This window comes from Xenopus laevis, chromosome 3L (genome assembly GCF_017654675.1).
Source record: "Xenopus laevis strain J_2021 chromosome 3L, Xenopus_laevis_v10.1, whole genome shotgun sequence".
Lineage (NCBI taxonomy): Eukaryota > Metazoa > Chordata > Amphibia > Anura > Pipidae > Xenopus > Xenopus laevis.
The window spans coordinates 28,101,995-28,324,693 of NC_054375.1; the positions used below are offsets into that span (position 1 = coordinate 28,101,995).

The 222,699-nt window shown below is 40.2% G+C and overlaps 2 protein-coding genes, 2 long non-coding RNA genes and 1 pseudogene across 8 annotated transcripts; 3 read left to right on the forward strand and 2 right to left on the reverse strand.

Moving 5' to 3' along the window:
* The first annotated feature begins 367 nt into the window (after window positions 1-367).
* Window positions 368-23,331, forward strand: faxdc2.L (fatty acid hydroxylase domain containing 2 L homeolog). Its single transcript, NM_001096355.1, is given in 9 exon segments — window positions 368-444; window positions 11,533-11,577; window positions 11,762-11,853; window positions 13,006-13,109; window positions 15,062-15,183; window positions 17,973-18,178; window positions 18,610-18,715; window positions 19,487-19,653; window positions 22,246-23,331. Coding segments are annotated over 8 exon segments (996 nt in total). The 5' UTR covers window positions 368-444; the 3' UTR covers window positions 22,400-23,331.
* Window positions 23,332-25,596: 2,265 nt separating this feature from the next.
* larp1.L (La ribonucleoprotein domain family member 1 L homeolog) lies at window positions 25,597-72,394 on the reverse strand. 4 transcript variants are annotated; one of them, XM_041585248.1, is made up of 20 exons: window positions 71,900-72,364; window positions 69,058-69,132; window positions 46,917-46,978; window positions 46,480-46,545; window positions 43,247-43,406; window positions 40,673-40,801; window positions 39,880-40,023; window positions 39,536-39,704; window positions 39,105-39,249; window positions 38,733-38,907; window positions 38,302-38,474; window positions 36,786-37,172; window positions 33,406-33,529; window positions 32,822-33,027; window positions 31,746-31,852; window positions 31,267-31,433; window positions 31,029-31,173; window positions 29,837-29,946; window positions 29,590-29,717; window positions 25,597-28,780 (listed from the first exon to the last, which is right to left on the reverse strand). In XM_041585248.1, the coding sequence occupies exons 1-20, from the start codon at window positions 72,144-72,146 to the stop codon at window positions 28,571-28,573; spliced, it is 3,129 nt and encodes a 1,042-aa protein (XP_041441182.1). In that variant the 5' UTR covers window positions 72,147-72,364; the 3' UTR covers window positions 25,597-28,570.
* On the forward strand, window positions 71,088-98,344 carry LOC121401429. 2 transcript variants are annotated; one of them, XR_005966233.1, is made up of 5 exons: window positions 71,088-71,652; window positions 74,437-74,512; window positions 83,861-83,923; window positions 94,846-94,944; window positions 98,084-98,344. It is a non-coding gene; the product is annotated as an uncharacterized LOC121401429 (long non-coding RNA). The 2 variants fall into 2 exon arrangements; XR_005966234.1 differs by lacking the exon at window positions 71,088-71,652 and adding an exon at window positions 72,360-72,490.
* Window positions 74,407-116,167, reverse strand: LOC108710837. Its single transcript, XR_005966232.1, has 5 exons — window positions 115,775-116,167; window positions 99,637-99,945; window positions 83,831-83,901; window positions 77,419-77,485; window positions 74,407-75,167 (listed from the first exon to the last, which is right to left on the reverse strand). It is a non-coding gene; the product is annotated as an uncharacterized LOC108710837 (long non-coding RNA).
* A 219-nt stretch (window positions 116,168-116,386) lies between these two features.
* Window positions 116,387-116,482, forward strand: LOC121401741 (annotated as a pseudogene).
* Window positions 116,483-222,699: the final 106,217 nt, after the last annotated feature.

The following is a 222,699-nucleotide window of genomic DNA, read 5'->3' on the forward strand; positions in this document are numbered from 1 at the left end:
GGTTTCTGGATAACGGATCCCATACCTGTATTGTTAGAAGCTAATAATGGGTTTGTGCTTTTTGAAGGGGAGCAGACAAATACTTATCAAGGGTTTCCTTTCCCTTTTCCTCTAAGCCAACTAACAAAGCAGAAGTGAATATGTTTTACACTGGGTGCAGACAGCAGTAAGTTTGGCTTGTCATGCTTACAGTCATGTGAAGGCAGATTTGATTTCTGACCTCTGTAACTTGCTGTCGGCTCGCTCTTCCTCTGGCTGAGGCTTTCGCTTTAAGAGGTGTTCCAGGATCTGTAACCCTCAGCTCTATGGCTAAGCATCACCAGTAGGAGGAGATTGTGAGAAGCTGTAAATTCCATATAACAATAATGAAAGGACTGACAGGCACAGGGACGGCAGAAGAACCAGGAAAAACAGGCACGGGAAGCCGGAACAAAAATGCCAAAGGTGGGTAACGTAACAAAGCAAAGCAGGGTATAGCACATCAAGCAGATACATGGCATAGCTTTTGGAGAACACTGATATTCTTTGTTTGGCTGCAAATAATATGTAAATAATACTGGACTTTAGCTGCACATTGTATTACATTGTAACTAATTCCAAGTGCTACGTTTTGGGTCAGTAGGGATGTCTTTAATGTATATATTTGCCAGCCTGAGGGCCCAGGTATATGGGAGGCACATACTGAGCACGAGGGTATTTCAATATGTGTTTATAAAAAAATGTTTTTTCAGGGGGTCCTTAAGTGATTTTGCTGTATCTGTAGCATATCCCTAGAATGTGGGCTAGTTAGCCATCTTTCTTGGATTTAATATCTTGGACTCAGTGACTGATAGTAATAGTCAGGGGCTTAACTAAAGAGAAGCAGATACTGCGGGGGGGGGGGGGGGTGCAGAAGTGCAGAGGGTCCAATGAGGCCCTAATTAGTGAGCAATATCAATAAATACTGATAGAATAGGTCAGCTACTAGAATAGGTGTCCCCAATGCTACTATAGGCACCATCTCTTCTTAATATACCTGCTATCCCGCAGCCAAAGTCCCTTCCCAGAGACTATTATCCCACTGTTACTGTAGGCACCATCTCTCCCTACTATACCTGCTATCCCGCAGCCACAGTCCCTTCCCAGAGACTATTATCCCACTGTTACTATAGGCACTATCTCTCCCTACTATACCTGCTATCCCACAGCAACACTCCCTTCCCAGAGACTATTATCCCACTGCTACTATAGGCACCATCTCTCCCTATTATACCTGCTATCCCACATTCCCAGTCCCTTCCCAGAGACTATTATCCCACTGCTACTATAGGCACCATCTTTCCCTACTATACCTGCTATCCCACAGTCCTTTCACAGAGACTATTATCCCACTGTTACTATAGGCACCATCTCTCCCTACTATACCTGCTATCCCACAGTCCCTTCCCAGAGACTATTATCCCACTGCTACTATAGGCACCATCTCTCCCTAGTATATCTGCTATCCCACAGTCACAGTCCCTTCCCAGCGACTATTATCCCACTGCTACTATAGGCACCATCTCTCCCTACTATACCTGCTATCCCATAACCACAATCCCTTCCCAGAGACTATTATCCCACTGCTACTATATGCACCATTTCTCCTTACTATCCCTCTCGGTGAGAGTGTCCTAGTGCTGGCAGGGGGGTATTTTTTTTAACAAAAGCTACTGTTGCCCCCAACTAGAGTGGGGGCTCTATTAGCCCACACCTTTGGTTGGGTATAATATTTTTTGACAACAGGTTCCCTTTAAGTAAATAGATCCCAACAGTTGATATTACTCTATAACTAGTTAAAATAAATAGTTAAAATCATTAATGTTCTAATTAAGTCAGTTGGATTTTTTCTATTCAATGGTGGTCAGTGAAATTTGCCCTAACTTTTCAATCCCTGTCAGAAATTTTGTAAATTGCGTACATTTAACTTTATTTATTTACTTTTTGATATATGCCAGGCCCCTCTTTCCTAATAAAAATTTTTGTGAGGCCAGGGCAACAGTCCCCCCTCTATCCCCACTCAATAGGCTGTCCTATCTAGACACAGAAGAAAGGGTTAAATAGGAATTACCCCAGTGTAGAGATGTGTTTGACTTGCTAGTCTTTGTCTTCCTCTATTCAAATGTAATTTTTTTATTATATTTGTAATGCCAAGAGTCATGTGATGTACATTGTACTTGTTTGTGACTGTCGGCATCAGTTTAGATAAGATAGAATGTTTTCACTACAGAGACTACAGTATTAGCATGACACATTGGGCTTGAATATGGCCGTGCAGCAATTAAAGGACAAGGCAAGTCTATTAGACATGATAACTTATTGGACAGACATACCTCCAGTCTGTTCTGCAAAACTGTAGAACACCTCAACTTGCCAACCTTTAGCTGTACAAACACCACACTGTCGTAGGTTAGCTATGCTTATTTGGAAACCCAGTATCCAAAAATTTTTCAAAACACATCAGTTAATAGTACTGCTCCAGCAGAATTCTGCACTGAAATCCATTTCTCAAAAGACCAAAAATATTTTGTTATGTTTAATTTTGACATGGGGCTAGACATATTGTCAGTTTCCTAGGAGCCCCCAGTGGTGCTCTGATAAACTTCAGTCACTCTTTACTGCTGTACTGCAAGTTGGAGTGATATCCTCCCCCCCCCCATCTGCCCATCAGCAGAACAATGGGTCGATAACCAGATAGCAGCTTCCTAACACAAGATAACAGCTGGTAGATCTGAGAACAGCACTCAATAGTAAAATCCAGGACCCATGGTGTGGCATTGACCAGCTACTGGATAAACCCTTGTCAGACAGGCAGATTTGGGGAGATTAGTCGACAGGCGACAAACCTCCTTTTCTTTGTGGTGACTAATCTCCACGATCAGCCTTCCCCTGCCTTCCGCCGGCTAAAATCTAAATAGCCTGGGGGCAGGCACATGGAGTTTTTCGTTTTCCGGAGTCGCCCGAAGTTTCCTCGTGAAGCAGTTACGGACGAATTCGGAAACCAATGCGCTCCGTGTGCCTGCCTCCAGGCAATTTTCATTTTAGCCGGCAGAAGTCAGGGGAAGGCAGATCGGGGAGATTAGGCGGCTCGAAGAAGAGGAGATTTGTCGCCTGTCGACTAATTTCCCTGAATCTGCCCGTGTGGCCAGACCCTTAACCACACTCTGGAGTTGACCAGCTTCTAGAAATAGTAAATAGCCTTTACCCTTTTTGTTTACAAATAATGGCTTTTTATCATTTCTAGCAGCTGGTCAACTCCAGTGTGTGGGTTAGACCAAGCACTGGCAAGCTTTTTCAGTGTTTTGTGTACAAATTGTAGCCAAATATTGCTTTTAGTTGCCGTTAATTGGCTGTGATTAAAAGCTCCCTGGTTTCTCCATAGAGCTCCTGAGTTAAAGGTAAGTTCAACATGGGTCTTACTACTCAGTCACACTGTTTTGCTAAGGGACTTGATTTTAAATGCACTATAGACTATGTTAATAGGCAGTGAAAGACTCATGTTAAATGAGGGGCCTTGATGTGGCACGTGAGTTTACATATTTTGGCCAAAGTGTGGTACACCTCATTTTCTGTAACAATTGTTTTTTTAAAGGCAAATTGTACACCGGCATTTTATCTCCTTCCCATATAGTCTATTTTAAGCCAACAATCCTAATTCTTTTTAATAATAAAACAGTGCCTTGTACTTGATGGCAACTAAGCTGCACAAATCCATATTGGTGGCAAAACAATCCTATTGGGTTTATTTAAAAGGATAGTTCACCTTTGTTATAGCACACCTTATATATAATGTATCACATACAGAACTTATCGTTACATAGAAGCCCTTTTTAAAAGTTTACTTACCTTGTTAAATAAAATAATATGGTTAAAACTAATGTATGCCATCAGATAATTATCCTTTTTGGTGTCTAAGTAAAAGGAAGTTGTCTTCTATGTAATGATTAGTTCTGTTCAAAAGGAATTTTGGTGTATTACCTATAATTTATGGAAATGAAAAGAAACACATCTATTAAATGTAGCTTTTTTGCAAAGCTGGCACATTTATTAAAAGGAGGTGAATTTTAACAAGGTATATGAGTGTTTTGTGGACAAGGGCTAATCTAATTGATAATCCATAGATTGCCAATCTGGGCCTGGAACTGAACGTCTCAGAGCCCCCCCCCCATCATTGCACCCTAGTCATATGCCTCTTCTGTGTAACCCTGGTTCCGGCCCTGAAATCTGTGTAAAAAACATTCCACGGTCTGTGAAACTTAAACAGAATCTACACAGTTACAGAAACACTGTAACTAATTTGCATCAGGGGGTTCATGCATTATAAGCCACCGTGTTTGTTGCTATACACACTGTACACGTACGCTGGTTTATCTGAATATTATGGTTTTTCCACCGTTGCTTTTGATAAGGAATTTGCATGCTTACAAAACAATCGTGTTTTGTTATGAAAAACAGAAATCCATATTTTCATTCCCTGTGAGAGCTTTTCTCTATCCAATAAACACAAAGAACAACTTTGTAAGGGTTTGCTAGGTCTATAATGTTCCCAAGCAGTCACTTTTTTTTGACAATAAGGGCAGTGGCACACGGGAAGATTTGTCGGCTAAGATTTTTTTACGTGTGGCTGTGGGCGATAAATCTCCCAAAAAGGCCTCTCCATTACCAATAATCGAAATGGCTGGCTTTATGCCCAACCTATTGCTAAATAGCCAGAAGTTGCCTCCGGATGAAACTTTTGGTGATTTAGCGATATGTTGGACATACCGCCAGCGATTTAAATTATTGGCAACGGAGAGGCCTTTTCAGGAGATATGCACAAAATATCACTAAATCTCCCAGAGTTTACCACTGGCAATTTAGCCATAAATTGGGCATACTGCCAGCGATTTCAAGATTTATTAAGATTTGTCGCCTGCGATTTTTTTTAATGTGTGTCTGCGGATGACAAATTTTAATCTTCTTGATTAAGCTTGAAATTGCTGGTGGTATGCCCAACTTATCGCTAAATAACCCGAAGTAAACTCTGCCCGATAAATTGGGCATAACACCAGCGATTTCAATTATTGGCAATAAAGAGGCATTTTCAAGAGATTTGTTGTCCATAGCCACTCATAAAAAATCTCAGTTGACAAATCTTCCCGTTTGCCACTACCCTAACTTAGATTGTTTGCCATGATAACAACTTGGTTTTCAGACCACCCCCCCCCCCCACACACACACTTCCTGTGTGGTTTAATGTGTGGGTCAGGGCTCTCCTCATAAAAACCTTCATCCTCCTATAACTCTAATTACAAATAGGACAGCAAATAAGGATTTACCCCAAAGACTGGCCTCATGGTTGGACCTTCATAAATAAATAGCAGATCAATCTCATCAGCCCCTCTTATGGGTAGAAACCTCTGCTATAGAGAGTTTTATTAACAGAAAATCAGTGAGACATATTTAATGCATTCTAGCTATCTATTTATTCATTGAGCAATAAACGCGTTCCACTGTCCTTTGTATGTAGTGTAGTGCCCTGGAGCTGTACTTGGCCAGAGATCTAGCAGAAGGTCATAGATCACAGTTAGGAGAGTTTTTGTTCAGATTACGTTCAAGGCTGACATTCCTGGGGTAACATGAGGTTATTACACTTGTAAGTTTAGTGTCATTGTGCTGAAAGACATCCCTTTGTATTTAAAGGACAACTAATCCTGCACATTACACTGAAGTGGTATGGGCTAAAATGTTTATAGCTATTTTTTTACCATTGAAGATGAGTCTATAAACTCCCTTGTTGATTATCTTCTATCTGGGAACTGGCCTATGTTACAAAGCACTCATCCTTCCTCTGACACTGGTCAACAGGCTCCCAACCTGAACCTGGGCATGCTCCATAAACAGCATAGGGGAAGAGAAATCATATAATCTTGACAGAATATAAAATATGCTTCCCCCGAGATGGTGATGAGGTCACACCAGACAGGATTGGGGATGGATACAAGTCAGCTATTTAATATTGGTAAGTTCCATTAAAATTGGGCCACAGAGATGGGAGATATTTGTGGAAGTTTTTTAATTAAATTAATAGTGCTGGCAGCATCAACAGAGATGTACTGGGACGTCATTCATTCTTCAAAACTAGTACATGGAAAAGGGAAGTGATTCAAAGCTTAGGGTGTGCTGGCATGAGAATTTAGCAAGATTAGTTATTTTCTAGGTTACATATTCATATCCTCTTCTGCTGATAATCAACCTGGTTAATGGGGTGGTTCACCTTTAAAGTAACATAGTATGTGATAGAATGCCCTATACATAGCACCTTTTTAATTGGTCTTCTTTCTTTTAAAATGATTTACAGTCATATGAAAAAGTTTGGGAACCCCTCTCAGCCTGCATAATAATTTACTCCACTTTCAACAAAAAATATAACAGTGGTATGTCTCTCATTTCCCAGGAACATCTGAGTACTGGAGTGTTTTCTGAACAAAGATTTTTAGTGAAGCAGTATTCAGTTGAAAATGAAATGAAATGTGAAAAACTGGCTTTGCAAAAATTTGGGTACCCTTGTAATTTTGCTAATTTGAATGCATGTAACTGCTCAATACTGATTACTGGCAACACCAAATTTGTTGGATTAGCTCTGTAAGCCTTGAACTTCATAGGCAGGTGTGTCCAAGCAAGTTGTGCTTCTATTTGACTCTCCCCTGAAGAGTGACAGCATGGGATCCTCAAAGCAACTCTCAAAAGATCTGAAAACAAAGATTGTTCAGTATCATGGTTTAGGGGAAGGCTACAAAAAGCTATATCAGAGGTTTAAACTGTCAGTTTCAACTGTAAGGAATGTAATCAGAAAATGGAAGGCCACAGGCACAGTTGCTGTAAAACCCAGGTCTGGCAGGCCAAGAAAAAATACAGGAGCGGCATATGTGGAGGATTGTGAGAATGGTTACAGACAACCCAAAGATCCTTCCAAAGACCTGCAAGAACATCTTGCTGCAGATGGTGTATCTGTACATCGTTCTAAAATTCAGCGCAATTTGCACAAAGAACATCTGTATGGTAGGGTGATGAGAGCTGAACAGTCACTTGTTGTATGCAAAAGCTAATTTAGACAAGACAGTCATTTTTGAACAAAAAGCTTTGACTGATGAGACAAAAATTTAGTTATTTGGTCATAACAAAAATTGATTTGCATGGCAGAAGAACACTGCATTCCAAGAATAACACCTGCTACCTACTGTCAACTCTATGGGATGATCTGAAGCAGGCTGTCCATGCTCGGCTGCCATCAAATTTAACTGAACTGGAGAGATTTTGTATGGACGAATGGTCAAAAATACCACCATCCAGAATCCAGACACTCATCAAAGGCTATAGGAGGTGTCTAGAGGCTGTTACATTTGCAAAAGGAGGCTCAACTAAGTATTGATGTAATATCTTTGTTGGGGTGCCCAAATTTATGCACCTGTTTAATTTTGTTATGATGCATATTGCATATTTTCTGTTAATTCAATAAACGTTATGTCTATGCTGAAATACTACTGTTTCCATAAGGCATGTTATACTGTGTATTAAAAGGAAGTTCCTACTTCGAAAGCTCAGCCAATGAAAAACAAATCTCCAAAGAATTAAGAGAGGTTCCTAAACGTATTCATGTCACTGATTATTGCTACGTGAGGTTAAATTTTTATTGTTCTTGTTACTTATCTTTCTATTCAAGTCTTTCATTCACACCACTGCCTGGCTACTAGAGTTAACTGGACCCCAGCAACCAGATAGCTGCTAAAATCCTAAATGGAGAGCTGCTGAACAAAAAGCTAAATAATGCAAAAATAAAAAAATTAAGACCATTATCAGATTGTCTCAGAATTTTACTCTCTACATCAAAATAAAAGTTAATATAAAGGTAAACTATCCCTTTAAAGACTCACAATGCTCTTCCTGATATTACTGTAGTTTCCTAGTGCAGCACACACAAGTATACGTAATACTCCCACATGTCAGATCATTGTACCTAGCTGGCATGCTTTAAGTTAAATACCTGTGTATAACAAGGGACTGTAAAGACTGGGACTGTAGAGACTGGTAGTGCATAGCTCACAACTGTCCCGTTTTTCGCAGGACAGTCCCGATTTTGACAGCTCAGCTAGCAGTCCTGGGTTTGTTATTGAAATGTTCCTACTTTCTCTTTGATCTCCTGCACTGAACAGCCAGAAAGAGAAACAACAGTTTTTAAAACTTAATTGGCTTTTGGCAGAGAGCCCAGAATACTCGGCAGGTGTACTTAAATATGTTTGTAACAATTTAAGATAAGCAAAGAAGCAATTGTAACAATTTAAGATAAGCAGGTCTCTTAGGGAAACTGTGATTTGCAACTTACAGGGCAATTCACCTTCATTAGCAAAACTGTAGTAACACATAAATACCACAGAAATGTGTTCAAACTTTCATAACCTGCCAAATTTTGTAAAATGAACATGGAAATTAGGGTGTATGGCCACAAAATGGGAATGGTTAAAAATTTGGCAAGTATTTTTGTCCCTCTATTTCTATTTCCAAAATGTTGGGAGGTATAGTAGTGGCAGAGGCAGGCTGCATTGCCTTGGATATCTGCATATACTAACCTGCATTCCTGGTACAGGGTAAACATGCACTTCTATATCACAGGCCTACTGACCTCTTAGCTATGATGATATTGACTGAAACATTTTAATCAGTAACTTAGTCGTTCATTTAAGCTTTTCCATTCCCAATGTTGAATAAAAGTGCAAGACCTTGGGGTGCAAAGAGCAACTTGGGAACTCTTGTGCACCTGAATGCTCAGAATTACTGGATAATGCATAGACTCCATTTTATCCAAATAGTCCGAATTTTTAAAAAGTATTTCCTTTTCCCTATAATAATAATAATAATAAAACAGTAGCTTGTACTTGATTCAAACTACGATATATTTAATCCTTATTGAAAGCAAAACCAGCCAATTGAGTTTATTTAATGTTTACATGATTTTCTAGTAGACTTAAGGTATGAAGATCCAAATTATGGAAAGATCCATTATCTGGAAAGCCCCAGGTCCCGAGCATTCTGGATAACAGGTCCCATACCTATAACTTATTTGTCTATACCGGCCTTCTCCTATTCATATACTAGACTCTCATTCAAACTACTGCCTGCTTGTTAAGGAAATTTGAACCCTAGCAACCAGATAGCTGCTGAAACTCCAAAATGGAGAGCTGCTGAACAAAAAGTGAAATAATTGAAAAACAAATAAAAACTGAAGACCAACATCAAACTGTCTCATAATATCACTCTCTACATCAGGGGTCCCCAACCTTTTTTTACCCATCAGCCACATTCTAATGTAAAAAGAGTTGGGGAGCAACACAAGCATGAAGAAAGTCCCTTGGGGTGCCAAAAAGGGCTGTGATTGGCTATTTGGTAGCCCCTATGGGGAATAGCAGTCTATAGGAGACTCTGCTTGGCACTATACTTAGTTTTTATGCAATTAAACTTGCTTCCAAGCCTGGAATTCAAAAATAAGCACCTGCTTTGAGGACACCAATAGCAACATCCAAGGGGTTGGAGAGCAACATGTTGCTCACAAGCTACTGGTTGGGGATCACTGCTCTACATCATATTAAAAGTTAACCAAAAATACTCTTAATGTATAAAGACACACAAAAGGCACCTCTTACATGACTGCACCTAGTGTGCCATTTACAGTCAGATTAAATTTGTGCTTAGAATCATGAGCAAAGATGCAGGCAAAAAGATTGGGGATCCATACACATTATGTCCAAAAAGCATGTATCTACCATGCCTTTTTAAATGAAGATTAAAGGGGTTGTTCACATTGCAATAACTTTTAGTATGATGTAGAGAGTTATATGCTGAGACAATTTGCAATTGGTTTTAATTTTTTATTATCTGTGGTTTTTGAGTTATTTAACATTTTATTCAGCATTTCTCCAGTTTGGAATTTCAACAATCTGGTTGTCAGGGTCCAAATAAACCTAGCAACCATGCACTGATTTGAATAAGGGGAGGACCCGAATAGAAAGATGAGCAATAAAAAAGTAGCAATAACTATACGTGTAGCCTTACAGAGCATTTGTTTTTTTGTTTTTTTTATATGGGGTCAGTGACGCCCATTCGAAAGCAGGAAAGAGAAGAAAAAGGCACTCACCCCCTCAGGCCCTGACCCCCCCTACACCGCTCGCACATGCCTCCGACCCCCTCACCTGCATGCTTCCCGACCCTCACTCCATAGCCCGCACAGCCCCCAGACTCTCCCTCCACCTGCATGGGCCCCGCCACAAATCCCTGTGCATTCTCTGTCTCTCTGGACATCAGGAATGAGCAGGTTCTGTCAGCAGCAAGCGGGTCCAGGCCGGCGGGGCCCACGAGGGTTCCCCACCCCCCTACTCTGTCGTCGCTTGCAAGTAGGGTTGCCACCTGGCCAGTATTTTACTGGCCTGGCCGGTAAAAATTATGGTCGATCCCAATGTTATTAACAGGGAAAAAAGATAAATATATAGGAAGGCCGGTATTTTTTTCCACAAAAGGTGGCAACCCTACTCACAAGGCCCCTGGACTCCCCCTCTGCCACTCGCATGCCCCCCCGCCACAGAGCCCCAAGCACTCTGTCCCCCTTCCCCCCGCCAGCGCATACCTTCTTCAATTCGTGTTATATCCTCATGCAGCGGTGGGAGGAGGACAGGAAGGAGCCTCACCTGACGAAGGGGGAACGCCCCCGAAACGTTATGACGCAATAAACTTACCAGGGGTTGCACCCCGGTTTGAATCGCTTTGTGTGTCAGCCTGTATTGCTTTTTACAGGAGGACAGGAAGGAGCAAGACAGCAGCAAGCGAGTCTGGGCTGGCGGGGCCCACTGGGTTTTTTTTCCCGGTGTCCCGCCGGCCCAGTCTGACCCTGGATTCGACTTATTCACTCTCCCGTGAAAACTAAGAGGTAGGCAGTGGTACATGCCTGGTGTCCCCCCACCGTTTTACCCTAGGCACATGCCTCTTCTGCCTATCCCTAGTTCCGGTCCTGTTAGGCCCCTAAACTTTGGGAACAGGATATTTTCCATAAACATATATTGCAGCTGCTTATCAGTCCCACTGGCCTCCCCTTTTTTTTTGTCCTGGCTTGACAAAGGCCTGCGTAGCCCGAAAAGTTGCCTATGGCATTTTAGTAAGGTTTTTCACTATTTTCAATAATAACGGAGTGCTGCTGCTTTAATTGAAATATGCACAGTTTGCCCTGGCAGGGGGTACAGCTTGCACCCGGGGCTGTAAGGAGCCTAATCCGCTTTTGAAGCATACTTCAATTACATTCACTGGCTTCCCTAAAGTTTCTGGGCCCCCAGCAGTTGCAGAGTCTGTTTCCTCTATAGTTACTCTACTGATTTTTAGTAAAATGGTTAGTAAGTTTGAATCATAGTAACTGCTGTTGAAAAAATATAAATGAAAATATAAAAAAATAAATGTATAAATATATTAAAAAAATGTCTTTATGTTTGGTTGCAGATGGGAGAAGGTGAGGCCTCCCGTCCTGCAGAACGTCGGCGCCAGGTAACAGAACTTTCACTAATCCTCATGAACTCTGTATTGTGGCGTGCTTTGTGATTGAAATTACCATCCACTGTACAACATTGCTGCTTGTTTGCCATGGATTACTGCTGTGGAGCCCATTTGCACCATGTCAGTAAATGGGCCTTAAAATCTCAACCCTTCATGCTGCATTTTAATTCTACAGGATGGCCAGGTGTGGGACTCTGTAAAGAAGACGGCTTTTGTTCTGGGCACTGGGCTTCTCATCTTTGCTGCCTTCAGGAATTCTGTGACATGGTGAGTGATGCTATTGTGAGAAACTAATGTCTATATAATATCTGAAATCAACATAATCCACTGCATAATGGGCAGCTAATGGGCAGTCTAATTGTCTGCCTCATGTAGACCAAACATGGAGTGGCTTGAAACTTTCTGCTTAGCTCAAGTAGTAATAATAAAAGTAGAAGTTATTGCCCATGTTAATATGTACATGAACCCTAAATACGTAAGCAATGGAAGTTATTGGCCCAGATTATTACTTGTCCCATCTCTGCATCCAAGCCTTGTTGGAACTAGACAGAAAAATAAAATAAAGTATTTTGAAGAGCAGTCTTGCTTAGTTGAAGAGGCTGTGTTTTTTTTCTGGCTTTCAGCACAGCAAATGACAAAGGGGCAAATTTACTAAAGGGTGAATTTTGCCTCAGAAGGCTCCGCCATACCTCGCGCAACTTCATCAGACATTATTTTGCATCGAATACGTGTATTTATCAAAATGTGGAAATGTGAAAATCTCGGCAATTAATGCTGGGTATGAATGTTTCTAAGCAAATTCTCCCTAGTGTTAACTTCGTTAACATACTTATATTTACATCAGTTTAAATATGGCGGGTACAAATATATGTATATATACGTGAGTGTTGGTTACTGGAAGTGGCCACTTATTATTAAAAATGTCCAAGGAAGCAAAATAAAGACCTAAAACAAATGTGGCATGAGCTTCAAATGGTTAAAAAAAAAGTATAAATATATGTAAATATTTAACAGTTATAACTTGTAAACATAATCCCACATATAAATATAAAAAATGCCAGAGTTTTGTATTTTTTATGACTCTTTGCATACACTGACATAATCATTTTGAGGCTGTATCTTCATCTTATCAATTCACCAGGTATAACAGTAACGTATTGGAAAGTTCACACTTTGATAAATTTGCAAAGTAACTATTATTCGCCTGAGCGAAATTTTGTCTGGCGAAACTTCTCTAGCGCTTTGATTTTTTGCTAGTGAATTGTCCTCTTTGCCTTTTAACAAGTTTACGTTGTGCCTGCGAATTGTAATTTTGGTGAATTTTCCCTAGAAAAGCCCACTTCACCCTTTAGTAAATCTGCCCCAATGTGTGCAGTCATCAGTTGATCTTTAAGACTTACCGTGCCTCTTTCTCCGCAGGCACTTGCAGCAGTTTTGGGGAGCCTCTGGAGACTTTTGGCAATCGCAGTGGGGGAAGCTGCACGGTTTCTTTGATGGAAATCAACTGACATTGTTCTGTTTGGGTGAGTAGTTTTCCTATAGTCATTTTATGTAAAATGAGATAATTTCAAACAATGTTGTACATGTTTTCTTGCACGGTAAACAAGTGAATTCACCCAGCTACTGCCTATTGGGGTAACAGAAGAGTAAAGTGACTACCCCTTTCTTATTAGAAAGCTGTATTTTCCTTGCTTGAGTGGGGTGGTCTTTCAGAGTGTAGCTTTCTGTAAGCTCGGCAACTAAATAAGTCTTCCTTATGTTCCTTCTCCTGCACATTCAGATCAGATTCTGACCTAAAATAAAATCTTAAGCCTATAGAGTATCTGCTCCAAGGTAGACTGGTGGATCTATTAAGTTATGGGTCATATTACATTAGGGATGCACCGAATCCACGATTTTGGATTTGGCTGAACCTCCGAATCCTTCACAAAAGATTTGGCCAAATACTGAACCGAATCCTAATTTGCATTTGCAAAGGGGAAGGGGAAAACATTTTTAACTTCCTTGTTTTGTGACAAAAAAAGTCACGCATTTCCCTAGATTCGGTTTGCCCGGGCAAAAAGATTCGGCCGAATTCGAATCCTGCTGAAAAAGGCAGAATCCTGGCTGAATCCCGAACCGAATCCTGGATTCGTTGCATCCCTATATTACATACTTACTTGATAACATGGGGCAATCCAGATTTGCCAACCACCCATGGGATTTGGATTGTGGGCAATTTTTTTGTGTAAAGGGGTGGTTCACGTTTAAATTTTAATGTGTTATAGAAGTGCTAATTCTAAGCAACTTTTCAATTGGTCTTCATTTTTTATAGTTTTTTTTTAAAATTATTTGTCTTTTTCCAGCTTTCAAATGTGGGTCACTGGCCCCATCTAAAGAACAAATGCTCTGTAAGGCTACACATTTATTGTTATTGCTACTTTTTATTATTTATCACTCTCCTATTCATATTCCAGTCTCTTATTCAAATCAGTGCATGGTTGCTAGGGTTAGGTGGAACTAAGCAACCAGATGGCTGAAATTGCAAACTGGAGAGCTGCTAAATAAAAAGTTAAATAACTCAAAAACCACAAGTAATTAAAAATGAAAAACAATTGCAAATTGTCTCAGAATATCACTCTACATCATACTAAAAGTTAATTTAAAGTTGAATAAACAATCCCTTTAAATGTGCATTTTATTAACATTAAAGGTGAAGGAATGTCACACTCACTGGGGGGGGGGGTGTAAAAAGTTAGGCACACTCCAGTGACTGTATTCACTTACCTGATACCCTGGGTCAGTGCTCCTGTTAGCAGAAAACCAGCCCAGGGTTTTACTCAGCGAACAACATGGAGTGATCCTCTTCTTCTGCATCTTCTTGCTTCGCTACCCCAGGGCAGATGCATGTGCAGTAGAATGAAAATGGTGGCCTCTTTGTTGAACTTACACGTTTCACTCTACTTCGCATATGCACCCGCAATATTAAAAAAGAAGCAGGATGATGATTGCCCCATGGTCCTCACTGAGAAGAACCCAAGGCTGGTACATGTAAGTGAATACAATTAATAGGGATAGCTTAACTCTTAGCACCCCCCCCCCCCAAGTGATTGACTTTCCTTCTCCTTTAACCAAGTACAAGTTTGGGACCGGTTATCCAGAATGCTTAGAACCTGGGGTTTTCCTGATAGCGTATCTTTCTTGAGTTTGGATCTAAACCCAATAGGCTGGTTTTGCTTCCAATAAAGATTAATTATATCTTCGTTTGGATCAAGTACAATGTACTGTTTTATTATTACAGAAAAAAAGGAAATCATTTTTAAAAATTTGGATTATATTGGAGACTATGGGAGACGGCCTTTCTGTAATTCAGAGCTTTTTTGGATAACAATTTTCCGGCTAATGGATGCCATACCTGTATATTTAAACATATGTGCACTGTCAATCGGAGTTGTTTGAGGAGCCTCCTGAAAGCTAACTCAGACCTGTCTTGCAGGCACCATGCTGATCCCCACTCTTTCTTTCTGGATCTTCAATGCTATTCTGATGCTTATTGACCTGACTGGAAAGCCATACTTTATCACCAAATACCGGATCCAGCTTGGGAAGAATGAGCCAGTGCGTATGCAGCTCTCATGTTGACTTACTACGCTTGTAACATTGTGTAGCTCTTAAACTGATTAAGGGCCAACACACACGTGGCGGTTTGTCACTGCAACATTTTTAAAGCAGCAACTTAGCGGCCGTAGGCTAGTGTACAAATCGATGTGATGATTAGCGGAATATTTGAGGCATGGCGATCAGTCACTTCGATTTGCTTCAAAAGTCACGATGAAGAAACACCACAGGGCAGATTTTTCAAGGGTCAAATTCGACTAGGCAGTTATTCATATTCGTTTTGAGTTTTAAAAACGTTGAATTCGATTTTTGAGATTTATCATACTCTGGTCCTTTAAGAACTCGAATTCCACTATTTGCCACCTAAAGCCTGCCGAATTGCTTTTTAAGTCAGTGGGAGAGGTTCAGGGATCAGTTTTTCGAAGAAAAAAATCAGAGTTTTTAAAATGCAAATCAAATTTTGCTTAGAGTTTTTAGGTCGATTCAATCGATCCGAGTTTAAAAAATTCTATTTTTTAAATACGTTTTTTTTTAAAATACATTTTAGGGGAGTTTTTAAGAACTCGCATGAATTCAAAATTCGATCTTTGATAAATGTGCCTTACCATTATGTGTCTTCGCCCTAAGGTCAAGTTTAGGGACCACCAGCCCATATATCTGCTTCTTTTGTAGTCAAAATAATATTACACAAAGTGGTGACATTTCGTGGGGTTTTCTGCCTGCCAGTAATATTATCAGGTTTATAATAATAATACTGGGAGGCAGGATGCAACCTGTAACTCTAATGAAGTATTTCTTTGCTTCAGCAACCACCTACCATTCACAATTCCGTATTCAGCCAACACCCATATGGCACACTCCTTATGTAATAACTGCTTAAAGGGGAATTCAAGTCTAAAATAGAATAGGCTAGAAATGCTGTATTTTGTATACTAAACATAAACATGAACTTACTGCACCACAAGCCTAATCAAGCAAATGATTTATGCTTTCAAAGTTGGCCACAGGGGGTCACCATCTTGTAACTTTGTTAAATATCTTTGCAAGACAAAGGCTGTTCAGATGCTCAGTGTGGTCTGGGTTGCTGCTTAGGGATCTTCATAAATTATCAAAACAGCAAATAATATCTGCCAAGACTGATTAATAATCAGAATATGCAGAATGCACTGGGTCCTGTGTTGTCATGTAATCTAATGTGGATTAATAGTTTTTGTATTGTTTAATACAAACTTTCTCCAATTCTGAAGAACCAGTGCAAAATAATCCTCCAAATAGAATCCCAGTTTATCTGTTTAAATCTGTCTCCATGATCTTTGTCCCTGCAGCTGGAGTTGGAAACAGTAAAGGGGATGTAAAGGCAAAAATAGAATCCAATACAAATCTCTACACAGTCGCCAACTGCTCTACAGGGAAACCAGGGTTGTCAGGTCTAATATTTAAAACCAGCCAAAGTCAGCTACAAAACCAGCCCCAAACTAGTCAAGAGGAATTTCAAAAGTAACCCAAAAATAGCACAATATGTGCAGTGAAAAAAAGTCTAAAAAATAAATGAATATATATGAAAATATGCCTTTTTCAAATTTTTGCACAAAGCAAAATGGGACAGATTCGCCCGTCGCCCCGGGGTATAGATGCCCTATAAGGCTCTAATACATATATATAATTTCAATAAATATTGGTAAAACAGGTCAACCTCTATAGACATTTTGGTGACCAGCAGATTTTTGTCCCAAAATTGTCTGAAATTGAGGAAAGTGACCAGAAAATGCGAGAATGCTTAAGGGTGATGGGAGACTGGGGTACAGAGCCCAAAATCTGGTAAATCCCAACTTCTACACAAGTCCTATTGCATGCTGGGCATTGTAGTCTTAAGGTGGCCATAGACACACAGATCCTATCGTACAAATCGAGGATTCGTACGATTTTCGGATTGTGTGTGGCGCGTGCTGACATCTTTCGTCCGGTGGAGATCGGTCGTTTGGTCAGGTTTGATTTTGACCCGACCGATCCCGCTGGAGCCCACGGCACATCGTAATCGGATCATTCGGCCATACGGCTGAACAATCAGATTACCCCCGATATAGCCATGCTCGTTAATGGCATATCGGGGAAAGATCCGCTCATTTGGCGATGTTGCCAAACGAGAGTATCTTTGCGTCTATGGCCACCTTTACATTAAACTTGTCAAAATGTTAAACAAAAACTACATTACCCAGCATGCATTGGGAGATGCAGGCTTGGCACATTAGGGCAAGAAAAAACTTTAGCTGGTTTCCAAAGTACAAACCAGCTAAAGGCCCCAAAAGTAGCTCAAATCCGTACTTGGCTAGTTTGTACTTCACAACCCGCCTGGGCTATAAATTAGTAGCCCAATTTGGCTAGAAAACCGCCAACCTGGCAACCCTGAGGGAAACAATCAAAGCTGCCTGAGTTCTGCATGGCTGGTAAGTAAGGCGGGGGCTCCCCCTGCTGTTCATAAATATGATTGTTTCACTGCCCAGCAGTTAGGGACCGTCTGACAATTCCTATCTGCAGCAGTAAATGAAGGGAGAGTTTCACTGCATACAGTCAGGTTTCTTATAAAAACGGTACACATTTTTTAAATCAAAGTATATTGGAGATAGGTTTCTTTTTCATTAAAGAAAAAAAAATGGGATTTTATTTGTTTGCCTTTACATGCCCTGTAACTCCTTAGCCTCCCTTGTTTTATAGAGTAATGAAATATATGCAAATGTATAAATCAATTCATTGTATTAATCTATTGTGCACCATACCTGTCATCTACCCAGGTGGATCCAGTCAAGCTCCGACAGGCTGTGATCACTGTGCTTGTCAATCAGGTCTTTCTCTCCTTTCCCATGATTGTGCTCATGTATCCCATCATGCTCTGGCGAGGAAACCCCTGTGGCCCTGAGCTACCCACATTCCATTGGGTCCTTCTGGAACTCTCAGTCTTTGCGCTGGTTGAAGAAATTCTCTTTTATTATTCACACCGGTGAGCTATAGCTATTGGAGTTGCTGGGAAGGTTTAATACGACTGAATAGAGTAACGATGTTTTAATTGAGCCGAAAATAAGAGAACTGTGTTACGTAAATAATATAAGCTGGTGCTGCAGTTGTGGCTTTGAGTACTGCACATGCAATTGGTGGGACTATATGAGGATTATAGTTGAGATCTGTGAACTGGAAGTGTGAGTGTGGATTGAGCCATGACTGAACTACAACTCTCATGCGCCAATTTAGATCTAAAAACAACGATATATATATATATATATATATATAGATTTCCCTTTCTCTGCATATGTATTATAATATCACCTTTCTGTGCTCCGCAGTAGACAACACACACCAGAGGGGATTGACTCAGGATCCCCCCCATCCTGTTTTGTACAATAGTAACCTGTAAGCCTGATCTTTATTTCCTAGGCTGGTCCATCACCCTTTGTTATACAAGCGCATCCACAAGAAGCACCATGAATGGACGGCACCTGTAGGAGTGGTGTGTCTGTATGCGCATCCCCTGGAGCATATTGTAAGTTGGGAATTGACCTAACCAAATGCCGTCTCTTCCTTAAAAGGGTGGTTCACCTTTAAATTAACTCTTAGTATGTCATGGAATGCCAAATTCTAAGCAAATTTTCAATTGGTCTTTATTATTTGTTTTATAGGTTTTTTTTTTTTTAAATGATTTGTCTTTTTCTTCTTCTGACTCTTTCCATCTTTCAAATGGGGTTCACTGACCCCATCTAAAAACAAATGCTCTGCAAGTCTACATATGTATTGTTATTGTTACATTTTATTACTCCTTTTTATATTCAGGTCCTCTCCTATTCATATTCCAGTCTCTTATTCAAATCAGTGCATGGTTGCTAGGGTAATTTAGATCCTAGCAACCAGATTGCTAAACATTGCAAATTGGAAAGCCGCTGAATAAAACGCCAAATAACTCAAAATCCACAAGTAATAAAAACCAATTGTAAATTGCCTCAGAATATCACTCTCTACGTCATACTAAAAATTAACTCAAAGGTGGCAAACCACTATGTCATTACAATTAGGTGTCATGTGTTCCAAGTTATCCTGCACTGGATTGTAGCTAGCAGTGGGTAGTGTTGTGCCTTTAAGCAGCAAATGGGAAGTTTGTTAGGGACCACAAACACTGGTGACACTCACTATGGCTGCACCCAGTGGGAATACCGAATAGCCTACAGCCAATAGCTGACATTGTACAGGTGAGCAATGTTTTGAAGTTGTTCTTTGATAGAAATGCAAGAACTGCTTTTATTCTTAATTGTCTTTGCAGTTTTCCAACATGCTGCCCTCCATGGTCGGTCCTATGATAATGGGATCTCACGTTGCCACGACCATGCTGTGGTTTGCCCTGGCTCTGATCACCACTACCATCTCACACTGTGGCTACCACCTGCCTTTTCTTCCGTCTCCAGAATTCCACGATTTTCACCACCTCAAGTAAGTAGTGTTAGGAGGGACCACTCATATGCTGTGGGATCCATGGACCCTCTGTTTTACAGATTACATTTTTTTATTGTTTACACCATTGCAGGAGGGACCTACAGGCTTGTTGCAGGTTTTATCATGAGTTTCCCCAGTTATATAAGCAAATTTACCTTGCAGAATTCAGGCAGTGGTGTTATTTGCTTCCCTGCCTGGCTTTGATGGGGTTAAATGACTACATGCACTACCTAGCACAGTAGCAAGGTGTTTTAACCCTTCTGCCAAGCTGTTGACCTTCACTATGGTTTAATTTAAATTGTGTATCTAAGTATCACACAGGGAGAAAACATCATGACAGATATTGACCTATTGTAACTAAAGGGCAGGTAGTGCTGTTAGCAGATATTATCTAAGTCAGGGCTGTCTTACTCCTGTGGTACCAAGAGCCAGAGTTTTCTTTCCTTTGGGTAGCCATTTCTGACCACACCCCCCCCCTTTTTTTTTTTTTTTTTAAATGATACCCACTTTAAACCACACCCATGTTATCACAAGAGATTTTAATTCCATATCCACATTAATGGTGGCAGCACCAGCGCCGATTCTGGGGCTGCTGCCGCCCCCCTCCTCTCCTGCTCTGCGCTTAAAAATTAGCGTCGGAGCGCTCTTTGCACTAGCGGAGCCGAATTTCCGGGTTAAAACCCGGAAGTTCGGCTCTTAAAGTTACAAGAGGCGGCTTTTTGCCGCCCCTTGTAACTACCCGCTCGCTGCCGCCTGAGGCAAGGGTTTCACCTTGCCTCATGGCAGAAGCGGCCCTGGGCAGCACACAACTGCTCACTGCAGGGATATCACCTAGCCCAAATTTATTAAGACATAGCTTTTTCACCAGAATAAAAATACATTGTCAATACAAATGTTAATGCATAACATACCACATAGCAGTGTCTCCCTTCCTCATGTCAGCCACTCTCTCCTTATGCGTTTTGCACCATTGGGCGCTTCATTAGAGGAGGCACATTGGGCGCTCTTTCAGAGGCACCACAGGGCAGGCAGAGTATGGCATGCACCGGCAGCATAGAGCGGGGCAGAGAAGACAGAGTATAGCACACAGAAAGTGTAGAGTAGGGCAGGCAGAGTATGGCACACACAGATGGTATAGAGCAGAGCATGGCAAACACAGGAAGTTTAGCGCAGGCCAGGTAGAGTATGGCATACACAAACAGCATACAGTATGGCACACACAGACGTTGTAGAGCAGGGCAGACAGAGCATGGGACACAAAGGAAGTGTAGAACAGGGCAGGCATAGTATGGCACATACAAGGAGCATAGGGCATGCAAACTATGTGGTCACAGCCTTATTGCACCCCCGCCTAATGGTTTTAAAAATTAGTGGTGAGCACAACTTTCCCTTGTTTGCTATAGTTATACAGGAGCAGTGACCAGCTCCATGTTGTAGCTCCCACCCTTCCCAGCTATAGTCAGGTGATCCCACTGGTGTCTAATAAAAGGGCAGCCAAGTTTGGGAGTCTTACTTTGAAAGCAGCTAGTAAGTTGCAGGTAAAACTTAGTCCCTTTGTAAAATATTGATAATGGGTTGAGTGCAGAGGACTCTTGTATTTGTCTATATGCAAACTATGGCACACACAGGGAGCATAGGGCAGCCAGAGTATGATACACACAAGGAGCATAGGGCAAGCAGAATATGGCACACACAATGTAGAGCAGTTCATGGCACATGTAGGCAGAGTAGAGTAGGGCACTCACAGGTGTCTTAGGCTAGTGCCATATGTATTTGATCTCGGCTTGCAAAGATACACAGGTCAAGAATTCGTCCCTCCACTGCTCAATGTGCCTGCACCTGGATACATTGCCTCGGGTGCAGGCAGATGCAGCAGAGTTTGGTGCCACAATGCAAACGCTAACATTTCAGCACCAGAATCCACCCTGTGTTTCTGTGCAGCCTGAGATCCGTATATCTGGTAGAAGTAACGAAATGACGTCACGCTGGCAAATTTTCTCTAGCGTTAGCCACTTCGCCCTTTAGTAAATTTGCCCCTAAGCATCAGGGAATTATTGTGCAGGAAAAGTAGGAAATATGGAATTATCCAGAATGTCACTTTAATGATGAGTGTGGCTTTAATGTCCAATTCCAGTCATTTCAAGGGGTGTCTACTTACTTAGGTCTGTGTTGCATATCTCTACCATTGAGAGGCCTTTTTTATCCAAATTCAAACTTGTATAATTTTTGTCAAACTTGTATAGTTTTTTTTTCTAATTCAAATAAACCCACATTTAAAAAAAAATTTGCTTATGAAGAGAGAGTGTGTGTGTTGTGTGTGTGTGTGGTGTGGTTGGTGTGGGTGTGTGTGTGTATAGAGATTGAATACCTTGAATTTATAAGCTCTAACACTAAGATATTTTTATATTGGAGTTTTTACTGGTTATAAATCTCTATAATTAAGTTTTTGGCACTCTGATTCAATGTAAATTTTAGCAAAAAAAAAACTAAACTAATTGCAAAATGTCTTATAACCTCCTGTACAAGAAACATATTCTTCACAAAACACACATTTTTGGTCTTCTAATCGTGTTCTATTTCTGTTTGTAGGTTTAACCAGTGCTATGGAGTACTTGGGGTATTGGATCATCTGCATGGAACAGATCAGATGTTTAAGCAAACCAAGGCTCATGAAAGACACGTTTTATTAATGAGCCTTACGCCACTAAGTCAGAGCATTCCTGACAACCCTAAGAAATGCTAATAGTCCGAGTGGAAAATCATTAGAAGAGAAAGGGCTTGTCCTTCTTGAATGGAGACTTGCAAGGATATGGTTTGCCCTTCCAGTTGTGCTAATGTATTGACAACCTCCAGAGTGTTTGGCTTGGGAGTGGCTTTAAAAACTCAGGCCACCCTCTCCCCATACACCAGTTGTTTGCTGATTTATGGTACTAATTACTTCTGTGATTAAATAATTAGAAGGTTGATCATGGCTGTCGGCACACAATCAATGAAACTCAGTATCAAAGTCAAGGCCTGTGGAGACTTAGCTGTAGATTTGGAATCCATTCTGAACAGTAAACCTTAAAGTCACCCACTAGGTACTTTACCTAGAAAAACATTCAGTAGTTACTAGTGGAATTAAGGAGCAGATTTATCAAGGGTCGAATTTCAAAGTGGAAAATACTTAGAAATTATACCATCAAATAGAATCCTCTGACATTCAAATTAGAAGGATTTTACGATTCAAAGGATTCGAACGTACGATTTTCCTTTGAATATAAAAAACTTGCTCTGGAAGGTCCCCATAGGCTAACGTAGCACTTCGGCAGGTTTAAGTTGGTGAAGTGGTGAAGTATTGAAGTCAAAGTTTTTTTTAAAGAGACAGTACTTCGATTATCGAATGGTCGAATAGTCGAACGATTTATACTTCGACATGAATTCGAAGTAAATTCAAAGTTGTAGTATCCTATTCGATGGTCGAAGTATTCAAAAAATTTGAATTTCTTAACTTCGAAAATACCCTCGAATTCACTTCGACCCTTGATAAATCTGCCCCTAAGTGTGTGCAACTCTAGAATAGACAGTCCTATTCTTACACTAATTACAACTAACTCTAGCGCTACAACAATCATGTTCTTAATTTGCATAAAACATATATATATATGTATTAAAGGAATCTTGGTTGCATCCAAACATATTTTCTGAGCGGTCTTTTTCAGGTTTTGACCATTGTGAGAATTTTATAGGTCCTGCGCAGTGTTTTTCACGAGGGATGCACTAAATCCTTTAAAATAATACCCAACTGATCCCAATCTAATTTGCATATTCAAAATTGCATCGGCGGTGATCGACTTTCAAGTCACAAAACTTCGAAGGCTCATTTTGGCTGAACACCATGACATTTCTGAAAATCGCCTTAAAATATTGCAATTTGCCGTATTTATCTCAAAATTTCTTACAAACAAAGGTAAAACTGTAAATATGGACATCAGGGGTCTACTGGACAGTTGATGACCAATAGGCATAGATTTACCAGTATGTGACATTTAGTGACCCTAAAATGAATAGTGCATAGGATTTTTTTTGGCTGCCAAAAGCCCTCCCCCTAACTGTAGAAAGACCCAATAAAACCATATATTTTTGGTGAGTCCACATTCTGACAATCCAAAATGGGCAAAGACATCTTTATATAGCGAACTGCAAAGCTTTCCAAAAGATAGTAGTTTATCTGAAAATCACCTACAATATTGCAAAAAAACCAAAAAAAAAACCAACCAAACAAAAATAAAAACAACAAACCACTCTCCGCCATTCTTTAGTAAAGTCCTGGCAATAGGAAATCAGCAAGCGGTATTCTCATTGGCTTGTTGTCCAGGGTGGGATCATTGATTCTAAACCGCAGAGCTCTATCTGCAAAGAACATATGGGATATAAAGCTGGCAGTTAGTGGCTTTGTCTGTCAGCATGTATAGGATATGTGCGATTTTTTTTCTGTAGAATTTAGTACAAAGTGCGGGAGCTTTATGGTTTCTACTAGGGCAGATCATGCCAGACAAATGTCATTGGTTTCTATGATATGCTAAATAAGGAGTTAGACAACAGGTGAGCAGCGGATGTGATAGATTTGGAATTTGCCAAAGCATTGGGGTGGCTGTCAGTGAAACAATATTAAAGGAAAACTTTATCCCCAAAATGAATACTTAAGCAACTAATATTTTATATGAGATTAAGTGGCATAATAAATAATCTTACCAAACTGGAATATATATTTAAGTAAATCTTGCCATTTAAGACCTTGAACCCCCATTTTGTGATGGTGTGTGCTGCCTCAGAGATCACCTGGCCAGAAATACTGCAGCTCTAACTGTAACAGGAAGACGTGTGGAAGCAAAAGGCAGAACTCTGTTCATCAATTGGCTCATGTGACCTAATGTGTATGGTTTGTTTGTCTGCACAGTGAATCGTAGGCAGTTCTTAAAATGGCAATTTTCCTTTTAGGATTACCCAATGGCACATACTACTAAAAAATACATTATTATGAAAATGGTTTATTTACATGAAGCAGGGTTTTACATAATGCAATATATTTTTATAGAGCCTACATTGGGGGGGGGGGGGAAGGATATATATTTTCCTTTTATAAGACTAATGACAAGGGAGCATTGGCTCTGCTGCTCTCAGCATGTCCTTTTTATGCAGACAGAGAGAAGCACATCCACACACCATCCAGATATGTGCCCTGAAAAATCCAGCTTCCGCCTGAGTGTAGGTACACGGAGTGGAGATCAGTATGAAAAATGGTAAAACAGGCATTATTTTCAAGCGGAAGCTGGATTTAGATTTCAGCAGCTTCTTGATATCCATGTTCACACTGTAGATGCCGTAGAAAGCCATTTCAAAGCCTCGGGTGCCATGTTGCAGAACAACAATACCCATAATGCCTTGCTACAGACAATGATGCTGGGAGTTGTAGTCCAGCAATATGCGCCACCCAAGCTTAGTGTGTTCTAGGTTTATACACTATATTATAAGAGACACTTACAGAAGTGGGAGCATACATACACACACACTCCAACACACACACACTCTCCCCAACACACACACTCTCCCTAACACACACACTCTCCCTAACACACACTCACTCTAACACACACACACAGACTAACACACACAGATCTCTCTAACACACTCACACACAGACTTTCTCTCTAACACACTCACACACACGCTCTCTCTAACACACACTCTCTCTAACACACACACACTAACAAATACTCTAACAAACACACTCTAACACACACACACAGACTAACACACACAGATCTCTCTAACACACTCACACACAGACTTTCTCTCTAACACACTCACACACACTCTCTCTCTCTCTAACACACAGACTCTCTAACACACACACCGACTCTTAACACACTCATACACACTACCTGACAAAAAGAAGAGTTGTCTTTTGAGGTTTTTATTTTTATACATTTTTTTTGTATTAAAAAGGAAAAAGTATAATTACCACAAATTACCAAGAAATGACTAAAGCACAGCTATAAGCAAAATCATAACTCAATAAGAATGGATACTCTGAATAATATTAATGTTATAGTACAAGCGCTCATTCAAGTATTTTACATTTTTCAATTTTATCCATTTTTGTGTGTTTTTCTGTCCTTTTCTGATCTGAGCATAATGGGGGAGGGGGGGAGGATAATGTATGTGAAGCATTCCAGAGTCGGGAGGAGGGTGCAGCAGCGTTTGCACAAAGTCAAATTTGGTGACTTCGGAAGGTGTAAGGGAAGTGTTGGCAAAGGCTTGTGAAGGGGAAGGTAGAGGAATCCTCAGCAACAGCAAACACTGAGCACCAATCCACTCATCATTCTCACATAAAACTGACAAATCAGCACAGAGCCTGTCAGTCGTTTATGGGTCGCTCACTGAATGTATTTCATGGCATAAGGGGTACAGTTCTAGGAATAAATTGAAAAACAAGTGGTTTGGGGGGAGTCATGTGCAACTATAGGAAGCACGACACCCCCCCACCGCACCCAGAGGTGCCACAGTTGGGGGTCACTGTTTCAGAGCAATAATGTATTTTTTTAATGGACTCGTTAGGTGCAACAGTTCCTTCCATCCTATGTGGGGGGCAAAATAATGATATGGGAGGGAAGGAGCAAAACAAAGGACACACCACCTATTGTCAATATAAAATAGGCCAGTGTAGAAAGAATAAACCAGGGGAGCAGCTAACCATGCCTGATATAAATATATATATATATCTCCGAAGATATATGATCTGTAGAAAGGCAGATATCGGGACTCATTTTGCTGCACAACTGGGGAAGGATGAGCGAAGCACCCTCAATGGATTCTGGGAGTGTTAGGCACTCAGATCTACCCTCTCACCCTCATCACCAAATGGAAAACAAATCCAAAGAAAGGTAAAGCTGGCAAGATGGCGGTCGCCACCCACACATGGTGCGCGGTAACAGTTACGAAGGATAAAGAATGAAGGGATGGGGCCCGTTACAGAAGGATCCAGCCCTAACTAATCATTTGTAGGGTTATTCCATTAGTACTCGGATACCAGGCCTGGTAACTTGACTTTACAGACTAATGGGCTAATGCAATAACAGGCACTAAGTTTGCCCAGTTGCAGTAAGCTATATCAACCAACCAGCAGGTAGTATTTACTGGTCATCTGTTTAAAAATATATATCTTATTGGTTGCCGCCCCAGGGCAAACTTAGTGCTTTATATTACATATGGGGAGAGTGTTGCACAATCCAATGCAATGGAGATGGTTGTATCCTGACATTGCACAATACAACCCCCATCCCTTATCCTGGTTAACTGTACCCAACTACCCTAAATCGCTAAGGTAACCACCCTGACCGTTTAACTAATCGTACAAGCCATGATGCAAAGAGCGATTCACATTATAGTCAATGGTAGTGTCTTTCATTGCAGCTCTACATACATGATGCAGCTTCTGACTTTGCACCAAAGACTGAAAGTAGTTTCAATTTCCATCTGTAAATTTCCTGCATTGAAAATAGCACGGTGGCAGTGATATAATAAAACGGGGGGGTGGGTGTCTAATAATAAGTGAACGGCCAAGGATTTCCATAACTTCTGTAGACTTAAGCCATAAAACTCCCAAAGAAACACAGCAAATGCAACACAACTAACCCTTTTGCAGTACGGAACTTATAATTTTGTTATCAACCCTCCCTACGGCGAAATTAAAAAAAAAAAGTATGATTTAAAAAAAATAAAAAAAATAAACTAATTGCCTCTTCCTGCTTTATATCCTGCGGCATAAAATAAAATTTTTTAATACCAAATTATTATGCCCTGGGGTAGACAACCTTGAAACAGAATGAAGATAAACAGCAGCATGGGATGTGGGGCCAGGTGATTTGTCTTCAGTCAGTGGCTGCTCCAAACTGCTTTATGATTGGCTGCCGCTTTATTCCAAGATGGCAGCTTGTTCGGCAAGCTTCTAGGTTACTATAAGGCAACGTTTCGTCATCTTTGTTCTCACAATGCTGAATAGATTAATATTTTTAAAAGGGAAATAAAAGGCAGTTTTGTTTTCAGTTTTTTTTTTAACTCTTGTCTTTTGCTAGTTTTTTTTTTCTGGGATTCTTATTCACAGTCTGAAATAATAAAACAAAAGAAAAAATAAAAATATATTTATATATATCTCTCTGAAAAGGGGAGGGGGGAATACCACTGCAGGGTTGTCTTGAAGCCATGAGCTGCATGCCGAGGAACCAATAACTGGGGGAAGAAAGTAAGAAGCAAGAAGAAGCAGCTCCATCGTGTGGACAATCCCTGGACCCTCCATCACGAGGAAGAGGCATTGTTTAAAAGACAACGTCCTAGATTTGAGAAGCTGCAGAACCCAATCTTTGCTTCGAAGAAAACTGATTTGTCTCATGCAAGAGACAGAAGCCATAGAAAGGCCCTGTGTATCGCATTGTGAGCCTGTAACAGCAAAGCTCTGCTTGTGGCCATCTCACGGCAGACGCGAGTCTTTCATTCCACACCGGGGAATTGCTGCTCAAAGGGGAGGGCACAAATTCAATAATTTAAAAACAAGGGAAAAAAAAAATAAAAGAAAAGATTTTTCTCACACTGAACATAGCGAGAGCTTTCCTCCAGGTTTCTGCTAAAACAAATGAAACTAAATGTCATACCCCTAACCAAAGATCATCCTCCTCTTTAGCACGAGCAGCTGCCCCTATAGGTGCAAAGGGCATGGGAACAATCAGTCTTTGCCTCCAGCACCTGGAGTCTCTGCTAATTGAAGTTTCCTGCAGGAAGAAGGCGGAATCTATTGTGTGATATATCCACCTTTCATATCCAAGAAACAATGTTCCCTTTGCCAAGTCCTTAGTTCCAACTCCAATTTGTATTCCGTCTACTTCCCTCCTCCAGGGAACTGGGAATCCGGTGCAGCAGTGGAAGGTTGGCTTTGGGCTTTGGCCTCTTCCTTGGCTGAATTTTGAGTTGAATTCTGAGACGGATGACCAGATCCTCTACTGGAAGACTGGGATGGGTACCTTCTCCTGCCCTCCCCCGTTGAGAATGAGTGACGCCTCTTTGATCCTCCATCTTCTCCCATTGGAGGCTGAAATGGGGGGGGGGGTAAAATGCTTTTTTAAAACAATATTTGTACAATTTTGGCAGAATGCAATAAGCCAGATGTTAAAAACCTCTGCTTAAATGCACACACTTATACACACAGCATACTGTATGTCCAGGTGTGGATCTGGTTTACCATTTGAAAGTCTCCTGTATCAAGCTTAGGGATGCACCGAATCCAGGATTTGGCCTTTTTCAGCAGGATTCTGATCGGTCCGAATCCTTCTGCCTAGCTAAACCGAATTTGCATATGCAAAGTAGGGGAAGCGAGGGAAATTGCGTGACTTTTTGTCACAAAACAAGGAAGTAAAAAATGTTTTCCCCTTCCGGTTTGGATTTGGCCGAATCTTTCGCTAAGGATTCAGGGGTTCGGCTTAATCCGAATTAGTGGATTCGGGGCATCCCTAATCAAGCTAATGCACACAGTATTTAAGGGCGACACTGAGGTCCATCATTTGCCCTGCATTCAACTGTCCAGAAATGAAAAATAAAATGAATAGGACTCCCCAATATCAGGTCTAATGCTTGAATTAAATAAGGTTTTAGACAAAAGATCAGGATGAAGTATACATATATCAATGCATAAACCACTTCCCTATAGGTCTATAGCTTTATATTAGGGTTTGCCAAATTACTCAAAAATCAGGGACACTTCTAGAAAATGCAGCTAGAAGGGCTGCGGTGACTGTACTTTAATTGAAAGCAATCAGAGGAGCAGTGCGACACACACTTAACAGATGTGCCCATTCATCCCTAACCCTATCATTACATTAAAATATCAAGCAATATACTTACATCAACCCTGAAATCCTCTAGTCTGCGGAACTTGCTCAGACAGTCCTGCAATGTGGGGTCTATGTCAAGATTTTTGGCTTTGGAATATTTTAAGAAGGCCCAAAACTTCTCCAGCCCGTACAGCTGACCTGCAGTGCAACATAAAAGAATAATTAAAGACAATGCAGTCATATTTCCCAGAATGCATCCATCCCTTGTTTACTTGTCAAGGCTGTCAAATGTGCAGAGTAAAAACTCGAGAGCTCACCTGTTTCGTAGTCCCTTCTAGTTTCTTCCTGGAAATCTCGGAATATATCCACTCGGAACTTCTTTTCCAGCCCGTAGCTGTAGTATCTGAATAGGCACTCCAACCCGTACCTGCAGAAGAGAATGGGAGAGACGTATTAGGCAACAAACCTGTAGCACATTTCTAGCTGGAGGACAGAACACAGAGCCCTTAGATTAGGTGGGAAAACAGCACAGATAAGGGACGCTCCGCGGGAGGCATGCGGGCAACATTTAGCCCTTCAAGGGAACATGTCTCTGTGCTTAAAGTTCCTGTATGTGATGTGATATAAAGGCAAGAACTTATTGAAGCCAACTATACAGAAAAACACTGGCAGGAAGCCATAGCAGTAACAGCAAGAGAACCCAAACATACTAATTGTTTGGAGCCATATACTGTACATGTGTATATTAAAGGAGAACTAAACCTTACTAAAGAAGAAGGCTATAAATGTTGTACATTATGTTTTGGGCTTCTGTACCAGCCCAAGGCAACCACAGCCTTTAACAGTGTCTCCAAAGATGCCCCAGAAGCTCCCCATCTTCTTTTCTGCTGATTCACTGCACATGCTCTGTGCTGCTGTCACTTACTGAGCTTAGGGAGCCACTCACAATATACAGTACACATAGATTAGAAATGTCACAATATAAGGCTTATTAGTAATTAATAATAGAGATAATTACTACATGGCAGCACAGAAACCAGTGCAATTAGCATCAGAATTTAATAATCAGCCCTGTAGCATCACCTTATATTACAGACCAACCTCATTTTCTGCTTGATAATTAATGACGACCCCTAAGCTTAGCTTCTCAACAGCTGCTCAGAGGCCACTGAGCATGTGAGTGTCACAGACACTTTCCAAGATGGTGACCCCCTGTGACAAGTTTGAAGTTCTGGATCATTGCTGCTATTGACAAGCTGAAACTTTAGGCTGATGCAATAAGTTCAGTATATAAAATATGGCATTTTTAGGGTTTAGTTTAAGTTGGTGAGATTTATTTTCACTGGTTTTATTTATCTATATGCTGAAAGAAATGCAGTTCTCAAGGAACAACGATACATGTGCATCGGCAAATGTTCAAACCAGTGATCCATACCTGCACAACACCAAATAATAAATGAAAATGAAGACTTGAATCTATTCAATGCCACTTCAACTGTCATCACTGACCTGTATCCCTCTTTGCTATCCTCCACAGCCAGTTGTCTGAACTCCTCATACATTTTCTTATTGAAATGATCTCGGAGAAAAAAGGACCAGAAACGGAAGAGGGTGTTCATCTCCTGAGACTGGCCAATGCCCAGCCGTTTCCTTTCTGTAGCACAGAGAAGAGCGAGGAAATCAAATCAGAGCAAAGAAGAAAAAATAAAATAAAAGGTAAAGTCGCAGGAGTCCCTGAAACACTCACCATTAAGGCAACGTCGGCGGTACTTGTGGTAAACATGTTGTGTAAATCCATTCTCCTTCAACAGTTCATGGGAAGGATGCTGGAACTTTGGCAGAGATTGTGGGGTACATCCGAAATTGCTCAAGGCTGGGGCACCCTCAGATGGGCTGGCATTGGAGCTGAAAGAACTATATAGTTTGCTATTAAGTTATCTTGCGTCTGTTTCGATTTTTTTCTGTACAGTAGAAAGAAAATTTTTATATTTGGCCCCTACCACCAACTTGTGTCTGTGCAACTGCAGTTTTCAGTACAATCCAGTTCTTTGGACATCGGTTACATTCTAAAGATTTCTCATTTAGCAGATTATACAGAAAAAGAAAATAATACAAACAAGATGCAGGGAACTATACTGTCCCCATGCACCATACTATGGAGATGGAGTCAATTCTGCCTGCATTGTACAAATTCCTTATAAGCTGGGAAGTTTAGTGCAACAATACCTGACAGAGGCAGTACGAGGTCTGTGCTCCCTGGAGTCCATCACCCACCCTACGTGGCATTCCATTGGCGGGTTGGAGCTGTGTCGCGTTTTTCTTTTCCGAGGAGTCTGTAACGAGATATTCCATTGAGCAAATGCAAAAGTTTATTCTATGAACAAAACTCTATATAATAATCGGTCCATAGTTTCCTTGGCCCAAAATTGTCAATGCCATTGGTACACAAAAACTTCCTTAATTACAGGCACAAAACCTGAATATACACTGTATGAGCAAATGCTCTTCTATATACAAGTGCTTGGAATTAACTGGTAAACTACAGGTTTTTTTTCTTCCTCCCTCCCTCACGCACACCTTCCCTCCTTTACGCACTCCCTCCGCAGTCACTCATTCCCTCCTCCCTCTCTCACGCCCTCCTTTACAGACTCCCGCACTCAATCCCTCCCGCATTTCCTCCCTCTCTCATTCCCTCCCAAACTCTCTCATTCCCAACCACCCTCCCTCATTCCCAACCACCCTCCCTCATTCCCAACCTCCCTCCCACATTCCCTCCCACATTCCCTCCCACATTCCCTCCCACATTCCCTCCCACCCTCTCATTCCCTCCCACCCTCTCATTCCCTCCCACCCTCTCATTCCCTCCCACCCTCTCTCACTCCCTCCCACCCTCTCTCACTCCCTCCCACCCTCTCTCACTCCCTCCCACCCTCTCTCACTCCCTCCCACCCTCTCTCACTCCCTCCCACCCTCTCTCACTCCCACCCTCTCTCACTCCCTCCCACCCTCTCTCACTCCCTCCCACCCTCTCTCACTCCCTCCCACCCTCTCTCACTCCCTCCCACCCTCTCTCATTCCCACCCTCTCTCACTCCCTCCAACATCAATTTGAGGGAATAAACAAGGCAGTAACCTCCCACCAGTCAAGTGCCATTTAATGAAATGCCTCATTTAAAAAAAATACTTGATACATGTATTGGATGAATGTTGTTTTAAGACAAAATGTCTAAAGTGAACAGTAAATCCGTGGCTTCCAGCAAAGGAGAAGCTAATGGATTACTTGGATTGCCAAGCTCTTATTACCTTAGCATCTATCGTCCTGCCTTCTTTAACCACTGGGTAAAACCTTGGTGTAAGAGTTGGATCTTTCAACCTGGGTGTGCGTGGGGTACGTGGTGTACGAGCATTGCGGTAATTTGGAGATTCGGGAACGGTGGTCGGCAGAGATCGGGCAATCGTTGAAGGTTCAGGGACACCGAACAGTTTATTAGCCAAATCATCTGTAGGAACTGCAAAGAAGTACAGGTTATAGGTTGACAAGCATTTGCAATTTCACTGTTTACTGTATAATTTCTATTTAAAGGGACATCTTAAGTCTACACCTGGAATGGAATTAAACAGAGGAGCACAGCCCTGGTGTTTAAGCTATGCGGTTCCAATGATTAGCAAAACATATGTACTTCACATATAGGCAGTAACGTATAAAGGCAAGATACAGTGAACCTGATGTTCTATTTATTTAATTGCTGCCACATTTGCAACTTTTAGGAAGCAAAACTTCGTCATATGGTTCCACAGGTCGTAGGCACAGGACTGTAATACTGTATTGCAATAGTGATCCTTTAATTACACAAACTGGCTATAAGAGATTTAAAGACTCCAGTTACCTTGCTGAAACCTCGGGGGTCCTGGTGGAACCTCCTGGTTTGGATCCACCGGCGGCTCAGGGGTTAAGGTGTCAAACTGCTCCCGACTAATCATATTCACTTTTTTAAAGTTCTCCACCTCTTGCTGATAAGAAATAAAAAAAAATGTACCGGTAATTTAATACTAATATTGATATAATGAACTTTATAAAGGGATTTGTATTCCAAATACTTAAGACAGCTCTATTTGTAAAAGCATTGCTTTTAACTTTAGAATGTCATAGAATGGTTAATTCTCAGCAAGTTTTCAATTGGTTTTCATTTTGATGAACCTTCTTCTTCTAGCTTGTTCCAGCTTTCAAATGGGGGTCACTGACCCCATTTAAAAACAGATGCTTTATAAAGCTACTAATGATGTACGGGCTGGCCCAATACCCACTGTTTTCACTGCCAGCTTGCGACTCCCGGTTTTATAGCCGCGCCGGCTCGCCCCACCACTTTTGTGACATCAGCAGGGTGGGTCTATAAAAGGAACCCGGAAGTCGAATGCGGGCAGACGAGGGTAGAGGGAGGGCGGGTCCGGGTTTTACCCGCTCTATTGTTATTGCTACTTTTTATTACTCATCTTTCTAGACTGTTATTCAAATCAGTGCATGGCTGCTAGAGAAATTTGTCCCGAGCAATCAGATTGCTGAAATTGTAAACTGGAGAGCTGCTGAACAAAAATCTAAATCACAAATAATAAAAAATGAAAACCAATTAGTTGCCTGTACCTGTTTTTGGAGACAAAATCATGTTTAACAGCCATTCTACTTTCATTTGTTTTGCAATATCTACTTTATAGCGTTTAGAAGTTCAATATGGCTTACCCACATCCCTTATTTATTATATTTATACATTTTATACTAATGGCGCGGCCTCCTTTTTACGCTTTCTTTCCATATTGTGGATAGTCTGCATCCTGACAGGGACTACCAGTAATTTGTTTTATGACTTGCCATAGCTTTTAGTTAGGGTGTGAATGCCAGCAAGATTAATTCAGTCAAAGAACCAGTAACACCAAAATATGATAGGGCTTTTGTATGTATTTAAGTACAGGCTGTGGGACCTGTTATCCAGAATGCACTGGACATGGGGTTTTCCAGATAAAAAAAAATTCCATAACTGGGATCTCCATACCTTGAAGTCTAACTAAAGAAGTAGGTAGACATGGTGTACATTATGTTTGGGGCTTCTGTACCAGCCCTAGGCAACCACCGCCCTTTAGCAGTAAAGATCTGTGTCTCCAAAGATGCCCCAGTAGCTCCCCATCTTCTTTTCTGCTGATTCACTGCACATGCTCTGTGCTGCTGTCACTTACTGAGCTTAGTAAGTGACAGCATAAGGGATGTGGGTAAGCCATATTGAACTTCTAAACACTATAAAGTAGATATTGCAAAACAAATGAAAGTGGAATGGCTGTTAAACATGATTTTGTCTCCAAAAACAGGTACAGGCATTGGAACCGTTAACCAGAAACCTGTTATCCAGAGAGATCCAAATTACAGAAAGACTGTTTCCCATAAACTCCATTTTATCCAAATAATTACAATTTTTAAAAATGATGTCCCTTTTCTCTGTAATAATAAAACAGTAGCTTGTACTTGATCCCAACTAAGATATAATTAATCCTTATCGGAGGCAAAACCAGCCTATTGGGTTTATTTAATGTTTACAAGATTTTCTAGTAGACTTAAGGTATGAAAATACAAATTATGAAAAGATCCGTTAACCAGAAAACCCCAGGACCCATACCTGTACTTCCCCAGCATACTCTGAATAGCAATTACCACTGTACTTAAAAACATTCGATATGGAATACACTCCACAAATTTTAGCTTGAAGCCAATAAACACCAATCTCAATTTAAGCACACAATTTATCAAGCAGCTTTCATTCAGAGCACATTAAAAAGCAACAGAAGAGAATATCTACAAGTGTTTCAACGCCAGTCCTTTCCAGATGTTGTTGTTAAAGGACGGGGAAAGTGTGTTAAAACACAACTGAAGAATAATAACACAAAAATTCCGAAGTTTTGAGTTTCAGTTTCAACATCTCAGGATATTGTGACAACTATTAAAGGCCACAGTAAAGCTCTCTAAAGACTTACCTGGAAAGAAACTGGCAACGTTAGACCCAAGACAACACCCTCCAGCTGTAGGTTTCAAGTGAATGGTAAGTAGCTCCAGGCCAGCAATGAAATAAAGGTGCAAGCACAGGGTACATCAATGCATTTTCTAGAGAGGGATTTCTCTGGTGACAACAGGTAAGCCATCCGTAGCAACCAGAGAACACACCTCATGCCGAATGCTCCAGAAAACACCATACAGAACACTCCGAGTGCTGGGTGACCAAAATGGGAAGGCAAAACCCAGAAAAAGCTGAGTGACAAAGACTGGAAGGGCTTAGCACATTTGAGAGCAGCTGACTGATTTCATGCTCACGCACTACAATGTTCCGTCGGAAACCAGGCTGCTATGAGCAAAAGGAAACGCACAGAATGAAAAACTGCAATTCACTGCTTTTTTGCTTCCTCTCTGCTGTGGGGACATTTGTCAATGAAGCTTGTTTCTGTACAATCACCTGTTGTCTCCTACAAATCCCTTTACCTGGCATGTGCAACCAACAGTGTTTCACAGAAAAATATCCAGTAGCTCAAAATCCATTTTTGATTCAATTCACATATTTAAAAATTTGTTTACATACCAACCCATTGACCGTCCACGTGGACTGTCATGGAGTCAGTATGTAAACAATTTTTTTAAATATGTGAATTGAATCAAAAATGGATTTTGAGCTACTGGATATTTGGGGTGCTTTGGGGACCGGGGCGATATCCCAGCAGTGCATCGCCCAATACAGAACGGTAAATGTATTTTCCCAAGAATTTCTGGATGTGCAACCAACAGCCCTGAATTGAAATACAACCAAAGCATCACATATGAAATAAAGTTAAGGGCCAATTTAGTGGTTTCACTGGGGTATACATTACCTACTGTCACCCAATGATGTATGATGGACATCACTTACAATGCACTAACAGCAACACAAAAACTTGGATTTTAAAGATTCCAGTACAATGTCCAATATAATTGCTGCCCCGATGATAGGTCACAACTCGAACGTACTTAAACAAAACTTTTGCATATACACATTTAAGAACCATATACTAGCACTTTCAAACAGGCCTCTTCCCCAAGAGAACTAGCACTGGGATATCGGACAGCTTGCTGGGCCAACATACATGTGCCGAAAATCATATCAAAGATTATTGGGGGGTGTATGGCCAACTTAAGACGCCAAAAGGTGGAATGCAGGTTCAATTCGTTTATAAAAACCACTGCTGCCTGTGTTCAACTCACCTTAATCTGAGAGTACTCTGGCTCAAACTGTTCAGTCCACAGGTCCTGCTCATAATAGAACAGACCATCGTTGATAACTTTGACCAACTCTGAGCTCATCTTTGCGCGAGAAGTGTGGTTGCCAGTGCGGTCACCTCCAGGGTGCTTGCGTAGTGAAGGCGGAGTCTGCGTCACAATAAGAATCTTGTTCACGTCTCGATCATCGATCTCATAGTCCGAGTCCTCATCTGACCAGTCAGTGAAAGTATTCTTTCGGCCGTCCATTTGCTCCATTTCCTCGTCAAACATAAAGTCCAACTCCTCTGGTTCATCTTGCTCTTTGGGTGGCTTTTGTGGAGTCACCTGGGAAGGTGTAACCACCTGTGGAGACTTCACTTCATCCGGTTTCTGTTTTAATTAAAAGGAAGCATTTGTTTGTTTAAATATACTTTGGCAATGCCCTCATAGTGGATTTACAACACAAAAAACGCTGCAAATGTTTGGATTTTTCAGTAGCTGCAGTGACCTCCAGGGCAATTTGTATGCGCTACCCTCATTTTGGGGTCTCATTTTTGAGCCAGATACTTTGGTAATCCTATGAACATTGGGCATCAAACTGTTCAGTAGACCCCTGGCATTCGTATTTTGTATGTTTATTCTTGGTACCTGAAGCTATTTTGGAGATACAAACTTGCAAAATGAAAAGTTTTGGGGTAATTTTTTTCGATTTTTCATAGAATGTTTGGTAATTAGAAGTAGAAATACATTGTTACCCATTTTGGGTTGGCAGAATGTGTATTTTTCAAAAATATATGGTTTCCTGGGGTAAACCCTAGGCTTTGGAATCTAAAGTATGCCGTGTTCTGCTGTAGTGCTATGAAAAAAGTTAGAAATCTGCATAAAACTGTCGAGATGACTCTTTTCAAATCAGTTTGATTTTCATGCATAAAGAAATATTGAATCTGGTATAAATCCCTATATCAGTGAGTTTTTTCTTTGCAGACTGATTGAAGCAGATACGCTCCCTTCCCCAGCGCAGTTGATCTGCACAAAAAAGTACAGCTTCAGCTGTGGTGCTGGTAAACATGAATGGAGAGGTGATCAAATCAAAAATGCAAAAGCAGCTCTCCACCCGCACACCTGCATCAAAGAGGAAGCTGTACTTTTCATTGTAGATCAACGGAGCTTGGGAAGGGAACAGATCCACTTCTCTCAGAAATGCAGGCTGAGAGCAGCAAAGCAAATGCTGTGGGTCTTGGCCCTTATATATATTTAGGGCCAGTAAAAACAGAAACCATAGATAGTTCTCAATCAAAATTCTAGCACAAGCCCTATTCACTGAGCTAGGCGTGTATAATATCACTTTAACTCAACCCCTAGTACCTGCGAGTGGAAAGAAAATAAGAAGTACACGGCATATTGATACACCACATAGCGTTCCTTTGAATGGAATGAATCGATTGCATTTGCTTCATACCAGATTCTCAGACTTCAGCAATGTTAGGTTAGAAAGCCATAAATCTTGACCTGGCATTACCTTGGTTCTTGCTGGGGAAGGCCGCGGCCTTTTTTTGACTTCTATCCAAGTATCAGAGTCCAGGTCGGGCAAACTGGCTGATAGCCCCTTTGGCATGGTCTTCAAGTTACTGACCTCTTCCGATTTTGTTGTTCGAGATGGGCTGGATGACCGAGGAGAGCCAGGAGCAGATTCTACATTCAAAAAGGGGAGAAAGGACCACATGAGTGGTTATACATAACATTCAGTTTTGCTATATTTTTACAGCAATCCAACAAGGGCTTTAGATGCTGCTAAACAAACTGCTAATTCTCTCCAGTTCAAGTACAACCCTTCCAAAATGTGCAATTAAATACTGCATTCACTTGCAAGAGCATTTAAAAATAACCTTACGTCATAAGAACCATTTAAATGCATGTCTCTCTTTTTTTGGGTAAGTGAAGGTCACTCACCTGTTTCCTTCTGGAATCCTTGCCTGGGGATAAATTCAGGACAATTTATGAGTTGAGAGAAGTCAGTCTGGGAAGCATCTGAAAGGGAGGGACCTGGAAGCGGCCACATATCTGGCTGCTCTTTCCTGCGAATTTTCCCATCAATAATCTCCACCACTTTGCTGTCCTTTAGTGCCTGAAGAACACAAAAGCATTTTTTACACATGTCTACATATACCTATACATATGCACACAATCACATTCAGACTGGGTACACTTATTTTATGACTAATGTGGTAATATATACAGACACGTAGCCTTATATATAGATACTGACACTACTTATATATACTACTATTTTTTTGTTTTACTTCTTTTAACAGTTCACTCTACCTTGATTATCAGTTCAATGTCAGTGGTGAGAGCCTGTACTCTGTGGAAACCGGCAATCAAAGCAACGGGCAAGAAACCTTCGTTATCCATCTTGCGGCGCAGGAAGAAGTCCCTCTGCAGGTTGTCTACGCTGAAGTAGTATTCTCTGCAGGAAATAAGACACAAAAGTTCCATGTAAAATAATGGTTTCATTTAAAACAAAGGTGTTTAATTGCACCAGTGTATTTGACCCATAGCAACCAATCACAACTTTGTTTTCATTTTCTAACCTGCAGTTGACCAATAGCAGAGTGGTTGCTTTTGTCAACTGCACTTGTGTAATTTCGCACCTATGTTTATGACTAACCCCACTGTAAACACGGGAGGCGAAATCAGCATATCTTGCAGCGATCCACCTTTCCATGCCAGCCTAATAAACTGAGGCAACGTACATCTGCCGTTTGATGTAGTCTTTCAGAAGCTCCTGGTCCACACTGTACAGCTCCGAACTACTCATGTTGTCATAGTAATACGTGATATTACTAGCGATATTTAACTTTGGCCCACGTGTTCCATCGGTTCCATCAAATTTCCTGTACCCGTACTGATAGTCAAATTGAGCTGTAATAGGAGAGGGGAAAAAAAAGTGTATCTATATAAGTATACAAGTCATTATGGTGGTAACTTGTGTTTTTCTTCTATAGAACAATGCCCTCAAAGGGTGATAAATATATATATGAGAACATAAAAGTATTCTTTTTTTGTCAGCTTATCAGTATATTAAGTGTCCACTTACAACGGGTGCCTCCTCGACCACGTCCTCTTCCTCTCCCTCGGCCACGTCCTCTGCCCCTATAGCCACCCCTGACAGCTCCCTCACTTTTCACGCTGGAAGTATCATCAAAGTCCTGCCAATCAGCCTTGTTATCAGGATACATCGCTGTATTAGGGTAGAGATAGAAATACTTTACACACCAACCAAAAGGGTGTTTGAAGGCCATCCATCACTGGGATGAGATGGTAGGAAAAAAAATTAATTGTCAAGCTATTAGGAATGGGGTATAAGAATCAAGGAAAGTTCTATATGCATGTAACTGCCTCCCTAGAGTGTGGCATGGATAGTCATATATAGCCGAAAATGGAATTCTACAGGTGTAGCATTAGCAGGAATCAACAAACCTGCACAAAGCAGCTTCATAAAACCACGCCACTGTAGCGGAGCACTATTAACAGATGACTTTTGTAAAAAATAAAATTATGTTCCCATGACAAAATTCCTTTCATTCCACTTGAATGGCTGCCTTCAGCTGCTTTTTTTTTATATAAAAACTAGTTCAGTCTCCAGTAAATGGTGATCGCACATTTAAATGCACATTTTTTGTCAGTGTTACTGGTCTTTCAATGTCACATGAACAGGTACATAGTTGGCTCCGGTTCGAGTAACCCACAGCAGCCAATCAGTAGTAGGCATTTGCTGGTCATCTGAAAGCAAAGTTAATGGCTATGGGCTATAAACCTGGTGCCAACTTTGCATTTATTTTACTAACTTCAATGTGTTTGAGATAGAAAACTGCACTAGGTGAACATACTTTTGGGGTCACTGCGGTTCAGTGGGTGTCGTTGCTGATCGTTCTGCCGGTTGTTCCTGGAAGCGGTTTTCTCTCTTGGTCCATCAGGCTTCATCTCGATTTGTAGGGGTACCCACTTGTGTTTGTTTCCTGCGGGAAACGCTTCAATGTAAATTAAATCGGATTCATTTCAATCCAGTATCCCAAGAAATATCACAACAATCCCTTAGACTTCCCTCTAACTTTTGATGAAATTTATATTTCTATAATTACAGGTATGGGGATCTGTTATCCAGAATGCTCGGGACCTGGAGTTTTACGGATAACGGAACTTTCCGTAATTTGGGTCTTCATGCCTTAAGTCTACTATAAATTAATTTAAACATTAAATAAACCCAATAGGCTGGTTTTGCTTCCAATAAGGATTAATTGGGATCAAGTACAAGCTACTGTTTTATTATTACAGAGAAAAAGGAAATCATTTTTAAAAATTTGGATTATTTGGATAAAATGGAGTCTATGGGAGACTGCCATTCCGTAATTCGGAGCTCTCTGGATATCGGATTCCGGATAAGGGATCCTATACCTGTACACATATACACAAAAATACACTACATGCACATTTAAAGATTTCTATACAGAACAAAATGTACTATTAAAATGAAAACAAAATTTAGTGAGCATGTAAAATTAGACAGTACTAATACCACCAAAGCATAGTGTATTATACACAATATTCCTTTTATTCATTTTTATATTTAACCTATACATGGAGGTGCTATAACATGTGCCCTTACTTTGCCTTTAGAACACAAGGCACTGTCTGACAGCTATGGGCAGTAGGATGGACTGCTGTTTTGGCTTTGCTGTTGTGTTACATTAAAGGACATCTATCATAGTAAATTTGTGTGTATAAGGTGTATAGAGCCTGCAATTTGGTTGGTGGAAACAATATGCTGCCATATATGCTGACATAATGCGAAGGAGAAGCAAGTCCCTGGGAGGAGTATTATTTGCATATCCGGAAGTAGGAGCAGTAAATGTGCAATCAATTACTTGCTCAATATGCAAATGCATGAGCCCCAACATGGCCATCTGTACTGTGGCCATTTTGTTACCACCTAATGGAGTACGGGTTCAATTGAACACACCTCTGGTACCCTTTAAAATAGTTTAAACATTCTTCCAATACAGTGGTTTTCAATATGTATATGCAATATGTATATGCTCTATGAGCTTTACTACTGCAGTCTATACATTAGAAAAATTAGTCAACTAATGTAGCAACCAACGGATGTCAGCAACCTGGCTTACTGAGCTGCTACCTATTAAAGTATTTAAAAAAAAAAAAAAAAAAAAAAAAAAGATTGAAAGCAAATTAAAACAAAAAAATCTGGTGTACAAAGTTTTTTTTTTTTTTTTTTAATTATAAAGTAGTTGGCTTTATTGCTACATAGAGAAGCTGCCATATGGCTTGGTACTATGTAATGGCCACTGAATGCCACTCTTTATTTACAGATGATAGTCTGAACTATCATCTCATTAACGCCAGTCACTAGAAAATATTCCATTGCTATAAAGCCAAGTAAGCAGATGGCTGGTCCTGGTGGAGATTTACTGGAGGCAGTTTAAAAAAAATTCCCTTCCAATTTTTTGTGTTACTGGTCCTTTATCCGTTTGCCTAAATAAAGGAATTTTATGGCTATTTGAAAAGCACCATCTAGTGTTCAGAAATGGCAGTACTGCCTTACTGAAGTCATAAATAAAAGTCTAAATAAATTAATAAAACAGGCAAGCGGTACCGTATAAATTTAAAATATATGACCTCATGGTACGGTATTATTTTTGAGTAATATGATCTTAGATATAGTAAAGGAAGTGCCTTTTCTTTACCCCTGTACCCTGATCCCTATCCTTACCAACATCCCTTCCTATCCCTTCCCTAACGGTGTACCAAGATATGCTTAAAGAAATGTGTATGATGCATGAAAGTATACTGTATATCCAATTTTACATGAAAATCAATAAAGAATATTTGGAAATAAAATTAAAATATAAAAGGAAAACAAAACTCAGTAAGATGGACACACTGTTTACAAGAGTTTTCCAACCTATAGTCTTTGCCCAGTAACCAAATCTGGCATGATAGCTGCAAACTTAGTGCTGCAGAGAGGGAAGAAGGCATGCCAGAATTCAGCTCAATCAATGGTAATGTTGAAAGGAGACATGGTTTGGGCTAGGCAGAAATCAGTTTGCCAAAATCCGCATGTTGATTTCAGTTCTCGACCGCTATCTGAATCTTCTTGCCAGCTCCGGAGCTAACAGACTTGGCAGATTTCAGCAGAGAAACGAGAGACTTTGCTTTTCGAGCCAAAACCCGCAGTCTGTTTGCACCGGAGCCAACACAAGGCTTATGGACATGATTTCAGTCGGAGGCTGAAATCAGTCTGCGGATTTCGGCAGGCTGATTCCTGCCCTGTCTGGCCCTAGCCTTAGATCTTACCAAGTATAGTAACCCTTGAAATCAGTGTGTATTGTTAAAGGAAACCTAATTTGATCTCCAGTGAAAATAAGAGATTTCATCTCTAACTGTACCTTTCTTTTTGTTTGCTGATCTCTGGCAATCATCATCACCGTTCTTCTCCTCACTGGACTCATCCGATTTCACCCTCTGGTTTTCCTTCCCGTCTGCACTCTCTTCTTTCATTTCCTTCTTGCCCAGGGATTTGCGGCTTGGCTGGAGTTTGCTTGATGGCTAGTAGTAAAAACAAGAGGCACAGACTTCAGTGGGCAGTTTCATATGACCGCAAACACTTGCTGCAGAGTGTATACACCAGCATTTGCTTATTAGCTGCCTAGTCTGGTGGGAGGGCATGTGATTAGAAGTTACCGTTTTAGTGAAGCTTGGTCCCTTGTTCTGTGAAAAATGGCATCCTGATGCCATGTGGCCTATGGCTGGCCATAACCAAAGATCCTCTTGTGTTGCAAAGTCACAAAGATATTTTTAACCCCCTATGTTTTTGCCAACTTTGGATGGTCTGATTTTATACCCTGTCCAGTTAATCATTGAAAGGCCCAGATCTTACAACAATTGGAAGGTAATATTAAAATATATTAAAAAAATATATGTATCCATTTATATTTTATTCAGGGTAAGTCTGTACTGGTCAAGTGTAGTACTTCTCCAGCTTTCTGTAAACTTAACCACATGGCAGGTTCAGTTTGAATGGATATGGGAAAGCTGCTCTATGTACCCAAAACAAAGCTGCTGTCAGAATTAAATGTGCCCCCCTGCTCTTAAATCTACATTTGGCATTGTGTAACAGCAGAATTGCTCGCTTTCTGTCTCTGCCCTACCCTTAAAGTGAAGATGGCCATAGATAAACTTACGCTTTCAAGGCTCATGCAACGGCAGCAGTATTTAAAGCTTTGCCCAATGAAAAGAATGTTCCAGCAGCACTGACAAGGTGAAACAAGTGGTTTATTTGTACACACAAAACAAGCTGTATCGTAGCACTAATAACCCACTTGTTTCACCTTACTAAAGTGCTGCTGGAGCATTCTTTTCAGTGAATATCTGACAGGGCACCAGCTAGCACGGAACGCTGCAAAAAATGGTATGTGTTTCTGTAGTGCTAATTCATATGGTTGTTATTAAAGATTATTTAGATTAAGTTATTAAAAATAATTAAATTACTGTCTATGTCACAATCTAATTCGTGATTCAGCCCTTTAGGATATAAAGTGTGTATCAAATATTCGTCGGTGAAGGAGGGGTTAAGAGATTAAAAACCAAAAATCTAAGACATGTAACAATACGACTTGCCGCAAAGAAATGTTTAAGTACTGGTAAATTAGTTACCTCCTTCGGTATAGTGAACTTATATTGTCTAATTCTATCACGAATAGACTGAATAATTTCCCCTATGTAAGAGAAACCACAAGAAACCACGTAGTTGGATTCCCAAGTGACATGGCCTCCAATTGACAATTTCTTTCCAGAATGTGGGTGGCTACAAGATGTAGTTCTAATAACACCAGAACATTAATAGCACCAATCACATAGTATCTTTTAAGGGCATTAAAACTCTCTTGGACCAAAATCTGCCTTTACCAACCAATCCTGAAAATTTCAAGGACGGAGATAGAATAATAAAGGTGTAATTCTCTATAAATGTTGAGTCTCAGAGCATTCTGGGGGATATGTACCTTCCCTCAGACACAGTGCCACGATATACACACACACACGCATCCAGAGTGAATGCACATATATATGGTGTATATACGCACCTTTACAAATACAATGTCCAGAAGAGTCTGCACTTAAACAGATGTGATGAAGGACCAGCTCTCTGCTTTTTTTCCCCCCACTACAAAAATAAGCCTATTATAAAGCACTGCAGACTATGTTGGTGCTTTATACAATGAAAGCATTAAGAAGTAGGCGTCTCCAGTCTATGGATTAGCATGGCAGAAACAGAGCAGCCTCGAGCTGCAGCAAAGGGGAAGCAAATTAAATGACGTCTCCTAAAGATTATATTCACAAAGTAAATGGCCAAAGGCTTCCCTTACCTGTGTCCTCAAAGAACTAATGAAACCCGAAACTGCCCCATAGAACCAGCCAAATTACAGTGGCCAGCATACTAAAAATAAACCCTGGGGAGGCCTTCGCCCTCAAAGCACCACATGCAGCAAAGGAGGCTTCAGTCCCAGAATAGAGACTGCCAGAGAGAGCGAATGGGAGGAGGCACAAAAAGGGGAGCCCTAAATGGACATTAAGCTCTGGGGGAGCTGCCTGTGCTATTCCTGGTGACACATGGAGCCTCTCACTGGATACCAAAGGAGCCTATATCCTTGAAATATTTTTAAAGAGGATCTGTTGTACCATGGGTGTTCCTAATCGCTGGTCTGATTCTCAAAGCACCCTGGCAAACTAAGTGTACTGGCTAGTTTTTGGCCTGGGCTAGGATTATTTCTGAAATGGTAATCAACATTATAGGACTGGAACGCTGCATTGTGATTGTGGACACAAGAACTTGCCATCTAGCTACAAAAGCTTGGCTGTGACCACACTGGAAATTGCTTAATGAAGAACCACTGCTCTACATCAAATCCCTTTAAAGTCATATATATATATATATATATATATATATATATATATATATATATATATATATATATATATATATATATATATATATATATATATATATATATATATATATATATATATATATATCATGATTTTTATGATATAGTTTTAATCTCTAAATTACACGGTTTACAATGCAAATAATTCACTCTATCATATAAAATGTAATTCCTGAACCAGCAACTTGCAGTACAGCAGTAAAGAGTGACTGAAGTTTATCAGAGCACAAGTCACACAACTGGGGGCAGCTGGGAAACTGAAAATATGTCTAGCCCCATGTCAAATTTCAAAATTAAATATAAAAAAAAAAGTCTGCTAGAGAAACGGATTTCAGTGCAGAGTTCTGCTGAAGCAGCACTATTAACTGATGTGTTTTTGGAAAAAACATGTTTTCCCATGACAGTATCCCTTTAAAGCACCATGTCCTACAGTACTTACAGTAATGCAAAAACAAAAATCCCCTACCAATTATAAATATGTATTTTAAAAAGTGTGCTTAGATCACAAATGATCTGTCCAGGAATGGAAAACGCTGTATTCTGGGAAGTCGCACGTGTCACGTTTTAGTAATTCAAAATATAAAAATGCAACACGAGTCTCTATGTTTTTACTCCTAAGGAAAGACACAGTTTACCCAATAATGGAAGATTAGGCTTGCTAGACCTTTTTGCCTTACCTGCACAGACTTGTGGGCAATTTCCCCTGGGGTAGGCCAGTTTGTGGCGTCACCAAAATCCCCAACCTGTAGAATATCAAGAATTAGCGGTAAATTATGCAGATCGAAAGTACTGTTATCATTTACTAGGCAATGCTCTAGAATAGGTCTGTCCAAATGTGCCCCCCGAAACAGATGTGACTCTCCAAAGGCATATTATGCCTCCCTGACCTGCTTGAAGGCTCTTACTGCTCAACATCATAATTTAATATGTTCTCCAAACATACTATACGAGTAATAATTGGCCGACTACATGTAATAAGTTGGACAGCACTGCTCTAGACCAAAGACAGAGCCAGATAGCTAGTCCCCCCCCCCCCCCCCCGTTATATATACAAACGACACAACGAAACTAAAAGAAAATGAAAATACATTGGATAAGTGAATAGTGTAAATACCTTGCTTCCTCTCCTTGGCCTTGGGTTTCCAGCTTTCACCACCTTGGCAGGAACAGGAGGGTCTGTGAAAAGAAAATAGGATCAATGGATAGAAAATGAAGAAAGATGCATAGATACATAAGATTTTTATGCCGGGCAGAAGGCCTCGAAGGAGATGGAAAGGTGGAAACTAAGTAAGCTTTATCAGAAAGGCCTATACAAATACACCAGTAAATCCTCAAAGCAGTGCTGGCCGAGTCCTCTGTCAAAAGAAACACCACATTTCTTTCTTTCTATTGTGTACACATGGACTTCTATATCAGACAACCTGTTTTCAGTTTAAACCACCAGGTCAGGGCATGAGCTTGCTCAGTTTGCTCCTCTCCTCCTCCCCTCTCTGAGCCCAGAGCTATGAGTGAGCTGGGAGAGACTGAGACAGGAAGTGACGTCACAGCAAGCTAATATGACAGCTGCTATCCTAAACAACCAGATAGAACTTCTAGAGCAGTTTAATCAGGAATGGTAAAGCATTCTACAGAATAAATATTGTGTTAAAGCTTGCACTATTGCGGCTAATCTATTGGCAATAATCTGCCTCAGTAGCTTTTCTTCTTTTTTAACTGTGGGCACAATGAATAGGTAGCGACGGCCACACATGATTCAACTGAAGCCTGGCCTGCATCGGTTACTTTGTATTTTTACAGCCTCAAAACACATTTTACACCTGCCTCAGTGTGAACTTTGCCATTTTGCTGCAGACAATAGGGAGCATCAGCCATTTATTGTTATCAATGTAGCTCTTTGCTAAAATATCCAGGCCTTTAGGCTGTCCTTGAATGTGTTTTCTCCTCCAGCTAAATGCCAGTATTAATGTCAATAATGCTCTGAACAGGCAGCCAATGACCATGTACCATGGACTCCTCCATATCTGTAAATCTGAGACACCAAAGCTTATCTGATTTGAAGAGTAGAATAAATATGGATTTTTCAAGTAAAAGAATATATATGGGGGGGTCATCAATGAAAGCAGTACTTATCTGATTAGTGTCCAGTGCATATGCATTAAGCCTTTTAATCCAAACTTGCTGATAAGCATTACAGCTGTTGAGAGCTATTACACCTTTCAAAAGTCTCAAATTTCCCAACTTCTCACAAGGGTCACGGGATAGAGTCCATGTACACGATAATGAAATACAGTACATGTCATTTTTTGGCACTTAACATGGGTATATACAGTCAAGTATAGAAGCACTTACAATGGCACACGGAAGTCTGCTCATTAAAATCATCAGGTGCAGGCTTACCCAAGGGGATACGATAGGTAAATTCTTAACAGTCCTAATTCTTTAGCAAATATTTCAAGGTCCACGCCAACCAGTTTCTCAAGACTGACAATTTTATAACCTTCAAATCTCAGAAATAATGCTCCTGTATTGCCCTGTGGAAGCCATTTTGTTTGCAAGCATACTACACCCTCTACCAGCTTCAAAACAGGTCTTAAAGATGCTGTTGCAGAAAGACTGTTCTGTTTTAGGAGAGCACCGAGATGGGGCGAGGGTGAAAATGAAATGGAGCAGGAAAGGAAGTGGATATCAAGATAAGGGGCACAAAAAGCATGGGGATGGGCACAAACTATGACAGCACAAGTTACACACTCATGGAACTGGAAACTCACAGCACATTTTAATTCGAGGCATTGCGGATTTATCATAGAAAGCCCAATAGAACTAAATACAAATGGGGGGACACATAAGGTGTAATACAGATACAATTGCATGGTATAGAGGGATAAGAAGCCACTGACCAAGAACAGGTCTGCTGGACAAAACAGAGTCCTTCTGTAGAAGACTATAGCACTCACGCTGTGCCATGTTCCAATACTATAAAATGGCTTGTAACCGCCCCAGTGGGAGAAGAGCAGACAGAATGGATCAGATGGATCTATGGGTAAATCTCTGGATACACTATTGACCTGAAGTCTTTGGCTACAAGAGAATGCACTTAATGACATAAAACAGGTCCCCCAAGCACCGGGCCATGGGCTGTGCCATAATGGGCCACCTCTGGTCGCAGCTTCAAATACAACATCCACAATTAACTGCGAAGGCATCGCCGTCACCATGACAACCCAGTGTGCAAAGCCCAAGAAGCTTTCTACCGATCAAAATACTTTTGCCACTTTTTTTTGTGGAAAGCCCGTGAGCTAAACGAAAATTTTTGTATGTGACTAGTTATTGTTTTATTATGGGACCCTTCCCCTTGGAAAAATTGTCTAGCTTGAAACCAGTCCCAGGGGCAAAAAAAATTGGGGAACCCTGGCATAAAAGCCCAATTTTTGCTGCACAGAAGTACTAAACGCCTTGGTATATAGCAAAGCATGAACAAAACAATGATTTAAAGGAAAATGACTTCATATCTGTTTTATCCATTCTACATGGTTAATTTTGATCCACGACTCATGTTTCATGCCTGTTCTACAGAAGAGAGACTTCATATTTTTTCAGGTTTTTACACTTGACTTGTAGCCCTGGAACAGCCATAGAGTGAAGAACAGAAATTGTGTTCATTTTAACAAGCTGTTGCCATGGCTTGACAATATCATTTGTCGGCAGGTAATTAGTTCTCCAGTGCAGAGACATGTACCCACAGAACATGTCCTGGAGACTGGTCAGCACCTGGAAGTTTTATTCAGCAGCTCCACAGTTTGCAGCCATCTTGTTGCTAGGGTCCAAATGACCTTAGCAACGATGCATTTATATGAATAAGACAAATGTTAATGGGAGAGGACCTGAATAGAAAGATGAGTAATAAAAACAATACCCAACCTATCAGGTGTTTGGACTGCCCTCAAAATGAAGAATTGACTGCTGGAACTGAAATATCTGGAAGAATCGGGCAGGTTGAGAATCCCAAAAAAAAAACAAGGACCGCATTAGCCTTTAGATGATGTTCTCGCAAAACAGATTGGCATAGGCCCCTGTTAAAGTGGTCATACAGATTTAAGCTGCTGATTGGAGCCCTTTAAGATGGCCATAGATGTAAAGACTTTTAAAAGATCTTTTCGTTATCGTGAGACCAAGATTATCTTGAAACGATCGTTTTAAATGTACGATTTGTCCATCAACTATAAAGACCATTTCAAGCGATATTGTCTAGTTGAAGCCAGGAAAACTTAGGGTAGCTGACTGCTTGGCCCTGCAAACATAGATAGATTGCACTGTGACCGATGAAAATTGGGGTCTATGTATGGGGTCCTCTGATGGGCCCATCTGATCAATATCTGGGCATAAAAATTTATGTTGATCAGGCAGGTTTGATGTTGCCATTAGATCTAGGACAGCATTGGATAGTTGATGCGGTTCTCACTTGTATTCCTGTTGTTTTAATTCCTAGAGCCAACAATCGGATTAGCCCGATATCATCCATACAAGGTTACCAAACCGTGCTGGTCCATGTCTAGTCTCTGTCCTGGTGGCTCAGACTGTTGATCCAATGTAAAGGTGGCCATACACGGGCAGATAAAGCTGCCGATCTCTGTCGTTTAGACCAATTTGACAGCTTATCTGCGGGGTCTTACCGATCGGTATCTGGCCACGATATCGATCGGGAAGGTTTGATTTTCAACCGACCGACCTGTCAGAGCCCCAACATTTTGCAACATTGTTTAAACAGTAACAAACAGGAGTTAAGCAAATGCTGCTTTCAATAGCAATTGTTTTTACAAATAACTTTAAAAGCATTGAACAAATGTGTATTGGAAAGTTGATTAGAATTATTTTATTTTTTTTATTCTGCAAATTATTATTTCAGGGCTGATTTGCCCTTTAAATTAAGTTGTGTTTGCTCATTTCCATGCTTTGCAGACATTTATCATTTGCTGCTGTGGGGTGGGGGTGGCTGGGTATTTTCTGCTGTACATGTTCTGCTGTACTTACTGATAAGGTGGTTATAACTTAAAAGGGGTTGTTTGCATTCCAACACTTTATTCAGTTCAGTTGGTTCAGATAGATTGTACAGAAATAAAGACTTTTTCCAATTACTTTCTATTTTCCATGTGTGATCGTTATTCTAATATTGAAGTGTAAAGTGTAATTTTTTCACCTTCTAAAGAAGCTCTGGGGAGAGACTAAACTGTTCTAAATTGATACATTAAAGGTGGTCATACAAGTAGACATATGCTCGTTTGGAGATTTTGCCAAACGAGCGGATCTCTCCCCGATATGGCCATTTGATCATAATGCAGACAATACAGGGGGTCGGATCGTGGGACCGCATCAACAGATATGGTCCATGCAATTGGATTTTTAGCCCTGCACAATCGACATCTGACTGACTTTCAGTCAGATATTGGTCAGGGAAGCCCGTCGGAGGGCCCACACACAGGCCGATAAGCTACCGACTCGTCTGACAGCAGCTTTTATTGGCCCGTGTATGGCCACCTTAAATTGATACATTTTTGATCTTTGTCCCTGCTGAGCAGAATCCGAGTTTCATTAACGACAACTGTTATAATTGATACAATAGATGCCAATATTCCAGATGCTTCAGAGAAATGTATCAACTAAATGTTGCAAAGTTATAACAGTAAGGGCAAGGCCAGACGTGGCGTTTTTACGTTGCGTTTTTAAAAAACAACAGCCAGGCGTAAATACGCATAAACTGCACTACCACTGAAACTAATGGAAAACGCACTATGGCAATTCACACAGGGCGCTTGCAAGCTGAAATCCGCCACAGGACACCAGTATTGGCGTTTTTTTTGCAGAAACGCCAATACTTCAAGAAACTACCAAATCAATAGACTCTATGAGATCTGCACGTTTGAAACCACACTTTGCGTAAATATGCCGCGTATTTTAAATATGCCATCCAAATTCTCAATGAGAAGTGCATGTTGGGAAAAGAATCCTACGTGCTGAAAAATGCATGAAAAACGCATGTTGACAGTCGCATGCGGTTTCAGTGGCGTATATATGCCTGGCTATTCTTTTTTAAAAATGCAACGTAAAAATGCTGCAAAAATGCCATGTCTGGCCTTGCCCTTAAGAGTCTGAGTCTGGCAGCTCAGTAATTCAGGTGCAAACACCAGAGAAAGCGACAGTAAACTTAGATTTTGGAAAAATGTTGAAAAATAAAAAATGGAAAGTAATTGAAAAAGTCTATTTCTGGTGAACAATCTGAAAACTATTGAACTGAAAAAAAGTGTTTTGAAGGTGAAAAACCCCTTTTAAATCCAAAAAATAAATAAATAAATGAACAATGATTAAAATGCATTGATGCCACATGTAGGAAACACTAGGTGAGAAGTTGCTGCAATATTACAGCAACAAGTCAAGAGACACATTTAAACTGGTCACAATCTACTAAAACTGCATGGTCATAAATTGTTCAAGATGGAGGTTTGACCTCTCAGTTCACTATATATGAATTCTAACTCTGAGCTTCATAGGGGCTGCAGGCTGGCTACCCCTCGCAGGCACAGGACAACAGAGAATACCATGAACCTCAGCAGTTTTCAATTCTATGCAACTTTTCAGTTGGTCATCATTATTTATTTATTTATTTTTTATAGTTTTTGTATTATTTGCCTTTTGCTTCTGACTTTTTCAAGCTTTCAAATGGTGGTCACTGACCCCATCTAAAAAATTTAAATGCTCTGTAAGGCTACACATTTGTTATTGCTACTTGTTATCACTCATCTTTTACTCATATTCCTGTCTCTTATTCAAATTAATGCATAGTTGCTAGGGTAATTTGGACCCTGGCAACTGAAATTGCAAAGTGCTGAACAAAAAACTAACTCAAAAACTACAAATAATAAAAAATTAAAACCAATTGGAAATTGTCTCAGAATATTACTCCCTAGATCATACTAGAAGTTAACGCAAAGGTGAACAACCCCTTTAAATCTCTAAGCACCTAACGATGCACCACTGGTTAGAGCTTTGGATCTCTGGTTGGTTGTTCAGCAGTCTCACCCAGGGTTGGACTGGGCTGGTGGGTCCCACAGCTACCTGAGACTGTGCACAAATAGATTGAATAAAGAGATGGAAAGGTTGCGGTGATGAAGGCCCCTGAAGCAGCAGCCCCAACACCGACGCTGGCATCACCCACTTTTTCTTTATTTGGCAAAATAAATGCTGGACCTTCTTGCATTACAACTCATTCCCTTCCTAGCCAATGAAGGTCAATAGAGGGAGTTGTAGTTCTGCAGTAACGGAAAGGTTTAAAGTAGCCTCCCCCCCAATGGACATTGTACTTTTTTATTTACTCCTGTGCACCTGTGAAGAGGAGGCAACGCTGCAAGTCACCGGGCAGCAGTGCGACGTGTCTCAAAGCCATTGGGCAGCACCAAAGCAACCTTCCTAGCGGCTGCAACTGCTCACAATCAGGCACGGCTAGCACAAACAGTGTCCCTGAAAAACCGCACCTGAGTAAATAGGTGCTTCTTTATAAGCTATTTTGGATCCTTTTTTAAGTTGACTGCAGGAGCTGGTGAAATTTGCCAAGGTCTAATCTATATTTAAGAGAAGATAAATGGAATTTTATGCTAGAGAAACTCCCACCACCCTCCCCACCCATAACCTTAACAGTAGCAGCTTCTGCAAAGGCAGGTTACACAAACACAGAGCTCTAGCTGGCATTTACGCTGACAACTGCCACCTGTTAGGTTAAAGGAACAGTAACACCAAAAAATTAAAGTGTTTTAAAGGAATGACAATATAGTGTACTGATGCCCTCCACTGGTACAACTGGTGTGTCTGCTTCAGAAACACTACTATAGTTTATATAAACAAGCTGCTGTGTAGCCATGAGGGCAGTCATTCAAGCACAGGATACACAGTAGATAACAGATAAGTACTACTATAGTTTATATAAACAAGCTGCTGTGTAGTCATGGGAGCAGCCATTCAAGCACAGGGTAGATCGTAGATAATCAAATTGTATAATACAGTTTTTCTGTTACCTGCTGTGTATCCTGTGTCTTTTCTCATTTTTCAGCTTTGAATGGCTGCCCGCATGGCTACATAGCAGCTTGTTTATATAAACTTTAGTAGTGTTTCTGAAGCAAACACACCAGTTGTACAAGTGCAGAGCCACAGCACATTATAGTTTCATAACTTTTAAACACTCATTTTTTGGTGTTACTGTTCCTTTAATAGCACGCGGCAACTGTGTTTTTGCCACATGGGGCTTTTCATTCCTGATATCTGTAAATTAAAAAAAGGCTGTCCTAAGCTCACTGATCAGCAACAGGCAAAGCTTGCATATATAACGTTCTGCCACAATGGTCCACCTATTAGCATTGAAATGCACTTTTTCAAGCAAGTTTTTGTTTGTTTTATTTATTTATTGTTTGAATTATTTCCCTTCTTTTTCGGACTCTTTCCAGCTTTCAAATGGGGTCACGGACAACCTAAAAACAAATGCTCTGTAAGGCTACAACTGTATTGTTATTGCTACTTTTAATTACTCATCTTTCTCCTATTCATATCCCAGTCTCTTATTCAAAGCAATGCATGGTTGCTAGGGTAATTTGGACCCTAGTAACAGTACTGCTGAAATTGCAACACTATCATGAAAAATGTTCTTGGGGTGCCAAATAAGTGCTGTGATTGGCCATTTGGTAGCCCCTATGTGGATTGTCAACCTACATTGTGGCTCTGTTGGGCAGTTCACCTGGTTTTTATACAACCAAAATTTGCCTCCAAAGACTGGAATTCAAAAATAAGCTCCTGCTTTGAGGCCACTGGGACCAACATCCAAAGGGTTGGAGAGCAACATGTTACTCACGAGCTACTGGTTGGGGATCACTGCTCTACATCATACTAAAAGTTCATTTTAAGTTGAACTACCCCTTTAAAAGTCAACTCAAAAAATACGTTTTTGCCTAATAAAAGAAAACACAATTCTAAGGAACTTTGTAATATACATTCACTACAAATTGTCTATGGTTTTTAAGTCAATTTGCATATGCAGTGTTTGTTGGTCTCTTTCTATTCTCTGCCCTGGTGACTCAGACTATTGATAGAATGTAAGTAAGACAAGACAGCTTAACAAACATGTCTTTTAATTTTGGAGTTGACTTGCCCTTTAAGAACCAATGAAAGGCATTAACTAATAAATCTACTTTTCACGGAAATATTTCCCTGTTCACATCAGGGTGCCTACGATGATGTATGAGAATAAAGTCAGACAATGTAAATAACAGATACAGAGTAGAACACACGTGTCAGAAGAGATATGAACTGGCCCTACCCAAAAGCAAGAGCAGAGCCACATTTCATATAATCTGCTACATGCTGAAAGACCCGAGGCTTGACTAAACTACAACTCCCACTGTCCTCAGAACTGTGGCTGCACCAATTCCTAGTGTCTGCTCGAACGGATTAGCTGACTCTGTTGCATATGAAACACATAAATCCATATATTTAGTTAATTATGATTACACTTCCAGAATATACATACATGCTGATATCACGTGCCTGCTTAAAGAGTCCAATATGTCCTTTAATTTAAAAAAAAAAAAGGGCATTTGTGCAAGTGATCAAACACTTAAGGATGCAAGTGTGCGCAAACAGATCTGTAACACAGAATGGATGAAATTACACTGGGCTTCCCTGTTATACAGGGTCACTAAAAAGCTTGAGTTACTTTCTGAACTGTTTATAGTTTTGCATTGGTTTCAAAGTGCAGTCACTAGCAAATCACTAGCAGATCCCTAGGTTTGCAGCCACACAGCATACCCCTAACATTTTTGTGAGTATGACACTAGGCGCTGTTGTACATGAAAAGCCATACTGCAGCTCTATTCATAGAATACACATTTAGGCAGAGTATTCTTAAGATGGCCATAAATGCAAAGATAAGATTCATACAATTTTCGACTGTCTGTGGAGAGTCCCGACATTTTTCGTCCCATGGAGATCAGTCGTTTGGTCGATCGGACAGGTTAAAAGATTTGTCGGCTGCCGATAATATCTCTTCATGTATTGCCGATCTGATGATTTTCAGTGGGAGACTGTCACCAATTTTTGTCGGACATAAACTTTCACACGATTGCTGTCAGAGCAGAACATCGACTGATCTGTTCTTTAACTACTTTATTTGATCTGGAAGGTTAGTGGCAGGTCTGGAGATGGGGGAAGTCCGATCGTTCGAATCTTTGCGTCTATGGCCAGCTTTAGGGAATTCAAGCACAATGCACCTTACAAGGGCCAATGACATTACATTATACCTACATATTGATGGTACAACGTGCAACAGGCAAGGACTGGGCATCACGCAGAAGCTGTTTGCCGTGTCTCCTGGCTTCACATGACAACTTCTGCTTGTTCTAAGAAACTGTAACTCCCCACAGGCAAGAGAGGCAAAACACATACTTGTTTGTGCCAAGCCAATCGCAGGTGGACAGCTCAGAAAACGGCATCTTACCAGTATAAAAACACATGTACTGCAGGTAAAAGAACAATGAATTTAAAGGTATAGGCATAGCATATTTATAAAGAATAAAAAAAAAAGATAGAAGCAGACAATGTGCTTAGGTTGAGGCTGCATCCGTAGGCTTTCAGCGTCAAGAGATTAGGCCCTGATCTGAACTCCATAAATGAAGTGTGATAAAATTCATATCTTCTGGAACGGAGAGGTCAAACCTGCAGCTTGAACTACAACTCCCAGAATCACATCAGCAAAAATTCAAGAACTATGATCCATTAGCTGAAGGGGTGCAGGCTGGTCAACAGTCCCAGGCAACGGGAATTGTAAATTGTGCAAAGGGACTGGTGCAACCTGGCCATCAACAGACAAAAATAAAATTTATAAAAACTCCACAAACTCAAATAGAAGCAAACTTTTGTGCATGTGAAGTCACAGCAATCCTAACCACTGCCTAATACCTGCTGGAGGAGTGATGTCGGGGCTCCTGATGTAATGACTGGCCAGAATCCAAACTGTATTCCCTGGGTGTCATATGTCCCATCTCTTAGCTCAGCACACTCTAGAGTTGACATTTAAAGGCACACCAACATAAAAAAAAAAAAAAAAGCTTCTGAAAACAAAAGCATCTCTGCAAAAAAGCTTGATAAAGAATCCGCACACTGCTAAAATCAGGTTTGTCCTGTTGCCAGGAAGATGTAATCTAGGGATCACAGCAGTAAGGTATGGGGGGTCTGACAACACAACATGAAGCCATATGAACAGGAAGGGACAAGAACAAGGAAAAAAGTCTCCTACCCCCCCCCCAGCCCACATGGTGTCCTGTTGCTTTTATAAAACATGGAAAGCTTTCTGCATATCTAAAGCTGGTGCCATTTGGAGGCTAAGGGTCAGTGGCAGACGCTCAGATTCTGGGAGATTAGTCAGCCGCCTGGGCAACTAATTTTCCCGAACTGCCTCCCACCGGCTAGAATGTAAATCGCCGGCAGGATGCAAGTCTGAGCGATTCCGAAGTCGTCTGAAGTTGCCTCACTAATCTCCCCGAATCTGAGCGTGTGCCCTGACCCTAAAAATGAGGCACTACTTGGGCATTAGAATCTTCTCCTGCCTGCACCCAGAACCATTGTGTCAGCTTGGGTGCAGGCATATGCAGTTGATTTTTGGCACTATTATGCCCGGATAAATGCAGATTTTCAGCCTGCAGATTTCAGCCCCCCCACGTGGCAGTAGTCTAAAGATGCCAAGACACCCATTTTCATATATAAATACAACTTAACATATAAAAACAAAAGAATAGAGACAGCCTAAAGCACTATAGCTTATGTAAACAACCGTGGCACCATTTTCATTCCCCTACGGTGGGTTTACCATATGAATACATTTATCATGAAATTAAATAAAATTAAGATATTTCCTACATGCACAAAAAAATAGGAGTGCACGATCCAGCCGGTTTATAAATAGCAACAGTCTGCTGGGATTTAGTTTGTTTGTACAAAGGGCTGTTAAATGCAAAAAGGGCTGCCTTTAGCCGACCCCAACCTTCCCCCAATCAGTAAAGCCCCTCCTATATATAATCCCCACCCTACCGTGGCACGCTGCATGCAGGCTTCAGGGTGCTGCTGATGGAATCTCCAATAGCTCAGAGCCGTGCAAAGCAGCTTGAAGAATTTCACTCCTCCCAAAAGAACTCCCCTCACCCAATGTTAAAGCTACTGTGTACCCGGGCGCTGAAAAATAAACACTTAATGGCAGTGCATAGGCAGGCTATGGAAAATAAACAGCATAAGGGCACTTGTGAGCTTGTCAAATGTGGTAGTGCCAGCGCTTAAAAGCCATACCCTCTTTCTGTGCTAAGCTCCTGAGCGGCATCTTGCTGTGATTCTGCACTGCCAGCATTCAGCCGCCTTGAGTTCTTACTGTACTGTTCTAAATAACAGCCACATAGGTCGTATTCAGCCTGGTATATGACCTGTTAATCCAGCACTGATAACCCTTGCAGGCTCCTTATCTCGCTCAGAGGCTGTGCTTATTGCAATATGAATTTAAAGGAATACTATACCAGAGAAGAATGTAGGTCTCTATAAAGGATATTACACAAAACAGCTCAGATGCAAAACTCTGCTTCATGTAAATAAACCATTTACATAATATACTTTTTAAGTATTATGTGCCATTGGGTGATTATTAATAGAAAATTTCCATTTTAAAAAATAAGGGCCGCCCCCTGGGCTCCAACGATTCATGGTGCACACAAACAATACATGTTAGGTGACAAGAGCCAATTAACAGTCTTTTGCTTCCACACTTCTTCCTGTTACAGTTAAGCTCCCCATAGACGCGACGATTCTTCTTGCTGAACGACACATTTTAGGGAAGCCCGACCAATCCTTCGAAATTATCGTGCGGTTAGTGAGATTCGAACGATCGTACACCTTACAATTTTTCGGCCGACATCTGTCAGGAAACTGTTCGGCCAGGTCAAAAAATCTTTGTCCGTCCCAGTGCAATCTATCTATGTTTGCAGGGCCAACCAGGCAGCTCCCCTTTGTTTTCCTGGCAAATTGGTCTTTTTAGTTGATGGTAAATTCGTACGATCGTTCTGAGAAGATCGTGGTCTCACGATCAGGATCTGAGACAACATCTATGGCCAGCTTTAGAGTTGTAGTATTTCTGGTCAGGTGATCTCTGAGGCAGTACACAAAATGGAGGTTCAAGGGAAGAGATACAAAAGTGCGATATTTACTTAACTATATACCAGTTTGGTAAGATTGTTTAATATGCAACTTAATTTGATATAAACGACCTGTTGCTTAAGTATTCATTTTGGGGTATAGTTTTCCCTTTAAAGGAACAGTAACACCAAAAAAGTGCTTTAAAGTAATGAGTTCAACGACTGGCACATTTGCTATATGTTCCGGGTCATTAGATCACTAGATCCAGTATAGCATGGTTTGGTTGGCTCCTCAACAACATGTGGCATTAAAATGGCATGCAAGAAGTTTAAAACCTTGTTCAAATTACCAGTACTGTTGCTCCTGTTAATATCTGGGTAATTAAAATCTCAATTATCAGCACGAGTGCCCATACTTTACCAATGCGGGGTCTAGTTTTAGTGATTTTGTCCCATTATGATCTACATCCATAAAAGCATTGTTATCATTTTGTTATATGTTAAGAATTACAGGTATGGGAGCAGTTATCCTGAAACCCCTTATCCAGAAAGCTCTGAATTACGAAAAGCCTGTCTCCCACAGACTCCATTATAATTAAATAAACCAAATTTTTCAAAATAATTTCCATTCTCTGTAATAATAAAACCATACCTAGTACTTGATCCTAACCAAGATACAGTATAATTAATCCTTATTGGAAGCAAATCTAGCCTATTGGGTTTATTTAATGTTTAGAAGATTTTCTATTAAACAAGATCCAAATTATCCAGAAAAGCCCAGGTCCTGAGCATGGATAACAGGTCCCATACCTGTAATTGTATATTGATTTATGGGAAAATGTATACTGTTATAAAACAACTATTCCTTATGTAACATTGACGCAATAAATATCTGAAGCAAAGCATGAAACAGGAGGGTGATTTAGACAAGCTGTTTGATGACAGTATCTTGAGCTCTACTGATCACCAGTTAAATGTGTACTGGTAGATCCAGCTCTACCTTTTGGAGACCCTTGGTCTATAGCATAACCTTAATTCTGTGAAATCTGTGAAAAGCTCCACTCATGAGGCCTCGGGTCCTGCATTTTACACCATCACTTCTTCATTTTTTTTGGATTTTAAATCTTGCTTAATAAAGACATACTCCTCCTTTTCTATTCCTCCCGTCCCTCCAAGACAAAGTATAGCGCCTTATATTTATTAAACAGTTGTGTGACTCATTCAGCCATGTCTCAGCAATGCCAATTACATCATATTTGTCTTCCAGCGCTAGCACAGAGACAGGCTTCTCACGTTTGTAAAAATATATCCAATAGTGGTGCCACCTTGTAAATTTTGTATATGCAACTTGTGGTTGTCTTTATTTTTGTATGTGTGTTTTTTTTTGTTTTTGTTTTTTTAATGATTAAGCTTTTTTTTGTAAGCAGCTCTCTGGTGTGAAATTCCAGCAGCTATGTTGTTGCTAAGGTCAAATGTACCCTAGCAAACAGTTGGAATGAAAAACTGAAAAGAATTTAAGAATAGGCCATTCTGTAACATACTATGTTTAAACTAAAAAGGTGAACTATACCTTTAAGACACTGCAACAATTGGAAACTACAAAACAGTGTGTGTTGGCCAAGGATTTTGGGACAGGTAGTTTACACTTTTTAGAGGGACATGAGAGAATATAGTTTCTAGCATTTAGAATATTGATTTTATCCTCTGAATATTACTGTTAAAGGGGCTATTCACTTCCCAAATTCATTTTCAGTTCAGTTGTTTTCATCAAAAATAAAAGACTTTTTTCAATCGCTTTCCATTTTTTACTGTTTTTTTTTTTTTAAATTGAATAAGTTCAGTTGCTGGTGCTTCAGTCTGGCAGGAGCTGTTAAGAGCAGATTTATCAAAATATGAGTTTAGAGCTCAATAAATAAAAACTGACCCCCGTTCTATTCATTAGTATGGATTTTTTAGAACTGTATTTATCAAATGGTGAGTTCTTACATTCACCCACTGATAAATACAATTCTAAAAAAAAAACCATACGAATGAACAGAATTTAGGTGAGTTTCTTTATTAAGCTCTAAACTAACATTTTGATAAATCTGCCCCTTACACTTTACAACATTTAGTTGATACATGCCTCAGCAGTATCTGTGGGAATATTGGCAACTATTGTAATTCTAACAGCTGTCTTTAAAGGGGTTGCTCACCTTCAAACAACTAGTTGTTTTCTGATAGATCACCAAAAAAACCCGACTTTTTCCAATTACTTTTTTTTTTATGTGTCACCGTTTTTCTAATATTGAAGCTTAAAGTGTCTTTTTTCAGGTTCTAAAGCAGCTCTGGGGGGAGTCGCCGACCCTGTAAACTGTTCTAAATGGATACATTTAGTTGATACATTTCTTATCTTTGTCACTGCTGAGCAGAATCTCTGGGTTTCATTACAGGCAGCTGTTAAAATTGATACAATAGTTGCTAATATTCCAGAGATAATGCTAAGAAATGTATCAACTAAATGTTGCAAAATTGTAACAGTTAAGAGTGCGCCCGAATTACTAAACTGCCAGCCTCAACACCAGAGACAGGGACATTCAACTTTAAACTTAGATTTAAACTGTAAAAAATAAATAATGTTAAGTAATTAAAAATGGTCTTTAATTTCTGGGGAACTATATGAAAACAACTGAAAGTGTTCAGAAGGTGAACACCCCCTTTAAAAGAGAAGGAAAGCTACGGAGGCATTTTATTGCCAATAGATTAGCTGCAATAGTGCAAGCTAGAATGCTATATTTAGTCTGTAGAATGTTTTACCATACCTGAGTAAAAAGCTCTAGAAACTCTTTGTTTGTTTAGGATAGCAGCTGCAGTATTAATGTGGTGTGACATAACTTCCTGCCTGTGTCTCTCCCTGCTCTGGGCTCAGATTACAGCAGAGAAAGGAGGGGGGGGGGGGGAAAGAGGAGCAAATTGAGCATGCTCTTGCCCAGGGCAATGAGGTTTAAGCTGAAGGCAGGAAGTCTGATACAGAAGCCCATGTGTACACAATAGAAGGAAAGAAATTCTGTGTTTCTTTTGACAGGGGACGCAGAGCAGCATTACTTTGGGGGTTTACTGGTATATTTAGATGGACCTTACTGATCAGGCTTACTTAGTTTTAAACTTTCCTTCTCCTTTAAGATGCACAATTGTCTAGCAGTAAGTTGGTTGGCAGGATTCCGTTAAATTAAGCCAGTGACTGATAAAAATGCCTAGTTAATAGGTAAAACCTGTTTATTTAGAACAGTGGTTCCAAAAAGTGTGGGCTGTCCCCACCCTAGGGCGACTTTGCAAACAATGAAAGATGCTTGTAGGAAAACTTGTTTTCACAACATTACATGGATACAACTGCTTGCTTGGCAAACCAGTCAGCCCAGCAGTGGGTCAAAATAGGCTGACCCATTTATTTTGCCCAACCAGTGGACAATGACAGAGGCCTAGAGAAAGCCAAAAGGAGCACACCAACAGCCTGATGAGCTCCCAGACATAGGAATTTTTAAAGTACCAGTTATTGCCAGGAAGGCTGTGGCTTTACTCATATAAACAGGTCAATAAGCAGCCAGCTCACTGTGCAGTGACCAGGTCAGTAGCTAACCCTAGCCCAGGTATGGCCGCCTTATTGATATTTATTTGAAGGAACCTGGTTGAAGGGGTATGGGAAACGCCCCAGAGAGCGATGAAATTAGATCTCATTAACTACTTACTGCAACTGACTGATTAAAGCAAACTGCACATTGTTCCAATGGGTTACATCTCTAGAATATGAAATAACCCAGCTTTGATAATAGTAAAATAAAAATCTGGTTTGATTCAGTGGAAATAGCCCAAGATCACCCAAAGGCAGAAACAAGAATACTCCCATTCCATACTGTAGATATGGAGTCTCCAACCTTTTTTACCCATGAGCCACAGTAAAATGTAAAAAGAGTTGGGGAGCAACACAAGCATGAAAAAGTCCCTTTGGGGTGGCAAGTAAGGGTTGTGATTCGCATTTGGTAGCCCCTATGTGGACTGGCAGCCTAGAAGAGGCTCTACTTGGCACTATACTTAGTTTTTATGCAATTAAAACTTTCTTTCAAGCCTGGAATTCAAAAATAAGCACCTGCTTTTGAGGACCCTGAGAGCCACAATCAATGGGTTGGAGAGCAACATGTTGCTCACGAGCTACTGGTTGGGGATCACGGTTGTAGATTATAAATGTTTTGCTCTAAACTCATACATTAACAGCTGCTTATATGGTGTATGGGGGACTCGTATCAGCCAGTTAGCAGGCGTACATGAGGGAAATGCAGAAGATAAGCACTATCACTACTAAAGTCTTCCTGAACCATGCCACAGCTTCTAATGAGCTTATGGGATCAGCACTATCTCCTTGAGGCCAACCAATCAACTGCATTTGTGGAATGTAAAAACAAGGTACCTGCATTGGGCCACAGCACCAGAGCCATTCTAGGAGTCACGGCTACATGAGTTGCTCTACAGACCAACAGGCCTATTTAAAAGCCTCACGTGACCCTGTTTGAGCTAATCTTCTCCAGAAGGAATCAGGATGTGCTCAGCAGCAGTCGAGGGGGGTGTTTCTCCAGTGACTGGTTAATATGCATAAGGACACACAATCCGACATTAATGTAGGATGTACCCGCAGGGTAACACAGAAGCAACCTGAGCAACTTTTATGCAGGTCATCAGATGACTAAAATACAAGTTAGTCAAAATTTTAAAATTTACTAAAAATTCAAATATATTTTGTGTCCCAAACATTTAAAAAACTCGCATTAAGCAAATTGTAACCCCTTTCCCACCTACAAACTAACCAGAAAAAAAAAGTTTCAGATGAAAATTGTTTATGCTGCCCTTTACAAAGACTTACCATAGGTCTTGATTCTGCATGCTAAAGGTGGCCATAGATGCGCTGATATATGAAATAAATTTTCCTAAGATATTCAGTGTGTGTATGGTGGGAGACAAGTCTTATCGGCTTGGATATCGGTTGGTTTATCGATCAGGCTGGCGTGGAAAGATCGTAATTGTATCATCTATGGCCCCCTTTAGTCCACAATTGTAGCAGAGAAAAAAGCAAAACACAAATAGTCCTTTGACCATGACCCTGCTCTTCCTCTCCTAAAGGGCCCTGCCACCCAGGGTGCCTCATCATCCAGTGGGGAAATCACCTCTCAAGAGATTACCTGTGTTTTACATGCAGTGATTGCAACTAATGGGAAGGTATTGTGGGACACAGGTTTCATCATCTGCAGGAGATATTCCCCACCTGGAGATGAAGTGCCCCGTAAAATATGTATGCGCATTAGCTACACCAACAGCTAAGCCTTCTAAGGGTCATGGCAGAAGTGGTGATAAGTTGTCCATGATAAATTTGCTTTACCACGGGTAACTTAACTCCTGAAAATGCTTTCCCACAGATAATAATGTAAATCACTGCATCTTTCGATTTTTTCAAGTAACCCAAGGTTTCCCCTCGAGACAACTTCGGCCTACTTCAGAAAGCCAAAGAGATCTTATGGATACCCACCAGAGATGTACAATACTACCGAGGAAAAGCATTTTCATGTGATTTGACACCCACAGATTTGCCGCAGGCGAATCTCCACATCTACCATAGCCCTAAATGGTCCAAATCCAACAACAGGAAGAAGATTATGAAAAAAAAAAACCAAAGTGTAAGCAAGCCCCTTCCCTCCCTCCCTCTCCAGTTACACAATTACTGTGCCACCGGGCCACACAAACAAACCCCAAAACACAAGGCCCTGCCAAGGCAACCCCTTTACACAAAGGAAAACTTGCAGGAAACACAGTGCCAAACACTTACAAACAAGTCACCAAAGAACGTCACCTACTAATGAAAGGGTCACCTTAACATAATAACAGAGGACAGTCAACATAATCACTTGAGGGATATTGTGCTAAGAAAGAAGAGCATTGCACGTGTAACGGTTCAAAGCTGTAAGACACAAAAGTTGTTATGACAAGTGACACTGCTTGGTGTGAATTTATGTTTCCATGTCTTTGCAGGACAGGAGACATTTTAAATGCGATGCCTTGGGACAATTCCTGTCCTGCTGAGCAGTAGGTTTCAAAAGGGCAATTTGCTTTCCCCGAGAGTCTGTCTTTCTCCCAATGAGGAGCGGCAAATAAAATTCCAGAAAATATGCAGGAATGCTACAAAGTTAAAGTAGCAGCAGACTGTACGTCATGAAGACATGATAGTATATGTCACCAAGACTAATATGGGAGTTTGTTTTCCCATAATTTTGAGCTTTCTGGATAACAGGGTTCCAACAGCATCCTATGGCAGGCTTATCAGTTGGAAACAAAGTATTAATTTGCCCACACTCCTTTCTTAATTTGCCAGAGTGTAAAGCAAAACGCGTTTGTTTTGGTCAGGACAATACCTACCATACATCTGTCATAATACACACATTAGTAGCATGGCCTATTCTAGGCATTTGGTTGTCACAACAACATTTTAAAGTTATATTTTAAAGAGTGGTTTGCAGGAGTAAGAGAATGTCTCCTCTCAGAGACCAACCAAAAGATGTTTCAGCAAAATGCAACTCTGTGCATCCGATGCCCTATAAAGAATACTGAAACATAATTCTTGAGGCTGTTATCATTGACAAATCCATTAGTCATCAAGGATGAAGGCCAAAGGTCCTGCGAGTTTTGGAGTTCCAACCATTCATTAAGGTCCAACATTTGGCCAGTCGAACAGTTATACATATCCAGATTTTGTCAGGCAATGTTGTCAATTTCAGCCATACTGCCAGACCCTCTGGACATTATGAGAAATTGGGATAGAGTTCAGTTGGCTGAAAGGAAGTGAAGAGGATAGTTCCTGTTATTCGGATACTACGGACATCAGCCCAAATGAAGGAAGCAATACAAAGGTGACGATAAATATGTAAAGCCCCGTGTACGGTATTATTCTGTTTGGGAGGTCAAGCCAATCTGCAGGAGTACTTTACAGCTCAGCCCCTGAATGGCCACTTTGATATTCCTGGTTTAAACATTTATCCAGAAGTGAGGTAACGTGCAACTAAACCCTTGCAAACAACCCCAGAGCAACAAAAAAATCTGATCTGTGTTTCTTGACTAAAGTGTTTGAAAGATAGAATCTATTCTTAAAACTTGTTTTGTTACCTGGGGAAATATCCCTTTGGGTACTATACTAACTGAAGAGAGGGAGAAGGATACATTAACGAATGGGAATTAGCATTTAAATATAGGTTTAACCTTAAACATATCCAATAAACAGGTATGTCAGAGCTCATTGTTCATTTCAGACGAGGAGTTCTTTCTGCAGGCGGAAAAACTAAAATACCAGTCTTATTCTGTGTGCACTAGAAAGAACTGCATGTACTCCGAGTCAAGACTGACAAAATGAAGCCGATCCTGTCAATCCTCATAGAACATCGGCCGCATTCACATGTTTTACACAATTAGCCTAAGACATTATATATAGATGAACGCAATTCTTAAGGCCCCATAACATGGCGGATATAAACTGCTGACAGATTAAGTCGGCAGTTTATAGCCCAATGTATAGGGCCCTCTGTCGGGCTTCCCAGACTTTCGATCCGATGTAGATTGGCCGGACTTAAAAATTCTGTTGGATCAAGGACCTCATCAGTTCGTTGAGGTGGTCTTCAACCTGACCGCCCATTTTCTCCTCATTGCGCCAGATATCGTCCACCTCAAGGTGGATATATTGGGGAGAGATCAGCTCTTTTGGCGACCTTGCCAAACAAGCAGATCTCCATAGGTATGGCCAGTGGCAGTCACTAGACTACTAGTCCTCCAAAACATAAGTGAGATTTACAAAGGCCTTGCTAAACAGGTGGAATTATCTTTGCCTGGTCTGGCCACCCAAGAAATTGCTCACATAGCTTGGTTGGGGTGTCTTGTGCAGATCCATTTATAGAGCACCAAATTTATAGACAGATATAGTCTTGTTTTGGCCCTATACAACAGCCAAAAAGATGCCAACTTGGTTAAAAATGAAGAGAGCGACCAACATAGGAAAGTGGATTGCCAAAAAAAGTAGTACCCAAGGCAATACTCCCTAGCTGAGACATTGCTGGGATCAAGTGTTTATTAAAATATTTTAGAGACAGTTACTATCCCTGCTAGGTATTGTTTAAAATAAAAGTCCCTTTCTCGTTTATGTGTATTATTCATACATCTTTAAAGGAAATGTCAAATCAAAAAATTACTTTTGCCTAATAAAAGAAAACATTATTCTAAGCAATTTTGCAATGTGCATTTATTATAAATTTTAAGTTTTTTTAAGTTACTTAATACACTATCGGCACATTATTCTTTCCACAGGTGCGCACAGAGCACAATAAATCATATACCTACAATATGGAACTCAAGTGAAACCACTTCTCTTCATGCCCCGGCCTACACACCTTCACAAAACTTTTAAAACAGGATACCACAAATGTGGACTTTTTCACTTTCTCCCCATATTTTCATTACCCGTTTCTGGTTTTTAATGTTATTAATGTAACAATTTGATACATGAACTGCTAATTTCTCACTAGCAGCTGTTTGAGTCCCTACAGAGCACCCTGAAGAATAGCCAAGTCTTCTACATAGACACAGTTTTTCCATCGTGTACACCGATATTCACAGAAAATGTGCACCTGGTCTTTACCTTCTATTTTTTGTGTGGTTTTGTAATTATTTGCCTTTCCATTTTGTCTTCCTGCAAATTGAAACTAGAAATGTTCGATTGCTACAATGACCTTGGCCAATAAAGCAGATAAATTGCGAAGCAAGATTATTTTACTTGTACTTTTTACAAAAAAAAACCCAAAAACTCCTATTGTCATACAAACCAACCATGTGTTTACTTGGGCCGTAGAACCATTTAACCATTTATTCCCAGATGGCGATGCATAGAAAAAAGGTTACATGATAAACACAAAACAGTAAAGTTTTCTCTACTGACAAACAACACATGCAGACTCAAATTCTAACTATGACATATTTTGCACAGAGTTGTGAATTCTATTTTACCCCAAAGTTCTTTAACTTATTCTTTAAGTAAGCACACCTAGAAAAAGGATTTCAATTTTAATGCTAATGAGTAAAACAGACTGCTTGCAGTTTCTCAGTATAGAAGCACTGCCTGTATAACAATTAAACAAGTCACTGTTAGCCAGGTGGGGTGGACTTTGCTTCAGAAAACAAAACAAAACCCCACATGGTGGGAGTAAAAGGACAACATACAATCCACTTTACAAAAACAGCTGTTAAAAACTCTTCCTGAGATAAGTGGGACAGGACCACATATTACACCTTGGTGTCACACAGCTCTCGGGGGTAGTTTATCAGGGAAAAAGAAGAGTAAAATGTGAATGAAGGCATTTTCCCGCAATTAAGGCAAACCACTGTAAAGTAAATTACTAGTGGTGATTCAAATATTAGCGAAAGGGATGGCATGTTCACAAAACTTGTTAAGTTTATGAAAACTGCAAAATAAACAGAGCTAAAAAAAAAAAAAAAATTGAAATGGCCTTCATTTAATTAAACGGCAGAGAGCAAAAAAATGGATATTGAATGTCAAAATGTTCCCCAGTATGAAATAACTTGCTGATGAGGGCGACCGTGCAAATTTATCAGACATTTACAGGGGTTACCTTTCTGCAGGATTTGAGAGTCTAATGGGAAATGTGAAAACTATTGGTGATTTGGTTAAGCAGCAACATGGAGCATGGGATGGTAGTACTGATTGAGCAGCACATGTTCACCAAGGGCAAACTGCTCGCACGTCCACTTACTGCTCCATGTAAAACATGCTGAATGGCAATCACAACATTTATATGCACTAATTGATCTCAAGCCTTGTCACACTGCCACTTATAGCCTGGGAAGAGGAGCAGAGCTATTTTTAACAGCAGAAGGGATAGGGAAGCAGAGCAGGCCATCAGCAAAGCATGGGAGACATGCCATGGCCTTATCAAGCCCACAGGACTGCAGGATCCCAGCTTGCAGGGTGTTACATACAAGGTTGTTTCAGGCAGTATCCTGTCACCATTACACGTGTCTCCTGATCTGAGCCCATCTCGTTCCTCACAGACACTGAAAAAGAACACACATAAGGTACAGTTGCCACTGACACGCTGTGCTAGGGGCTCTACACAAATTCCTAATAAAAGTCCAATCCAGCTGCTCTTTAACCACAACCCTGCAAGTGCAGTTCAGCAACATCGGCACGGCGTCATGTCGCACATGGCTGATCTAAGCCGCACACATGGCGAAAAGAAGGCGTGAAGTATAAGCGAAAGCATTTAGAATCATATTAAGTATCATATTTAATAGCGCAGCAGCGCGTCCGGCCAAGACATAATAACGCAATGAGACACTTTCACTACATGTGTACAAAGATACGGCTGAGCGACAGGGTAGCGATGGGAAACATGTGGCGTGTGTGGCTGCGGCCTACAGGACTTAAAACCCACGTTGCCTGTCCACATGGGGAATGCTGGGTAGCCGAATGGGCGGGGCCTGGCAAACGTTGGACCCGGGGACATTCTAAAACTGAGACGGTGTCCTGTAAGGGCCTTAATCGCTAGGAAAGCAGCTCTCACTGCATACCCCCCTCGCAGCACGGAAACCGGCATCGCACAGCCGCCCATACTACTCCATAGCCAGCAGCACCCTCATGTCTCTGCCAGACTGCAGTGTCATCAATGGGTGTTCCACAATCGCACCACCCTCCCCCTGACACCGCCCCCTATCTCAGCCATGTCACAAGACTAGTAGGGAGCATGCAGGTGACCTTACGAGCACCCCAATAACATTAGAACCTTTGTCACCACATACCCCATTCGGTATCCGGCACCCAGACCCTTTCTGGCAGCACCATCGCCCACTGCCCTGCAACAGACACCACTCCCAGACTTTAGCCCTCGTCTCCCAACTGCCTGCACTCATCACCCCATTCTGTGCCAGCTCCATCCATTCACATGCCCTCTCCTTATGCAGTAGCACCATGCTAACAGCTAATGCCCCAAAACTAAATGCCAATGTCACAACCAGGACATGGAAAAGCTTCTCTTCAAAACCTGGCTATGGCAGAATGGGGGGGGGGGTGGATTGAAACAGTGACAGGTGGGCCAGTGAGATTTGGGATTTAGTTCAGGTAAATCTAAAACAACTGGACTTGCTGAGTAATCATTAAAGACGTTTCACTCCTCGTCCGAGCAGCTCCTTCAAGGAGCTGCTCAGATGAGTAGTGAAACATCTTCATTGGTTACTCAACAAGTCCAGTTGTTTTAGATTTACCTATACTAGATATACCATGACCTGGATGAATCAAAATCTTCATAGTCATACTATCTGCTCTATTGATACACCTTAAATCCTGCTTGAAGGTCAATTTGGGGTGTGCACCTATATGCTAGCCTATATATTTGTGGAACTGTGGCTTTATGGCTAACATTTTCCTTTATCTATACCCTGCAATGAGTTATAGAAGGGCCTGAGCAAATGTCATGCAAATGGGTTTTCAACTGGAAACCCAGGGGTGCTCCGCCAATGAGGCGAGTTGAGGCACTCGCCTCAGGCAGCAGTGCCCCCCTGGTTGCCAGGGGCGGCAAATATGCCGCTCCTGGTAACTAAGAGCCGAATTTCTGGTTTTCAACCTGGAAATTCGGCTCTTCTAGTTCAGAGAGCGCAATTGCGCTCTCTGCACTAGCGACGTGGACCCCCCCTGACCCCCGTCCGGCGCTGAAGGTAAGCGCCGTGGGGAGGCAGGGGGCGGCAAAAACTAAGGCCGCCTCGGGCGGCAAATGGGGCAGGATCGCCCCTGTGGAAACCACTAGAACAGCGATCCCCAACCAGTAGTACATGAGCAACATGTTGCTCTCCAACCCCTTGGATGTTGCTCTCAGTGGCCTGAAAGCCGGTGCTTATTTTTGAATTCAAGGCTTGGAAGCAAGTTTTAATTGCATAAAAGCTAAGTATACTGCCAAGTAGAGTCTCTTATAGGCTGCCAGTCCACATAGCGGCTACCAAATAGCCAATCACAGCCCTTATTTGGCACCCCAAGGGATTTTAGTCATGCTTGTGTTGCTCCCCAACTCTTTTTACGCTTGAATGTAACTCATGGGTAAAAAAAAAAAAGGTTGGGGATCTCTGCACTAGAATATGGCAAGCAGCCACCAAATTGCTTTATAATAGACAATTGTATAACGAGTTTACAACCCCCCATGATCACAAGCAGAGCGATCCCCAACCCCATACCAATACTCCCCCTATTAGAAGTCAATGAGAACAGCACATGGGGGGATCATGTACAAGTACACGTCTCCAATGTTTGGGCTAACGAGTAGAATACATTCACAGTAATTGAAAGTATGAGAAAACGCAAGGGATTACCCCATCACCGTGACTCATTAGCTGCCACTGTAGGAATCCGCATGGGGCAAACTCTGAGCAAAAGGATCCGCATGAACAGCCGCCACCATATTAACTCCTAGAATATGTAACTACATGAGTTGACCGACAGCCAACATGCTAAGCGCCCGCCCCAGAGTGGCTGCTCCCAGTAAAATGATATGGGTTAACCAGGAGCCAGCACACGGATCCCTGAAATATGTAAGTGCATGAAGCAGTCACCATACCCCCCCCCCCAAGCAAGTGGTTGCTCCCAATATAGTCCTGCAGCAGGCACAGCACGCAAGTAATCATTGGCAGACACACCCAATAGCAAAGATATGGGGGGATCAGTTTTGTGGGAGACTAGTAGTGAATAAGGGAAGCCCCAGGATTATTCCATTGGGTGACAGGGGAAATACAGCATCGTATACACCCCTGAGCCTGTTAGAGGTTGCCAATGACTCACCTACGGGCAGCTGCCCATTTACGGTACTCCCGCCAGCCTTCATCCAGGGGTTCACCTTGGGTGGGGGAGCCTCTACAAACTCCTTACGAAACGGCGCTTCCTCGCCTCCGCTGCCGTCGTCCTCTTTGGCCGGGCGCTGCTTCCCTCCCTCCAGCCGCCTATCCTCTATCATCTCCCCAAGCGGCTGCTGTAGGGGCGGCGGCAGCGGGGTCGCGGGTAGCAGCGGAGCCTCCACCTGAGCCGCCATGTCCCGTTCCCCAATCAACCTCCCCGTTAGGGGACGGGACTGCAAGGCACCGGGGCGGGGGCTCCCACTGACAACTAGTGTGCAGAGCAAGGGACGAACAATCGGGTAGAGCCAAAGATAGATTGCAACTATGATGATTCGGTCACCGGGCGGCCTCCCAGAGCTACACTGCTGCAATATGGAAGCCAAAGCAGACCACGCGATGGGGCAGTGCGGGGACGCGCTCTAAGGCACGCACAACGTGCTCGTCCCCCTGGTGGTGGGGCGGGTGGACTGGCCGTGCACGCACTGCGGCGTAAGCTCTGTGGGTGTGACAGCGTTGGGCTGGTTGTCACATGCTTCTGGTATGAAACTACAACTTCCAGCAATTACACTTGGATTAGAATTCACTTTGCTGTGGGTTACCTGTTTTATTGGGCTGTTTGTAGGATAGAACACAGAAAGAATATGCCCTGGGCTCTTAGGGGCTTTTAGGCTGTGTCTGTGTCTATAAATATGGTACATTTTTAGTTGTTTTTATGGTCCTCAACCTGCTCCCCTGTGGTGGATGTAAATCTGCAACTCTGTGCAGAGGATGTTGGGAGTTGTAGTTAGTTAAAAGTAAACACTTTTAGGGTTGCAGTTTGGACAGGCTTGAGCTGGACACAGCAAATGCTACTTTCTACGGATGACAGCAGGGGGTCAAATACCATATACACCCAAAAGTGTCACCAGAGACAGCTGCTGGCAAAGGCTGTGGGAAGTGGTCCTGCTAATTATATTCAGGGGTGAAAAATGACATCTCAGCTCCAAATGTGACCACTGCTGTACAGAGAGGAAAGATGAGAAATGGAAGCACAGCGTAATTAATTGGGAAAGTATGTTAAAATGAGTTTCTGATGACATCAGGGATGCTGCAAATGACGTCACTAGGTCTACATGTCCCTCCCAAAAACTACTTAGTAACGATTATGGTTGGGACCCATCAGAGAACACAATTTCCTTTTATTCCAATAATTTATAGATACTGGCATAGGCTTTTATATGGGTCCATGGGGGAAATAATTCTCCTAGGCTGGGGCCCACTAGGCGCTTTGCTCACTGGGCATTCTTCAGGTACTTTGGTAGTCCAATCCTTCTTTCTTTCTGTGTAGCAAGTTCCTTTCAAGATTCATCACTTATGTGGGCTTTTCCTTAAAGGGAATGTTAACCCAAAAATATTTTTTGCCTAATAAAATAAAACATAATTCTAAGCAACTTTGCAATATACATACATCTATGGTTTTTACGTTATTTGTATGTGTATTGCTATTGAAAGCAGTGTTTGTCCCTTTCTGTTCTCTGCTCTGGTGGCTCAGATTGTTGATACAATGTAAGACAAGACAAGCCCATTGACATACTGTTTGCTTGGGAACTATGATTTTTGCAACATTATTTGAAAAGTAGCAACTAGGAGTTAAGGTCCCCATAGACGCAAAGATCTTTCGTTGATGAACGATCGATTTTAGTGCAATCCGACCAATCCGTCAAATTATCGTGAGGTTAGTGGGAATCGAACGATCATGCATTTTAAGATTTTTCATCCGACATCTGTCAGAAAATTTATCGGGCAGGTTAAAAAAATGTTATCGGCCCCAGTGCAATCTATCTATGTTTGCAGGTCCAAGCAGGCAGCTGCCCTCAGTTTTCCTGGCAATATCGCTTGAAATGGTCTTTTTAGTCGATGTCCAAATCGTACATTTAAACGATCGTTTCGAGATAATCGATGTCTCACGATAACGAAACAATATTTTAAAAATCTTTAAATATATGGTCAGTTTTAGGCAAATGCTGCTTTCAATAGCAATTGTTTTTACATTTAAAAAGCACTAAAAATGTATATTGGAGAGTGTTAGGATTAAATTTTATTTTATTAGGCAGATTTGTATTTTTGCTCTTTAACAGTAGAAGAGTTGTAGTTCATCAAAGCCCTTGCTTAAGGCTATTAAGTGAATGGTTTGTGCTTGAGTAACCGTGACTAGGCAGGAGGAGCATGGAATTGTGCATAAAGAAGGCTAGGTTATGGAGCCATTAGTAACCTTCCATTCCCCAGTGTATTCATAAGTACCCGCTCTCCCAAGCCTGGTATTCAAATGTGTAACTTATTGTCTTGAGAAGGAGCAGACAATATCGTCTTGGTTGTGAAAGTTAACAGTGGTGGGATTAATGTTTTTATAGGTGGTCATTCCAGAATAAAGCATCCACACTGACTTGACTAGTCTTGTAATTTATGACCTCAACATCAAGTAACAACTACCCTTTTTGTTTTCAGGAATGCATCCTACATCAAAATTGACCGAGGATGCTTCACACCAAATCTTGTCCAAAGGAGCATAGCATGTTATGAGGTAAATTATGCAGCCCTGGTTCTGAAAACAGTTACAAACATATAAACAGATACATGTTAATGGTATACATTATATACACCCAATACCTGTCAGTCAATCTTTGTATTACACTGCTAAGTAAATTAGTTTAACCATCTGGTCATACAGGATCTTATGTTTAGGTTATTTGAACAGTCAGGGGTGGGACAAACTGAGATTTGAAGAGTCTGCATGGTGTAAAAAAAAGAACTAAATCTTGTGTAAATGTTGCAAAACACACAGCCCCACACATACACACACACACCCACACAAGGGGGGGGGAGAAGGAAATTATTCAGTGTTCAGAAAGGTTGATGAATGGGGCATTGGTGGGGGAAACATAACAAGGTAGTTCAGAGCTTGCACATGGCCCATGGGCCTCCACTGGCAGTAATGGCTGTATAGGTGCATGTAGCACTGTGAGTGCAAAATATAGAACTCACAATCTCATGAGTCTATACAAATCCATGTAAATTAGCTGGCTCAATCAGTTCATTTGTTAGCAGCCAACGATGTGCATATAAGTAGAACTAGAGAACCGGTACAGGGGCTCCTGCTTGTCATAGTGCTTCTCCTTTATTTTCATTCTGGTTTTTTTCCCTGAGCTGTTGAGGCCAGTCCAAGCCCAGCACTGGTTCTGTAAAATAAAATACACACAGCTTCTATTTAAAAAAACGAAAATAACCAAAATAACACTTTGAACCTCAGTACCTTGCAGCACAAAAGACATGTGAACTAAATAAAAATATTTAACTTTTAAAGTTTTATCAATTGGAATGATATGAGAAATAAAAATAGTCAGAAATGGCTGGTTGAGCTTTATATAACGAAAAGTTCTTACTAGAGTTGCATATAAGCAGTAAGAACCATTTAGTGGGAATGTCTAGCAATTTTAATCACATGATGATATGGAAAAAAAACAAAGGAATAAAAAGGCAAAAAAGGGAAAGTAAGAACATGTGCAAGCCTGGGGGTTGCAGGCAGTAGCATGTAAGGTCAACTGTTGTAAGCTATAAATAGGTAGTATATAGTCTCAGCAATAAGTTGTCTTACCAGACAGGATACTGGTCTGGGGAAGAAAAAAACCTTCAAGAGCTGCAGGTTGTTTTCAGCCCCCACCGTGAGCAGTATCCTACTTCTTCATTTGCTTACAGAACTTGTGTGTAGGAGCCGACACATGGGTTCCAGACAAGAATGCCGCTCATGGTAGGGGCTGATTTTGGCCCATCTGGCCCTAGCAGAAGAGTTCTCCATTTGGAAACGAATCATTTGGTTGGAGGATGCAACAGGTCTCATTGTGTCCATACTTTAAGGCTGTGTAAGGCTAGGACCACACAGGACCAAAGTCAACATGCTGAAATACGCAGGCCAATTTCAACACCTATTACGGGGAGTAGCCTCCTTCTTCTGTTTTGCTCCAAAATCCACCAATTGTGTTGTGCCAGAGCCAACACAATGGTTCCAGATGTGAAAGAAGAGGCTATTGCTCACTTTTGGAGCTGAAATCGTCCTGTGTATTTAAGCAGGCTAATTTTGGCCCTAGCCTAAAGTTACTAGGTATTCCATGCGTGAGTTGTCCAGAATTGCAAATTTGAGTTATGTCAAGACTGGGGCTGTAACTTTTACCAGTTGTGTTCTATTGGGCATTTAGTAGCTGTAAGTGTCAGGTTTGCTGTCTTCAACTTGTAGGAGGGGTGGGTGCTAATGGCAGTTGAGAACCTGTTGCTTTCAAATCAAGTGTCTAGTTTAGATATATTGGTAGACCATTATGTTGCTGAGGCCAAACATTTTCTGGAAGAATTAAAATGTATGCATTGGGTTGTAAAAGTCTCTCAGCCTATCCTCTGCCATTGTGCAGCAAATGCTTTGGATACACCTGAGGGAAAATGTGGGTTACCGAAAATTGGGGTCAGTCTGGAACAGGTTGTATTATTTCTTTGCATATTTCCAGATTGAGAGAGTCAACAAAAAATAAATTTCTAACTCCATACTTAAAGGGGTTGTTCACCTTCAAACAACTAGTTGGTTTCAGATAGATCACCAGAAATAACGACTTTTTCCAATGACTTTCTATTTTCTATGTGTGACGGTTTTTCTAATATTGAAGTGTAAAGTGTAATTTCTCTCCTTCTGAAGCAGCTCTGGGAGGGGGGGTCGCCGATCCTGTAAACTGTTCTAAATGGATACATTTAGTTGATACATTTCTTATCTTTGTCCCTGCTGAGCAGAATCTCTGGGTTTCATTACAGGCAGCTGTTAGACTTGATACAATTGTTGCTAATACTCCAGAGATGCTGCTGAGAAATGGATCAACTCAATGTTGCAAAATTGTAACAGTTCAGAGTCTGCACCTGAATTACTGAGCTGCCAGACTCAAACATCACAGACACAAACATTCAACTTTACACTTAGATTTTGGAAAAAACGTAAAAGATAAATAATGGAAAGTATTTGAAAAAAGTCTTTGTTTCTGGGGAACAATCTAAAAACAACTGAATTGAAAAAACTGTTTGGAAGGTGAACAACCCCTTTAAAGCCTCATACTTTAATTAAGCCTTTGAATTGTAAGCCTGCCACCCTGCAAGCAGTCCCCATAGTGTCTCTAAATTTAAAGAATGACTAGATAGGTACGAGGGAGTGACAAATCACTATGGATGCACCAAATCCACTATTTTGGATTTGGCCTAACCCCCGAATCCTTCGCGAAGATTTGTCCGAATACCGAACCAAATCCTAATTTGCATATGCAAATTAGGGGTGGGAAGGGGAAACCATTTTTTACTTCCTTGTTTTGTGACAAAAAGTCACGATATTTGCCTCCTCGCCGAATCCCCAACCGTATCCTGGATTTGGTGCATCCCTACAAATCATGCAGATTTAGTTCATACCTGACATTAATTGAGAAGGCAAGAATGTTCAGTTTGGGGCAGACAGGGTCAGAATAAAATCCAGGAGCTGGAAATTAATGGAAAAATTATGTAGCAGAATTTAAATGGGGCTGCATAGTAAAGCACAGAAGCACAGCACATGAATGGAAACATTACACAGTAAATCTAGCAGAGCAGGATTAAAATGGGTCTACAGAGTGAAGCACAGGAGAGGCACAATACATGAATGGAAAAAAATACCAAGTAAATCTATCAGAACAGGATTAAAATGGGGCTGCAGAGTGAGGCACAGAAGCACAGCACATGATTGGAAAAATTACACAGTAAATCAGAACAGGATCAAAATGGGGCTACAGAGTAAAAGAAAAGGAGAGGCACAGCACATGAATGGAAAAATTACCTTGTAAGTAGGGTTGCCACATGGTAAAAATGATGGTTGAGCCCAATGTTATTAATAGGGGAAAAAGATAAATATATAGGAAGGCCGGTATTTTTTTTTCTAAAAAAGGTGGCAACCCTACCTGTCAGTGAAAGAAGAGCAGTGTTGAGTTTTTAGTTGTCCAAGGTAGCAGAAAGTAAAGCCCAATTTTCAAAGAAAAGTATGAAGGGTGAGGCAACAGTCCAGTAACTAAAGCATTAGTTTGCTGTATAAAGGGCAATATTCACATTTAAAATAGTTGTCCACCTTCCAAACGCTTTTATTTTCAGATTGTTCACCAGAAATAAATACTTTTTTATTTATTTATTTTTTTTTTAAAGCTTTCCATAACATATTTTTTTTTACAGTTTTTCTAAAATTAAAGTTAAGTGTTCCTGTCTCTGGCATTTCATTCTGGCAGTTTAGTAATTCAAGTGCAGATTCTGAACTGTTACAATTTGCTACAGTAGTTGACACATTTTTTCCAGCTGCATCTGGGGGAAGATTAGCAACTATTGTATCAATTGTAACAACTGCCTTACAAAATCGGTGACCACCATCCCAGAGCTGCTTCAGAATAGCTAGTGTATGGAGGTCTTCTTCACAGTGTAACGGTCTATGGAGTCTTTCTGCTGTGGGTAGCTTCGCTTTCCCATGATAAGCAGAGTGCCAGACTCTAGTGGAAGTCCCTGATGTGCTTAAAAAATAGATTGCGGAACCTAATGATGGGGATTTTCTGTAGTCTTAGCTTGGAACTAGCCCATTATGTGGCCATCTTGGATGCATGTGCTCATGTGTACTCCAACATATTTGTTTTCAGCTATTTGGCCTAAAACGTTGGTATTTCTTGGAGTGCCTTCTGATAAAATTGACCTTATTGTGTATTAATGCAATAGGAGCTTTAGATTCTAAGTTTCACTGGGGTAATGACTGATGCATAATCTCTGTAAAGTCCTGCAGAATATGTTGGCACAATATAGATAAATAGTAATTTCATACAGTATATATATATCATATATAAACACACTGAACATGTAGTTCCCCTTTAAGCAAAATATTTCACTTAAATGTATACTCACATATCAAAATATGGTGTTTTTTTCATTACTTTATTTTCATACACATTTAAATGCCAAGGCCAGGCCTATGAAGTTAAGCCCCATTTACATTTTTGTTAGTACTGAAAATTATGAAGCCATAATATACAGATTTGCCCAATTTAGTCAGATTTGACACACTGAAATGGATGCATACATTTTGGGGGTTATTTATCAAAGGTTGAGTTTTAGAGGTTTGTGATTTTTTTTAATACCTCGAATGAACTCACAACTCAACTGTTTTCTGATCTAAGAAAACACTTGAATGGAAAAAACTCGATTGGGGTGAAGAACCCGAAAACTCAAATTAATAGAGTTTTCGGCTATAACTCTGAGCATCATGAAGGCGACAAACCTCTTCAAGCGGTTGAAGGGACCTCAGCCATTGACTTTTACATGACCTCAACAGGTTTTAGCTGGAGTACTTGTGGATTCAAGCTATTTCCAGGTTTATAATAATAATAAATCTCGAAGTTTTTTTTAAAAAAAAAATACCAAAAAAATCAAGTTTTTTTAATAACCAGAAATTTTAAATTTTTCGGGTAAAATCAACTCTTCCTTTGATAAATAACCCTCTTAATATTCATGCAACTCCCTAGATAAACAGTGTGCAAAATAGAGTAGTATCAGTTATTCCAATTTGTCATTTGTATTTAAAATGTTGTACTGAATTTTAATCTGTTACCAGTCAATATTTAAAGGTGCTTATGATTCTATGCAGTGAAGGAATAAGAGGCCAGAGGAACAGTAATCCCGATCAACTGAAGCAATGTAAACTCACGTATTTCCATGTTTTGTATATTTTACAGAGCAATTACAAATTAACCCATTACTATATTCCCGAATATCTTAATTTTATTGTTTAAAAGGGAGTCAATAGGGAAAGAGACATTTTTTATTTCTCACAATCACTTACTGGAAAATTGCACAAATTTGGGGCAAACCCACCCAAAAAAAAAAAACTGTGCTGTCCCCTAATTGTCCAACTCTTCCAGTGAACCTTTTTCAAGTGAAAGTGATTGTCATTCAGTTCAAGCAAGAACACATTCAATAACTTGCAAAAAGTGCTTGAAGCAGAATATTTGCATTTTTAAATAAAGATTACTGGCAGAGATGTTTGCTCTTGTTATGATTGCCAAGGCAGTATATTCAAGCCACCCCACACCTTGGGCAGGTTTTGAAACTGTCGTAAGAAATACAAATCAGGTACTCCATGAATGATATTGCTTCATTGAATAATTGTTTCTTGTTTAATGCATGAGTCATTTCTCCACCAACAGATTTTGCTACCTTAGGGAAGGAAATCATCATAGTTCCTGCAACTTGTCCTTCCTATTTAAGATGGCATTAGAATGCCTGCGGAGAATCCGCTATGTAATACATTGGGGTATATTTATGAAAGAGTGAAGTTAGAGATCGCCGCAGTCCACTAGCGTGAAATACCGTCTCTCTCTATACATTTCTACGGGATTTTTAAAGGCGTATCAAATGGTGAACTTTCTATTTCACCCTTCGATTAAATATGCCTTTAAAAATCCCATAAAAATGGAGATAGGCGGTATTTCACGATCGTCGACTGTGGCGATGTCTAACTTCACTCTTTGATAAATATACCCCGTTGTCTGGCCCTAGCCTTACCACCTTAGTTGCCCTTCTCTGGGCTCTCTCCAATGCAATAATATCCCTTATCCCTAAAACTACACAGTATATTATTAGTGAGGCCTTAACAGAGCTCTGTAAAGTGGAAGAATAATCCCCTCCTCCTGCAAATCTGTACCTCTTTTAATACAGCTCAAACCCTTTTTTGCCCATGCGGCTGCTGACATGCATTGCTTGATACATTTAAGTTTATTATTATTATTATAAGGACTCCAAGAAATACTCCAGCTAAAACCTGTTGAGGTCATGTAAAAGTCAATGGCTGAGGTCCCTTCAACCGCTTGAAGAGGTTTGTCGCCAAGGTCCATCTCCATTATGAATATGCCTAGTGCAGTCCCATCAAGGGTATAAATGGCTTGCATATTTTTATATTCAAGGTGCATGACCTTATATTTATCAACATTGAATCTCATCTGCCACATAGTCGCCCACACTGCCAGTTTGTCAAGATCCTGTTGCAAGGATGCCACATCCTGGATGGAATTTATTTGGCTGCATAATTTTGTATTCATCTTCAAACACTGATACATTACTTTCAACACAATGAACAAGTTAAATGAAAGTGGGCCCAGTAACGAACCTTGGGGACCCCACTAAGAACCTTAGTCCAAGTAGAGAATGTACCATTAACAGCCCCCTTTGTACTTGATCCTGTAGCTAGTTTTCTATTCATGTACAAAACACTTTACTAAGCCCAACAGACATTAGTTTAGAAAGCATAATTTGTGGGGCACTGTATGAAGTGCTTTGGCAAAATCCAAATAGATCAGACTTACTGCACCCCCACTGTCTAGCTTCTTATTAACCTCTATTAACTTTCTTATAACTGAGAACAGTCATGATTTGATTTTTTAAATTACAACCATTTTTGATCAATGTTTTTAGCAGAAAACATAATTCCCCAATCTATGCACTGAAGTACTACGCTTCAGATAGCGGCAGAGATTTGCTGATCTTGGTCTTCACAGAAGATCTGCAAACTCTGGTACTAGCCTGAAGGAGCTAAAACGTACTTTTCTGAAATTCAGAGTTTTTGTTGCCTCAGTTTATATTTGTTTTTGCACCAACCATTAAATTAGATAACATTTTGGTCACTATTGCACATTTGCTATATGTTCTGGGTCGTTAGAGATCACTAGATCCAGATAGCATGATTTCTGTTTGGCTCCTCAATAACCTGTGATATAAAATTGTCATGCAACAAGTTTAGAAACTTGTTCCCATTAATTGTCCTGGCAGTACTGTTGCTCCAGTCAGTCTGGGAAATTAAGTTACCTATTATCATCACTTGCCCCAACCTAGCAGCCTTTTCTATTTGCAACAGGAGCTGAGCCTCCTCCTCTTCACTTACATCAGGGGCTCTGTTGCATAACCCTATAATTAATTTACTGCACTTTGTACAATCTGTGAAAAGCTCCACTCATAAGAGTTCAGCTCCCTTGTTTTTAGGGATGCACCGAATCCACTATTTTGGATTCCGCCGAATTCCCGAATCCAACTTGAAAGATTTGGCTGAATACCGAATCCGGATCCTAATTTGCATACGCAAATTAGGGGCGGGAAAGGAAAAAGTGGGGAAAATTGGTTTACTTCCTTGTTTTGTAACAAAAAGTCACGTGAAATCCCGCCCTCCCCACAATTTGCATATGCAAATTAGGATTTGTATTCGGCCAGGCACAAGGATTCGGCCGAACCCTGCTGAAAAAGGCCGAATCTTGGCCGAATCCCGAACCAAATCCTGGATTCGGTGCATCCCTACTTGTTTTCTATTATCACTTCTTTCTTTATATTGGCTTTTAGATCCTGCTTAAAGGAATAGTAACACCAACAAAAGAAAGTGTTTTAAAGTAATACTGTTGCTCTGCACTGGGACAACTGGTGTGCTTGCTTCAGAACACTACTATAGTTTATGTAAGCAAGCTGCTGTGTAGCCACAGGAGCAGCAATTGAAAAGGGAGAAAAGAAGCAGGTTATACAGCAGATAGAAGATAAGCTCTGTAGCATTTAATAGGATTCTATAAAGCTTATCTGTTATTTACTATGTGTCCTGTCCTTGAATGGCTGCCCCATGGCTACACAGCAGCTTGTTTATATAAACTATAGTAGTGTTTCTGAAGCAGACACACCAGTTTTACAAGTACATTATATTGTCATTCCATTTAAACTAGGGATGCACTGAATCCACTATTTTGAATTCGGCCAAACCCCCGAATCCTTTGCAAAAGATTCGGCCGAATACCGAGCCGAATCCGAATCCTAATTTGCAATTGCAATTGCAAATTCTGATTCGGTTTGGCCGGGCAGAAGGATTTGTCCGAATCCAGCTGAAAAAGGCCATATCCTGGATTCGGTGCATACCTAATTTAAACACTTTTTTGATGTTACTGTTCCTTTAACAAACAGACATACCCCTTCTCCTTTTTCTAAAGCCCCTGTCCCTCCGAAACAAAGTATAGCCTCCAGTCATGTGAATCATTAATCCATGTTTCAGAATTAATAATAATAATAATAATAATAATTACATCATATTTGTGCTCCAGTACCTTCAGCTCTCCCATTTACCAGTCAGACATCTTGCAATTGCAAACATATATTTAATACTGGTACCAGCCTGTCAATTTTGTATATGCCACTTGTGGTCCTCTCTGCCATTATCTATACCCTTAGACAAGTCTCCACCCCATTTTCTGTTACTATGCCCCTTACCTCATCTAACCTATCTTCCATAGAATTGCAACCCCCACTGCCTAGTTTAACATCTCCTTCAACCTTCTAGCCATTCTCTTCCCCAAAGCATCTTCACCATCATCATTGAGATGCAACACATCCCTGGCAAAGAGCCTGCAGTCAACTGAAAAATCAGCCCAGTTTCCCAGAAAACCAAACCTCTCATCACCTACACCAATCTCTCAGCTACACATTAATCTCCCTAAACTCCAGCTGCCTTCCTAATGTTGCTTGTGGCATATGTAATATCTCTGAGATAATAACCTTGGAAGTCCTCATCCTTGCAAATTAAATGAAAATGCCACAGCCACAGAGTTAAAATCAGACAAATATACTCAAGTGTTCATATAACAGTGGTCTAATTGGATAAAATGCATTGAGACAGACTGTTACAAGTACTTATTCCAACAAAATGAGGCCAGAATGCAGATATACATAGTAGAGGTTATAGTAGAGGTTAGTCACAAATCTTTCCTGCACAATAGGAGGTCTGAGTGGCCCTAAAATGTACTTGGAGTCATTCTTTATGTTCCTCTTCTAGCTTGAACAGCTGCAGTTACATGGTCCTCTTTCTGTCCTCTCCTGTAATAGAACAAATCTGAAGGTAAGACCATAAGTACACCCCAGGTGACTTTTGCTTTTTGAGCACATATATGTATGTTTGCATGTGCAGTTTTGGTCAGTTGAGTCAGTTGTACATAACTCCACTCCAGGGCTCCCTCAGTCAGTGCTCTATGTTGTCAATCTCCACAGTTCAGCTGAGCCAAAAGAATAGGGTGCACACGTCACTCTCATGGTGAATACCAGAAATGAAGCCAGACAGACTTCAAATATCCAGCAAAACTGCATAGATTTGCAACAAAGGCACGCACAATCACATTTATTTGGTTAATCAGATGAAGTTGTGGAAGACGCAGCACAATTTCATCAAGATTCTCATATGATGCACAGGCCACAAAATATATGCATCCCTGGAATATAAGATAACTGCAATGTAGTCTTTGATATCAAATACTGTGTTAATCCACTCTTGGAGAAGAGAATAGAACTGAATCCTAAGATTAATCTAAGCCTTAAATTTTCAAAATGTATATTTTATAATGATGGTAAGTATTAAAATTTTAGAACCATAAAAATCTGAAAAATAAGTGTTTCCGTGTAGAATGAGCAGCACTCCATACATGTATGTGGACTGTAAAGCTGGCCATAGACTCAAAGATTCGCTCGTTTGGCGACATCACCAAACGAGCGAATCTTTCCCCTATATGCCACTAAAGGTGGCCTTACACGGGCGACCAATTTGACTGCTTATCTGCCCGTGTATGGGGGCTTCCGACGGGTCTTCCCGATCGATATCTGGCCACGATATCGATCGGGAAGGTTTGATTTTTAACCGACCGACCCGTCGGAGCCCCTTGGCGTATCGTAATTCGATCGTTCGACCATATGGCTGAACGTTCGAATTACCCCCGATATAGCCATGCCATTAAGGGACTTATACACCCTTAAGTTACATGCAGTGCAACTGGCGCAATTAAGTGTGTGCTTAAAAGTAATGTGTATACTGGACATTGCATTTCTGAGACTCAGGGGCCGATTCACTAACTTCGAGTGAAGGATTTGAAGTAAAAAAACTTCGAATTTCAAAGTTTTTTTTGGGCTACTTCGACCATCGAATGGGCTTCGACCTTCGACTACGACTTCGAATCGAAGGATTCAAAGTAAAAATCGTTTGACTATTCGACCATTCGATAGTCGAAGTACTGTCTCTTTAAAAAATACTTCGACCCCCTAGTTCGCCATCTAAAAGCTACCGAAGTCAATGTTAGCCTATGGGGAAGGTCCCCATAGGCTTGCCTAACTTTTTTTTGATCGAAGGATATTCCTTCGATCGTTGGATTTAAATCCTTCGAATCGTTCGATCGAAGGAATAATCCTTCAATTGTTCGATCATACTATCTGCGCTAAATCCTTCGACTTCGATATTGAAGTCGAAGGATTTGAATTCCCAGTCGAATATCGAGGGTTAATTAACCCTCGATATTCGACCCTTAGTGAATCAGCCCCTCAGTGTTCCTTCTCACTGTACAGGGGAAAACTTACTTACCTCCGAAGTTGCGCCAGCGCTGGCTTTGACGCACTTTGCTTGGCGAAGTTTCGCCAGGGCGCCGCTAATCCACTAAAATCCGAAGTTGCGCTCAGGGAAGCGAAAGGTAACAAAGTTGCGCTAGCGTTACTTCATCAAGCAAAGCGAAGTTACTCTAGCGATGCCTAATTTGCATACTGCGCCAAGTTAAAGTACAATGGATGTATATGTAGCGGCAAATACATTACACTACACAAGCCCGGGAAAGCTCCCAAAAATAAAATAGAGATGTTATTTTGCCCTATACATGTGCCCACTGTATAGTTTAGGTGCCATTTGTTAGGAAATGTAAGGGGGAAGGAGGGTACCCCCAAAACAATTTACGATCTTTTTCAGCCTATCACCCATAAAAAAGTAAAAGACTCCAGTGTTTTTTGGGACTTTTTTGAAGCAAGCCCTATCTACTCTATTGCACTTCGCCTGGTCTGAGGTGGCGAAGGCAAGTCTGGCGCAAGAGGTAACGTTCAGTAAAATGCGCAAGTTAGTGAATTAGCGTAGTTACTTCCCTTCGCCATAGCGCAACTTCGCCTGGTGCAAGGGTGCGAAGTAGCACTAGAGTAGATCCACTTCGCTAGCAAATTTACGCCAGCACCCGTTAGTAAATCGGAGAAGTAACAAAATGACGTCACACTGGCGAATTTTCGCTAGCGCTAGCCTCTTCATGCTTTAGTGAATTTGCCCCATATGTGTGCAAAAAAACCCCATCTTTTGTGTGGTTTTTTTAAAATAATAAATGCAACATTTTGAGTTTTCACACAAAATTCTTTGTGTGCTCCACAATTTATTGTGCGCTGACCTCAAAATTTGTGTGCTCTTGCACAAACGCACAATTTAGAGGGAACATTAATGAGACTCCCTTGTATAGTGAAATTCTTGGCCTGTTTTTGTGGTTATCGATGCACCTAGCAATAGTAGATGAGTTCATTTTATGTTTAATACCTACAAAATGCAAACACAAAAGCAAAGCTCTTTCATTAGGGTTGGTTTGTCCCCAATAAGGATTAATTATATTTAAGTTTGGAGTAAGTACAATGTATTGTTTTTTTTTATTACAGAGAAATAGGAAATAATTTTTAAAAATTTGAATTATTTGATTGAAATAGAGTCTATGGGAAATGTCCTTACTGTAATTCGGAGCTTCTTGGATAATGGGTTTCCAGATAATGGATCCCATACCTGTATATTGTTCTTGTACAGGATGTTAGAAGAAAGAGCCTTTGGCAAGAACTAAAATGAAAATTGTGTTATATTATGCAGGGTTTGCTATGACTTAAAGGGATTTTGTCGTGAATTTTATGATTTCTAAATTATACAGTTTACACTGCAAATAATCCACTCTACCATATAAAATTTAATTCCTGAATTCAGAAAGAGACAGTAATTCATGATGGAACTGCTTTCTGACAGGCTACTGTTTCTCCTACTCAATGTAAATGAAGGAGTTCCAGTGGGACTTGGATCTTATACCAGAGAGCTGTTATCTTGTGTCAGGGAGCTGCTGTCTGGTTACCTTTCCATTGTTCTGTTGTTAGGCTACTGGGGGGAAAGGGAGGGGTGTGACATCACTCCAACTTACAGTGCAGCAGTATAGAGTGACTGAAGTTTATCAGAGCACAAGTCACATGACAGGGAGCACCGGGGAAACTGACAACATGTCTAGCCCCATGTCAAATTTCAAAATTAGGTATAAAAAATTTGTTGCTCTTTTGAAAAACAGATTTCACTACAGGATTACTATTAATGTTTAAAAAAAACAAAACAAAACATATTTTACTGTGACAGTATCCCTTTAGGTATTTGCATTCAGTGGGGTTAATTTCCATATCCCCGTCCCATGCCTATAACATCATATGTAACATCATTATGTTCCCACTCATATACCTCTCATATACCTTTCAAACCTAGGCTAATGCTAAACCTGCCAGCTGATTTATTGAACTCCAGAGGCCTGATGTATAATGTCAAACTCCCTGTCACAACTGTCGGCAGAGTGTAGTTACCAAAGATGTGAGCAATTAATCCTTATGATACAAGGCAGGTGTCAGCAGTGGCACTTGTTCATAAATACCACTGGATTAAAGTAATCACATTAAAGGGATACTGTCATGGGAATTTTTTTTTTTTTTTCCAAAATGAATCAGTTAATAGTGCTACTCCAGCAGAATTCTGCACTGAAATCCATTTCTCAAAAGAGCAAACAGATTTTTTATATTCAATTTTGAAATCTGACATGGGGATAGACATTTTGTCAATTTCCCAGCTGCCCTGGTCATGTGACTTGTGCCTGCACTTTAGGAGAGAAATGCTTTCTGGCAGGCTGCTGTTTTTCCTTCTCAATGTAACTGAATGTGTCACAGTGGGACATGGGTTTTTACTATTGAGTGTTGTTCTTAGATCTACCAGGCAGCTGTTATCTTGTGTTAGGGAGCTGTTATCTGGTTACCTTCCCATTGTTCTTTTGTTTGGCTGCTGGGGGGAAAAGGGAGGGGGTGATATCACTCCAATTTGCAATACAGCAGTAAAGAGTGATTGAAGTTTATCAGAGCACAAGTCACATGACTTGGGGCAGCTGGGAAATTGACAATATGTCTAGCCCCCATGTCAGATTTCAAAATTGAATATAAAAAAAATCTGTTTGCTCTTTTAAGAAATGAATTTCAGTACAGAATTCTGCTGGAGCAGCACTATTAACTGATTCATTTTGAAAAAAAATGTTTTTCCCATGACAGTATCCCTTTAAAGATCATCTCAAAGTAGCTAGCAAGACTATAGTCTGTCTGTTACCTGGAGCCACTGGAGTCACTTTTTCGTCAAGAGCCTTCCAGGGTGTTTCTAGACACTTGTCTCACCCACCCCTTTGGAACCTCAAGCAGCTTAAATTGTTGCAGCTCGTACTGGAATGAGCTAGTGCTGATAGTGTAAATATCATTACATTGAGGTGCTGACTCAAAGTCCCATGGTATGACATTGACCTGTTGTTACTGTTCTGAAATCACAATGGACCAGTCTCCTCTGCTGGGTGTCAACAACAGGACGGCCTAACATAGTAACCTATGCAACTTCTGTGCCCTTTTGTAGTTCCCTTGACAGACCAGCTTGTTTCCAAGCAATGCTTTCCCTTGACAAAAGACACCGGAGTAACCGAATTCTTTGGTTCCCAAGAGGTTATTCAGCAGCTGAGGCATCTTTATATTTACTTTAGCTTGGTAACTAGATTTGTGTGTATTCCTGCCCTGCCTTTACAAACAGTGGTGATGTACAAGAGTGAACAGTAAGTTTGTTTATATTTATGGCAACTAATGCTGCCATTTCTGTTGGTCTGGACAGAACTTGGGTAACACACCTTCCCCTCTGTATTTTTGTACATTACTGTGCCCAGGACTGCACCACTCAGCCCCCACCCTCAATATCACCCAGTCAGCAGCTGGTCAGCGAATCAGAGTTAAAAAGATTCAGCTATCAAGGAAAGTGCAGTGCCAGCACCAGGGCCCCAGGCAGGCTATTGAACAAACTGTGTACATAGAACACAGGGAAGGGATTAAAGGATCTATGGGGGTCATAGTTTGCCTGAACAGCAGGAACCCAGCCAGCACACAAGGGTAGCACAGGGAAGGGAAAAGTTATTTCAAATCCCTGCTCTTAACTTGATGATGTGTAACATACTGTCAGGCACTGTATGTTTTTATAATGTACCAGTAGAACCCCCCCCCCCCAGTAGTGATCAAGAAAACAATATATTTAACTCTCTCTTGAGATAAAGGAATAATATATTGATTTGTTTGTGTGGTTTACTGGTGGTTCTTTATTGCAACCAGTTTAAGCATGGATTATTCTGCATCAATACACCTAATTATCTGCTTATGAGTAGTGACTGAATGTTTCCATACTGCTTCCGTCTAAAACACAAGTTTAATGTAATGGCTGTTAAAACTGCTCCAAAGTTTTGGCATAACAATACTTCTAGCCTTAATATTTCCAAAGTTGAACACAAATGTTTTTGCCAACCAAATTGGGAAGGTTTCCTTGTCTCCATTTGGGGTGTACAGAACAAGGTGAAGCACTGGGTGTGAAATGTATGTAAAATTATGTCATAAAAAAGCAATAAAGGTAAGATAAGGTAATTGCGGATAAACATGCTACATTTACTTGTGTGGAGTGCAAATTGCACCTGGTTTGGTGAAAGCAAACCATTCAATAATGCCAAGGGCAGATGGCATAGCATGGTAGTGTTGGCTCTGCTCCTTTCAGCATGTGTGTTTTTTTGAGGCTGAAAAAAGCAGATCCAATCCGTGTCTCATCTCCATTTATTTGAATAAGATCCACGTCCATGCGGGCATATGTAGTGGAGCCGGAGGTGCTGCTACAATGAGGTGAGTCGTGAAACTAGCTTCAGGCGGCAGTGCCTCACAGGTTACCAAGGGTGGCTTAAAACTGTTGTTGGTAACTGTAACAGCTGAATTTCTGATTATCAATCCTTTGCTTTGTTCTGCTGCTTGTGACTGCATGCAAGTGGAAGCGGTTCAAATGAATGGAGATGGAGCGAATCCGCTTCTCTGAATCTAAAAAAAATACGCAGGCTGCCCTCTGCCCTTGGCCTTATGGCTTGCCTTAAGGAAGGCTGTTATTTCACAGGCTGCTATTGCTGTGACAATTACTAACAACTTCTGCTCTGCAATGCCCACACTGACGGTGGCACAGATTGGTAGCATGATTTATCGATTAGGCACAGTTGCATTGTAGGCAATCTATAAATCCACAGTTTGCACACAGTTTGGCAGTTAGTAAAAGAACCTGGCTCAGAGTTAGTTACTGATTTGAAAGTTGTAGCTACATCTTAGAGAAAAGGGCCACACAAGCTACTAATTTCCCACTAAGCAGTTTGAAGTTTTCACAATGTGCATTGCTGGCACAACATTCAATAGCTGTGTTAAAAAAAAAAAAAGCTGGGTAAAAATGTTGCAATGTAGGTTAAAAAAAAAAATCACCTATAATTGCACTAAAACCCACACATTGCACACTGTGGCAGCTTAGTAAGAGAACCTGGCTGGGAGTTGCTGTAGTTTCCTTTTCAGTCATTGGGAAACAATTGATTTCCCCCTTTGTTACGATATAGCTACATCCAGTGGCGTAACTAGATGTTGCTGGGCCCCACAGCAAATTAGTTTTAGGGCCCCCAACATATCCAGTGTTTGTCCTGTTTTACCAATATATGTTCAAATTGCTCATCAATGAGAGCCTCATGGGGCCCCCTGTACCTCCTGGGCCCCCCTGCAGCCGCAGGGTCTGCTTCCTCTGTAGTTACGCCCCTGGCTACACCTTATAGCCTACGGAATAGGGCCACACAAGCTGCTAAGTTTCCACTAAGCAGTTTCACGGTTTCACAATGTGCCATTAACAATGTGCATAGCTGGCCCAGCATTCAGGTGACTGGGGGTTGGTAGGACAATAGGTGAGAAGAATGTTCCAGAATCATTTGCTATAATTTGCTGCATCCTGAAATAACACAGTGCATCCCATCAACTCTGTAGCATGGTCTGAAGGGCTCCCTTAGGCTGACAAAACTCATTGGGAACTAAGCTTTTCCTCAGAGATAAGTATATTTTTTTAGTTGCCAATCTATCCCAGGGTTTCAGGACTAAGGTGGTAATATTATTTGCTTGCAGCTAATGGATCAATTGGTTAGATTAGCAGATGTTATGGTTAAAGAAATCTGTGGCGCCTAACTATTACTGCCAACTTTGGTAAACAATAGTTCACTTTGGTACAGCTTTGTACATTTGTGTCCTTAAATATGTGTTGTAGTGCTAATCATCTCAATATTGCGGCCTTTATTGCCCATGCCCCGCCCATCTCCTGTCCATCCAATACACAACCTTGCAAGGCACCAGGGTTAAACTGGGTGGCCCGAGCCCACCTGGGTTGTTACTTTGTGGCCCACACACACCCCCAGGCCTCTTGCGGTGAATTTACACCCCATCCGCAACCCCCTCCGGCCCCCATGTCTACCTTTTTTCCTACTCGTGACTAAGGTTGCCACCTTTTCTGGAAAAAAATACCGGCCTTCCTATATATTTATCTTTTTTCCCTATTAACAACATTGGGATCAACCATCATTTTTACTGGCCAGGCCGGTAAAATACCAGCCAGGTGGCAACCCTACTCGTGACCAGGGGGCCCACTGGCTTTTTTTCCAGGTGTCCCCAGTCCGACCCTACAAGGCACACACAAACCAAATACAGTGAGAGATGCAACTTTTTTTCACTCCATTCTAGGAGCACAAAGAGATGTGTATATAGGTAAATCCAGGGGCAGTGGAAGATTTACCTTAAGGTGGCCATACACGGATAGATCCGCTCGTTTGGCGATGTCGCCAAACGAGCGGATCTCCCTCCGATATGCCCACCTTGAGGTGAGCAATATCGGGCTGATCCGATCGTGGGCCCTAGGGCCCAACGATCGGATCCTAGCGTTCGCCAAACGGGCGGTCGGATCGCGGGACCGCATCAACGAACAGATGCGGCCGCGATCCGACGGGATTTTTAATCCCATCCGATCGAGATCTGGCCGACTTTCGGCCAGATCTCGATCGGGGAAGCCCGTCGGGGGCCCCCATACACGGGCCAATAAGCTGCCGACTCGGTCTGTCGGCAGCTTTTATCGGCCCGTGTATGGCCACCTTTAGCCTGTGGGCACACTGATTGTTGGCTTCACTGCTCTCAGCCTGAGTTTTGTTGGCTCCACTGGTCTCTGCCTACTTTTTATTTGCAGACTGAGAGAAGCGAATAGGCTCCTTTCCCCAGCCCCATCGATCTGTACTGAAAAAGTACGGCATTTGCTAGGAGGCACACGGAGCAGAATGGAAGTCAGCCTGAGAATGTGAAACCAATAATTTTCAGCCTGACCTCTGCTCCGTGTTCCTGCATTCCTGAAAGCTGTACTTTTCAGTGCAAATCAATGGAGCTGGGGAATGGAGTGGATCTGCTTCTCTCAACCTGCAAAAAAACGCAGGGTGAGAGCAGCAAAGCCAATGCTCTGTGTGCCCTCAGTCTAAAGTCAACACAGCATTTGCCCATGGCCCATAATTCCATTCAATAATGGTTTTGCGCTTTTGAATGTTGAAATATTCATAGAAAAAAAGAAAGAAAGTTTTTAATAGATAGTATGATAAAAGAATAGCTTGGCCGGGATGTTCTAAAACATTGCGGTTATTGCTGTATAAGATTTTTGTAAAAAAATAAATTATATCTTGTCTTCTGTGTACAACAATCAGGTTCTTGTATGACTGGTGTGCAGTTTCAAGATATGTGAAAAACAGGGCTTCTAGCGGTCCTAAATAAAATTTACACTGGGGCCTGCTGAGGTCTAATTATTCCTCTGGCACCTAGCCCTGAATCTATGCACCTTTTATGATGTATAATTTAAGTTAAATGCAAACACAACAATGCCCTTCCTGCTGGCATAGAGATCTGATTCTAGGAAATTTGGTCAACCATAATTTGTAAAATCTGCATTGATCCACTTGGTCAACTTCATTGATTGGATTGCAAAAATAAACTGTGTTATAGCTGCCATTTCCTATTGTATAATTACTTCCCCCTCTCTGCTCATGGTAAGGCATTGGCTTCTATTATTTGCTATCAGAGGTCACAACGCTGATCTCAATGAATCACATAATGATTCCTTGAAATGATCAGCACTTGGAACCATAGGTGTTTAATTTGGCTGGTTCAAGCTGCATGCATGTGGGTAGCTGAAGATGTAAAAGGGCAGCTTGTGGGGATATGCTGTCCATTCTTCATTAAAGGTACAGTAACATAAAAAAAAAATGAAAGTCTTCTAAAGTAATGAAAATGTACTGGTGTATTTGCTTCATAAACTCTAAAATAGTTTATATAAACAAGCTGCTGTGTAGCCATGGGGGCAGCCATTCAAAGCTTAAAAAGGGGAAAAGGCACAGGATAGACAGCAGATAACAGATAAGCTCTGTTGTATACAATAGGATACTTCAGAAAATATCTGCTTTCTACTGTGTGTCCAGTGCTTGAATGGCTGCCCCCATGGCTACACAGCAGCCTGTTTATAAAAACTATAGTAGTCTTTTTGAAGCAAACACACCAGTTTTACCAGTGCAGGGCAACAGTACATTATATTGTCATTCCTTTAAGTATTTTGGTGTACCGAATTATCCCAGTGAGTAGTGTTTTTTCAAAATGTGTTACTTACAGCAAAGTAAACCTTTATAATATAATCTTTAACAAAGATCTGTTGTTCAGGCTAGCAGTTGGTCTCTTTTAAATTAATCCTATAGTCTGTATAATCTTCTTGTGCAACCTCTGGTACTTTGAATGCTGTATATACATATTTATGGTACACAAACCTGACACTGCTTTAATTAAAAAAAACTCCATTCTCCCAGCTGCCAACCCTTTACAAAGTTAAATAAGTGACAGTCACATTCATTATTGTTAAACACTACAGGGTGTTTAAAAAGCAATTTAAATTTTGCTCATTTATTTACCTTAAGCTGTGTGGGGGCAGGTACAGAAATCATTTATACATCCATCCCAAACTAGCCTGATGCAGAGTTGGAAAATCCAGTTTATGTACTGTATTTTAAAACCAATGTAGAATTCCTGCTCTAATTTATTTAATTCTCCAGCAAACTCGCTGGAGGCCTATGGGTCTGATGCACTGCCCTAACGTATTTAATCTCCACCTGCATGCCCATGGATCTGCATATAAGATCTCTGGTCTAATTATCAAACCACTACATGAAGTAGCAGTGGTGTAAACAATATCAGCTCTGTATCTTTTAGAGGACCATTGATGTTGCTTTAAAGGGGACCCGTCACCCAAAAAAATGATTCAATATCTTATTTTATCACATTAGTCAAGCAAAATGAACTTTAATTACATTATATAAATTATCTGAATCTTGTTTCCTTTAGTCTGGGATTTCAAAATTATAACAAGCAGGCAGCAGCCATTTTGTGCACACTGTTATTAAGGCAAGCCTTGCATCATCTCAGAATCTTGTTTGTGCACCAGAATGGGGGACCTGAGGTCCATCCCCATGCCCTGGCTACACATTCAAACGGTAAAGAGAACGGGGGAATGTGGGGAGAGCAGTGACATCTATGAAGTGCTGAATGGAAAGTGAAAGTAATTGTCTGCCCCGCCTCTATGCCCATGGCAAAGAGGAGTGGCAGACAATATTTGATTGACAACTGAGATTTTTAAATGAGCTTACAACAGCTACTAATGCTTTAATAAAAAATTGAAATTGGATTTCATGTTTAATTTGAAAAGGACTTTTATTATACTGTTTTTTGTGTCTGGGTGACAGGTCCACTTTAACACCTGTTCTTCTAAATTCTCAGCTATAAACCACAAGACGACCTACTTGACATGAAGGAACTAGACACAGTCATATCACCAGGAATTACACTTGCCAGCATAGAAAGCTATTTGGAATTCAAGTAAGTTACTGTATGTTCATACAACAGTGTTATGTATTTTAATGATGTCATTTAAGCCTTAGTTGGTCTCAAAACATTTATCAAAGTAAAGATTGATCAAAAAAATTTTTATAAAAAAATCCTCTACTAGCTCAACATTATCATACTGATTAGCAAAATACCCTTTAAAGGTGTTGTTCACATTTAAAATAACTTTTAGTATGATGTAGAGAGTGATATTCTAAGACAATATGCAATTGGTTTACATTTTTTATTATTTGTGTTTTTTAAGTTATTTAGCTTTGTATTCAGCAGCTCTCCAGTTTACAGTTTCAGCAATCTGGTTGCTAGGGTCCAAATGAATCTAGCAACAATGCATTGATTTGAATTTAAGACTTTAAGAATTTAGGAATATGAATAGAGGGGGCCCTCATAGAAACATGAGTAATAAAAAAGAAGCTAATTAAGAAGGTAATTAAGAAGGTAATTAATTTAAAACTATAAAAAGAGAAAAAATGAAAGCCAGTTGAAAAGTTGCTTAGAATAAGCAATTTTATGTATTAAACATACTAAAAGCTAACTTAAAGGGGTTGTTCAACTTTAAACTAACTTTTAGTATGACGTAGAGAGAGAGATATTCTGAGAAAATTTGCAATTGGTTTTAATTTTTTATTGTGGTTCTTAGGGATGCACTGAATCCAGGATTCGGTTCGGGATTCGCCCAGGATTCGGCCTTTTTCAGCAGGATTCGGATTCGACCGAATCCTTCTGCCCGGCCGAACCGAAATGACTTTTTGTCACAAAACAAGGAAGTAAAACATGTTTTCCCCTTCCCACCTCTAAATTTGCATATGCAAATTAGGATTCAGATTCTGTTCAGTATTCGCCCGAATCTCTCGCAAAGGATTCAGGGGTTTGGCCGAATCCAAAATAGTAAATTCGGTGCATCCCTAGTGGTTTTTGAATTACTTAGCTTTTTATTCAGCAGCAGCAGCTCTTCAGTATGCAAGTTCAACAGTCTGGTTGCTAGGGACCAAATCACCCTAGCAACCATGCATTGATTTGAAGAAGAGACTGGGATATGAATAGGAGAGGCACGGAATAGAAAGATGAGTAATACAAGGTAGCAATACCAATACAATTTAAGCCTTACAGAGCATTTGTTTTTAAATGGGATCAGTGACCCCCCCCCATTTGAAAGCTGGAAAGAGTCTGATTAAGGCGACAACTAATTAAAATCTTATACATAATAAATAATGAAGACCAATTGAAAAGTTGTTTAGAATTGGCCATTCTATAATATACTAAAATTTACCTTAAAGGTGAACCACCCCTTTAAAATAAAGGTATTCTGTACTCCCATTTGTATTTAAATATAAAAAGACAATTCAGTAGACAGAGGTAGGGTGAATTATCCCCCAAAGCCTTACCATATGTAAATTCATATGTAAATCGAATGTAGGAACAGATACACCGATGCAGATGCTAAACTGCTACATTGTTTTATTCAAGACAATAAAACAATGTAGCAGCATAGCATCTGCATCGGTGTATCTGTTCCTATATTCGATTTACATAGTAACTAAACTTTATTGACGACATAAAGTCAGGAACAGGATACAAACGTGATTTCAGCACAAACTAGCTCAGCATATCACGCAATTTTGTAGCAATCAAGTTCATGTTGGCAGACTTTATCATTCAAATGCAAGTGGCCCATGCAGACATATCAGTACAGAACCACATTCAAACTTTCTGGGTGATATTTGACCATGAGCTGATCAGATATCAATCATAAAGTCTAACACTTTGGCCCAAGCTGTATAGAGTTATAATCTATTAAAATGAATGCTGCATATCCAGCTGGAGAGAAGATTAGTTTTAGAAGTGTGCAAACAAGGCAGTTCTGTTTAAAGAAATACTGTTGTCCCTGGCCAAAATGGGCAGTCCTGTGCAATGTGGAGAAACGAGTGCCTGATAAAAGACTGAGGGCAGTGCCAAGCAAGCAATAATTAACCACTTGTATGCACAGCCTACGTTTATTTATACTGAATATCATCTCCTTCTGCAAAAGACTGAACTGTTTTAAATAAACTGATAAGATCATGCACTGGCTATAGAAAATAGAGGAGTAGTGAGTGTGTGGGCAGTAGCAGGACCCAGGCTATTGCCCTAACCAAGAGGACAATGTTTAAAACTCGGCCTGTGACCTTTATTTTTGCAACATAATTAGGTGAAGGGTTTCTGGAGGTCTGTAGCATACAGCAGCCTTGTCTCTTTTCTGTACTGAATTTACTAACACAAGCATAAGTGCAAAACGATCCATATCAGTGCATTGTAAGCATGTTGCAGTGGACAGAGGGTGCACCCACAATTGCACTGGAATTCTGGCGATTTGTATCTGAATTTTGCTCTATGCACATTGCCCTATTTTGGAATTACAGTGTATGTGATACTTTTGCCATCAAGGCTGGTATCTAGTATGGGAACGATATTATTCTCCTGCGTTCCCCTAATTCAGGTGAGGGCCTTAAAGGGGTGTTTTACCTTTAAATTAACTTTTAGTATGTTATAGAATAGCTAATTCTAAGAAACTTTTCAATTGTTCTTGATTATTTGTGTTTTATAGTTTATTCATTATGTGAATGTCACTGACCCCATCTAAAGAAACAAATGCTCTGTAAGGCTACACATTTATTGTTATTGCTACTTTTTATTACTCATCTTTCTATTCAGGCCCTCATTCATATTCCTTATTCAAATCATTGCATGGTTGCTAGGGTAATTTGGACCCTACCAACCATATTGCTGAAATTGCATACTGGAGAGCTGCTAAATAAAAAGCTTAATAACTCAAAAAACACAAGTAATAACAAATGAAAACCAATTGTAAATTGTCTCAGAATATCACTCTCTACATCATACTAAAAATTAATGCAACGGTTAACAACCCTTTCAATAGGTGCACTGTGGTATTGTGCTTTACACCAAGACATAACATGGTGTTAGGAGAACCGATGCAGCACTGATATATATGTGTGCTCACCATTGTCTTCTTTTCACTCACTCATACGATGTTACATGTAATATAATGATAGCCGCAAAGCTCAAAGATCCGTTACCCACTGAACCCAGTTAGGTCTTTGCTTTCAACCTACAGTCCATTACATGGAGCCGGCTGATACCTGCTGATAGTGCTAGGGTGATTTCCCTTGAAGTAGCTGAGATGTACCCCAGTATAATGTGTGAGTTCTATTATACTATCAAATTATATTGAACTGTTACTCAATGTTTATAAGAAACACTGGAGCCCTGATTGTTTGAGAAAATTGTTAAACTGTTTTCTATTTGATATTACAATCACTACAATTTTTGCTTTATGGAAACGTATATTATTGTATCATGTGATTTCGTTTTATTCTTGCAATAAAAACAAGTTTAACAAAAAAAAAGAAACACTGGAGCCAAGTAAATGTCTCCTGAAAGTAAAGCATCATAGGCATCATCCTCTGTATTATTGGGAGGCTCAAGATGAATGTAAGTGATCTGTATGAAACTTGTGCTCTGTCTATAGCTAATCCTAGAGGGATACTGGAAGCATTCTGTTACTTGTAGAGGTACAGGAGCTCAGAATATTAGCATAATCTTAATAATTGTGACATAGATTAGCCAGAAGAACACAATACTGTTTCATAGGTAGGTACAGTAAGCACTAATCCTGTTTACATATTATTTAAATGTCATGCAGCAAATAGCAATCCCTGAAACAAATTCTCTGTGATAGTTACAACAGCTTTGTCTATTTCAATGTCAGTGACATTCAGTGTACTATGCAATTATTATTAACTCTTCCCCCTGATTTCTTTCATTGGGTTTGACATTTATGCTCAAGGCCAAGGTTGGCTAAAAGTGGAATAATAAAATCTGTCAATTATTATCATGCGTCAGGGTGCACCAGAGTTGACTTTTCCATACCTGCAGACCCTCAGCTGTTGTTAAAAGACAAATCCCAGCACCCACCAACAGCCAGTAAAGTAGAGAAAACAAAACATTTTGGAGGATGGAAGTTACCTAGGTATGAATATATATAATATCATCATATGGCACTGTCTAAGGCAGTGGTTGATAAAGTTATTCAGTTCAAAGGATACTCAAAATTCCAACTTTAAAGGTTCATCCTTTAGTGAGAGCCCTCCCTTGCACATGAAATGAGTACGGACAGGGCCGCCGTTAGAAATCACGGAGCCCTATACAAGAAAATTTTCAGGGGCCCTCTTGGGCCCGCCCACCGTCCCCCAAGCCCCACCCCAGATCCCACCCACTCCACATCACAGTTAAAAGACCACACAGACATCAGCGCTTAAAAAGGTAACCCCCCCCCACACACAAGTTATAAAAAGCCAGGGCCCCCTATAAGTTAAAAAAAAACATTGCTGCCAGGGCCCCCCTTACAAGGAAAAAAAAAATTGGTGCCCCAAAGAACATTTTTTTAAAAAAATTGGTGCCAGGGCCCCCCTTACAAGTTAAAAAAAATTGGGGCCCCAAAGAATATTTTTTAAAAAAAACATTGGCGCCAGGGCCCCCCTTACAAGTTAAAAAAAAATTGGGGCTCCAAAGAATATTTTTTATAAAAAAAATTGGTGGCAGGGGCCTATAGAGTATTAAAATAATACATTGGGGGCCAGGGGATTAAAAAAAATAAAAAAAACACACATTGGTGTTGAGAGGAATTGAACTCATGGCTTCAGGACTTCAACTTCGCCTCCTTTGGTGAATTCGGGTCTTTTCGCCGTTTCAGGACTTCAATTTCGCCTGTTTTCGTGGCTTTGGGTCTTTTTGCCGCTTCGGGACTTCGCCTGTTTGACTTTTCTGCACTTACGCATTTCGGCTGTTCGGGACTTCGGAAGGAGGCGGCACGGCTTCGGTGCTGTCAAGGGGGGTCCGGCTCTTTCGAAGAGTTCAGCACGTCAGGGCCCCCCTTCAGGCCTGGGCCCGGTACACTTGTACCCCCTGATGGCAGCCCTGCGTACGGATTTAGGAAAACCATCAATCATTCAGTCAAAATTCCAAGAAAATCTAGGCCAATATGTATGTAACCAAGAGAGGTGTATGGAGGAGAGGCACTGTTTATTGAAATAGACTCTGCGGGGAGGGAGCAGAAAAGGGGCTCATTTGATGGCTGTGGATGGGGACTTTTGTTTGGGGGGGTAATTTTCCTTATTTAATGTGTGAAGATCCAAATTATGGAAAGATCCATTATCCAGAAAGCCCCAGGTCCAGGGCATTCTGGATAACAGGTCCCATTCCTGAATGGTACAAGTTGCCTTTTCAACCTGGATCTGTTTTACAAAGATTACAATGTTCCTTACAAAACTTAATGCTATTCAAGCAAAACAAAAATAAAAAATGTTTTTAAATATGTGCATAAGAGGCATTTGTTTTGCTTCCACACAGGCTCTAATGTACATACTATACATTTTACTAGTGCTTGATATTGTAGGTGCCCTTGGAATCGGGAAACAACATGAGCATTAAAAAGTTCCTGGGGAAAACAAATAAGGGCTCTTATTGGCTATTTGGTAGCCCTTATATGGACTGGCAGTCTAAATGAGGACTTATTTTGGCAGTACATCTGGTTTTATGCAACCAAAACTTGCCTCCAAGCCTGTCAGCTTTGAGGCCACTGGGAGCAACATCCAATGGGTTTGTGAGCTACATGTTGCTCGCAAGCCACTGGTTGTTGATGCTTTATAAATATGTGTTAATTAATAATATGTTGTACAGGCATGAAATCTATTGTCTGGAAACCATTAACCAGAAATATGACATTTCTCATAGAGTCATTATGTAAACAAGTAATTCTTAGTTTTATGAATTTGCTTTTCTCTGCAATATTTAGACAATATCATGTACTCATATGGGTCATATGGGTCTGCCAGTATACCAGAGTATTTTTCAGTGGGACCCAGGAAAGGACTTTTCCCATCAGCCCTTTATAATTTCCATCATAGGTCTATATAACACCTATTCCTTTTTAGCACTGTCTGCAATTAATTGGTGGGCCCTTGGCTTCTAGTTCTCAGGTGGGCCCCGTCCCACACTATGGGGGTTATTTAGCAAACTTGATTTTTTTTTGTGGTCAATGTTTTTTGGGCAAAAACTCATATTTTTAGAGGAAGAAAATAGAATATTTCTAGATTTATTATACCCCAAAGCTGAAAAAAGTTTGAATCCAAAAAGTCTATCTCAAAAGCCATCTCAAACCTGTTGAGGTCATGTATAAGTAAATGGGAGATATCCATTTTACAATTTGAAGATATTGTGATCTGTGCTGGGTTTCGTCCACAGATCACGATAACCAAAAAAACTAACGATTCCGTAGTCAAATCCGAAAAATTCCTGAGATTAGGGTTTTTGATTGATTTTATCAAATTTTGACATGACTTTTTCGAGTTATATTATTGATAAATAAGATAAACTCGTGGATGGGAGTTTGGTCGAGCTTGGTTTAATAAAGAAAGGAAATAATTTTGTGTTTAGTAAATAACCCCCTAAGTATACGTGATGACAACTATGTTAGCATCAAACCATATTTACAGAAAGAACATCCTGTTTTTTTTATATATTTAAAAGTGTTAGTAGCTGTAAGGCATAATGCTCCAAATTATGCCCCAGGTTCCAGATAACAGATCCCATACCTGTAATATAAAAATTATAGCCATTTCTAGCTGTTGGCCTGCTCTAGCTGTTACAGTTAGGTCCATAAATATTTGGACAGACAACTTTTTTTTCTTATTTTAGTCCTGTACATTACCACAGTGAATTTTAAATGAAACAACTCAGATGCAGTTGAACTGCAGACTTTCAGCTTTAATTCAGTGGGTTGAACAAAAAGATTGCATAAAAATGTGAGGAACTAAAGCCTTTTTTTAAAACAATCACTTCATTTCAGGGGTTCAAAAGTAATTGGACAATTGACTCAAAGGCCTTTTCATGGGCAGGTGTGGGCAATTCTTTTGTTATTTCTATCAATGAAGCAGATAACAGCCCTGGATTTGATTTGAGGGGGGGGGGGTGCTTGTATGTGGAAGATTTTGCTGTGAACAGACAACATGTGGTCAAAGGAGCTCTCCATGCAGGTGAAACAAGCCATCCTTAAGCTGCAAAAACATTAAAAAACCCATCCGAGAAATTGCTGCAATATTAGGAGTGGCAAAATCTACAGTTTGGTACATCCTGAGAAAGAAAGAAAGAAAGCACTGGTGAAGTCAGCAACGCAAAAAGAACTGTATGTCCACAGAAGACAACAGTGGTGGATGATCGCAGAATCATTTCCATGGTGAAGAGAAACCCCTTCACAACAGCCAACCAAGTGAACAACACTCTCCAGGAGGTAGGTGTATCCATATCCAAGTCTACCATACAGAGAAGACTAAATGAAAGTAAATACAGAGGGTGCACTGCAAGGTGCAAGCCACTCATAAGCTTCAAGAATAGAAAGGCTAGATTGGACTTTGCGAAAAAAAAATCTAAAAAGCTGGCTCAGTTCTGGAAAAAAGGTCTTTGGACAGATGAAACCAAGATCAACCTCTACCAGAATGATGGCAAGAAAAAAGTATGGAGAAGGCGTGGAATAGCTCATGAGCCAAAGCATACCACATCTCTATAAAACATTTGGGACACAGTGTGATGGCTTGGGCGTGCATGGCTGCCAGCGGCACTGGGACACTAGTGTTTATTCATGATGTGACACAGGACGGAAGCAGCTGAATTAATTCTGAGGTGTTCAGAGACACTGTCTGCTCAAATCCAGCTAAATGCAGTCAAATTGATTGGGAGGCGTTTCATAATACAGATGGACAATGACCAGGAGTTTATTAAAGCAAAGAAGTGGAATATTCTTGAATGGCCAAGTTAGTCACCTGATCTGAACCCAATTGAGCTGCATTTCACTTGTTGAAGACTAAACTTCAGACAGAAAGGCCCACAAACAAACTGCAGCTGAAAACATTGCAGTAAAGGCCTGGCAGAGCATTAAAAAGGAGGAAACCCCAAATTTGGTGATGTCCATGAGTTCAAGACTTAAGGCAGTCATTGCCAGCAAAGGATTTTCAACCAAGTATTGAAATGAACATTTTATTTTCAGTTTTTTAATTTGTCCAATTACTTTTGAGCCCCTGAAATGAAGTGATTGTGTTAAAAAAAGGCTTTAGTTCCTCACATTTTCATGCAATTCTTTTGTTCAACCCACTGAATTAAAGCTGGAAGTTTGCAGTTGAACTGCATCTGAATTGTTTTATTGTGGTAATGTACAGAACCAAAATCAGAAAAAAAAGTTATTTGTCCAAATATTTATGGACCTAACTGTATGGCGCAGATATATCAAAGGTCGAGGTGAATTTTTGAATGTAAAAAAACTAGAATTTCGAGCTATTTTTTGTGTACTTCGACTAGGGAATAGTCCAAATTCAATTCGAATTTGCAAAAAATTAGAAAATTTGAATATCGAAATTTATCATTTACTGTCTCGACTTCGACCATTCGCCGTCTAAAACCTGCCGAATTGCCATTTTAGCCTATGGGGGACCTCCTAGAACCTATTTGGAGACAATTGGTGGACTTTAAAAAAATCGAAGTTTTTTTTGGGAAAAACTTCAAATCGAATTTGATCGAATATGCTATTCCTTCAATTCGTACAATTATAATTCAGCCGCATATGGACCTATTCAATGTAAAACTGACCTATTCGACCCAAAAAAAACTTCAACTTAATTTCGGTTGGTCTTTTTGAATTCGAATTTCAAAGTTTTTCCAATTCGAAATTCGACCCTTGATAAATATGCCCCCTATATGTTGCCAGAAATATGAGGACATTACAGTGCATTACAGGATTTGCAGTCTTAAGCAGAAATGACAAAGACATAACCATATATATATATATATATATATATATATATATATATATATATATATATATATATATATATATATAACGGGGGGGAGCTAGGGAAAGATTTGGTCAATGTCTATTTGCACCCGCGTCACTTCGATTTCCGAAGTCGCCCGAAGTCAGACGAAGAAGGCAAATAATTCAAAAACTATAAAAAATAAAGGCCAATTGAAAAGTTGCTTAGAATTAGCCATTCTATAACATACTAAAAGTTAATGCAAACAGGAGCAGCAGTGGCAAACTCCACTGACCACCAGTAAGTTAAAAAACATAAAGTAAATTCCACTGACCCCAATGAACTGACTGCCCTATGTGCACATTCGTTAATTATTTTATTTACTGTTTATATGACCTGCTTATTACGGAGCAACATCAGCTTTTTATATTGGGATCTAGTTACTGAATTATATATAAGGGGCAGATTTATAAAGGTTCGAGTTGTGTTTTCCACGAAAATTTGAGGTTTTTTTTTGCTCAAAAATCAATTTTTTAAATTTAAAAAAACTAAAAATTTTTGAGATTTATTATACCCCGACCCTGGAAATAGCTTGAATCCAAAAATACACAATCTAAAACCTGTGGCGGCCATATAGGAGAGGTAGAGGCAGAGGTCCCTTGAACCAGGCCTGGACTGGCAATCTGTGGGTTCTGGCAAATGCCAAATTAATTTTAGGGTCCCCAGCATATCCAGAGATTGTCCTGTTTTACCAATATATGTTGAAATCGCTCATTATTCGGGCTCATGGGGCCCCCTATAACTTCTGGGCCCCCCTGCAGCTGCTGGGTCTGCTTCCTCTTTAGTTATGCCCCTGAATATCAGTGTTTTAGTCCCTCCTTCCCTGCCATGATTTCAAATGATGCAGAAAGAGTAGAACTGTTAAACAGCTGCATTTCAGCATAGAAAATGGAATTTATTCATACTTTTTGAAGAAACAGCTAACTGTGATGGATATATTAGGGGTTTCTGTGTTATGTGGGCCTCTGTACCAAATTTTGGTTTGGAAGAAGGAGTTCCCCTTTAAATTAGAAACCATTTGAGTTGTGAGTTCATTCAAGTTCATTATAAGTATAAACAAACTCTAAAATTCGACCGTTGATAAAAAAAAAAAAAAAAAACCTTTAACGTCTCCTCCATGAACTTTTCAGCAGTGGAATAACTTATGTAAATTAAAATAACTTATGTAAATATCAAGCAATTAAACACAGAGCAGCGTGACAAGACAGGTGGATAGGTAGGTTTAACTTAGGGCAAATTCTACTGCCCCAATAACTGAGTAACTTAGCACATTATTTAATTGTTTTTACTATTTATATAAACTACTACTGTCTAGATATTGGGCCCCACAGCAAGATCATTAGGCCCCTAAACTTTGGGTACAAGACATTTTTCATGAACAGTGATACAGATATAGTTCCTGGGCTCCCAGCAGTTGCAGTGTCTGTTTCCTCAATAGTTACACCCCTGATTTCCTGTACAATTGGTGGGGTTGTATCATAGTAATTGTAACTAAAAAAATACATCCAACAAGTTCAACTTTTTGTCCTAGCCAAACCTGCCTAAGGGTGGTGGCACATGGGGAGATTAAGTCGTCTGCAATAAATCTTTGCTAGTGTGGGGGGTGGTGGCACATGTGGGGGACTAATCTCACCGAAATGCCTTCCCACCGGCAAGAATGTGAATCACTGGCACAATGGCATAAGTGTCACTTTGGTTTTCCGATGTCGCCCAAAGTTGCCTTTACGTAGTGTGCCACCACCCTAATGTTTGATTGTTTGATTATCCAACACAAGGGTCGTGGGCAATCTTGTTAGTTGGAGTGGGTCAAGGGGGTGCATCGCAAGTGCATTGTGCTCTCTGCACTAGTGGAACAGAGATTCCACTGTAAATAATGGAAATGGAAATAAATTATAGTTACCAGAGGTAATTGGCCACTCACTGCCGCCTGATGCAACAATATTACATTGCCTCATGTCAGGAGTGGCCATGCATGTAGTCAAGGAAAGCAGTGGATGGAAGAGTAAGAGACATAAACTGCTTTTAATAGCAATTACATTGAGAAATAAATTTAAAATCAATGACAGTTTTCAATTAATGTATACTGGAAAGTTGCTTAAAAGGAGAAGGAAAGGCATATTTAATTAGGCACCCCCGTGCGTAGAAGAACAAAAGTTCGGCTTTTCATTCGTGAAGTAAGAAAAAGAAGGAAGCCATTTGCTACGTGGTGCCCACTGGAAGAACCCCAGGCTGGTGCAGTTTTCTGCTGATATGAGCACTGGCCCGGAGTGTCAGTTAAGTAAATAAAATCACTTGGGGGTGCCTAATTTTTGGCACCCCTAAGTAAATAGCGCCTTTTCTTCTGCTTTAAAATTTCATTTTCTTTCATTGTGCAAAAAATGTAATTTGTTGACTACAAAATTGTTAAAACATGTTCAAAGAATAATTTTTTCTATACCTATAGGTAACTTTTAATGTACATTCATATTTTAAAAAGTAGTTTTTTAAGTGTTTACAAACATAGATTTAATATTTTTGCCAAAATCAGTTGGGATGTGTGCTTCATCTTACCAAATGCAGTCTTGTATGTCAAGTTTATGTGACACTATGATGATTTAAAGAGTCTCTTCTGTGCAAGGAACGTCTTTAAATAGCTTTCCCTGACTTGGCAATGGAAATGTGACTTCATGCTTCGTGTGCAAGCCCTTTGCTCCTCGTGTGTTTCCTGTACATTCTCATAATGCAATGTTAGAATTCCAAGTGGCCCAGCTGAGAGGGCCAAGGTCCCAGATTGCATAACATCTGTTGATGTTCCCAGAGCTACAGATAATTAGTATCACATATTTATAAAGAATTGATATATTCTGTAGCATTGTATAATAAATGGGTGAATACATTGAACATATAGAGTACATCAGGTCTAGACTGGGATTTAAAATAGGCCCTGGCATTTGAAGTACATAGGTCCAAACAGCCCCCACCAGCCTAATTAAATAGGGACTGTCTGGGCAACATGCTGCTCCTAAAATTGTGTCACCCAAGGCCCCTCCTAGCAATCCTAGCCTGGTTCTGGTGGGTGCAGGCAGGAGAAGAGGCTAATGCCCATGTAAGGGGCTGATTTAAAGCTTGAGTATTTCAGCAGGCCGGTTTCAGCCCCCGAGTGGCAATAGCCTGTGGGACCAGGCTTATACAAAACAAGTCCAAAAATGCAATGTTGCCAAAGAACGGATCTCTCCCCGATATGCCCACCTTGAGGTGGGCAATATTGAACTGATTCGATTGTGGGCCCTAGGGCCCAATGATCGGATCATAATGCAGGAGTACGGGTGGTCGAATCGTAGGACAGGGTTTTTAACCCTGCCCGATCGACATCTGGGCCACTTTCGGACAGATATTTATCGGGGAAGCCCCTACACACGGGCAAATAAGCTGCCGACTCGCTCTGTTTGCAGCTTTTATTTGCCCGTGTATGGCCAACTTTAGGCTAACTTAAATTTGTGTGTTTAGTCTCAGTGACCTTCCTCAGAAGAGTATGGCAAAAAAAACAAAAAAAAAACACATAACATTGCTATGTATCACTGCCCAGAATAATCAATGCATATTAGCAGTTTGCATGGTGCAACAGCAATCTATCTTGGAAGACCAAACACAGGTTAGAAGCCTCAAATATCCTGTAACAAACTTGAGGGTCCATAGAGAATCTGTACAAGTCTCAAATCACCAACAGTGAAGCACAGGAGTCCTTGTTTCCCACACAATCTCTTCACCAAGTCTCCCTGTTACTGTTTTCATTCCCCAGTTGGCCCCACCTCCCAGCAAGTACCTATTGTTCCCAGGTAGGTATGCTGGAGCCTGTGGGGGTAGATTTTGATTATCTGACCCGTCTTGCTTTCACGGAAGCCTGTGCTGGTCATAAAGAAAATCCGATGAATTTCTTTACAGTTCCCCACAGATCCATTGCAGGTACCCCCAAGCCAGAATTTTTTTTGTTAAAAATACATTAGGATGCATTCTTTTTACATGTGCAAAGTGATAAATATCAGTGTAAATGTACATTTTTTATCAGTGTTTATCCAGAATTCCAGAATAACGTGCATGTGCCAGTCCTAAAGGTGAGGGTGCCCAAGGCAAGCCCACACCTCAATTGCTAACAACCCCCACCCATTGTTATCTGTATCCCCTACAGCCAGAAAGCAGAAAAGATTTGACAACTGGATTTACAAATGGGCCGAAACTAAGGAAAGGCAGAAGAGGTACATTCCCAGCACCCCCCACCATTGCATCCTAGACACATGCCTCTTCTGTCTACCAATAGTTCTGGCTCTAATGTGATAGTTCTTTGGAGCTTATGAATGTTGTTTCATTTTATCTCTGGGAGTAGCATGGCAGCTACTGATAATATTTATAAATAGACATGCATATAAATAAGGCTCGCTACACAGAATAAACTATGCATGTATTAAAATGGCATCAATTAAACAATTAGCACAGTTAAATCAACTTATAATAATAATTAAAATGTTTCACAATACTTATAAATATTCCGTAGTACGTGTTACTACTGTTTTGCCTCCAACTGTCTCTGAAATTCAGTAGTACAGCTGCTGTTACTCTCCACGCTGGCCCATCTTTTGAATAAGCTCACTCAAGGTTCTTTGCAATTTACGGTCATTGAATATTTTTAGTGGTTTCTGAGATATTGGTAATTTTAGACTGCTAATATCTGCTTAACAGCTCTCTTTGAAGGTCAGAGTATGTATGCATGTATACCTTTATTTGTAAAGCATTATTGAGGAGCTGCAATGCTCAAAAAGGTAGATTTTTCATTTTTTCTTGAAGAGATTAAGAGCACTCCTTACAGAGGAATTTAGGGAGGAATTGCAGAGGTCAGGCTAGGGCCACACAAGGGCCTAAATCAGCTAGCTGAAATATGTTGGATAAATTCAGCCCTACTGTGGGCAATAGCTTCTCTCTCTTCCGCATCCCGAAGTGTTAAATCGGAAGCAGCGAGAACAGACTCGGCAGATTTTGCCAAAGAACCGCAAGTCTGCAAAATTCTCCGAAATTCGTCTAAATCTATTTGCGTTGCTTACAATTCAACACTTCTGAATGCAGAAGGGAGAGGAGGCTACTGTCTTGTGGAATAGCTGAAATTAGCCAGTGTATTTCAGTTAGCTGATTTCGGTCCCTGTGTGGCCTTAGCCTTAGGAGCAGCAAGATAGGAAGGTTTATGATGACAGGTGACAGTGGATGTGGATGGTGTAGAGAGAAGGTGGCTCTAAGAGGAGTGGTGAAGAAGGTCATGAACTTACAGCGTGACAAGTGGAGAAATGTAGTGAGGAGCAGAGGAGTAAAGGGTTTTAAATGTTAGCAGAAGGATTTTATATGCTATACTTTGCTTAGCAGGTAGCCATGCAAAGGATCTTAATTGGGGTTAGGTTCCCACTTATGAAAGAGAGCAGAATGATCCTAGTAGCAGAGTTTGCTATAGTCCAAGTGGGATTCTATAAGGGCATGGATAAGTGTTTTAGCTGTTATTTGAGAAAGAAAGTGGATCTTGGATATATTGCAGAGTAAGAAGTGTCAGGTTTTGGCAGTAGTATTAATAAGTTTAGAGAAGGTGAGAGATGGTCAAAATTGAGCCCCAGGCAGCTTGCTGAATTAACAGGTTTAGGTGGAAAGACCATGAGCTCAGTTACAGCCAGGTTGTGTTTGAGGTGGTGTTGGTTCATCCATGAGGAGATAGCTAGTTGGCAGTTGCGATCTGGGTCTGAGCGTCAGTAGTTAGTGAAGGGGTGTCATAATATATCTGGATGTCATCAGCATACAAGTGATACTTAAGGCCGAATGAAGATATAAGGAGAACAGCACAGTGGGCTGAGGCACCTCCACACTTTCTATCAGGGTCGGACTGGGCAGGCGGGGCACCTGGAAAAAACCCGGTGGGCTCCCGGCTGTCGTGGGCCCCGCTGGCCCAGTCCCTGCTTCCTGTATACTTTTCCGGCCGCAGGTAATGGCCAATACACAGTGTGCACATGCGTGCATGTGCGATAGCTCAGTGAGGGACCCGTTGGCAGGGGACCTGGAGAGGAGCCCTGCAACAGCAGCCCTGGTGGGCCCCCAGGCCCCCCAGTCCGACCCTGCTTTCTATGCACTTTTTGTATAGTTAATTAATCTTAGGGTTGGGGTCTCTTGGTGACTTTCAGACAGAGCCAAAAGTCTGGTATTAACAGTGAAAAATAAAAAATATCACAGAAACTGCTTAAAAGAAGAACATTTATTTAAAATGCAAAATTCTAAGAGAAGAACTCTGGACTGGAAAAAAATGGCAATGTTGTACTCAGCAGTACCCTGGGCTGGTGTATACTGAGATAGCAGGTAAGTGACTAGAACCAGTATGGGTTGCTGTTAAAACTGTTTTATATTATTATGGTAGTGTATCTATCAGTACAGATGAATGTGGTGTTTTTACTTTATTTTATATTACGGGGAGCTAAAGGGTTTTCTTAGTAATTATTCACAAACTTATCTTATTTTAAAAAGAGCTTTTCTGAAAAAGCTTTAATAATATTAAAGGCTTTAATACAGGGTTTGTGGCCCAGGGTTTAATAATCTCCTACATAGGTGCTCTGAGTCTTAGTACTGTCAGATCTTGTTGTTAGGCTCTGGAGTGACAGAGCAGTGAGTTCAGACATCCAGCATAGGTAACTAAAAGTTATTCTGAACCCACAAAGAAATATTTTCCATTTCCATATTTTCCCCTGCAACACTTAGGGGAATATAAATAGTTTCTCACTCATAGACATATACTAAAATTGCATATCAGACTGTACTCCCTCTGGGCCCCTCCTAGCAACTGCGGTTACTGTTGTCTCTATAGGATCTACTCCCTGGATACTGGCAGTTGTAGTTCTGCAAAAGCTGGAGTGTTGCAGGTCCAATCTCCATATTAGAACATACTGATGGCGTTCAGGTTAACATTGCAGAGTTTATGACATGCATGAATGAAAGAGAATGAGCTTCATAAATACTTTACATGAATGGGGAATTGCTATGATATGCTGACCCAAGAAGAAAGATTGCAGAGACAGGCAGCACCCACTCTCTCCCTTGTAATCAATGACACCCAGCTACAGCTCACTGCAAAGAATGGGTGTGGGCCAGGGGCAAACTCAGCACTGATAATACAACACAGTCAGGATATCAGGGAAGAGAAAGGAGGAGGCAGAATACTGCTGGCATGATAAAGCCTGCTAATTCAATGTGACTAGTTCCCGGTGAAATAAAAGGGGCCATCGTTACCCTTTCTCTGCAACAGAGGGAGCTGTAGGATGCTCAGCCGTTCTTTGCTCTCGTCTTCCTAATCTGTGTAATAAATAGATAGAAGGCCACAGAGCATGCTGTGGTTTTATGTTTTGATAGAATTGTTGAATGATTACATACATGCAACTGACTACAACTGCTGGCATTAAACATTTCATTAACACACAACAAACATATGTTAATTTCACAGTGATGCAGCTGGCTGGGGTCAGCAGGTGGAACTGCTTGGGCCTTGTATGGGGTGGGCATAATGTCACCCACACGGGAGGAGATTTAGCACAGGCAACAAACATCCCATCTGCCAATCCATCCAAGTATGGACTTTGGCAAGGGAATGTGGCTGTGGGATAGCAGGTATAGTAGGGAGAGATGGTGTCTATAGAAGTAGTGGGATAATAGCCTCTGGGAAGGGACTGTGGCTGTGGGATAGAAGGTATAGTAGGGAGAGATGGTGCCTATAGTAGTAGTGGGATAATCGTTACCCTTTCTCTGCAACAGAGGGAGCTGTAGGATGCTCAGCCGTTCTTTGCTCTCGTCTTCCTAATCTGTGTAATAAATAGATAGAAGGCCACAGAGCATGCTGTGGTTTTATGTTTTGATAGAATTGTTGAATGATTACATACATGCAACTGACTACAACTGCTGGCATTAAACATTTCATTAACACACAACAAACATATGTTAATTTCACAGTGATGCAGCTGGCTGGGGTCAGCAGGTGGAACTGCTTGGGCCTTGTATGGGGTGGGCATAATGTCACCCACACGGGAGGAGATTTAGCACAGGCAACAAACATCCCATCTGCCAATCCATCCAAGTATGGACTTTGGCAAGGGAATGTGGCTGTGGGATAGCAGGTATAGTAGGGAGAGATGGTGTCTATAGAAGTAGTGGGATAATAGCCTCTGGGAAGGGACTGTGGCTGTGGGATAGAAGGTATAGTAGGGAGAGATGGTGCCTATAGTAGTAGTGGGATAATAGCCTCTGTGAAGGGACTGTGGCTGCAGGGCTGGATTTACGTAGCTGGCGCCCCTAGGCCTGCTGTCTTTCGCTGCCCCCTATCCCTCCATTTTAATCGCTCAAATTTTCATTATCAGGAGCAATGGGGATTGGCACATGGGAAATTAAGAAAACTATTGTACCTCCTGTGCATCCCCAGTGTTTTTGAAACAATGTGAGCGTGGTTGGGTAGCATGCTGCCCCCTAAAATCCTGCTGCCCTAGGCCCGGGCCTTGGTGGCCTCTCCACAAATCCAGGCCTGATATCAGGTATAGTAGGGAGAGATGGTGCCTATAGTAGCAGTGGGATAATAGTCTCTGGGAAGGGACTGTGGCTGTGGGATAGCAGGAATAGTAGAGAGAGATGGTGCCTATAGTAGTAAAGAGATAATAGCCTCTTGGAAGGGACTTTGACTGTGGGATAGCAGGTATAGTAGGGGGAGATGGGGAGATAGGGGGATAGCAGGTATAGTAGGGAGAGATGGTGCCTATAGTAGCAGTGGGATAATAGTCTCTGGGAAGGGACTGTGGCTGTGGGATAGCAGGTATAGTAGGGAGAGATGGTGCCTATAGTAGCCTTCTGGGAAGGGACTGTGGCTGTGGGAAGTAGATATTGTAGGTAGAGGAGTAAAGTTAAATTCATTACATTGCAAACAAAGTTCATAACTTTCACTTCAGCCCCTGCTTAGGAGTCACAAGAGCTGGTTATTATGAAGGTTTTGGTCCTCTTTAAATTAGTGCACCGTCTTTCTATAGACCTTTGTGAGTGCTTCATACAGAGCTAGACCCTTGTTCTTTTTCTGAATGTCATGTTTAAGAATGCTGGGAGGTGGATTGTAGCAACAGTTGTTTGAGCCAAGGGTAAGGACTACTCAACCGTGGTGCAGGATAAGACTGCATCCTACCACAATACAGTTGATAATAAAAATGCAATTTAAAGGGGTGGTTCATCTTTAAGGTAACTTTTATTATGTTATAGAACGGCAAATTCTAAGCAACTTTTCAATTGGTCTTCATTATTTTTTTTTTATAGTTTTATAGTTATTTGCCTTTTTCTTCTGACTCTTTGCAGCTTTCAAATGGTTGTCGCTGACTCCCTTCTAAAAAACAAATGCTCTGTAAGGCTTCATGTATTGTTATTGTTACTTTTTGTTACTGATCCTTCTATTCAGGCCTCTCCTATTCATATTCCAGTCTCTTTTTCAAATCAGTGCATGGTTGCTAGGGTAATTTGGACCCTAGCTAACAGATGGCTGGAATTGCGAACTGGAAAGCTGCTGAATAAAAAGCTAAATAACTCAAAAACCACAAAAAACAGAAAATGAAAACCAGTTGCAAACTGTCTCGGAATATCACTCTCTACATCATACTAAAAGTTAATAGAAAGGTGAACAACTCCTTTAAAGTATAAGTTGTATTTCTGCAAAGTACTGCATATACTACAGATAGTTGCAAGAGAAGACACTCTGCTGCCGCCTTTTGGTAAAGTTCTTATGTTCTCATGTTGCAGTTGCAAGACAAGAGTTATTATGTAAATTAAATTGAATTATAATATAAAACTCTACTGACTTTACTGTTGCCTTTTATTTTCTGTTTTTAGACATTTACTTAGCAATAATTGCCCTTTAAACAAAGTATTTTCCAATCATGTAAATGATCTATAGCTGGCATTTATGTGTGCATCTGCATGCTGTCACATTGCCATGACAGTGTAATTTGAGCAGAGCTCTATAGCTACGGAATCTTTTATCATGTTACAGATAATTTGCTGCTCCAATGTAACCCAACCTCCCTCTGCCTGACTTTACCTATTGCAGTGGCTGCCTGAGACTTAACAGCAGAAACAAGTGTCAACTTTCTGCCTCCACCCTTAGCCTTGTGCTGTCAGACAGAGCCCAAATGTAAAGAGGCTTTACTGCTATATATTGCTTGTGGCAACTCCTACGTGCTGGTGCTTACTTACTAACTCACACCCCATTCACTTGTACCTATGAAAACTAGGCTATGCTGCAAAAGAGCAGGAATGATTTTAGTTTATTATATCCTGCTGACGTGTTTCATTATCACTGGTGCTAATTATTCAGAGTAGATGTCAGATTGATGTAACAGACTTGCATTCTTGCATGCTATTAGGATGAGTTACTGAATTTTCTAATGCTTTTTCCTTTATTTCACTATTACTTAAAAGAGAAGGAAACCCCCATCCTGTGTTTTTAACTGACCTTCTCTGTGGAGGACCCTTTGTTCTTAACCACATTGGTGCCTGACCCTTAAAGTCCCTGGTGAACTAAACCTAAAAATGAATATGGCTAGAAATGCCATATTGTATATAATGAACTTATTGCACCAGCCTAAAGTTTCAGCTTGTCAATAGCAGCAATGATCCAGGACTTCAAACTTGTCACAGGGGGTTTCCATCTTGGAAAGTGCATGTGACACTCACATGCTCAGTGGGCTCTGAGCAGCTGTTGAGAAGTTAATCTTAGGGGTCGTTGCAAATTATTAAGCAGAAAGAGGTGGGGGTGTAATATAAGCTGATGCTACAGGGCTGATTATTAAATTCTGATGCTAGTTGCACTGGTTTCTCTGCTACCATGTAGTAATTATCTATATTAATTACTAATCAGCCTTATGGTATATTGTGACATTTATAGTCTGTGTACTGTATAAATTGAGTTGGTCCCTAACAGGGCCGGACTGGGAGTAAAAAGCAGCCCGGGCAAAATAATCAAAGCAGCCCACATGTAAAAACACTATGTTTTGTACTCATCCACACATACAGTATATTGGGGTAAAACTGCAAAAATGGTTATAGGTGATGTGCATAAAGGGCTGCCTTTCTCGCTTAACTGTAATTAATGTCAAATATTACCGTAATTAATTATTATTATTACATTATAGTACAGTAAAACATTATTTAACGGCACCACATAAATCTAGTGTGTCTATATTAACCACTTTGTTGATTTGCCATTTATTATAAGCCTTAAACATTTTATTTAAAAATTACAAGGATTCAATAGTTCACCATTATAGTATGGGGTATATTACTTCTTATAATATGCAAGTGATACGTGATATGCAAGTGATACAATCTGGACTGTTGAGGGGGGGGGTTTGGGGAGTTCTAGTTCAACAAGTGCTTTGTTTTTTCAGTTTAACTGTTTATTGCTAATAATGTTTCGTGCAGCACAGGTACCAGCCACAATCTGGACTGTTGAGGGGGGGGGGGGGTTCGGGAGTTCTAGTTCAACGAGTGCTTTGTTTTTTGGTTTAATGATTATTAAACCAAAAAAGAAAGCACTCGCTGAACTAGAACTCACCAAGTTCCCCCCCCCCAACAGTCCAGATTGTGGCTGGTACCTGCGCTGCACGAAACATTATTAGCAATAAACAGTTAAACTGAAAAACAAAGCACTTGTTGAACTAGAGCTCCTCAAACCCCCCCCCCTCAACAGTCAAGATTGTATCAGATTGTGGCTAGTACCTGCGCAACACAAAATATTTTTAGCAATAAAGTCAGTGATCCCTCTCCCAGGCTCCCTTCCCATGTCTATAGCTTTAACCTCCCCTACTGAACAGTACCTCTTCCCAGGAGCTCACATGCCGACGGATTACAATGCAGAGAGGCGACGAGTCACATGATGAGCTGTGACGCTCCTATTCAAGCACACAGTCCAGCCAAGCACACAGTCCAGGGGGAGGGGGGCGTGCTGTCACAGAGCAGAGCAGCAGAGTCTCTCTCTCTCCTAATTATACAGGCAACCGAGCGGTTCAAGCTGGGCCGCATTTAACTCTGTCCTGCCCTATTGGTCTGCCGTTTTTTTTACTCTTGCCTTCATTCAAGGCAACGGAGGGGGAAAAACACAACTTATCTCTCTGTTCAAGAGCGGCCCACTTGAACAGGAAATAGAGCGGCCCCACGGGCAATTGCCCGAGTTCACAGGTTGCCAGTCCGGGCCTGGTCCCTAAGCTCAGTAAGTGACAGCAGCACAGAGCATGTGCAGTGAATCAGCAGAAAAGAAGATGGGGAGCAACTGGGGCATCTTTGGAGGCACAAATCTTCCCTGCTAAAGGGCTATGGTTGCCTTGTGCTGGTACAGAAGCCCAAAATATTACTTCTTTAGTTAAGCTTTAGTTCTCTTTTAATGATTCTGTGACTGAAGAGTTGCGCTCCAGGATTGGTAACAGTCAGATCCAGTTTCTGGCCTTTTGGCTAAGATCAAGTGTAGTATCTGTTCTTATCAGTGGAGGGGTACATCCTAGCTAAGGGATGTACATCAGGTACTCTTCCCTGGTGAGGCAGAGAAACAGTCCTCTGGCCAAAGGCCTGAATATGATTGAGCCCAAGTTGGGCCCCAGGCATTACAAACCTAGGGTTCAAGAGAATCACTTGGTGAAGCAGGGCACCAAGGCACTGGCACTTTGAGCACTTAGCACTTTTTATATGCAAGTTGCTCTTTACCCCAGCCTTTTGGCCTCAGGTGTATAGAAATGTTTAAAACATATGAGGATGGGGATGCACACAGCCTGTACTCAGGGTTGGACTGGAACACCTGGAAAAACCCAGTGGGCCACAGCTCTCAAGGGCCCGACCTCCCTACCTGACCCCTGTTGCTGCTGTGAGAAGAAAAAGGTACGTGGGAGGTGGGGGGGTGTAGGTGGTGGTAGAAGGAAGAAGAGTCTGAAGATTTTGGTTCTCTTTACATCTTATAGCCAGACGAACCAGACATTTTGGCCTTTTTTAAGGCTAGGTCATGCACCCTTTTGCACTGTGTTAGCCCTTTTGTGTCTTACATTTTGAAGTTAGGTGAAGAAGCACACTCGGTAAAAGTGAAAAAAAAAATGATCACGTTTCTGGCTTCTTGGTTGTCACTGGCAAGTACCTCAGTGGGCCGTGGACACCACAATGGAGCCACGCTGTGTGTGATCTCATCACACCATGGACTGCAGCAAAATACAAGCTGAAAGGAGAATTGGTAGAACTTGTACACATTGGAGTGACCAGATACTGAACCAGAATATCAAACAACCAGATCACTGCAATCTTAACAGGTATGAAACAACTTTACCCAGTCAGAACGTTTGTCCTTCATTGCAAGGGATTGGCCTGTGCCTCCAGGACTTGAGGGCTGGTAAGATAATAATCCATCTCTTCAGCAAAAACAGAATGGTCCTGGAAATAAGTACTGTATCATGACTAGTAGACGGTGAGTGTTCCCTTAGTGTCATGTGTTATTTACACTTTGCAGTTGACTCACTAGTGCATTAATACAGACTTTTATTGTGTAACATACTAATACTTCTTATAGCGTCTGGGCATAGAAGGGCTCTGTTAATCAATAACCACCCATCTCTAACTGGACAATTTCCCTGATGTGGTGTTTATACAAATGGCCTGTGGGTTTCACTGTGCACAGGACTTGTACTGTGCATACACAGGACTTTCTGTACAGCTTGAGAGTGTTGGAGTTTATGCTTACTGTTGTGTAATGCCTGCATGACTCTGCTAATAAATCACTGTTATACTCTACTCATCCTCAGCTACCAAAAGATAACACCTGACAATGTAGGTTTTAGTCTGTAAAACTGCAGAAATTTAAGGCAACACAGAAGTGTGGGGAACCTGAGAGATTTGCCACTCTAATCAGATCCTAGCCCTACCTACCCCCAGTTATCCAAAGTAGACACAAATTTAGTTAAACATGCAAAAAGATCCTTGTGGATCCTAAATACCTGTCCAGGCTATGCTGCACCTAATCCTTGCCACTACTCAGTTGCACTCTTCTACACTAAAATAAGTTAAATTGCTGTGGGTGGCTATTTGCTGCCTCCTGCAGAAGTGCCACCTAATAAAAGAGGTTCACTACTCCTCTTGGCAGAAATACTCCATCTAGGACAGAGGGGCTTAGTATGTCCTTTCCTTTCTGCTCTACCTCCTTTGCTAAGCCATGTTCAGATTGCTAGTAACTCTTATTTGTGAGAAGTCTTTGACTGAGTAGGGTATCCACCCGCTAGTTAACACAGGGAAGTGAACCTTTAAGACAAAATCATATTGGCAGCTTCCAAGACCAAATAAAAAATGAGAAAAAAAATCCAATAATGTAGCACACAAATGCATATTTATTATAATTACCTTTAATTGAATAAATGTAACAATGTAAATGTAACAATTGTAACAGTTGCTTTAATTTTCTATGTGTAAGCTTTCCAGTGAATGTATTATTATTTTTTATTTATATAGCACCAAATTATTCTGCAGTACTCTACAGATATAACATCCACATCTGTCCCAGTGGAACTTTCAATCTAAGGTCCCTGTCACTATAGTCAATTTAATCATTAGCCCATGAACCTGTCCTTATGCTTTTATATAGGGGGGAAACCCACGCAAGTATGGAAAGAATATATAAACGGCTTGCAGCCAGTGCCCTGGCTGCATTCAAACCTAGGACTCTAGTTCTGCAAGGCAGCAGTGCCAATAAACTATTCCTGTGGCAATTTGTTTGGCTAAGTGGCAGATGAGATTCAGTGTAGATAAATGTAAGTTCATGCAACTGGTATGTAAAATATGCATCTATTTACACTCTTAATGGGACTGCACTAGGCAAATCCATAATGGAAAAGAAGTCCTGGTATATAATAAACTTGGCTGTAGGAAGCAATGATAGTCAGCAGTTTCAAGAGCAAACTAGTTCTTGATCTGTATTTAAAGGAAGGAGCATAGATTAACAGGAGGAGGGGGTTAGTCTTCTTGCATTGAACACAAGTACACCACTGCATGCCACTGACCTCAGGTTGGGTTGGGATTCCCTGAATGCTTCACTCATAAATGCATCAATATAAATGCATGTTGGGGACCAGAAAGGTTCATGCGTGAGTAGGTGGTGTTTGGATGACATCTTGTGGTCACATTTTATCAGTGCATAGCTATAGCATATGTAGCAAGAATCAAAAAATTTAGTCTTTTCCATTTAAAGGGACTAACTGGTTCAAATATGAAGTACTATTAACTTAAGATATCTAACATAGTGACATGAGAAATTAAGCCAATGTTTTTGTAGCCTTTAAAGCATGCTGAGGTTTGTAATTATTCAACAACAGGCTTAGGTTCTTAAAGCAACAACACTCTTTAGGATCCTTAATTCAAGGAAAGAATTGGCCTGCTTTGTGTACGCCCAGCTCCTTATTCTTTGTTCAGACCTGAAGACAGGGCTTTACAGAACCTTGTGGCCTCTGCAGCGTCAGACCGTTCCACTAGGACAGTGATCCCCAACCAGTAACTCTTGAGCAACATGTTGCTTTCCAACCCCTTGGATGTTGCTCTCAGGGTCCTCAAAGCCGGTGTTTATTTTCGAATTCCAAGCTTGAAAACAAGTTTTAATTGCATAAAAACTAAGTATAGTGCCAAGTAGAGCCTCTTGTAGGCTGCCAGTCCACATAGGGATACCAATTGGTCAATCACAGCCCTTATTTGGCACCCAAGGGACTTTTTCATGCTTGTGTTGCTCCCCAACTCTTTTTACATTTGAATGTGGCTCATGGGTAAAAAAAGAAATCCAGGAAAATGTAAAATGGTTAGAATATTTTGTTAATCCCTTATTTTAAAAGGCCAGTGAACATGTAATTGTTAATAACTGGCATGTTGTTAAATAATCTAACTTCTCTTAATTTATTTCTATACCTGTGTTAAAATTGCAAAAAAGTTTAAAAAAAAGTTAATTACAAAAAAGTACTTGTATATTGGCCAGCAGAGGGCAACATAAGCCAAGCTACTAAATATCAGACCAGTAAACTATAGACCTGTTATTGTATTAAATTGAATCCTTAGATGGTGATGATTTTATGCAGTGAAATATGTTGAGCCTGTGGAGCCTTTGAGAAGACTGGGGGCCATAAACGTCCTTTCGAGGGCCACATTTGGCTCATGAGCTCAATTATTACTTTGTATGACATCATCAGTTTATTGCAATATATTTAACTGTATACAAAGAAAGGAATCTAGTATCTTTTCATTATTTGGATCATTATATGCTATCTTAAATAACAATATAGGTTTATGCAGCTTAGTCGCTGTTTTGATTTTACAGAGAAACTGGAAATCAGTAAAAAAAAAACAGTTTCCTTAAATAAACTCTATACAAGCCTTATAAAGGATTTCCAGATAATCGACCCCATAGTGGAATTATTAGTCCCCCTCTAACAGTGTTACTCAATCAAAAATCATTGACCTTCTTATAAGACATAGGGGCTGGACCACAAGGTAGAGAGCAGTCAGTTTTAACACAAGGTCTGCAAACCCATGTTCTGGAAATGAAGGAAGCTTCCTAACATCTTTTTTTTTACATTTTGTCTGTATTCCCATTAAAATAGTTGGGGCCGTGTTAAGTTACTGTGCGTGTCAGACGCTGGGCCCCTCTGAAGATTTTTTTTTTGGGGGGGCTGGCACCGTCTTATGTTGCTGACTATAGGGCTGGTGAAAGAGAGGGTTTTATATGTACTATAGAAATCCAAATAGAGAGTGACATTAGATTAAATAGAGAGTGCCATTGGATTAACTAAGATCTGTGCCACCTACTTGTAATAATGTTTTATATAGGGAAACCCAAGGTCACAATTACAGTGGCTAAGGGTTTGTACATAACCTGGAATTCCAGATAAAGCTAAATATGTGGGTGTGTAATACATCTAGATTTATTTAGCCTCCAGTTTGTTCTTGGTAAGTGTAGAAAAAAATAATGGAAAGTGATGGACACCTTACCATGGTTGGACAATTGCTTATACAGCGGCTTGGTTTGCCTTAATATATCAATACGATCTATATGCATGTATACATTGTGTAGTGGTAGTCAACATTTCTTCTCTTGGATCACTTGGGGTGCCAAAAGTTAGGAAGGATAGAGGAGTTAAGGCAAATGAGGTCACCAAGAGACAAGAAGATTCAATTTGCAGGCTGTAAAGGGGGCAGAGACTGTGGGGTGAGAATACAATCAGGGTCACCATCAGAAATCGCAGGGCCCTGTAAAATTTCCTGGCCCCCCTGGGCTGCGCCCACCACAAGCCCCACCTACAAGTCTGCCCTCCCCACCCCACAGGTCCACCCCCACCACAAAGTAAAAAAAAAACATTGGTGGTTAGGGTTCCCACATGTTAATAAAAAATAAAAAAAATATTGGTGGTCAGGGCCCCCATAAAAAAACATTTGTAAGTCAGGGCCCACATAAAAAAACATTTGTGGTCAGGGTCCCCCATAAAAAAAACATTTGTTGTCAGGGCCCCCATAAAAAACACATTTGTGGTCAGGGCCCCCCATTAAAAAACATTTGTTGTCAAGCCCTCCCTACATTATAAGAACATTAAAAAAATATTGGTGGCTAGGAACCCACATGGCAAAAAAAAATTGTGGCCAGGCCCCCCTACATTATAAGAACATTGGTGGCCAGGGCCCCCTTTAAATGAATTATGAAAAAAACTTGCCCCCCAGAACATTATAAGAACATTGGTGGCCAGGGTCCCTCTCAAATGGATTATGAAAAAAACTCGCCCTCCCCCCAGAAGTTTAAAAAAAAAATTGGTGTCCAGGGCACCACCACACAACAGGGACCACAAAGGGTTACCTTTAGGGGGGCCCTACCATGTTGCACTTACTTCATTAGTGTGGCCCACCTGCTATCAGTGAGCTGCCAACTACAGAAGGGAGGAAGGGAGCACAGGTGGCTGCATCTTCTTCCAGTGACAGCATTTTCTTCCCTTATTGGTCAAGATGATTGGTGATTGGATGAGCTGGAGGGGAAGTTCAAACCTCAGCTATACAATCCCTGAGTTTGAGCAGCTCAACCGGGACTTAAACTCTGTGACCAATAAGAGAAAGTAATGGACAGAAGATACCTCCCCCTGTGCTACCGCCCTGCCTTCCCGAAGTTGGCAGCTCTCAGAAAGCTGGGGGGCACGGCTAATCAAGTAAGTGTGGCGTGGCCAGGCCCCCCTTACCCTTGAAGCTCCCTACAACTCTCCCCCCCGTCCCCCCCTGATGGCGGCCCTAAATACAATGCTTGGGTGGATTGCGGGAGTATTAGGCAGAGTGAGGTCATGGTCATGTAGGAAATTTAGATGGGTCTTATGACATTGTTGATGCACGGATGATGTCAGGAATGAGGCAGGAGTTATGACGTTGGGCAATCACTGCACCTTTCAATTCAAAGTCATAGCCACATTTCCTAATTTGGCTGAAAACTGTGCTGTCCGAGTGTAAAACAGACAGGTGGCTTACTAAGTAGCAGGCCTGGATTTGTGGCGAGGCAACAAAGCCTCGAGGCTAGGGCGGCAAGATTTTAGGGGAGGCATATCGCCAGCCTCAATCCAAGGAGCACTGAGGACGTGTACTCCTATACGCATCATCCCCAGTGCTCCAACACATGCGCATGTGTTGGAGCACATGCGCATGTGCTCCAACACATGCGCATGCTTGTGCGCAGGGGTGGGGGGGCCTTGCTCGCGTGGGTGCTGGGTACTAGGACCCTTTGGCCTAGGGGCGCCCAAAGCCCGAAATCCTGCTATGTAGTATGGTGCCCCATGATTTCTGATGGCTGCCCAAAGTCTATGAGCCTTTGAATTTTCTGCATTTCCTACTCTGCAGTTCTGTGCTGAGGAACATGTTGTCTCTTTATGAATATCTGATAAAAGCAATTATTTATCAAGCTGCTGCATTTGTAATTAATTCGTATCATCTGAGAGGGAAGTATAAAACTTTGCTGTCATTAAAACAGCCGTTTATAAAAACATCCAAAAAAGAAATGTGAGGAATAAAAGTGTAAATAATGTTTATATGGCATGTTGAAGTGAGTCTGAAAGGCTTAGCATGTTCTCATAAATTAACTCTCTCCCAGAGAAAGAGAGAGAAATAGGAGAAAAGGGAATTTTTTTTTCTGCCATATGATAAACTAACGTTTTATAGGCAGTGTTCTGGATTTCCTGTAACTTTGAACCTAAATCTGGCAATAACCTATAAAGAGAGTTAAGCCGAGAGGAACCTGCGTTTTAATGTTTCTCCCTGCAGGAGGATCAAGTGACACGCTGAAACCAAATGGGACCTGGTGTGAGTTTAATGATGTGGGCTAATTATTGCAGGTCATCTGTCAATCATCCAAGCCAGTAAACATTAAATGCAGGGCTGCACCAGAACCTCTTGCATTGCAAAGCAGTCAGGTGGTATTCTAAGGCTTTATAATAAGGCACAGCATTGGATAATTGTTCACTGCTTGCTAAGTGGCTCTGCAGATGCAGAACTATGGGAAATAAACTTAGATAAACATAACAGTGGATACTGAGGCAAAATGACCCAACATCTCCTTAGTGAATGAGCCCACTGGAGATCTAGGGCCAAACACTGCAATCAGTCAAATGCTTTAATAATACCATACAGTATAATGCTTATTGGGGTTCAGTAAAAATTCACTGAACAAGAGTCCTGTTCCCACGTGACTGCCCATTTTGTGGAATTAGTTTAAAACTATTTTCAAACCATAGTCAACTGGAAGGATCCCAGATCCCATGTTTATCTGCTTTCACTTAGTGCTTTCTGTGCCCCATTGCAGCTTGGGATGCCACCAGCCTTTCCAACAAAAATTTGGTTTTAAGTTTTTATTTCATTTAGCTGGAACAAATATACCCAGAGCATTAATAAAAAGAGGCAAATATGTATTTAATTAAAGTGAAGGAAATTAAATTGAAATGAAATTAAATTGAAATTCTAAAAACAATTAACTTCCCCTTAGAAACAAAAGGGGGCTGTGTTAGACTGGGCCCTCTGGGGCTACCATATCAGGTCCCCAGCTACAAATCCCCCTCTGTCCCCCTTTCTTCCCCCGCCACCACCTACCTACTTAAAGTGCGTAATTTTTTCATGTGATTGGGCGGGGGGGGGAGTGCTTCAAGTGCACCATTTCTTTGTGTGATTGGGCAGGATGGGGGGAGAGGTCAGGAGCGCAGGAAAGAAGCCGGCTGTGCGGAGTGGGTCTGGAGCCCACCGGGTTTTTTCCCAGTCCAATCCTGAAAGGGGGCATGAACTATTTGTAGAACTGCAGGCCTGGACTGGGATTTAAAATAGGCCCCAGGGTTTCAAGTACACAGAGGCCCAAACAGCCTCCCACCAGCCCAATAAAAAGTGACTGTGCCATCTTACAGCAGCTCCTCTGGCATTTGCCATAATCGACAATTAAAATCGATAATATCTATATCTATCTATATATATATATATATATAATCCTCCTCCAAAGAAGCCGCACGACTCAGGGCTTATAATAAAGTGATGACTTTATTGAGACACACTAACGTTTCGGCTGCCACACCAGCCTTTGTCGAAGGCTGGTGTGGCAGCCGAAACGTTAGTGTGTCTCAATAAATTCATCACTTTATTATAAGTCCTGAGTCGTGCGGCTTCTTTGGAGGAGGATTGTATTTAGTGCTGCGAGGCATGCACCCAGGCCCTGAGTGAACATTTGTCGTGAGTGCTGGGATTTCGGGGGATTATATATATATATATATATATATATATATATATATATATATATATATATATATATATATATATATATATATATATATATATATATATATATATATATATATATATATATATATATATGAACATATGTTTGTTCGAGCTCTGAAAATCTAAGCAGCACTCTATCCACTTTTCTCCATTCTTGCTAACAGTGTAACAATGACCAGCACAATTATGTGGAACACTTGCTATGTTAGATAATCAATAGGTGGTTAACTTAGCTGTGGTAGGTATGATTCCCATTAAGGAACTGTTTTGTGTTGGTAAATTTGGGATACCTGTTTATGAGAGCTAGAGGGCGCAAGTGGGTTTTGGAAATATCTGCAATGAACTACTTCTCACTCCCATTCATCAAAAACCACATTTGAATCTTTGTCCTCCATTACTAATAGGAATTATCCTTCCTCACTAACTGATTAAACATTTTCTTTCAATCATCAGATGCAGATTTCTCCTTCCTTCGTTAATTCTCCTTCCTTCATTAATATCAGAGTGTCCCTTCTTTATTGATTTCATCACAATTCTTCTTCTTTGGTTAAGTTGTTGCTATGGGTGACTTCAATTATCCAGACATTGACTGGGTCAACGGGGTTGCCAAGACAGAAAAAGCTAGTAGGTTTGTAAATATGCTAAATGACAACTTTTTATTGCAGCTCGTTCAAGAACCTACTAGGAATAACTCTCTTTTGGACCTTGTAATAACTAATAATACTGAACTCATCTCTAACATTTGTGTGGGTGAGCATTTAGGGAATAGTGATCATAACATGGTCTCCTTTGAGATTCTGTTGCAGAAGCAATTCTACAAGGGAGTAACTAAAACACTAAATTTCAGACATGCAAACTTTGACAGTATAAGGGCATCTCTGCAACATATTAAGTGGGAAATGCTTTTCACAGGGATAAACACGGAACAAAAATTGGAAGTCTTTAAAATGCTGCTTAATAAATATACATGTCAGTATATTCCCCTTGTAAGCAAGGAACGACGTTGCAAAGCAAAACCTTTTTGGTTTAATAGAAGTGTTGGTGTTGAGGTGGGTAAGAAAAGGCGTGCTTTTAAGGCTTTCAAGTTAGCTGGGACAGCCGAATCATTTACTGTATAAGGTACAAGGAGGCCAATAAATCATGCAAATAAGCTATAAGGCAAGCTAAAATTGATATGGAAAATGATATTGCAGCAAACAGTAAAAAGAATCCAAAATTATTTTTTAAATATGTTAATAGTAAAAAAATTAAGCAGGAAGGGGTGGGACCTTTAGTTTCAGAGGGGGGTCAGCTGGTTGATGAAAACAAAATAAAAGTGCACATTCTGAATTTATATTTTTTGTCTGTCTACACAAATGAGGAACCAGCTATTGAAGGTTTCCTTCTTAATAGTCCCAATTCTAGTAATGCAACTAATGATGCATGGTTCACACATGAGGAAATTCAAAAGAGACTAGAACATGTTAGGATAAACAAAGGTCTGGGCCAGATGGTATTCATCCCAGGGTACTTAGCGAGCTTAGCTCTGTGATTGCCAAACCTCTTTACTTAAGTTTTCAGGATTCATTGAGGTCTGGCATAGTGCCGAGAGACTGGCGTATTGCTAATGTGGTGCCTCTATTCAAAAAAGGATCCCATTCTCAGCCTCAAAATTATAGGCCAGTTAGTCTGACGTCAGTAGAAGGAAAGCTGTTTGAAGGGTTATTAAAGGATAAGATACTGGACTTTATAGCAAATCATAATACCATGAGTGTATGCCAGCATGGTTTTATGCATAATAGACCTTGCCAGACTAACTTAATTTTTTTTTTATTTAAGGTAAGCAGGGACCTCGATTCTGGGATGGCAGTGGATGAAAGCACTGCGTATCTTGACAGCGCTATATAAATAAATGATGATGATGAAATGATGATGATGATGTGATTTACTTAGACTTTGCTAAACCATTTGATACAGTGCCACACACAAGGTTATTGGTTAATTTAAGGAATGTTGGCCTGGAACATAGTATTTGTACCTGGATAGAGAACTGGCTAAAAGATAGACCATAAAGAGTGGTGGTAAATGGAACATTTTCTAATTGGACCAGTGTTGTTAGTGTAGTACCACAGGGCTCTGTACTAGGTCCCTTGCTTTTCAACTTGTTTATTAATGTCCTGGAGGTGGGCATTGAAAGTACTGTTTCTATTTTTGCAGATGATACTAAATTGTGCAGAACTATAGGTTCCATGCAGGATGCTGCCACTTTGCAGAGTGATTTGTCTAAGTTGGGAAACTGGGCAGTAAACTGGAAAATGAGGTTCAATGTTGATAAATGCAAGGTTATGCACTTTGGCAAAAATAATATAAATGCAAGTTATACACTAAATGGCAGTGTGTTGGGAGTTTCCTTAAATGAGAAGGATCTAGGGTTTTTTGTAGATAACAAGTTGTCTAATTCTGGGCAGTGTCATTCTGTGGCTACTAAAGCAAATAAAGTTCTGTCTTGCATAAAAAAGGGCATTAACTCAAGGGATGAAAACATAATTATGCCTCTTTATAGGTCCCTGGTGAGGCCTCATCTGGAGTATGCAGTGCAGTTTTGGACTCCAGTCCTTAAGAGGGATATAAATGAGCTGGAGAGAGTGCAGAGATGTGCAACTAAATTGGTTAGAGGGATGGAAGACTTAAATTATGAGGGTAGACTGTCAAGGTTGGGGTTGTTTTCTCTGGAAAAAAGGCGCTTGCGAGGGGCATGATTACACTTTACAAGTACATTAGAGGACATTATAGACAAATAGCAGGGGATCTTTTTACCCATAAAGTGGATCAACGTACCAGAGGTCACCCCTTCAGACTAGAAGAAAATAACTTTCATTTGAAGCAACGTAGGGGGTTCTTCACAGTCAGGACAGTGAGGTTGTGGAATGCACTGCCGGGTGATGTTGTGATGGCTGATTCAGTTAATGCCTTTAAGAATGGCTTGGGTGATTTCTTGGATAGACATAATATCAAAGACTATTGTGATACTAAACTCTATAGTTAGTATAAGTATGGGTATATATAATGTATGTGAAAGGAGGGAGGGGTGTGTGTATGGATGCTGGGTTTTCATTTGGAGGGGTTGGACTTGATGGACTTTGTCTTTTTTCAACCCGATTTAACTATGTAACTACTATTTCAGAAATATCTCTCCCTCCATAAAGACTCTCCCTTCTTCAAGCACTACTTCGAAATTAATATTCCTCAAGAAGCACTTCAGAGTTCTTTGTCCTCCATTCTCCATCATGACTACAAAACCCTGATATACATTTTTGGGCACGTCCCCTTTGTGGCCATGCCCCAAATACTGTGCCAATTTTACAAAAACAGAAATTTTCCAGACATAGGTAGTCAATTAACCCCAGACTTGCCAGTAAGATCAATGCAGAAATGGCTATGGGAGCTCTATTGACACTAAACATGCAAGTAAGATTACAGCAAAAATGGCCATTGAGCACTTGATTAACCCCGGACTTGCCAGTGTGATCAATACAGAAATGGCCATGAGAACTTCATTAACCCCAGACTTGCCAGCAAGATCACTGCAGAAATGGCCACTGAAAACTCCATTAAAGGAGAAGGAAATATTATATTAACTTACCGTATATACTCGCGTATAAGCCGAGTTTTTCAGCACCCAAAATGTGCTGAAAAACTCAAACTCGGCTTATACGCGGGTCATACCTTTCCGCGGCCCCAGCAGGACTGCCTGTGACTGCCTGTGTCGCCGCCCTGCTCTGGGCGGCGACACAGGCAGTCACAGGCAGTCCTGCTGGGGCCGGGTCACGTTTTACTGTGACAGAGGGAAGGACAGAGGGAAGAGCAGCAGACGTGAGTGCCGGGGTGGGGAGAGCGACGGGGTGGGGAGAGCGACAGATGGGGAGGGCAGGGGGGGGAAGTGGCAGAGGGAAGCAAACATGAAATGGGGGTGGCAGAGGGAAGCAAACATGAAATCCGGGCGGCGACACAGTCAGTCACAGACAGTAACAGGTACCTGCCCAGTGTCCCCCAATTGTTGCGGCCGGGTCACATTCACATTTTGAAATCTGACATGGGGCCCCTAGGCTTATACACGAGTCAATACATTTTTCCAGTTTTCTTAGGTAAATTAGGTACCTCGGCTTATACACGGGTCGGCTTATACACGAGTATATACGGTACTTTACCTGACACCCCGGGCGGTGCTCCTATCAGCAGAAAATTGCACCGACCTGGGGTTCGGCCAGTGAGCACCACGGAGCGATCATCTTATTTGCTTCTTCATTCTTCAAATTTCCTGGGGCAGATGCATGCACTTTTCACTCTACTGTGAATGCGCATTGGCGAGCTGAAAGAAGAATCCAGAAGATGATCGCTCTGTGGTGCTCACTGGAAGAACCCCAGGCCGATGGAGTATTCTGCTGATAGGAGCACCGTCCCAGAGTGTCAGGTAAGTAAATACAATCACTTGGGGGTGCTTAACTTTTGGCACCCCCAAGTGCAAAAAGACTTTCCTTCTCCTTTAACCCCAGATGTGTTACTAAGATCACTGCAGAAATGGACATGAGGGTGTATATTTATCAAAAAGTGAAGTTCTAGAGAGAAGATCTAAAGTGAAATTCCACCCTCTCCATTCATTGCTATGGGATTTTGAAAGGCGTATTTATCAAAGGATGAATTTTCACTTTCACCAATTTCACCCACCATAAATACTCTTTTAAAAATGGAGAGTGGTGGAATTTCACTCTAACTTCACTCTTTGAAAAATATACCACGAGGACATTAACCCCATACTTGCCAGTAAATAGATTGAAAGCATGGTGAAAGGATGGTGAGAGCCCAGACAGTGGAAAAGTCTTGAATAAGGTTTGTTGAAACACTGTTGAACTAGTTTCCTGTGACCTTTATGTTGGGAACAATTTGCTTGAAATAAACCTGTGTTTTTCCCAAAGTCGTTGTCTCCCTGTCTTTGTGCTCCAGATCTTATGCTTACCTAACTACCGTAGTTAAATCCCCTGAAAACTGCGTGTACCGGCAGACATCTTTTCACAATGAATATTTCCCTTTAAAGGTGTATTGGGTTTAAATAGTTTCTATTACTTTGGTTGGCCGGGTAACCACTCACTGGTTCCATTTGAAGTTTTATTGCACTACTTGTTTACTCTACATGTGAGATGGGGAGGGAGGTTTCATGTGAATAATGTAACGTGTTTGGCAGAGACTTCGTATTAGTTTTATAATAGCGAAACATTCACTTGAGTAATGATTTCCTCATAATGCTCGACTTAAATCCGTATTTCTTAAAACAAACACTTTTTACAGCTTTTGGCAAAAGCTGCTTGCCACGGACATTATATTAACTATTTATTTGTACTGTTAACTCCTCTCTTATGCTTGCTAAATATTTAGGCATCTTTCGCTAAACAAATAGACAGAAGTGGCCAGCCGCCTTGAGCACTTGACAAAGAACACATTTGTAATGTATTCAGCGGGCAGAAATGCACAAGGCAGTTTCCAGTACTCCAGAGTGTTGCTGAGCCTTTCCGAGGGAACAAATTGGACTTGTAAGTGGTTTAACCTTTCTAAGAGCTTGTTGATATAGCGATGTGCTAAAAAGGCACTGCAAGAAAATTTAGGTTTAAAATATCCTGGTAGGCTTAAAAATTCTGAACAAATCGTGCTTAATTCAGAATAATTACACTCATACAGGTTCTATAGTAAGGGCCCATAGTAAGCCTAGGGAATTATTCTTAACAATCTTAAATTTGTGCAAATCCATCTTCAACTGTTTTTGAATGCAGATTCCCCCTTATGACATCATGGGATTCCCCTTGGCCATTAGCAAAATCCTCTTGCTGAATTAAGCATGTGAGTTTTTGGTGTATTATAGTAGACTGCACTATTCTTGAGCTTTCAAACCATAAACACAAATGGGAATTATTTTTAACATTTGTATAAAAATATATAAATATAATGGACCTTCTGGGTGATGGTCCCTGTCAAGTAAAAGGGCCCACCTGTAAAATAAAGCCTCATCCATGCACCTGACCACTCCCCAGTTATGGCAAAACTAGCCATGATCCACCCAAACCCCCACCCAGTGCAATAACCACTCTTTTCATGATGAGAAATTTTCTCTCGAAATTTGCTCCCCTTCTGTTATGGGGCCTTTGACTGCAGTACCCCTTATACCCTCCTGATGGCAGCCTCGGGCATACCAGAAAGCTTATATGAGTTCTTCACCTTTTGAGTTAACATTTAGTATATTGTATATTCTGAGACAATTTGCAATTGGTTTCATTTTTAATTATTTGTGGTTTTTGAGTTATTTAGCTTTTTATTCAGCAACTCTCCAGTTTGCATTTTCAGCAATCTGGATCGCAGGGTCCAAATTACCCTTGCAACCATGTATTAATTTGAATGAAAGACTGGAATAAGAATAGGAGAGCCCCCAAATTGAAAGATGATTAACAAAACGTTATTATTATAAATAATGCATTTTTTAGCCTTTCAGAGCATTTGTTTTTTTTAGATGGGGTCAGTGACCCCCATTTGAAAGCTCAGAAGCCAAATAATTCAAAAACTATAAAAAATTGAAAAGACCAGTTAAAAAGTTGCTTAAAATTGGCCATTCTATAACATACTAAAAGTTAACTTGAAGGTGAACCACCCTTTTATGACTCACGAACACGAGTTCCACCAATATTTAGAGAATGTACATGTCCAATCTGTATACAAAATAATTGGTATGCTGGTATTTACAGCTCACATTCCTCCCAGTGCCAGACCTGTGACATCCCCAGATAAGACACATGCTTGGTACTTAGGAATTGTATTCTTAGGGTCATGCAATTAACACTACAGACATGACTTTCTGTTGTACCCAGAACTGGAATTACATTGTGTGAGAGATGGTACAGAAGATTAAGGCACAAAACACAACTATCTTTTATTCCCGGATCTCCTTATCAGCTACTCCTTATAGAGTACTTTTGGGACTTTCTATCCCTTCATAATATATCTAATGACCACTTTCCAATACGCTTACATTACAATATGCCCTTTACTACATTCCCAAACTAAATGAAAAAAATTGGTTTGATTAAAAGGACACCTGCTGTGATCTGTACATCTTAGCTAATGTACTGTATATGGTGAATAATAGTGCTGATGAATACATTTAAAACTTAGTAACGTATCTTTAACAGATATTAGTTTCTTATATATGAATTTTGTGGTAGCCTCCCTAATCCATTTATCCAACACATAGGCCTGCCATGTAGTTAGCCGCCTCCTGGTCAGAGTTTCCCCAACAACGAATAATATAACCAGCATAAGGTATCCCAGGTTGATGCCTACTTCCCTGCTCCATCCTTTTCTTCAGGGATGCTATACCTTCTTACAGACTTTTGGCACAGGGGTCAGCCTTGCGTTCAAGCCACACTATGCCCTACTTTAATTTTTGATGTGTTATAGAATATCAAATTCTAAATAACTTTTCAATTGGTCTTCTTTTTTAATAGTTTTTTGCCTTCTTTTTCTGAATCTTTCCAGATTTCAAATGGGGGTCACTGACCCTATATAAAAACAAATGCTCTGTAAGGCTACAAATGTATGACTATTGGTCCTTTTTTTACTCATCCTTCTATTGAGGGCCCCTGAAATTCTTATTCCAGTCTCTCATTCAAATCAGTGCATGGTTGCTAAGTAATTTGGACTCTAGAAACCAGATTGCTGAAGTTGCAAACTAGAGAGCACCTGGATTTAAAGCTAAATAACACAAAAACCACAAACAATAGAAAATTAAAACCATTTGTCTCAGAATGTCATTCTCCACATCATTCTAAAATCAATTTAAAGGTGAACAACCCCTTTAACCTAGTCCCACTTCCACTGGGTGGACACATATAGGGGCAACAGTAAGGGGCCGATTCACTAAATTCGAGTGAAGGATTCGAAGTAAAAAAACCTAGAATTTCGAAGTATTTTTTGGGCTACTTCGACCATCGAATGGGCTACTTCGAGCTTCGACTACGACTACGAATCGAAGGATTCGAAGTAAAAATCGTTAGACTATTCGACCATTCGATAGTCGAAGTACTGTCTCTTTAAAAAAAACTTCGCTAAAAGCTACCGAAGTCAATGTTAGCCTATGGGGAAGGTCCTTGTAACTTTGTAACAAAAAAACCCTGTTTCAAAATTACATGCACTTGCATATTTACTTGAATTATTTAGACAGGGCTTTAAACTTTTTGAAATTGGCCTCAGGTGTGCATCCACAACCCCCCCCCCCCATAGTCCCCATAGGCTTGCCTAAGTTTTTTTGATCGAAGGATATTCCTTCGATCGTTGGATTTAAATCCTTCGAATCGTTCGATTCGTAGGATTTAATCGTTCGATCGAAGGAATAATCCTTCGATCGTACGATCGTAGCATTTGCGCTAAATCCTTCGACTTCGAAGGATTTCAATTCCTAGTCGAATATCGAGGGTTAATTAACCCTCGATATTCGACCCATAGTGAATCAGCCCCTAAAAGTAATTGCCAGGTTAAAAACTTCTCCCTGAAGGGGATGTTCACGAAACACTTTTTTTCAGTTCAGTTTTTGTTAGATCATTCACCAGAAATGAAGACAAATTGTCTCAGAATGTCATTCTCCACATCATTCTAAAATCAATTTAAAGGTGAACAACCCCTTTAACCTAGTCCCACTTCCACTGGGTGGACACATATAGGGGCAACAGTAAGGGGCCGATTCACTAAATTCGAGTGAAGGATTCGAAGTAAAAAAACCTAGAATTTCGAAGTATTTTTTGGGCTACTTCGACCATCGAATGGGCTACTTCGAGCTTCGACTACGACTACGAATCGAAGGATTCGAAGTAAAAATCGTTAGACTATTCGACCATTCGATAGTCGAAGTACTGTCTCTTTAAAAAAAACTTCGCTAAAAGCTACCGAAGTCAATGTTAGCCTATGGGGAAGGTCCTTGTAACTTTGTAACAAAAAAACCCTGTTTCAAAATTACATGCACTTGCATATTTACTTGAATTATTTAGACAGGGCTTTAAACTTTTTGAAATTGGCCTCAGGTGTGCATCCACAACCCCCCCCCCCATAGTCCCCATAGGCTTGCCTAAGTTTTTTTGATCGAAGGATATTCCTTCGATCGTTGGATTTAAATCCTTCGAATCGTTCGATTCGTAGGATTTAATCGTTCGATCGAAGGAATAATCCTTCGATCGTACGATCGTAGCATTTGCGCTAAATCCTTCGAAGGATTTCAATTCCTAGTCGAATATCGAGGGTTAATTAACCCTCGATATTCGACCCATAGTGAATCAGCCCCTAAAAGTAATTGCCAGGTTAAAAACTTCTCCCTGAAGGGGATGTTCACGAAACACTTTTTTTCAGTTCGGTTTTTGTTAGATCATTCACCAGAAATGAAGACTTTTTTTCCAATTGCGTTCCATGTTTTATTTTTCCAAAATTGTGACAGTTTAAAACTGAATGTTCTTGTCTCTGGTGTCTCAGTTTTACAGCTTGGTAATGCACAAATACCTAGACAGAATGATAAGTGGACCCTGCAACATATTTGAAGTGTCTTATGTGGGAATTCAGTATTTAGGAGAAGTTAATTTCTTCTAAAATGTAACTTTTATATAAAGCAATTTTAAAAAAATGATCATAGGGTCAGGAGTATTAAAAAGTTTAAAAACAAAAACTGTTATAATCTTGCTACTGTATTTGGTGTAAGTGTTGGGACAGCTTTGCCAGTTGCAGTGATGTTTTTGGATCTTTCATCCTGTAACACTGCCAGCCTAAATAAACCTTACCAGAAAGTAATAATAAACCTCTACGAGATTCACCCAATCAAATCATCAACTGGATGAGCCCAGGAGTGGATATATAGGACACTTGATTGATATTTGTTGTTGGAAGGTGAAAACCACTGTAAAAGGAAGGGGACATATATATGTACAAAAAACGAGTGATCAGCACCTAACCTACAAAAAAGTAAGATAAATCTCTCTAACTGATCTGCTACCTTTGTCAAGATTTCAAATGTGATAATTTACAAAACAGACCAGATAATCCTTGTAAGTAATTGTAATAGGTAGAGTGATACCTGGGATACCCATTAAAGTAAAATGAGGGGTGCTAATCCATAGGGGACTCCCCATAAGGGTCTTCAAACAAATAGATAAAAAAAAACAAAAAGGCTTCTTGCCTTTTTGTTTTTTTGTCTATTTGTGCCTCTGAGGAAGACCCTTAAGGTCGAAACGCCTTGGGCTCACTGTTATATTATTTAATATTTTTGTATAATTTTTGTATTTTTCTTTTCCTTTTTGTAATAAATTGTCTATTTTTTTTTCAAATTGGGTGTGCTATCCATTACTCTGAGTATCTATAGTTTTTTAAGAAGAATGACCCTCGGCTTAGTTAAATTAAGAAAACGCCATAGATGGACAGTATTTAGATAAATACTCAAAAATCTTAACACGGCTTGACCTGTTTGTCCTAACACTCTATCATATTATCACTGATGCTAACATAATAATTTAATATGCAAGTACAGGTATGGCACCTGTTATCCAGAATGCTTGTGATCTGGGGTTTCCGGATAATGGATCTTTCCGTAATATGGATCGCCATACCTTAAGTCTACAAGAAAGTCATTTAAATAAATACAAAAGGCTGTTTTTCTTCCAATAAGGATTTATTATATCTTAGTTGGGATCATGTATAAGGTACTTTTTATTATTACAGAGAAAAAGGAAATACTTTGTAAAAATTTTGCATAAATTGGATTCTATGGGAGACAGGATTAGTAGCAACAGTTCACAATATCCCGCACAGCAGTGAGATGCAACACTTGCCCAAAAAACATGCCCAAAAAGCCTTACTGACTTTCCCCCACAGTATACTGTTGCCCTACAGTCTCTTAAGGGAAGCACACTAGCATCATTTAATGGAGCACAAAGACACAGGACACAGAACCCCCAGAAGGGTATGCATAGGCATTGGGTTGCGGGTTTGTAGATGCATGAGAGCCCAGTACCACACACAAAAAAGCCTGGGCACACAGCACTTGGCTTGGCACTGCATATGTGACAATGGTTATGTTTTGGTACAATTTATAGTATATAGTATTTTCCACACTTAGCACCCACGGTGATTTACACAATCTATTTAGTCAGCATTACAGCTCTGTAATATTTAAGTACTAGTTCAGCAACACCATGAAAATGAGCATATATGCCTTTAAGAAAGGGAAATTTCCCAGTTTCACTTTCTGTCCACCATGCAGTATCTATAACTGTTTGCCCCTCTGTTTCCAATGATCACATCAAATCTCCCCCTCTGCTAAAAGTTGCCAAAATGGAGTATAAAGTACACGTGCAACACTTTAATATCAAGATTACTTTAAGATACACTCACAAACATCTCTTGCAATTGCACAAAAAAAAACGTCTTTTGGTTAACACATACTTTTGTAACTTTATATAAAGTGGTTCATAGACAAGGAAAGCCTGCTGACAGGTTATACAGGTTATGCAAAACAGGTATTTAGGGCTTTTTGCTTTTTGCAGAGTTGATATTCAGAATAAAATATTCTGGTTAGAACAGGGGCTAATATTAAATCTACATATGGTTTGCCCTTTTGGGTTATGTCGACTCTAAGAAGTGCTCTATATAATCTAAGAATGATTTCTGCCCAAATTTCCACTAAAACGAACTGTTTATGAACTTTTCCGGGGTTTTTAGATCCCCATTAACAAATTTTCCTTCTCTTTTTTCTCTTTTGTTGAGTATTTATTGTTTAGTATAAAGTTTGTGCATTGGCCAGCCACATTTTTTAAGCTTATGTAGTTTATTAAACATTGATAGAATGGAAGGCCTATTTATCCATCTTGGAATTTGTGTATTTGTAGAGGTTTTTATACTTAGAAAATTTTACAAAAAAATATTTATTAAAAAATCTGAACATAAACTGTATTGAATAAAATCGTGGGAAACATACTGGAATACCTCGAATTTGTGAGTTTAGTTGTTCAAACAATATTTGAAAAGCTGAAAAAACATGAATTGATTAAATAGTGAAATTTTGCCTAGGACAGCTCCCATTGACATCTACATGACCTTGGAAGCTTTTACTGAAGACGCCAAAGTTTTACATGGTTTTTTTAGATGAATAAATGTGTGATTTTATAATTTGTGTTTGTGAAATTTGGTGCGAAAAACCCTGGATGACAGTAAAACCCCAAACTGGAATGTTGCTAGATCAAAAAGGCTTGTTCACCCTTGAGACAATTTGCAATTTCTTTAAATTTTTTAATATTTGTGGTTTTTGAGTTATTTAGCATTTTTATCAGCAACTCTCCAGTTTGCAATTTCAGCAATCTGGTTGCTAGGGTCCAAATTACACTAGAAACCATGCTTTAATTTGAATAAGAGACTGGGATATGAATAGGAGAGGACCTAAATAGAAAGATGAGTAATAAAAAGTAACAATAACAATAAGGGGGTTATTAATCATAGGCCGAGTTTTAGAGGGCTGTGAGGTTTCTTTTTGCACCTTTTATTAACTCAGAACTTGAATGTTTTCTAATGTAAGAAAAAACTCGAATCACAACACAGAAAAAAACTCGAATTAATCCCAGTGAAAAAGAACACGAACATTATGAAGGCTATAAACATCTTCAAATGGTTCAAGGGACCTCTGCCACTGACTTCTACATCAACTCGACATGTTTTAGCTGATGTATTTTAATTCAAGCTAATTCAAGCTATTTCCAGCTTTGGGGTGTAATAAATTTTAGTTTTTGTTATTAAAACTTGAAAATTAAAGTTTTGATTAAAAATTACCCTCGAAAAACATGAATTCTTTGGGAAAACACAACACAACTCAACCTTTGATAAATAACCCCCAAATGTGTAGCCTTAGAGAACTTTTGTTTTTAGATGGGGTCAGTAACCCCCATTTAAAAGCGGGAAAGAGTCAAAAGAAGAAGGCAAATAATTCAGTAACGATAAAAAATTAAATAATGAAGGCCAATTGAAAAGTTGCTTAGAATTGGCCATTCTATAACATACTAGAAGTTAATGTACAGGTGAACCACACCTTTCAAATGATAAAGATTGGTTTGTTTGCAATGTAATAATCCAATTGAAGTTGCATGTTGCTGCTACCAGTGGACGTACATGAATATCAGTTCAGTACCCCTTCAACCCATTTCTAAATACAGGCTCCAAAAAATGGGACCTTTCAACCTAGAGATAAGATTCACAGCAGACATTCCAATGTGAATTACAGTACAGTCTATAGTTTTAGATATTATATGATGCATTTGTTTGTAGAGTTCATTACTTCACATAATAAACATGCAGGGGATCTCCCCGTATCACATGCCTTTGCGTTCTGATCGACTATGTAATTAATCTATGCAGTGACACGTGTCTGGTTAATTCTATGAATAATCTATGCTGTGCCAATTGTCTGGCAAATGCTTCAAGGCAAGATCAAAGAGCATACAGTAAAGCCAGGGATGCCAGCTTTGTTTCACTAACAAAGGGTTAAGAAGGTTACTAGTAGTCCATAGGAGTCATTTTATTAGACCCCCAAACAAAATTGAGTATACGCGTCACATTGGTGCATTTAAAGGACATGTAGGGACAGATTTACTAAACTCAAGTGAATTTTCGAAGTTAAAAAAGTTCGAATTTCAAAGTAAATTTTTGGGTACTTCTACCATCGAATAGGCTATATTCGACCATTCTGCTTCGATTCGAACGATCGAAGTAACAATGTTAGCCTATGGGGACCTTCCAGAGCACTTTTCTAAGTTTTGTTTGGTCGAATCCTTCGACCGATTGCTTAAAATGTAATCGTTCGATCGTATGATTTCTATTTGATCGTTCGAACGCTAAATTCGGTGCAAAATCCTTCGACTTTGATATTCGAAGTAGAAAGATTTCAATTCAAGGTCGAATTTTGAAGTTTTTTTAACTTCGAAATTCGACCCTTAGTAAATCTGCGCCGTAAAGTCTAAAATAGAATAAGGCTAGAAATGCTGTACTAAATATAAACATGAACTTAATGCACCACAAGCCTAATCAAACAAATAATTTATGCTTTCAAAGTTGGCTACAGGGGGTCACCATCTTGTAACTTTGTTAAACATTTTTTCAAGACCAAGACTGTGCACATGCTCAGTGTGGTCTGGGCCGCTTAGGGATTGTCATAAACAAAGCTGCTTGAGTTCTGCTTGGCTTGGAAGTAAGGCGGGGGCTCCCCCTGCTGTTCATAAGTATGATTGTTTCCCTGCTCAGCAGTTAGGGACCATCTGACAATTCCTATCCACAGCAGTAAATGAAGGGAGAATTTCACTGCATACAGTCAGGTTTCTTATAAAAACGGTACATATTTTTTTATTAAAGTAAATTGGAGATAGGTTTCTTTTTCATTAAAGAAAGTAAAAATGGGATTTTATTTTTTTGCCTTTACATGCCCTTTAAGAAGCCATTGGCAGACCTGATAAACAGAGTAGGTGGGCACTCCTCCACGGTTATTTTCAATCAGCTTATTTCACTTGGAAGACCCATAAATCAATAAGTGCAAATTGACATGTGGGAGATTTAAACAACCAGCAAATCTCTTGCATGTCACCAGTGCTCCCAAACCCATTGCGATACGGCTGTGCTGCATGGCGCCCCTAAAATTCTGCCACCCTATATCCAGGCACATGTGGTCTTTCCCCAAGTCCAGCTCTTTCAAGGCAGATAATTAGATTATTAGGGGAACCAAAGTCTGAGATAAAACTGACCCTTTGATTCCCCCTAGCTCTCCTAAACTACTAGAGCAATATCTGTTGTCTCACTGTCATCTGCTGAGATATATATATATATATATACACTGAAATGTGTATTACACTGTGCTCTCCAGCATAAAGGATCTTAGCCCCTTTCAATAAAAAATGTCATACTGCAGCATTGCACTGCAAATTATGGATAATGGTTTCCTAGCCAAAATTTGTTTTATCTTTTATTTATAAAGCACAAAAATTACACGTAACACTTTCTGAATATTGTCCATTATTCTCTGGCTGAAAATCTAATAGGCCAATGTAATAAAATATGCCCAGGTCTTGTAAGGTCATATCAACCAATCCGAGGTTTCTTTTAAACAGTTTAAAGAGTTGTTAATGCTACCTGCTTATTGGTTGATATACCCTGGTGCAAACTTTGCACCTTTTATTACATAAGGCTTTGTGAAAACGAACACAACAGCACGTGTGAGTCTTTGTATATTGGGCATAAATTGCCAACATATTCTTAATGGGGATTGTGTCTCTTCTGCCACATGGGGTTTAATCAGAATTAGTGTGTAATACTTTTGTTGCAATTCTATTTTACCCAAGCCCTGGCACTCAGCCAGCCAAATCCCCCGCCATCACCAAAAATTAAGAGCTAGGTCTGTGGACGGGGGTAGACATCTAAGTGTTAAGTGGGACCAAGCAGAGACCACTGCTTTGGATCCAGGGGTTAATCTCTCTTGGCCCCACAGAGCACATTGATTGTAGCCCCCTGCCATTCCCAAAGATAGAAACAACTTTGGCAGACATACTAATCTGTCTTTGTTTGTTGTATTCGATAAGCTCTGTCACAGGACTAATGTCGAATCTTGTAATGCACTGAAACTAGATATTCAGTATCTTTGGACAATTTTAACAAAGCCCAAAAGTAAAAACACTTTGGCATTTATTCCTTCAATTTTAATTTTTTCTCTGCGTGCTGCAAAATTTTATAAAAAAACAAGAAATTTCTAGCCTCCATGAACAAAAAGATAAAATGCTGCCTCCTTTTCAATGCTACCAGGAATCTTATGTTTAGGATTGTGCACATTTTCTAAGCAGGATTTATGAGATCTGTTTCTCAAAGCTTAGCAACAAACTTTTATTTCATGTATAAATCACTATGAATGAATCATCAGTAATGTCACATTTAGTATAAAGCACAATGTTGGACTGTTTCCTTCTGTTTGTTTGTTGTAAGATCCACAGTAAGAAGGAGGGCCCTGCCCTGTAGAGCTTACAGCCTAAGTGAGGGGGGGTGATTTTTTTTGGGGAGCCTGGTGAATATCATTATATTCACATTCACCATTTACATATTCGTTAATACTGCCCTCTGTCCCACAAACTGTCATGGCGATTTTAGAATGGCTGTGCTGCTTTATGAAACAATAACTTTAAAACGAGGGGTAACCAGAATTTAAAAAAATATGGGACCCATAGCTGCTCTATGCCTCCTCTTCTGGTACAGCCCGTGCCCTCCTCTCTAGCTACAAATGTAAATAAATACAAAAAAAAAGTAGACAAATGGTAACCAATATGGGAAAATTAGTGTTTCCCGTCCAGAGTAATAAAGAAAAGAGATGCAGTACGCATCGGAGCTCACCCGGATTAACTGTATCCAGTCGCAGCCTTTTTTGTAAAAATCCTGGTCATCTTAGGAAATATTTTACATCTGCTTCTTTGTTAAGACCTCTAGGTTTAACTGTATTCAGTGTCAATATCCAATAGAATTCTCTCTTAGAAAGTATATCCTCTATGTCTCCTTTTCTCTTACTGAGTCTTATCACTTCTATCACTTGAAACGTTACATAATGTTCATTGGCCTGATGTTTATCTATTACATGTTCCGCTACTGCAGATGAAATATCTCGTCTATTAATACAAGCTAAATGCTCTAAGACTCTGTCTTTAAATCTTCTAGTAGTTTTGCCTACATATTGTTGTCCACACTTACATGTGGCTAAATATATCACATTCACAGTTCTGCAGTTGGCATACATCCTGTTTTTGTAAAGTTTATTTGTATTCGTACTTTTAAACTGATCTGATCTGTTAATAAAACGACAACATTTACATATGTTAGCTCCACACTTGTATGTGCCCAAAGTTTTCATCCAATTTTCTTTGTTCTCTTTATTAATGTCTGGTAGCATACTTGGTACCAATTTATCTCTCAAATTCTGACTACGTCTTTATACTATCTGTGGTTTCTCCAGTTGTATGGAAGATAGAATAGGGTCTCTCTGAAGTAGTGACCAATGTTTGTAGATTATTTTCTGTATTTGTTTTGCCTCCATACTATATGTGGTTATAAATCTTATCTTTCCATCGTTTTGTTGTATTCTGGGATATTTTGGTGTCTTAAGTAAATCTGCTCTATTTTTCCTGATCGCATTCTCATAGGCCTTCTTGACACAATCAATTTCATACCCCCTAGATATAAGTCTGTCCCAAAGTTCCATGGATCTCTGATGAAAGGTGTCCCAAGTGGCACAGTTCCGTCTAAGTCGGATAAACTGGCCAGTCGGTACACCTCTCAGCAGAGGTCCAGAGTAGCCAGAGACAGAGTAAAGAAAAGTAGGAGGCACCGCAGGCACTGTATTATACTGTATTGTATTGCTTTATTTATACTTGTTTTGTTTGCGTGTTGTATTAAACATAAACAGGCAGATTTTGATAATAGTCCTAATGGTAATTGCGATTCTTACAAATCCTGGAAACACAACTGAAATAATTCCAGGAACTTACCATCGGAAACAACTTGGACTGCTTTTTCTCCTCATTATAACTTTTGGAAAACATTCTAAAATCAAGAAAACATGATAATCTTTATTGTTGTATCCATTAATCAATGCTTAGGACGACATTTTGTCGAATATTATTACCTACAATCTGTTTCTCTCAAAAGGTTTAGATATGACAATACTGGATCCTAAAAGTATTTTGGTTTACCAAGATGTGGGAGGAGTTTCAGAGATTTCAGGAGTGCGCAGGCATAAATGACTGTGAGCACACGGAACAAGGCAAATTGGGCCATAGCCTTAAAGGACTTGCTCGACCTTTAAATTAACTTTTAGTATAATGTAGACAATGACATTCTGAGAAAATTTGCAATTGGTTTTTATTTTTTATTATTTCTGTTTTTTGAGTTGTTTAGCTTTTTATTTAGCAGCTTTCAAGTTTGCAATTTCAGCAATCTGGTTGCTAGGTTCCACATTACCAAAGTACCCTCATAAGGCTAATATCAGCTGGGGCCAATATCCGGCCTGCAGACAAAAGCATGAAATGCATAGGGGTAGATTTATCAAACAGTGAAGTTAGAAAGTGAAATACCACCACTCTCCATTTATTTCTTTGGGGGTTTTAAGGCGTATTTATCAAATGGTGAACTTTCACTATCACCCTTTGATAAATAGGCCTTTATAAAATCCCATAGAAATGAGTGGATAGAGGCAGTATTTCACTCTGTGGACTATGGAGATCTCTAACTTCACTCTTTGATAAATCTACCCCATAGAATCTTCATCTGAAGTCCCCCAAAATCATCCAAAGCTTTTTTTGTTTTTTCATGCCTGTGTGGCTCACAGGTAAAAAAAGGTTGGTTAGCCCTGCTTTAACCCTTGTTAAGTTGTAGTCCAGCAACATTTGGGGGGTTATTTATCAAAGGTTGAATTTATGTGAATTTTTTTTTCTGTAATAAATTAGAATGTATTCACAACTAGAATAGGAGGTTATTTATGAAAAAAAATGTGTACGTCTAACCCGAAAATTCTAATTGAATTTGAATCAAGTTTTCCTCCAAAAAAAACTTGAATGTCTGGAAGGCAATAAACATATTCAAATGGTTCTACGAACCTCTGCCGTTGACTTGTAAATGCAATAAGGAGATAGAGTGCTGTTACCCATACAGATATAATAGTCATCCTTTGTGATGGTAGGTGCTAGCTTGTGGTCAACGTGATTGTAGTCAAACCAAAGAATTTAGCGGCACACTAGCGATTGCAACAAAGGTTACTTGTAAATGAACTCGGCAGGTTTTAGGCGGCGAATATTGGAGTTAGATCTGTTTCCATGATCGAGATGTGATAAGAATTTACAGTACATTCCAGTTGGTTCTTTTAAATTTGAATTTGTGAGTTTTGACACAAAAACTAGAAAATTTCAATTTACCATTCGAACCTTAATAAATCTGTACTGAAAGCATGTGTTACTTTTAGTACTATGGAATAAACTTCGATTTTAACCTCATCGGCTGGCTCCAGGAGTGCGTGCTCGTTTTTTCTGGATGTGAACATGTTTTACTCATGTAGTGAATATTTCATTTTGGTGGATGAACTGCAACTGCATCATTATGGCAATTACTTTCTTTGGTGGCAGGGGGCTCTAGGGACCTAGTGTATATTTTAGTACTAGGGCCAACCCCACCCTGCATAGGTAGGGGCAAAGAAAAAAAATTAAGAGCATTATACTCTCCATGCAAGTATTAAGGGGTATAGGGAACAACGGGAGTCCATATGGCCCTGCATCAAACGCTGCACCCTTTTCCCAGAGAACTTGGAAGTGTTAAGGGAAAATATACTAAGTTCCAAACTTTTTTCTTCCATATTATATATCTGGACTCCACAACTCCTGAGCTGCCCACAGTTTACCCGGCATCTGGTCATTCTCCTGACTCAGTATGACAGTTTTCATCAGATTTTGATGCATTCCATTACGGGCCATGTTTATTTTATCACATCAAAGTGTGACCGCACTGGGTATTGCTAAAGTGTATACGCTTTCATTCCTGTGTACATTTTGCTTTGCTTTAAGTTAAAAAACTAAACAGGGATAGAGGATAGGGATAAAAGTAATGAAAATGTAATTAAAGTGGAGGTATAGGCTCTTGGGGTAAGGCCAGCCATACTGGGCGTTTTGGGGAGATTTGAAAAATGAAAAAACGCCGGCGCTAATTGCACGCGGTAATTCGTTTGCCGAAGTCACCCAAACTCGGAAAACGAACTGCCGCGTGTGATTAGTGCCGGGGTTTTTTCATTTGGGGAGATTGGTCGCCGCAAAGACGAGGCGATTAGTCGCTAGGCAACCAAATCTCCCCAAAACGCCCAGTGTGGTCTTACCCTTATAAGGCAGGGATGTTGTAGAGCAATATCTTGATAGATTCCCATCTCCCAATCCATTCAGTTAATCTGATTTTGCATACATGATGATGTTATGCACCAGTCTGGATATTCCTTAGGGTACTGTGCTGCTGAGCCCCTCTGTTAAAGGTTGTATATACATAGATAATTACATAATGCTGCCTTTTAACTTCTATAGGTGAAGTTAAAACAAAGATGAGAAACCATTCCCCATGTCCCTCTCTCCCTATACTGGGTACCTGCCCAGTGCTTTCAATCCTTATTTCTTTAAAGGGTGGTTCAGCTTTACTTTAACTTTGAGTAGCTTATAGAATGGCTACTTCTAAGCAACTTTTCCATTGGCCTTAATTTTTTCTTTTTTTAAAGTTTTTAAATTATTTGCCTTCTACTCTGCTACTTTTTATTACTTATCTTTCTATACAGGCCTCACTTATTCATATTCCATTCTCTTATATAAATCATTGCATGGCTGCTAGGGTAATTTGCACCCTAGCAACCAGATTGCTGAAATTGCAAACTGGAGAGCCTGTCCATATATGTCACCGATTCCCTAGAAATCATTTCAAAGAGGCCGGAATATAATGTGAGATAAAAGTGGCAGAATATTCAAAAGTGGCAGATCATGGTGCCCGTCACTAGCGAATGCGATAAGAAAGGGTTAAGGAACCAAAGAAGGTAACAAAGGACATGTCCAGCCTCTTTATGTTTTCCATGCTCATAAATGATGAGGCAACAATTCATTGGTTTCACCTCTTATTCAGTGCTAGACTTCTCGTCACCAATCTGATTGGTAGACTAAACAGTGTTGTCCATCTATGCTGGCAATAGTTGGTCCCAGGCCTGCTGCAGTCACTCCTGGGCCTGTCACACTGCTTCACTACTACTGGATGGCATGTCAGAACTGGAGCGCTTGGGGAAAGGATGCTTAGCATCAGCACTCGCAGGCAAATTGCTTGTGACAGGCATGGACCACATAACTGGTAACTGCTTTTCAATTGAAATATATCTGCAATCAGACAATTAGACTGTGTCTGTTTGTGTGTCCTTTTGTTCTGTAAAACAAAATTCTTATATTTCCAGCAGCAGGCCTGGAAATTTCAGCAAAAAATCCAAAATGCTGAAAAAAAAATGCATATTCCATTTTCTAAGCACAATTGTTTTAAAGATTTATATACATATATAAGAAATACAGTATATAAGAATAAAATATATATATATATATATATATATATATATATATATATATATATTAGGGATGCACCGAATCCACTTTTTTAGATTCGGCCGAACCCCCGAATCCTTTGAGAAAGATTTGGCCGAATACCGAACTGAATCCGAATCCTAATTTGCATATGCAAATTAGGGGTGGGAAGGGGAACATTTTTTTACTTCCTTGTTTTGTGACAAAAAATTACGCGATTTTCCTCCCACCCGTAATTTGCTTATGCAAATTAGGATTTGGATTTGGTTCGGCCGGGCAGAAGGATTCGACCGAATCCTTCTGGAAAAGGCCGAATCCTGGCTGAATCCTGAACCGAATCCTGGATTCGGTGCATCCCCTTCTTCAATTCTTTATTTTTTAAATTTCCTGGGGCTGGTGAAAATAGCCGACTTTTTCATTAAAGTTCGGTTTTTCACTTTACTGCGCTTGCGCAGCCACAAGAAGACAGAAGAAGCAAGAAGATGAACACTCTGTAGTGCTCGCTGGAATAGCCCTGGGTCAGTGCAGTTTTCTCCTGATAAAAGCACCGGCCCTGGGGTCTCAGCTAGGGTTGCCACTTGGCCGGTATTTTACCGGGCTGGCCGGTAAAAATGATGGCTGATCCCAATGTTATTAATAGGGAAAAAGATAAATATATATAGTAAGACTGGTATTATTTCCCAGAAAATGTGGGAACCTTGTGTCAGCTAAATAAATACAATCACTTGGGGTGCCTAACATTTGGCACCCCCTAGCACAAAAATACTTTAAATAATTTTTAGAAATGGAATATATAAAATACTTATATAAGATGTACTTTAATTTACAGTGCAAAAATGTGATCAGTTCATGTTAGGATAAATTAACTTTATCATGATCACTATTAAATTCCCTCCCCTAGGGCAGTATTATCGTCTAATGCTGCTGGCGGCAATCACCAGGGAAAGAGGTACTTTAACAACTTCAACAACAAGTCTCAGGCAGCAGGCGAGGGAAAATCATATACTATATATATATATATATATATATATATATATATATATATATATATATATATATATATATATGTATATACAGGTATGGTACCTGTTATCCAGAATGCTAGGGACCAGGGGTTTTCCGGATAAAAGGTCTTTCCATAATTTGGATTGTCATACCTTAAGTCTACTAGAAAATCATGTAAACATTAAATAAACTCAATAGGCTGATTTTGCTTCCAATAAGGATTAATTATATCTTAGTTGGGATCAAGGTACTGTTTTATTATTACAGAGAAAAAGGAAAATATTTTTTTAAATTTGGATTATTTGGATAAATGGAGTCTATGGGAGATGGCCTTTCCATAATTTGGAGCTTTCTGGATAAAGGATTTCCGGATAACGGATCCCATACTTGTATAGACATCCATGGGTCACCATACCTGATAGTGAGAGATAGATGATAGATCAATAGATAGATAGATAATATTTAGCAACAGGGATAGGGAAAAAAATTATGAAAATGTAATTAAAGGGGAATATAGGCTCTCAAATGGCAAGGGTGCTAATAAGCAACATCAGTGTGTACCTTAATACCAATAATATTTGAACCAGCTCTGTATAGAGAGGACTATTTATCAACAGTAGAGGTTTTTTCAACCATGACATAACTCATATTTTAAAAAAGCACATGTCTACTCATTTATTAAAAGATGCAAAATAAAAGGCGCGAACAGATAAAAACACAGAACAAATCCAAATAAGTACTTGAAATCCTTGTTTACTCCAAATTGTTTGTGCGTTTACAAGAGTAAAAGCTTTAAAATCCTAACCAAATATTTTACAATGTGCTAAGGACAGCTCTTGCTCAACATCAACAGCTTTTAGATGGCATACTTTTACATTAGAGTTTTTTGTGTTTTTTACACTTAATAAATAGGGGAAATTTCTTTAAAAACCGTTTAAAAACCGTTCTTCGCATACAAGATTTTTAGTGCTAAAAATTTTGAATTGTGGAAAAAAAAACATTGAACATTAATAAATCAGCCAGGTAATGTTTCTTTCTGCTGGCTTATTTCAGCTCTGTTACAATCACTGTTTTTTGTTGTGTTTTCCATTTACTGTTTACATAACACATGTACACAAAAATCACACAAATTGGCATAAAAGTAAATGTCAGTATAAAAACTATGCTAAATACCACTCCGTGGCACTATATTTTTAAAAGTCCGCAGTGCAGTTTAGAAATGGTGGGCCTTTTTCCAGGATGGATTTCGGCTCAAAACTGCTTGTGTGTACATTTTTGATCCAAAATCTGCCTCATGTGTGCACTCATAGATAGATGCCATTCAGGGCTGCTCCTACCTTGATGCAAGATGAGAACCCTGCCTCAGACGGCACGGAGCGGCTAGTTTCCAGGGGCGGCAAAAAGCCACCTCTGGTTACTTTAAGAGCAGAATTTCCGATGGAAATTCAGCTCTTCTAGGGCAATGAGTGCAATAGCACTCACTGCTCTAGCGATGCGGCCTCCCATGGACCCACTCCGATACTAAATGTTGAAAGTGCGGAGCGGGAGGGGGGGCGGCATCAAGGCCCCTTAAATGATGCTGATGCCATTCAATCAGTGCTTACAAGCATGGGACAGTTTGGAGAACATCAGGATTTTTTCCAGGTGGAAAAACTCCACATGTGCCATTGCCTTAAGGCTGGTGGCATACTGCCATTTTCTCCTTCTGCTTAGAAAATAACGATCCACTGTTTTCATATACCTCCCAACATTTTGGAAATAATGACCATGCCCATTTTTGTGGCCACACTCCCTAATTACCATGTTCATTTTACAAAATTTGGCAGTTTATGAAAGTTTGAACATATTTCTGTGTTTTTTTTCCAATTACAATTTTGCTAATGAAGGTGAATTGCCCTTTAAGCTGTGAGTCTCACTTTTCCCAAGGGACCTGTTATCTTATATTGTTACAATTACGGTACTTATTTGCTCTTCGAAATTGTAACAAAAGTATCTTATCTGCTGCTGTGGCTGTTCTGGGCTCTCTGCCAAAAGCCAATTAAGTTAGAAACGTTGTTTTTCTGCCTGTTCACTGCAGAGAAAAACAGGACTTTCCAGTACAAACGTGGGACTGTGGGTTGAGCTGTCAAAAGAGGGACTTTCCCCATAAAAACGGGGGAGGGGGGCGGACCTCTATTTCTCCATGAATCACGAATGCCACGAAAGTTATGAAAAGATCCAAATATAAAAAGTACAAATGGAAAAAAGTGCAGAAAAATATGAATCTGTATAAAACCTCTAAAAATTATTTAGAGTAAAAATACGATTTGTGGAAAAAAAAGAAATCAAATGCTAGTAAATAGGCCCCAGAGTGTCTTTTGGTTCTAATTTGCATACTATTGCGTTTCAGCTATGAAATCCACCTAGAATACACAGACAGAGGATTTGCCTCTAAGCTTAAACTGGCCATATATGTAAAGACTTTTAAAAGATCCGATCGTCATTGTGAGACCACGATTATCTCGGAACGATCGTACGGATTGTCCATCAACTAAAAAGACCATTTCAGGCGATATTGCCCCTGCAAACATAGATAGATTGCACTGGGGCCAATAAATATTTTTTAGCCTGGCCGATCAATTTTCTGACAGATGTCGGGCGAAAAATCGTAAGATGTACGATTGTCGAATCCCACTAACCGCACGATAATTTGACGGATTGGTCGGACTTCGCTAAAATCGGTCGTTCGGCAAGAAAAATATTTGCGTCTATGGGGAGCTTTAGAGCTACACCAGAGGAGAAAAGACTGATCTGCTCTCTTCCACCTTCTCTTCAGAATTCACTGACAGGCACATGTTCAGACTGTCAGTGCCAACACAGGGTGAGAATATGCTAACTTTTCTAGACAAAATTTGTCCTTGTGTGGGGAGGATAGGTTTGTGGATCGGCCTTTTCTCCAACATTGCCAGTCCCTGTCAAGAGTATTTAATAGGTATAAGGTCTCTGCTCCAGCAGGGACCTGTTACCAAATATTCTCTGTCACTGTGCCCTTTAGATTAAGAAAAAGAAATTTAGAAAAAGAAATTACCCTCGCACACCCTGGCCTTCCTAATCACTACGAGTCCCAGGTGCTCAGTGAAGGAGGGGTTTGGCAACCTCAAAATCCACGTGAAAAGCAAGAAAACACTGGCACAGCATGGGTTACTTCTAGCAGGGAAACCCCTTGCTCATTTATTGCGGATGCAACGTTTCGGGGCGTAACCCCTTTGTCAAGCATTAGATTTAGATTAAGCAAATGCCACACGTGCCGTTTTTTTTGCTGCACTTTGAAAAAATGTGCTTTAGGGCATAAATACGATTGCTAAGACACTGGTAGGTAACGTGTTTGTTTTTTGGCCCAGCAGAATTGGAATGAGGAGATAGGAGGTCTGGTGATGCTTGAGAGGAATGAAGGCATGACTGCCTTCATGATAAATGCTGCCCCAATTTAGATCTCTAGATCACACAGGTCAAGGAACCACAGTAAACTGAGTAAACAAAGAAAAAGACAAGTTAATTTATGCTCCCAAGGGAACACCTTTGGTTCTTGGAAGTGCTCACAAGAGATTTTAGTGACTCAAGAAACAATATCTCACTTCTGGCTGGGTGGGGTGGTTTTTATAAGGTGGGGTTTAAAATTATAGGGGTGGCGTACACGAATGAACAGACTAAAAGATGGCAAGCATTTTTAGGCCAATCTCTGCTTCTGTTTCTGATCCATTTGCTACAAGCAGGCAGAAGCTGTGATTGTTAATACAGTTACAGGAAAGTGCAGAAGGGAGCAAATCCAGCCTACAGAAAAAAAACACAGGCTGAGAGTAGTAGAGCCAACACTCTGTATGCCCAGGGCCTAAGCATCTCCAACTAATGGACAGTGTATGAGGTCTTCTCTATGGCATGCCTGACTAATATCTGGTGGACAATCAGACAGATATGTAAGGGGCAGGTTAGAAAATCTCCATGATGCTGTCCTCTGTCTAGAGATCTACATAGGCCTGCATTATTCGCTAATTATTGGCCCAGAGGTCCTATAACCAGAAAGCAAAATAGAAGCACTGTAACTGCTTTCTGAAATTCAATAAAATAAATTACAGATAATATTCTCTGGTTCTGTACAACAGAATGAAATTTTAATAAAAATGTTTAACTTAATAGAACAAATTAGTTTAATGATCATGGTCATGACATGTATGATGGTGGTGAAACATAATGTGGCCTGCTGAAGAACAAGTAATAAATATGGGAAAGTGTTAAATGGAATTACTTTTAAATGTTTGCAACTATGTAGACTGGCTTTACTCAACTTTCTGGGCCCATAACAGGGTAACATTAATGGGAGCAGGACTCACTCCAGCCATACACCAATAAATAGTTGCTGGGGGCTTTATTTAAGCATTTGATAAGGACAAACATTTAAAGCATTCCAAAGGCTTAGAAGACCCCTTTATTCTAGGTGGTTGACTTCAAATACATGACCAACTAGAGATAAGAGAAATACAATAAATTACTTGTCCTTGTCCTTTGCAGTAAAGTTTGCCACATTCCTGCAAGGATTTGATATCACTGGATCTTGCAGAGCGACCAAGCCCATTGCTATTCCCAGAGTGAGATTTCATTGAATTTTTATGGTTCCCACATTGATTTTTCCTTGCATAGCCCCTGAAACTTTATATACAGATACCCAATTCAGCAGCAAGTGGAATCATTGTAGTTTCTTTCAAGAGAACCTGTGCTGAATCTATGATAAGCTCCAACAGTTCTGGGTTAATGAACATCTAAAAGTTTTCTCCCACCCCTTCTCTCCGCCAGCCCCCAACCCTTAGCCCTCCACCCCATCTGCTTAGCTTTTGGCTTCATGTTCCTGGGTCATTTTCACAAGGAGCTGCTTCTAATGAGGCCTCATTTTGCCTTTCTCTGTATTGTGAGGTTCTCAGATGTTTCTCATTGGCAGCCATAGGAATGGCATGAAGGGTTTTTTTCTTTACTTTGCAGCTGCCAGAGCATTAGGCCTTCTATAGTATAACTCAGTTTTATTGGAGACAGACATTGGAGTCCATATTTTTATGGCCCTCATCCTAATTTATTGAAAGCGTGCCATGTCCTCCACCCTAATTTATCGAGAATGTGCAGAAGTATTTTAGCTTACACTGCTAATCTAGTGCAGACAGGTTAGGTAGTGCAAACACACTATTACAGAACATAGCAGCAAAGTGATAGGTGGTGTTAGTTTCACTTAATCATTGCTCAGCAGGAAAGGCGATTATCAGTCAGCGGTCAGTAAGTCTACCCAACATATGCTTCCACCAGGTTCTAAACAATGACTTTTCTGTTTTCTTATTTATTAGGAGACCCAGACATAGAAATAGATGAAGCACTTAAAATTGTCCCTGCTGGTATGAAAGTAGCAAGGGGAGCCCAAATTGCTGCCCTAGGACAGGGACACCATCCTCTGCAATGGAAAAAGGCTTCTCTATTGTATGCTACGTAAAGTTAATTATGCCATTAAGGTTGTACCATCTGTAGATCACAGATTGCCCCAATCCTATAATATTTCCACATAATAAAAAGCACCAACATTTGTAGAAACATTTGTAGGTTATGACCTGTTTTCCTGCATTAAGCCAAAAATTCCTAATTTTATCATGTGTGTGCACTCTAAGGAAAATAACATGGCCTTTTTTTAATCCGTCTGCTGTCCACCAGGTGGAGGGCAGATGTACCAGAGGTTTTATGGTGAATAATGCCAAAGAGTTCCTTTTATAGGCATAGAAGCAGTACCTGTACATAGTTACATAGTTACATAGTTTAAAAGTTAAATCGGGTTGAAAAAAGACAACGCCCATCAAGTTCAACCCCTCCAAATGAAAACCCAGCATCCACATAGACACCCTTCCCTACTCTCAGATAAATTATAGATACCCATATCTATACTAACTTTAAAATTTAGTTTCACAATAGTCTTTGATATTATGTCTATCCAAGAAATCATCCAAGCCACTCTTAAAAGCATGTACTTGTAAAGTGCAATCATGTCCCCTCGCAAGCATCTTATTTCCAGAGAAAACAACCCCAACCTTGACAGTCTACCCTCTAACCAGTTTAGCTGCACGTCTCTGCACTTTTTCCAGCTCATTTATATCCCTCTTAAGGACCAGAGCCCAAAACTGCACTGCATACTACAAGTGAGGCCTTACCAGGGACCTATAAAGAGGCATAATTATGTTTTCATCCCTTGAGTTAAGACATAACTTTATTTGCTTTAGTTGCCACAGAATGACACTGCCCAGAATTAGACAACTTGTAATCTACAAAAACCCCAAGCTCTATGTATATGTCTATTATAATTATTGTTCCTTTGTAATGGTATTGGACCTGTTATCTAGAATGCTTGGGACCTGGGTTTTTCTGGATAACTGATCTTTCTGTAATTTGGATCTTCATACGTTAAGTCTACTAGAAAATCATGTAAACCCAATAGGCTGGTTTTGCTTACAAATTACAGCTGAGTTTGTATCAACTACAAGGTACTGTTTTATTATTACAGAGAAAAAGGAAATCTTTTTAAAAATTTGTAAAAAGTGGAGTCTCTGGAAGAAGGCCTTTCCGTAATTTCCGGAGTCTTCTGAATAACGGGTTTCCGGATAACGGATCCAATACCCTTATATCAGTATCTAGAAATTCTACATTGTTTCTGTCAGTAGTCTTAAATGGGCAGGTAATACTCACTGTTATTGACGCTGTCTGAAGATTCTTTTATTAAAGGTTATGACCCTTTCCATAATCAGAGAATTGTTTATGTTTGTTTTTATTTCCTTTGTACACAGGGAAAGCACTGACACTCGTCCCAAATATAGGTATAAGAAGTGATAATCTAAAAGAAAATGTATATCCAATCTGGCCTACTCACAGCAGAAAATAGGAACTTTTTTTTATTGTTTGGGCAGAATTCCAGAGGCAAATAGCTCTTCTGGCTATTTTTAGCACAAGAGCGATTTGTAAAAATAGCTTTATTTCTCAGAGCTGCTTTTGATGTATCAAAATATACCATTACATTGACTGAGTCCTAAATCACTCTTAATCTCTAAAATGTGAATAAAACTGTGCTGAAATCAGTTCTTCATATCAGGCACGCACAGGTTTTTTTCAAATCACTATTATTCTTCCTTCATACTCCTAATGTCCCTAAACACCAAAAAAGATATCAGTAGATATTACTTTATTGCAGGCTTGTCCAGCTTTTGTTGGTCTACAACTTCCAGCGTCCTGTAACAGTGAATAAATGACTAAAACTTATTTGTCTTCTCTGGAATACTAGACCAGGACCAGAACTATGGGTAAGCAGAAGAGGCATGTGCCTAGGGTGCAATGGTGGTGGTTAGGTGCTAGACATATACCTCATCTGTCAGCTACCCCTAATCCTGGCCCTTGTCTCCCCACCACCCAATCGTCATAGTCCCCTAGTCTCTGTGCCACCAGCATTGTCATCAGTGCGGGTACATGTTCTCACGTTCATGGGTTTGCGGAGTAGGCCCTGGCCCTGATTCGTTGGCAGGCCACAATGGCCCAGGCCTAGGGCAGCAAAGATCTGGGGATTGCATGCTGGCAGCATCTGAACTGGGGACTAGGTGGGAGATTTTGAGTTGGTTGAATAAACTTTCTGCCCATTCCCAAGTGCCAGCAAACAGCACCAGCAGTAGCAGCAGTGACGGAGGTGTGAGCGGAGTGGGGGGATGCATGCAGGGGTGGTATATGAGCTTTTGGAGGTGTGCGGAGGGTCCAGGGTGCAAGTAGCCATGGGGAGCCCAAGCATCTGTTTTAAATCTGGCCCTGGAGGGGGCAAGGTGACCTGCCTAGTGCACCCAGCCAGCTTGGCCATACTGTACTGGATCCGTCTCTCAAAATGGTTTAACCCTCATTTGTGAATGCAGGTATTTCAAGCTGTTCTCTGCAGACATACCTGAAGTAATCCTCGAAACCAGGATTCATACTAGAGAATCTGTGGTTATGTATAAAGATAATTGAGAGAAAAGTCCAAATTCTGAAGCCGCCATACAAGGGCAGATAAATGCTTCTAATTTGGCTCCTCCAGACCAAGCTGACAGTTTATTGACTGACATATGGGGCCATTTCCTACAGCCTGCCCAACTAAAATCTGGCTAAACATCTGGCAGATATCTATCATACAGGTTAATCTGACCGTAGACCATAGACAAACCTTTGTTTCATATGACTATATCTTTGCCTCTATGGCCTTTCTAAAACAAACTTTGAGTAAGAAAAGAATAGGCTTCTGATTTGACCCAAACTGGCAAAGATTTAACAATCAGATTTCTGTTATGCCCAGCTTTTTACAGGACTGGAAATTCCATATAGAAGGCTTGAATAGATTGCATTTCATTTAGCAAATATTCTTTAATATTTTATCAACCTTGGGGCAAAGAAATTATAGAGCACAGACGAAACTATCTCACAAACACAAAATTAAACCTTTGGAGTAATCTGTAAGGCTTCTTAAATGTCCTAATGGCATCACTTTTAAGGCAACGTTTATAAAGACAAAAAGGAAAAAAGAATGATTTCATCCAGAGACAAATAATTAGGTACTTGCACTTTGTTTAACCTTAGCTGACAGCAAAAAGTATATGTAGCTGCTACTGTTGTGGTATCAGATGTACAATATTCGTTTTACGGCTAAACAGAGGACTTAAGTATTTTGTGCCTGTTGTACAGAGAAGTCCCTTTCTGCATTGTGATTCAGAGATAGGAATCCAGTTTGAGGAGCCTAAATTCTTAACACATCACCCATCACCCTCCATGCGTCTATCAGACGGTCTGCGGACTTAAACATGTCATCACCGTGGTTCCCCACACCTCCACCTGTCAGGAGCTTTTCTGGAATGAGAGATCACAACACCTTGTCTGTATGCACCTCACAACTACTCTGCTGATACCAAACCCTAGAAATATTCCCTCCCTTTATATACACAGAGAGTTTCATGAAGCCAACTTTGTAGCTGTTTTAAAGATATTTGTCAGGTTCTGTCACATGTCCATGTCATAATCGCGTTGTAGTGAGAGAACAGATGTATGTGTTGTCTTTGAAAATCACTAGGTATTATTTATTTCCTTTTCCTTCTGTATTTAAACGGGGTAGAATGACAGGAACCTAGGCTCATTTAAACAACAAAAAATGCCCTTGTCTAATAACCCTTAGCAACCAACACAGGATGCCCAGCCAGCCTCCCGGGTGCTCGCACGAACAAGCACAATGATGTCACATGGGGACACCAGAGAGCATCTTTTCTATCTTCTGCAGGTGGATGAGGACCTGGAGCAGTGGTGGGCTGACAGAGGAGGTACATGACCAGTGCCCCCTCACCTTTGCTCCCTAAGCACATGCCTCTTCTGCCTACCCCTAGTTCATGCCCTGGCAATCAATAATCAGGTGGCATTTAGTGGTCAGCTATTTGAAACCAAACATTGGGTTGGTATGGATTATTAGACCTGGGCAGACATGGTAGCTTTATAATAAAGTACCCTAAAAGAATCTTAGAGTTGAGAGAAGTCATGTGCAGGCCTGTCATCACCCACCCAGGATGTTTTACTACCTGCTTTCAGCTCCGGCAGCCTCCATTTATAGGCACAAGTCTGCCTCGCCACACCACTTTCATGATGCCAGAGATGAGTGGGTTGTGGTTGTATAAATGGAACTCTATAACTGACTGGATTGGGTGCAAGTTGGGAGCGGGCATGTGAGGGTTGTGTACATGTAGATTTTTTGTCATCTGCAAATCACTAGTTGAGAGAGAGTGACAAACTCTCAAGGTGGATCAACTACTCTCTCTACTTGAAACGCATAGCTGCAAATTATATTTTCTGTCACCGAAACCACATAGCCTCATGCATTTCTGCATAGTGAAGTCTCAAGGGTGTGTGTCGGTCCATGAAGCAGGAAGAAAGTCATGACATGAGACAGACAAGCAAAATCCAAAATCTGGGAGACAGAACACAGGGGGCAAGGGCAGGGCTGTAACTGATTTACATGATTCACGACTTCAGCATACAGAAACAGAATTTCAGGAATACAGGAAATCAGAAATTAATAATTATCCAGCACCAGGGTAAGGAAGAGGCAAGTTTCAATAGCCCTTTAATTGGGCTTATTTTAAACACAGGTGTAGATTTCAGATGTCACCTCTCGGAAGAGTTACAATGTGCCGTTGTGATTGGATTAGTGCTGGGATTCCCAACCTTAAGAACTCGTGAGCAACATTCAGAAATAAAACGAGTTGGGGAGCAACTTAAGCATGAAAAATGTTCCTGGGTGGTGCCAAATAAAGGCTGTGATTGGCCCCTATTTGGATTGTCAGGCTCAACCTACATTGAGGCTCTGTTGGGCAGTCCACCTGGTTTTTATACAACCAAAACTTGCCTCCAAGCCTGGAATTGGATAATAAGCTCCTGCTTTGAGGCCACTGGGAGCAACATCCAAGGGGTTGGGGAGCAACATGTTGCTCACGAGCTACTGGATGGGGATCACTGGATTAGTGCCGAGATCTTCCCACATTAGTCAGTTGAACTGAAGAAGCTGCTCGGACGAGTAGTGAAACGTCTTCAATAATAACTCAGCAAGTCTAGTTGTTTTTTGAATTGCTTACTGTATATTAGATATACCATGACCTGGATGAATGAAAATCTTCATAGTCATACAGGTGTAGATTGGCCCCCTGAAGAACCCTCTAGCAATGATACCTGTTAAAGGCACACACACACATACCTACCTACCGAGGACCGTCACAATAATTGCTGAATAAAATTTCATACAAAATGAATTAGTGTCATGTGCTTTATAAATCAGCAGTAATAATTTAAATAACACAAAGAGGCAGAACCATTTTCCTAATGAATGGCAAACATCTGTATCTGAACTAGGATATATGTAATGGGAATGTATTTGATTTTGTTTTATTAATCCCCAGGGGTTTATAAATGGAAAAAACTGGTTGTAAAAATGATGTACGTTTCATACACATGCTTATTATATTACTATCCTCTTTGATCACAATTTCTGTTCATATAATGATCGGTTCTTTTTAGGGTTCGTTACCCTGTGTGAAGAATTTGGTACATACATTCCATTTATATTAATGGTGCTTTCTTTAAAAAATTTTTAATAAAAGTATATATTAGTTCAGGATGGGCTGTCTTTTATGGGAGCAGGACCAGGGCACAACAGTTTTTGCAGAGTTCCATCATGGTGACTGTCCCATTTATAAGGCTTTAATTGTTGCTGAACAACACCTTTCAACCCTATTCACAGACATAAAAGGAAGTCTGCACATTTAGCAGAATTTTCCAGCTTCTACCCTTTCTAAAACGTCAGCATCAACAGATGTTTTCTTCCAACATGGTTTCAAAACAGTAACGAATATGAAAGTATTTTACCATCCATAGATAATGTTGTTGAAGATATTGATTTCAGTAACACCCAAAACAAAATCCCTGAACTATACATAAAGTATTTATCTGAGGTGGCCATGTTTCCCCATCCACTCTCTCATAAACACATCATACACAAGGGACAATGCTCTTAATTTTGTATTTTTTTGTGTTTTTTTTTCAATTATATAACTTTTTGCTCGGCTGTTTGGATATTCGGAAGCTATCTGCTAGTTTGCTATGCGTTAGGGGTCCCAAACATTTTTTATTCATGATCCACTTTCAGGTGTAAAAAGAGTTGGGGAGCAACACAAGCATTAAAAATGGTCCTGGGTGATGCAAAATAAGAGCTGTGATTGGTTATTTGTCAGCCCCTTTGTGGAATGGCAGCCTACAAGAGACTCTGTTTGGCAGTACACCTGGTTTTTATGGAACCTAAACTTGCCTCAGAGCCTGGAATAAAAAATAAGTGCCTACTTTGAGGCTTTTGGGAGCAACATCCAAGGGGTTGGTGAACAACATGTTGCTCAAAAGCCACTGGTTGGGGATTACTGTGCTAGGGTCTGATTAAGCCTAGCAACCAGGACTGGAAAATGAATAGGAAGGCAAATGAATAACAAGTGAAGCAATGCAAAGTTAATACAACAGTAAAATTGTAGCCTTTTACAGAGTAATAGTTTGCTTTTTTTGCTTCCAGAATCACTGACCCAATCTAAAAAGTGCAAAGAGGCAGACGATTATTGAATCTATGGATACCCCTTGAAAAGAACACGGTCTGTGTAGACATCTCTGTCCCCTACACCTCCCCTAACTTGCAATTCATTCAGACATGCAAGTTAGGACCAACAAGGACCTTTTTATCTGTGGTGAGTTGCAGACCAGGGGTAGAAGTGCTTGCTGAAAAGGCATTAAGGGGCATCTCTTGCACCCGTTTGCATTCTGCACTTCTTTCCCCAGACAGTAGTAAGTTACCCCTCTAATCTCTTGTGCCACACAAGACAAAACACACACAGATAAATTGACTCCTCAAGTTAGACTGTAAACTCCACTGGGTAAAGGACTGATATAAAGTATTGTGTAAATATGGTGGTGCTATATAAATACAGCATAATAATAATAATAAACTAGGTGAGATGGAAATGCCAAACACAGTGTGAATAATAGCCATGTGAATAAAATAGTTCCTACACACTCCATCAATATATTCTGTTTATAAGAACAGTTTGCCTTTCATTTCTTTACCCTTAAATAGACAGCAGAGCTACCATTATATGTAGACAACTTTCCATTGTGTTAAATCTCCCGACATCTGTGATGGCAAGTTACCTCTAATTTAAATGCAGAATTTGCCACACACCATGGATTGTACAGGGTGGAAATTAAAGTATGGGCATGCCAGTGCCATAGTTAATACTGTATACCTTTTGATCTGTTTCTTAGCCACTGGAGTGGGACATGCAATCTAATGTCTCCCCCTTAGTCAATTTCATTAGTAGCCTGTCAACCTTCAAGTATGTTTGTGGAACAAGGGAAGAGGGCATTTAGCCTTGGTCCAAACCAAGCCCAAGGGCCCAACAGTGCCCTGGCCCCTTTCCTCAAATGCTATTATATTACATTAATACCAGCTGAGAGGTGCAGACTATGAAAAATGTGACTAGAAGTCAATAGGTACGAGCTCCATATGGGGTTCATTTGACATAAAGTGATGGTTTGGCAATTTTATGATTAGAGACTTGTACCAGAATTGACATGGACTTGCAAAAAAAATGATTAATAAAATATGGACCAGAGAATGTTTATTTATCAATCCCCTTTTTTGTAAGTTTCAAATATCAAATATAAATTGCTTTGCCTCTATCACAAACCACAGCTGGTGGTCCTGCTCTACTGTTGCCTCATGGCAGAACAGGTGAGAGATATAGGCAATAACAAATAAGTTCGATTTTCCACTGTAACATTATCTATAATGGGCCAGGACCAGAGCTGGGTCATATAGTATTGCCACTCAAGGCAATACTACTTACGTGGTGCCCCCCTGTCTACTACCAACCACAACTCACCATCTACAGCCACTGGCATCACCATTACTACCCCCTGTCACCGATTGAACCTGCACGTGCCTACACTGACTACATTAGTCTGGCCCTGACCAGGTCTGAGCCATAGGGGAATTTGTGGCTTCAGTGGTTTCTGAAGTGGTGGTTTCCCTAATGTTTGGGTATGACTCATAGTTTGAAAGCAAATGCACATTCCTTCAAGGGAAACAAAGAATGTATCTTCTATAGAAATAATCACGTATTGACAACACATGCAGTCAAGGTATCATATCTTAGTAAATGTGGGCAATGCAAAACATAAGGGAAAGTATTTTCTTTTGTGCTCTTTCCCTACTTAACTTTGCTTTCTTTTATTCTCCTATTTCCATCCATTAAACCGGGTTGCATTCCATTGAGGCTTAGACCAACCAGACGGCACTAGGCCCCCAGGAAGGTGTAGGACCAGTGGTGGAGCCAGTCTACCTTCTATCCATCATCCTTATCAGCAGAGTCTGGCAGCTGGGGTGGTCCTAGCAGCTCTGCATTGCAGGACATTGGGGGAAAGGGCTGGCCGAGCAGCAACTCTTGGAGACATAGATGGGCATTAAGGTGATAAGCAGCTAGCTACAAACAAAAACAACTGTCCATATTCTTCACTTCAAAGCTTGGCAGCTAAATTTATGCCTACGAAGTATGCCCATCGAGAGGACTTTTGCAGTCAAAGGGAAATGTATGGGCCAGGGCACTGACCTATGGAAGGCTGATTTAGAAAGGCTTAGAGGTGATCACTTGCTAACCTATACTAGGATAGCAAAAGAGTGAAATCACTCATCCATTCAGTCCTAGTCAGCACTATAAGCATTGGTGAAATACTTTACCTAATCCTCAGAAGGTCTCGTAAGGCTTCTTCCTTCATCTTTCTTTTAAGGAATGATCTTCCCTATTAAGGAATAGTTCTGATTTTCTCTGTATACTTAACACATTTACATTTTTAATGCATATGAATGGGAGCTGCCAGAGTGCTTAGCAAGTCCTTCATTATAGACGGCAAACACCAATTTCTAGTTTTTGCACCATTACCGATGCTGCATGTGAGTGTTGGGGTCAATGTGTATACCGTATGTGATGTTGCAAAACATTTTTGAATGTGTCTTCAAAGTAAAACAAAAGTAGCAAAAATTAGAATGGAAAGGATTAACTACATGGGCCCCATATGTCTGATGATCCTTCCCCACTGTGTCAGTGATGTTCAAGACCCCTATTGTATCATAACATGGTTATAGATAAATAGGATAATATTGTCATATCAGGCACTCTACTATAGTTCCAAGAAGGTTTCAGGCTGCATATATTTCTATATATCATTTTTGGCCTTAAATAATACAACCAGGGCATCAAATAAGCATTCAACCCAAATTTTGACTTTCTGACTTGGGAGCCTATGTGTTAGTGGAGGATAGAAATGGTGCAGCCTAGATCCATTGTGCGATTAGCCCATAAATCTAGTGCTAAGGATATTGGCATGTTCTAATCAGTAGCGGAACTATAGAGGAAACAGACCCCACGGTCGCAGCGGGCCCGGACCACATTGTCATCTTCCTCTATAGTCACTTTAACCCCAAAAAATGCGTGCGCCGTTGCCTGTGTGCCAGATGTACATGCAAATGGACTGGAAGGAGGGGTGGACGTGGACACAAGCAGACAGGGAAGAAGGACAGGTAGATCGTAGTGCATTATTATTATGTATTGTGTTAAAGCCATCTGAGGCAGCGTTCGAGATGCTTCCCCCCCTCCCTTATCACCCACACCTACCTAAACATAGCCGGTGAGGGGCCAGGGGGGGCCACAACAAGCTCTTTGCGATATAAAGGCCAAATTTCCGGTGTAATTACTGGAAATTTGGTTTATAAAGTTACCAAGAATGGCTTTTTAACTCCCTGGTAAATGCCACCTTGCCATGCAGGCTAGTTCTATTTCCAGCCACATAAAGACAAATATATAATTAATCAATAATAAATGTAATCTCTTAAATCTAAATTTAAAATATGAATAAGTTCCTTGCCAGTAAGTATTAGATCTTATGTGTCACTTATAAACAGGGAAGCCGTGTGCAAAATGCAAAAAATGTGTGCTACCATTTTTTTGTACTTTGCACACCACCTGCCTGATTCAAAGAGTCATTAGTTGTGTATTCTGTTCCTCAGTTCTGTATTCACAAGGTGCAGGATGGGGAGCCACAGGGAGGTGCAGAGAGCAGACAGACCCAGGGCAGAAGTGCTCTTGCACCCATTAAAGGGGGCCTGTCACCCACACATGAACATAATGAAAGCCCTTTGCAAATTAAACATGAAAATATATTTTTTTTTTATTAAAACATCCATACCTGTTATAAAGATTTTAAAACATCTGAGCTGTCAATCGCATATATCGCCTGGCATAGATGCTGGAAAGTCAAATACTTTTACTTTCTATTCAGCACTTCCTAGATGTCAGTGTTCTCCCTATATTCCCCCTCTCTCCTCACGCTCTATAATTGTGTAGTCTGGGCATGGGCATCAGGTTCCCTATTCTGGCACACACACAAGATTCTGGGGTGATAAAAAGCTTGCCTTAGATACTAGGGTCCACACACTGGCACCTGCATGCCAATTCCAAGACTGAAGGAAGCAAAATGTAAATAATTTATAAAGTGTAAGTAAAGTTTATTTTTCTCAACTAAAATGACAGAAAAGGATTTTGAATTATATCTTAGGGTGACAGGTCCCCTTTAATGCTCTTGCGCTTCTTGTTATGTTCATTCAGAATCAATAATATATATATTTATATTTTTATTAAGCTAGAATTATCGCAAGCAAATATGTTTACCTGTATTATTTTGTTACTGCATGCTGTAGTGCCTGTAGCTCTGCAATAGCTGTTTTACGTCATACACAACGTACTGAAGATTGAATTTTGGGGGAAGCTGAACCAAACTTGTAACATTTCCCAGATGCTGTGTGCATGCACAGGATATTTAAAGATATATAACGCATTTTTATTTTCAGCTGATGATACGTATTTAATCAGCTGGAGAAGTGTAATGGCCTTTAATTTTAAGTTGTTTTGGTCAAGATGAGAAATGACTCCTTTCTACTGCCTTCAGCATTTATGTGATAATAGCTACGCGCCCTACTTGTTCATGGATGTAAATTTCTGTATGTGTCCAGAAATGCAGACAACTAAAATAATTTTGGAAGATATTTTTCTTATCTAATTGATTTTCTAGCACTTGCTGAAGTGCAGCTTTTTTTTGCATTCCATTCCGCACCTTGGGGCAAATTTACTAAAGGGGTGAAGTGGGCTTTTGCAGCGAAAATTCACCAAAATGACTATTTGACAATTCGTTAGTGAAAAGGCTCAGTGAATTTTCTTGCCGTTTCACTGGGTGTATTTTCATTCAGCGAACCATCATTACTGCACACATTTGTCAAAGTGTGAACTTTCCAATCCATTAGCCTTTTCTCCAGAGTCTGTTTCGCCAGGTTATAGCTTGTGAATTGATAAAATGAAGCTACAACATCCTCAGCAATATTAGTGACATCTTATCCTGTATGCCAAAAGTAATAAAACAAGGCGTTTTTTCATATTTTAATATGGCATTATGTTTAAAAGTTGTAAAACTGTCCCAAATAAGGCATGCACTCACGGGTCTTATCCAAGGTGAAAAAATGGTGTTTATTCAGCAAAAAGCTACTAACGTTTCGGCTAGCCATCTAGTCTTATCCCCATAGACGCGACGATTCTTCTTGCCGAACGACCGATTTTAGGGAAGCCCGACCAATTATCGTGTGGTTAGTGGTATTCGAACGATCGTACATCGTACATCGGGAAATTGATCGGCCAGGTCAAAAAATCTTTGTCGGTCACAGTGCAATCTCTCTATGTTTGCAGGGCCAAGCAGGCAGCTCCCCTTTGTTTTCCTGGTAAATTGGTCTTTTTAGTTGATGGTAAATTCGTACGATCGTACGATTGTTCTGAGAAGATCGTGGTCTCACGATCAGGATCTGATCTTTTAAAAATCTCAACATCTATGGCCAGCTTTAAGCAAAGTGTATATATATTTAAGTGGCCACTTCCAGCAATTTCACCAACACTCATTAATAAAGACATATATATATATATATGATCTGTATGTATCCACCATATTTAAATTGACGTAAGTGTAAGTATGTTAATGAAGTTTCACTAGGAAGAAAGTAACGGTAGTGAAAATTCTCTTCGTTTGCTCTCACGAATTTTCGCTTGCGATCATCTGCCGAGACGAAAACGCATTTTGACAAATAAACTTATTTGCTTCGAATTACAGCGGAAGAAGTTGTCCGAAGTGTGGCGGAGCCTTCTGAGGCAAAAATTTGCCCTTCAGTAAATTTGCCCCATGTCTCTTGTAGCAGATCCTGGGGCAAATTACATGGAAATGAAGACTTAACAAAAGTAACACTTGGCTTGACATCCTATCCATAGGCCAATGTACCAGCCTGACAACCCTGAATAATGTTGAACTTGATATTTTATACACTATATATAAAGTATACTTTTATATACTTTATAAATGTATATATGTTTACATATTATCTAGTATAGTCTTGGGACCATAGCAGGGAGACTGTTACAGCAATAATTTAAAGGGATTGTTACCCTTTGAGTTAACTTTTAGTATGATGTAGAGAGGGATATTCCAAGACAATTTGCAATTGGTTTTCATTTTTTCTTATTTGTGGTTTTTGAGTTATTTAGTTTTTATTCAGAAGCTCTCAAGTTGGCAATTTCAGCAATCTGATTCTTAGAGTCCAGATTCCCCAAGCAACCAGACACTGATTTGAATAAGAGACTGGAATATGAATAGGGGATGGCCTGAATAGAAGTAAGAGGAGTAATACAAAGTAGCAATAACAAGAAATGTGTAGCTTTACAGAACTTTTGTATCTAGATGGGGTCAGTGACCCCCATTTGAAAGCTGGAAATAGTCAGAAGCAAAAGGAAAATTGTTTAAAAAAATTGAGAATTTGAGTAGAAATGACCATTCTACAAAATACAAAAGGTTAACTGAAAGGTGAACTACCCCTCTAAGTATCTTAAAACTTGTTATAAGCTAAGGGACTGTCCAGTGAAAGACTCAACTGAAATGGGAGGCTTGAAACCAAGAAATCAGAAAACAAATGGAAGGATTACAGATTGTGTGACATACAAGCTACATAAGAACATCATTTGCTCATGGGAAGCCTGACACATTTAGGTGCAAGAAAGCTGAGATGGGAGTAAATCAGACTATTGAAAGTGAAGCAGTGTCGGACTGGCCCCACCAGGATACCAGGAAAACTCCCGGTGGGCCCAGGTGTCAATGGGCCCTCAGGCTGCTAAACTTTGGCTTATTTCATTGCTATTCCCTACTTCTATGAGAACAAAGTGGCTAAATAGGTGGAATAATAGATTATAGTATGTAAAGAAAAGAGGTTGAGTCAGGAGAGGAAGAAAATAGTACTGAGACTGGGCCCCTGGTCTAAAAACTTTTTGTGGGCCCCTGGTCTAAGGTTTTTTGGTGGGTCCCTGGTGTCCCAGTCCGACACTGAAGTGAAGGAAGTAAATAAGAATACTGTTTTAGTCACTAAGTTCTATCAATAACATCAAAAAGCTTCTAGTAGATTGCCTTTTGCGCTTATTACATTTCCCTGGTCACTTATTTGTGAAGTAGCAACTATTTGTATTTATTTTTTGATTTAATATTAGGCCGAAGGATTTTCATTTTGAAAGCAAAGTGTTGTATTTTCTGAAAACACAAAGAGTTGATATGGTGACATCCGGATGTAATGCTGAGATGGTTTCATCTCTTGTAGACCTCAACACCTTCACATATCTCTTGGCTCCAGTGATGGAAGTCGCTACCTCCCTTTCCCCCTAACCTATTAACAAAGTCAGGAGCATTTTTGTCCATCTCTCTCCCCCTTCCACAGTGTGTCTGAGATCTCAAGGAGCCTTTCAATATCAATGCAGATGGTATTTGTCAACAGTGGAGAGGTGGGAGGGAGTCCTCACAGATGGGAGTAAGGGGCAGATTTATCAAGGGTTGAATTTTGAATTTGAAAACCTTTGGAATTCGAGTTCAAAAAGACCAACCGAAATTAAATTGAAGTTTTTTTTGTCCGAATAGGTCAGTTTTCAATCTAATAGCTCAGTTTTTTTGATAGAATTCGAATTGTACGAATAGAAGTAATAGTGCGATTGATTCGTACGATTCAAAGTTTTTCCCAAAAAAAAAATTTTGCTTTTTCAAAGTCCACTAATTGACTCCAGATAGGTTCTAGGAGGTCCCCCATAGGCTAAAACAGCAATTCGGCAGGTTTTAGATGGTGAATGGTCGAAGTCTAATTTTTAAAGAGACAGTACATGATAAATTTAGAAATTCTAATCGAATTCGGACTATTCCCTAGTCGAAGTATACAAAACTTAGCTCGATATTCAAATTTTTTTAATTCAAATTTTCACTTCAAACTTTGATAAATCTGCCCCTAAGTGCAATAACCAAGCAGAAAAGAAGAGAAGGCATAGGGGGTAGGCTGTGCACTGATTTGCTGTAAAGGGGACAGAATTAATTATTATTGCACAAAAATTATGATTATAAACACCCTGTGCATCAAGATCTTCTTGCAAGTGGATTCGCTTACGTTACAAAGTTGTGTTCAGCTTCATATTTGGGATTTTTGTTCCTAATATGGAATTCTAATTCTCTATTCACACTGAACAGGCCATACAGAGATTGTCGTTGTAATTGACATGGAAGGGCCAGTACATTTTTAAAATGTACCCTCCAATAATGCACAGGGTCTGTGTATAATGATATCAGAAGGACTATATCTGCATTAATATTCCTTTGTTCTAAGCAGAGTTCTAAGCAGAAGTTGATAGGTCATAAGGGAATCAGTTCTATAGTGGGCATGAAGATAATAAACAGTTTTAAGAGTTTAGAATATCTAGAGGAATAATTGAAATATTAATGCATGACTTACTGCACTTTTTATTAAAGAGGTTGTTCACCCTTACATTAACTTTTAGTACATACCTCCCAACTGTCCCGTTTTGACAGCTCAACCCAGTCTTGCTTTTTTACTGGAAAGTCCCGATTTCTCTGCACTTGACAGCCAAAAAAGATACAACGTTTCTAACTTAAATAGCTCTTGGCAGAGAGCCCAGAATAGGTACTTAAGATACATTTGTAACACCTTTGTCCCTTGGGAGAAGTTAGGCTCACAGCCTAAAGGGCAATTTACCTTCATTAGTAAAACTGTAATAAAACATAAAAACTACAGGAAATGTCTTCAAACTTTCATAACCTGGCAAATTTTGTAAAATGGCCATGGTAATTAGGGGGTGTGGTCATAGAAATTGCTGCGCTCCGCATGCGCTCTGCGTGAGAAAGCTTCTTTGACCCTCTTTCCATTTCCAGAATGTTGGGAGGTATGTTTTAGTATGAGAGAGTGATATCCTGGCGCAGGGGGACCCGGACTGCGGTGTCTGCTTTCTCTACAGTTAAAGGAACAGTAACATTAAAAAACGAAAGTGTTTTAAAGTAATAAGAATATAATGCAGTCTTGCCCTGCCCTGGTAAAACTGGTGTGTTTGCTTCAGAAATACTACATTTGTTTGTATAAATAAGCTGCTGTGTAGCCATGGGGGCAGCCATTCAAAGGAGAAAACGCTCAAGTTACACAGCAGATAGCAGATAAGCTCTGTAGAACATAATGGTGTTATCCACTATTTAGCCTGTGTCATATATCTTTTTTTCAATATCTGCAATTGCACAGCAGCTTGTTTATTTGAACTATAGTGGTGTTTCAGAAGCAAACAGATCAGTTTTACCAGTGCAGGGCAACACTACATCCAGGGGATGCAGGCTGCTCTGGTGCTGTGTGGGAAGGGGGCGACGAGCAGGAGAGAGTGGGTGGGAGCGGGGGGTGGGCAGTGCAGGTGGGCAGGTGACTTGGGAAGTGCAGTGCGGCAAAAAAATTTTTGCAGTGGGGGGCCCAGTACATTGTAGTTGTGCCATTGTCTTGGGACAATTTGTAATTGCTTCTCATTTTTTATTTTCTGTGGTTTTTGAGTTCTCCAGTTTGCAATTTCAGCAATCTTGTTGCTAGGGTCCAAATTGATTAGAGACTGTAATATAAATAGAGGAGGGCCTAAGTAAACAGATGGGTAATAAAAGGTAGCAAATGCGATAACAATAAATTTGTTTTTTAGATGGGGTCAGTGACCCCCATTTGAAAGCTGGAAAGAGTCAGAAGAAGAAGGCAAATAATTCATAAATTATAAAAAATGAAGGCCAGTTGAAAAGTTGCATAGAATTAGCCATTCCATAACATACAAAAAGTTAATTTGAAGATGAACCTCCCCTTTAATTTTACCTTAAGTAGAGCACAGTTACATCTGTGCATTTTTACATACAATATTAAGCTTCGACACAACTTGCTTCAAAGGAGGTTTCCATGAAAATTCTATAACACAAATGAAATATACTTTTTGAATAAAGAGTATAACAATCTAACCTAAAAACAATACCAAGAGGAGAGAGTGAATAAAGAAGAATTTTACTTAAATGTTTCTTTTTTCAGCTTTAACAAAGACAAGGGGTTACAATAGCTGCAGTACCAGGAGGATGAGGATACCCGGTTCCTGATTCAGTGGAATTTCAAAGCCAGTATATATCCCTACAGAGCATATAGTATTTTCTTCCATTGTTACTAGGTCTGTAGACTTCAACTTGACAGTCTGCTATATTTCTCTGGAATGAGGGATCTACTTAATTTAAGGAACTTGCCGTTAGGACCCAAACCATGGCTGTGTCTACTAAACTTGTTAGCGTTGCCTATCTGGTGTCTGTCAGGCCTGCTGATAACCTGCAAGCCAATATATCCAACCTATGGTTCCCAGCTGTTCTATAACTCCGACCATCTTTTCATCATGTAGGAGATGTTGATGGATACCTGAAACAATAACGATGGAAGACTTGAGTGTCTCTGAGCCTGTAGTATTTTACTAGCCATGTTGGTAAAAATTATGCTTGATTGCAATGTTATAGGGAAAATAGGGAAGAAAGATAAAAATGTTGGAAAATCAATATTTATTTCCAGAAAAAAGTGGTTACCCTACACTGAGCAGAATTCGTAGGTTTTATTCACAATATTGTTGCAGCTGGTCAATTTAAACATTATGTCAGATCAAAATAATTATTGACATTTTTGTTGTTACTGTTCCTATAAAGCAAAAAGTCACTGGACTCTGAGTTCAAATCCCGTGTTATCCAGCCATGGACAAGTGTGACAAGTATCTCCCTGCTTTTTAAGCGACAAACTTGATTGGTAAGTTTGATGATGGTCAGAGCCTATGACTAAGTGTCCTTGGTAGACACAAAACGCATCAGGCTTTGGTTCTTAATTTTTGAAAAATAAAATGTAAGCTTTTTTAACCTTTTACTATTTGACTTCGGCTTTACTATTCCGTGGGTCCCAGGCTTGTGCCAGCCTCCTTTGAAGTCTCCTGGTATTTGCTCTCCTTGCTGAAGGTCTGGGGCATGTGCACCAGGGCCCAACATGTACAGCGGTAAGCTCTTTTGACAACATTTAAACATAGCATGTATTGGTTATATATTTGTAAAACATTGTTTTGCCTGTCAGAATTCATGTGTTTGCCATTTGCCTTATGTCCTTCATTTCAATATGAGTACAGATTGTGTAATTGTGCTATGTGTGGAGTTATATGACTATTGACACAACAAGGAATTACTGACCGCAATGCTTTAGTGTGAATCTGAGAACCAGGGCACACAGGTCGTGGGCTCCACTGCTCTCAGCCTGTGTAATTTTTGCAGGTTGAGAAGCAAATCCGATCCCTTCCCCAGCTCCGTTGATCTGCACTGAAAAGCACAGCTGCTGCTTGGATGCAGGTAGGCCCGGATTTGTGGCGAGGCCACAAAGGCCGGGCCTAGGACACCAAAAAATTTCCCGCTTTATGAGGGGCTGTACGTCCCCAGTTCGCCTGTGTGAACATGAAGGAGTCTGGAGATCTGCCCAAAAACGCAAAAACATAACAGGTCAACCTCTGCTCCATGCTGCACACAAGCTGAAGCTATACCTTTAAGTGCAGATCAACAGAACTGTGGAGGGAGCAAATCCACTTCTCTCCACCAATGCTCCTTGTGACCTCAGCCTTAAAATACAATTACATTTTATGAGCAGGATAAATCTTCCTTTTGAATAACACACTTAGCAACGGTCTTTGTCAGTGCACACTGAAAAAGATACTAGGCAGAACTTGTGGTGCATACAAGTGCTGGGCCAAGGCAGCCGGGTGCCCTAGGCAACACAACCTTGTGTGCATGTTTAAAGAAGCACACGTGTGCATTTGCGGAAAAACACATGCACTTGCCTATTATATAAATAGAGCTAATGGAGGTGGAGGACACATGGGTCCAAACTAGGGGAAGGCGGCAGAAGAGGTAAGTGCCTGGTGTCCCTCCACCTTTGTGCCCTAGGCATGGGGCTCTTCTGCCTACCCCTAGTCGATCTTGCAAGGCTCCAAACAACTGATAGCAATACTAACTAGTGGCAATAAGTTAACTAATTATTATTATTATTATAAATTCTACAAAGTGCAGTTTGCATGTGCTCCATACACAATAGCTAGAATCCCTGGCCACAAGGGTTACTAAAGGTTGGTCCAACTTTTAAGAATTAGTGCTAATCAGTCAGAGAGTAGTGATGAGCAAAATATTGCACTGCGTTCCACCACGAAATAACGTCCATAGACCAGGGCCGGAACTAGGGGTAGGCAGCGTACGCGAGCGCAAATTTGCGCATGCACACACGAGCGCAAATTTGTGCACGCGAGCGCAAATTCGCGCAGGCGCACACTAAACAGGCGCCGCGACTGCCGGGCCTGCCTAGGGCGCCTGCCCAGCGTGGCCCGGCACTGCCATAGAGTCTAATGGAGGGATACCCAACCTTTTGAACCCGTGAGCAACATTCAGAAGTAAAAGGAGTTGGGGAGCAACACAAGCATGAATAATGTTCTTGGGGTGCCATATAAGGGCTGTGATTGGCCATTTGGTAGCCCCTATTTGTATTGTCAACCTACATTGAGGCTCTGTTTGACAGTACACCTGGTTTTTATACAACCAAAACTTGCTTCCAACCCAGGAATTCAAAAATAAGCAGCTGCTTTGAGGCCACTGGGAGCAACATCCAAGGGCTTGGAGAGCAACATGTTACTCATGAACTACTGGTTGGGGATCACTGCTCTAATGTATAGTAAAATAAAACTTACACGGTTTGGAAAAAGTGGCATGAAAAAACTTCAATGCATTTAGTGGAATTTTTCTTGAATTTCATGAATTTTTGGCAAAACAAAACAGGTCATATTTGCCCATCACTAGCTGTACTGGGGCAGTTTATGTAAAGTCCAGTATAATCCAGTGACAGAAGGAGCAACACTCCTGATACTGAAAGAGAGGGGGGAGCCCTGAGGGAGAGAGTCTGTTTTCTCTCAGCTCTGTAGCCACAGATGGAACGAGACAAGGGAAAGGCCCTTGGAGGGGGGGAACTGCAGTTAGCCACAAGCCCTAGCCGGCACCAGACCCCTCAAACACAAGAGCTGGGGGGGGGGGGCAGACTCTATGATTAGGAAAATGCAGAGGGAGGAGAAGAAAAGCCTGTGATATTATTATCGCACACTAATCCCACTTTCCCCTGGTCACTTTAGACATTAGCGCTGGAAATATTACTTACGGAATCCATGGCATTTAACTCTTTCTCAGCACTCTGTCAAGGATGGGACTTGTTTGAAAGGGTATTTCATTCTCTAGATCTCTTTTGGTCATAAATATCTGAAACTCCCAACATTTCCTGGCCAGTGTTGAACTGAGCCCCTAGGGCCCACCTGAAAACCCGATTCCAAGGACTTACTATTACAGCAATTAAATGTAGATAGTGCTAAATGTAATAGGTATAGACCTACAAATGAAATCATTGTCCTTGACTGGGGCCGACTGGGAGTATCTGTGCTGCTCTGTAGAGGCCAGGGCAGTTGCCATAATTTGCACTTAAAAAAAGCCAACTCAGTAGTTAGACTAGCAGTTTTGCAGATTTCTTTGGACTCATAATTGAATTCATCATCAACATCATCTGCTATGTAACTATGTAAGTATTTCCCATATTTAAAAAACAATAATACATTGCTTCATAAAAAAAATACTAAGTTAAAATACACTGAATTCTTCTGTATTTAATCTTGCTAGATTTTTATGAAATGAATGACTGTTCTCTACATCTGTCCTCTGCATATAACCTTCTGCCTATCGCTCCTGTCTGCACCAACCTAATTGAATTCCCTCCCTCTGCACATCTGTCCTCTACGCTCCAGTCTTTAAACACTCCCTCAGAATTCAACTCTTTATAGAATCCCCATGAGATATTGCCTTATATGATACTGCAAAGGCACAGTTATGGGATTGTCCCAGTTTGAAACGTATTAAGGTCTTCTACATGCTTTTATGTAATATTATTCAATAGCAACATCCCAGATTGGGTCCATTGTCCAGCAGTGATTACTCAGCCTGCAGAACAGGTTTAAAGGGGACCCGTCACCAAAAAAAATTATTCAAAATCCTATTTTATCAGATTAGTCAAGGATAATGAACTTTAATTACACTACATAAATTATTTGAATCTTATTTCCTTCAGTCTGGGATTTCAAAATTATAGCAAGCAGGCAGCAGCCATTTTGTGGACACTGTTATTAAGAAAAGCCTTGTATCATCTCAGAATCTTGTTTGTGCACCAGAATGGGGGACCCAATGTCAATCCCCATGCCCTGGTTACACAATTAAATGGTAAAGAGAACTGGGGGAATGTGGGGAGAGCAGTGATTTCTAGGAAGTGCTGAATGGAAAGTGAAAGTAATTGTCTGCCCCGCCTCTATGCCACGGGCATAGAGGAGGGGCAGACAATATTTGATTGGCAGCTGAGATGTTTAAATGAGCTTACAACAGCTATGAATGCTTTAATAAAAAATAGAAATTGGATTTCATGTTTAATTTGAAAAGGACTTTTATTATACAGATTTTTGTGTCTGGGTGACAGGTCCACTTTAAGGCATATGCCAGTAGCTGCTCTGTAGAGAATAGGGTGCATGGCCTAAAGCCAGGACGGCCATTAGAAATCCCTTGGCCCCGTACAACAACATTTATGGGGCCCCCATGGCCCCTCCCACCCTGGTGCCAAGCCCCACCCAGACCCCGCCCACTCCACATCACAGTTAAAAGACCACACATCAACGCTAAAAAAGTAACCCCCCACACACAAGTTGTAAAAAGCTATTGATGGTTAGGGCCCCCTTATAAGTTTAAAAAAAAAAAACCTTTGGTGCCAGGGCCCCCCATAAAAGTTTTTTTTAAAAAGCATTGGTGCCAGGGCCCCCATTACAAGTTAAAAAAAAATTGGGGCCCCCAAAAAAATATATTTTTAAAAAAACATTGGTGCCAGGGCCCCCCCCTTACAAGTTAAAAAAAATTGGGGCCCCTAAAAATATTATTTTTCAAAAAAACATTGGTGGCAGGGGCCTATAGAGAAAAAAAAACCAAAAACCACAAATTGGTGTTCAGTAGAATTGATCTCATGGCTTCAGGACTTCAACTTCGCCTCCTTTCGTGACTTTGGGTCTTTTCGCCGCTTCAGGACTGTTTTTTGGCTGTTTTCGTGACTTCGGGTCTTTTCGCCGATTCGGGACTGTGGCTTCAGCTGTTTTCGTGACTTCGGGTCTTTACGCCGCTTTAGGACTTCAATTTCGGCTGTTTTCGTGACTTCGCGTCTTTTCGCTGCTTCAGGACTTCAATATCGGCTATTTTCGTGACTTCGGGTCTTTTCACTGCTTCGGGACTTCGGCTTCAGCTGTTTTCGTGACTTCGGGTCTTTTCGCCGCTTCAGGACTTCAATTTCAGCTGTTTTCGTGACTTTGAGTCTTTTCGCCGCTTTGGGACTTTGGCTGTTCGGCATGTCCGCATTTTTAGGGTGTTCGGAATCAAAAATGTCCGCAAATATTCGGCGCACGGAAGGGGGGCCTGGCTCTTTCAAAAGTGCAGCACTGCTGGGCCCCCCTTCATGCCCGGGCCCGGGACACTTGTCCCCCCTGTCCCCCCTGATGGCGGCCCTGCCTAAAGCAATAAATTAATACCAATTATCAATTACATGAGTTCAACACAGAAGTGTTTAAAGGGGATTTTAATAATATTCCTTGATGGTTTCCTTCTGATACACTTTGAATATGTTTTTCAGTACAGGTATTAGACCTGTACTAATGCAGAATGCTCCGGACCTGGGGGTTTCCAAATATGGGGACATTCCATAATTTTGATCTCCTTACTTTGAGTCTGCTTAAAAAATCATTTAAACATTAAATAAACCCAGTAGGATTGTTTTGCCTGCAATAAGAATTCATTATATCTTACTTAGGATCAGGTACAAGGTATCCTTTTATTATTAAATAAACAAAAATGCTGTGTATATCTGCTCCTATAGAAAAATAAATATGTATATAAAAACCATTTTATTATCACAGAGAAAAAGGAAATCATTTATAAAAATCCGAATTATTTCATTATAATGGAGTCTATGATGGATTGTCCTTCTGTAATTCAGAGCCCTCTGGATAATGGGTTTCTGGTTGACGGATCCTATACCTTTACCATTTGGCAGAGACCAGCATTCGTTCCCTCACACATATAAAAGCCCCATTTCTGACCTTCAGCAAAAGTGCCCATAGAGAAATATGGGCCAGAGGATGCTGTGCCAGCCTTAACTTGTCAACTCATGACTTTGCCTGCATTTCTGAAAAACAGACAGATAGGCAGGGCAGGTTAACGGACTTTTAAAGGGGAACTATCACGAAAATGAAAAATGTATATAAGCTTCATCATACTGAAATAAGAAACTTTCTAAATACAATCAATTAAAAATTCTGTACTGTTCCTGAAATAATCAAGTTCAGCTTCACGATTCCTCTCTCAGCATCTGTTTCTCTTCATTCTGTCTTCATGCAGCAGTTGGGTGTCAGATAATCACTGACAGTTAGATCCATTATATCTTATAGGGGGGCTCCTTTTGCCTAGAAGATGTATTAGAGCTCACTCTATTAAAATCACCAGAAATCCTGTCTCTCTACATGCAGAATTTGTGCAAAAGGCAGTTATTTTGTTAGATTTTGTTTGTACTGGAATCAGTTATTTGAGTGAGCTCAAATACATCTGCTAGGAAAGGGACCCCTCCCCATAAGGTGTATTGGATCTAACTATCAATGAATATCTGAGACCCAACTGCTGCGTCAAGAGAGTATGAAGAGAAACAGATGCTGAGAGAGGGATAGTGAACATAAACTTGATTATTTCACAAATGATGCAAAATATTTAATTGAGTGTATTTAGAAAGTTTCTTATTTCAGTGTGCTGAAGCTTATATTAATTTTTCATTTTCACAATAGTTCCCCTTTAAAGGAGAAACGAACCTGTTACATAAAAAACTCCTACCCCCCTACCCTTTCTAGACCCCCCCTAACTTTTTACTAACCCCTCTGTACAGATTGTGTCCCCCACAGTTCACGGCAGCCAACTTGTTTTCCTCGTTAAACTTTGGAAGCCGACCTTCGTCTTCGGCGCATGTGCAGTTGGAGTAACTTTTAGGTCCCGAACAACTGCGTATGCAGGGGACACAATCCGCACCGAGGGGCAAGTAAAAAGTTATTTGCCCCAGGTTCCACCTAGGCTGGGGGAGGAGGGAGGGGGTTCTACAAAGGTTAGGGGGGTAGGGGTATTTTATGTTATGGGTCTGTTTCTCCTTTAATTAAATTGACCCTAGTGTGTATGATTCTTGGATTGTAACCTTTACTGGGGCAGGGATTGATAATGACTTTTGTAAAGAGAAAGGTCAATAACAATACATTTTAAAGACCCCTGTATACCTGTTCAATCATGGTCTCTTTTATATTCAGGTATGGGACCTGTTATCCAGAATGCTCAGGACCTGGGGGTTTCCAGATAATGTAATTCTGTAATTTCTGTAATTTGTATTTTCGTACCTTAAGTCTACTAGAAAATCATGTAAACATTAAATAGGCTGGTTTTGCTTCCTATAAGGATTAATTATATCTTAGTTGGGATAAAGTACAAGCTACTGTTTTATTATTACAGAGAAAAGGGGAATTTTTTTTGGATTATTTGGATAAAATGGAATCCATAAGAGACGACCATTCCTTAATTCTGAGCTTTCTTGATAATGGGTTTCCAGATAATGGATCCCATACCTGTAAACATTAAATAAACCCAATAAGTGTATTTGCGTCCAATAAGGATTCATTATATCTTTGGATCAAGTACAAGCTACTGTTTTATTATTACCGAGAAAAAGGAAATCATTTTTACATTTTATATGGATAAAATGGGGTCTATGGGAGATGGCCTTTCCTTAATTCAGAGCATTCTGGATAACAGATCCCATACCTGTACATTCTCCTGCCACAGGCTCCATCTGATTAAAATGATTATAGAGGCAGTTGTAATTGTGGTTTTATTTTATTAGAGGAAAGTAACAGGGATGCTGAGATGATTGCTTTAAGTGATATTATTTTACCAACAATGCCATATTCCAAGGAGAACGTTTTCTCCACTTAATATTTCAAACTATATGCTATCTGCTGGCATACACATTTTACTAATATTCAAAAGTTACAGTGTAGCTTTAATAAACCTGTCCAGGCTTGTATTACTAGGTGTGCAAGACTAGTAGACTCCTGTCTGATTCTCTCTCTCTCAGTATAAAAATAATTGTTTTAATATAATCAGTATAAAAATAAATTTTGAATGTAAAGCCATAGCTTTTAGCAACAAATTTCATTGCAACCAGCTCCTGGCACAGCTTCTATCTCCATTTTATTATTATTTATTATTATCATCAGGGTACCTGGGGGGAGTAAGTGTGGGCTAACATAACATAGTGCTGGTGTGGAATCACATGAGCTACCAAACTCCATTGGCAAAAAAGTACAGTGCTTAACGCTAAGCCAAAAATTACAAGTAAATCTACTTGATTGCCAGCATTATCTTGAATACCATGCCATAGGTTGATATTAGTGTGAGATCTGTCACTTTATGTACTTTTTCTTTATGTACTACAGGTACGGAACCTGTTATTCAGAATGCTCGGGACCTGGGGTTTTCCGAATAAAGGGCCTTTGTGTAATTCGGATCTTCAAACATTTTGGGGGGTTATTTACTAAAATCCAAATTTATCTCATATGTTATTAAAAAAAACCACTACCAAACTCCCATGCCTGATTTTAGCTTATGTATTAATTAAAAAACACTCAATTTAATCGGATAGCGGTAAAACTTGATTAAATTGAGAGAAAACCCAAATCGCTTGAATTTTTGAGGCTTTTTACTGAATTGCTCAAATTTTTTTTTGCAGAAAAACCCAGATTTATGGGTTATATCCAGCGCAGACCACGAAAATTGAAATTGATGCATCTCCCATTGACTTATACTTGACCTTGACTGTTCTGAGATGGCGAATTTTCGGATTCTGACTTATTGCAGCATCAGGGTATAATTGTCGGAAAATTTGAGGTTTTTTTCTCTGAAAATTCGAGTTTTCTGGTGAAATAAAAACGCAGATTTTAACATTTGGATATCAATAAATAACCCCCTGCGTCTACTAAAATAAGATTTAAACATGAATTAAGGATTAATTATATCTTAGTTGGGATCAAGACACTTTTATAATTATGTAGAAAGAGAAAATCAGTTTTAAAAATTTGTATAGTCTGGACTCTGGATAAAAATGTCTATAGGAGGCAGCCTTTCTGGTATTCTTCATATGGAAATGGAAATTTTTTTCATTAGGTCTGTCTTTTTTGTTTATTGGCTCCAGAATAAATAGAAAAGGTATAGGTCATGAGTTAACAGTCTTTTTATTCCCCCATACCTATTTCTCATAGCCCCTATCCCTTGCCCAAAAGCGAAACCGTAGATCCCCCACAACGCAGAAAAAAATTGTGGACCACCTGCAATGTGAAAAAAAATCTTGGATGACCCACAATTTTGTGTGTGTCACGGGTCACCCTTGCAGCCGCAGGGTCAGCTTCCTCTGTATTTATGCTACTGATGAAATGGCGAGAAAACCTAGCAACAATTATGTCTGCAAGTATTACTGTGATATAGATTTCTGTATTGCTGCCAGAGAAGCATGTGTAACCACAAGAACTGTAATTTGGGTTTTATATTAGAAACAAGAGAATATCTTGTAAAAAAAAATAAAACAGAAGACACTGTACCTTCCTTTTTAATTTGGGCTTGCTCCATATAAATTAGAGTTAAATGGATATATAGGGGTATATATTACCCATTTGTCTTTATTACTCTAGCTACTATGAAGGTGTTATTGGCTTGGCTTGTAGTCTAACATTCCATTGATTTACAAGGAGGAATGTGGCCTATTAATCCAAGGGAATGACATCACTAGGGGGTGTGGCCAGCCAACTAGAGCTGTACTATGGAACTATTCATAGCAGGGACAACTCCCTGGGTTTTCTCATGATATTTATATACTATCAAACTTTGCAAACACAAAAGTATTCCCTTGTATAATTAAGCAGGAACGTGAGGATATGATATATGGCAAGGTCTCACAATGAGAGGATCTCTCCATGATGTGCCCAACTTGAAGTAGGTGATATTGGGTGGGTCATATTGTTTGGCACTAGGATTTTCAGCCAAATATCTTAAATCTGCCTGTGCATGGCCACCTTTACATGCGGAGCAAGGAATCCACTTATAAGGCTTACCGGAGTCTGGAACCAATAGCGACACGTCATGATGCCACGTTGTCGACGTTGCGTCGAATCCGGACGCGATGTGTCACTATGTTGCGTCGAATCCGACATCATAACTGGACCCACTACGTCACCACTACAAGGATTCTGATGCCTGCACCGAAGGACGGCGCCAGTACCATGGAGATCCTGACACCACTAAAGGTTCACCAAAATGGTAAAGGAACCTGGAAGTGAGCCTCCCCTCACAGCATGGGAAACACTAGCATTATCATTTCCTGCTTATCTTCCCTGTTTGCCATAATATAATATTATAATATATATATAATATATTTTACAAACCAGGAGCTAATGTAGTGTGTATACATCTATTTTTAAAAAGGCGGGTGTGTAATCATCCTATTATGGAATGGAGCTCATTACCTCCATTGATGACCACATGTCCCATTTCCTGTATTTCATTTGTCTGCTAGTACAATAGTACATTATTGATACACAGTGGCTGTGAAGGTAGAGTAACCTCTAGCAAATGCCTTCCCACAGTAGACCAGTAAATGCTACCATCTGCATGAGGTCATGAAAAATATTAGGGGGTTCCTCAAGGTAAACGGTATACATCTCATTATATACTTGGATTTATATTTAATTGCTCAATAAATGTAGGAACCCTGCTAACCATATGGATTAATTTTCTGAACCAGAGAGCTGCAGAACAAAAAACTAGAAATTGAAAAACCATTTGCAAACTGACATCAGATATCACTGAATTCCTCCACGAGGATCTCTTCCTCTGCCTCTTTAAAATCAACTCATATCCCATTTCTTGGAGTCAGTCTAGACACTTAAAGATGGCCATAGACGTTACAATTACAATCTTTCCTGGAAAAGATCTTTCCAAGAAAGATAGTTTGTTTCAATGCACAGGTGTAGAGCTGAATTGTCAGATATACACGTAGAAACAATAGAATTCTACCTGTTTCTGACAATTCAGCATTAACAAAGGGCATTGTTAAGGTGCCTGATCACAATTTCCGGCCAGTCTGAACGACAAGCCGACCCATATTCAAATCTTCTGTGGATATCGGTTGGCTTGTCTCCCACCATACACATACAGAATATCGTATGAAAATTAGTTTTGTACGATATTATCGGTGCGTCTATGGCCACCTTAAGTGCCAGTGCCCCAACCACTATGAGTAGCAGCAGTTATTTCCCTCCCCATGTTCCTGTAAGTTCTCCGCCCACTCGTACTGTAAGCTCTATTCCTCCTACAACTTTGCTACTGTGTATATTTATTTTTATTTATTACAATGTTATTTTAAGAACATACAGTACTAAATATACATACAATACATAAAAGATGATTACACTATAAACAGGGCCGGATTTACATAGTGGCGCCACTAGGCCCACTGCCGTTTGTCGCCCCTCCCTTTTATTCGTGCAAATTTTCATCATCTGGACTGGAGAAATGGGGATTGGCGCACAGGAAATGAAAAAAAAACGATTGTATCTCCAGCCCATCCCCAGTGTTTTTGAACCAATGTTGGTGTGGTTGGGCAGCATGCCGGCCCCCCTAAAATCCTGTCGCCCTAGGCCTGGGCCTTGGTGGCCTTTCCACAAATCCAGGCTTGACTATAAATGTATTTAACCTTTTATGAATGGTAATTTCTGATTGAAGAGTGACAATCTACCCACAACTGTAGTGGCCAAAATCACTTTAAAGTAAACTAAACTATAAAAAGGATTATTGCTAGAAATGCCATATTTTATATACTGAACTTATTGAACCAGTCTAAAGATTCTGCATTTCAGTAATGTTCCAGGCCATCAAAGTCTTCAACGGATATTTTTAACTTGGGATCATGTTAGGAGTGTCTGCGACACGCACATGCTCCGTGGGCTTTCAGTAGTTTAGGGATGTCGCAAATCATCAAGCAGAAAATGAGGTCATATGAGCTGATGCTACAGGACTGATTATTCAATGCTGATTGTGCCAGTTTCTGAGCTGCCATGTACCAATAACTATTTATTGATCAGCTGCAGCAATATATTGTGACTTTTATATGATATATACATTCAATAAATTGTGTTGGTTGCTAAGCTCACTGACTGACTGCAACACAGAGCATGCATTTTTACCACCTCTCAGCGTCAGACTGGGGTCATATGGGCCCACTGGGGCTGCAATCAGAAGGGCTGCCCATGGGACCTCAGTGGCCCTCTTCCTGGCGCATCTGTCTCCCCTGCCCATGAAGCTCCCATGTGTTTTTTTCAAAGAACAGTAGCATGAGCAGCATGCACAGATAGTGGGTCTGGGCCACCGGGTTTTTTCCTTGTATCCCGCTGGCCCAGTCTGACCCTGCCAACCCTGGTAACCAGTGGGTCATCTCATTTGTGCAGCTCCCTGATCTGTGCATTGGCTGGCTGTAAGCTGTTGTTAATGCGCTACTAATGGACATGGGCCTGTGCAAGCTGTTTTATAATCTCTTCCATATTGGAATTTTTTTGGGAATCACACCAAGGTACTTTAATAGGATATCCCTATTATTATTATTATTATTAACATGTATTTATATAGCGCCAACATATTGCGTAGCACTGTAAAGTAACTGTGATTATACAACTACATCACATGAATTACATACATAGAATATATGGAGTAACAAACATCACAATCAATACAGGTACAAAGAGGTGAGGAAGACCCTATGCATAGGCATACAGTCTAAAGGGAAGGGAGTAATACACAAGGTGTGGGAGTGGGCAAGATCGAAGTAAGTGGGTGAGAAATGTGGTGTTGTATGTGGTGTTGCGTTTGGTAGTTAAGCAGAGTGAGGGTAGGCTTCTCGAAAGAAGTGCGTTTTCAGAGATTTTTTGAAAGCAGAAAGGTTGGGAGAAAGTCGGACAGATCGTGGGAGAGTGTTGCAGAGGAGGGGTGCAGCCCTTCCAAAGTCTTGAATGCGAGCATGTGAGGAGGTAATGAGAGAAGAGTTGAGTAGCAGGTCAGTAGAGGAGCGAAGTAAGCGAGTGGGTGAGTATATAGAGATGAGTTCAGAGATGTAGGGTGGAGCAGAGTTGTGAAGTGCTTTGAAAGTCAGTGTCATTAATTTGAATTTGATTCTGAAAGGTAACGGAAGCCAGTGCAGGGATTGACAGAATGGCGAGGCAGAGGATGAGCGGTTGCTGAGGTGTATGAGCCTTGCAGCAGTGTTCATTATGGACTGGAGAGGTGACAGTCTCTGGAGGGGGAGGCCAATTAAAAGAGAGTTACAGTAGTCTAGACGCGATATGATGAGAGAGTGAATAAGAATTTTGGCAGCGTCTTGGGTGATAAATGATCGTATTTTGGATATGTTCCTTAGGTGGAAGTGACATGATTTAATAAGTGACTGGATATGAGGAGTGAATGACAGGGCAGAATCTAGGATAACCCCAAGGCACCGGGCCTGGGGAGAGGGGGTGATAGTGGAATTGTTAACTATGATGGATACTTCAGGGATGCTACTGGTGTTTCTTGGAGGAAAGAGAACCATTTCAGTTTTAGAGAGGTTTAATTTAAGGTAGCGTTGCGACATCCAGGTAGAGATAGCGGACAGGCAGGAGGAGACGCGAGTTAGGAGTTCTGGGTTGAGATCAGGAGATGAGAGATAGATTTGAGTATCGTCAGCATAGAGGTGGTAGTGGAAACCATACGAATTTATTAATTTGCCAAGGGAGGAAGTATAGAGGGAGAATAGTAATGGTCCCAGGACAGAGCCTTGAGGAACTCCAACAGAAAGAGGTAGGGGAGAAGATGATACTCCATTGTAGGAGACACTGAAGGAACGATTGGTGATGTAAGAAGAGAACCAGGACAGGGCTGTGTCACGAAGGCCAAGCGACTGGAGGGACTGGAGGAGGAGAGGGTGATCTACAGTGTCAAATGCGGCTGAGAGGTCAAGCAGTATTAGTAGTGAGAAATGATTGTTGGCTTTAGCGGTTAAAAGGTCATTAGTTAGTCGAGTCACCATGACACCATGGGATCTGCAGGGATCTGTATCTGAGCAGCAATTGTGAGGGGATCACTTTTTAGGTAGTAGCCACAGCAGGAGACACATATACAGGGTTCCAAACAGATCTTTGCAGGTGTTTTTATTTCACACAAAGGTTTAGACAGAAGAATATATAGTTCAGACATATTTTCACTGAAGGAAAATCTGCATCAACATCTACAGTGAATATATACACCATCCCCTTTCGCTATAGAGAACAGAAAATCCTTTATTTTTCCTTTCACACCAATGAAGAACAAAGGCAGATTTTGGTGACTTGTAGGACCGATCTAGTAGGTGGTCTGGGAGCTCAAGCAGAGCTGCCTAATGAGAGCCACTGTGTTTAATGTGGTCACATTTTATAACCAGGGTGCCGTATAGATAATAGGCTTGTGCTTCATGTTAAAAACACTGTTGCTGATCAGGGCTTGCTTTGATCTTTGACCCTGGGTGTTTAAATTGCAGCCTTTCTAAGCCCAGGGGTCAGGAGAGATGGTGTAGCTGTATACACAAGGCAGCAGGCAGGTACAGTACAGAGTGCAGCAGGAGCCCACATAGTAATGCAGAGCAGGGGAATGTTTGACAGAAGGGATATGAATTCCAAACATACAAGCTATGAGCTAACATTGCATACATACTTCTCTGCAGTTCAGAGATTCATCATATCAGGGAAAAACACTATCAATTACAAGATATAAACTGTCTTATTGTTCCAATACCTGTAGCTCCTTCGTTCCAATAGCCAGGATGCAGAGTGATTTGCAGCCCAGTAAGAAGGTCTGTTAACCCCTGATGGCCTGTCCCAAATTTATGGTATTTTTATGGTTCTCTTTGGCCTTCACAGCTCCACTGACTTTATGTACAATGGCACCATGGTAGTTTTCAATGCGTAATGGGAAACAACTGCTCTAAGGGTTGTTCTAAATAGGATCTTTTGACCAAAGTATCTGCTTCCCACCATGGTTCACCGGTACAGGTATGGGTTCTGTTATCCAGAAACCCGTTATCCAGACAGTTCTGAATTACGGAAAGGCTGTCTCCCTTAGACTCCATTTTATTCAAATAATCCAAATTTTTATAAATGATTTCCTTTTCCTCTGTAATAATAAAACAGTACCTTGTACTTGATCCAAACTAAGATATAATTAATATCTTATTGGTGGCAAAACCAACTTATTGGGTTTATTTAATGTTTACATAATTTTCTAGTAGACTTAAGGTATGAAGATCCAAATAACAGAGAGATCCTTTATCCAGAAAACCCCAGGTCCCAAGCATTCTGGATACCTGTATCAACTGAATACAACCAACACTGGCATTATTCCCCCAATATCTCCCGATAATGAGCTGCAAATCTATGGGCTAATCTAGTCATTCACTAATATTGGTCATTTGACATCTTTAAAAATCCGGCTTTCCTATGCACCATGTTGGCCATTGCATGGCGCAAAAGCAGATGAGGAAATAAATGAAGTTGCAGCTCTTATTTACATCTCACCAGGCCTGGACTGGCAATCTGTGGGTTCTGTCAAATGCCAGAGGGGCTGCTATAAGGTGCCATAGAAAGTCAGTATTTAGTTGGCTGGTGGAGGCTGTTTTGGCCTCTGTGTGGGCTGATTGGGCCCTCAGTGTACCTGAAATGCCAGGACCTAATTTAATTCTCAGTCCGGACCTGCGTCCCACTGTTATAATTGTTCGAAGTGTTGGCCTAAACGACCGGAACAATGGAAAGGTGGCCATGCCAAGTATGGTCTCTTGTATGGTATTTGTCTGTTTGCCCCCAGCCCCACATGTCAATTGCAAGGTTACTATAAAAGGCTGGGCCATGTATGGACACTTATATTTCAATTTTCTGAGCAGGGAAGCCTTCTTCATCTACAAATGTTGTTGTATAGCAGTACTAGTCTAACTATACTACCACATATTATGGGTTAAGTGTCGAACTGAGCCAACCCAGGTGTGCTCCCCCACCCCAGAGCATCCCCTTTCCCAGTTTGTGCTGGCTTGCAGGCGGGGGTAGCAGCATGAGGGTGGATGTTGGGCACCAGTAGGAGGGTACACCCCAGTCCTATCCTGTATGGGTTAATGCATGAGCCAGTGGCATAACTACTGGGGGTGCGGTCAATCCCAGGCCCGCACCACTTGGGGCTCGCTGGAACCTGATAAGTATTATTGCAGCCGGCAGGGCAGGGGGGAATTTCTCGGCACATGACTGGGAACACTCTGCAGGGCAATTCTTTAGGGCTGCACATCCTGCACCCGGGCCTGCTGATCACTAGTTACAAAACTGATGTGAGCTGTATTTCAGCAACAACAATGATAGATTTTTTTAAAGTAAGAAAGCCGTTCAATGGGAATTCTGACTGTTTTGTGTGCACTTGGCTGTGGGTGCAATGATGACAAGACTCTAAATATCACTAAATCTGACAGTAGAATGTTTTATTAAAAGCAGCAGGGTTGGTGGCCATCTTTGTCTAAATCAGATCCAGTTTCTGGCTCCTGCCATTCAGGACTAGTGGAGATTGGATTTGTGCACCCCACAAAATTCAGCCTGATGTACGATAAACACTGCAAAGCGTACAATGACTGATGTCTGAGGGACAGCGTTTAATTATTTTCTTTTTGAAGATATAAAAGATGCAAGAGAGGGGAAAAAATGATCTGGTTCCTGCGATCCCAGACGCACAACCTGATGCTCCAAAATGTTCTCTCTCTGTGACCTTTCAGATTGGATCTGACCTTCCTGTGTTATGATTCACAGCGGAAACATGCGGAATCTCATCAGAGAATGGCCCTGCGTCTGGCAGACGGATGGATGAGCTCAGGATACGGATAATATGCAGCATTAACTCTCTCACAGCAAACATTAAAGATGCTGTTATGATTATTCCTGCTCTGAGACAATGCTATAAATTAGTGAAAACTCAGATGGCTGTACAGTATGTAAAAAACATCTATAGGATGTATTGCTGCTGTAGCTAAGCTCTTCAGCATTCTGCCAAGTTCCTATTTTTTTTTTTTTTTTTTAAGGATTATTTTTATTGAGTTTTTTGACATAACATAAAGTAAGAGAGAAGAAAAGTGAGAAAAAAAAAGGAGATAGATAGAGATAGCTAGAGGGGTGGGCTTTTTCCTTTATACAATAAATTGTAACTTTCAGTAAAGAGCCTGTTTAGGTGCTCTAGGTCACATGACTGCAGTATCAGTTTGTGGTTCCATAAGCCACCTGTCCCAGATTTTCTTAAACTTGTCTGGGCATCCGCAGGTTATATATGTCAATTTGTGGCTCGGAAGAATGTCATTAATAAATTTTATCCAGAATGTTAGTGTAGGAGGTTCCAAGGCTTTCCACGTGAGTAAAATAGCTTTTTTTTGCATAGTGTAGAAGTTGCTGTAGACACAACCTGTCACATGATAAAAGGCTCCCCATAGACGCGACGATTCTTCTTGCTGAACGACCCATTTTAGGGAAGTCCGACCAATCATTCGAAATTATCGTCCGGTAAGTGGGATTCGAACGATCGTACATCTTACGATTTTTCGGCCTGTCAAGAAATTGATCAGCCTGGTCAAAAAATCTTTGTCGGTCCCAGTGCAATCTATCTATGTTTGCAGGGCCAAGCAGGCAGCTACCCTTTGTTTTCCTGGCAAATTGGTCTTTTTAATTGATGGTAAATTCGATCGTACGATCGTTACGAGAAGATCGTGGTCTCACGATGAGGATCTGATCTTTTAAAAATCTCAACATCTATGGCCAGCTTTAGTCCTTCAATATGTCCCAGAAGGCAGAATGCTGGTGTCCGAAATAGCTGGGAGTCCCAAAGAAGCATTAATGAATGCAAGAATTGCAGACCAGTATTGTTGCATTTTAGGGCACTCCCAAAATACATGCATATTAGTACCACTATCAGCATTGCATTTAAAACACAAGTCTGGATACCCTTGGTATATTCGTACCAGTCTGTGTGGCGTGAGGTACACTCTATTTAGAAATTTGGTGTGTATGAAGCGGTCCCTTACAGATATGTTGGTATCCGTGTAAGAATATCTTTCCAAGATCCTTCATCAAAGAATGGAAAACCTTAGGCCCATTTTTGACAAATATGTTTTAAAGGATCAAAACTATCTTGAAGAAGAATAGTGTATAGCCAGCTTAGGGGTTTGGTTTACGTAGGTACCCTTCTAGGGTGGACTTGGTAATGCACGGGGCATCCTCCGAGAATGGGGCAGAGAATGCATGCCGCAATTGGAGGAATCTGAAAAGAATATAATTTTGTAGCCCATACTCCTCTTTCAGTTGTGCAAACTGCTTGAGCTCCCCTGTACTCACCAAGCCACCCAGGTGTGGCCGTGGCCCAGACACTGGCATCTGTAAGGGATTGAAACTGTGACAGAGATTTGTTGCCCCAAAGTGGGGACCATTTGGACCAGCTACCTGTTCCCCTGTAAGCAGACACTACTGTTTTATGAAAAATTAGGGTGACAGTTTTCATGGGAGGTGTTAAGGTATATATAGTCTATATATCTCTATGTAACTGATTAGCCAGGGCTTCAAAGGATGTGGCCATTGCTGCTTCTAGGACCGTGGCCTGATTATTGGGATCTGGATTAAGCCACTACCAGGCATATACCAATTGGCTGGCATAATAGTAAAGTATAAAGTTGGGAAGGGACAGACCCCCTTTTTTAACTAGCATGCCAAGTTCCTATTTAAAGTAATACTGTTAGGTTCCTATGACAGATGAAATCTAGAGATGCCCTTCTCCTAATGTCTGTGCTTTGTAATGGTCTCCATGTGTATACACCTCACCCATCTGCCATGTTCTGGCTGGAAGGCTGACATGCCTGTATGTAAAATCAGCAAAACCCTCTTGTGTATAGGAAGAATTGTAGTTGATTGTAGTCATTCTTGTGTATAGAAACTTCCAGGCTCAGACTGTCAATCTGTAGATTTTGTAAAATGGGGCAGCTGTAAGATCCTTAATACAATCTCTATTTATTGAGCCTGTCGGGGGGCGGGGCTGATTGGTACCTGAAATGCCAGGGTAATTCCACTCTGAGATCAAGGGTGAGAGTACTACAACAAACCATTGGTGCCAGGTTTCCTTTCTTTTGTATAAAATATAGTGCAAGTAATGTTCCATCTTTCTCCTGGAACATTGCAGGTATGGAAAGGAATATAGAATAGATCCTGGGATGGGTATCCCCAGTATTGCATAATGCAGGAGGTCTCTCCCAGAAAGCACAAAACGGGGCAAAAAAAGTCACTTATAACAGAACAGCGACCCAATCACAGGCGTCAGGACTGGGAATTTATCACCCTGGTTCCAAATATTGGTGTTAGCTGGTATACAATAGGTCTTGGAGGCAAGAAAAGTTGGCAAGAATATCCCCCTGCCAAAATGACCTGTTATGGTGCCTACACTAAATTACAATTTGGTATAATGGGCCAGATTCAGATTGATGAGAAAATCGAGAATTGAATTTGGAGGCAAATCTTTCTCATTGAATCTGGCCCAGTTTTTGGTAAAAAAAAATTGCAATACCAATTGTGCTGTTAGGCCAGTCCAAGCCAGCAAGCACCGTACTCCCCCTTTTCTCTCAATTTAAGAATCAAAATGCACCCAAACACATGCTAAGCTCAACAGGAAACATAAACCTTTTTTTTTTTAAATAAATAGAATGTGTCTTAAATGAGTTGTTCACCTTTAATATAACTTTTAGTATGAAGTAGAGAGTGATATTCTGAGACAACCTGCAATTGGTTTTCATTTTTTATTATTTGTGATATTTTGTTGTTATTTTTGAGTTATTTAGCTTTTTATTCAGGAGCTCTCCAGTTTTGGCTGGTTGCTAGGATCCAAATTACCCTATCAACCATGCACTGATTTGAATAAGAGACTGGAATATGAATAGGAGAGGGTCTGAATAGAAAGATGAGTAATACAAAAGTAGCAATAAAAATAAATGTGTAGCCCTACAGAGCATTTGTTTTTTAGATGGGATCAGTGACCCAATTTGAATGCTGGAAAGAGTCAGAAGAAGGAGGAAAATAATTAAAAACCTATAAAAAAAATAAATAAATAAAGGCCAATTCTATAACATGCTAAATGTTAACATAAATGTAAACACCTCTTTAAAACAAATGCAATTTAGTACAGAGCAAGACAAAAAGCCAAGTCATTTGTAAGTCTTGCTGATAACCCCCTGCGGAGTGGCCCGGCCATCATACCTTGGAACATTAGTGGGTTAGTGAACTGGAGAATTAGTTCTTCTGTCTGTGCTGGGGGTGGGGAAGCAGGAAATAATTCCCTATTTCTACCTTTACATCGGGGGGGAAACGATTTACTTGCTCAGATGCTATATATTAGTCACAATGTTGATATTATTACTTATAGGTAACATACATTAGTCAATTTGCTGTTCTGGCACTTTAATGCGGATGACATGCTAAGAAGCTAACCAGTTGGCCATAGTAATCCAAAATGTGATAAATGTGCCCTTATAGCACAAGCAAATGTCAAACTTACTAGTAACTCTTCTCCACCATACCTGTGATGCTTTACAGCAGTGATCCCCAACTAGTGGCTTGCGTGCAACATGTTGCTCACCAACCCCTTGGATGTTGCTCCCAGTGGCCTCAAAACAGGTTCTTATTTTTCAATTCCTGACTTGGAGGCACGTTTTACCTGTAAAAAAACAGATGTGATGCCAAACAGAGCCTCCTTATCCATAAAGGGGCTACACAATAGCCAATCACAGCCTTTATTTGGTACTCCTTAGTAACTTTTTTCATGCTTGTGTTGCTCCCCCACTATATTTAGAATTGTATGTGTCTCATGTATTAAAAAAAGGTTGGGAACCCCTGCTTTACAGGTTTGTTGCTCCCACCTTCTGTCATAACTGATTTACTGGGTCATCTTACTTAATGCCTGAAAAATTTAGTTTTTGGAAGCTGCATTCTTCATCCAAAGGCATACAGAATGTTTTTTTTGGCACACAATTGACTCAACTGTAAGGCACCTTGTCATAGTTGCCCATGGCCTCAACTTTGAACATTCAGTGATGATGTGTAATTGAGTGCAGGCACTTGTTCTTGTGGATATGCTAGGGTTGCGGCACACCTACATATAAGTATGCATGTATTGATACCACTGACAGTTTTTACGGTTCCGATTAGTCCTTTTTAACTCCCACACTGACTTAACAGTTCCAGTGTAATGTGTTCTGCTGGACGTAGGGGAGATGTACCATTTCTAATGATTATATGAAACCAAAATAAGGATTAGAAAGGAAAATGAGAGCAATTAGTCCTGTCGGAGAATGTATGCAAAAAGTAGAAAAATATGTAGCTATGGTCCTGACTGGGTGTGGTTTAAAATTTAGCATAACCTGGCTCCATCCTTAGATGAGTAGTTGCCGCTGAAGGTGCTTTTGGGTCTCTCTATCTACATTGACATTCGACAGTTCTATCAATGCTCTAGATTCTGACCTGGAACCATGCTATATTGCTTTTAAGAGAATCTAGGGCACCAATTCTTAACCCATTTATGACTCACACTAAGTTCCCCCTTAAGAGAGGCTGTTCTGCAATTTGGAAGCATGTATCCGATTGCCCTTTGTATCCATGTTTGGGCAAACCGATGCATTAATGTATATGTTTTGCACTGCGCTACCTACATAATCCTGAAGAACATTATGTGAGGCTTTATACATACAATGAAATTGAAGATACGGTGGCGCGCTTCCCTAAACCCTGGCCCCCCCCCTATAAAGAGCCACTTGCAGCATCGCACAGCACATGGAGGTTAACAAATCCCTTTGACAGGCGTTAAGCCAAACATAAATCTAAGGATTGCTCTTACCTAAGAGAAAGTGAGTTGGGATTTCTTTCAAATAAATACATTTAGCAAATGCTCCTGTAGTGTTTGGGTTTTGGGTTTCATTGGAGACACATCCATCTCTATAAAGTACACAAGAGGAAGTTAAACTGTGACAGGGCTCGGGACGTGTAAGGCCTATTCCAAACACAATGTCATCTTGTAGTCCTCCATGAATATTCCGTGCCTTTGACAACTCAGTCCCCTAAGTTCCGGTAGGAAAAGATGTCCATCACGAGAAGACCGATCCTGTTGTTTGCCTAAAAAGCTTGCAATCTTGCAAACGTCAACATGGAAACACTTATTAATAGATTAAAATAAATAAGATGAACAGTTTGTGCTTTATTTTCCAGTAGCTCTGGTTTAGTCTCACACGCCTAAAAAAATTGTAAGCTCCACTGGAATGGAAACTAATGAAGCTCGTGGCTGCCATTTTGTATTTTTCTGCCTGAATTTACTTGGCTGCCATATGCCTTAATGCACCTGATACCAGAATTCAGAGGTCAGCACAGTATTTTATTAATAACTCACTCTCTTAGTAAATAAATCAATACACAAGGGTGGTACAGGTATGGGACCTGTTATCCAGAATGCTCGGGACTTGAGGTTTTCTGAATAATTAATGAATTAAATAATAAAATAATAAATATTTCATTTCTTGTAATTTGGATATTCATACCTTAAGTATACTACAAAATCGTGTAAACATTGAAAGCCCAATAGGCTGATTTTGCTTCCAGTAAGGATTAATTATATCTTAGTTTGGATTAAGGATGCATCGAATTCACTATTTGGGATTCAGCCGAATCCCCGGTGAAAAATTCAGCAGAATACCGAACCGAAAAAATTCTGAATTCTGAATTCCCCTTGACAAAAGCTTGTGCCACAATGTTGGGGTAATTCTCACTTTCCCAAGAGTATCTCCTTTCTGGTAATCTTTTTGTCCTTTTGCTGGGTGGTATATGGTATGTGTACATATAATTATGTTTGTTTGGAATATTGTTGTTGATGTAAAAATGTTTCTGTACTACTATAATCCTTGCATAAATAGAGTATATAATTACAATAGTATACCACCCTTGGGTATTGATTTTTTTTTATTAAGAGTATTAAGAATGTTGTGTATTTCTCCTTCTTTTAATTGGGGAGATGGTAAGTACTTCAATAGCTTATTTATCCATTTGTTCTAAATGTAATTGAATGCCCTCCCTATTGTATTTATTTGAGCCTGCACAGCCCTGTGGTATGGAGTGATGTGAAAAGGTGAAGTCAACCCAATATTTCAGCCAGGTGAAAGAAAGTCTGATTTGTTGGACTCAGAATCAAGAGAGTATAGATTTGATCTGCCTCAGATCCTTAAGGCCTTTAATACCACTTATAGGGGGTATTTACACAGTTGTTGACGGACTTTATCTCTTGATATACCCTTCCCTATTATTATTTGCACAGGTTTGCACCCTATCCACCAACCTGCCCTCTGTATTGGTAATTTATACAGGCAGCTGGAGTTTGCAGATGGCATCTGACTCACAAAGAAATTAAAAGTTGGGACAATGAAAACCATTGACAGTCACCCAGGGCTGCCATTTAGGGTTGTCAGATGACCTGCTCCAACCAGACCCTGGGCTGCCATGTAAGGGTAGAGGTTAATTGAAAAATGGTGGGTATATAAGGGATAGAATTGGCCACAATAGGGTCTCATGATACCCGAAGACAGCCCTGGGGTCTTTTCTTTTCTAGTTGAAAAGAAATCCAACTCTACAGAGGTTGATTGCTGCTGTTTCTAAAGTGGAATGCAGTGAGTGGGCTCATTTAACAGGTCTAGAGGGGCTATTTAAGATCAAGATATTTACTGACACTGGAGACTTGGTTCATTTTGCCTTGCCCGTGCATCCACTTCGCATTCACATTGTATATGTAAAACAATTCTTACTGCAAGAGCATCATTTGTTCTGCTTTTTATTCTTCCTTTCTCATGATGGTGTTGTATATTACACTTGTACCAAACCTTTCCCTTGCAGATTTACTCCTGGAATACATCTCCCCACATATTGCAAAATAATAAATTCAGCATCTAATGCTCCCATGGCATATTAATAAAATATGCTAAAGCATGTTGGGAATTGTAGTTCAGACCAGCTCTACATTCTGCCCAGCTCCAATGGGAATCCTGTCTGCTCCACGTATGTTGTTGCTGAAAGTATGAATATATTTGTAGCTCCTAAAAGCCAAAAGCCTTATATCTGCTCTACTGATGTATAATTATAGTGTAATCAGTAGTGTAATCAGGGCCAGATTCACAATCAGATATGGAAAATGTGCCTGTGCTGTGGTATGCAAGAGGCAATGTAAACATTATTATTTCCTGCAAATTGCTACTGCTTGAGTCTAGATAGATAGGTTTATGATATATCCATTTATTTAACATGTTGCTGCAATTCCGATTTATTCAGTGAGGGGGGATTTGTGGTAATTTGTGGTCTTTCTGGTGGACTATCTGAAACCAACTGAACTGAAAAAAAAAGTGTTGGAGAGTGAACAACCCCTTTTAATGATATTCAGGGTCGGACTGGGGGGCCCACGGTGGCGTGGCGGTTGTCTCAACGGAGTGGCGCTCATCCTCAGCCAGAGCCGCACCAGCGTGCATGTGCAGCCAAATATTGTTTTTTTTAGGAAGGCCCTAGAGATTGGCAGAGGGGTCTGGCCCGGCGGGGGCCCATTTTTTTCTCCCGCCGGGCCAGTCCGACTCTGATGATATTTACAGAATCAGGGTTCAACAGACCAGCTCTGACACTTAATATTTATACTTGTATTATATTGTAAGAAATGTGTTTCATGAACAAGGGAATAAAAAAACAACACAAGCAAGTGCAGTCAGACCCAATAAGAGTTCAGTTGGATGGCAGCAGATCCTGGGATTTGTCGTCCAGCAGGATCTAGAATGTTCCATTTAGCTTATCCCTAAACATAACCATATTCCATTAACAGTTATATGTTACACTAATAGGCACTAGGCAGCTTTTACAATATCATGCGGCACATTAACAATTTATGGAGGCAGGTGTGCATATCAGTGTGCATTTCATTAAAATAATGGCTTATGTAGGCTAGGGACTTTGTTAGGGTTTCTTGCGCTAAAGCAGTTCCTATGACTTTGCAGTCTTACTGTGGACGATAGCTGCAACTTTGTATTATTATGCTTAATGCAGGTCTGGACTGGAAATCAAAATAGGCCCTGGCATTCCAATTATAGAAAGCCCAACCAGCCCACTAAATAGTGACTTTTTATGGCATCTTACAGCAGCCGCTCTGGCATTTGCCAGAATCCACAGGTTGCCAGTCCGTGCCTGCCTTAATGTATTTTATTTATGTCAACATGTTTTACAGTGCTATAGAAAAATTATACATCGTTCACATTAGTCCCTGCCCCAGAGTTTACAATCTAAGGTCCCTTTAACTTTCATTATTGTCATTTCTATCAGGAGCCAAGGAGTTTGTATGTATGTTCTCCTAGTGTCAGAGTGGATTTTCTCTGAGTGCTCTGATTTCCTCCCACATTCCAAAAAAATGCAGGCCAGTTAATTGGCTCCTGATAAAAATGACCATAGGTATATATAAGCTCCACTGGGGCAGAGATTGATATGGATGATGTATAATCTCTGTAAAGTGCTGCAGAAATATGTCAGCACTTTATAAGTAACATATAATAAATCAAAACTAAAACAGGCAGTGTTGGGCCAAGCAGCCCCCCACACCCACCTTTGTGCAGGCCCGGATTTGTGGAAAGGCCACCAAGGGCTGGGCCTAGGGTGGCAGGATTTTAGGGGGCAGCATGCTGCCCAACCACACCCACATTGGTTCAGAAACACTCAGGAGGCGCAGGAGTTCTATAGTTTTTTAAATTTCCTGTGCGCCAATCTCCATTGCTCCGGTCCCGATGATGAAAATTTGCACAAATAAAAGGGAGGGAATGGGGGCAATGAATGGCAGCTATGTAAATCCAGCCCTGCTATTGTGTCCTAGGAGAGTACCTCTCATGCCTAACCCTAGCCCTGGAGCCACACCACAGGTAAGTGTGCTCAATACATCTGACTAACCACTTTCACCTGAGATCACTCCCCCACCCTCACCTCCAATCAGCTCCACTCACCTGTTCACAACTTGCATCACCAGCAACCTCCCATCAACTAACCTGCTCTAAGGGCTGGCATACAGGAGGCAGAATAGGCCTGTGCCTAATGGCCTGGTAAGGGCCGGGCCAGGCTGGCCAGGCACCCTAGGCAACAGGAGGGGTGGATGACAAAGGGAAGGGGGGTAAGACTGAGCGGTGCGGACTAGGGGTAGGCACAGGGGCGGTCCTTCCATGAGACAAGGTGAGAACCTTGCCTCAGGAGGCATGGAGTGGCCAGTTACCAGGGGCAGCAATTTTTTAAGATGGAAATTCAGGTCTGCTAGTGCAGCAAGCACAATGGTGCTCGCTACAATAACAATGCGGCCCCTCCTGGACCCACATGGAGTGGGGGGGGCGGTAGCAGCCCCTGAAGTGTCACTTGGTAGGCCTCATCTGGAGTATGCAGTTCAGTTTTTGACTCCAGTCCTTAAGAGGGATATAAATGAGCTGGAGAGAGTGCAAAGACGTGCAACTAAATTGGTTAGGGGGACGGAAGACTTAAATTATGAGGGTAGACTGTCATTGTTGGGGTTGTTTTCTCTGGAAAAAAGGCGCTTGCGAGGGGACATGATTACACTTTACAAGTACATTAGAGGACATTATAGACAAATGGCAGGGGACCTTTTTACCCATAAAGAGGATCACCGTACCAGAGGCCACCCCTTTAGACTAGAAGAAAAGAACTTTCATTTGAAGCAACGTAGGGGGTTCTTCACAGTCAGGACAGTGAGGTTGTGGAATGCACTGCCGGTGATGTTGTGATGGCTGATTCAGTTAATGCCTTTAAGAATGGCTTGGATGATTTTTTGGACAGACATAATATCAAAGGCTATTGTGATACTAAGCTCTATAGTTAGTATAAGTATGGGTATATAGAATTTTAATTAAAAGTAGGGAGGGGTGTGTGTATGGATGCTGGGTTTTCATTTGGAGGGGTTGAACTTGATGGACTTTGTCTTTTTTCAACCCAATTTAACTATGTACCCCTATTTCCAGCCCTGGGTCTATTGCCTCCCACCACCAAACTCTGGCATGTGCCTCTTCTGTCAACCCCTAGTTCCTCTGATGAGAGGAGGGCACACAAGCACAGGGAGAACATACAAAATCCATGGAGGTAGTACCCTGGCTGACATTAAAGGGGTTGTTCATCTTTGAGTTAACTTTTAGTATGACATAGAGAGTGATATTCTGAGACTATTTGCAATTGCTTTTAAATTTTTTTATCAATTATGGTTTTTGAGTTATTTAACTTTTTATTATGCAGCTCTACAGTTTGCAATTTCAGCAATCTGGGTCCAAATTACCCTAGCAACCATGCATTGATTAAGACACTGGAATATAAATATGAGAGAGCCTGAATAGAAATATGAGTAATAAAAAGTAACAATAACAATAAATGTGTAGCTTTACAGAGCATTTGTTTTTTAGGTGGGGTCAGAGCCTGAATAGAAATATGAGTAATAAAAAGTAACAATAACAATAAATGTGTAGCTTTACAGAGCATTTGTTTTTTAGGTGGGGTCAGCTGGAAAGAGTCAGAAGAAAAAGGCAAATGATTAAAAAACTATATAAATAATGATGCGCAATTGAAAAGTTGCTTCGAATTGGCCATTCTATAGCATACTAACTAAAGGCAAACCATGGTTCATTTTTTCCTCTGGTGGAGAGAAACCCCTTTACACTGCCTTGCATGAAAATGCATACTTTGGGGTTTCTGACTGAAATCTGATCTTTGTGTCTTGACAGACTGATCTTGTGTCTATTAGTGCACACGCATGCAAGGAACAGAAGGAAGCAGATTGGGGTTTTTCTACTAGTGGATTTATGCCAACAGATAAAAGGACCTGTGTGCCATTAGCCATCACCCCTCCAAGACAGCACTGAGCCACTGTACTGCTTCAGCATTTGTCTAACCTTTATCATAATCATTTATTTACATAAGGTATCATTATCAGCCATTCTGTTAATCTACCAGTGCAGCCATTGCCACCAGTGTGTTCCAGCCATTATTTGATGGGGAGTTCTTATTTAAAGGGATACTGTCATGGAAAAACATTTTCAAAATACATCAGTTAATAGTGCTACTCCAGCAGAATTCTGCACTGAAATCCATTTTTCAAAAGAGCAAACAGATTTTTTTATATTAAATTTTGAAATCTGACATGGGGTTAGACATATTGTCAGTTTCCCAGCTGCCCCCAGTCACGTGACTTGTGCTCTGATAAATGTCAGACACTCTTAACTGCTGCACTGCAAGTTGGAGAGATATCACCCCCACCAGCAGCCTAACAAAAGAAAAATGGGAAGGTAACCATATATCAGCTCCCTAATACAAGATAACAGCTCCCTAGTAGATCTAAGAACAGCACTCAATAGTAAAAGCCAAGTCCCACTGAGACTGATTCAGTTACATAAAGTAGGAGAAATAACAGCCTGCCAGAAAGTAATTCCATCCTAAAGTGCAGGCACAAGTCAGATGACTGGGGGCAGCTGGGAAACTGACAATATGTCTAGACCCATGTCACATTTCAAAATTGAATATGGAGCAGCACTATTAACTGATTTCCCATGACAGTATCCCTTTAATATTGCTCTGCTTTAGGCGTGGGTCTCTAGCGATGTATAATAATAATAATTATTACATGGGAACTGTTATCCAGAATGCTGAGGACCTGGGGTTTTCTAGATAAGGGATATTTCCAAAATTTGGATCTCCATACCTTATATCTACAAAAAATCATGTAAACATTAAATAAACCCAATCGGATTGCTTTGCTTCCAATAAGGATTAATTTTATCTTAATCGGGATCAAGTAGAACCTACTGCTTTATTATTACAGAGAAAAAGGAAATCCTTTTAAAAAATTTGAATTATTTGAATGAAATGGAGTCTATGGGAGACGGCCTTCCGTCTTGATAAGGGGTTTCTGGATAACAGCTTGCATACCTATTTTATGTTTATTATAGTGGCAAGATTTTCTGCAGCTCTGTAAATGACAATTACCAAACACTCTTGTGGGACTGGGACATATTTTGTTGGTGCACAATTTTTCTTTTTTTAATTATTATTTCTTCCACTATAATAGTGCCTTCTCTGTTTTGCTCCTGGAACACTGTAAAGGGTTTATTGGCCATACAACAGCGCACTATTATAAAACTGCTTCCAGCAAAATTATATATATACCCATATAACTTACGTTCACTTTACCATTATTTACAATGGTTTACCGGGAAAGATACATTAAGATGAATATCTCATTTTCAATTGTCCCCTGGTTTGTATTATAGAGACAATACCCAGATGGACATATGGTGTAAACAAAACCACCAATTGCAAGCACGGCTAAAGTAAGATGGAACAAAAAAAAATGTACATTTTTCTAAAAGACTGGGGGCTCAGAGGGAGATGTGACATTCCAAAATATTAACCCTTTAGTTAAAAGGTTTTAAGCAACCTGGCCGTTCCCACAGCCTCTCAAGCACTGACTCACGTGTTCGCGAATACTTGTGAATAGGTGGGCGCAAATAGTCATAGACAAGGAAGAGAAGGTATGTGACTGGCATCCCCCCAGCTTTGCGCCCTAGGCACGTGCCTACTCTGCCTACCCCTAGTTCCGGCTCTGGTTTTAAGAATATAAAGCCCAGAACAAATCCAGGCTACCATCCTGTAGAAATATAGAAAGGTAAATGCTTACATGGAATGTAAACCAAAAAACAATAAAAATAGGTTGCACATTTTCATTGCTTCTAAAGTTATTTGTAAATATAACAACCATTAAAACATTATCTGTCTGTCCTTTCCTGCTCTGCTGGCTCTGACTATTAAAACTATGTTGCTGAAGCCTGGTGATTAATGGGCCTGTGATAGATTATGCAAGTCTGCCTTCTGCTACATTGATTTTCATGAGACAGAGCCAGCAGTACAGAAAGGGGCAGAAAGTACTGCTTTCATTTATAATTACATTCACAAGTAACATTAATACACGTATAATAAGTTTATGTATTTTGTAAAGTTGCTTAGAGTTAGATTTTATTTTCTAAGAACATTTTATTTTTGGGTTTACACATTTAAAGTTTTAGCACCCATGAAGGAATACTGACTTCTGACTTTTAGTATGTTGTAGACTGTCCCAAACTTTTTAATTGATCTTCATTGTTATAGCTTTTGAATTATTTGCCTTTTTTCTGCTCCCTCTTTCCAGCTTTCAAATGGGGGTCACTGACTCCAACAGATAAAACAATATTGTACTGTGAGGCTATTACGTTATTGTTTACCTATGTTTCTATTCTGGCCGTCTCCTATTCACCCTCCAAGAGAGCTGCTGAACAGAAAGCTAAATAATTTATATAAACAAAAAATTAATTGCAACTTGTTTTTTGTCTACGTTTTACAATAAGCTACTATTAAAGTGCACTGTAGGAATATCTATGTGAATTCTGCAATCTGTTCTTTGATGTAACTTGAATTTTAGTATTAAGGCAACAGAATAAGTATAATTCATTCAAGCTGTAGACATGATAAAACTAGCTTTTAATTTACTTTAGCCATGTTTCTAGTTTCCAGTACACATAATTAAAAAAGCAAATAATGATAGTGCCTAACATCTATGAAACAAGCATTTTGACAGTTTCCATAAAAAAAAAAAAAAAAAAAAAATATATATATATATATATATATATATATATATATATATAGATATAGATAGATATATATAGATATATAGATATAGATATAGATAGATATATATATAGATATATTTATATAGATATATATAGTCAATGCTAGGAACCGGCACTCGCCTCTCCTCAGTACCGATAGCCGGGACGCTAACCAAAGATTGATATATCCAATGGAGAATGAAAGCACTCACGGCAACTGTTCAGTTGAAGCAACTTTTTACTACATATCAGCAAATTTGGACATCTACACGTTTTGATCCACTAGGGACATCCTGATGACGGTCCCTAGTGGATCGAAATGCATAGATGTACAAATTTGCTGATATGTAGTAAAAAGTTGCTTCAACTGAACAGCAGGGCCGGAACTAGGGGTAGGCAGACCTCCTCTGTCGCCTACCCCAAGTCCGGTTCCTTCTCTGGCCGACTGTTCGCTATTTATGCGCTTCTGCGCATGCGCAAATTCGCGCATGCGCACACGAGTGTAACTTCGCGCATGCGCACGAGCGCAACTTCGCGCATGCGCACATACTAAATAGGCAATGCGACTGCCGGGCCTGCCTAGGGCGCCTGCCCAGCATGGCCCTACTCTGCTGAACAGTTGCCGTGAGTGCTTTCATTCTCCATTGGAGATATATATATATATATATATATATATAGGTAAGGCCTTCACTATGTATTCAATTAAAGTAACTTTAATAAAAGATATTTATATGTAAGGTAAGTTTAGATTAACTTCACTAGCCACATAAAAACCCTGAAATTACTTTCTTACTCATTGCCTCCTGTGCAATACAGGATGGGAGGGATTGACAACCTTTGCACTGAGGGCTGGAGCAAATAATTACTAGATATATATATATATATATGTATATGTTTTGATATTGTATATTTAGCCAGGAGCTGTGGCATAGCTTCAGTGGTTGTAGCACCCCATACCCCCCCTTTAAACTAGTGGTGATCCTATGCTTTTAAAATTGGGCGTTTGTTTTGGGAATATCTCTCCTTTAAAAGCCTGATTGCTGGCTGGGGAGGATTTAGCCCTTAGTGAAAAAATAGCGTTCAACGGACATTGATTACAGGTAATGCTAAAATGCACATAAAATATAAAACAAGTTAGGGACCGCCATTCGGGGTTTACCTTGACGTGGTATGGTGGCTTATCAATTTTATGATCATAACTTTGTAACAAAATAACCCCGGTTTTGGGTACATATGCAATAGCATTTATTATACTTATATGTACTTTAAAGCCTTTAGAGTGCTCCCACAACCCCCCTGTTTTGATATTGTATATTTAGCCAGGAGCTGTGGCATAGCTTCAGTGGTTGTAGCACCCCATACCCCCCCTTTAAACTAGTGGTGATCCTATGCTTTTAAAATTGGGCGTTTGTTTTGGGAATATCTCTCCTTTAAAAGCCTGATTGCTGGCTGGGGAGGATTTAGCCCTTAGTGAAAAAACAGCGTTCAACGGACATTGATTACAGGTAATGCTAAAATGCACATAAAATATAAAACAAGTTAGGGACCGCCATTCGGGGTTTACCTTGACGTGGTATGGTGGCTTATCAATTTTATGATCATAACTTTGTAACAAAATAACCCCGGTTTTGGGTACATATGCAATAGCATTTATTATACTTATATGTACTTTAAAGCCTTTAGAGTGCTCCCACAACCCCCCTGTTTTGATATTGTATATTTAGCCAGGAGCTGTGGCATAGCTTCAGTGGTTGTAGCACCCCATACCCCCCCTTTAAACTAGTGGTGATCCTATGCTTTTAAAATTGGGCGTTTGTTTTGGGAATATCTCTCCTTTAAAAGCCTGATTGCTGGCTGGGGAGGATTTAGCCCTTAGTGAAAAAACAGCGTTCAACGGACATTGATTACAGGTAATGCTAAAATGCACATAAAATATAAAACAAGTTAGGGACCGCCATTCGGGGTTTACCTTGACGTGGTATGGTGGCTTATCAATTTTATGATCATAACTTTGTAACAAAATAACCCCTGTTTTGGGTACATATGCAATAGCATTTATTATACTTATATATACTTTAAAGCCTTTAGAGTGCTCCCACAACCCCCCTGTTTTGATATCTATATACAGGCCTGGATTTGTGGAGAGGCCACCGAGGCCTTGGCCTAGGGCGGCAGGACTTTATGGGGTAGCATGCTGCCCAACCACACCCACATTGGTTCAGAAACACTGGGGAAGCACAGGAGATACAATAGTTTTAAATTTCCTGTGTGCCAATCCCCATTGCTCCAGTCCCTATGATAACAATTTTAACAAATAAAATGGAGGGGACGGGGGTGTGAAGTGACAGTGGGCCTAGGGGTGCCCACTATGTAAATCTGGCCCTGTATATATATATATATTTAAATATATATATATTTAAATATATATATAAAAAGCTCTGAATTACAGGAAGGCCCTCTACCATATACATATGTAACAATAAAATAGTACCTTGTATTTGATCAAATCTATGATATAATCATTGCTTATTAAAGCCAAAACAATCCTATTGGGTTCATTCAATATTTTATTTATGTTTTAGTAGACTTAAGGTATGTAGATCCAAATTACGGAAAGATCCCTTAACCCCCAGCTTTCTGGATAACTGTTTCTATACCTGTATTAGTCATCTGGCTGCTACAGGACTCCCAGCGTGCCCCACAGGCAATTGACACTGTAGATCTGCAGCAGCTTGGGTGCCATAATTCATATACCACCCTTTCCTCCCTTATAATATCTAAAAGCTTTCTTGTTTAAAACAAAATCTCACCTCTCTCTGCAAAGATTTGCCTCCCTGACTATCAGAACTGGATCCCAGGAAGATCTATAGCCAGGTGGTAATCTCAGCACCAACTATTTACTTCCAACTGGAATAAAACCAGCATGTGCCATTCTTCCATGGCTGCCTAGCTGGGTGTGGGCTGATTTATATTGCCCTTTCAGGGGAGCCATGAATACAAAAGACAGGTCAGGGACTGGCCTGCAAAGTAATGTAAACAGCAGTGCAGAGATGCTTTTTATGGAGTTCATGTAATTACATGGCTTCTGACAGGCCAGCGATTTACTGCTATATTTAGATAAAGAGTTGTTGGCTGTAGGCTCTGAACAGCGTCACATATGAACAGGGGCAAAAATAGAACAAATCTGTCAGGGAGTCTTTTTCAGGTCTCCTGCTCTCACACCACTGCTATGTTAAGCAAAATATATATTAATATATATATATATATATATATAAAATACAAGTCAAATTAATATATCTTTTCTTGTCTTCGACAACTGGTGTGTGTGTATATATATATATATATATATATATATATATATATATATATATATATATATATATAATATCAAAACAGGGGGGTTGTGGGAGCACTCTAAAGGCTTTAAAATATATATATATATAAAAGTATAATAAATGCTATTGCATATGTACCCAAAACAGGGGTTATTTTGTTACAAAGTTATGATCATAAAATTGATAAGGTAAACCCCGAATGGCGGTCCCTAACTTGTTTTATTTATTTTTTATGTGCATTCTAGCATTACCTGTAATCAATGTCCATTGAACGCTGTTTTTTCACTGAGGGCTAAATCCTCCCCAGCCAGCAATCAGGCTTTTAAAGGAGAGATATTCCCAAAACAAACGCCCAATTTTAAAAGCATAGGATCAACACTAGTTTAAAGGGGGGGTATGGGGTGCTACAACCACTGAAGCTATGCCACAGCTTCCAGCTAAATATACAATATCAAAACAGGTGGGTTGTGGGAGCACTCTAAAGGCTTTAAAGTGTATATATATATATATAAATATAATAAATGCTATTGCATATGTACCCAAAACCGGGGTTATTTTGTTACAAAGTTATGATCATAAAATTGATAAACCACCATACCACGTCAAGGTAAACCCCGAATGGCGGTCCCTAACTTGTTTTATTTATTTTTTATGTGCATTCTAGCATTACCTGTAATCAATGTCCATTCAGGGTTTACCTTGACGTGGTATGGTGGCTTATCAATTTTATGATCATAACTTTGTAACAAAATAACCCCTATTTGGGTACATATGCAATAGCATTTATTATACTTATATATATATACTTTAAAGCCTTTAGAGTGCTCCCACAACCCCCCTGTTTTGATATTATATATATATATATATATATATATATATATATATATATATATATATATATATATATAGTGAATAAAGTACACCCTCTTTTAAATTATAAGGATATTATAAGTTACTAAGGAGTTTCATGATTATATAAAAACATGAGGCTGAAGGCCGAGTGTTTTTATACAGGTTATGGAACTCCAAGGTTACTTCTAATATCCTCATATTTTGCAACAGGGGGTACTTTATCTATTATAATGCACATGATTCAGTGAGTCATGTGACAGAAATGACATCACTACTCACCGTTTATAACCGATGACGTCAGTACTCACCGTTTATAATGATATAATTTACTTATTCGTGGCTTTTGTGTATTATATATAAATATATATAATAATACGCAAAAGCCATGCATATCCTGTAAATTATTTCCTTATAAATGGAGCTTAGTGATGTAATTGGTTATAAACAGAGCTTAGTGATGCCATTTATGCATGACTGACTAAAACTTGTGTATTATAATAAATAAAGTACCCCCTGTTGCAAAAATAGAAGATATTAGAAGTTACCTTATATATAGATATATTACTATATATATATATCACTGATTTGCCTGATTTTAGACCAGTTCTGGTCCCCGGAACAATGATAAATGGGGGTTCTACTGTATTTCCTTTAAACTGACATTTAAAAAAAATGTGATAAAAGATACAGAATAGAGTACAATTTAAAAAAAAATTGTTGCATAGTATTTGATAATAATAAGTTATTTAACGTTGAACTGCCCCTTTAACTTATTTATTCAAGAAAGACTTCTGTAGCTATTAGATCTGGGTCACTGACATTTTTTGTGGCATTAGACTATTTTCCTGAATGCTACTACAGGTATGGGATCCGTTATCTTGAAACCTATTAACCGAATTATGGGAAGGCTCCCATAGACTATTGTATGCAAATAATACACATTTTTAAAAATGATTTCCTTTTCCTCTATAATAATAAAATGGTACCTTGATCCAAACTAAGATATAATTAATTGTTATTGAAAGCAAAACCAGCCTATTGGGTTTATTTAATGTTTATATGATTATCTAGTAGGCGTAAGGTATGAAAATTCAAATTATGGAAAGATCCCTTATCTGGAAAACCGGAATATCAAAAGGGCAGAGGCATGCTGGGAGATTTAGTGAAGCATTTCCTAATTTAAATGCGCAACCAATAAATAATGCTCTTATTCATCTCCACATTCCATCCAGGCCACACCCGCTTACAATCAAACATGTCCCTAAAGCTGGCCATAGACGCACAGGTCCTATCGTACGAATCGAGGATTCATACTATTTTCGGATTGTGTGTGGAGAGTCCCGACATCTTTTGTCCGGATCCCGCCGAATCCCATTGCACATCGGAAAGTTTGGCCATACGGCCGAACAATCAGATTACCCCCGATATAGCCATGCTCGTTAAAGTGGCCTTTAAGGTGGCCATACACGGGCAGATTTAAGCTGCCGATTTGGATCCTTTAGAATTTGGCAGCTTATCTGCACATGTATGTGGCCTCCCTGATCGATATCTGGCCAAAAATCTGCAAGATCTCGATCGGGGAGGCTTGACTTTTCTGTCAGATCGAGGACCACATCTGCTCATTCACTTCACTCCGACTTTTTGTACTTTTAAGGCCAAACAATTTCATTACCACAATATCGCCCAACCAAGATTCACTCATGTGGCGACCTAGTCAAACAAACAAATCTTACAGTGTATGGCCACCTTTAGGCCAGTGGCACACACAGAGTTTTTCCACTGATAGAGATATGCGGTGACAGGCATGACATGACCCAATTTCAACTAAAAATTTATAGTTTACTATGTCTGTGCCTAAATGCACTGATAGGCCGATGTAGTGACTTGTCAGTCTGCACAATAGACTGGGTAGACCAGAGCAAACTCTGTTATTTCTCTTTCGTAGACTGCTATATATACCACTTGCTTTGCAGGATTCCCTCCTGTCCCCCCCCCCCAATAATATCAGGCCTGGTACAAACTATCCACTGTGCTAGTCATGGGGTGGGGAAAATATTTTATCTTATGGGTCCCAAAAGTTTGGGATGGCACCATTGTGTACTAACACTTTTTCACTACTTCTAATCCTCACAGTATTGTGTAAAGAGCATTCCCTATCGACTACGTCTCCATAAGAGGAACTATATCCTCACTAGAATGCTTGCATGTCTTCCCTCTCTGCAGGCCTGGATTTGACGCGAGGCCACAAAGGCCTGGGCCAAGGGCGGCACAAGCTCAGGGGCGGCATGCCGCCCAGCTGCACTTAAATTTATGCCGAGCCAGAGCACTAGGGACTCTGCGTCCTGTCCCAGTGCTCTGACTGTGGATGAAACAGATGCACGCGATCCGAGGGGAGGGGGCAACAGAGGAAGCCGACCTCCGGGCGCGTGGAGCACAAATCCGGCCCTGCTTCTTTGGAGAGGTTGCTCTTCTCAGCTAGGACTATGAACAGCAGCAGCAGCTTAGATCATTCCTTGCCTCCTTCAGTGATCCCCAACCAGTGGCTTGAGAGCATTATGTTGCTCAGCAACTCCTTGGATGTTGCTCCCAGTGGCCTAAAAGCAGGTGCTTATTTTTTAATTCCTGGCTAGGATGCAAGCTTTGGTTGCATAAAACCCAGGTGCCAAACAGAGTCTCCTGTAAGCTGTCAGTACACATAGGGGCAACCAAATAGCTTATCACAGCCTTTCATTATGCTTGTGTTGTTCCCAAACTTTTTTATTACATTTAAATGTGGCTTACAGGAAAAAAAAAAGGTTGGGGACTGCTGTGTTAGGTCATCCCCTTTAGGTTGGGCTGGAGCTCAAAGCCTCACCTCTGTGCAGAGCTCTACAGGAGCACCTTCCTCCCTGACTCCTCTTGAATATGGTTGACAAACATTTTGATAAAGGGCTGTGGTGCCTTGTCTACATGGAGGAAATAAACAGATTTCTCCTAGCTCCAAGCACCTAAACAACTATGCCCACTCATCTGATGTTTAATTACAGTGTAAAATCAGAAAGTCAAAATTGGCAAGTAATCCACTTACGTTGTGGTGACCCATTCAGCCTTCCAACAGGCTTGCCCAACCAATATCTAGGAGTAAATGTTGATCGGGCAGGTTTAAGAATCCAGTTGGGGCAAAGACAGTATTGGCTTGTTGATGTAAATGAGATGCAAAAGTTGCTGTTGTATCTTTATAATGGAAGTTTTCCAGCCTGAACCTGGACAAAAATTCTCTTGGAGAAAATTCATTCTTGAGCTCTTAGTAAACTGGAAAAGATTTGAGAAATTTTGACTGGTGGAAAATTGTGAATTTTCACCAATGTGAAGTTAAGGATGTCATAGAGAAATATCATTCTCGGCAAAAGTTCAACGAAATGCAACATTTGTCTGATAGTAAATATGCCCATTGAGTCATTTTGCAGGCCCTCTGAATAACACATGTTGTTTCATGTCTCTTAGATCTCTCCTGATGGTATAGAACATGTTGATTTTCTGATGTCATTTATAGCAGAAACATACTGCTAATTAGTATGTATGCAGACTCCTCTTTGAATCTATTTTTTTCTTACTACAGGTATGTTATCCAGAATGTCTGGGACCTGGAGTTTTCCAGATAACGGATCTTTTCCCAATATGCTGGTTTTGCTTCCAATAAGGATTAATTATATCTTAGTTTGGATCAAGTTCAAGGTACTGTTTTATTATTACAGAGAAAAAGCAAATCCTTTTTAAATATTTGTATTATTTGGATAAAATGGAGTCTATGAGACACAGCCATCCAATATTTCGGAGCTTTCTGGATAACAGGTTTCCAGATAACGGATTCCATACCTATATTTGTTGTAACTCCAAATTCACCTCTTGTACTGAGGGCACTTGAAGTTGCCAAGAGGTGGATGTGACTCTAAGGGGCACATTTATTAAAGTGTGAATTCTCTCCTCATCTAACGTCACTTCAGTTCACCTCAATTTGCCAGGTGTATTTTCACATATGTATAAAATATTTTTTTTTGATTTTTCAATAAACCAAAAAGATAATATGACAAGTAGAATGCAGAAAAAGAAAATGTGCTGCAATTAGTACAATGACAAAATATTCAAAATGTAGAACTTACAATGAAGTAAAATATAAAAGAAATTAACAAGAACTAACTAAAACTAACTAAACCAGTGGATGCAAAGACAATCATAAAAGAAAAGAAAGAAAGAAAAAAATGAAATGTCAGATATCCAACCGGCAATCTATTTACTAGTGAAGGAACTGAGATATTTGACTTCTAGTGCCGGAGTCACAGATCCCAAAGTATGGAGACCATATACGTCTAAAAGACTCTTTAGAATTATCTCTTTTTGTTTTTACTAATAAAGCGTCCTGCCAACTAAGCTGGTTCATATGAAATTATGTCTGACAATGAGGGGGGCTCCTTCTGTAGCCAATAATTAAATAATGCCTTCCTGGAGGCTGCTAAAAATGTATATTTTCACAACACATCTCATATTTACTAAAAATTGTAAGTAGACATTTCAAGTGAAACATGGTAAATTTTCACTTTCTGTGAAAACTCACCAGTATATTTTCCCTGTAGTAGGGAAAAAATCTTCGCCCATAAAGAAATGAGGTATGTGGAAAATTAGCATGGAAGGAGTGATGTAAATAATGAGATTCAAAATTGGCTGCTCTGTCTTTATAGTGCCGGTTTGCCAGCCTGAACCTGAAAAATTATCTTTTGCTTTTAATAAATTGGAGAATATACACTGGAGAAATTTCACCTGGAGAAGAGATGTGAATTCATGCCAATGCAAAAAGAATTTTTCACAACTGCATGTTTATTCTCCAAAATTGTTGTATTCTCCTTTAAATTAAATGGAATCTTTAATTTCTGGTGAAACGACTATCAATTTTCACTCTCACCCTTTAGTAAATATGCTCCCAAGACTGGAAGTTCTTAGAACAGTTGCACATTTCACTCTGCAAGTATCCAATCAGAATTGTGTTACATTTACTCTTTATTCAGTTGATTAAAGCTATTTGCTGGTTTCTGTGAGTTACAACTTCAGAGTAAAATAATTGCAGCTGCCAGATATTTCCACAATTGTAAGCAGCCATATATTTTGACCAGCCCATGCTAAGGGCTAAACTCTACGGGAGATTCTGTAGCATTGTGGTGTTGGCTCGACATAACGCACCCTACAGTGCAAATTTATATAGAGACTGGACTTGAAGTTAAGCCATGCTTTTGTTAAGATCAGCAAAACATGCTGATCTAGATGTCCAATTCAGGGATGCGGCAAAATAGTGCTCCTCTTTTGCAGTCTGGATACATCCCTGAATCTCCCAATCTTGCCCCAGATCCTAGATGCACCCAAACCATGTCACTGTAGAAGGAAGCTCTACCTTTTTCAATTCAGTGTAGACCCTCTTCTGGTACCAGACCCCTGATTGGACTTCTGCCTGCCTTCTGCTAATGACAGCCTTGGCTCAGTTCAATAAATAGGTATTATAATAGGCCCTACAGACCTGGAATTTCCCTACCTATCCTGACTGATCTCTATATATATAACCATTATTTATGGGGCCTTAAGACTAATGGTACACGGATCATTTTCTCTGTTGGTGATAAGTTGGTCCACTGGTTTCCGCTCCTCTACCTGTGTGCACTGACCCTGGATCAGCCTGTGAGCAAACACACAAATTCAGGCCCAGATCTGTGGAAGGGCCACAAAATTCCAGGCCTCGATCTGGAAGATTTTCGGGGCGGCATGATGGACAGGCGCATCTAAATTGGGTCCAAAACACTGGGGATATTCATGAGAATATGTGTTTTTTTTTAAATCTCTTGCACGCCAGTCACCAGTGCTCCTTGACTTGGAAGGAAATTTGCGCATACATGATAAGGGGAGGCGGCAACAAGCTGCTAACGGGCCTAGGGACGCCTGCTAGGTAAATCCAGGCCAAAAAGCAGATTTCAGGAAGAAAATACATATTTACTCTGTATGCGTGCTTACAAACTGTTCAAGTGACTTTTAAGTCAGGATTTATCAAAGTGTGACATTAGAGCTCACCACCAAATTATTTTTAGCAGAGTAAGGTATGGAAAACCCAAGCATTAATAGATCATGATAAATTAATAGATTATGATAATAATAGATTATGTACCTGTGTAATATACAGTCATATGAAAAAGTTTGGGAACCCCTCTCAGCCTGCATAATAATTTACTCCACTTTCAACAAAAAAGATAACAGTGGTATATCTTTAATTTCCCAGGAACATCTGAGTACTGGGGTGTTTTCGGAACAAAGATTTTTAGTAAAGCAGTATTCAGTTGTATGATATTAAATCAAATGTGAAAAACTGGCTGTGCAAAAATGTGGGTACCCTTGTAATTTTGCTAATTTTAATGCATGTAACTGCTCACTACTGATTACTGGCAACACCAATTTGGTTGGATTAGATCGGTAAGCTTTGAACTTCATAGGCAGGTGTGTCCAATCATGCAAAAAGGTATTTAAGGCTGGCAATTGCAAGTTGTGCTTCTGTTTGACTCTCCACTGAAGACTGACAGCATGGGATCCTTAAAGCAACTCTCTAAAGATCTGAAAACAAAGATTGTTTTATGGTTTAGAGGAAGGCTACAAAAATGGCCTTCCATTTCAGGAAATGGAAGGCCACAGGCACAGTTGCTGTAAAACCCAGGTCTGGCAGGCCAAGAAAGATAGAGGAGCGGCATATGCTGATGATTGTGAGAATGATTACAGACAACCCAAAGATCAACTCCAAAGACCTGCAAGAACATCTTGTTGCAGGTGGTGTATCTGTACATCGTTCTACAATTCAGCGCAATTCGCACAAAGAACATGTGCATGGCAGGGTGAGGAGAAAGAAGCCCTTTCTGCACTCACACCACAAACAGAGTCACTTGTTATATGCAAAAGCTGATTTAGACAAGACACAGTCATTTTGGAACAAAGTGCTTTGGACTGATGAGATAAAAATGTAGTTATTTTGTCATAACAAAAAGTGCTTTGCATGGCGGAAGAAGAACACCGCATTCCAAGAAAAACACCTGCTACCTCCTGTCAAATTTGGGGGAGGTTCCATCATGCTGTGGGGCTGTGTGTCTAGTTCAGGGACTGGGGCCCTTGTTAAAGTCAAAGGTCCGATGAATTCAACCCAATATCAATTATCATTCTTCAGGATAATGTTCAAGTACAATGACCCTAAGCACACTTCGATATGTACAAAGGCATTTATGCAGAGGGAGAAATACAATATTCTGGAATGGCCGTCACATTGCCCAACTTCAATATCATGTAAAATCTTTGGTATGTGAAGCAGGCTGTCCATGCTCGGCTGCCATCAAATTTAACTGAACTGGAGAGATTTTGTATGGACGAATGGTCAAAAATACCACCATCCAGAATCCAGACACTCATCAAAGGCTATAGGAGGCGTCTAGAGGTTGTTACATTTGCAAAAGGAGACTCAACTAAGTATTGATGTAATATCTCTGTTGGGGTGCCCACATTTATGCACCTGACTAATTTTGTTATGATGCATATTGCATATTTTCTGTTAATCCAATAAACTTCATGTCACTGCTGAAATACTACTGTTTCCATAAGGCATGTTATACTGTGTATTAAAAGGAAGTTGCTACTTTGAAAGCTCAGCCAATGATAAACAAAACTCCAAAGAATTAAGAGGGGTTTCCAAACTTTTTCATATGCCTTGTACATTTGCTACCAGAACTCAAGTACTATTTGCCCCCCACCCATTTGATCACACTTATTTACATTGTATTGCCCCCTCTCTCAGTCCTCATTGATCACTTTTACCCACTGCTCTCCGTTCATTCCAATGCATTCCACACTTTTTACACTGCCCTCCTACAGTTGCATCCTTGGCACATGCATCTTCCGCCAAAGACTTTTTCATACAAAGGCTAAAAGAGAAATGTTTTGCTTGCATTCCCATTTATGTACAGCTGGGAAAAATTCCTGGCCTACCTCAACCATCTTGCTGCTATCCAACATGAAGAGATTACTGAGGAATTTTGGATTGCTGATAATATACTTCAGTCAAACATCAAAAGAGCAAGCATTGTACTGTACTATATTGCTTCTTATTATTACAATAGGTATAATATCTCCAGCTCCATTCACAGGAACAATGAACAGGGAGCTGGATAAACAAAGAGAGGGCAGGATTTTATTGGGGATTCCTATTACATTCATTCAGCCACTGCAGAGTTGAAGAAACGTTATATTAGACACTGAATTACATCCCTGATGTTGCTGGACTATAACCGTCAATTAGCTTTAACCCTTGTTAATATGGTAAAATATGCTGAGAGTAGTCCAACAAAAATATCATCTGACTTGGCATAGGTGGTGGCGTTTCAAGCACACTTAGGCCCAGTCAGCTTCCATATGCCCAAACACAAATAATGGGTAGGATTCGAATGAGCAGAATGGCGCATGATCTGGAAAGATTGGGGTGTGGTCAGATAAGATTTACTTTGATTTTTAGTTTTTTTTTTAATTGTTAAAACACAGGTCCCAAACCAAAGGGGTCCGGTTTGACAGAGGGGTTAAACTCAGGATCCCAATGGGGAGTGGACCTTTACAACAAAGTAGCACATTTGCCAGAATATTCAAGTCTGCCTGGAGTAAGCCATATTTGAACAGTAGTGTTTATATCGCTTAAAACTTATTATCAACCCAACTAGTTTCTAAACTCCATCCACCCGTGCGGTGCGGCTACCAGCCGGATTGTCTTGGGTGCCTGCTGGCTTGGGTAATTGATCCACATGCCGCATTTCACTACAGATGCGAACTTCAGTGTATCTCTAGAATTCCTACAGTAAAGGAAGCCAGGACCCCCGCTTTTGCTGTAGCAGAATGGAAGTAGAAACAGTCCCATGAGTACCAGGAAATACATTCCTCCGCATAAGCACAAACATGGACTAACAGCAAAGCAAAGGATTCCCCCCAAACTAGACTACTTAATACTACATGTTTCCTGGTACTCGTATACATTTTTCTGATGTCTACACACATTCAAATTATTTATTTACCTTGCAAGAACCAAACATGGAGTGCTTCCAATCTCCATGTTTGCCCTGTTTAGCTGATGAATTAAAAAAAAAAATAGATTTTTTTTAATGATTAAAGCAATATGCAAAAAACATGTTTGGCACTATTCATTGCACGCATGTGGAACAAGGAGCTATACTGCCCCTTTAAAAATAGTGTGTATATTTCACCTTAAGCGGATGTTTAAACAAAGCTGCACACAATTCATTTGCAAACCTGGAGAATATTTATCTTGTTTCGGTTCTGGGAACGTCTTATCTCCCACTGTATTATATTTATATGATAATGTTAACAATAATTTATATGAATATGGCACTGCCCCTGATCATGAATTCTGAAAATATATTTAATTTCCCTGTTCTCACACTGTCTTTATATATCCCACGTTTGTATTGCCGCTGCTTGGTCTCCATTCAGTGATCAAAACCACCATCTCAACCAGCTGGCCAGCCAGCCAAGGCCTTTGATGAAAACCATCTCAGGGAGCATGAGAGGAGAAGCTTAGACTGGGTTATTTTCAGCAGGGAATGGGTGTGCTTCCAGGGGCCGAGGGTGGTGGAAGTGAGGGGGGGGTTGTATCCAATGTTTTATAGTTAGCACAAGCAGTCTAGAGCTTAGACTATTTGGAAGGCTTAAATAATGAAGAACAAATGTAAGGTCTGCTGTTAGATCCACTTTAACCCCTTCACTGGGAAATTGGATGTTCTGTTTTTATCGGGCTGTAAAAAAACATTTAACGACGAAAACAATTATCTAGGGATTTACTTATCACTTTAGTCTGAATTACAAGGAGGAAAGTGAACTTTAAGGTTTAAGGTGTAAGAGATGCTGTCGACGATAAACTTGCGAAGGAGGGAATGCAGCGAATCTTTGAATCGCAATACAATTATTCTGTTACTAAACACCAAGTTCCCATATTTAAACGGTTCACGGGGCTGATGCATCGGAATATATTTTAGTTGGGCTGCACCTGATCTATATTTGGATCTGCCAAGAGCAAAGATTGACCTAATGGCAAAGTACTAAGTGCAAAAGTCTAATTTGAACACAATTTTAGTTGTCACATATTATAGGTCCCTATTTATAAATGATCAAAATGGGACTTTTTTGGAGACAATGTTTGGATTTCACGTACATCAACTATTTAGTAAAAGAAAAACCCGATGTTCAAATTTTAATCTGAACACATTTTTTTTTTTTTTGTATTGAAAATTTTTATTCAGTTTTAATTGCCAGAAAAAAGAACATTGCAACATATGGAACGAAGGAAGAGCATGCTAGAGATAACATACAAAACTGAAATCTAATTGTACCATTAATCTGAAGAACAATATATTATCCAAACATTTCTATCCATGAATGCTAGAATGAGACATCTCCTGTCCCAATATTCCAGATTTAGCACACCGTGCTTCATTGTTTCTTTGTTGGGGGGGGGGATTAGGAATAGGGGAGGACAATCAGAAAGAGAAAGAGAAGGGAAAGAAAAGGGGAGAAAGATGGAATAGTATCATTTAATCTGAACACATTTAAGACAAAGAAATCAACTTGGGTTGTCCTTAACGTGCCCTATTTATAAAAACTTTACTTTTTCCCAAACTTAACTCTATTTTTATAGAATTTCTATTGAATATCGGAATCTGTTTTACTTTCCATCGACAGCAACTGAAAAGTCTTTATTGCTTTATTAATAAGTAACTGTATTTCCTCCAGAAAGGTCAGCGCTTTGCTATAGATGGCAGTTCCATTTCACCAGCTTATGAATAAGACTCCATGGCTTTAGAAACGATTCGGCTCAATGCTAAGGATTTAGATTTATCAAAACTAATTTAATTTTTAAAATGGAAAAAAAAAGTTTGGAATTTAGCCGTGTTTTTTTTTTTTCACTGTGAGACCCGCACTTACAATTATTCTGAATGTTATCTGCCCCTTGAAGGGTTAGTGAACTCCAGCCAAAATAAGTCTATGGTGTGTGCCAAAAAAGAGTTAAAACACTAACTCGCCGCCCCTTAAGCCAGATTGTAACAAATAAGTATGGGAAATACTAAGGCATTTAAGTGGCCGCCGAAGCCCCTGGGACTGTCCCTTAACTCTGATTGAAATCAGTCAAATCAAATTTGTCATCTTTAAAAAGTTTGGAGACATTAATGGGCTGTTATAGTGAATGATTAATACAGGGGTTGGAAGGCAGCTGAAGGAGAAACCATATGCAGTCTCAATTCCAAGATTAATCAGATGAAAGGAGATTTAATGGCTAGCAGCACACACAAGCCAAAAGGAACACCTCACAGTGAAAAGAGCGTGTTTACATCCATTTCTCTCCCCGCAGTGCACACTATAACAAATGTTATTGCCACAAACACACACCGGTAATGAGCTAGTGTAAATGTGTATGTAATGTTGCGCACTTCTGTTCCTTGCATAGTGCAACACATTACTCCTTGCTTTTCATCTCCTCTCTCAATAACGCTCTGCGCCAACTCATTCCAGCGGGGTGAGGGTACTTCTGGCTGCTTTGACTGTCTGAATGAGGAAAAAAAAGGGCATAGAAGCACAAATAATGTTATTTAAAATCAAAGTAAATAAAACATGTTAACATTTCCTTTTAAATAATAAAATGAGTTGGGAAAAATTGTATTTCAATATTTCTTTACCAATTACGGAAAGGCTGTCTCCCATAGACTCCATTTGATCCAAATAATCTAAATTTTTATCTTTTTCTCTGTAATAATATAACAGTACCTTGTACTGGATCCAAACTAATGTATAATTAATTCAGCCTATTGTGGTTATGTAATGTTTAAATGATTTTCTTGTAGACTTAAGGTATGAAGATCCATACTACAGAAAGATCCATTATCTGGAAACAGGGGCATAACTACAGAGGAAGCAGACCCTGTGGCTTCAGGGGAGCCCATGAGCTATAGGGGCCCCATGAGACCCAAAATGAGTTTGTGGGAAAAAATGTATTTTAATATTCTTTACCTGGAAAACTCCAATTACAGAAAGGCTGTCTCCCATAGACTCCATTTTATCCAAATAATCCAAATTTTTAAAAATTATTTCCTTTTTCTCTGTAATAATAAAACAGTACCTTGTACTTGATCCAAACTAATGTATAATTAATCCAGCCTATTGGGTTTTAATTTAATGTTTAAATGATTTTCTAGTAGACTTAAGGTATGAAGATCCAAACTACAGAAAGATCCGTTATCTGGAAACGGGCATAACTATAGAGGAAGCAGACCCTGTGGCTGCAGGGGAGCACAGGAGGTATAGGGGCCCCATGAGACCCAAATTTGTATAGAATTTCAATAAATGTTGGTAAAACAGGTCAACCTTTAGACATTTTGGGGGCCTGAAAAATAATTTGCTGTGAAGCTCAGTAATATTTAGTTATGCCACTGCCGTGAAACCCCGAGGTCTATTCTGGATAACAGATTCCATACCTGAAACCACAAATAAACTCTATTTCTCGTAAATCACGAATGCCGTGTTATGAAAAGATCTGAATATAAAAATTACAAAAAGCTGAACAATCTGAAAAAAATACAAATATCTCTGATACCTCTAAAAATTTAAGTTTTTCAGACAATTACTAGTGAAAAAAATTCTAAATCTTTAAAAGTCTGAATGGCTAAAAGGATCCAACAGGATCAGCACAGCTTCTATGGGACCTCGACTGCTTTTACTCGAAGAAGCTTTGTATTAAGAGTTTTTTACGTGGTTTTTAAATTTTATAAATCTTGAAACGCCTTCCCTCACTCTGTGCTGGCTAAAATGAAAAAAAAAAAACGCCAGCGCTAATCACACGCGGTGATTCATTGCCCGAAGTTGCCTCATGTGGAAACTTCGGAAAGCGAATCGCCACATGTGATTAGGGCTTTTTGGCTCCTTTTAGCCCTTCTCACCCTAACCGCTTCAGTTTCCCATAGAGTTTTAGAGAAACTTTTAAAGAAAAAATACAATTCGTAAATAAAAAGGAATCTGAATGTTAGTAAATAGGCCCCTTGTCTGCCATAATACGCTAAATAATATAAATATAACTTTTTTCAATTCAGAAAAGCTCACAAGCTTAGAGTTTCAAAAACTGGAATTTTAGAGTTGTATTAAGTATAAAAAAAACTTGAATTGAGATATTTGGCATCAAATAGCTGGCAAATCTTATAGGAGTTGTCCTAAGCAAAATGTAAGCAATTTCTTCAAATTTTTTTGAAGTTTTTGAGTTGAGTTTGTAGACCCATTGAAAATAATGAGTAGAATACAAATTTGATGCATTCAAGTTTCTTTCCACAGTGTTAGGCGATCAAGTTTTCTTTTTTAACATGAAATGTTTTAATAAATAAACATTTGAGTTTAGTAACATAAGAAGAGTTTATTTGAAGTGAAAAAAAAAACTCAAAGAGTGGTTGGCATTTCAAGGTAGCATTTGGTATTTTATCTGTAGGGCTCTGATTCCCAGCAAAATTATCAACAGAGTTTATTTTATGGGATACAGGTATGGGACCTGTTATTCAGAATACTCTAGACCTGAGGTTTTCCGGATAACAGATCTTTCTGTAATTTGGATCTTCATACCTTAAGTCTACTAAAAATTCATTTAAACATTAAACAAACCCAATAGGCTGGATTTGCTTCCAATAAGGATTAATAATGTCTTAGTTTGGATAAGTACAAGCTACTGTTTTATTATTTAAGAGAAAAATAATATTTTAAACATTATGGATTTTTTTTTGGGATAAAATGGAATCTATGGGAGATGGCCTTTACGTAATTCTGAACTCTGAATAATGGGTTTCCGGATAACGGATCCCATACCTGTATTCACAAACACATTCTTTTTCTAATTAACTGACTTATGGACAGTAGTTATTTAAAAAAAGGGCCTGGGGCAGAATGTTGAAAGAAAATTCTGTAAGGCCAACTCAAGATAATTTAATTTTTGTGTTTTGGTTTATAAATACATATAAATAAAATTGGTTCATCCATGTTTTCCTTGAATCCCAGTAGGACTGATCGTTTAGTTAGAAATGACTACTGTTATTGAATATGTAAATAGGTATATAGCACTAGAATGTTCTCCATAATAGACTCCATCATTCACATTAGCTTCTGCCTCTGCTGCACTTACAGTAATGACCCTGTTACAGGCACACCGTCTATTCACGTTCATCTCAAGCTATTTAACTGACCAGCATGATATTCAGACACTGATATTAACCCCTGTGCCACCCTCAACATCTGTTATGTTAATCTTGATAGAATAGATGCTAGGTATTTGCCCTTCCAATAAATCTGTGTATAGATGGAAATATTTTACATATTATGTTACATCCTCATATCTGTGTTCAGCCTACAGTATGAACTAAAGGCAGTCACTTTGACCTTCAGGAAGGTCAGATAAAGTAAAATGTAACTGCAGTCATACAGCATATATATACATATAGGGAACTTAAATAGACATTGACCTTAACATGACCTACACAAACATGGGCCACTCAGGGGCCTTGAATAACAGTGTTGTTTCTTTAAATTAGGAAGCATTACATTTATTTTTGTATGGGTTTTCAGTGAATATTTAAATCATAGCAGCAGGGCAAATGGCAAATAGTTCAATAAAAGAGAGTACTGTTACTATAGGCACCATCTCTCCCTACTATACCTGCTATCCCACAGCAACAGTCCCCTCCCAAAGACTATTATTCCACTGTTACTATAGGCACCATCTCTCCCTACTATACCAGCTATCCCACAGCCACAGTGCCTTCTCAGAGTCTATTATCCCACTGTTACTATAGGCACCATCTCTCCCTACTATACCTGCTATCCCACAGCCACACTACCTTCCCAGAGACTATTATCCCACTGTTACTATAGGCACCATCTCTCCCTACTATACCTGGTATCCCACAGTCACACTCACTTCCCATAGACTATTATCCCACTGCTACTATAGGCACCATCTCACCCTACTTAACCTGCTATCCCACAGCCACAGTCCCTTCCTAGAGACTATTAACCCTACCAGACAGGCTCGGACTGGTAATCTGTGGGTTCTGGCAAATGCCAGAGGGGCTGCTGTAAATTGACATAGACAGTCACTATATATTGGGCTGGTGGGGGCTGTTTGGGCTTTTGTGTGGCTTGTTTGGGCCTCTGTGTACCTGAAATGCCAGGGTCTATTTTGAATCTCAGTCCAGACCTGCTACCAGGTCACTCAGAGAGGAGGGGGTAACTGTTGTCCTAGGCTCAGAAAAATATTAATGAGAAGAGAGCCTGGCCATGTCCCGAATGTTACTCAATTTGTGTAAGTTACATATGAACTACCACAAAAACTGCCCTGACTTCATACAATCATAATGCAGTGAAGCTTAACAGAGGCAGCAGGGGTAAATTCCACTGATCACCAATTAATTAAAAATTGCCCACAGCAAGATCATTGGGCCCCTAAATGTATACAATTGACATAACTTGCATTAATTTTGTAGAAACATATCAACCAATGACACATCTGGGAATTATTTTTATTAGCATGTATCTCTAAGTGTATATGAACTACTTATTACAGTAACATTGACTAGTGGTGTAACTAAAGTGTAGATGCACAGGGCCCGGGGGACCGAGGCCACAAGCCATAGGGTCTGCTTCCACTATAGCTTTAAAGAAATCCCCCAAATGGGTTGAAATGCTCCCTGGGCCCTTAGATGCGCGCGGGGGGGGGAGTCTCGGAATAGTTACACTGCTAGCATCAACTGTTTATATTAAGATATATTTACTGAGTCATATGTGTGTCTCCTACATGAACTTTCTGAGCAGTGAAATGATTGGTTATTTGGCTCTTCAGTAATATTATTTGGCCCCTAAACTTTGTGAACAAGACATTTTTCATGAACATATATTGCAGCAGCTTATCAGTCACACAGGACCCTCCTATAGTCCCTGGGACCCCTGTAGCTGCAGTGTCTGTTTCCTCTATAGTTACACCACTGATTTTCAGTAAAATGATTGTTGAGTTTGTATCATAGTAGCTGTGTTTTAAAAATAACATGTCCAACCATTTCAACATTTTGTAGCCAAAAAATATTGGTACTGCACGTTTGTGTTTATGGGGCCACCATATAAATAACTTGCACGGACCCCAAAGTTGCCAATGGCCACCCTGATTTCCACTACTACTATAGGTACCATCGCTTCTTACAATAACTACTATCCCATATCTACAGTCCCTGCTATAGGGATGTCTGAACTGAGATGCAAAATAAGCCATGACATTTCAAGTACACAATGGTCCATACAGGCCCAGCAGAAAGCTGTGGAATTTTACAGCAGCCCCCGTTTCCAGATTGCCAGTGAGGGTCTGACTAGAGATGAGGCTTTGCTGCCTTCACAGTCCAGAAATGAATTTGCTGTGCACTGCTTAGCTTTAATCTGGCTCTTCTTATTTACAGTTGTTGCTCTGCTGGACCCTAAGTACATCCAGAGACTGTGATAGGGATAGTTAGTGCAAGCTCTTTTGGGTAGAGCCTCTTCACCTCTTATATCAGTTATTGGCTGCTTTGTAAATAATTCCTTATGTTCATAAACTCATGTATTGTACAGCGCTGTGGAATATGTTGGTGCTTTTAGAGATACATGCTAATAATAATAATGCCCAGAAATGTTGAGATAGATTATAATGTTCTACTGAAATCTCACACAAAGACATATCCAAGTATTCAAAGATAAAAATGTTTATTTACTCACTTTTTGGTTGTATGTGGTGAGTGGGTGAAAAAAATCCTGACCTTGGTGCAAAAGAGTTTTGGAGCTTATTGGTTTAAGCTCCCTTTTATAACATTCAGCTTTTAGTCAGGGCCCCTTTAGCTCACAGTAAAGTTATAGAGAATAAAACTTGGGATGATAACAATAATAATAATAATAATAACATCCAGGATAACAAAAAAAAGTCTTACCCCAAAGCTTACCCTAACTGCTTTCTTCTGGACTTTCAAATAGAATACATGTCCTTCTCAAGTATGACCCGATTTAGCCTTTAATTAAGCTTTATTCTGGGGCCCTTTGGGGTTTGCAGACCACTGAATACTTGTAAGAACAATATCAAGTAGATAGGGACATTTGTGTTAACTCTGCATGTGCCAGAAGCGTACTTGCTCACATTATAGCCAAGTGGGGAAAGAGATATGAAGGAACAACCAGGTCTGTGCACTTAATGGTCACGGGGAGCAAAAATAAAGGATCTCTCTGTCTGATCTTCAGGGTTATCTTATCACTTGTTTATTATTGACTTTGCCTTGTCCCCTTTGCTCCTTTCATTTCTGTGGAAGAGAACAAGGCTGATAAGTCCCCAGATATATGTGTGCAAATTATAGCAATGTACTGGGCATCTGGTGCATTCCCCATGAGTGTATTTCCTGGAATGTGTGTGAAATGGGGCTGAATCTGATGCACCCCCAGTTACACTGAGATTGTTTGGGGGCATTTGTTTGAAACTGCAGGATACTACTTTTTTTTTTACATATATGTGTCTGTCTTTGTATGTGTGTCTGTGTGTACACGTATTCCGATTGCCTTATTTATGAGGGCAGCATGAAACAGCCTGTATTTATATACGTATACATTTATATACACTGTTAGCACAATACAGGGAATATAAGACTGTACAATGTCAAGTATAGCGGATCTGAGACACATCCCTATCACAGAGCTGCCAATAGTTATAGGCTTTATATCTGTATCTGTAATTAAGGGGCAGATTTATCAAGGGTCAAAGTGAATTCGAGGGAATTTTCGAAGTAAAAAAATTTGAAATTCAAAGTAATTTTTGGATACTTCGACCATCGAATAGGATACTACGACTTCAAATTTACTTCGACTTCATTTCGAAGTAAAAATCGGTCGAATATTCGACCATTCGATAATCGGAGTACTGTCTCTTTAAAAAAACTTCGACTTCAATACTTCGCCAACTTAAACCTGCTGAAGTGCTATGTTAGCCTATGGGGACCTTCTACAAACTTTTTCTAAGTCTTTACACATCAAATAAAAATCCTTCGATCGTACGCTAAAATCCTTCGAATCGTTCGATTTTTATTCGATCATAGAATTGCCAAATTCAGTGAAAAAACTTTGAATTCGATATTCGAATTCAAAGTTTTTCAATTCGATTGTCGGATTTCAACGTTTTTTTTGTAGTTCGAAATTCGACCCTTGATAAATCTGCCCCTAAATGTCTTTTGAGGAATTAGGAAATATTCTTGAGATACCCTGCGAATTATTTACGTATATAGATCTATATATGCAACAGCCTCATA

Coding starts and splice junctions, on each gene's coding strand:
- larp1.L (XM_041585247.1), bottom strand. CDS start 72,146: ATGGCGGCTCAGGTGGAGGCTCCGCTGCTACCCGCGACCCCGCTGCCG. Junction 69,133..71,899: donor AAATGGGCAGCTGCCCGTAG/GTGAGTCATTGG, acceptor GTTCTTTTTCAG/TGTCTGTGAGGAACGAGATG. Junction 33,530..36,785: donor CAGAGTACTCTCAGATTAAG/GTGAGTTGAACA, acceptor ATTTCTTATCAG/CAAGAGGTGGAGAACTTTAA.